Source organism: Meriones unguiculatus, chromosome 11 (genome assembly GCF_030254825.1).
Source record: "Meriones unguiculatus strain TT.TT164.6M chromosome 11, Bangor_MerUng_6.1, whole genome shotgun sequence".
NCBI classification, from domain to species: domain Eukaryota; kingdom Metazoa; phylum Chordata; class Mammalia; order Rodentia; family Muridae; genus Meriones; species Meriones unguiculatus.
Window position 1 is genome coordinate 12,947,828 of NC_083359.1, and position 283,738 is coordinate 13,231,565.

The 283,738-nt window shown below is 47.7% G+C and overlaps 8 protein-coding genes, 2 long non-coding RNA genes and 1 pseudogene across 22 annotated transcripts; 3 read left to right on the forward strand and 8 right to left on the reverse strand.

The window, feature by feature from the left end:
* Positions 1-6,343: 6,343 nt before the first annotated feature.
* LOC110563364 (ubiquitin-conjugating enzyme E2 N-like) lies at positions 6,344-6,805 on the reverse strand (annotated as a pseudogene).
* A 7,846-nt stretch (positions 6,806-14,651) lies between these two features.
* Positions 14,652-23,773, reverse strand: LOC110563362 (immunity-related GTPase family M protein 2-like). 2 transcript variants are annotated; one of them, XM_021660420.2, is made up of 3 exons: positions 23,455-23,772; positions 21,543-21,584; positions 14,652-16,672 (listed from the first exon to the last, which is right to left on the reverse strand). In XM_021660420.2, exons 2-3 carry the CDS (start codon positions 21,555-21,557, stop codon positions 15,494-15,496), a joined length of 1,194 nt encoding a protein of 397 aa, XP_021516095.1. In that variant the 5' UTR covers positions 21,558-21,584; positions 23,455-23,772; the 3' UTR covers positions 14,652-15,493. The 2 variants fall into 2 exon arrangements, with proteins under 2 accessions (XP_021516095.1, XP_021516096.1); XM_021660421.2 differs by lacking the exon at positions 21,543-21,584 and having other exon boundaries at positions 23,455-23,773.
* A 4,379-nt stretch (positions 23,774-28,152) lies between these two features.
* On the reverse strand, positions 28,153-34,164 carry LOC110563369 (immunity-related GTPase family M protein 3-like). Of its 2 annotated transcripts, none has more exons than XM_060363671.1 (3): positions 33,900-34,164; positions 31,453-31,728; positions 28,153-29,623 (listed from the first exon to the last, which is right to left on the reverse strand). In XM_060363671.1, the coding sequence occupies exon 3, from the start codon at positions 29,468-29,470 to the stop codon at positions 28,448-28,450; it is 1,023 nt and encodes a 340-aa protein (XP_060219654.1). In that variant the 5' UTR covers positions 29,471-29,623; positions 31,453-31,728; positions 33,900-34,164; the 3' UTR covers positions 28,153-28,447. The 2 variants fall into 2 exon arrangements, with proteins under 2 accessions (XP_060219654.1, XP_021516112.1); XM_021660437.2 differs by having other exon boundaries at positions 31,506-31,751; positions 33,900-34,159.
* An 11,079-nt stretch (positions 34,165-45,243) lies between these two features.
* On the reverse strand, positions 45,244-53,213 carry LOC110563368 (interferon-gamma-inducible GTPase 10-like). Its single transcript, XM_021660436.2, has 2 exons — positions 52,921-53,213; positions 45,244-49,161 (listed from the first exon to the last, which is right to left on the reverse strand). Exon 2 carries the CDS (start codon positions 49,138-49,140, stop codon positions 47,887-47,889), a length of 1,254 nt encoding a protein of 417 aa, XP_021516111.1. The 5' UTR covers positions 49,141-49,161; positions 52,921-53,213; the 3' UTR covers positions 45,244-47,886.
* Positions 53,214-56,475: 3,262 nt separating this feature from the next.
* Mrpl22 (mitochondrial ribosomal protein L22) lies at positions 56,476-67,070 on the reverse strand. Of its 2 annotated transcripts, XM_021660419.2 has the most exons (7): positions 66,980-67,070; positions 66,851-66,899; positions 62,883-63,000; positions 60,984-61,049; positions 59,837-59,914; positions 58,542-58,611; positions 56,476-56,755 (listed from the first exon to the last, which is right to left on the reverse strand). In XM_021660419.2, exons 1-7 carry the CDS (start codon positions 67,056-67,058, stop codon positions 56,544-56,546), a joined length of 672 nt encoding a protein of 223 aa, XP_021516094.2. In that variant the 5' UTR covers positions 67,059-67,070; the 3' UTR covers positions 56,476-56,543. The 2 variants fall into 2 exon arrangements, with proteins under 2 accessions (XP_021516094.2, XP_060219657.1); XM_060363674.1 differs by lacking the exon at positions 59,837-59,914.
* A 1,818-nt stretch (positions 67,071-68,888) lies between these two features.
* On the forward strand, positions 68,889-112,853 carry Gemin5 (gem nuclear organelle associated protein 5). Of its 5 annotated transcripts, none has more exons than XM_021660429.2 (28): positions 68,891-69,135; positions 69,897-70,057; positions 71,401-71,582; positions 73,160-73,311; positions 73,508-73,627; positions 75,585-75,717; positions 78,215-78,380; positions 79,282-79,494; positions 79,948-80,033; positions 82,101-82,183; positions 82,850-82,986; positions 84,685-84,758; positions 85,136-85,317; positions 86,388-86,527; positions 87,523-87,694; positions 90,866-91,087; positions 94,001-94,114; positions 94,462-94,584; positions 95,963-96,061; positions 97,019-97,156; positions 99,427-99,574; positions 103,353-103,472; positions 103,885-104,095; positions 105,475-105,729; positions 107,725-107,887; positions 108,706-109,207; positions 111,724-111,820; positions 112,364-112,853. In XM_021660429.2, exons 1-28 carry the CDS (start codon positions 68,970-68,972, stop codon positions 112,529-112,531), a joined length of 4,527 nt encoding a protein of 1,508 aa, XP_021516104.2. In that variant the 5' UTR covers positions 68,891-68,969; the 3' UTR covers positions 112,532-112,853. The 5 variants fall into 5 exon arrangements, with proteins under 5 accessions (XP_060219655.1, XP_021516104.2, XP_021516105.2 ...); XM_021660430.2 differs by having other exon boundaries at positions 111,727-111,820; XM_021660432.2 differs by having other exon boundaries at positions 95,966-96,061.
* Positions 112,854-115,568: 2,715 nt separating this feature from the next.
* Cnot8 (CCR4-NOT transcription complex subunit 8) lies at positions 115,569-127,283 on the reverse strand. 2 transcript variants are annotated; one of them, XM_021660434.2, is made up of 7 exons: positions 127,136-127,283; positions 123,120-123,324; positions 121,023-121,216; positions 118,980-119,141; positions 118,738-118,882; positions 117,978-118,088; positions 115,569-116,714 (listed from the first exon to the last, which is right to left on the reverse strand). In XM_021660434.2, exons 2-7 carry the CDS (start codon positions 123,234-123,236, stop codon positions 116,565-116,567), a joined length of 879 nt encoding a protein of 292 aa, XP_021516109.1. In that variant the 5' UTR covers positions 123,237-123,324; positions 127,136-127,283; the 3' UTR covers positions 115,569-116,564. The 2 variants fall into 2 exon arrangements, with proteins under 2 accessions (XP_021516109.1, XP_021516110.1); XM_021660435.2 differs by having other exon boundaries at positions 126,681-127,259.
* Positions 127,284-127,404: 121 nt separating this feature from the next.
* LOC132646292 (uncharacterized) lies at positions 127,405-129,901 on the forward strand. Its single transcript, XR_009584432.1, has 3 exons — positions 127,405-128,168; positions 128,249-128,346; positions 128,534-129,901. It is a non-coding gene; the product is annotated as an uncharacterized LOC132646292 (long non-coding RNA).
* Positions 129,902-130,778: 877 nt separating this feature from the next.
* LOC132646291 (uncharacterized) lies at positions 130,779-143,603 on the reverse strand. 3 transcript variants are annotated; one of them, XR_009584431.1, is made up of 5 exons: positions 143,326-143,603; positions 140,759-141,012; positions 137,403-140,381; positions 132,684-136,819; positions 130,779-132,581 (listed from the first exon to the last, which is right to left on the reverse strand). It is a non-coding gene; the product is annotated as an uncharacterized LOC132646291 (long non-coding RNA). The 3 variants fall into 3 exon arrangements; XR_009584430.1 differs by having other exon boundaries at positions 132,684-136,948; XR_009584429.1 differs by having other exon boundaries at positions 132,684-140,381.
* Positions 136,122-163,336, forward strand: Faxdc2 (fatty acid hydroxylase domain containing 2). Its single transcript, XM_060363675.1, is given in 11 exon segments — positions 136,122-136,255; positions 151,500-151,547; positions 153,659-153,750; positions 153,849-153,952; positions 156,014-156,108; positions 156,110-156,136; positions 159,465-159,670; positions 160,010-160,112; positions 160,375-160,541; positions 161,788-161,976; positions 162,458-163,336. Coding segments are annotated over 10 exon segments (1,083 nt in total). The 5' UTR covers positions 136,122-136,255; the 3' UTR covers positions 162,510-163,336.
* A 508-nt stretch (positions 163,337-163,844) lies between these two features.
* On the reverse strand, positions 163,845-214,471 carry Larp1 (La ribonucleoprotein 1, translational regulator). 3 transcript variants are annotated; one of them, XM_021660425.2, is made up of 19 exons: positions 213,838-214,471; positions 187,106-187,167; positions 186,814-186,879; positions 185,769-185,943; positions 184,420-184,515; positions 184,136-184,342; positions 183,878-184,037; positions 182,787-182,931; positions 178,503-178,677; positions 178,226-178,395; positions 176,234-176,626; positions 175,348-175,471; positions 175,047-175,252; positions 174,639-174,745; positions 173,386-173,537; positions 170,527-170,671; positions 168,767-168,876; positions 168,540-168,667; positions 163,845-167,257 (listed from the first exon to the last, which is right to left on the reverse strand). In XM_021660425.2, exons 1-19 carry the CDS (start codon positions 214,190-214,192, stop codon positions 167,051-167,053), a joined length of 3,183 nt encoding a protein of 1,060 aa, XP_021516100.2. In that variant the 5' UTR covers positions 214,193-214,471; the 3' UTR covers positions 163,845-167,050. The 3 variants fall into 3 exon arrangements, with proteins under 3 accessions (XP_021516100.2, XP_021516101.2, XP_021516099.1); XM_021660426.2 differs by having other exon boundaries at positions 184,235-184,342; positions 184,420-184,548; positions 213,838-214,470; XM_021660424.2 differs by having other exon boundaries at positions 184,420-184,548; positions 213,838-214,470.
* Between the last annotated feature and the right edge of the window lie 69,267 nt (positions 214,472-283,738).

Genomic DNA, 283,738 nt, shown 5'->3' on the forward strand with positions numbered 1-283,738 from the left:
CTGCCCCAGAAAACACTGACATCTTAGAATTCCTATATAAAGGCTGCTTCTGCTCCAGTTCCCTGCTGCCTTCACCCTGAAGCAGAGGCAGCCTCTCCTGGATTTGTTCCCTTCCTTCCTGGATTTGTCCTTCCAGCAAATCTCTTTTAAGATTTATTGCCTGCTCAGGCTCCTCAGCTTATCAGGGTTGGAGTCACCCTCCCTGGGAGCTACAACCTCTATTGAGGTAGGCCTCCTTAGCGCTGTGAGGTTCCTGGGCTTCCATGTCTCAGGACACCTTGGGACACTGTCCCACCCAGAGCTGGGATACCTTCCCAGGCCTCTGAGTTGTGAGTTTCCTGGACACATTCCCACCCGATCAGGAAAGCAAGCTACCAGCATTGACAAACAACACTTCTACCGTGTGGGGTTTGGGGTAAATCTTTCTAATTGTTCATAACGCTCACTGTATGATACCTGTATAAAGATGTGTGTGTGCACACGCGCATACATGCATACATATATCTTTAATTGTTTAAAAGAAATCTAGCCTAGATGCTTTCAGTATTTCTTTGTTTTTGGTTTCTCAAGACAGGGTTTCTCTGTGTAGCCCTGGCTGTCCTAGAACTCTGTAGACCAGGCTGGCCTCAAACCTAGAGAGCTTCTCCTGCGTCTGTCTCCCAGAGTGCTAGGGTCATTACTGTGCTCCACCATGCCGGCTTCAACATTTGCAAATACAGTGTTCCAAGTGCATGGATTGAGATGGTCCTGGGAAGAGTCTTCTAGGAGCTTTTAAATATCCTATTGTCATTCCTCTCTTACGAATTCAAAGAAGTATTCCCACTGTTGCAGGGATAGTCTGATGCCTTTCCCAGTCTACTACTAACTGAAGTAAGAACTAAAATTCTGTATTTGAAAACAGGATTGCCATAGGCTCCAGCAATCTCACTAGTGGGTATGTATAAAAAAAAAAAAAGAAAGGTCTAGAAGAAATACTTGTTTATAGATGTTTATTACAATATTATTTCAGTAGCTAACTGGAGGAAATAGCAGTGCCCTCCTTTCTCTCTGTTGCTGAGATAAAATATCCTGACAAAAAGTAGGGTCTGTTTTAGCTCACATTTCATGGGACAGTCCTTCCCTGTGAGAAGTCACAGCAGCAGGCGCTTAACGTAGCTTAGTCACCTCACATCCACGCTCAAGAGCAGAGAGAATGAATGCATGCTTGTGCTCAACCACCTTCTCTTCTTTTACACGGTCCAGAGCTCAAACCCAGGAAATGCTAACCACAGTGGATGGCTCTTCCTACCTCAACCCAGTAAAGAAAAATTCCCCATAAGCACCCCCACAGACCAACGTGATCTAGACAATACTCCACTCTAGACTCTTCCTAGGTGATTCCAGGTTGTGTCAAGTTGACAAACGGAAAGTTGTATGGATGGCAGCAGGCATCATAGCTCAGTCATTGCCTGTGATGTTACCTCCCTCCTCCTCCTCCTCTTCTTCCTCTTCCTCCTCCTCCTCTTCTTCTTCCTCCTCCTCCTCTTCTTCCTCTTCTTCCTCCTCTTCTTCCTCCTCCTCCTCTTCTTCCTCCTCCTCCTCCTCTTCCTCTTTCTCCTTCTCCTCCTGCTCCTCCTCCTTGCCCACCTGGTAGTCAGGATCTCACTATGTAGCCCTAACTGGCCCAGAACTTGCTATGTTGGCCAGGAACTCACAGAGATCCTCCCACATCAGCTTTGCAAGTGTGGAGTTAAAAGTATGCACCACCGTGTCCGGCTGCCTTTCATATCTTTAAAAGCAGATTTAAGGCATAAAGAGGGACTCTAGGGGTCAACAACCATACGAATGGAGAAGCACTTGGACACATTGTCACTCTTGTCCATTGTATGCCTGTGTATACAACCTTGCTTTGTTTACCTTCATCTTGACATAAAATTAAGATTTAGTGTAAGCCACATATTAAACTGCCTGTACAACTAAATCCTTATTTATTTGTGTGCGATAGCAAGTGTGTAGAGGTCAGACAACTTTGCGGAATCAATCATTTTCATCCACCTTCATGTGAGTTCTGGGGATTGAAACCGGATTGGGGATCTTATGTGGCAAGCACTTGTAAACTCTAAGACATATTGCTGACCCAAACTGTTTTGTTTTAATTGTTTCAAGCTTTCTCATGCTCTTCCACACCCGTGTGGTGTGGGTGTGTGGGTGTGTTCTCGCGCACGCACGCAGGCACGCACGCACGCACGCACATGCCTGTGGAGGCCAGGAGAGAATGTTGAATTCCCTGGTGCTGGTTATGAGCTGCTTGATGTGGTTCTTCAGAAAGAGCAGTGTAATGTGCTCTTAACCACTGAACCATCTCTCCAGCCTTGATACATACTTATTTATAAATACCTAAAAAGTAAGCCATTTACCAAGCATACATTTAGGACATGACAATAAACACATCTATGCTTTTGACTGATAAGCAATAATTATGAGGATCTCTGCACAAAATCTTCAGGTCTGTGGCATGTACCTTTGTACCTAAGGGCCACTCTTACTAAACTTCTTTGGATGTTGTTCAAATCTGGCCAAAATAGGTTTTTTGGGTTTTTTTGTTTGTTTTTATTTACACACTTTTCTTCTTTTTTAATTTTTTAAATTTCTTTTATTTATTATCATTTATTACAATTTATTCACTTTGTATCCCATCACTTTTGTAGCCCCTCCCTCATCCCATCCTCCTTCCCTCTTCTCCCCCTATTTCCTTCTCCCAGTCCTCCTCCCCTTCCATCTGACCCTAGCCTATCAGGTCTCATCAGAACTGGTTGCATTGTCTTCCTCTATGGCCTGGCAAGGCTGCACACACACACACACACACACACACACACACACACACACACCGGGGCGGGGGGGGGGGAGGTGATCAGAGAGCCTACCACTGAGTTCATGCCAGAAAAAAACCCTGCTCCCCTTATTAGGGAACCCACTTGGAGACTGAGTCTATGGGCTACATCTGAGCTGGGGTTTTAGGTCCTCTCCATGCATTGTCCTTGGTTGGGGTATCAGTCTCTGCAGGGACCCCAGGGAGCAGTTTTGGTTTTTTGTTTTGTTTGTTTGTTTGTTTGTTTGTTTTTGGCTCTGTTGCTCTCCTTTTGGAGCTCCTGTCCCCTCCAGGTCTTTCTGTCTCCCCCTTCTTTCATAAGATTCTCTGCACTCTGCCCAAAATTTGGCTATGAGACTCAGCATCTGCTTTGATACCTCGATCAGTAGAGTCTTTCAGAGGTCGTCTGTGGTAGGCTCCTGTCCTGTTCCCTGTCTTCTCCTGTTTCCAATGTCTGTCGCATTTGTCCTTCTGAATGAGGATTGAGCATCTTCCCTAGGGTCTTCCTTGTTGTTTTTGTTTTGTTTTTTTAGTCTCCATTCAGCCATTGCCTCCCGCTGCTCAGTGGGTCATCTGCCACAAGGTGCCAGAGAAAAGCATGATTAATCAACCATGCTTTTAGGGGAAAAGATTGTGGAGAGACAAGAGTGAAAACTCTCCAGCTGAAAATGGAATTGTTTCTATCGGCTTTCCCAAATGAAACCCAGCAGAGCCCAGAAAGGTCAGAGAGCTCCTCCTGCAAGTTGCCTATCCTTCCGCTAGGAGGAGCAATTAAATGCCTCCCCACTTCCTCCGCATTTCTGTCTGCTTGCATTTTCAGACACCAGCTACAGCTGCCTTTTTTGTTTGCCTGTAAGCTACAAGTGCCCTTCATGGAATCTACCCACCAATTCAGTGTTCAGGGCCACGAATCCCTATAGACTTAGGAACAGGTGAGCAAAAGGAGGAAGATGAAATTGCAGCTTTCAGAATTAAATTTCCTTCAGGAGATAGAATGCCAGGAGAAGAACGAGGCACCTTAGAGAGCCAGAAAGGAACAAAAAGACCCATGGTCCAGCAGAAAGAGCCTTCTACAAGTGTGCGTGTCCTGGCTTTTGTTTCACCTTTTCATTTTTAAAGGTTTTATTATCTTTTTAGATTATTGAATAAGTTTCATAATGGCTTTTCAAGCCTTCCTTTAAAAAAAAAAAACTTCATTCATCTATTTGTGTACATGTACTCGTGTGTATGTGTGTGTGGTGTGTGTGTGTAATTTGATGAGCCCTGTACCAACCAACCACTTTCTGTCACATGTATACCCGATGAAGATTTTCTCCCATTCTCTGTGTCCCTTCTCTCTTCTGGTTTTGTCATCTGCCAGGCAGTCTTCTCATTCATACCCTCCCCGCTGCAATTCCCACATGATTTCCTGAGCTATGGAGTCCTTCCCAAGAAGCCCTTGTCTGTATTTTGTCTGTAAGTTGTGTTCTCCCTGCTTTTCTCCGTTGCAAAGTTTCAGGCCTCCCATTAAGGTCTTTGACTCGTTTTGTACTGACCTTTGTGCAGAGCAGAGGGAGAAATCCTCTTCTAGTCTTCAGCCATGTGGACATACAGCTCTCCCAGCACCATTTGTTAGACTGCTTCCACTTTGTGTGTTTGGAACAGATTACAGAAAACTACAGGACTTTAATGGTGTGAGTTTTTTCTGGGCCCTCTATTCTATGCTGTTGGTCTATGTGCCTGTCTTTATGTCTGTGCCGTCCTGTTCTTAGTGTGATGGCTCTGTGGTATTACTTGAAATCTGGCATTGGATACCTTCACCTTAGCATTGCTCTTTCTACTCAAGGTTACTTTGGCCATTTGAGAGCTGTCCTAATTTCCTCCCTATGCCGTGACAAAGACTGTGAGCTTTTACAAGTAATTTGGGAAGGAAAGAGTTTATTTGGCTTACACGTTCTGATCTCAGAACACCATTGAGGGAAGTCAGGACAGGAACTCAAGGCAGGAACTGAAGCAGAGGTTATGGAGCAAGGCTGCTTACCGGCTTGTTTCTCTTGGCTCTCTCAGTCTCTTTTCTTATACATCCCAGGACCAAGGATGGCACAGCCCACAGAGAGCTGGGCTCATCCTCTTCAGTCATCAGTCAGGAAAATTCCCCACAGGCTTGTTTACAGCCCCATCTAATATGGCATCGTCTCAAGGTTCCCTCTTCCCAAACTATTGTAGCTTATGCTAAATGGACAAAAACTAGCAGCACAGTTGTTAGCACAGTGAGTTCTGCCCTGCTATGACCCACACCTTATTATTTACGTAATAGGACGAGTCTGTTCATAGTACCTGAAAGATGGCGCAGCCCCCCAGCTGCCTGCCCTGGATTTAAAGGAAGACCGTGGTGGCTCACCGGTATCAGAAATCCTTGAAACCTTTATTAGCACAGTGCAGTTTTGGTCTGGTTTTTGTTTTGTTTTGCTTTGCTTTGCTTTTTGTTGTTGTTGTTGTTTCAAGACAGGAATTCTCTGTGTAGCCCTGGCTGTCATAGAACTCCCTCTGTAGACCAGGCTGGCCCTAAACTTGGAGATCTACATGCCTCTGTCTTCTAAGTGCTGGGACTACAGGTGCACACCCCCACCAGCCATCTCTGTTAGGTCTGTTTTGAGCACAGGGGTAAGTGTGGCTGAAAGGCAGCATCTGTAGTTGAGAGATTAATAATACAACCAGCTAAAAGGAGTGACTGGTCTGATGACTGTGTATGTAATATATATATTTAACTTTTAATATATATAATTTAACTTTTTTAGACTAACAAAAATGTTTTACTAAAACATAAGATTTACAGAAGTTTCCAGACAAGCCATACAAAAGGATCACAAGTATTCTTATTCTTATTCTTCTTCTTCTTCTTCTTCTTCTTCTTCTTCTTCTTCTTCGGGCTGAGAGGTAGAAAATCCACACTTGACAGCAAAGTCAATATTATTAGTGAGGGCTGTGATGTTTATTTAATGTTCCCATTTGGTTCAGACAATCAAGCTTGTCCTCCTATAGTGTCTAAAGTTAGACTTGGCTAGAGAACATATTCTAAAAAGCTGGGTAGCTGCATTTAACCACTGCAATTAGATCCCTCAAGACAGGGAAGGGGAAAGGAGACCATAAAATTAAATTACTTTCCCCCTAAAGAATAAAATAAAAACACCCGTACCTCTCTCTGGCAGCCAACCCTCATGACTGGCATCACTCACAGTGCTTTGTACTTAAACCTTGATGGGGAAATGAGTCGACGCAGAGTCCCTGCTCTTCAACATCTCACCACAACCCAGATGACACTTCTAGCCTCTGCTCGTGCTTTACAACAGTGAATCAGGACAGGACATAGAGTTGCTAATGTGCATGTAATCACCAAAGATGAAGATACCTGGGCTTTTGTTCTGTGATGGTCCGAAGATTGTATCCATTAAGCGCAAACAGAAAAAAGAAGTCTTGGCAGAACAGAAGGGATGTACACTCGATGATCTGATCGAATTAAGTATTATTCACGGCATATAGCCTGGTCCATGCTCTCGCTGTTTCTATGGTCTGGGCTTTGTTGGTCTTCCACTGCTCAGCTACATCATTTGCTAACGGATCATGCAGATTAGGAGCACTTAACAAAGCCTGGAATGATAGCGGAACCATGCGGATCTGCAGTGCTGAGGACCACTTATATTTCAAAATATCTAAACATATCCTTCCCAACTTGTCTACATTAGGATGAGAAATTTGGGTCATGAAACATACTTTCAGTGATGCCATTGGGTATTCTTCTGAAAGGAATAGTTCAATTTTAAGAGTCCGTCCCTCAAAGAGGGGGGTCCTGCGGCCCAGCAATGACCACATGAAAATAACGGGCGTTGCTTTCATCAGGTTCTGCTTTAATGCCAGGAACTGGTTCTGGCAGCAAACACTTGGGGTTTCCTTGATGATTCTGTGGGACAGCCCGGCCATCTTGTCAGATTCCGAGTTCAGCCTTTGCTCTTGTCTCTGGCTTCACTCTCTTCACGCACAAGTCAAATATTAACTTTTAACAAGTCCAGCTCTGACTCTTTTAATCAGGCTTATCTGAAGTTATTATCAGGGGATTTTAGACACAGGGTTTGACTGTATTTCATAACCAGTTTATGTGTGTGTGTGACAGTGGAGGCAGACAACCTGAAGAGCTTGACTTTTTTCCCAAAGTCATTCAGTTGCAGGATAATATAAGTATCTGTAACCTAGAAGGCTATAAAAACTAGGTATCTAGGGGAACTCGGGAAAATGTTGGCATCAAGCTGTATTTGTTTTGTTTTTTACAGATTCTTAGTCATATTTAATATGCTTACAAATCTTAAGGTACAGAAAGTTTATATTTTAAAGAGTTAAATCAAACCAAGAATGGGAGCATGAGATTAGCAACATTAATTGCTGTTGGGAATGCTCTACTTTTTAAAAGCTGGTTTAAAAGCTGGTTTAAAGCACATAGTATCTTCCCCCTCAGATTGTCCTGTTTAACAAAAACATTCTTTTCCCTGTCAGAGTCATAAGGCCTTTCTGACTCAAGACAAGACATTTTAAACAAGTATGCTTGGGTTGGAAAAAGGGGGGAGAGCCAGCTTTTTAATAAAGTAGAACAGCATGAAACAATAAATACTTCATCCTAGCATCCTAGTGGCTCATAACCATCTATAGTGATATCTGGTGTCCTTTTCTGGTGTTCAGGCAGAATGTTGTATAAATAATAAATATTATAAATAAATAAATAAATACTTCAATTTTTTCGTACTCAAATGATACCTGAATCCCTGCAAATGGAGATCCAGTGACCAGAGACTGGGACTAGAGCGAGCAGAGAACAAAGAAAGCTTTAGCAATAAGAGATTTTTGTGGGTCTTGAGCAGCAGGCTCCAGTGAGCCAAGGAGAGGACTGAGACCGAGCAAGCTCCAGAAGGGAGCTGGGAGACAGAGTTATCTAGTGAGGAGACAGTGGCACTTGATCAGGCTCTCATGTCTGCAACAAAACTTATAAGCACATCAGAAACACAGACCCATCAAACAAAAGCAAACAAAATAAAAAGACAGAATGTCCACACAGTCAGGAGATCAGATGAACACAGACATGTGGTAGCCACCATAGTTCATACACCAGAACAGACAAACAGAAGGATACCTACTGTCCCCGAGGCTGGGTCTATGATTATATCTGATTTCCGGTGTCTCTACAAACATCCGGACCCCAAAAGAGAACAGAGCAACCTAGCAACTGGTCTGAGTTTCAGATGCACGTTGGCAGGCAGTTCTTATTTTCATTTTGTTTTCAGTTTGCAAACTGTGACAGTAGCTCCCTGTCTCCCAGGGAGCCTATTAAGTCCACCTTGGACTTGTACCCTCTCAGGCCTATTTCCTACTATTGACCTCTAATTTGTGGCAGCCATGGTCTCAGGTTTCCCAGACTTCCAAGTCCACCAGGGCCTATCCTGGTCTCAGGCTCCCCAGAATTCCAAATCTATCCCAGACCCCTGGCCTGAGTCTGGGGTCACCCTGTGATCTTCAAATGTCGTGGAGTTTGTGACCCCTGGGAAAAGACCATCCAATTATAATTAAAAGAATTTAGCAAGACAACAATCTTTGAGGCAAACTTGAGGTTGCCATGTGAAACAGAGTGGGGAAAGGATTTTTAAAAGTGAAAGACCTTGAATATCTGCACAAGCAAGCCAAGGCTATTCTACTCTACCAAGATTAGGTACCCAAGGCAACCTCAAAATAGTCCTTGCATGTTTGCATAAGCAGGTTACAGAAACCAGAAAGCAGTTAGTCATATCATAGCAAGTAGATAGTCACAGCTGTGCACTTTTGGGTGGGGGTCACTGAGTCAGGATTACTGGAAACTTAGCTTCCAGGGACTGGAGTCAGAGACAAAAGGTTAGGGAGTGCCAAGATTGATGCCTAGCTTAAAATGAAGTTTCTTTAGTCATCAAACAAGATTTATTTTTTCAAGGCAGGGTTTCTTTATGTATCCCTGGCTGTCCTGGAGCTAGCTCTGTAGACCAGGCTGGCCTTAAATTCACAGAGATCCATCCACCTGCTTCTGCCTCCAGAGAGTGTGTCACCACATCCAGACACAAGATTTTTCTGCTGTCTAAAAGCATAGTGCATTTATGTAAACAGAATTAATTGTTCTATTAATATTAATTAAATCTAGTTATTGATACATTGTCAGTCGTTCTGAACCAGTTAGTTCCTAAATAAAAGACGCAGAGACTTGTTAGATTTATAATGAGCCCTAAAACACTAGGACTGGGCAGAGAAATAGGGTTCCTCAGAGGCTTAAGTCACTGACAAACCCACCTCCGCGTGAATCAGAGGTCATGAAAGCCCCTGGAGTCGCCTGGTGGCTCCATTGATTGGGGTTATAGTGCTTATAAGCGCGTGAGGAGGGTCCTGTGAATGCCGTTTACTTTTTTTAATTATTTATTTATTTTCATACTCATTTTCACTTGCATTGGTGTTTTGCCTGTATGTAAATCTGTACGTGGTTGCCAAATCTTGGGGTTTCAGACAGTTGTCAACTGCCATGTGGGTGCTGGGAATTGAACCCAGGTCCTCTGCAAGAGCAGTCAGTGCTCTTAACGTTGAGCCATCTCTCCTGCCCCCCTGCTGGCTGCTTCTTGATCCAGTGAGCATCCGGGGAGGAGACGAGTCAATCCTGTGGAAGTAACTGCTCCACAGTCAGTCACTGAGTTAGCAGGAGCCCCTTCCCAAGCTCCCAAGCGACAGCAGCTGTTACTCAGTAGTCTGGCCCCCAGGCAATCAGAACTCCCTCACACTGCCTCCCCATAGCTCATTCCGGCCTACTTGGAGCGATAGACTGAAAGCAGCTGCGTGTTCAGACTAAAGCATAGGCATCTTAGGGTGGGAATGGGAAGGGATGAGGGAAGGGGCTACAGCTGGGATACAAAATGAATAAATTGTAATTAATTGAAAATTTAATTTAAAAAAATGAATAGCCGTCTTTTCTGAAGAGACTGCCTGAGGCTGGACTCAAATGCACTGGGCTAGCACTTGTTTCTTTGTGTCAGTTCTTCCCTGGTAAATACAGATAGAGGTGGACCCTGGGATTCGATGTGGGGAGGGAAATCTGCTGTTTGGGAGGGCCACTGTGGCTGTGGAAACAGGTTTTGACACGTCTGATATTATAAGTGAAATTGAAAAAAAAAAAACGTGTGGGGTGTGTGCACGTGCCTGTCTGTACCAGGGTGCTTGCCTGTGCATGTGTGTAGAGGCCAAAGGTCAGAGTCCTGTGTCCTCCTCAATTACTCACCACCTTACTTACAGACAAGCCCTCTCAATGAACCTGGATGTTGTCATTTTGGCTAGACTAGCTAAGCAGCAGGCTCCCGGAATCATCTTCTTTTTTCTATTTATCTATTTATGTACATGAGTGCTCTGGCTGCATGTATACCCTGCAGGCCAGAAGAGGGCATTGGATAGATGGCTGTGAGCCACCAGTGGGTGCTGGGAATTGAACTCAGGACCTTGGGAAGAGCAGACAGAGCTCCCAACTACTGAGCCATTTCTCCAGGCCCCTCCCAGAATCTTCTTATCTCCATCTCCATCCATGCACCTTCTTACTGGAGGTTGTTTTTTGTTGTTGGTTTTGTTTTTGTTTTGTTTTGTTTTTTGTCACACCTGGATTTTTACGCTAGAGATTCAACCTCAGGTCCTCATGCTTGTACAGTGGTATTTGACCCTTTGAAGCCATCTCCCAAACCCCTGAAACTTTATTCTTAGAAACCCATTATCGGGGACGGGAGCGAGATCTCAGAGTTTGAGAGCGTATGCTGCTCTTTCGAGGAACGAAGCTCTGTTCTCGGTGCCAACGTGGGACGCAGGATCACACCTGCCTCTGACTCCAGCTGAAGGGAATCCAGTGCTTTTGACCTCCCTGGGCTTCTCTGCCATTATGCGCTCAAACACACAAAAGTAAAATGTATCTTTGCCGGAGCCCAGCCCCAGCGGGGGATGGGGTAGGAGGATAAATCAGAACCCGAGGGAGGATGTATGGAATCCACGGAAGAACACTTGGGCCAGCAGGTGCCATCCACACACTCTGGCACTGAGACAGCTCAGGCCACCTTTATTTTCACATCTACTTTTTCACAGCTGAAAAGGTTTTACATTCATTTTCTCATTTTCCCATGTACAGTTTGTTTTAAGAACTTCTAACATTTAACAATAATGTGCACATTTGTGCTTTTCCCTTCCTTCTCCTCAGTCCCCACAGTTTCCTGCTAACCCACGAACTATATCAAGAAGGAAACTGCTTCAGCAAGCAGTTAATATCTAACCCAGCACGCTGGGATAGAACCAAGTGACCATGGTTGGCAGCAATGACGGATACAGTAGAGAGAGGTGATATACTACATGCCCAGGAAATTCTGATTTAATTATTGGCATCTAGCATCCCCCACATCCTAATCAGGAGGCCTAATTTCTCTAGTGCCCAGGGCTCTCAGCAAATAGGTAACCTGAGTCAATTCTTCATCCTTGCTTGGCTCACCTGAGTGTTCCTAGTAAGTCTTGGAGCTTGGATCCAGCAGGACCTTCCTAACCTTTTGATAATCATCTAACTGTGTTTGGAACAGATACGTGGGCAAATTGTTGTCAGAACCAAGTTCCCATCAGGAGAGAACATCCGGACGTTAGCTGATGTACCCAGACCAGGGCCTTGTGTTGACTCAACCAAATCATTATTAACAAACAGAGGAGTAGTGATCTGTTCCATTCCCACAATCCTTTATTATTATTGTTGTTGTTGTTGTTGTTGTTTATTTATTTATTATTACAATTTATTCACTTTGTATCCCAGCTGTGGCCTCCTCCCTCATCTCCTCCCAGTCCCACTCACCCTTCCTCATCTCCCTCTATGCCCCTCCCCTAGTCCACTGATAGGGGAGGTCTTCCCCCTCTTCTGTCTGACCCTAGCCTATCAGGTCTCATCAGGGCTGGCTGCATTATCTTCCTGTGTGGCCTGGCAAGGCTGCACCTCCCAGGGAGGGATGATGAAAGAGCCTGGCCACCACTGAATTCACCATTCCCACAATCCTAAAAGACAAACAAGAGTGAATCACACATAGATGAAGAAAGTCTGGGCTTTCTTTATCTGATTCTGGGGTAACGTCTGTGATAAACAAAGTGAAAGGAAAAACTTCCAATAGCAAAGCCAAAGCGCAAAAACACAAGGCAAAAAGCTAGCCAAGGATACCCTCAGGAAAGGACAGGGGATTCTCCCCACAGGTCCTTGCCATGTGGGGACCCAACTCCTCTGGCCTTGCCATGGGAGAGCTGTACTCATGTACCTTTCCCAGAAGAGGCTTGGCCACTGCCATACCTTTCTAAAAATAACATTTGGGGGAACAAAGGAGGAGTTTGTTTCGAAAGGGAGCGGTGGGGATGACGCAAATATAGCACTAGTATGAAGTTATCAAAAAATAAGAACAAAAACAATACGTATGTTTACACAATATACTGTGATTATTCTACCAGAGATTAACATTACCTGTGCATTATTTACAACACACAATACATATGTGTGCTATGAATATATAACATAGGTGTACATTTATTTCTGTATCTGTACATAGATAGGTATGTACATACAACCAACACGGAGAATGCGATTATGTTCTAAGACCAAGAGGATTCACACTGCTTCTCCAGCCAGGCTAACAGCGAAACCATAGGCTGCATGTCAGTTTCCTCAGTTATGGGCCAGGTTGCAGTCTCTGGGACAAACAGAGAAACCGCAGCAGTAACATCCATGTGACTTTACAAGAGCAAGCTCGCCTTCTTACCGTCAGCACACTGGAGCAGAGTCTGTGCTGTAAATGTGACACCAAAAACTACTTCTGAGAAGCCGGTCATGGTGGCACACAGCGCTTCGGAGGCAGAGGCAGGTGAATCACTGTGAGTTCCGGGCCAGCCTGGTCTACAAAGCAAGTCCAGGACAGCCAAGGCTACACAAGAGAAACCCTGTCTCAAAAAACCAAAAACAACAACAAAAGAATTACTCCTGAGTATTGTAAGGATGACCAACAAAACTCCCGTGATTTCTCTCAGGCCTTGCCTGTGAGTCTAGGGAACTGTGGTAACAAAAGAATGAGCAGGCAGAAGGGGAGGTTGGCAGAGCTCAATTCACCCCTAGTCCTTCCACCACTGAGACTTTAGTCACTGCCATCCTTGCCTGGGCATATAAAGTAAACCTACATTTTACATTTAGGTGATGCTTTTTTGTAAAGTACTTGTGCCAGCAAGATTGTAGAGTTGGTGCATTTTTCTTAACAAATACAACTGGCATTTTCTTTCAGTCTCAAAACATTTTATTTCTTTCTGGGTAGCAAAACTATAGCCTCCTGTGGACTAGGCAAACATTTTACTACTGAGCCACAGCCACTCTTCTTCCCACTATTAATCAATAAAACTCCAACCTACCCCTCTATTATCACAGTACCTGTGTGGTTAACATTGATTGTCAATTTGACAGGATCTAGAATCACTATGGAGACAGACCTTCGGGTGTGTCTATGAAGGAGTTTCTAGACTTAGTTAATTGGGGTTGGAAGACCCATTCTGAAGGTGGATGTATCATTCTATGGACTGGGGTTTTGGGCTGAGTAAAATGGAGGTGTGCCAAGGAGCTATACCCATCTCTGCTTCCTGACTGTGAACACAATGTGACCAACTGCCCCATGCACCTGTCGTGATGACCTTCTGCTATTATGGGTTGTACTGTCAAACCATGAGCCAAAAATAAACACTTCCTTGTAAAAGGAAATTTTGTTCTCCTGAGGTAATTGCTGCCTCCTTCTCATAACCTAGGCCTAGTCCTGGAAGCTTCTGGCCTCCATAAAATCTAATGTAGGCCTAGAATGTAATCAGCCTCTGATAGTTACTGCTGAATAAGCTTATCCTTTCTTGTTTTTATTGAGCTCTGGAATGGCTGGCTCAACTCAGCTGTTCTGTTTCGAACTCCTCTCCCAGCTAACTTGCTTAGTCTGGCTCTTGGCCCTTAAATTGCTCTGCTTGGCCTCAAACTAACTGAAGCAATCTGCTCTGATTTCTGGCTCCCCATTCTCTGGCTCATCCTCTCTTCACCTGAGTTCTCTCTCTGCAACCTGTCTCTCTTACTGTCCTGGTAAAACTGCCCTTTCTCCTCTCTGCATTGCCCCTTAATTAGCTTCCCTTTTTCTCTCTCTTGAGACTTGGGCATATCCTATTCTGTCAAATCTTTCTCTGATCCGTTACCTTTTCTGCCACTCAGTTAGATCGCATTTTCAAACATGGCTGCTTCCCTTTACAAACCAACTTCACCTTCATTATTGAGGATTAAAGGCATGTCCCACCGCGCCTGGATGTAAGTTTTCCTTTACCTGAAACTTGCTGAATACCAGGTTGGCCTTGAGCTCAGATATCTGCTTGCCTCTGTCTCCTAGGATTAAAGGTGTGTCTGTATTTTAGCCAGATCACACAGACCTGGAAGGTCTTTGGGTGTGATCTCTTGCCAGAACAGCCATGTTCTTAATTAAAATTCTTCTTCACTTCCTGGAGGAAATAGCACGAAAGCAGGCATGCTGGAGTGGGGGGGGGGTTTATTTAGGGTTCTGTCAAGAAGGTGAAGGGAAAGAAAGGGCATAGGTCTGAGGCAGTTAAAGAGGTGGGCTGGCAGCACGGTGGCATCTACCAAGAGTGGGACTGAAACAAAGGAACATATATGACAGAACATGGAACAGCATTGTAAATAAACACAAAACACACAAACTGAGTGAAATAGGAAAGCTTTATGTGAAAGAGAGAAGGGTCAGTGTGGTGTGTGGGGGTGCAGCCTGCAGAGTTAGGGGTGGCTGAAGAAGTTCAAGTCCAATATGAGACTGTGGAAGCACAGAGTGGGAGGGGCCACGGCTAGACATGGCACCACTGAAGCCAATGAAGACAGTTTTGGACACTCAGAATTCTTCCATTCAGCACCCTGTGAATCCCATTACCAGTGATAACCAGGGTTAATTCCCCTCTACACAACCAGAGGAGAGGTCAAAGAACCGGCCCCTACTAGCCATGCTCTTCAGACAATAGCCAAAAAACATGCTCGTCTTCATTTTTTTTTTTTTAATGGTTTTTTTGAGACAGGGTTTCTCTGTTTAACAGTCTTGTCTGCCCTGGACTTTCTTTGTAAACCAGGCTGGTCTCGAACTCACAAGAGATCTGCCTGCCTCTGCCTCCCGAACGCTGGGATGAAAGGCATGTGCTGCCACTGCCCAGCCCTCTTCCTTAAGGAATGCTCCTTCTCCCGAGACAGGGAAGAAGAGAGGGGGAGAGAGAGAGAGATGAGAAAATCAAGAAAAACTATATTAATTGTAGGTGCTAAGGTGACTATGTGTCAAACATGAAATTCTGTGCAACCAGAAAAAGGAAATTTCTCTTATATTGGAATTCCAGACAGTTCCGTTAATAAAATTAAACAAATGGTATAAAGTAAAATCCATTATAGTGTTTCATGAGGGGGATACCCATTAAAAAAGTTGACCTATAAACGTCAAGGAACTTGAAACCTACAGGATGGGTTAGCTCAACTGGAGGGACACTTAGGGAGCTGGGGAGAGGGCCTCAGTTGTCTGGACCTTCCAGAGGACGGTTAGTGGAGTCTTCCAGGATTTTCCACAGAATGTTTTTGGTTTTCTTAGCAACCTCATCAAGCACTTGTCTTTGTCTCTGTTGGCTGTGTGTAGGTGAAAGGCCAGAAAAGCATTTTGAGAGCATCTTGTTTACACCTGTAAGCAAAAGCTGGGCTCCAGAGTGAAGCCAGCAAGTCATTGGCCAGCCACCTTGTTGATCCTGGAACTGCATGGCAAGAGATTCATCATCCACGCCAAAGCTTTTTTCGAAGGCTTTCTGACTCTCTTCCACATTATCTGGATTGGAGATTCCAAAATCCTTGCATAGATTGTCTGCATCCATGCTCCTAATGGATTTCACTCTCTCATTAATAGCCTCCTTACCGATATGGAAAAGGGTTCCTAAGAGGCCATCCTTCCTGATGTTGAAGAGGTCTTTTTGTAGTGTCTCCCTAAGCTCTGGGAAGTCATGTGACAAAGGATTCATGTGGGAGAGCAGGAATATGGGCGGCTCCTTCACCTGCTCCTTCTGGAGATTCTCCTGGATATTCCTTCGGATGCTCTGCAGTAGCTGGGCTTCAGAGAGGGCACTCATGCTGAGGTCCCTGTCCAGCTTGGTCCAGACAACGTAGAACCTCTTCTCCATCTCCTGCACAGCTTTGGCCAGCTTCACGTGATTCGAGCTGAACTGCTCAGACGCGACGATGATGAAAAGTTTGTAGGTGTTGAACTGCATCTCCTCCATGTAGTCCTTGATGCTCTGGGCTGTGGCCCCTGTGCCGGGCAGGTCCCACAGCTCCACGTTGGGAAAGCTGGAGGAGGAATAACAGGCCGGTACTTGGGTGGTCCTCACCACCCCGGTGGGAGCTGAATCCACCTCCTCATGTCCAATGCCTCTAATGGCATTGATGAAGGAAGACATGCCATTGCCAGAGTCCCCGGTCACAGCGATTTTCACTGTTTTTCTTGATGTCTTCTGTACGAGCTCCTTGACCACAGAGGCTACTTCCTCCCATTTCCCTCCTGCCACGGCAGCCTTCATACTCTCGATGACTTCTACAGATAAAATATTGCTATCTTTGTGAATCAATACAGCATCGGAGAAGCATGGCAATCGTTTATCCTTGAGGGACCCATCTGCCTCTTCCATGTTGGATGGCAATGGAGCAACCTGCAGATACATCAGGAAGGAAGTTAGGACAGCTGTGAACATGGGCACCCACAGGAAGCACTGTTCCTTGCCCGGGCTTTCAGATCCATGGCTAATCCTACACCAAGACCTGCTGATCACCCACGGAGCTAGCTGAGCCCTCCTGTACGTGAGCATATTCTTGGAAGGCAAGGACAGCTCTGCAGCTGTTACTGCAACACTAGAGCCCAAAGTTAAGCACTGGAATGTCAGGCAGGTCTCTTACTGGGTACACATGTCCATACTCCCTCCCTCCCCGTTGCCAGGACTACCCAGAGGAAGCGTATGCAGAGCAGGGAACGGCTTATGCCAGCTCCCCATCCAGAGGCCCCACAAGTCCTCATTTCACTTATCCTATATGAATGGCTGTTTGTTCTAGTTGCACACTGAAAAGTGTTTTTCCTTTCCCCAGTGACACTCATTAGCAACGGCCTAAGGAATACATTACTACGCTTCAACAGCAAAGCCACATGCTTTCCAAATAATCTCATCAGGGGCTGGAGAGATGGCTCGGTGGCTAAGAGCACTGCTCTTGTAGAAAACCTGGGCTCGGCTCCCAGCACCCACACGGTGGCTCACAACCACTTGTAACTCCAGTTCCAGGGATTCCAAAGCCCTCTTCTGGACTCCAAAAGTACTGGTATGCACATTGCACATACAGACACTCAAGAACACATACACATAAAATAAATATTAAAAAATACAATAATTCCATCAATTTTAAGTTAGCATGTGGGTTGTCTGTTACCACTGCTGCTATTCTTATTAACATACAGATTGAAATTCTTCTTTTCTTCTGTGTTGCCCTGGCAATCCTAGAATTTGATCTGTAGACCAGGCCTGCCTCGAACTCACAGAGATCTGCCTGCCTCTGCCTCCCGAGTGCTGGGATTAAAGTCACGCACCACCACCTCCCAGCCATGTTTCTTTTTTAATGTTTTATTAGCATATATATTTTTGTTTGTTTGTTTTGAGTCAGTGTTTCTCTGGGTATCCCTGTCTATTCTGGAACTTGCTCTGTACCAGGCTGTCCTTGAATTCAGAGATTCACTTGCCTCTGACTCCTGAATGTTGGGATTAAAAGTGTACCCCTCCACACTCAGAATTTTTAGTATGTGTTGATGATCCATAATACTGGGTTTTATTACGGCATTTTTACTATCTTCTCCCCTACCCCTGTTTCTAGAACTCCTCTTTCTAATGATCTCTTTCCTCTTCCCAACCTGTCCCATTTGTACTTTGTTTTTATTTTATTTTTTTAGTTTTGGTTTTGTTGTTGTTGTTCTGTGTTTCAATCAGTTTCATTTGACTGTTTACTAAACCATGAGTGAGAACTGGTCTACAGCAGCACGTGTAGCTAATCAGTGGCTACAGGACTGAAGAAAATGCCCCTCCTTCCTTCATCAGCCATTAATTAACTGTGCAGAAATCCTCAGGGAGGAGTGTGAGCTCACCATACTCTCCATGACAAAATGCCAACAGTCATGTGGTGACCGGGCACAAGTAACTACAGGTGCAAGAAATTCAAAATAGCAACAGCCATGTCATGTCCAGAAGTCAGCATTTCAGACACACACACACACACACACACACACACACACACACACGATTCCTGCAGTTTTTACATGCTTCCCATCTCTTCTTCTAAGTTATTCCTCCAGCCATGGACAAGATGACATAAAGATATAGATATTCCGATTATAATGGGGCATTCAATCATGTTTCCATTCTTGACTAAATCTTTGTCATGAGATCGAATGTATTTCGTGGGGACAGGATTGGGAAAGACAATTTATCAACACCAAGGATGGAGGATGGAGGGGTTGGAGAGATGGCTCAGGGGTTAAGAGCACTTTTTGCTCTTCTGTAAAATGTGAGCTGGATTCCCAGCACCCGTATCAGGTGGCTCACAACCTCCTGTAACTCCATTTCCAGAGCATCTGACACCATCTTCTGGTCTCCTGAGGTGCTGCACAAATATGCATATACTCTAAACAGATACATAATTAAAAACAATAAAAAGCTGGGCATGGTAGTGCATGCATTTAGTCCCAGTACTGAGAGGCAGAGGCAAGAATATGTCTATGGGTTCCAGGCCAGACAACAATGGCTGCATAGTGAGATTTTTCTCAAAAAAAGAAAAGAAAAATTAAATACTTTTTAAAAGATGGAGGACAACGTGGAATGCAGAAACCCCATACAAGGCACTTATAGGTAAGCAAAAAAAAAAAAAAAAAAAAAAACACCTTTCACAGCCTAGAGTGTTGGCCTTCTGGAGTAGATATATAAGTGTGAGGACAAGACTCCAACCATTTCACAGGGTCTCACCAAATCTTGAGATGCAAGATAGCAGCATTCACCTTATCCCGATGCTCTTAGACAATAGCCCTATGTGGGACAGGCGTGTACAATGCCAGCTGTGAACGGCTGCTGTGCCCCTTTCCCTTGACATTTTATTTGTGTGTGTGAAAGACCACAAGCATTTGAAATGCGACACCATATATTCGAGAAGTTTCCTGTGGGTCTCACATAGCTGCTCAGTCCTTCAAGGAGCTCCCTGAGAGCTGGGCGGTGGTGGCACATGCCTTTGATCTCAGCACTTGGGAGGCAGAGACAGGCGGATCTCTGAGTTCAAGGCCAGCGTGGTCTACAGGACTACACAGAGAAACCCTGTCACAAAAAACCAAATAGATAAATAGATTTAATTAATTAATTAATTAATTAAAAGGGGCTCCCTGCCAAATAAATAGGCAGAGAGACAGACAGACAGACAGATAGACAGACAGACAGACAGACAGACAGACAGACAGATAGATAGATAGATAGAAAAGGGGTTCCCTGCCAGATGTAGTCATAGGGTCCCATAAAATGACTAGATTTCCCAGGTATCCACCCTGGAAATCTAGGGCTCTTGTCTGGGGAAGGTGCTTCTCAGGCATCCTTGAGTCTTTTGGTGCAGGTTTTTGCCCTCCATGTTCCCAGTGGGAGCATCCTCTGCCTCCCTTGCCCATCTTCTGGGAGGGGCTGTCCTGCCTGTGACACAGCCCTGCTCCGCCTGCTCCTCTGCTCGTCAATCCGGAGAGCCTGGCTTCACTCTCCTCATGGAAGGCGTGGACTGACACCCCCTCCTGAGTCTCCAGAGGTGCCAGCTCCGTGAGCTGTGGGCAACTTCCTAAGTCCCCACTTTTCTGAAGTTTTGCCAATTAGTTCCTTTTCACGTTCCTGTAGAGGTGTTTGTGTGGACAGCCTCGGGAACCGTGGTGCAGATGCTGTCAAGGCCTTGTGAGCCTATCAGACTTCCGCCTGGAGTTCAAGTGGCCCCATGGTTCCCTATTTGAGGGCCCTGTTCTATTTATAACTGGGCACCTTTGGTTTACCCCTTGGCACACGGGTCAGATATCCAAGAGTATGAGGAACAGACCTTTCTGGCTTCTAAAGGGAGCCTAACAAGGAAATTCACAGGCAGGGACAGCCAGGCCTGGGAGGAGGGCCAGACCCTGAAAGTGAAGACTCAAGAATCTCCTAACATGCCGGGCGGTGGTGGGGCACGTCTGTGATCCCAGCACTCAGGAGGCAGAGGCTGGTGGATCGCTGTGAGTTCTCAGCCAGCCTGGTCTACAGAGTGAGTCCAGGACAGCCAAGGCAGCACAGAGAAACCCTGTCTTGGAAAAAAAAAAAAAAAAAGAAAAGAAAAGAAAAGAAAAGAAAAGAAAAGAAAAGAAAAGAAAGGCCCTAGAGAGATAGCTCAGCGGTTAAGAGCACTTACTATTCTTCCAGAGGACCCAGGTTCAATTCTCAGCACCCTTCTAGCAGCTCACAACTGTCTATAACTCCAAGATCCAACACCCTCACACAGACATACATGCAGATAAAATACCAATGCACATAAAATAAAAATAAGTTTTAAAAAAAGAGTCTAACTTACTCACAGAAAGAGCTGCATGTCCTAGAAACCAAGGCATGCTCACACATGCATGCAATGAATGCTCGTGTCCACACACACACACTCGCAAGTGGGTGAGAAGCTGTGTCATATGGTTCTCCTAGGCTACATGTTCAGCTGACCTGCATTTTATTTTACTTATTTATTTGGTTTATTTATATTTGGTTTTTTTTTTTTTTTTATTTTTTGAGATACACTCTCTCTACACAGCTCTGGCTGTTTTGGGACTTACTACGTAGACCAGGCTGACCTCAAACTCAGAGATCCGCCTGTCTCTGCCTCCTGAATGCTGGGATTAAAGGCATGTGTCACCACATCCAGAAACTTGTGTTTTTTTATAGTCATTCCAATTGCATAACTTTAGTAAAATGTTCCTAATAACCCACGAAGATTTCATGACTTTTTATTTATTTTTGTTTTATGTGCATTGGTGTTTTGCCTGTATGTGTCTGTGTGAGAGGGTTTGATCCTCTGGAACTGGAGTTTCACACAGTTGTTAGTTGCTATTTGGGAGCTGGGAATTGAGCCTGGGTCTTTTGGAAGAGTAGCCAGTGCTCTTAATCCCTGAGCCATCTCTCCAGCCCATGTAACTTGTTTGTTCCTTTGTTTGTTTGTTTTGAGACAGGGTTTCTCTGTGTTGCCCTGGACTCCAGCTGGCATGGATCTGCCTGCCTCTGCCTCCCCAAATGCTGGGACTAAAGCACCCGCATGACCAGCTGATTCCATGACTTAAGTGAAACAAAAACCATGGGTAATATGGGGAGTGACGCCCTCTAAGCACCTGCAATGGTCAATTTCAGCTGTCAGCGCGACTGGATTAAAGCATGCACAGGGCATTAGTGAGGCACACGTTTAAGCATGCGCGTCAGGGTACTTCCCGAGAGAATCACCTGACGGTGCAAGACTCACCCTGCACAAAGGCATCACCACCTCCTGGGTTGGAGTCCGGAACTGGATTAAAAAGACAAAGAAATAAAGCTGAGTACCAGTGTCAGCCTCTCTTTGGCCGTAACACAGTGGCCTGCCGGCACCTGACTCACGCCTCTTTGGCCACACCTCCTTCACTAAGGTGGACTGTACCCTTGCTAACCGAGAGCCAAAATAAGCCCTTCTTCCCTTAAGTTGCTTCCCATCAGGAATTTTGCCACAGCAAAGAGAAGGGTAATGAAGACTGACCTTATCCATATGTGAAAATGCCATAATGCATATTCAGGCTGGAGAGATAGCTTAGCTTAGCAGTCAGGAGCACTGGTTGCTCTTCCAGAGGTCCTGAGTTCAAGTCCCAGCAACCACATGGTGGCTCACAACCATCTATAATGGGATCTGATGCCTTCTGTCATACAATCACACATACAAATAGAGCACTCAAATACATAAACAAATAAATTTCGTTACTACATTTATTTATTTATATGTGTTGGAGGTGTGCCAAGCATGCCAGGTGCCCTTGTAGAAGTTAGAGGACAGCTGTGGAAGTCAGTTCTCTCTTTCTACCTTGTGGGTCCTTGGGATCAAACTCGGGTTGTCAGGCTTGGGGACAATCACTTTTACCCACTAAGGGAGCAATACAGCCCACAACCCATTATTTTATGTAATTATTATAGACTAATGAAAAGCACATATCTAATATAGCCCGTGTCAGTCTAAATCTATGTCACCTTGAACTGACTCTTCTGCCCCGACTTCCCAAGTGCCAGGCTCACGTGTGTGAACCACGTCACCCAGCTAAATCATACAAATATTGGGGGAAAACACACTTATGAAGAGATTGCCTATACAGGACCCCGTGTAGTTCATTCCTCACTCGGGGACCCAGAGCCTCCATGAAAGGGGCTTCCAGAGATGCGGGAACCAGCCTAGACTAGTTATGGATCGGAGCTGTCAAGGACTTTCCTGAACACAGAGCCTGCTGGCCCCTCAGCTCCACTTTGTTCTTCAGTCTCCTCACCATTAGGCGGGGACACTGGGACTTTCCAGTGCTATTGATTGCATGGTCAGTGGAAACAACCTTGAACCCAGCATGCAATGCTCTAGGTGTTTAGAGCAACCACCTCACACACACACCTACGCACACACCGTAATGATCTGTGAAGGACCGAGCTGGGTACTGTGGGGTGCCAGTTTCTCTAATGCAGATGAAATAGTTTAACTGTTTTTGTCTTGTTTTGGTTTGTTTTTCAGAGTTTGTTCGGTAGTTGGTTGATTGGTTCGGTTTGGTTGGTTTGATTTCGGTTCTGGTTGGTTTGTTTTAAATGGGCCCATGAGATAGCCTAACAAGTAAACATACCAACCACCGAGGCTGATACCGTGAGTGCGGTTGTGGGAGGAGATAATCAACTCTGCAAGTCATCCCCTGACTTTCACACACACGCAGACACAGAGACACACTCAAGAAATAATTCTTTTTTTAAATAACTGAACCGAGTTATACAAAAAGTTTCTCTAGGAACTCAGTCTTTCAAGCGCCAGTCTCCCTGGGCTCTGAATAAGGAACCAATGTGTTTACCCGGTTTTTGCCTGTGGGAAGCTCTGATCCTGGGCTCTGGCCAGTGGCTGAGAGACTGAGTAAAATCCCACCCACTTTCTCTAAACCAGGCCCCATCAGAAGACCCACAAAGCCAGGGATGCCCAGGGAGCATTGCCTCTCTACAATGGTGGGTTGGAAGGACTTGATGCAGCCAAAACACCAGGCACTCTGTGGTCCTGAAGACAGTCAGGGAGGGTGCCTGCTGCCCGAGGTCCCAAGACGACACCTGACCCCAGACTCTCCTGCCCTGAGCAGGTTTATAGGTCAAGCCCCACTTAGGAGCCCCTCACCTACCTGCTCAGAAGCCTTACAAAACTGCAATCCAGGCCCGGGATGGTCAGGAGGGAGAGAATCGAGGTGTGGGGGCCCAAGGGTCCTCCTGGAGAGAGCGAGGAGGGGAGAGGGGAGCAGCTGAAGGGCAGCCTGAGCTCCTGGGTTTCTTCTCAGGCTCTCTACCCTGGCTCGACCCTGCCTGCCTCCCCAAAGGGGAGGGGCCTGCTGCCAGAACAGCTTTCAGTTTCATTTCCTGGAAATGGTTGGTTTTCAGGATTCAGCTGCACAGACTTCACATTCTCCTTCGGGAGAGGGGAGGAGCTCTGCCTGATGGCCGGCTTAGAGGTCAGGAGTCTGCTCAGGCTCCGCGTCGTCCGCGTCGTCCAAACTGCAGTCGCCTGGTCTGACCCTGCTGCCTCCCTGAGCTCTTTCTTGCTCAGATGATGACATCTAACCCTGGCTAATGCCCACCTTCGACCCAGTGCACCCCAGCACTTAGACAGCTGCAGCCTTAGGGGAAACTGTTCCAGGCGGCTGCTGCCCCTACTTGCTGTTCACTGTCCCTCTCACCCACTCAGCTCAGTACATGCCTCCCTCCACCAGGGAACCCTTCCAGTCTAACTAACTCCAGAATCTGGTGTACTACCTCCGGCTCTGTGTCTTCTCACCTCTGATTCCTTAGAGTTGAGGAGATAAGGTACCTGGCTCACCCTTGCCCTTATCACATGATCAGTTGCCATGGTGCTAGGGAATGTCTTTCTTCAGAAAGTAATAATAATAATAATTTCCTGGGTCACAGGCCAGCCAGAACAGGTCTGGGGCTTTCAGGGCAAGGCTGGTAAATGATAAATGCCAGATCCGGAGGGTATCCTGTGGCCCACATGTGGGATGACTTACCTTCTATTCGCCCCTGGCTTCCTGTTCCCTCGGTCTCAGTCTGTGGGCTGCTCTGAGCTCCTCCAAGCCCCTGCCTTGCTGGTCCAACAGATAGAGAGGTGCTCCTAGCAGCCACACACTTCACCCTCCCCTCCAGCTCTCAGCCTGGGGTTCCCTCCAGGAGACAGCCGCCCTGTCCCCGAGACCCTCTTAACAACTCCTCTGCTGCTTCCCGGGTACAGCCTCCGGAGCACCAGCCCAGCACGTCAGGGTCTGTGGTCGGCCTGCTTACTCGGGTCAGCATCTCCTCCCTCACACCTACCCAAGTAGTTCACCTTTACGCGCGTGCCTTGAACCCAAAGTAGGTCAACTGAGTCACCAGAAAATATTAAAAGCAGAGGCGTGAGACTGACTCCGCAGTGATTGCTCCTGTCTGTGAGGTCCTGCAGAGCTCTTTAACCTGTCCCACAGATCTCACTTCTTCATTCTGATCTGGGAGCAACCGATGGGCATACTTCCTAGTGAGTTTCATTAATCTACGTAATGAATATGTGTTAATAATTAGAGCTGGGCTGTGCCTCAGGTGGCAAAGAACTTAGCTAGCATGGACCATGTAAACCTGGGACGACGCCTCTAGCACTCTGGAGGCAGAGGCAGTTGAGTCTCTGAGTTTCAGGACAGCATGGTCTACACAGCAAGAATTAGGTGCAAAAACCACATCTCAAAAAGAACAACAAAATTCATCAGGGAGGGTGCTGCACGCATCTCATCTCGGCACACAGGACGAGGTATGGGCAGAAGGACCAGGAATTTGAGACCATCTGATTAGTCAGCAGGAGGCCAGCCTGGGATACAAGAGCCTGTATGTACACACATGCCTCTGCATGCTCACACACACACACACACACCACACCCCTCTATCCGAGGTTGGGGGTAGCTGGAGAAACGCCTCAGCTGTGACAGCACCTACTTGCTCTTCTAGAGAACCTGAGTTCAGTTCTCAGCAGTCATGACAGTCAGCTCACAGCCGCCTGTAACTATGCAGACGACCTCTGAAGGCACCCATACATACATGGCACACAAAGACACGTATGCATCAATGAAGTAATTCTTCTTTTTTTTAAAAAAAAAAAAGTCTATGTAGGGCATTAGTAGCCAGGAGAAAGGGCAGAAAAATGTCAGGGTGACACAAACTAAGCAAAACAGAAACGTAACAGGGTGACAGAGCAGTTTACTTTTGGCTGCTTTGAGGAGAAACTGTGGGTGCCAATAAGAGTTACGAAATCCTGTGTGCCTGGGTGAGCAAACAGTAGAGGGACAAAGCTAGAAAAGGACAAAATCACCCCAGGCTGCTAAATGTGCTTTGGTTTTAGGCAACAGTGAGGGATGGACAGGAATCCTCCTGAGGAAGTCCACCTCAACCCAAGAGGACTGCCCTGCGCCACTGTTCACAGCCAGCAAGACATACTAGACTGGAGGTTGGGCTGGGCCTGTCCCTGAACCAGAGGGCACAGCTGTATGCACCACCCGTTGTGCTCTGTGTGAGGTTATGAACACTCAGTGATGGCTGAGGTCATAGCGCAAATAAGCGTCCCTGCCTTGTCGAGGGACACACTGGACCCAGACTCCCCAGTACTCTCAGAGTGGGGAGGGTGAGGAGGATTCTGCCTCACTGGTTGACCAGGAGGGTGCCGGTTCTGGAGTGGATCTGCTGGCGCTTGGAAGAAGCTGTCTTGAAGTGGAGGGAAGCCCAGACCAGCTTTACTTCAAGGTACAGACACACTGATTGCAGAGGCCTCCTGGAAAATGGGTATGGAAGCAGCCAAGAGGACCCAGGCAAAACGGAATGGGTGTGGCCAGCCCTGCTTGTGGGGAGTATGGAACAAGAAACCCAGCCGCCCACTGGGTCCATCGTGGCTGCAGGAGGATACAGAACCTGGAGAGGCCTCAACACCTCCACACAGATCTGCACACTAAGTTTGTTAGTTGAGTTGCTCATCTCAAGGGTCATAGCTAGGGCTACACCTTGACCACCTCCCATATCACACCAAGTTGATCCAGACACGATACAAAAGATCGTGAACCTAGAAAAACAGATGATCTTATACTGAGAGAAACATCACTGTGGGGGAACTCTCAAGATTTAGAAATTTCCTGCTTTGTTGATGGAGTCAGGGCCGCAAGGAAGCAGAATGCCCCTTGTGCAGGCAGATTGGCAACCCTGTTTGGGATTATATACGCCTTCTCCATAGGTCAGCAGTCCTGCTTTTGGCAGTTGGGGTACTCGGACCACTCCGTGTGGTTTAAGGATATATGCTGTAGTTGCTTACAGTCAAAACTGGAAGCAACCCAGACACCCAGGACCAGGAGACTTGATAAATATGTGGTGGAGTGAGTCCACTGTGACATGCTACAGGCGTGGAGAAACGAAAGGGTTTGGCTGGGGAGATAGCTGTGAAGGTGCAGTGCTTGACTTGCAAGTGTGATGGCCTGAGTTCCTTCAGAACCTGTGTTTAAAAAAAAAAGGCATAGTGGCACACTGCGATCCTAGCATTGAGGCCATGAAGACGGGTGCATCCCTGAGTTTTGACAGCCAGCCAGCCTAGCCTACTTGCGGAGCCCAAGGCCAGTGAGAGAACCTACGTCAAAAATAGCAATAAAACAAGACAGCATGCTCTAGGGGAGCATCACCTTGTCTTCTGGGTTCCATATGCACATCCAAACCCAGGGGCAGGGGTCATCTATGTGAAAAAAGCAAGGTGCACATGGCGTATCTGATGATGTGCTAGCCTTGGGTGTGGCAGTGAGGGAGTTCTGTGTGTCTGTGCTGGCCAGTCTCATGTCAACGCCACACAAAGAAGTAGAGGCAACGGGCAAGAAGAAATCTTTTGTTTTTCCAGACAAGGGTCTCTGTGAAGCCCTGGCTGTCCTAGATCTTGCCCTGTAGACCAGGCCACCCAACTCTGCCTCCCAAGTGCTGGGATTAAAGTTGTGGGCCACCACCACCTGGCAGGAAAGAGAGAATCTTAATTTGAGAAGAATTTCTCCACAAGTTTGGCCTGTACGCAAGTCTGTGGGTTGTTTTGATCAACGATTGCTGTGAGTTAGCTCAGCTTACTGTGCGTGGTACAACCGCTGGGCTGATGGCCCTGGGTGGTGTAAAAAAGCAGGAGGAGCAAGATAGGAGGAACAGGCCCCTAAGCAGTGTTCCTTTGTGGCCTCTGCATCAGCTCCTGCCTCCAGGTTTCTGCCGTGAGTGAGTTCCTGCTCCGACTACCCTCAGTGATGGACTGTGATGTGGAGCTGTAAGCTGCGATGGCGTCACCACAGGCTAACTTGATGGGTCACCCATGGGGAACTCCCAGGCTCCAGAACTGTGAGTTAAAAACCCGTATTTGCTTTTATATTATCCAAACCCAGTGGTTTTGTTGGAGCACCAGAACATATACTAAGATTTTGATGTCTAGGCCTTGAGGAAGCCACTCTTTCACGTGCTAGCTCAGGGCTCAACTCCCTTGGTGATCTTGAACGCCAAGGACATCTTTAGCAGGCTGTCAACATGGCTAAGGGTTAGAGGTGCTTGCAGCCAAGCCTGATGGCTTGGTGAAAGGAGAGCACTCACTCCACACGCTGTGGCATGCATGCAACCACACACATATACTCTTACATGCATTCTCACAGCCCCAACACTCAGTAGATTTTAAGGGACAGTTGCCGCCACCCTCTCCTCCCTCCAAATTTCTAAGTGCCATTCTGTGCCAGTTGAGTCAGCACCAAGGGTATCTAGAAAAAGATAATGATACCAATAAAAAAAAAAAGTATTAATGAAGACGACTTTAATGGTTTAGGATGGAAATCGTTTTATTTAAACGTGTGTTACAATGAAAACTGAAAGCATAAAAACCCATGAACTAGGAGGACTTGGCCGATTACCTCGGCAGAAACTTGCTCTTTGAAAGAACAAGGTACTTGAGTTGAACATAGGAAGGTGAGCAATTTTCCTACCTCCTCTAAAAATATTAAGCGTTATTACAAAGTGTCCCTACAGTTCCTGCTTTCTAGTGGATAGCTAGAGCCCTAAGCAAAGGGAAGACCCTGAGGCAGCCTGGATTTCACTTGAGGGTAAGCCAGACCCTTCTCAGAAGGAATCAGAGGGGAGGGCATAGTCCCTGAGCGCTCTCCTCAGGCGGGCCTTGGTGTTCTTAGCAACTAGTCTAAGGATGAGCCTGTGTCTCTGGTGTCTGAAGCCACGGATGAAAAAATTCCACAAGCCAAACCACCACGACCACCCAAGAAACCTGAAGATCATGACCATGACAAAAGACGTCATCAGTTCCAGTCTCCTGTCCATCTTGAGCAAGTCCTGGCTTTGCATGGTCCATGTCCCCGTACTCTGGACCACCTGCTGAAGTGACCCATCATCCACGCCAAAGAGCTTCTGGTAGGTTTCCAGAGCCTCCTCGAGGTCAGCAGAATCGTACACGGGGCTAACAGCCACCTCCAGGTGTGTGGTGGGCATCCGACCCTTCAGCATCAACTCCTTACTGCTGATGCTGTCGTCACAGATCTGAGAGAGGGCCTCTAAGGTATCTCTGTACCTGACGCCATCGAGGTCTTTCTGCAGAGTGTGTCTAAGCTCTGGGAAGTCGTGAAAAGAAGGACTAAAGCTAGATAGCAGGAATATGGGCGGCTCCTTCACCTGCTCCATCTGGAGATTCTCCTGGATATTCCTTCGGATGCTCTGCAGTAGCTGGGCTTCAGAGAGGGCACTCGTGCTGAGGTCCCTGTCCAGCTTGGTCCAGACAACGTAGAACCTCTTCCCCATCTCCTGCACAGCTTTGGCCAGCTTCATGTGATTCGAGCTGAACTGCTCAGATGCGACGATGATGAAAAGGTCGTAGGCGTCGAACCGCATCTCCTCCATGTAGTCCTCGATGCTCTGGGCCGTGGCCCCTGTGCCGGGCAGGTCCCACAGCTCCACATTGGGAAAGCTGGAGGAGGAGTAACAGGCCGGTACTTGGGTGGTCCTCACCACCCCGGTGGGAGCTGAATCCACCTCCTCGTGTCCAATGCCTCTAATGGCATTGATGAAGGAAGACATGCCATTGCCGGAGTCCCCGGTCACAGCGATTTTCACTCGGTATCTCGACATTGTCTGCATCACGTCTCTGGCTATATAAATCACGTCCAGTAACTTCCCCTCTGCCACAGCCTTACTAATGCCCTCAGCTTCTCTGGAGAAATCGATCTGGCTGCTGTAGGAGGACTCGCTATCCGTGTTGGATTTTGCCTTTGTTGTGAAAAGCGTGAAAGCCTGCAGAAGAGAAGGGCCAGAGAGCCAGACTCAGCATGACACGGGAATCCACAGGCGTCAGTCACACACCGGAGCCATGGCTTCCGGACCTGCCACCAGAGACAGCCAGGGCACCTCACCTGAACGGAGCCCGGCACCGCTCTGGGATGGGCTGGCTCTGCAGCTGCTCAGCCCTTCACGGTGCACACCGTACAAAAATGCTTGGACCTGAGCTGCAGAACATCAGCGGGGCCCTTCCGTGGGGTCAGGGGCGGCCAGGTCTGACCACTGCAACCACTGTCCACACCCAGCCCACTGTGGTTCTCCTTCACAGTCAAACATGCAGGTACGGTGGCACCCCTCTTTAATCCCAGCTCTCGGGGGGCAGAAGCAGGCAGGTCTCTGTGAGTTCAAGGCCAGTCTAGCCTACAGATTGAATCCCAGGACTACAGAGGGAGACCCTGTCTCCAAAAAAAAAAAAAAGATTAATTTTATATATCTGTATGTGCCTGCATGTGCACATCTGTGAGTGTGCATGTGTGCCTGTGCATCTGAGTGTGTGTGTGTGTGTGTGTACATGAATATGCCTGTTTGTGCCCATGTGTTTCTGTGTGTAGGCCAAGGCTCCATCTTGGGTGTTATTCCTCAGGAGCAACTCACCCTATTTGTTTTTCATTTATTTTAATTTTTTTATGTATGTGGGTGTTTTCCCTGTGTGTACATTTGTATACCATGTGTGTGCCTGACACTTTTGGAGGCCAGAAAAAGGGTTGGCTCTCCTGGGATTGGATGGTTGTGAGCCACCACAGGGATGCCAAGAATTGAACCCTAGTCCTCTGAAAAGGCAGCCAGTGCTCTTTACCGCTGAGCCATCTCGGCAGCTCTTATTTGTCAGGGCACAGTCTCTCTGCTGGAACCTGGGCTTCATTGATGAGGTTAGATTGATTGGTCAAGGAGTCCCAGAGTTCTGACTGTCTCCACCTCCCCAGTCCTGGGATTACAAACCCATTTTGCCACACCCAGCTTTTTTGTTGTTGTTGTTCGTTTTGATTTTGGTTTTCTAGTAGGGGTCTCACTACATAGCTCCGACTGTCCTGAAACTCACTCTATAAACCAGGCTGAGCCAGAACTTGGGAGTTGGACGCAGGAGGATAAGAAAATGAAAGGCAATCCTCAACTACACAGTAAGTAAGTCTGAAGCTAGCCTGGGCTACATCAGACCCCAAAAACAAATCCTTTCTGTTTGAATCGCCACCAACATTTAAAACTTCGAAACTCGGCCGGTTGCGGTGGTTGAATGCCCTTCACCCCAGCAGAGGTAGGCAAATCTCTGAGTTCGAAGCCAGCCTGCTCTACAGAGCTTCAGGACAGCCAGGGCTACACAGAGAAACTCTGTCTCAAAAACAAAAAGATAAACAAGCAAATAAATACACCAAAACTTCAAAATTCAAGACCATCTCTTTGAGTCACACAGTGTATACCGGGTCCATGAAGAGCGCCCAAGCAGACCCACCTCTTGGGTTCCCCGGAAGCAACTGGACACTTGTCCTGTCCTTACACTGAAGTGCCCAGGTGTCTGCCCCGTAAGGCCCACCTGTGGGACCATTTCCAGGGCACAACTTCTGAGTGTTGGTAAGTTTCCTGTAGCAGCCCCACCCAGTTCTCTCCTGGGGTGGCCTTTCCCCTCAGACCTCTGCTGGGATGCTTTCTCCCTTTGTTCCGCTCCTGGGACAGGTCCAGCTCCACTCCCCAAACACTGCCTGCTGCTACTTACACTGTCCCTGGGTCTGAACATGACCTCCACACGGAGGGGATCGGCCAAGAGCCCCGACCTGTGTCTGCAGACTCACCCCGCTCTTTGCAAGCCTCAGTTTCCTGAGGGTGCGTTGGGCATGCTACCCACCTTCCAGGCCATGTGTGGTAACATCAGGACTGAATCCATGGTACGCTCTCTCCACAGCTCTCTGCTGTCTGGCTGATGACTCGGTAGTCTCAGCTCAGAGCTCTGGGCTGGTGCTCCTCTGGCTCTTCCTTCCCCCTTCCACGTTAGGCAGTATGAAGGTCTACGTCTGCGGGCCTGGACCTCGAGGGTCTCTTACAAGCCTTGTGATCTTCTTCAGAACCTACTAGAAAAACGATAGTGCAACACCTGATTGCGGGTAGAGAAAGATATTGTTAGAAATAAATAAGGAGCTCTCTCTGCCATCTTTCTGAGCCACCGTGGTGTGTGTGAGTGTCCCAGCAGGTGCTCTCGAGAGCATCAACGATGCTGAGAAGAGAGGCAAATGCCAGGTCTTCATCAGGCCATGCTGCAAAGTCATCATTCGGTTCCTAGCAATCATGATGAAGTATGGTTACTTCGGGGTATTTAAATCATTGATGATCACAGAGCTTGGAAAATCACTGTGAACCTTACAGGCAGGTTGAACAAGTGTGGGGCGATCAGCCCTAGATTTGATGTGCAACTCAAAGACCTAGGAATATGGCAGAACAATCTGCTCCCATCCATCAGTTCGGCTTCATTGTACTGACAACCTCACCTGTCATCACGGACCATGAAGAAGCAAGACAAAAATGCACAGGAGGGGGCTAGGGGTTGATCTAGGGCTGCTGTGTATTCCAGTGCTAAATAGTGGGCCCCACGATTTGCTTGCAGTCCAGACCGAGCACATTCTCACATAGACCAAGTGATGGTGTGTAAACTTTGCTCCCCAGTTATCTCTGATTGGTTGATAAAGTTGCTGACAGCAGAATAGAGGTGGGCGAAGCTTCGGTCCACAAGCTGGGGCTCTCAGGTAGGAACCCTGAGGCAGAGGAAGGAAGCAGGTGAAGAGAAGAGAGGAAGGAGAGAAGGAAGAAGATGAAGAGACAGGACATGTACTGATGGAGTTGATCCAGACCGGACAGGAAGACATATTGACAAGTAACCTGAGGAATGCAGCTGGGAGATAGCCAGAGTAGCTTAGAAAATTAGTTTAAATCATACCTGCCCAGTTACTGTGCATAAGACTTGTTTAAATAAACCAATAGGTCTCTGTCTCAATTATTGGGGCTGGCCAGGTCATAGAAAATCCCTCTAGAGTATAATAAATATTCAGTAACACACACAGGAGGGAAAATCTTAGGATTCTTTTTCTAGAGATGTAAAACACATAACTAAAAAGACTCTGTGGACTGTGTGAGAGAGAGAAAGAGAGAGCGAGGGAGGTCTTGAATTACAAAAGCAGTTCCTGATCATTCTTCTGTTTGCTATAATGCCCACTGCAATCTCCATATGGATCCAGATCTCTTTAAATATCCTGGGGGAAGGGGATAAGGGAGATGGCTCAATGGGGAAAGTGCTTGCCTCGTGAGGGAACAGGAAGATGTGTGTGAATCCCCTGCACCCACTTTAAAAGCCTGATTCAACAGCTCATGCCTAAAACACCCCCTGTCGGGGATGCAGAGATAGGAAGATCCCAGGGAGCTCGCTGGCCAGACAGTCTAGCCACAGGGTTCACTGAAAGAGTTTATTTCAATAAATAAATAAATAAATAAATAAATAAAGTTGAGAATGACTGAGAAAGACATCTTGACCTCAGCCTCTGTATTACACGCACAAACACACATGCACTAGCAAGCAGACTCACGTGTGCACACACCCACTCTAACATGCACACACCCACAAATGCACACACACACACGTGAAACACGGTCTCACAGCTGCATAGAAGGGTCTTATACACAGTTTACGTCACTACCCTTTGGTCTGCTCTATGTTGCTGTGTGCTGTCAAGTCCTGTATTGTTGTATTCTCTTCCAAAAGACTGAAGATGAATGCTGGCGCCCTGATGAAGAGCCAGCTTCTCCAGGGGAGATTTTTTAAAAAGTACTGAACTGAGTTAGACAAAAAGTTCACTTAAGAACCAAGCCTTCCATGCCAGGAGTCCTAGACCTTGTGTGTTCCACATGAAGAACAGATACACTTACATAATCCCCGACACTCGGTTTTTGCCTGTGGGAAGTTCTGATCCTGGGCTCTGGCCAGTGGCTGAGAGACTGAGTAAAATCCCACCCACTTTCTCTAAACCAGGCCCCATCAGAAGACCCACAAAGCCAGAGATGCCCAGGGAGCATTGCCTCTCTACAATGGTGGGTTGGAAGGACTTGATGCAGCCAAAACACCAGGCACTCTGTGGTCCTGAAGACAGTCAGGGAGGGTGCCTGCTGCCCGAGGTCCCAAGACGACACCTGCCCCAGACTCTCCTGCCCTGAGCAGGTTTATAGGTCAAGCCCCACTTAGGAGCCCCTCACCTACCTGCTCAGAAGCCTTACAAAGCTGCAATCCAGGCCCGGGATGGTCAGGAGGGAGAGAATCGAGGTGTGGGGGCCCAGGGGTCCTCCTGGAGAGAGCGAGGAGGGGAGAGGGGAGCAGCTGAAAGGCAACCTGAGCTCCTGGGTTTCTTCTCAGGCGCTGCTCTACCGGGCCCTTGATCCAACTCCTTAATGTCTAGGTATAAGCCCTGCCTGCCTCCCCCCAAGGGGAGGGGCCTGCTGCCAGAACAGCTTTCAGTTTCATTTCCTGGAAATGACTGGTTTTCGGGATTCAGCCGCACAGACTCCGTATTCTTCTTCTGAGAGGGGAGGAGCTCTTCCTGATGGCCTGGCTTGGAGGTCAGGTCAGAAGTCTGCCCAGGAATCGTGCCATGCAAACTGCAGTCGGAGCCACCTGACCCTGCTGCTTTTCTAAGCCCATTCTTGCTCAGATAAATGGTCCCGTGAAGAGACTCAGTTAACCTGGTCCTCGGAGAACTACGGACCCTTCAAATGCTGCTCCTTGAGGCTGCTGTCCCTGCTCACCCCTTCCCTTGCTCTCTCCCTCCCATTAGGCACACCAACTCCCCTACAGGAAGAGCACAAGCCCAACAGAGCATGGTGTGGCAAAGCCTCCCTGCCGCCAGCTTGCTTGTTGAGTTTCTCTCCTTCCTGTCCCCTTCATGGAACAGGTTTCCAGCCACCCACAGCCCACATTCGCAGCTTCCTTGGTGTCTGTAATGTAAGATGCAGCCTCAGCAACCCCTGGAGGGCCCAGGAATTACCTCTGTACTGGTGGGGCTAAGACCTGCACTGTGCTAAACGCTTCCCTTGAAAAATAAGAGCACAGTGGGGCTTGAGTGCCCAGAGTGGACACCACTGATGCCTGTCCATGTATGTCACAGCCTCGTCCTTCTTAAACATAGTCACAACAAAGCACTTTAGAAGATTTACTTGCGTCACATCTGTGTACCATGTGTATGCCTAGTGCCCACAGAGGTCAGAAGAGGGTGTTGGATCCCCCATTACTGGAGTTAGGGCAGTTGCGTTGTTTCTAAAAACCAAAACCCCAATCGTTCGATTTTAACAATAAAGATTCAGGAGCCAGATGCTGGGGTGAAAACTTGCCAACTCAGAGGGGCAGAGAAAGCACCCAGTTGACCTTCCTTCTTGGCTCAAGTCCCAGAAGGAAAGAGCCAAAGAGCCAAAGCTAAAGAGCTGCTTCTTCTCCAATCTGTTTTAAATACTCTTCAACTCAAAGTCCCTCCTTTCTGTTAATCCCATTCAGATGGTTTCTTGCTCTGCCTCTTGATCTAGGGTTAACTTTATTAAATCCTGTGTACAGAAAGCTCTTGGATTAAAGGTATATGCTAGGGCTGAACCACATCAAACGAAAAACAAGTTTTTACAGTTCACAATCTCAGGGTTCACAGTAGGACCAAATATCCTGCAACAGTTGTGAGCCACAATATGGGTCCTCTACAAGAGCAAGTGCTCTCAACCAGTGAGCCATCTCTCCAGCCCTTCAGAGCCTTGCTCTGCTATGGGAATCTGTGGGAAAACCTCCCTGGGGTCAGGAAAAGGAGGGGGTCTTATGGCAAGGGCTCTGTCATCACTGAGTGACAGAGGGAGATGTGACTGAGAGGTTTTTCTTTTTAAGTGTCTCTGCCACCCTCGACTTCTCTCAGAAAATGACAGCAAGCAGCGCACTGCGTGATTGCACAGCGGTGCTCCTGGCTGATGAACCCAGTCAACAGATGATAGACAGGCCGGGGAGATGAAGTCAGAAAGGTGCCTGCTGTGCAAGCACAGGGCCTGAGTTCAGTCCTCCAGAACCCACATCAGATGCAAGGCATGGTGGTGTGTGCTAGTAATTCCAGTACGGGACGGAGACAGGCTGATGGCCAGCAGCCTAGCCTGTTTGGTAAGCCCCAGTTACAGTGAGAGACGTTGCCTCAATGAACAAGGTGGACAACATCTGAGGAACTACAGCCGGGTTGTCCAGTAGCCTCCACAGGCACTCGCACACACGGGATGATTTACAGAGAGGATGTAACAGATCCCTAGGTACCAGCTGCCTCTATCCCTGAGATCCAGAGAGTACTGTTGTGCGTGGGAACTTCCCCATGATCTTTCTCATGTGAGAAAACATGGGACTCCACCAGGATGGTGACTACCCACCTGTGACCTTTTCTGTCCTTTGCTTCCCCACTGTCACCAGAGCAAGAACAAAAGCAGACTCCTGTCCCTTCTGGGCCACAGAGAGATTTCAGCTTCATAAGAGTCTAAACTAGCTGGGCCTGGTGGCACTCACTAATGTCAGCACTCAGGAGGGAGAGGCATGTGAATCTCTGAGGTCCAGGCCAGCCTGGTCTACAGAGTGAGGTCTAGGATGACCAGAGAAACCAGGTCTCAGAGAAGAGAGAGAGAGAGAGAGAGAGAGAGAGAGAGAGAGAGAGAGAGAGAGAGAGAGAACAACTGTGGCCTGCTGCTTTCACATCTCTTGTATATAGTGATTTTTTTTTTTTTTTTTTTTTTTTTTTAGAAACAGCTAAAGGCCCTCTGCAGAGGAAGCCAGCCTTCCCTCCCCCACAGGAAGCCCAAGGCTGCTGTAAATAGACACTCAGTCCCTGGCACCAAAAGTTTCCATGTCCCGTTCTAAATGTAGTCTGTACATACGCCAAGTAGAGTGGGTCCCCAAGTTCAGGGAGAATGTTTTGGATTCTTACATTTTAGGGACCCCAGCATTCCAGCTCAGGGGCTGTAGTCACTCAAGCATTTCTCCCAAGAATGAGCATAGCCAGTGCTCTCTGGGAAGAACCCTGGCTGGTGTGATAGGCTGTATTTATAGACTGGGCACCAGATAAAAGATCAAGGCAAAGGGACTCAGCAGAGAGACGCAGTGTGTGGTCACAGGATCTGCAGGGCACACACAGCCTGTCCCTGAGGAAGCCATTTGTCCAGAAGGTCTCATTCCACCTGGGACAGTCTGTAGTTAGGGTTTCATCCTGGGACCCGGGCACATTGTTAACCACAGAGAAGCTGTGTTTGGGGACCCTCTCCCCAAGGAAGGAGTATGGCAGCTAGCCACTTCAAAATCCTTCCCATCTCCCTTGCTGCCTCCACTGAGCAACGTGTGAAAAGGCTCGGGTGTGAATACCCGTGTTACACACCCTGAAGTCGGGCTTGTCCGTCCCGCCGTGTGCTGTGCTGTCCTTCACAGAGCACCGCTGACACTTCTCAGGGACCTGAGTGCTGTAACCTGCTCCCTGGCATCTGCATGAATCTACATGCTCCGGGTGACCCATCACACACGAAAACACACAACATGTGTATACACTCACACGTGAGCCTACGTGCAGGCACACATAGAGCCTTTCCTTCTTGGCGGTCCATAAGACGAAGTCACCTGTCATTTGCCTTGAAACCAAAGAAAGGATCCTGGTGTCTCTCTCAGAGATTTGGGGGTGGGGAAGAAATGTTAGCTCCAGATGTAGATTTGGGGTCTCGTTGTCACGGTTCCCACGTGACCCCAACTCATACCTCTCTTGTCTCACTGTGACATAGAAACTTTCTGTGGCTCTGAGGGGATTGACTTCCTGGTCTCCTGATGTCCTGGGGCAAAGGTGGCTCTTGTCCTCTCTGCGCTCCTCACCTCACAAAGCACAGAGTCAGGGCCCCAGTTCTATAGCCAGCTGCTCCCCAGTTCAAGATAAGGGTAAAGTTCATGGTGGGGGTCCAAAGATAAGCTCACCTCCTCCTGTCCCGTCCTCAGATTAGATAATGACCCCACACATCCGTGCTACAAAACTGGTGAGCCTGTTTCTACGCCATGACAGCACCTTGGAGGAGTCAGTCCTGTTCCCAATAATTTGGGGTGTGATTTAGGCAAAAAGAAACTTTCTGTTACTGTTTTTGAAAATGATAGCTCTCTTCGGGCCTGGTGGCGCACGCCTTTAATCCCAGCATTTGGGAGGCAGAGTCAAGAGGATCTCTGCGAGTTCAAGCCCAGCCTGGTCTACAAAGTGAGTTCCAGGACAGCCAGGGCTACAGAGAAACCCAGTCTTGGAAGGAAAAAAAAAAAAAATAGATCTACATTTATCTAAGTGGTGGTGATCAGTTGGCTCAAAGAAGTGACGTGGGCTAGGTTAGAGGACACAGATTCAGCTTCCTTCTGAGTTGTCCCTTCCCTTAAAGCCCAGGGGTTCTCTGCTACCCTGCATGATCTTCCTGAGTGCCAGCGTGGCTTGCTGAAAGGAAATTCACATTTTCAGAGGTGTGTCCAGATGATGAATTTGTAAGAGAAGTGAAAATGGGGCAGAGAAGCAGACAGACAGGATCTCACCAGGCCCAGACTGCTTTATTGCACACACAGCGAGGGGCCCCAACCTTTCTGAGCACATTTAGAGGGACTGGGGGACAGGTGCTTACACATAGGGAGCCACCAGGAAGTGGGTTAGTATTGTGTGTGTGTGTGTGTGATTTGACTGCATGCAGGGTGCGTTGTTTTTGAGACTCACACATTTTTTCTGCAGTTGGAGCATGCTGTCATTTCTGTTGGCCTGCCTTCCGGTGCTCAGATGGAAGGGTGTGTGGGAAACCCCGAGGCCGAGAATCTGAGTCACCGGACCAGAACGTTGTTATTTTTGTGTGTTGGCTGGCCTGCCTTCTGATCCACAACCCTAAGAGCTGCAAATCGGAGTCACAGCTCTGAGGTGGGACAGTGTCCCAAGGGTGTCCTGAGACACAGGAGCCCAGGAACCTCACAGCTCTGGAAGAGGCCTCCTCAACAGACACTGCAGCTCCCAGGAAGCGTTACCGCAACCCAGATGAGCTGAGGAGCCTGAGCTCTGCTCTTTCTTCTTCTGACCAGTGAGTCACAGCACACAGTAAAATCCCCCTTATAAGAGATCGAGAACAGGCCGCCTCCGCTCCCACTAGAAGGCAGCAGGGAGCTGGGGCAGACAAGGCCTTTATATAAGGTTTCTTAGGGGGCGGAGCTTTCTAGAGCAGGGATTTCCAGAGTGTGAATTGGTGAGATTTCAAGTCCTAAGCTTGGGACACTCGGGGATTGGTGGGCTTTCCTCTTCAGGGATTGGTCGGTTTTCCTGCTCAGGGATTGGTGGGATTTTCTCCAGTCTTTTCACCGCAAATTTGCATTATCGGGAGGAGTCCTGCTGAGGGGGTGGAGATGACAGTTAAGGAGGTCTGGTGGAGGATCTGGGCTGCTGGCGCTTCCTCAGGCAGACGTCTGGCGGCTTTTCGGCCTTGAGGTTCTACAGTCTACAGAGTGTCCAAATTTTACAAAAAGTCCCGAGTGAAGTCAGTAGACTGAAGCAGGAAAGTTGTCACCATCATGGTCAGCTCCCACGGTGGTGGCAACAGGCGTTCCAGGGAGGAAAGGTGTCAGTTCGCTTAGCAATAGGCTGAGGCAGGAAGGGTCACCGTGGAGAAGTCCTGCTGACAACCTGCCTCCATTTTGTCTCCCTCCTCCACACCCCAGGTCAGGAAAGAGGGGCTGACTGCCCTAAGGCAGGAAGGGGAGCAGGCAGGGAGCCACTGGCACCTATGTATTTCCTTGGCCTATAGACACAACTCTTGGAGGGTGCAGTGGGCCTTTTGGATTACCGGCTACCGCAAGGTGGTGGGTCACCACAGCCTGTGGGGGACCAAGATGGCTTGGGGTGGGTTGGGACAGCCCAGGTTTGGAACTGCCTCAGCCTGGGGCGTCCGATGCGGTTGGGCTTGGGATGGCAGGTTGCCTCAGCTCCAGCCTTACAGAGCAGAACGGTCAAGCTGGGGCTAAGGCATTTTTTTATGGCTAGGGGCTATTGCCCAGTACAGCCTGACTCAATTCTTCATGACCTGAGGCTATTACCCAACACATATAATATACCGACCCAGAGACATTACTGAGCTCTTTAAAGGTTCAAAAAGGACCCCAATATTTCAACAAGGCTACCCCAATAAGGTAACTGCTTAGGAGGGTTTTCTACACAAGTTGAGCCTGAAGCCAGTTGGTCATAGTCCAACCTGAGAGCTCTGAACCATTCTGTGCCTGTGTCTCTTCTCCTCCCTCCTGTTCTGAATGGCTGACCTTGAAACCCTGCCAGAGGCAGTCTTGTCCTCAGCCTCCTGGTCAGGCCCTCCAGGACTGCCAGGGTTCAGGTAACTAATTGATGATCAACTTTCATTATCTGAGGTGAGAGGTTCTTCCAGAAGTTGGGGGAGTGACAAGGCCACAAACCCCAAAGAGAAGCTGAGCCACTGGCTAGACCTTGAATAATTTTTTGTTTTGTTTTGAGCTCACTTTGAAACCCTTTCCCAAGCTCCAAGAGGTAGATTAGTCTAAAGAGGAAAACCCAGTTTCAGAAAATTTTTGCCAAGGGTGTGCCGTAGTCCAGGCTGACCATTTTCACACTCTGCTGTACTCTGTCCGGGTCCTATCCTAGATGGCAGCTTTGTGCTGGGGGACAGTGACCCTGCAGAGCTGTACCTGGGAGGATTGCACCTGAAAAAGCAGGAGGTGTGCCGTTTTTCCAGAGAGCATGTCTTCTTGGTTGACACTTATGGGTGACAACCTCAGATCTCTCTCCCCCGACTCCAGGCCTCACACACACACACCTGGCCTGAGAAGCTTCCTTGATCAAGGAGGATTGGCTGCAATAGGTCGGAATGGTGGTGTGAGGTCACATCCTGAGCATCCTGCAGAATCCTGAATGCAGAGGTCACTACATTAGAAAAAGAAAAGGAACCAGGACTGGAGAGATGGCTCAGCAGTTAAGGGCACTGACTCTCCTTCCAGAGGACCTGGGTTCAATTCCCAGTACCCACATGGCAGCTCACAACTGTCTGTAACTCCAGTTCTAGGTCACCTGATACCCTCACAGAGAACGCACATAAAAAGAGAGAGAGTGAGAAAGAAGAAAAGGGATCAGCTGGATCCCAGGCATAGAGCTCTATCTTCCTGCTAGGATCTGAGTATTGTGTCAGTTTGTCTCCTGACTACTATTTGTTGCTGAGTGAATCTTTTGTCATTATTTGTGTGTGAGAGAGAGAGAGTACATGCACCATGTACACACAGGTGCCCAAGGAAGCCAAAGGAGTCAGCTCCCCCAGCTGGAATTACAAGCATCTGTGAGCTACTGTGTGGGTGCCGGAAGCCCGCCCTAAGGGCAGTAAGTGCTCTTAACCTTGCTGGGTGGGGCTGAAGGAAATGGCAGCGGTTCTTCATACTCTCTACTATTTGTAAAATCTCCATATAAACATATGTGTGTGTGATCTCTTCGTATGTGGTCATGTACGTGAGTGCAGGTGTACACCCATTCCACAGAGTGTGCGTGGATGTCAGTGCTCACCTTCTGCCTTGTTCAGAAGCAGAATCTATTTTTTTTTCCTCTGTGCTCCCCCACCCAGCTGGCCTTTGGCTTTCCATGGTCTCTCCCATCTCTGCCTCTCATCTCTCAGTAGGAACTTTAGGGTTACTAAAGTTACAGACCTGTTCAGTATTGTGGATCATACATGGGTTCTGGAGTTTCAGACCCAGCTCTGCCCACTTGTACATAAAGTGCGTCTCTCCAACCCTCATGATATTCTTTTGGTCCAATTTCTTGGCCTCTTCTAGGCACAGCTGTGTCTCTAAATTCTCATTTGTCTTTCCTGAGCATCTTGAAGATTTACAGCTAGGGGGCAGGCTCTTTATGTTATACAAGAAAAATTTAAATTTACACCCAGAAAGTTCTTAGAAACCAACAGACCATGTTCCTTTTGCTTATAAAGTTTGTCACCTTCCAAAATATATTTTTCTCAGACACATATGATATATGCTCACTTTTAAGTAGGTATTAGCCATGTAATATAGGATAAACATACTAAAATCTACAGTCCTAAAGAAGCTGGACAATAAGGAGGACCCTATCAAAGAGGCTTAATCCTCATTCGGAAGGGCAAACAGGATAGACGTCGGAAGTAGAAGACAAGGAACAGGACAGGAGCCTTCCACAGGGCCTCTGAAAGATTCTACCCATCCGGGTATTGAAGCAGATACTAAGACTTATAGCCACACTTTGGGCAGAGTGCAAGAAGCCTTATGAAAGAAGAGGGAGGTAGAAAGACCTGGAGGGGACAGGAACCCCACAAGGAGAACAACAGAGCCAAAAAAAACCTGGGCCCAAGGAGGCCTGCAGAGACTGATACTCCAACCAGGGACCATGCATGGAGAAGACCTAGACCCCTGCTCAAGAGGAAGCCCAAAATGGGTTTCCCAAGTAAGAAGAACAGGAGCTGTCTCTAACAGGAACTCAGTGGCCAGCATGTTGATCACCTCCACCTGGGGGGGGTGCAGCCTTGCCAGGCCACAGAGGAAGATAATGCAGCCAGCCCTGATGAGACCTGATAGGCTAGGGTCAGGTAGAAGGGGAGGAGGACCTCCCCTATCAAGGGAGAGGGGGCTACAGCCAAGATACAAAGCGAATAAACTGTAATTAATTTGTTTTTTTTTAAGCTTACACACACAAAATATGTTTTTCTCATTTGTAGATCAGTTTCTCATGGTGCTATCCATTCCATTCACTTCTTGCTTTACACATGCAAAAAAGTCATTTAGAGACACTTTTTAAACCTTCTAAAATAATTTGATCATGGACAGAGAGGTGGCTCAGCTGTAAATACAACTCTTGAGGAGGGCTGAGGTTCTGGTCCCAGCACCCACACCGTGCAGTTTGCAACCACCTATAACTCCAGCTCCAAGGAATCCAATGGTTCTCACCTTCACAGGCATATGTGTTCATATGTATTCACATGTTCCCCTAACACACCAGTATACACATAATTAAAAATGAAGTTATTTGAGTAAGAAAATAGGCAATTCAATTTGCTAATAAAACTATTCAAGATAAAACAATGACTCCATTAAAAGCCAATGATGCAACCTTCTTAACATGAAAAACAACAACAAACCAACCCACAAACAGGGCTTCCGGATGTGTTCAGCTATCTGATGCCTGTGTTTGCCTCCGCAAGCCTGTTCTGCCAGTGTGTAGTGAAGCTTGAGTCACTGTGACTCAAGCTCTTTGCCCTTGCTACACAAATAGAGCCATGTTTTCTGGATTAAGAGGCAATTCATCACTTTCCCCAGAGAGAAGGGCTTCTCATGGAACCTTGACCTCGGGCTGCTACTATGTGCGTATTTCACAGGAAAAAAAAAGAAAAAAAAAAAAAGTAACTCCCAAACTAGTCTGCAATTATGACAGTTATTTCTTCACCTCCCCCTGATCCACAGTAAACAGTCCACCCTCTGTGACTCAGAAGGGTGAGCACAGGGATGACGGACAGATGCCTAGCTACCAACAGGTGCAGTCTCTTGGAACACATACCCTGCACTGCTAAGCGTGTATCCACGGCCTTATACTTACTCTCACTCCAGTATCTTAAGCTTCAGAGGTCGACAGGGGCTTTGTAGCCCTATGTATAGTAATCAGCATTTCACCTTCGACCTTTGTCCCTCCCATGCCCTCTTATTGCTTTGGGTGGTCCTTATCTTCCCGTAGGGATTTCGCAGCTGTTCATTATTGATTCCGAGTGACTATAAATTCCTGATATACGTTTTATTGCAGGTCTAGGTTCTCAGGAGTCCCAAGTTCGGGACCTCCTCCACAACTCAGGGTCCCCAAATCACAAAAACAGTTTTCTTTTTCCTAGAAATGTTTGTGCTGCCCGGAAAGAAACTAAAGTTTACCTGGTTGGTTTCGTTTTTGATGTGTGTGTATGTGGGTCTCAGCAACAGGGACACTCCCTCGTGATGGAAGGACACAAGCCTTCCATCTGCTCCAGGCCTCTCTTAGCCTCATTCCAGGGACCTCATTTATTCCCCTCCCTCTGCCTTCTGGGCTGACCCAGGAGTGTGTGCTTTTCCAGGGAGGACATATCTGTGTTTGCGGAGCCCTGTGCTGCCGGGGCCGCTTCAAGAGGCTCAGCGTTTTCCACGGTTGAAGTAAAAATTTTAAATTTTGGATCTAGTTGGTGCCAGAGATTTTTTTGTTTTTGTTTTGTTTTTCTTTCTAGATATGGCCAACGAGAAAACCTTTTGAGGGCCAGAGAGAAGGCTCAGGGAAAAGCTGCTAAGCCTGGCGGCCTGAGTTCAGTTCCTGGGTCCTAAATGTTCTCTGACATGTGCATGGTGGCACACCTGTGCTCCCCACACGGAGAGCAAATAAATAAATAAAATGTAATCAAAAATAGAAAAACTAGAAAAGAAAACCCTTTGGACCTGCAGACAGAGGGTGTCACATTGTGCTGGGAGCACTGAAGATGACACTGCTAGGCCTGGAGTCAGGCCGCTATCTTTCCACAGAGCCTGGGTCCGAAGGTGCTCACTGTATTAAGTCTGAAATCACTGCCCAGAGACCACCACTCACACTTGCAATTGGCAAGTGTGTTTTACTTTGAGAAAACCTGCATGCAGGGGTCAAACCATTTTACAAAATGGCGACCCTTGACACAGGCATGCAGGCCTTTCTGTAGGAAACTAGGGGGATTCTAGCAAGAGTTAGGTAATCTAAAACTTCACTGGTGGGCCAGGGAAGTTCCAAGCGTCGATTCCTGATTGGCTTGTTTCCTGGCGGGCAGAATTCCTGTGCCATGAACGTTTGGCTACAGGATGAGATAAGGCTGCCCGGCACAGATGCCCCATCCTGAGACAAGATATTTTTCCCATTCTTGTGTTTATCTCCAGGCTGGTGTTTGGGTAAGGGGTTTCTATGCTCTTGTTCCTGGAATTGGTGACCAATGGCCTAATCCTAGGACTGAGATGGAGACAAAATGGAGTTTATGTCGTCCTCTCAGCTGTTTTGCTATAAAGGTAAAGGGATAGTTCTATTGCTCAGGATGCTTACAAGGCCTCACATGGAGAACCATGCCGTGCTCACTGTAGGCTGCCCCGTTCACGCCTCTGTATGTTTTCCACAGCTAATCACAAAGCAAATACTGACTCCCACCCCTGATGAACCCTAGCCTGGAAGACCTCACCCCTGAATACTCCATGTCTGAGAACCCCCACCCTGGTGGCCTCATCCTTGAGGACCCCACCTGTAAGGACTCTCAGCCCTGATGAATTCCAACCCCAAGGAACTCCACTCCTGAGTACTCCACCCCTGAGAACCTCCAGCCCTGAGAATCCTCCCCCTAGGGACCCCGTCCCTGGTGGCCTTACCCCTGAGAACTTACCTCCATTTATGGTGACCCCAACTCTGGTAACCCATACTACCAAGGACTCCATCTTAAGTGCCCCCCACACTGTGTCCCAGCAACAGAAAGCTAACACACAGGCAAAGAATCACAATCTAGACCCATTTCCTTTCTCTCAGTCTTTATTGATTCATAACTGACATTAAAAAATACAGTTTGGTCATGTAGTAGTAGCACATGCCTTTAATCCCAGCACTCGGGAGGTAGAGGCAGGCAAATCTCTGTGAGCTCGGGGCCAGCCTGGTCCACAGAGTGAGTTCCAGGACAGCCAGGACTACACAGAGAAACCCTGTCTCAAAAAAAAAAAAAAAAAATAGTGTATAATCTATACAGGCAAGTTAAACACGTCAATGATAATAAACAGTTCGCGTTGATTTCTTCCTTTTCATACAGTTTACTTAGCGTGTTTCAGAGTTAACCGCTGAAGCTCAGTTTTACCATGACATCGTTGGTTTTACCTCATGCTTCAGTTTCCCGCACTTGTCACAGTCTCAAGCTACGTCCCACTTCCTCTGGCACAGCTGCAGCTTTGACGGTTCCTGGGTTCTACACGCTGCAGTCTCCCCTTTCCCTCTGCTACACTAACGCTCTGCTTGCACTTACGGCCCGACTAGTCACTGCAGAGCTCTAAGTCCCGAGCATGGTCTAGGCATGTCCACTGGGGAGAACAGACACTGCTGAAGGGCCTGTTTAGTACACAGAGTTAGAACTCGGCTTTCTTTCTTGGTATTTTTTTTTAACTGTGTTGCATATGTGAATGGCTATGTGGAGGTCAGAGGGCGCCAGAGTTATAGGCAGTTGTGGGCCATCCAATCAAAGCACTCAGAACAAACTTGGATCCTCTGCAAAAGCAGCAACTGCTCCTAACTGCTGAGCCATCTCTCCAGCCACCCTTCGCGCCTCGTCTGTTCTGCTGAAATTCACGTTACTCTGTGATATTAACGTTATTGGCTTCATCATGTGAGGGTATACCACACCCCTAGTCAAGCAATGATGCTATGACTGCTACTGTCAAGCTTAAGATTTCTTAGTTTTATTTATACCCTTGGGATATGTTCAACTAGAAGTTTACTTTCTTTTGAATATATTTTTTTCAATCTTTCATTTAAAATAATCTTTGCTCATGCCATTTTTATTTCATTTCTTATTCTACTCCTAGAAATGTCATCTTTTAAGTCTTAATTATGCAACTATTTAGATGACCATATCTCTTTTTGGTCTTTATTTTTCACAACAAGGTTTCTCTGTGTAGCTCTGGTTGACCTGGAGCTCAGAGTGCCCCCTGGGATTACAGGCGTGTGTCACCACCACCTATCTGGATGGCCACATCTATTCATTAAAGTCTAGCATTCATTCTGCTCCTCTAGGCAATACTATACCTCTACTTAAAAATAACACAACTGTATTCTTTAGGAGATATATGAAAATATGCTCTTGTCTTGAATTTACATGGATCAGCAGTGAGGTACTGTGTCTACATCTACTGATTGCATCCAGGAAGGATAATATAGGGCAACAGGCACTAATCTTCATCTTCTGTCTAGTTGGCAGGCAATAGTCTGGCTGCCCCACCTTCTATCGAGAAGCATTTTCTTAAGGATTTCTTTTCATGCTTACTAATGTGTATGTGTGTCTGTATGTGGGCATACGCTTGTGAGTGCAGGTGCGCGTGGTGACCAGTAGAGGGTGTCAGATCCCCTGGCTCTGGGGTTGTGAGCTGCCTGACATGGATGCTGGGAACCAAACCAGCATTTTGCAATGTTTAGTGTCTAAGAGTAATTGCGGGCATGGGTGTAATTTCCTCAGAGGCCACATCACTGCCCGTATCACAGGCTACATCGTGATTTTTTGTGCTGACACCAACGCTGCAACCACAGAAATTGTTTATCTACATTCTCATTCATAAATTCAACTTCGCAATTTTTCCAAACTCAAGAGTTGAGAGTGGCATGGCTTCTAATTTACATTTCTGCCACTGGATGGGAGAGTGACTATCTTCTCCCACGGCTAAGAAACTTCTGGGTTTTGGGCAGATTTCCACTTTGATCACTAATGTCTTTCCTCTCATTTCCTAGCCTCACGGATTCATGCACAAGTTCTCTTTCAACACGGGAGGACTCTGGTGTGCAAACCTCAGACTACACATCCCTGTCTGGGGTCCCCGCACCTCTGAAGTAGTGCTGCAGCAAACACTTTCACTCGGGCAATGGTCCCCTGGTGTTTTTGTCGCATTCTATTACATGAACTGCACACAGGACAACTTTAAAAGGAACAAATGCATCGGTCAGCCTGGGAGTGCTTCAGCAGAGCAGCTCAAAGCCAAGTCAGGCCTTGGATATATGTATTTTTTTTAAAAATCATTTCTTCCAGGTGTGGTAGTGCACACCTGTAATCCCAGCACTCAAGAGGCAGAGGTAGGATGATTTCTGTGTGAGTTCAAGGCCAGCTGGGTCTACAGAAGGAATTCCAGGACAGCCATGGCTATATAGTGAGACCCTGTCTAAACAAAACTAACAAACAAACTTCGAAAGCTTTTGTATCCAAGTTAATAGTGACATCATCATGAGATTCATGCTGGGTGTGACATAACATAATGCTGGTGCCTCTATTTGTACAAGCATCACAAAGCCTAAGAGATATCACAGCCTGGTCAGGGTGCTTCGGGAACAACATAAGTCACCCCACAGTGCCCTGAAAACACTAGCATCACCTAAGTTGCTGGCCCAGCTGCCTCAATCTCACCATCTTTACTCAGAGTCCACACCCCCCTCCAAAAAGACTTTTTTCTTAAGCAGAATTTTAGCATCATCAGCCACTGTGTCAAGAAAGTAATTTTGCATGTAGTAACTCTTCCTAAAGAAAAGGCCAGTGGCTACGAATCCACCGGTGACAGAAAAAATCTTCTCCATGTATTTCACCAGCTTATCTCCCACAGACTCATCCGTCTCAGCTGACAACAAATAGGGTGACTTAATGATGGACTCGAGCTCCTCCACAGGCAGGGACCATTCCCTGGCCATGTTTTCCAACGACGTGTCATCCAGCCCAAAACAAGCCCTGTAGTGGAGCAGGGTCTTCTCCAGCTCCTCGATGTCATCCTTGAAGAAAGACATCATGGGGATGGTGGCCGATGCGCCATGCTTCAGGGCCTCCAGCCAGATCTTCTGTCTCAGGACATCTTTCCTGCGGTCAATAGCAGTCTCGGTAACGTTAGGCAGGCACTGTATGAAGATGTGTCGCTTGTGTGCTGGCAGCTCTTTCAGAAGGGTGGCCTCCAGCTGAGGAAAATCAAACTGTGCCACCTCAACGCTGGAAACTAAGAAGACATGGGAGGAGTCTACGTTGGCCTCCTGGAGCTTCTCCTCACAGTTTTTCCGGATATCCTTCAGGATTTTTTCCTCATTGTAGGCCTTGGGTGTACATCTTTTCTGATTATACAAATCACTGTCAATTTTTGTTCGAACAAAATAGAACCTCTTTTGCATTTTTCTAATAGCTTTGGCCAGCTGGGCATCATTCTCTTTAAATCGAGTAGCTGAGATGATAAGAAAAAAGTCATATTCCTGGAACTTCATTTTCTTCAGATAGTCTTCAGGTTTGAACTTACTTGTCCCGACCCCAGGGAGATCCCAGATGGCCACATTAGGGAACTTGGGGTGGGTGTATTTCTCTCTCTCCATGGTTATCTCCACTGCTCCATTTCTAGCTGAATCGATCTCTTCGTGCCCTATCCCCCGCAGGGCATTGATGAAAGTGGACTTTCCTGCCCCAGTCTCCCCTGTCACTGCAATGCTCAGGGGGGCATTCGCAATGTCTGTCAAAGCAGCATTGATTGCAGAAACTGTCTTTGGTATATCCCCTTGCTGTATAAGCAACTGAATTGAATTGATGGTCTCCTCAGAAATGACTTTGCTTTGCATCTTGAAAGTCTTGAAGAATTCATTAAAGCTGGAGGCCATATTGTAGGCCTTTTCATCAACTTTAGAAGAAGACTTCCCCATGGCTGTGGGCAGCAGAGGACACTAGAGGGAAGGCAGAAAGGAAGTCAAATGTTAGCATAGTGCCAAAGGGCTCAATACTGCAGCTAAAGCAAAAACCGCTCTCCAAACTCACACTAGGACTGGCAACATTTCCCTGCTCAGTGCACTGATGTTTCTAGGACTTGGCCTCTTTGCTCCCTCAAGAGATTGTTCATTAATTTCAAGATCTGATTTCTCGAGCCAAACTTCCTAGGCTAAGTAATTTTTCACCTTGTTTTATTTTCATTATTTTGAAAAAAAAAAAAAGTTTGGACATGGCACCATCTAATAAGCCAAAGGGGAAGCGCCAGCACACTGCAGCCCATTTGTTGTGTGACAGTCCCTGACTTTGAGACATCCCAAAGAGCTAGGGTATTACACAGAGGCACATGATTTGCCTAGCTTGTACCGGGCCCTAGGTTCAATCCCCACTACCACATGCACACAACAACCATGGCTTGCCATAAGACAGTAAGATAGTGTGGGGTTACTGAAAGAGCAAACAAAGAGAACAATGTAAAACAGAGCCCAGCTGGAGAGATGACTCAGCAGTTAATGGGGACCTGACGCCCTCTTTTGGATTCTGAGAGCATCTGTACTCACAGGCACATACCATCGTGAAGACAAACACACATATACATAAATAAAAACAAAATAAATGTTAGAAATAAGCCCCACTACTTCTCTCCGAAAAGCTGTAGTAGCAGGAGACTGACAAGAGAATCACAGATTGGGAGAAAATATTTGCAAAAGTCACATCCAGGCAGCTGGAGAGGTGGCTCAGTGGTTAGGAGCGCTGTCTGCTCTTCCAAAGGACCCGGCATCAGTTCCCAGCACCCACATGGCAGCTCACAACTGTCTGTTATGCCAATTCCAAGGGATCTGACACCTTCACACTAACACACATAAAATAAAATTAAGTAAATTATTTTTAAAGTCACATCCAATAAAAGACTTCAACCCAAAAAAATATATGAATAACTCTTGAAACAACAATAGCACTGGGCCAACAGTGGCATACACCTTTAATCCCAGCACTTGGGAGGCAGAGGCAGGTGGATCCCTGAGTTCAAGGCCAGCCTGGTCTACAAAGTGAGTTCCAGGAGAGCCAGGGCTACATAGAGAAACCCTGTCTCAAAAAATCACAAATAAAATAATAAAATAGAATGGAATGCTCACTTTGGAAGACAACATGGCAGTAGTTTCTTTAGCACTAAAACTGAGTCAATATACATGCTCACATAATTTATGTGTTTGCTCCAACAAAAACCTGCCCATGGATGTTTATAAAGGGTTAATCATAGTTACAAACCTTGAAAATAGCCACTGTGGCCCTCTGGTAGGTGAATGAACTAATAAGATGCGGAGCCCCCAGGAAGACCATGTACAGGTCAGCAGCACGAGAGCTGACCTGCTAGGCTGTGAAAAGACTAAGTAAAAGAAGCCACCTACAAAGGTGGCTTTGAGTCTGACAGCACATCACACCTACTGAGTGACTTTCCAGATAGAGACAGCAATAGGAAAAAAAAAAACAAGCCAGTGGTTGCCATGCGTTGTGGGGACCCTGAGTGACAAGGCAACACGCAGGACTGGGGGCAATGAAAATATTCAGTGTGACACCATAACTGGGTGTGTGCTGAGATGCATTTTTGGATGTATATGACCTATAGGCAATGCTCACATAAAGTCTCTGGACTGTCTGGCCACAGTGTGTCAGTGACAGTCCACCATTCTGGTAGGGAAGGCCACTGATGGGCAAGGCCACACATGAAGCCACTACCTACCTTTTGTTTTCTTTGTGGAACTATAACTTTTATTGCAAAGTAAAATCTTGCTGGGCATAGCGGCGCACACCTTTAACCCCAGTACTTGGAAGGCAGAGGCAGGAGGATCTCAGAGCTTGAGGCCAGCCTGGTCTACAAAGTGAGTTCCAAGACAGTCAGGGCTAAGCAGAGAAACCCTGTCTTGGGGGGAGGTGGGGAGACATGAAAGTTGGTTCTCTCCCTCCAACACATAGGGCCTGGAGATTGGATTCAGGTCATCAGACTTAGTGTCCATCACCTTGACCTACTGAGTCATCTTGTCCCTCAGTGGGATTTTCTAAGAGTTTGTCCATCTGAGCTGAGACCCAACTCCTCACCCTGTTCCATCTTGTGTATAAAGAGTCCAAACCCATCCAGGGAAGTCACCTCCAGGACCGACCCCTGCAGAATGTGTCACAGGCAGAAGAGGTAGTGTGAATGATACGAGGAGGGGTTGAAGAAGACATTGTCAGCCACGCCAAGAAAATCCCTCTGTCACTTTGGAACTGACACGACCTCTCAGGTCACAGGACACAAGGAGAAGTCACACATCCATGACTGAACATAGTGGATGAGATGCAAACCCTCTATACTGGACCTCACAGAGAAAGGGTAAATTTGCTAGACCAGGAAACCAGGCCGCCACCAGTCAGGGTAGATGTCGGGGCAGAAGGCAGGCTGAAGAAAACTCTGGCTACAGTGAAGGAGCAGGCATTTCCACTGGGGCCTCCCTGGCAGCCTGTTACAGGAAGACTAGAAGGGGCGAGGGTAGTTTAAGAATGAATTCATCTGAGCAGGTATACAAGATCTGGTTTAGTGTGTGTATGACCAGAGATGGCAAGAATTCTCCTTGACAGAACTAGAGACATCTGGTTTGTCACTGGGTAGGTGAGGGAGCTGTCGGCCACTGTGGGTATCTGTTACTGTCCAGCATAACTACACACACGCACACCTTAGACCAAGAATTCTTAGGTACCCGGCACGTGCAGACAGCATCTGACTCTGCAACAACTCTGAGAATAGGTGTTAAGTCTTAGAATGAGCAAGTCTGGGTACAAAAAGGGTGGACACCCAGAACCTTGTCTTCTAACCCTTGGGAGTGCATCTATCCACTGAGAACAGACCAGGACAAAATGAAAGGGGATGTTGGGAATGTGTGCCATGAGCCTCAACACACAGTTTCACTTCATCCCAACAATCCTGTAAACACAGTGTAATAATGACTTTCACCTTCAAATTAAGCACTCTTTTTGTAGGGTGCTAAGGACTGAACCCATGGCCTTGTGCATGCTAGGCAAGTACCCTACCACTGAGCTGCACCCCCAGGCTTCTCCATCATAAAATTAAGGGTCAAAGAAACTGAGGAGTTGAAACTCATGCAGGAGGGATCCTGTTGTTCCTGAAGATCAGAGCTGGGGTTCAAAGTTGAAGTTTGTCCCTCTGAGGGTAGGGTTCTTTGCAGAGACCAAGGCCCAGCCCACAGTCTGGTAGAGGAACCAGAGTTCAGGAGGGCACGTGAACTCTTGAGTTTGTGGCTGGATAGTGTTCCTTGTCTTCCAAGTAAAAGGTGGTTAGATATTAGGTAGGGGATTTCTGGGGTCGGGTGATCTCCAGTACACTCCAGAACCATCAACACCCCTGTCTTTCCCTCAGCCTGGATATGACTGCTCTCTAAAAACATCTCAGATATTAAGCTGGCTGAGAGCCAGGCGGTGGGGGCACAGGCCTTTAATCCCAGTGCTCAGGAGGCAGAGGCAGCTGACCTCTGCGAGTTCCAGGCCAGCCTGGTCTACAGAGTGAGCACCAGGACAGCTAAGGTGCACTGAGAAACCCTGTCTCAAAAAACAAACAACAAAGTTCTCAGGACGGCTTTTCGCTGTCCCCCCCACCTATCCTACCCTTCAGCCTAAGCCGATGGAGCCCCAACTGCATCAAGCATGCAGGCGGTTATCTCACTCACCAGGTTCTTTGAGAAAAAGAGATTTGAGCTCCTAATCCTTCCACTGGAAGAGCCGAGAACAGGCCCGGTGAAGCGCTTCCTTCCCACTGCACCAGGCACAGCAAGTGCACACACTGCACGGATCAGGCTTCACTTGGAAATCCAAGTGTGCAGTGTTTGTTTACCACTGCAGAGGCTGAGCTGTGTCTGAGGAGCTTTGTTTATGCCTACCTAGCTGCCGCGCTGCCCCCTCAGAAGCTTAGCCAGCAAAGGGAGGGGAGCATCCCAACAGTCATGATAGAAACTTCCCGGAACATGAAAATGAAAGCAAACTTCTTCTCATAACATAGCAATTTCTAGGCACAGAAACCGAAAGCCACCAGGGCCTGGCCACTGGGCAGGGTCAGCATGGTAACGAAAGGAGGGTGCAGTGACTGAGGAGGGATGTTTTCATCTAGACTCCAGATTTGTACTCATGCCATCACAGAGCTCAGAACCCAGAGCCTACAAATCCACTCATGGCCTCACTCCCCCTTTGCACAACTAGGCTCTGTGGGGGTAATTAAAAATAAAAAACAAACAAGCAAAAAAACAAAAAGTGTTTATGTTACACTCTCTGTCCTGGATGTAGACTTTCTGAATCTCTGGGATTCCTCATTAACTCACTATGGACTCCCAGCTAATCTGGAGGTCCCACCTAGAAAAAAATAAACGTTTACTCAGGCTCGGCAATTTGCTAGAATGGCTCTCAGCACTGAGGAAAGTGCTAGATTTAAAACTTTAGTTTTATTGCAAAGAGAACACATAGAGTAAGTCTAGGAGGGAGCACAGAAAAAAAAAAAAAAAAACCAACAGACAGACACCTGCTGTATTATTTTCCAGAGACCATAGAAGAAGAATGTTTGTATTTTGCTAGTTCTAGATGCTTCTCAGATTCCTTGGCCCTCTTCAAAGCCAGCAAAGCTGCATTTCTCTGGCTACACCTTCCTCTGATTTTCCCTCCTGTCGCCTTTCTTACAGTTTTAAAACTTTGTGATCACGAGAAAAACAGGAAACTCTCCTAAGGTACACACATCATACACTTTAATTTCACCAGTAGGTTTGGATTACGTTTGTAACCTAGCATACTCCTAGCAGTCAGTGTTCTGGGGATGAGGCTATGGGTGTCTTTGCGGGATGGGGCATGTTGTATTATCTGACTACAGCAAACACAGAAGGAAATAGCTCACACAGACTTATGTGGCAAACTTGAAGACTAAACGGTCAAACTCTTCAAAAATAAGCTCTGAAATTATGAAAACCCCTTTTGCCATGGAAGCTGCAGACATCGCACAAGGCCAGGTGGTGTCCCTGAGTGCTCTCAAGAACGGCCAGCCTGCCCTGGAGGCTGAGAGCCCCAGCACCACAGAAAGGCTCTTCCTGGCTCTAGCTTTTGGCAGGAAGCACCACGCCCTCAGCTCTGGCAGGTCTTTCTTTGCATCTTATCTAAGAAGTGGCAGCAGTTTCCTGACTGTAAATTTGTAGACGCCTTTCTGCTTCCCTTTTGCCTCCTTGTTTATTCCATCACCATTAAGGCAATCCTGGGTGAAATTCCTAACACAGTCCCCTCTTCCTGACCAGACCCTCTGCTGACCCAGAGAATGCATCACCTAAGAATCAGCTTTGGGAAATGATTCTTGAGGAAGGACTAGGAGGGACCCCCAGGCTCTGAGCTCTGTAGCCCAGCACCCCTACCCTCGAAGTTCAGCACCCAGCTGCCTGACACCCTGCAGGCCCACAGCCCTGCACTTTTCACTTTATCATCCTGTGCAATCGAGACCTTTTAAAAAGAATTTGATTTTTTTTTCATTTTATTGATGTATCAACTATACATTTTTCTGTTACATGCGTTAGCATATTCTAATTATACACGTGGTTTCATGACATTGTCTGCATGTGTGTAATGCCCTTATGTCTTCATTTGCCAAGCTTTCAATATGGCATTTCCACACTTACTGACAGCGCGTGTCAGTAAGTGTGGCCTGGCCTTCCCAGTGTGAAAGTGTGACCATTTTCAGTTCTTTTAGTTTCCTCGGGTGAGAAAGTGCACTTTGTCACAGTCTCTATTTCCTAAGCACAGGCTCTTCTGCTTCCATCCACTTTGCTTCCTACGAGAAAAGCTGTCGTCTCCTCTGCAGGTGTTAACAACCAAGTTAACTGTTTAGCCAGCCCTCCCTGTCTTCCCAGGAGTGATAGGGCTGGACCCAGAGCAGTCCTAATGACACTGTTCTCACTTACCTTTGGGCTACTGGTATTTGCATTTTCACAAAGAGATATTCAGATCATTTGCCTATTTTAAGCACTGGGTTTTCTGTTTTGTTTTGTTTTGTTTTGTTTTGAAGACAGGGTCTCCCTGCGTAGCCCTGGTTAACCTAGAACTCAATAGACAGACCAGGCTGGCCTCAAACTCACAGAGTCCACTTGTCTCTGCCTCTTGATTGCCGGCATTAAAGGCATTTGACACCTCAATGCACTAAAATAGGATTCCTTTCAGTTCTCTGTGGATGTGGGGCCTCTTCTCACTGGAGATCCTGCTCATGCAGCGGCCTTCTGCTGTTTGGATACTCTCAGTCTGACAGAGGCCATGTGTGGACTCATCTTTACCAGTGTCTTACTCCCCATTTCTGGCTGCACCTGGGTCTCTGATCCATTCCGAGCTGCTTTTTGCACAGGCTGAGACAGATATTTTATTCTTCTGTGTGTGCATACCCAGTTTCCCTAGCACCACACCTCACCTGTCATTTGTTTCTGGCACCTCTGTCAAGAATAAGTGCGTAGGCTAGAGAAACAGCACAGCAGTTAAGAGTATTGGGCTCCTCCTTCCAGAAGACCTAGGTCCAGCTCCCAGCACCCACATGGCAGCTCACAACCACCTGTAACTTCAGTTCCAGGGGACCTGAAGGCGTCTTCTGACCTCATATATGTGGCACTGCACACTTATGGTGCACAGACACACACACAGGCAAAACGTCCATATACATAAAATAATAAAGTTAAATTAAAAAAAAAAGAAACTGTGGTAGTGTGAGTAGGAATGGCCGCATGGGCTCATACATTACAATACTTGGCCACAGCTAGTTGAATTGGTTTTGGATTAGAAAGTGTAGCAAGTTCCAGGACAGCCAGGGCTACACAGAGAAACCCTGTTTCAAACACACAAAAGAACAAAAAAGAGCCTGGAATTGAGGATTTGGGTTAAAGTGTTCCTACTATAATAAGTGACATACAGAGTCAAGAAATGTACATCAAAATGCCAATGCCATTCTCACAGATGGTTGGGGAGGGGAAGGAATGGAGGGAAGGAAGGAGAAAGGGGAGTGATCTGTGAGGCTGATAACTGCTTTCAGCCATGAGGAGAGTGCCACCTACTGCGTGGTTTTAGAATGCAATAAGGTTCGTTCACATCCTCTTGTCTTGGAAAAATGAAACCAAAACATCCTCTGACTCCTGAACATGGACAAAGGGATATGTACCCCAACACACACACACAAAACCTTGAAGTTATACACTGCAATTAAATAATTCCATGAGAAAACATAAAAATCACTTGTTTTTACTTTTTAAAATAAATGTGAACTATATACACTGAGGAGCCAGAAGGGCTGTCACAGAGCGTGGATGATGGTCCGGTTGCGAAGCTGCTGAATATACTCCTTGGCGTGGTCAACTGCTGTCTTGGGGGCTTCAGGTGGGGGTGGGGGTCCTTCCACCAGCTTCACAAAATAGTGGCAATAGACCTTCTCCATGATGCCAAAGCGACCTCGAGCATGGTAACGGAGGCGCTTGAGGCACTGGCCTCGACCTGAGGTAGACTGCGCTACAGAGGAAAGAGAGAGAGAGTCACAACAGTGCCTGCTCTCCGCAGGGCTGCATCTGCACCCGCTGAGTAGGCCCTGACCACCCTCTGCTAGATCCTGGGAGTGCAGGAGCTCGCTGCTTGGCTGGGACACAGGCATCCCCAGTCTCCTGGGCACTACCTAGGAACCATGCCCTGCTCTAAGAGTGAAGCACGGACCCTGCCACACAGCTCCTATTGAAGACAAAGATAGCAAGCACAATAATAACTTCAATTAATGGCAACTTTCATGAAGTAAGCCAAGCTGACTAACATGACATAGACTCACGGGATGGTGGAGATGCCAGGACACCTCCCTGAAACTAGGCATGGTGCTGGTGCCTGTAATCCAGGAAGCGGAGGCAGGGGGATCAGCATCTCAAGATCAACATTAATTACACAGCAAGTGTGAGGCCAGTCTCAGCGACATGAGACTGATTCTCAGACATAAAAACGAGAGTTTTCCTGAGGAAGTCTTCCCTGAGGAAGAGAAACTTGACCTGAGAGCAGAATCACCCTCCATGATGTTCCTGTCAGAGGGCAATAAGCACGTTCTGATGCAAGCACATGCAGCTTGTTTAGGAAGACCACGGGCACACTGACACTAAGCATGTTTAAGTGGCACACAAACAAGTGGAGATGAAAGTCGAGCACGGGGAGACGGATTACATATGGTCCTGCAGTCAAAGGAAAATTCCATCCCCAACACAGAGGTAGGAAAGGCAGGAATGGGACTGGAAACACTTGTAAGCCTGACAACATGAATTTGCCACTGGAACCCACATAAGTGTGCAAAGAGATGTAACCGCAGAAGCATCTTCTGACCCAGAGGCACTGTGGCCTGTCCATGTGTACTCTCCTGCGTGTTCTGAGCAGTGCCCCAGGAACATGGGTGTGTGCAGGTCTATGACATGCTGGCTCAGGGTCCTCTGTGTGTGCTCAGGAGGGCGCGGCCACACCAGGTGGTCAGTCTGCTTTTAGTTTTTGAGGCTCTTTGCGTTGATTTCCACGGCAGCTGTACTGGCTTACATCCCCACCAGGATTAAGGCTCCCACTACCCAACCTAGTTGAGGATGGTGAACTTTTTTTCCATGTCTTTTCTATTTTCCTCTTAAGAACTGTGTAATTCATTTGCCCGCTCACTGACTGGATGATTCAGTGGTTTTGGTCTGTCTGTGTTCCTCTCTTCTGGATCAGCAGATCTCTCAGCCTGATGACGAGAAGGCTCCACTTCAGTCACTCTTACAACAGAGGCACTAGTGTGGCACATCATAAAACGACCCTTAAAGTTTACATGTGATCCCTTACTGAGTTTCTTCCACTTGACAATTCATCTATCTTTTTACCCTACAACCCATCGTCTATGTAGCCCTGGCTGTCCTGGAACTTGCTATGTAGACCAGGCTGGCCTTGAACTCCTGGAGAGCCGCCAGCCTCTACCTCCTAGGTGCTAGTACTAAAGGTGTGTGCACCATGACTGAAAATTAATCCATCTTTTAGATAATCTGTGGTCATTCTCCGTTTTGTTGTGACTAAAGGGTGGCAGCATGAACCATGGTGAGAATTCAGAACCCAGTCCACACTCAGAACAACACAGTGAGACGCCAGCAAATCTATCACCCATGACGGATTAATCCTGAAGTGCTAAGAGCTAAAGAACGCCTTTGCCAGAACAGGTGACTGGCCTGAGTGAGACACCGGAGACCACGTTCACCAACCTGGCATCAGGGGAAAGGCAGCACAGTGCTGGAGATGGGAAAGGTCTTACCTATGTACAAGTTGGATCTGAATTCCACATTGTGGTTTCTCACTGCCATTTCTTGTGCTTCTAAGAGAACCTTAAACAAGGAGAAAGGCTTGCTCACACAGCTGATTTTGAACTAACGTGGAACTACGTATCTCCTCTTTTGTTATCTAAAGTGTACCTGATCAAACCTACAATTCAGTGAACATCTGTCTACCTTATTTATTTATTTATTGGTGAGACAAAGTCTCACTTTGTAGCTCTGTCAGTCTTGGAACTCACAGACTGGCCTGCCTCCGTCTCCAGGAGTGCTGGGATTAAAGGCGTGTGTAACCAGGCCCAGCCAAGGTGAACTTCAAATGCTAGTTGTACTAAAGAAAAGGGTTCAGTGAGCATCCCTTCCTCAGAACTAACATAGGCCCACCATCCATCCTGCTGAGCCTTGGAGGCTCTGTAGGGGAAGGGCAAGCCCACACCCTGAGGCTGTGCCATTAGCAATGAACACTGAATCTGAGTCAGGGACTCCAGCATTTTAAAAAGGGAACAGCCATGTGCCAGGCACATTAGTATTATACCCATGAGGTGTTGGCAACCCTATGTACAAACACAAACCCATGACCGCAAGAGAATTATCTGAGACAACATGCTTCCAAGTCTCTTGGATGCCATGCTTCGGCTTTTTCCACTTAATCACTTACATAAAATCATAAGCTCTCATTGTGGAAGTTGGCTACCCACCCCTCAAAAAGGACTCTCTCGGGGCTGGTGAGATAGCTCAGAAGTTAACAACACCGGCTGCTCTTCCAGAGGTCCTGAGTTCAATGCCCAGCAACCACATGGTGGCTCATAACCATCATGAGATCTGATGCCCTCTTCTGGTGTGCATGAAGACAGCATTCATATACATAAAATAAATAAATACATATTAAATAAAAGATAGTGATGTTGTTTAAAAAAACAAAAAACATACCAAGTCTGGGCTGGAAGTGTAGCTTAGTGGTAGAGCCCTTCCCTAGTGTACTCTAGGCCTTGAGTTTACTCTTCAGCACCACCCCCAAAATAAGGTCCAAGTCATGTTTTAAAATCATTCCATGAAAAAACAAACAAACAAAAAGCCTGGTGCATGTAAAGGCACCTGAGGAAAAATGTGTGAAAAGCACCATTTCTCAGGAATGAGGGACTAAAAGGACCTAATAAAACCAAGAGCACTGAATATACATCTCATTTTTAAAAATGCATTCACACCACAAATTTCAGGACTCCAGGATTTAGGCTTAAAGATGGCTGCATGCCCATCCTTCCCAACTACCAAGTCTTACCTCTTTAATTACTTGAGCTCCCTTTTTATCATTGAACTCCAACTGAGCCAAAGCCTGATCGATGGACATACCGCGTATCTAAAGGGGAAAAGATGAACGAACGAACTCCTCAAAAGCAATGCTCCCTTTCAATGGCAGTAAGAGCCTTTCAAATTCAGTAGAATTCTAGAAACTGTGTGTTAAACCCAAGCAAAATACGAAAAGAGAGGTTTGAAAGGGATCTTATTTTCTAGTCAAAATCAAATGCTGTGAGCATAAAAGCAACAGTTCATGTACAGTAGCTTCAGAACCACTAAGGCAGACAGACCTGAGAGACAGGCTGACACCAACCGTACTCCCCCCTCTCCTTACAGGGGACAGGGTTCTGCAGCTGCTGCCCCGCTCTCCTCCTCACCAGGAAGAATACACAAAGGCCACAGTGTCCTGAGCATAAGCCTCTGTACAGGTGAGCAAGCAGGCACACGGAGTTCTCCCTCTCTTCTCTGCCATGACAGATACTTAAGAACCTACTGTAAGGGGCGGGAGAGATGGCTCAGCAGTTAAGGGCACTGAATGTTATTCCAGAGGACTGGGGTTCAAGTCCCAGCACCCACATGGCAGCTCACAACTGCCTGTAACTCCAAGATCTGATACTCACAGACATACACACAGGCAAACACCAATCACCTAAAATAAAAATAAATTAAATTTAAAAAAAAAAAAGGAACCTACTGTAAGCTGGGTGCCGTGACACAAGCCTTTGATCCTAGTACTCAGCAGGCAGAGGGAATCGGATCACTGAGTTTGGGGCCAGCCTGGTCTACAAAGAGAGTCCAGGACAGCCAAAGCTATACAGAGAGAACCTGTCTCAAAAAAGCAATTAAAAAAAAAAAAAAAGATCCTTCTGTGTCCCAATATTAAATCTACTGCAGGTGAGCAAGCACATGCCCCGAGTTCCCCGCTGTCAGCACTTCTGCTGCCCTTGCTTCAGGCATACATTTCCACTGTGAGCGAGTCTCTCTCAATGTCCTGCTGACCCGTGAACACACAAGGACACTCGCTGCTCTTTGGGAAAATTGGGAAAGTAATCATTCATACTCAAGTCTTCAGGAGGAACCCACAGCTTCGTTTCCTGGGTTACCAAGTAGGAGTAGTCACGTCAGCTTACCAATTTTGCCAGATACCACATCTTGTCCTTGCTGTATTTTATTTGTCTCCGACAATGGTAAATTTCCTTGCAAGTAGAAAAAAAGCAAAAACATGTTATATCAGGTTTATCAAAGCGACAGTGACATAGCTATTAGTTCCCATACTCTATGCCCAATGACAAAACTGTTGTCACAGCAAATAAAAGACGACAAAGACTCCAGAGATTCTTTGGAACAAATTTGCTTTTTTTCAAAGTCTCATTATGTTAAAAGATTAGTAAGGAAGAAACAGAAACTGTAATTTTTAAATTTATCTACTTTATTTTATGTGATGAATGTTTAGCCTGGACACATGATGTGTATCAGGGGCGTGACTGGTGCCCTTGGAGGTCACAGGAGGGCATCAGATGCCCTGGAACTGGAGTTGCGCTTGGGTACTGGGAATTGAACTCAGCTCCTCTGCAAGACCAAGTCTTCTTACCAATGAGCTACCTTTTCAGCCCCCAAACTAAAAAATTTCACCAAGTAGATATTGAACAATTCTCAGTTCAGGGAAATGAGCCATCTTAAATCCTTTTATAAACTAAAACTGTCAAAGCAGACCTGAAAGCCTATGAGCAGAGGAGAAGGCTGGCATTCGAGGATCCAGGCCCAGCATGGTGCCTCCAGTGGTGGTGTGAATGAAGCTGGCCCCCAGAGGCTAACAGGGAGTGGCCTTATAGGAAAGGATTAGGACACCACATGGCCTTGTTAAAGTGGGTGTGGTCTTTTTGGTGTGTCACTGGGGGAGGGCTTTGAGGTTTCAGAAGCTCAAGTCAGGACCAGTGTGTGTCTCTCTCTCTCTCTCTGCCGGTCTACCTCTTCAGCACTTCCCACTATTACCCTACTACCACTTTTAAAATAGTTATTATAATATTTTAACTAATTTTTTAAAATTAGATGGTTGGAGTCATGGCTCAGCTGTTGGAATGTTTGCCTAGCCCTGGGTTTGAGCCCCAGCACTGCATACACAGGATGTGGTAATGCTCATGTGTAATTTCTAAACTTTTTAGCAGATGTGTATGCATGCTGCTGCAAATTCACTTCAAGCTAGAGGTTGCTTTACATCCCAGACTAGAATAATTTTGACAGTTTGAAGTACGTAAAATAATGATTTTATTACTGAGCAGCTAAAAATAAGATGTCTTTAGCAGGCATCCAATGATTCAAAACAAACCTGAGGTTCAAAGGTTAACAAAAAAACAAAAAACAACAACAACAAAACCCCAAGCTGTAACTGGGCCTAATTTCAAATACACAACGCTTAAAGCAATTCTTGCCAACTCATTCTGCTTCCTTATCAATAATGTATCAGCTGGGTGTGGTGGCATAACCTTAATCCCAGCACTCAGGACACAGAGGCAGGCAGATCTGTGAGTTTTAGGCTAGCCTGGTCTATATATCTACATAGTGAGAACAGGGATGTATAGATTCTGTATCATTTTAAAAGCTTAATAATAATAATAATAAAAGTAAAAGAAATGTCAGCAACAAGTCTCATGTAGTCAAAAAATCATCCTTCTCAAGCCCTTAGGGTCAGTTCAGAAGGCTGAGTAAAGGCAAACAAAAAGGCAACAGCACAGGCAATCTAAGACACACAGGCAAACCGGCACAGGTAGGTCAGTTAATTAGAACATATAAATTACTGCGCAATTCCCCTTAACATGGACCAAAAAACCCATTGGTAGACACAAAAAAAAACACGAGTACTGGTCAGGCAGGGCATGGTGGTGCACACCTTCAATCCCAGCACTTGGGAGTCAGAAGACAGGCAGATTTCTTTGAGTTCAAAGCCACCCTGAGTATACCAGCCTATACTGTGTAAGACCTGACTCAAAAGAAAAAGATAAATAAGATATTATTGCTACCCATATACTTACTGCTGGTCTCCGAGGTTCGCCAGGCAGTTGAGGTGGGTAAACAATGTTATTCTTCTTCTCCCATTTTCGAGAAACGTCAAGAGAAGCACTTGTGTGGATACATGATTGGGGTGAAACTCTGAAAGGAAAAGCCGTAAGACAATAAATAGAAACTTGGAACTTTTCTGCAGTTCGCAGGAACCATGTCACCACCATCCCAACAACCTCAGGCTCTCAACTAGAAGTTCATTAACAGAGAGAAGGCTTTACATAGACACTATAGAGCTAGTTTATTGGAGGCTAAGAGTGAATGCTAGTGACTCATGTAAGCCAAATGGTGAGTGTTACCCACTCTGCCCTGACTGACTGGTGAATGCTAACTTTCTACAGCAAGTCAACTTAGTCCCAGAAAAGACGGAAAGATGCAAAAGACTTACTCCTTATCTGACCTGTGCAGTTACCCAACTTTGTTAAATACAAAAAAACAAATAAATAAGACAACTACAAGACACTATGAAACTAAAGCACAGGAAAGATAGCACAGAACTTCAGAGTAGCTCCAAGTAACTCCTGGGGGGGTTGGACTTGAGACAGGGTCTTACTATGTAGCCCTGGCTGTCCTGGAATTCACTATATCTGTGTAGCCCAGGCTGGCCTCAAACTTACAGAGATCCGCCTGCCTCTGCCTCTCAAGTGCTGGGATTAAAAATGTGGACCACCACATCTTCAATAAGAATCTCCTAGCAGAGGATGAAGACACACAGTCCCACAGATGCCAAAGACTTTATCACCTGTGCAAAGCGACAGACCTGAGAACAGGAGAGGTCTGGTGCAATCAGTGACTGTCATGTATTAAAACTATCAGAGAGGTAAAAGTTGGGGTGGAAAGGACTTCTGTTAATGATGATTAACAGACTGAGACTTGGCAATGGAAACCTTTAATTCACTATCCCATGGCCTCTACACTGCAACAAATGTCCATTTTTCCTCCTCCTGCTTCCCTAGTAGCAGCCACTCTTCTACACCACTAAAGAAGCCCTTCTTGGATAGCAGTGCCCTACCATGCACTTTGACTTCCCTGTCAGAGCCAGTCACCTGTGGGGACTGAAAGCCATGCAACAGGGAAGCCAGATCCTGAGCAAGAGTGAGGTCTAACCCTAACCATGAGCTGAAAATCTTGTCCTGAGACTGGCAGGAGGGGGGCTGCTTCCTCCCTAGTCTGGGACTGCATGACCTGGTGCACATACCCAGGTCACCCGCCCCACTGCCCTCTCTACCAGCCTTGAGGTAGTCAGGTAGCCTGGTGGCCACATTACAGGTTAAACTTCCTCTCTCATTATAAGGACATGTCCAGCAAGCACGTGGAATCTCTCTTCATGCAAATGAAGCAATCCCCAGCCAATGATGTCCACTCGCCCTAAAAACCCCTACCCACTCCTCCAGGTTTATATAGCCCTTGTTGGGCCCCTCACTGAAAACTGTCTGTGGAGAAGGCTGTTTTTCTTGCACTCACGTCGACAGAGAGCCTACCTAACCCACCTGCCCTGGCTAAGCTTTACCCCCTCCAGTCCAGCCCAGTGTGCAACGTGCCTGGATGCCTGGTGGGGAAGAACAGAACCAGGGCGGCAGTCAACAAGTCTTACTGATGCTACCAAGTACTGTCTCTCGAATGCTTGGCCTCATCCCCTTCCCATTAACACCGCCCTAGTTCAGGACTGCTGTCCTCCACAACTACAGCAGTAGCCTCTTGGACCATTGCTCTTCCATGCCCTCACCAAGTTCCAACCCCTCTCTCTGCACCTGAGCATGACAAGGAACCCCTTCTGAAGCAAGGATGCTCATGTGTTCCTTCAGCTTAAAATTCTTTGTGGAGGTAAGAGAAATGAGTAACTATCTTATTATTTATATGTTTTAATTTTGTGAGTGTGGCTTTTTTGAGACAGGGTCTCTCTATGTAGTCCTGGCTGTCCTGGAGCACTCTATAAAGTAGGCTGCCATCAAACTCACAGACATCCACCTGCCTGTGCATCCCAAGTGCTGGTATTAAAACTGTGTGCCACCAAGCCCAGTTTATTATTTATACATTATAAAGATTTACTTTCATCGTATGTGTGTAGGTATTTTATCTGTATGCCTGCACCATGGACACGCATTACCCTTGGAAGCCAGAAGACAGCATTAAATATCCTGGAAGTGTAGTTACGTATAGTTGTTAGCCAACTTGTGGTTTGGGGAATTGGATTCCAGGTTCTCTGGAAGAACAACCAGTGATGTAGCCTCTGAGCCATCTCTCCATGATTATATCTTTTTATCTTTTATCTATAATTCTCTCTCTTTCTCAATGTCACTGACAACTGAGAGTCTTGGTGAGGGAGCCAGCAGATACCTAGTTAAGAAGAGGACTGAAATGTCCTAAATCAAGCCTGGAAAGTGACTCATCTGGAAGCAATGAACACCCTGGTCCCTAGATTCTGTTCTTAAAGTATCTCCTACTGAAAAGAACCGAACTTCTAGAGGAAATGGCCGGTCACAAGATCCTAAGCAGGAAGTATTCAAGACAGCCAAGAAACAGTCTTCCAGACCACAAACCAAGCAAGCTAGCACAGACCACAGAAGCATATGAAAAGGACTTGGAAGCCACATGCAGACAACCCCACAGCCAAAATGGGACACCCAGGCATTAGTAAAGGTAATAGCTTCAGGGGTTGACACCTATCAAATATATTTAAAACCACACAGAAGAAATAGGATACTGCTAGTGAAATGCTTAACCTGACAGAACTCTCAGTAAATTTCAGATATAATTACATGTAGTATGAGAGTAAAATGAACTTCATTCTGTTGTTGTTGGATGACAAATTAATATGTCACACCCTTGAGTATCCAACACAGCATAGCACTGACGGACAGTGTCATTGACAATGAGGCCCACTGAACAGGTGTCTATCCTGTCAACCCTCCAATATGCCTGTGATCTCTAGACTTTACAGTACCCAACTTCAAACTTTCTTCTCCAGCTTAAATCATGGTTGTTTACATTTCTACATACTTAAAACCAGTGGGTACACTCTCACTTCTTTGGGCCTTGGTTTTCATATGTGTAAGAGGAATGAGCCTATGTCCCGAAGGCCTCTAACATTGTTTTATATCATCACTCACAACAGGAGGACAGAACCATGAACTGCTCAGCGCTGACTTCACCGCTTCTAAGAAGCCACTGTATAAACTATTAAACAAGATTTCTTCACTGGGAGGTACATGCCATCTGACATGCCCTCATGTACCAGTGCCTTACATTTCTCAGATCCTCAATGCAGACTTGGCAAATTAAGTATAATGCTTGGGAAATTAAGTATGCCGTGAATTAATAACGACAAAGTTTTATGAATACGTACACCTTTCTCAAGTCTGAAATAAGTCTTAAAACTACCACAACGAAGTTAAATTATTGCTCCAAATGAAGCAATTAATCTACAAGTACTATATACGTAACCAAAACTTTCTAAGTGCCCTATGGCTTCATGCCAGTGCTAACTCAACTGCATTCCTTAACTTCTAATCAAGAATGCTTGTCTCCAGGCATAATGTGGCATGACCTGGGATCCCAGCCTACGATTGGGAAGCAGAAGCCAGCCTGTAGAGCGACTCAAACAAAAAAACGAAGGCTTTTCTTCGAGCGGCTCCAGAACACTCTGCAGAGCATAAGAACCCCAGCTGCCTGAGGCGCACTCCTTGTCCACGTAAGTAATCAGGGAAGTAACTGGGAGGATTTGTGGTCGTGGAAGAGTCAAAGGCCAGAGGGTAGGGAGAGGCTGTTCAGAAAACACTGAGAAGAGCCCTCGGGGGTGACAGTCCTCGCAAGGTCACACAGCAGTCTCGGGCAGTGCAGCCCTCCGCCTGAGGCCTAAAACACAGCCAGGCACACAAGCGTCCTGTGAGGGATGCAGGCCACTCGCACCCCGCTAGAATCTCCGTGGCAGGAGACTTACCGCAGCGCCTGCGTTGCCCAGATCCTCAGGTTAGGTACCCACAGTGAACCTACAAAAACGAATACGAGACGTCAAGTTTGATTCTCACAGTATCCCCTCCCCAAATCCTAAGAGAGCCTTAAGGTTTACCCAGCTCTCGTAGAAGGGCGGCCGCCATGTTTGACCCTACGGAAGCCCCGGAGTTCAGGCGCCCGCGGACTGCACGCATGCGCGGTCCGAAGCCCGCCTCCCCGACCCGGAAATTCTGATTGCGTTGTCATGGAAACCAAGAATGCGTGGGGTTTTTTTGTTTGTTTTTTGCGTAAAGTCTGGTAAGACCAGCCTTTCTTTGGACTGAATGACCTCATAAAGACAAAGAATCAGTGGGTTTCCGGAAACTCACCTGGATTCAGAAAAATTGTGGTCTCGCCTCATAAACAACCTGAAAAGAGCAGGGGAACCTGTTAATCCTTAAAGAATTGAGGCCAAAGATATAGAAAGAACACCGACCCAAATCATCACGGCCAAATTAATTAAAGCAAGCGATTGGTTAAAGCAAGCTTTTTTATTCGTGTATACGAGCTGCCTCCCCCTAAACTTTGAGGAGCCAGCATTGGACACAAGGAAGGCAAGGTTTTTATAGCTCAGGGGCAGGGGGTCTCCAAATACGGGATTTGGCAGGCAAAATAGGTGGGACTACAGGAGCAGAACATTCGCATAATAAGTTGATCATAATGATCTCCTGAAACAACAGCATGATTGCAAAGTGGTCCTAACAAAGAAACAGAGACGTGGTTGCTATTTCCCGGAACAGGCACTACAGAACCATTTGTAGTTACAATCTTTACTATAAAATGGCTTTTAAGCCTATGATGGAGGCAGGCTGCTTCATCAAACTGCATCCCCAGTGGGTCTCAGGGTTCTTGTTAGAAATGACTAACATCAACACAAAAAAGACTGGGGTTAAAGAATCGTGAGCGCAAAATAAATAAATAAATAAATAAATAAAAGAATCATGAGTGCAAAGACACGCTGTCAGGCTCTGTCTCAGAAGTAAAGAAGCCTGGCATAGTGGCTCCAGCATAGGAGAGGCTGAAGCAGGAAGATCACAAGTTCGAAGCCACCCTGGGCTGCAAATTTCTGGCCATGCAGAACTACATAGTGAGATCCCATCTCAAAAAAGAAACAGAGAGAGGAAAGATCACTCTAATTCCACGAGTTTGTGAACATCACTGAGAAAACGCAAAAACCAAATTGCCCTGCATGGTGGTCCATGCAGAGACAGATCTGATCTGAGTTACTGGCAAAAACTAGTGATCAGTGTGGGGCCAGGCGACTGAATTTAACGCCCTTAGGCTATGCTGGCATGCGTCGGGCTCTCTATTAACGTCGCAAGTTTTCATAAGCCACATTCAGGGAGGGCAGCTGGCAGTACAGAAGTACAACAGAATCCGGGCAAGTTACTCAGGTTTGAGTTGTGAGGAGACGCCCGTTCTTTTTCCTCCAAGTCACTAACCACACTCTCTTCACAGCATTAGCACTCCATCCGCAGGAGGAAGCACGGCAAATTTTAATCTTTGAATATCAAGAACCCGGAATCAGAACTCCCACCCAACTGCAGAAATTCTCCCTGCCCTTTCTAAATCTTGATTCGTTTCAGTTATTTTGACAGGCTCTCACACTCTAGCCCAGGCTGCCTGGCCTGGAGCTCACGGCAGTTCTGCTTCAGCTTCCCGAAGGTTGGGATTTACGCCAGAGCTCCGATTCATTCTTTCAGTATCTAGTTAAATACATTCTTGGCAACTGTCTTTAAAACACCTCCCTGGCAAAGTACGCCGCTACGTATCGTTTAAAAAATAATGGATTGGGATATTTAACTGCCCTGAAGATTAAACAGCAGTGGCTGGTTGGCGGGCTCCACCGGTCTAATCCCTTAATTAAGGAAAAGACTTAACCTCGGGGCCTAGAATTCAGTCCCAGGCAGAGCGCGCAAGCGAGCGGCGCGGCTTGGGCCTCGGCGCGCTCCGTAACGCCCACCTCCAGGGGCGGGGTTCACTTTAGTCCCGCCCCCTCCCGCTACACGCCGCGGTTGCGAACCACCCTAGCGGAGCTGCTTGGCTGGGCTTCGGCGGCCGCGGAGATGAAACCAGAGCCGCGGACGCTGCCGCCATCCCCCAACTGGTACTGCGCGCGCTGCAGCGACGCAGCACCCGGAGGCGTCTTTGGCTTCGCTGCGCGGACCTCCGTCTTCCTCGTCCGCGTGGGCCCGGGCGCGGGCGCGAGCCCAGGGGCGCCCCCGTTTCGAGGTGAGCCCCCCACGGGCCGCCGCGGTCATTCCCGCCGTTCTCTCCGGGGTCCGTAGGTCGCGGCTCGGGCCGCGGGCGCACGTGGGCTCCTACGCTCGGAGGGGCTGGCCCAGCCTAGACCCGGCGTTTACCGCCCTCCCGGCCTTTCTACCTGTGGGGTGGGGGCTCTTCTCGGTTCCCTGCTCCCGCTGGGCAATGAACGGGATCCTGGTTTCTGTGAGATGAGTGTGTGAGACTGGATTTGCGCCAGATGCGGTGATGCTTGTCCGTGATCCCAGCTACTCGGAGGGCTGGGGCTGGAGAATTGCCGCGCGTTCGAAGCCTTACTACGACTACATAAGTGAGTTCCAGGCCAACCAGGGCTCCATAAGGAGGTCCTGACTCAAAAGAGAATGAAACAAACAAAAACCAAGATTTGATTGTGCCTTGCATTACGAAATACCAACTTTATCCTATTCCTTATGAACTATGGCAAGATTAAGTAAATATGGCTTTCACGTTCACCGGTAGACTAGGACTGGTCCTCAGCCTGTGAACTTGGCTCAACAAAGGACACGAAAATTACTTTATAGATGAGAATACTGAAGTACAGAGAAAATGAGCCTGGGTACGGGCATCACTGGCACCTGGCATGGATCTGTGTATGTTTTTGTTCCACGTGTGTTAAGTGACTCCCATTCAGCTGCGTGCTGTTGTTCATCCAGCAGCGTGCTCTCTGATTGCATAGTGGTGCAGTTAACCGAGTCTGGATGTACTTGCAGTTGTAGGAGAGTTGGTGGGACACACTGAAAGAGTATCTGGCTTCACGTTTTCTCATCACCCTGGACAATACAACCTCTGTGCCACCAGCTCAGATGATGGGACTGTGAAAATCTGGGATGTAGAGACCAAGGCTGTAGTGACAGAGCACACACTCCATCAGGTAACAGTGGGTCCTGAGTCCTCAGAGTGTTTTGATATGTCTCATCCATGTGAAGGAGAGTTAATAATTTGTGTTCATAAGTTAGATATGTTGGAAGGTCTCTCAGACCCTCCCCCACTTTTTTTTAAGATGCTTTTTTTGCTTAGAAAGCAGAGGTTCCGGTAGGTGTGGTAACTCAGTAGAATGCTTGCCTGCCTAGCATACTCAAAGTCTTGGGCTCAGTCTCCAGTACTGCATAAATGGGCACACCTTATAATAGTAGCACTTGGGAAATAGAGGCAGAAAGATTGGAAGTTTAAGGCCAGCCGGGGCTACAGGAGATCCTCTCTTCAGAAAAAAGAGAGGGAGAGAAGGAAAGAGAGAAACCACAAGTTAAAGTATGGCTACAGTCACTAAGTCTTTTATTTGTCTGCACACCAGAAGAGGACATTGAGGTCCCATTATAGATAGTTAAGAGCTGCTGTGTGAGCCCTGGGAATCAAACCCAGGACCTCTGGAACAGCAGCCATGGTTGCTTTCACGATATAACAACAGAGCTGAGGAGCAGTGACAGAGAGCACGGCCCACACGGTCTGAAAGAATCAATAGGTTCATATAAAATAACCACCCGGGCAGATAAGATGGCTTTCCAGGTCCAAGCACTCGCCATGTACGCCTGATGACCTGAGTGAGTATTTTGCCTGTGTGCCTGGTGTCTGGTAGTAAGAAGACAGGTGGAAACTGAGGTTACTGATGGTTACCATGTAGGTGATAGGAACCAGAGCTCTGCAAGAGCAAGCGCTCTTAACCACTGAGCCATCTCTCCAGCCCTGAGTAGTGTAATCTCTAGGACCCACATAAAGTACTGCATGCTCCCAACACAACAAATAAAAAACATGGGGGCTGGAGAGCTGCTTCATCGGTGTAGAGTACTAACTGCTGTCCCAAAGGACCCAAAGTTGGGTTCCCATCACCCTTGTGGGTTGTCCCATAACCAACTCCAGCTCCAGAGAATTCAGTGCCCTCTTTTAGCCTCCATACACACACACACACACACACAAGTAAAAAGTAAGCATATATAAAGAGTGTGTGTGTGTTCGAGTCCATGTCCCCAGGCATGGCGGTACATGGCTGCAGTTCTAGTACTCAAGAGGCAGAGGCAGGATCGCCTTGAATTCCAGGCCAGCCTGGACTAGTGAAACTGTGTCTCAAAACCACGTGAAAAGTTGTAACTTTAGATTTACTACATTGCTCTGCTGGTAGTTACAGCATACTTCTTAAGTGCCTGTAATGTGCCTAGCATTAGGCTGGTTTATTATACAACATTGACAAATGAGACTAATCTGGCTTTGCTTTGTTTGAAGCACACAATATCAGCACTGCATTGGTCTCCAACAGTTAAGGACTTAATAGTCTCTGGGGATGAAAAAGGAGTTATTTTCTGTTACTGGCTTAACAGAAGTGACAGCCAGCATCTCTTCCCGGAGCCCAGGACCATTTTCTGTCTTACTTGTTCACCTCATCACGAAGATTTAGTAGCCATTGGGTGAGTACCAAATACTGTGCCACCTGCTGGTGGTTGGCCTTAGCTTATGGTCCTGCTTTTCCTTCCTCTTGCCTTGTATGCCTCAGTCCTCAGAGGAAGACAGCAGCTGTGGGTGCCATGTGCTGCTGTGATCTCTACAGCCAGTCTTCTCTCTATTCTTTTTCCATGAGACTGTGATTTCTTCCCCCTTTCTGTCTAATTTGTCCAGCCACCCTCCAAATGTTAGAAGTGTCTTCTTTCTCTCTGGGCTAACTTAGCCTATCCTTGGATGTGGCCTTAACTCCAGAGTTTCATATGACTCTGTTCCCGGTACCTGAACTGTGACACATATATCCTAACCCTAACCTCACAAACAGGACAAAGAAGGCGAGCTTCATGATACCATTTATGGAGCCTTTGGATGTATAAAATAAGTTGGTGCCTTACTTGGAAACATTTACAAAGAAAGGCTAGAGATGTTAGATTATAAATCAGAAACATTGGCTACCTCTAGGAGAGCAAAGTAGAAAATTGGTAAGAGTAGGTGTAAGCTGTTCTGGTGGTTTTGTTTTTGTTTTTAAGCAAAGTAGTAGATACTTTAAGACTTAAAGTTTAAGGTTTTCTTGGTTGGTTGGGGTTGTTTCTTTTGTTTGTCTTTTTAATGGTGTAGAGCTTTTGCCTGCATATGTATTTGTATACTGTGTGTTTGTAGTACCTGAGGAGACCAGAAGGGGGCATCAGATCCTCTGGGACTGGAGTGACAGATGGATGTGAGCCGCCTTGTGGATGTTTAAAGCCTCTGGGAGAGCAGCCAGCACTTTTAACTGTTGAGCTATCTCTCTAGCCCCCAGTAGATACTTTTTAAAAAGGCTAATTAGATTTTCCCAGTTTCTGTTGAATTCATAGGTTGACACTTAGGACAAATACAGTTCTTGGGTACAGGGTAACTGCTCTTACTCAGTTTGTACCTGGAAAGTAGCATCATTTGTGGAGGATGTCGCTCCTCTGGCAGAGTGCTTGTCTAGCATGCAAAGTCCCAGGTTCAGTCCCCAATGCTAGGTAAAGCAAATAATGTTGGTTCATGTCTGTGGTTTCAGTATTTGAAGAGATGAATGCAGGAAGATCAGAGGTTCTTGGTCATCCTTGGTACAAAGTGGGTTTGTAGCCATTCTGCAATGCATGAAACTATCCCAAAAAAAAGGAAAGAAAAAAAAAAGTTTATTAGCTAGCTGTCTTTGTTTCTAAAATTGTTCCCCTTTCAGGGCAGCAGCAAAACAAACAAGCTGCAAATCCAGCAGGTTCTGGGAGGAGGGGGTAGAGAAGAGGAGGAAAATCGTGTCTTTTGAGTTAGGATCAGCCCTGGAGGTCTGCAAACAGCTGTAGTAAAAGGAGGTGGGGCGCTGTGAGAAGGGAGTCCTCAGAGAAAGAGTAGCAAGTCTAGAGTCTCAGGGCAAGCGTGCGTAGGATTTTCGCTGGTATCTGAAGAGACAGAAAGGGAGAAAAGGGAAAGTTATGCTGCTTGGGTTGGAGTCAGAAAGACGAGAGGTTTCATAGTGAGAATCTGCAGAGCCCTGAAGTATTTCTAACTTATTTTTCAGCTACAAGGATGGTGTAGTAGTTGTCATTGACATCAGTAAAAAGGGAGAAGTTATTCATAGGCTTCGGGGCCATGACGATGAGATCCACTCCATAGCCTGGTGTCCTCTCTCCGGGGAAGACTGTTTATCCATAAACCAAGAGGAAAACACGGGTAAGATGGTCAAAGAAGAGCTCTGTTCCTTTTAGACCTAAAGAATAAAGTATAGAATGGCAACTTCTGAATTATACTTAGAATGTTAGCCTCACGGATTAGACCAGGAAAGGGAGTGCAGAGTTTGAGAGTAACTTTTTAATCACAAGTGCATGATCAGTGTAAATTAAAAATGAAATCTTCATCTCTTTCTTAGAAGAACCTGACATTCCCAATGGGAAGCTTATAACAGAAACCCCTGTCACAAAAGGCTGCTACTTGGCCACGGGAAGCAAGGACCAGACCATTCGAATCTGGAGCTGTTCCCGAGGTCGGGGTAAGTTGCTGTCCCTTGTAGCCTGGTTAGACTTCTTGGTTCTGGACATCTGGCCTTTGTATCTGTTTTCTGGTGCCTTCTAGAAGGGAAGGACTCCTGCTTTGCTGAAGGAGCCCTGCATGCCTTGCAAAGTAGGACTATCCTAGAAACTAAAGATTAAGCTGGCCTCAGACTCACAGACATCCGCCTGAGAACAAGATTGTCACTGTCTGAGCAGGAATGTTGGGCTTTCCTTGACTCTCAAGAATGGAGAGTTTTCGCTCCTACAGACAAATGCAAAGCATGCACACCGCGCACATGAACAAACTTGCCATGCTCACATTGTCTCCAAATTGTTATTATTGCTGTGGGGTCAAGGGCACGTGAGGGTCAGAGGCAGCCTGGCATCGGTTCTCTCCTCCCACCTTCATGTGCACTCTGGGGATCAGACCTCAGGACATCATGGCAAGCACTTGGCCCACCGAGCCATCTTGCCAGGACCACCACTTTGTTCAGATTAGGCTAACCGTCCTCTTACCCCCGGGGACGCCTGTGTGAGAATCCCTGAACATGATGGCTGTCCGCAGTGGCCTTGGATTCCCCTTGTACAGCAGACCTGGGGGAGAGTCCTGAAAAAGTACAGTTTTCTGGACTGCACTTGAAATCTCCTTAATGAAATCTCTGAACTTGGACCCTGGTGTGTATTTTGTTTTGTTTTGAGATCAGTTTCACTACGTAGCCCTGCCCCCCCCCTGGAACTTGCTTTGTAGAGCAGGCTGGATCTCTGAACTCGGAGATCGCCTGCCTCTGCCTCCCCAAGTGCTGGTATTAAAGGCAGGCGCCACCAAGCCCAGCTGGCATGTGTGTTTTTATAGCTGTGCTGGTGGTTCTAATGAACACTACAGATGCCTGGGTCAGCACTGGTGAAGGTTCCCTTTGAGGTTTGAAAGACTCTTTCACAGGGGCCTCGTATCAGATATCCTGCATATCAGATATTTACATTACAATTTATAGCAGCAAAAGCACAGTTACAAAGTAGCAGCGAGGAACTGTATTAAAGGGCACTAGGAAGATTGAGAACCACTAAACTGGGAGAAGGAATCGACTAGGAGAATTCCACTGTCCTGCAGTTGTTGAAAATGTCAAGTTAGGTTCTCATTCTAATTAGGAACTCAGTTTCCTGCACAAAGGTACTAGCGTGTGTGTGTGCATGTCCGTGTGTGCACATGTATCTGCAGGTCAGAGGAAAGCCTTCAGTGTCATTACTCAGGCACCCTTCAAAGACGGGATTTCTCCCTCACTTGGAACTTGACAAGTCAGCTAGGCTGGATGCTCAGCCAGGAAGCCCTGTTTCTGCTCCTAGCACTTGGACAAGCATATGCTATCATGCCTGTTTTTTCACCTGAGTCCTGGGGATCAAGCTCAAATCCTAATGCATGCAAGCGCTTTATGAACTGGGCTGTCTACTCAGCCTACCCAGACAAAGAAACAGTTTTCCAAGTTTCCATGGTACCCTGTAAAGACTTGTTTGGCCTAAGTGACTAGACTGGTGTTGACCTCTGTCTTAGCAACGTCTCCAGAATAAAAGATGTTCTTTCTTGTGTGTGTATGGAGGTGAAGTTGACTGTCCTCCTCAGTTCTTGTTTGTTTGTTCGAGGTTGGGTTTTGTTTTGTTCCCCCCCCAACCTTGTTTTGAGACAGTGAAACTGCAAGTCAGTGGTGAGGCTAGACTGGCAGCTGGTCACAAGCTTTGCCCCAGGAGTAATAGGTGCACCCCACTGCACCAGGCTTCCAAGTTTTTCAGTGGGTGCTAGGAGCCTGAGCTGAGGGCTTCACGCCTGCACGGCAGACACTAATCGCTCAGCTGCGAGGTTTTCCTGTCGCTTCAGTAAACAACATAGAATGGAGGGTTTCTGGGAGGTTCCGGTTACAGTCTCACTGTCTTGAAAGCACATTGACTCTTCTAATCAATCTACAGGTGTAATGATTTTGAAATTGCCGTTTCTGAAGAGACGAGGAGGGGGTGTGGACCCAACAGTTAAAGAACGTCTTTGGTTGACACTTCATTGGCCCAAGAACCAACCAACACAGCTGGTATCCAGTTGTTTTGGGTAAGTGCTGGGGTCATGCTTTCTAATAAATACTATTTTCCTGTTTAGATTGAGAGATTTCTAGGCTTATTGTACATCCAAGGTTTATGTTACCATTGTGTTTTAAGATAGAGACACGCTTGTGTTGCAGATTGGCCTAGAACTCATATAAAATAAATCTTGAACTCTGCAAGTTATGGGTTTATAAATTAAAGTTAAATGTGAAGAGAAATGTCTCTAAAAGACATGGTACCCCGTGCCTTAAATAACCAGCTCTCCTGAGGCTGAGGCAGGAGGATCTTAACGCTAGCCTGGGCTACATAGTGAGTTCCAGGCCAGTTTGAGATTTATATAGCAAGACTCTTATCTCAAAAAACTTATTTATTTATTTATTTACTTATTTTAAGATTTACTTATTTTTACACATTGGTGTTTTTGTTTGCTTGCTTTGTTGTTTTTTTTTGTTTGTTTGTTTGTTTGTTTTTTCATTTAGTCAATTGTTCAAAGCTAAGGGGCTGGGGAGATGGCTAGAAGATTAAGAGCACTTGCTCCTCTGGTTTGTCCATGTTGGCCAGTTCACTGTGGCCTGTACCTCTAAGTTTGTTTTGGGGTTTTTTTTCTTGTTGTTTATTTAATTTATTTTATGCACATTGGCATGCATTGGTGTTTTGCCTTTGTAAATGGGCCAGATTCCCCTGGAATTGGAGTGTGAGCTGCCATGTGGGTACTGGGAATTGAACCCAGGTCTTCTGGAAGAGCAGCCAGTGCTCATAATCATTGAACCATCTCTCCAGCCCCTCAAAAAAAACATTTTTAAAAAGTTAGTCCTGTACATTGAAGTTTCAAGAGTAAAAGCACGCCTGTCCTTCCCTCTGCTCTCCTCCAGAGGCACTTCCTCTCCCTCCCTGGGGGTTAAAGGAAAGGTGGTGTGTGTGGCAGTTTCTTTGCTCTGTTTCAAAAAAATTCAAAGACTTTATTTGTTGTAGAAAACATAAACTGCTAATAATGTGTATTGTTAAAAGCCCATAACTATTATGGTGTTGTTATTAACCCACTACCGTATCGATAACAGACACCGACGCCTGTTGTATTTAGATAAGCCTTGTTTCACCAGGCATAGCCCCTGTTTTACCTCTCAGCCCACATCCCATGCCGTTTGCGTTAATCATTCCTTTGGGCTACTTCCCATCCAATATCGCCATAAATACTTGCACGTGCTTTGCATCTGGGTCGCTTCTCTCCATGTTGATCCTTCTCCCAGGGCCCCCGAGGGTCTTTACTTATCCCATGGTGACTCTGCTTCCTTCTCTCCCTTTCTCTCTCCTCCCGTGATCTTTCTGTCCTCAAAGCCTGAGAACCTTAGCTCTGCTTCTCACTTCTGCTCTGCCCAGGTGTAATTTATTTAGCCAATCAGGTGTAATTTTGGAGGCAAGGTTACAAGAGCAACATTTAGGGTACGTGATAGTTCGATCCTAAGAGACAGCAAGCAGACCTCAGGGAGCAAAATAATTAACAGTGAAACACAAAGCACCAGGCCATGCTGTTACACTTGTTTGTTTGTTTGTTTATTGTATGTGTTTGCACACCACTCCATGTGTGTGGAGCTGACAGGGCAACTTTGAGGAGCTGGTTTTATCTTTCCATCATGTAGATTCCAGATAGAGGACTGGAATCTGGTGTGGAGGCAGCTACTTTATCCACCAAGCCACATCACCAGTGCCTTTCTTGTTTTTTGTTGATGCTGTTTGTTTGTTGGAAAAGGGTCCCACTATGTAGCTATGGCTCTTCTGGAAGTTTTTTGTTTTTTTAATGTCCAGGTGGTGGTGGCACACGCCTTTTATCTCAGCTAATCCAGTTGGGGTGGATGGGGGCTCACTTTGTAGTAGAGCTGCCCTTGGATTTGTGATCCTCCTGCCTCAGCCTTCCCAGTAACAGTTCAGAAAGGCACACGCCACCATAGCTAGCTCAAAAAAGTTGTTTGGATTTTCTAGACAGGCTGGCCTGGAACTCATAAAGACCTGCCTCTGCCTCTGCCTCTTGAGTGCTGGGATTAGCTTGGATTAAAGACATGTGCCACAACCACCTGGCAAAAACAAAATTTTGACAGCCCAAAAAAACTTCTCTTTGGGCACTCAGTAAGTTTGTAAAACAGTAAGTTTGTAAAACAGAAAATATGTCGGCCAAGGAAGGGGACATGCTGCAGGCCCAGTGGCTGGGACTGACTGTCTAAGCTGATTGTAAGTTCTGTCAGAGTCTGATCATCCCACTGTTAGGTTCTGAAAGAGTATTCTCCGGCAGATTCCATTCTCCTTGAGAGAGCAACGTAATATTCTGCTTCCTGTTGGTGAGCCCCTTGAGCAGAAAAGAGAATTTGCTTTCCCTCTTGACCTTACTGATCTTTTGGACTTTTAAGTTACCAAGGGAGCATTTAACACGTTCTGTACTGCTGAGGGTTCCAGCCCTGGCTACACAGCCACAGTCTGCCTAGCTGGTAAGAGGTGTGTTCTTGTCCTCTCAGAGGTGAGCTGCTGCTGTGGGACCTCACCCAGTCCTGGAGACGGAAGTACACTCTCTTCAGCACCTCAGCAGAAGGGCAGAATCATTCCAGAATCGTCTTCAACTTGTGTCCTCTGAAGACTGAGGATGGCAAGCAGCTTCTACTATCCACGTCTATGGACAGAGATGTAAGAACGGGCTTCTGCCTTGTTCAGAGAAGTAGTGTGTCACGGGGTGGGGCTGGAAGGTGTCAGTCCTTGTACACAGCTCTGCCCTCCAGTCCAGAGCCCAGCTAGCAAGTGCACTGGGCATGGCAACCGCAGGGCTAGAGACACTTTCAGAGTCAGGTCTGCAGCCTAGTCTGCTAGAATCCCCATGACCTTGAACTTCTGACCCTTTTGCCTTCATCTTCCAAGTGCTAAAGTTACAGATGTGAACCACCATACCAGGGGATTGAAGCCATAGCTTCATGCTAAGCGGGTGCTCTACCAGCTGAGCTGTGGGTGGCCCTAACCCCAAATTTAGGCTTTTTTTTTTTTTTTTTTTTCTGCACACACTCCACCCCCCAACCCCTGTGAAGTGCATGGCTTGTCAGGCAGCAGCTCCTGATATTCCTTGTGGCGGCCATTCGCATCCTTCCAGAGTTGTGAGAGGGTTCGTCAGCAGTGCTGTGACCTCTCTACTGCTGATTGGATAGCAGGATGCTGAAATACTAACCATCCCTGGGAGTGAGTGAATGTGCTCCCAGATTGCTTTGAGCTTTGTGAAATAGTGCAGAGAAGCTTCTTCCAGTTTCCTGTGGAAGAATTAAATTAAATTCCATTTGAAATATTTAATTCAAGGTGGGCGGTGGTGGTGCACCCCTATAATCCCAGCACTTGGGAGGGAGAAGCAGTTCAATCTCAGAGTTCAAGGCCAGCATGGTCTACAAGGCAAGTTCCAGGAAAGTCAGGGCTACACAGAGAAACCTTGTCTTGGAAAAGGAAGGAAGGAGAGAGGGAGGGAAGGAGGGAGGAAGGAAGGAAGAAAGAAAGAATATTTAATGCCTAACCACATATTTTTGCTTTTTCTAACCTTTTCTCTTCTTAGGTTAAATGCTGGGACATGGCCACCCTGGAGTGCTGCTGGACATTGCCTTCTCTTGGAGGCTTTGCCTACAGCCTGGCCTTTTCTCCTGTGGCTGTGGGCTGCCTGGCCATAGGTGTTGGGGACGGCATGATCCGGATCTGGAATACGCTCTCTATCAAGAACAACTATGATGTGAAGAACTTCTGGCAAGGAGTCAGGTCCAAGGTCACAGCGGTAAGGAGGCTTCTGGGAGATTTTTCTTCAAGTTCTTTGTAGAGTGCTCATTTATGTGAATTCTGTTGGAAATCAAAGAATATTTAAACATGATGAAGCATGAACTTCTCATTGTTCTAGACTCTTTCTTCAGTTCACAGAGTGCTGTGCACGTCGCTTAAATGTTTGAGGTTGTGCATTGGCCCCGGCCTGTGTTGAACAGTGAGAATTGCAGTGATTTGCAGTCAGTTCTTCCTTCCATAGTGTGGGTCTTAGGAGGTTGAACTCAGGTGGTGAAGGTTTGAAGACAAAATGCTTTTACCTGCTCAGCCAGTACTGGCCCTTAATCTTGTTTTAACCCTTCTATTTATTAAACATGGAGAATTAAATGAAGAGCTAGAAAGTTTCCCAGGGCCACATGCAGGCTCCTTTCTGTGTGCTCTACTCCCTCTCATCTGGAATCTTCTCTTGTAGTTGTGCTGGCATCCAAACAAGGAAGGCTGCTTAGCCTTCGGCACTGATGACGGAAAAGTGGGGTTGTATGACACCTGCTCCAACAAGTAAGTGTGACTCCTTCAGCATAACGACCACATCCTTGGTGGCAGAGTGAACTTGCAGTTCATTGGCCTGGTCCACAATAGAGCTGCTACAGAGTAGAATCTTGGCTCTGGTACTGAGAGCCACAACTCTTGAGTTCGGAACTCAGAAATTTCTTTCAAAACTTTTTTTCGACGGTTTGAGGATGTGGCGCCGTGGTAGAGACCTTGACTGGCATGCACAGAGTCCTGGGTTTAATATCCAAGACCTCATAAGCCAGGAGATGGGGTGCACACCTGGGATTCCAGCGTTTAGGAGGTAAAGGCAGAAAGAGCTGGAGTTACAGGGTAGCCTTGTCTATACAAGAGACATGTCTCAGTACGAAGGAAGGAAGAGAAGGAGAGAACAAATGAATGAATGATTTTTTTTTCAGGTGATGACAGCGTAGCCTGTCTAGTATTTTAAAAAACACCAAGGTGAATGAGTGAATTTTTTTTTTTTAACAGAAGTTTCCAGATACACCCAAAGCTGAAAGAGTAGTGTAGAAACATTTGCCTTTTCTGTGTAATTATTTCTTGATGTTGCCTGTGAATGAGTTGCAGGACCAGGAAGATATTTAACTATAGTGATTGGGAGATCGTGCCGCTGCAAAGCCTGACTGCGCCCTTTATGAAAAATAATGCAAGAGCCATTTCGGCTGCAGAGTTCCCCTCTCTGCATGTCCTCCCTCCCTCTGCCTTACCTCTCTGTCTCTCTGCTGTGCTAGGGATCTCTCTTAGTTACTTTTCTACTGCTGTGATAAGACACTATGACCAAGGTAACTTTCAAAAAGAAGAGTTTAATTTGGGTTCACAGTTCTAGAGGATGAGTTCCTGACCCAGCAATGCAGTAGGCAGTGCAGGCAGGCAGGCAGGCAGGCATGTCACTGCAGCGGTAGCCAAGAGCTCACATCTTGATCCACAAGTATGAGTCAGAGCTAACTTGAGAATAGTGCTGACTTTTGAAACCTCAAAGCCCGCCCCCAGTGACACACCTTCTGAAACAGTTCCATATAAATAGGACCAGTAATTCAAACTTAGACTATGGAGGCTATGGTCTGAATTCAGGCCACCGTAAGGCCTCATGAATGCTAATCATCAAGGCGACTCCCCAGCTCAATGCACAGTGCTTTAAGTATTTGTGTACAGTGCTTTCAGTATTTGTGCTTGACTATTTCTCCTTTCTTGCTTAAAAGCTATTTCAAAGAGAATGTAACTAAACAAAACTTCGTTGATTTAAGTAGCACCAAATCACCTCTTAAGCTGAGTAGTCTTCCTACTGGCAGTTAAGCTGTGTGGTTGGAGGAAGATGTCACTGTTAGGTGGTCAGGATGGTTTATTTTGTTGCTTTGAGCCAAAGAGTACTGTCTCCCAGAGTGCTCTAAGTATGTCTGATACTTTAGTCAACAGCATGGCTCCTTCAATCTCGGGTTCTGGAGTTCTAAATCCATACCTAGACTATGGTTGACTCCAAAAGTCATAAGCATGCTCCCTTTCCAGGAAGTCAAGCCTTATGGACACCGTCAGTTATCTACCCACCTTCTTTTTAGTGTAGTTTAAGAATGTGACACTGGTTAGTTTGGCTTGCTAGTGCATACCTCTAGTCCCAGCATTCAGGAGACAGAGGCAGATGGATCTCTGAGTTCCAGGGCAGCCAGATCTACATAGTGAGACCCTGTCTCAGAAAGAGGGAACAGGGCTAATGGCAGAGGGTGGCAGTGAGGTGGCCTCTCATCTTCAGCTTGAGGTTGGGTAACTGTGGTTCTCACAGCCTCAGTACCCCTAAATAGCTATAGAAAATTTGCTATGGGCTTATTAGAGAAACAGAAGAGAAAAATGATCCTCGCTGGCTTGCTGTGTGGGCTTGTTTTGGTAGTGGATATTATTACATGGTAAGTTAAGCGTTTATTTTCAACGACCAAGTATTTGGGCCAAAATTAAATTGTTTTTCTCTAATTCCAACAACCAAATGTATAGGAAGAACCTTTCAGAGAAAGAGTGTGTTTTCTGGTGGGCCTCTTTCTTCAGATCACCCTGTTTTCCCATCTACAGACCTCCACAGATTTCAAGCACGTATCACAAGAAGACTGTGTACAGGTTGGCTTGGGGGCCACCAGTCCCCCCCATGTCCCTTGGTAAGTGCCTTAGTGTGTAAGTTAACACACAAGAATGTGTTCTACTTTAATTCTAGGGTCTGAAAGCTGAGGTCATAAATGTTCGGGTACAGTCACTGCGGGGGGTGTGTGTGTGCGCGTGCGCTGCTTCTTTCCCTAAAGTAATATGTCTTTCTTAGTGTCTTTTAAAATGAGCTAGAAGCGTTTTACGGTCTTTTGCCATCCTCCTGTGCTGAAGTGTCTGGATTCCGCAGCACTGATTTTATGCAGAGTAGAGAGTTGCCTTGCCAACAGGAACATAGCTGTACAACTAAGGGCTGTGCCCTGAGACCCCGCCTTAGTCATGGGAAGTCCTGTGTGCACAAGCAGCAGGAATCTCACTTCTGGAAGAAAACCTACATTGTCAGAAGCTTTTATTTTCGACCATAAAGTTCTCTCTGACCACATCTGTCGTGTCAGGGCTCTTGAACACCAGAAAGCCGTTACAGTGAACACAGTATCTCAGAAGTTGACGCCTCTTCTGCCCACAACTGTCCACACTGCTAAGAGAATGGCTTAACTCAACACACTGCATCACTTGCCACACAAAGCCCTTCCTGTTGACAGTGTGATGTGCTGTGCTAATGATGTAGCTTTGGAAGCAGCTCTGCTGGTGAGGTGAGGAACTCACGGGCTTTTCTGTGGCAGGAGGGGAAGGAGACAGGCCCTCCCTCACCTTGTACAGCTGTGGAGGGGAAGGCATTGTACTGCAGCATAACCCCTGGAAGCTCAGTGGAGAGGCCTTCGACATCAACAAACTCGTGAGGGATACCAATTCCATCAGAGTAAGTTCCAGCGGCCTAAAGTCTACTCAGCTTCCTTTGGTCTCTCTTACTCACGGCCATCTGTAAAGATGTGCTCAGCCAGACTTCTCAGATAGCTGAAGCTACTGGTGAATTTGTGGGTTCCCTGCTGTACCTGAGAGGTCTTGATCATTGAGTAAAGTAAAACACTGAGTGGGGGTTGGGGAGTCTTAATTGCAATGGTAATGATAAAAATTTTTTTCATCGTGTCTCTGTAAAGCATCCTTTTTGTTTGGTTTTTGGATATTTCTCTTTGAGACAGACTTTACCATATGTAGTTCTGGGTGGCCTGGAACTTACCATGGAGACCAGCCTGGCCTCAGATTTACAGAGATCCTCTGGCTTTTGCTTCCCAGGAGCTGGGAGTAAAGACGTGCGTGCGTCCTTTTAGAGCTACCCTTTCAACTAGAGTCACTGCCCTACTGACAGTGACTGTGTGTGCTTCCACTGGCCTCCTCAGCTCTTTTCTTTTGATAGGAGGCTTCCCATTAGCTCCTCCTCCCTCAGCCTCCCAAGTGCTGGGGATATAGGGATGTTCATGCACTCAGTCACGTGCACAATTCAGAAAGTTCTCTTGGGTCCTTTGCCTGGGCCTCACATTTAATCACATTTGCTTTAACTTTGTGCTGCTGTATTTGAATTTCTTACCCTTTTTTTGGAGACAGGATCTAATTTAGCTTAGTCTGGCCTTGAGCTTGGTTCCTGCCTCTACTTCCCAGGTGCTAGGATCATAGGTATGCACCATAATGCCCAGCTTCTACAGCTGTCCCTTACTTGAAAGTCAGATCATAAATACTAAGATTTCTTTTCCCTTCCCAATGAGCAGTTATGTGCTCGCTTCCGCAGCACATATACTAAAATTGGAACCAAATGAGCAGGTTTAATTGCTGCTACTCAATTTTTTGTATGGTTACCACAAGGTAACATAGTCAAATTGTAGTTGACTGTATTCTTTCATTTTTTTCAATGTTGTTTGTATATTAACATCTGATAATAAAATTCCTATCCTGGCAAGATTTTTGTTGCGTGGCAGCTGGACTTCTGTATCAGAGTTCAACTGAGGATCCTGCAAAAGAAATAAAAATTTGGAATCTCTTTACAAAAAAAGAAGCTGTGGGCATGTATGGAATAGACAAAAGAAAACAGGGTCATGCCACCAGTGAAGTGGCTCAGCAGGTAAAAGTGCTTGCCAGCACACGTGCCCACCTGAGTTCTGTCCAGGAACCTACATAAAAGTAGAGAATCTACTCCCAAAGTTGTCCTCAGGCTTCTACAGACACACTCACCCCAATATAATATAAATCATTTTAAGAAAAAGGAAGTAAGGGGGCAAGGTCCTGACGGGACCATGAGAATAGCTGGTCCTGCTTGTGAGCAGTGGAGGCATGGAAAGAGGCTGGGGAGTGGGAGGCTGTCACTGCAGACCGATTCCTTTTGATTAGCTTTGCTCTGTAAGGTCACAGGCTGCACAGTAATTAATCGCTGGCTGCTCTGTTCCATTTCAGAACCTGTAGTCGGAGTACTCATTCTCTGGCTGATTGCGGTGCTGGTCTAAAAACTGCTCTTCATATTTAGAACATGTTTTAGTCACCAGGGGTATTCCTTCTCCTCATCGTGTCATTGAGTTGTAAGATGAACAGGAAGTGCTCATTCCTGTACCTGGCCTGTTTTGCTTTCTAGTACAAGCTGCCTGTTCACACGGAGATCAGCTGGAAAGGAGATGGCAGAGTCATGGCAATCGGCAATGAAGATGGGTGAGTGTGTCCTGTGCAGGAAGCTCTGTGGTTGCAGCACTCCGTGGCTGGCCAAGGCCTTCTACAGTGCCCAGTGGTAGCCTCACCTGTTCTGCGTTAGGACTCACTGTGGGTACCCTCAGCTTCCATCTTTGGGAAGTCTCACTGTCTTTTTGTCTATTGTTGACTGTGGTCATAGTCCTTTTTCAGACATAAGTTCCTAATTCACTCACACCTCCACCCTCGGCTAGTCCTGGTTCCTTCTGAAAGAAGGACCTCTGCCAGGGATAGAGCACTTTCTAGCTCAGCTTCCTTGGACTGAGAGAAAAAGGAAGGGCTATTAGCACAAATTGTACCTTGGTCAGCCAAGGTTCTCATCCTGCTGTGTCTTGTCCCAGGTCCATAGAAATCTTCCAGGTCCCCAACTTGAGACTGCTCTGCACCATCCAGCAGCACCACAAGCTCGTGAACGCCGCCGTGTGGCACCATGAGCACGGCAGCCGTCCAGAGCTGAGCTGCCTCCTGGCTTCTGGCTCCAACAACGCGGTCATCTACGTGCACAACCTCAGGGCTGTCCTAGGTAACACTGACTTCTCTCTGGGGTGATAGTGGATTTCTGAGACAAGGTCTCCTATAGCCCAGGGTAGCCTCATGTAGCCAAGGATGACCTTGAACACTGTCCTCCTACCTGTGCCGTCTGAATGCTGGGTTGCCCCTTGCACTTCCCTGTCCACCTGTGATCTGGGATCCTGTGCCTACAGGAAGTCTTAAATGTAGGTGAAGTTAGAGACGTCACAGAGTGTTACATCATTTTGTTTTGTTTTAAGATGAGGAAATGTGTCACTAGCAGAACAGACCATTATTACCAAAAATGTTGGATTTCTTTAGGTAAAAGAATGGATAACGACTAGAAACTCAGCAGTTGGTAATATTGTTCCTACAGTTTGGTTTTGTCTGGTATTTCCTCTTTAGTAGCTTCAGATGCTCTGTCACTACCTAGAGTACATGCAAGAGCAGATATGTTAGTGGCCTTTATCTAACACACTTCCTGTGGGAGCCTGCATGTCAGACCCTGCCAGCTACACTTCTTTAAGAAGAATTTTACATGATTTCTTCCTTCTTTCCTCCCTCTAAACCCTTCCATGTACACACACACCCTTCAACTTCTTGGGCTCTTTCTTGTCTTTAATTGTTGTACATATATATTCCTAAATACATAAATGTAACCTGCTTAGTGCATGCCATGTTGCTAGTATGTTTATGTTTTCAGAGCTGACAATTTGGTATTGGATAACCAATTGATATGTGTTCTTCTCTGGGGAAGACTGTTTTCTTTCTCAATATTTCTTAGCTGCCTGTAGTTCTTTGTCTAAAGTTGGCCTCATGAGCCTTTTCCCTTGAACGTTCAAGCCTTCTCCCTTCTACATTAGCACGTCTTGTGTCATCTTTGTTCAGGTCATGTTTGGACAACCATATTGTTTAGAGAAGACACACACTCTCAGCAAATTCCCTGATCCTGTGGCTGTTCCCATCTAGTGAGCTGCATTCTTAATCACTGGGATCTCACAACACCTTGCTTCTTGCCATGCTCTGTCTTCCTGTGCATCCTTTTTGTGGCTGTTGTTGTGACTTCTTCCCCTTGTCCGTTAGAGAGCAGTTCTGAGTCTCCAGTGACCATCACAGAGCCCTACCGGACCCTGTCGGGGCACACAGCCAAGGTTACCAGTCTGGCGTGGAGCCCGCATCATGATGGACGGCTGGTCTCTGCTTGCTATGATGGCACAGCTCAGGTACTGTGTATCCGTGAGCGGGGCCCTTCGCTGTGTAGTCTGGTGTATTCTAAGAAACTTTCCCCTCTGCCAGCTCTCTGTTTTAGGTTGTTCTCATTCCCCTCTGTCATCTACAGAAAGACTGTAAGAGCTAAAAGACATTGTAGTTTCATCATAGCCTTGAGCTGCTCATTTTGACTTAGAGTCAGTGTGGTGACTTCTAATTACTCTCAGTGTGGTGGACCTAAGTGGCCCAAAAAGTATCTTTCAACCAAACCACCACAAAGATTTTAGCTAATTGTAGACACTTTTTTTCTTTGGGCTTTTGCTGCAGTGTCTTGCTCTGCAAGGCACGCTGTCCAGCTCTTTGTATTTTGTATTGTTTTGTTTTTTTCGAGACAGGGTTTCAGTATGTATCCCTGGCTGTCCTGGAACTCACTCTAAACCACACTGGCCTCAAATTCAGAGATCTACCTGCTTCTGCCTCCTGAGTGCTTGGATCAAAGCTGCGTACCACCACCACCCATCTGTTTTGATTTTTTTAAATTGCATTTATTTTGTTTGCATGCGTGCATGGCCAGGAAAACTTGCAGGAGTAGGTGACCCTGTGGTCCTGGGGGTTGAACTGAGGTTATCAGACTTGACAGCAAGTGCCTTTTCCGCTGAGCTGTCTCACCATCGCACCAAGCTGTCCTCAAAGCTTTACTCCTCTTGCCCCAGCCTTCTAGGCTAGGATTGTACTGGTGGCCGCCATGCCAGCTCCCCAGGACAAACATCAACACAGTTCTGGTTTGAGATAATGTGGTCCATAGAGCATGAGTGGATCATCTCCACAGGAATGCCGCTCCCACATGCTCCTCCTCTGAGAGACAGTGTTGTCACATGGACGCCTTAGATACATTGCAAATCGCATGAGAAATAAAAGCCCGCCATGAGTTCATTTTTAATTGGGCAATTTATGTCCCAGAACAATAGGATAACCAGCAATTGTTATTTCTGTCCCACTACTGTCGTAGGTGTGGGATGCCCTCCGGGAAGAGCCTTTGTTCAATTTCCGAGGACATCGAGGCCGGCTGCTGTGTGTGGCGTGGTCCCCAGTGGACCCAGAATGCATCTACTCGGGTGCAGATGACTTCTGTGTATACAGGTGGCTGACCTCCATGCAGGACCATTCCCGGCCTCCTCAAGGTTGGTCAGGAAGAGGTTAGGGGGTCCACACAGTTTTTCTGATTCCCTTTCTCTCTGCCTTAATAATTGATGAGTTTCTCTGATCCCACCCAGTATCAGTAGAGTGTGTCTGCAGCCTTCAGGGCCAAGGATAGCACTGCCGAATTGTAACAAGTGTGGCCACATCTTCACTAGGAGGGCATTCGGAAAGGAAAGAACCTACAGCACCTTATGCCAGAAAGAGTATATTCAAAGAACTGAGACACATCGAAGTACAGGGAGTAGGTGAAGGGGCCCTTGTAAACAAGAGGGATAGTTGACAGGAGGGGCAGCATGATGTCTGAGGGTGGGGAGATTAGTCAGGATTCTCCAAAGGAACAGAACTGATAGAATGAAACACAGGAGATGTATTAGAGTAGCTTACAGGCTGTGGTCTGGGTAGTCCAAGAATGGCTGTCTCCTGATGGAAAGGCCAAAAATCCAGTACTTGTTCCTTCTGCAAGATTGCTCAACAGTTCCAGATCTGGTGCTGGAGTCTAGAAAGACTTGTGGAGAGCAGCTTGTCTTTAGTCTGTGTTGGAATCCTAAAGAAGTAGGTTCTAACACTGACAAGAGTGAGCACAAGCAGGCAAAATGCAAGGGCTTTCTTTCTGCATATCCTTTATATAGGCCCAGAGGTGTGGCCCTGATTATGATGGGTCTTCTGACCTCAGATCCAGTCAAGAAACTCCCCACAAGGCTCAGCATAGTGGTGCACTCCTTTAATCGAGACCTGGGAGGCAGAGGCACAAGGATCTTTGTGCTTTCAGGGCCAGCCTGGTCTACACAGCAGGCTCCAGGACAGCCCTGTCTCAAAACAGTTAAAAGCAGATAGAGACAGTTGCTCACAGGTCTGCTCCCACTTCTTGGGTTTTAGTTGCTTGCAGGTATAGGCAGGTTGGCAACCAAGACTGGCTGTCACTGGGTAAGGGACTTGCTATGCAAACCCTGTCAGCCTGAGCTCAGTCCCTAGAGTCCACGTAAAGGTGGAAAGGGGGAACTGACTCCAGAAGTGCCCTGTGACTTCGATAGGCATGCCTGGGTGATCATGAGTACTCAGACTCACATTAGTTAATACCTATATATTGTTTATTATTAATATGTAATATGTAAATGAGTATATTAACTATACAGATATGGCGCTCACAGCAAACTGATGTGCAGATAACACCAGTGTTATCCATACAGTGATCCCATGAGTTTTCTTGGGGTTACTTACAGGAATAGAGTAACTAAAAAATGGCTGCATCACCAAAGCCTACTCCAGCATGGGTGACAGCTTACAAAAGCTGGGAACCTGGAGCTCACTGAAAGCCTGCAGGTAGCTCAACAGGTTGAAGAACTTCCTTTCCAAGTGACTATTCTGAACGTCTTCCAGGCAGCGTGGCAAGTTTCTACTTTCTCCAGACAGCTGATCTAAGTCCCAGAGTCTTCGCGGCATAGCATCTCTTCCTTTGAGGGGGGCCCTCAGCTTTTATTGTCTGCTTTGGCAGGGAGGGACCTATTGACATCTGCTAGTTCCAGAGACTTCCTGAAGCTTTTTTGAGTTGTTTACCTTCCTGTTTAAAGAACTTTCTTGCAGGATGGAATGTTTCAATCTCAGAGGAAACTTATACAACATTGGGTATAAAAGTATTTGCTGCTAAGCCTGACTAGGGTTTGAGCCCTAGGACCCACATTGTGGAAGTCCCACAAGCTGGTCTCTGATGGATAGATTTCTTTCTTCCTCTGTCTCTCTCTCTGTCTGTCTGCTAGCCATACAATCATATAAATGTAATGTTTATAATTTACATGTAAATTTCACAAGTTTATAAAAATATAAGTTTTAAATTTAAATATATATGTATTTTTTAATATAAAGAAAATAAACAGGGAAATTGTATTTGCAACAGCCAGGGATTAACTGGTGCCAGACATATCTCCTACTATAAACAGCTAGAAACAGTAGATGGAGAAATATACCTCCAACGATGGCGTTTCCTGTCCTCTTACAGTCTTGTAAAATAATATTCAGATTAGCTTTGTCTGTGGTCAGAAACTGGACACAGCTCCAATGCTAATGAGCGTGTGAGTGTGTCCTTCAGAGGAAGTGTGCATAGCCATAAGAAAGATGTAGGCTGGAGATGCAGCTCAGTACAGAGTGTGCCATGTCTACAAGACCTGGTTCATCCCGCAGAACAGAAACAAAGAACAGCTTCTGACAAATGCAGCGAAATTGATGAGTTTCTGACAAACCACACTGAGCAGAAGCAGCCAGGCCCAGAGGACTACACAGGATGCTTACTGTCTCTATGAAAACCTAGAACAGTGACACTCAAACTGGTGACAGAGCAGCAGAAGACAGGGAGCCAGGTCATCTACAAGGCAGTGAGAGTCTCGCTCGGGTCAAGGGTCAGACGTTTTACATCTGGTCTGTAGTGGAAGTGCTGGTTATAATACTATGAGTCAAAAGCAGTTGAAATATGAAAGGTGATTTAAAAAAAAAAAAGGCTGTCTGCAAGTGATAAAGCTTTTAAGGAAGAAAGAGTAGTACTGGGTGCTGCAAACTAGTAGGTATGGAGCATATGGGAAGGGTACTCTTCAGGTTCCAGAATCGCCAGAAACTCCAGTCCTTGTGGAGCTAGTAGGCCTCCACCACTGCATTCCAACCAGGAAGTCACGGGTGCCGACTTGGTGAGTTAGTGACAGCCCCAGTCAAGAACCTGGTGCTGGAACTAGGGAGTCCAAAAGCGTGGTCATGGACAGCAAACATTAAGACACCCTCTTATCACATGATTAAAATAACCAAAAAAGCATGTACTGTCCAGAGGTGCTGTCTTGCCTCTGTGGCCAGTTGAAAATGTAGTCTGCATCCCTTGAAAAGTGGGCATACATGAGTGGGCATACCAAATCCCAAGAGGATTTGTTCTTGGATGGAGGATGTAGGCAGGAAGACTTGGGGAAGGCAGTGTGTGGGGCTGTCAGAGTGGCGTGTAGTTCCAGAGGGTTTCACCAGGAGCTTTGACCAGCTATATTTTCTCCATGTGGCCTTGACTATCATGGACTCTCTTTGTAGACCAGGCTCGCCTTGAAATCTCAGAGCCTGCCTCTGCCTCCCTGAATGTGTACCACTGTGCCTGGCATCTATTCTTACTGTTACTATGGTCTTTGTAGGGAAAAAAAGTATTGAACTAGAGAAAAAACGGCTCTCTCAACCTAAGCCAAAGCTTAAAAAGAAGAAAAAACCTAACCCGCGACTGCCTATAAAGCAAGATTCATCCATTGGCACCGAAGATGAAAGTGTAAGGGAGAACTCAGGACCTGTTGAGAATGGCGTGTCAGACCAGGATGGTGAGGAGGAAGCCCAGGAGCCAGAGCTGCCACCCTCTCCAGTTGGTAGGTGCTTCTGCAACACCGGCTCACCGGTATCTTGATAGAGCCGGTCCTTCTCAGTGTGTAGCTTCTGTCTCAAGTGAGCCTTTGCAAACTGTTAACACTGGTTAAAGGGCTATGTTTTGTTTCAGTTTTTAAGATTTAGTTTTGTTTCATGTGTATGACTGTTTTGCCTGCATTTATGCTTGTGTACCACAAAAGTGCAGTGCCCGTGGGGACCAGAAGAGAGCAGTGGGTCCCCAGCAACTGGAATTACAGACACTTGTGAGCTACCGTGTAGGTGCTGGGAACTGAATGTAGGTCCTCTGCAGAGCATCCAGTGCTGTAAACCCTGAGCCATCTCTCCATCTCTTTAAAAGGTTAAATCTCTAACTGCCTCTTTGAAATGTTACAGGAGATATGGTGGATGATTGGGGTGGAGACAGTAATACTATAGGCGCTTTTTCGAAAAATATTTCATTTCCGTTTCTTTTGCCTCTTCCTACTCCATCCCAGTCCCGTCTAACACCCAATACCAGGTAGGAGAGAGGAGGTTCTAGTGAGAAAGGTGGTGCAGTTCTCTTCAGCTGGTTCCTGCTGGTTAGGGTCCTTGGTTCCTTGGGGCAAGTCTAATCTTCATAGTTGGGATATCTTCTCCTCAAACTGCATCAACAGCAATCAGGAGCAGCAGCAGCATTTTGCTTTCTTGGAGCTCCCCTTTTCTCTCTGGGCTTTATTCCCTCTCCAGAGTCCTCAGAATTGAACTCTGCAGCTGGCAAAGAGCCCCTCTCAGAGCCAGGACGAGGCAAATAGTTTGCTGCCGTGGACAGTCTAAATTAGCCCCATATCTACACCTGGGATTAAAACAAAAAACATGTTTACATGTTTTTAAAGACACCAGAACTTTCCACTGTACAGCTCAGCTTCAGCTGTTCAGGGTGAGACTGTGAGGCACAGTAAGAAAGGGCAGCGTGTGAGCAGAGGTGTGACTGGAGAGCATGCCTCTGTGAAAGAATGTTGTTTTAAACAAAATCCCAAACTGGTTTTACCAATAAAGACTCGAGAGCCAGATATTAGGGTGAAAGCCTGCTAGCTCAGAGGGGCAGAGAAAGCACCCAGCTGACCTTCCTACCCAACAACATCCCAGAAGGAAAAGCCCCTTCTCCTTATCCATATTCTCTTAATAACCTTCAAACTGAATGTCCCTCCTTTCTACTTTCTGTGTGTCTCTCTGTTCATCCTCCAGACATCCTCATTCTCTGGGGTTTTTTCCTGCATTCACTCCCTGTCAACTGATTGTTTGTTCCACCTCCTAACCTGTGGTTGACTTTATTTAATGCTGTGTACGGAAGGCCCTTGGATTATAGGTATGTGCTAGGGTTGAACCACACCACAACTAGAAACAGGTTTTTCCAGTATACAGTGTCATAGTGTGACCAGGTATCCTACAACAAAAGAAAACATTGTCCCTTGAACAGATGAACTTAAGTGTTCCTATTTACATGGGAGCAAGCAAGTTCCCTTTGTCCAGCTTGAGATCTGCTTGGCTCTCTCTTACCAGAGAAAAACTAAGGGTGTCTTAGTCACTGTTCTGTTCCCATGACGAGGAACCCTGACCAAGGCAAGTTTTATTAAAAAAGCATTTAATTGGGAGCTTGCGTATAGTGTCAGAGGCTCAGTCCAGTATCATCATGGCTGGCAGCGTGGCAACACTCATGGCCCTGGAGCAGTAACTAAGAGCTACATCCTGATCCGAAGGCAAAGAGGGGGAGATTAGGCCTGGCTTGGGCTTCTGAAACTTCAAAGCCCACCCCCAGTGACACACTTCCTTCAACAAGGCCACACCTACAGGAGCCTATGAAGCTGTCCTTACTCAAACCATCACAAAGGGTCCGTTCTTTCCATAAGTGCAGCTGTGTCGTTTGTTAGATTCTCATGGAATGCATGTGTCACTAGCTCTCATTTTAATCTTGTGCGTGTTTGAAGAGAAAAGGCTGAGTATAGATAAAATAGCACTTTCGTTCTCTTACTACCTTAAGTCTCTGTGTTTACATCTGTTAAAATGAATGATTAAAAACCAGAGAGTATAAAGTGATTGTCGCTGAACTCTGATATTTCCATGTGCCAGGATTGAAACAACCAAAGCAGAGGTATCTTTGACCATCCATCTTAGATTGTGGATTTGGGTAGATAAATTCCTAAGAGCTTACCAGGTTTACCTTCAGGCTAACCAGAATGCGCTTATCTTGGGGGATGGTGAGATGGCCCAGTGCCTGCCACACAGTCCTGAGGTTGATCCTGGAACCCATGAAAGGTGGAAGGAGAGACCTGACTCCAAAGAGTCTCATATGGTACAGATGCATTTACAATTATTATTACCACTGTCCTGACCTCCACGTACACAACAGAGCACATACAGTGACAACAATAATTGTAAATTGTATCATATAAGGGCTACACAAAATGTCCTTTGCCTGTGTAGGCCAGAAAACAGTTTGTGTGCTTAGGATTGTGACTGTTGTGGACCTGCAGTTTTAAATTAGGGAAACTTTGTCCTGTCTGTGCATAGAAGCTAAGTTATCTGACAGATAATTCGCCATGAGAGTTTCCAAATCAAATGTCAGAGTTCCAAGTGAATCAGTCAGTCTATGAAGCGGAAAAGGCACAGTTGCTAGAATTGCATTGCTGAGCCTGTTAATGCTCTTACAACAAGAATAGGCTCCACAGTGTGTTTTGAAACAGAGTCTCGTTCTAACCACTGTTGGTTGTCCTGGGACTCACAGGACAGGCTGTGAGTAGTAGCCCAGGCTGGCTTCAACCTTAGTTACCCTGTCTCAGTATCCAGAATGCTGAGTTACAGGTGAGAGACCCCATGCTCACCACCTTTTTATATAGTTCTCATCTCAGAGCTTCTCTGTTTCTTTACCCTTGCTGCAGTTTGTGGAGAACCTGCTTCCTGCACTGCTGTTTCCTTAGGCTTTGAAAAGTTAAAAGTCACTGTGAGTAGCAAAGCCACCTCCCTGAAAAAGGAGCCACCGAAGGAGAAGCCAGGTCAGTGTTCTGTCAGCACGTATTTCTAAACCTGCTGTGCCCAAGAGAGCCTTTTGAATAAGCGCGGGGTGCTCTGAGTGTGCTGCTGGTGATCATTTTGGTTTTTTGTCTGTTCTCATTGCTGAGCACTTGAAATGTCTTACACTTGTTGATTCCACTTGGGAATGTTAGCAAGGGCGCTTTGCGTATTTTGTGAAGATGTACCAGCCAGTGTGGTGTAAAAGCTGCTGTCTGGGCGGCTCAGTGCCGCCCTGCTGCAGGCCGCGCCGTCCCTGCCTGTATTCGTGGTCCTTCAGTTCTGTCTCTGGTCTGCTGTTCTGATACCATGTGCGGTTGTTGCGTTTCAGAAGCCTTGCTCAAGAAGAGGAAGGCTCGCTCCATGCTCCCTCTGAGCACCAGCTTAGACCACAGGTCCAAAGAGGAGCTCCATCGAGACTGTTTGGTACTGGCGACTGCCACACATGCCAAAGGTACCGAGCGCCGCTCCTGCACTTGACGGGCTCAGCTGCTGGTGGTGCTGCGTGTTAGGGGCATGTGTCTTAAGATTAGCCCTGCTGCACCTTTCCCACTTTGCTTATCCTCCCTCCCGCCCACCGCCACACCCTGTCCTGCAGTCCTGTTCCCAGCGTCCCGCCTGTCACCAGCCGTCTTTGTGCCCCGTTCAGCCTACCCCTACATATCTTGGTGTAAATCTGCTTTCCGCTCTTCTCTGCTAGTATCATTAGGTAAAAAAAAAGTAACTTCTACTAGAGATGCCCCATCATGTGGCGTTACTTCAAAGTACTTAATGGAGGTTTTATTTTTTTAATGATTTTTTTTGTTTTGTTTTGTTTGTCACACTATTTTGGTATTTGAGCAATGTAGTGTTTCTGCTTTGAATTCAGTGTTTGAAAGAGCAGCACAAGAAAACACAGTTCACAGAATCTGAAGAAAGTTGCTCCCCTGCCCGTTCCAGTGCCCACTGCTGGCTGTTTCCTCTTGAGCTTTTGTATAGGTGTTTTTTTTGTTTTTTTTTTGTTTTTTTTTTTTCTTAAGGCAACCTAAAGCTCCATTGGTTACAATAGTTAAACCTATTGGAGATTAGGGTTTTTTGTTGTTGTTATTTTGTTTTGTTTTTTACATTCTCAGGTAGAGTGAGTACTCTGGACAGAACCCAAGTCCTTCATATGCTGGGCTTTGGGCCACACACAGGCATAATGGACTGTTTTTAAAGGGTAGAGAATGAGTATTGAATCCTTTTGTGATAGATTTCAGGAATTTTTTATTAAAGAGAGCCTCCTGCCTCTGCCTCCTAACTGTTACAGAGAATTCTTGGGATACTCTGGTTAATTTAACAGTATTTTTTTTAAGACGTGTTGAATTGAAAATGATTTTTTAATATTTTCCTCTCAAACCTTTATTAGCACAAATAGAAGAATGGTATTATCTCATTGGATTTTGCCCAAGCTCGGGGGTTTTGTTTGTTTGTTTGTTTGTTTTTTAATTATTTATTTTATGTGCATTAGTGTGAAGGTGTCAGATCCCTTGGAATTGGTATTACAGACAGTTGTGAGCTGCCATGTGGGTGCTGGGAATTGAACCTGGGTCCTTTAGAAGAGCAGACAGTGCTCTTAACCACTGAGCTATCTCTCCAGCCCAACCCTGACTCCCAGCTGAGTTTTAAAGGCTCCAAACTGCTTCAGAAAGTAGTAGGGTTTTTGGGTAGAATAAATGAGGGCTTGAAGTGTGGTGGTAGGGGGAGGTGTTTTATTTTTTCTTTTATCTTTGAAGTAGGTGTTGGGGCATGTATCCAGAAATCAGGAGCTATGTCATCACTTTCTCTGTTGACTGTTTCCATTTTTACATCAGCAGAGCTAACTGAAGATGTGTCGGCTGACCTTGAGGAACGATTCCACTTGGGCCTTTTCACTGACCGGGCGACTCTGTACAGGATGATCGAAACAGAAGGTGAGGCCTCCTCAGTCCACATAGCCTGTCAGTCCTCACTCACCCTGACTTTGACATGTGCCTCTGTGTGGCTGCCAGCCCTTGCATTGTCATGCCATGCTGCTTGAGCTGTTTATAAGCATGTTGCCATCCCCTGTGTTGTCCATGTAGTCATCAGACTCCAAACCATAGCCACTAACTGGTGTGATGCACAGGAAGGCCACTGGTGACAGTGCTCAGCTGGGCTCCAGTCCCGTTCCTTATATTGGTTTGGGTCAGTGGCTCATTCCTGTGATGGCACAGGAGGCTAGCACGCTGGAGGCTAAAGCAGGAGCATCACAAGGTTGAGGCCAGCCTGTAAGACCAACCAGTGAGTTCTAGAGCACCCTGAGCTATGAGAGGACTTTGTCCTTAGTGGCGGGCGCCTTTAATCCCAGCACTCAGGAGGCAGGGGCAAGTGGATCTCTGTGAGTTTGAGGCCAGCCTGGTCTACAAAGTGAGTTCAGGACAGCCAGCGCTACACAATGAAACACTGTCACAAAAGAAGAAAAAAAAAAAAAAAGCAGTGGTGGCGCTTTAATCCCAGCACTTGGGAGGTCGATCTCTGTGAGTTCAAGGACAGCCAGGGCTACATGTTGAGACCCTGTCTCTAAAGAAAGAAAGCCAGGGAGCAGAGGGATGGCTCAGCAGGTAAAAGTGTACTCCTGACCTGAGTTCAGCCCTTGGAGCACACATAGTTTGCACTGTAATCCTAACACTCCTACAAAACTGGGAACAGAAGCAGAAGGATGAGCTGGAAGCAGTTGTCTTGATGCAGAAACAGAAACCCTGCTTCTGAAGCAAAGTGAAAGACTTAAAATCTTAAATCCTGTTAGTGGGCGACTTCCTGATCAGTCAGTGACTGTAGACTTCTCTTCCAGTGTGACTTCTGTTTCATAAAGGCCAAAGCAGCTTTCAAACACTGTCTCTTCTACACAGGAAAAGGTCACTTGGAAAGTGGCCACCCTGAGCTTTTTCACCAGCTCATGCTCTGGAAGGGAGATCTGAAGGGTGTTCTCCAGGCCGCAGCAGAGAGAGGCGAGCTGACGGACAGTCTTGTGGCCGTGGCACCAGTAGGTATGTGCTTCTTGGAAAAGTGTGTCACCTCCAGGATGTGCCATTAAAGCTGCCGCAACACCCGTGTGGTGTCGTGGTAGCACACAGCTGCAGTGCCAGCGCCTGGAAGGCTCGGGCAGAGGAATCACGAATTCAGGGCCAAAAAAAGAAAAGATGATTTGTCAGTGCTTGCCTTGAGCACTGACAAACCCAATGGATGGGTTTACAGAAGCTGACTCTGCAGCACAGCAAAGGCTGTGGACTCTGCCTATTGTGTGCTGTCCAGACAGAATAGCGGTAGCCCATGCTCTAAAATAGGAGCTTCGTTTTGTTCATAGTTCCCAGGGCTAGGGGGCCAGGGCCAGCACCGCTCAGCAGTGGCAAAGGTCACCTGGTCATCTGCATTACAGTGCAGGGATGTAAGAGACCATTTGATAAGACAAGCACCTGAGATGAGGGGCAGGGCAGGACGGGCTGGCATTGTGGATGAGGCAGGCTGTGCTAACAGCTCATGGGAATTTGTCAAAATGAGCAGTCGTCAGTCTGTGTAGGAGCACTACCTGTTTTTTTAATTACTGTCCACCAGGCATCTGGGGATGCCTCTACCACATAAGCCGTTGACGAGAAACCACACGTTGAAGGACAATTTAGACCATATGTAACAAAATTGAAAATGCTTAAAACGTTTGGCCCAGCAGTTCAACTGATAGAAATTAAACTACATTCAACTCATACCCATTAACATCACAAGACCGTAAGGACCTACATGTCCTTAAGTAAGTGACCTCTCAAATCATGTAGCTAGAGTAGAACTCTTACAGGTGGCACCCAGACACTGAGGCAGCGTTGTATGCTCAGCATGACTGAGCTACAGTGTATGCAAGGACATTCTAGGTGACCCTCATGAAAACGGCTAGTTGAGCCTGGGAGCACTGAGCCATGCTGGGCCCTGTGCTACACTGTGAACCTTTCAGTCAGGACTGCTAAAAGTTACCCCAAGAAACCAAAGGGCAAGGTGTCTGTTATGCCTTCTTTATGAAGATGTGCGGAGAAGAACATAAGATTTTGAAATTTTTTTAAGACTTATATATAGTGTTCAGCCTGCATATATGCCTACAGGCCAGAAGAGGGCACCAGATTGCATTATAGGTGGTTGTGAGCCACCATGTGGTTTCTGGGAATTGAACTCAGAACCTTGGGGAAAGCAGCCAGTGTTGTTAACCTCTGAGCCGTCTCTCCAGCCCCCATTTTGTTTTGTGGTTTTTGTTTTGTTTTGTTTTTCAAAACAGTCTCTTTGGGTAGCTTTGGGTGTTCCGAACTCACTTTATAGACCAGGCTGGCCTCTCCTCCCTGCCTGTGCCTCCCTGAGTGCTAGAATTACAGGCATGTGACAATGCACCAGGTTGATTTTGCAATTTTCTATTAAGTTTGGTGAAATGATGGAGGCAGGAAAAGTGCACTGTGCTTAGGAAAAGAATTATGGCGTAGCTCAAGGAAGCAAGGAGAAAATGGCCCCTTAATGCCCTTAAAAGATCACCATTCCTCCCCTCAAACACTGGCATCTAGAGGTGTAGCAGAAAAGCTGGCTGCCAGCTGGACATGGGGTTTCACACTAGTCCAGCTCTTGGAAGGCAGAGGCAGGTGGATCCCTGTGAGTTAAAGGCCAGCCAGGACTACAGAGTGAGACCCTGTCTCAAAAGAACAAACAACTGGTGAGGCGTGACAGCAAAAAGCAACCATGTACCCCCAAGGCTGCAAAGAAGAAGCGGGCAAAGGAAGTTTGCTGGCACCAGGAGTCCTGCCAGCCTTGCCCAGGAAGAGGTGGAAGAGGAAGATGAATTTACAAAACAAAAGAAACAAACCAACAAGATCCATCTTGTGAATGCATGCTTCAGGGTAGGGGGCCCATGACTGAGTACACATCTCTATGGCTGTGAGGTGACTGTCAATGCTGTGGTGAGCATCTTACCGGGCCACACATGAAGCAGTGTGTGTGTGGTGGGTCTCATCAGCCCAGCAGGCACTCTCTTTGATCAGCATCCTCAGTAGATGTGCGTGGCCACAGTCACTGTGTGCTCCCACCCAAAAGTGTTCCCTAAATCTCTTGTATGATAGTCAAAGACACAATTCCTGTTTCAGGATATGGGTGTGAGGAGGGAAGTGAAGCTACATGGCATTTGAAGTCATACCTGATTGATGGATCTGCATACAGGAGTGACGTTTAAAAATAAGGAATTTTTAACTCAAGTGTGCCTCCTTTTATGCACCTCCCCCCCCTTTTTTCTTTTTAGCTGGCTACAGTGTGTGGCTGTGGGCCGTGGAAGCCTTTGCCAAGCAGCTGTGTTTCCAGGATCAGTACGTCAAGGCTGCCTCTTACCTGCTGTCTGTCCATAAAGTGTACGAGGCTGTGGAACTTCTCAAGTCAAACCATTTCTACAGGTCTGTACAGTTTGGGTCTCAAGCAGCAGCCAGCATGTTGTGATCTAAACTTGTTGATGAAACAATGGGAACAGAGAAAACAGGGTAAAACTAGTTGGGGTCTTGATACCTCACAAAGGTCACTCCCTTAAAGATTTTCTTCATGTGTATGTGTGTGGGCATGTGCACATGACCACAGGTGCCCGCAGGGGCCAGAGCCAGTGGATCCCCCTGGAGCTGAAATGACAGGTTATGAGCCAGCTCCGTGCCATGGGGGAGCTAACCAACATTGGGCCTGCCACAGGAGGGCTCCGGTCATGATGCTGCACGCCTTTGATCCCAACACTTGGGAGGCAGAGACTGGTGGATCTCTGTGAGTTCTAGGCCAGCCTGATCTACAAAGTGAGTGCAGGACAGAAAAACAAAAAGAGAGAGAGAAAGAAAAAAGGAAGATTCAACATTCCTGTCTTAGTTTTTATTGCTATAATAAACACCATGAGTGAAAGCAACTTGGGTGAAGAAAGGGCTTATTTCAGCTTACAACTCAAAAGTCTCAATCACTGAGGAAAGTCGGGGCAGGAACCTGGAAGAAGGAACTGAAGCAGAAGCCATGGAGGAGCCCTGCTTGTTCCTTGTTCCCTTTGGCTTCTTCAGTTTGATTTCTTATATAGCCCAGGACCGAGGTGGCACAGCCTGCAGTGCACTGGGCTCTCCCATGTCGGTCAACAGTTAAGACAGCCCTAGGCTGCAGAGGTGGCGCAGTGGTTAAGGGCACTGACTGCTTTTCCAGAGAACCCGATTTCATTCCCAGCACCCACACGGCAGCTCACAACTGTCTCTAACTCCAAGAGCTGACCCTCTCATACAGACATGTATGCAGGCAAAACATCAGTGCACATAAAATAAAGGTAAATAAATTATATATTTTTTTTAAAGTGCTTATAAAAAAAATTAAGACAGTCCCCACAGACTTGCCTTCAGGCCATTCTTCTGAAGGTGTTTTCCCAATTCAGATGTTGAGTTGACAGAACCAACCAGCACAGTTCAGATGAAGGGCCTCTCCACCTGGTTTGGAGTGACTGGTGTCTCCTTTCAGTTTAACACACTGGTGTGAGTGTCAGCCGTCTAGACAGCATACTCTAGAGCCTTAGTTCTCTGTCACCATGTCTGTCATTAAATGTGATGTTTGAGTGTTGGTTTGCTGTGATTGGTTTAAATCTGTACACTATGGTGCTTCTGTCGTTTGTCAGGTGTATCTTTTTTTCTGTTTTCTTTTGGATGGACTGTTTTGGTCTAGTTCCAGTACTGACTCCTAGCTACATTCTCTGAAATTCACTTGTTTACTTTAATATGTACAGATGTTTTGTCCATATATTTGTGCACCATGTGTGCCTGGGGCTTGAGAGACCACAATATTGGGTCTCCTGGAGCTGGAGTTACAGATGGTTGTGAGCCACTGTGTGGGCACTTGGGATTGAACCCAGATCCTCTGGAAAAGCAGTCAGTGCTCTTAACCATTGAGCCATTTCTCTTGATCTTTTTATTTTTTTATATCGTATATTCTACTGATAATTCACAAAATGTTTTTGTGTATGAAAGCCTGTAATTTCACCTTCATTTTTTTAACTTATTTATTTTAATTTCACATGCATTGATGTTTTGTCTACATGTAAATCGGTATGAGGGTGTCAGATACCTTAGAACAGCTGTGATCCATCGTGTGGGTGCTAAGAATTGAACCGAGGTCCTTGGAAAAATAGCCAGTGCTCTTAGCCACCAAGCCATCCCGAGACCCTCACTTTCGTCTTAAGAGAGCTTTTCCAAGTTTAGAACTCTAGATTGTTTCCAGATGTGGTGGCTCATACCTGCAACCCGCACTAGGAGGAATGGCGGATGTGGTGGTGCACACCTGTAATTCTAGCATCTGGAAGAACAAGAGCCTACAGGATCCTATGCTGCAGATTTTCTTTCTACTGTCTTTGACTTTGCTTTTTTGTTTATGTAACCCAGTTTGTCCTTGAAACTCCTGCCCTAGTTTTCCAGGTTAAGTACAGGTGTGCACTGCATGACAGCTGTATTTTCAGATCTACTGCATGAGAACAGTGGAGTTTTCTCTTTTTGGGTCTTGGACTGTCACTGACTTTTCAGTGCTGTGAAGATGTGAGGTTGTCCTTTTGTTTATCTTGTCTAGGTTTTGCTCTCCTCCTTTAGAGAATGCTAAGCTTTGTTGTGGCTCACCTTGATCTTTTTGGCAACTGAGAACAAAGTCCGATGGGGCCAGCTTCAAATTTGTGGCCATGTTGTCTGCCTCTGGAGTGCTGGGATTGCATGCCTCCCCCGTATTTCAGAAGGGCAGATTTAGAGATGTCCATCCTGTAGACTTGTGTGGGCCTCCTACCTTCTGATATCTCTGTCACAGGCCTTGTTGAGTGAGCAAGTCTCACACAGCAGGCTCTGGGTATCATTTGGCTCCCAGCTCCATGGTTCTTTGTTCGGCCTTTCAGAGTTTCCAACATGGATAGAGACACAGCCAGAGTCATAAGCAGAGCTTGGCCACCTCTGTGAACAGCTTTCTCCTCTGGCGCTGCAGGCCTCTGGTTTAAAGGATTATGCCTAGAAGTAAAAGCCCCAAGTACCTTTAAATGTTGCTCTTTGGATCGTTTTTCATCCCTCCTACAGCCTTAAGGGGACTGCAGCTCAAGCAGAACCGCACTTGGATGATGCTTGCCAAGGGATGCAGGTCTCCCACACCCTGAGAGGCTCTGTGAAAAGGGTCAGAAATGCCTCTCTTTAGTTTTGGATCACTTTAATTGGAAACATTTTCAACTTTGGAATGCTTTTGAGCCCCCGGCGGCAGTCACAGGCTCTCTGAACATCTCATTTCCAGCAATGTATAAATTTTGTCACTGGCAGCATAAAGTGACATGTTGACTTTGTTGACTTTTGAGAAAATATCTGTAAAATACCCAAAGCCAAATAGCTTGTTTATCTGTTAGTTTTATTTGTTGTGTTTTTGTTTTTGGGTTTTTTTTTTGAGGCAAGGTTTCACTTTAGCTCAGCTATTCTGGAACTCACTGTGTAGACCAGGCTAGCCTCAAATTCTGTGTGCTGGAACCAAAGGTGAGTAGCTCTAAACCTAGCAGTGCTTTTTAAGAAATGAGTTTTCATGAAGAAAGCAGCCAGCTGGGGGCTGGAGAGATGGTGGACAAGGTCAGTGAGAACGTTTGTCCTGCAGGCAGGAGACCTGTGTTTGGATCCCAGCACCCAGTGAAAAGCTGGGTGTAGCTGCCTGTGCCTGTGGCCCCAGTGTCAGCAGGCAGGAATAAAAGGATCCCAGGAGCTCACTGACCAGCCAGCCTAGCCAGTTCAGTGACAGAACCTGACTTAAGAAGTGAGGTAGCGCAGCAGGTAAGGGCTGTGGCCCCGTGCCATGGGAAGCCTGGCAGAACCAGCCCTTGCAGGTTGTCTGACCTCCACACACAGTCTCAGGGTGCACACAGCATAAGGTGAAGAGGGAGAAGACAGCCAGCATCCTCTGTGTCCTCAGCTTAGTTCGCTCTTCAAAAAATTCAAAAAATCCCCAGAGATGACTGATGTAGTTTGGAATGATGCCAGAAAAAATTAAATCTTGCCATTTTGTCGTGGTGAGGGTTTAAAATGCTGATGAGGGAAATTTGCCAAATTAATCATTTGCTTGCCTCACCAGGGCACTCACCGTTTTTATTGGTAGTTGGAATGCTATATGCCTCATGTGGAGGAACACTTGAAGATTGGCTAAAGTACCTATTTTTGCCTTTAGGGAAGCTATTGTAGTTGCCAAGGCTCGGCTGCGCCCTGAGGACCCTGTCCTGAAGGACCTGTACCTCAGCTGGGGGTCCATCCTGGAGAGAGATGGCCACTACGCGATCGCAGCCAAGTGGTAAGCAGAGAGAGGCCAAGGCCAACTTAGTACCTGCCCAGAGCATGACAGAGTGAAAGACCTGAGTGTGGACATGGGTCCAGTGACTGTAAGTGTGAAAAGAAGGGAAAATTCAGCCTAGCTTCATGCCCCACCGTTACAGGAAGTGTCACAGTTATCAGCCACCTCAGTGGCAGACTTGAGGGCCGCACCTGTTTCTGTTGATCAGATAAACAGACTGTGGGGTGAGTCTTCTGTTTGGGTCAGTCAGCACCTGTAGAGGTTTACAGTGCACAAGTCAACAGCGTGTGGCCATCCTGGGACAGACGTCACAGGGGCAGCCAGAGCAGCGCCACTGAAGGGCACATTCAGTCACATGAACAGGAGGTATGGGAGCGTTGCGGCTGGTGACTGGGTTTTGTTCTTGCCACAGCTACTTAGGAGCCACTTCCGCCTATGATGCAGCCAAAGTTCTGGCCAGAAAAGGAGACGCAGCCTCTCTTAGAACAGCTGCAGAGCTGGCTGCCATCGCAGGAGAAAGTGAGCTGGCTGCTTCGCTGGCTCTCCGATGTGCCCAAGAGCTGCTTGTGGTGAAGAACTGGGTGGGCGCGCAGGAAGCCTTGGGGCTGCATGAAAGCCTGCAGGTCAGTCTCCGGTCAGACTAACCCCCAATAGACAGACCCCAGTCCAGGAAGCGTCCTGGAGCATGCTGGGTGTCCTGCCTCACTGAAATTCTGCAGCTTGCTCATTGCCATGTTTGGGGTAAGAGACAGGCTGCTATTCGGAGTGGTTCCTGCTGCTTACAGGTTTGTGCAGCCATCTGAACAGCTGCTGTTGTGCCCAGCACCAGGGCAGTGCCCAGAGTTCCTGCGTTAGCATTGTCTCCCTACAGAGCGAGTGCTTGGCCTCTGACAGGATGATTATGGTGGTAGCAGGCGTGTCTGGTTTCTGAAAAGCTTTGTTCCTGTGTGGCCAGAAATGACTCAGGGGAGGGAATATACCTCGATGGTAGCTCCTTTCCCTGGCATGGGAAAAGCCCAGGTTCCCTTCCCAGCGCTTGATATGCTAATGGCAGTTTAACAAGAAACAGCCCTGAGAGCGGAGGGCAAGTCTGTAGCCCAGGCTTAGCGTAAGTGCACTACACAGGCCGGGGTGGCCTCGGACTTGCAGTCCTTTTGGCGCAGTCTCTGTGGAGTTGGCTGTCCAGGGGAGAGCAGCCATGCTACTTCTGACATGGACTATTTGAGCTCCTCTTTCCCTCACACAAATAAGGCCTGAAAACAGTGCCCAGCTGAGTGTTTACAACCAAGGAAAGTACATAGTGGTTAGCCTTCATAGGGCTGGAAAGGTAGTGCCACAGGGCCATATTAGTTATAAAATGGCCGAATCTAGGTAGTCAGTAGCCTACAGCTAAGAAAACGCCTTCCCAACAGCTCTTTTGCATTTCATTTTCTCCCCAAAGTAGCATCCTTGACAAAGCAAAAAAATAAATAAATAAATAAATAAATAAGTAAATAAATAAATAAAACATCTCGGTAGCCTTTCAGTCCATATTCACGTGAAAATTCATCTTCTTGCCCGTCTAGGCTTAACTGAGGCTGTGCGAGGGTTCACCGGGCATCTTGTGGCAATGAGAAATCCAACAAGTATTGATTTCCTGGAGCTTTCCTTGATATTTAGTTCTTGGTGTATTCCCTGTCAGACCTGCTTTGAACACAGCCTGTGCCAGCCCAGCTCCTGGGTCTGCCAACCTTGTCTGTTCCAACATCATGGCACTGTCGCAGTAGACAGAACCTGTTGGTGTAGGACTCTGGGCTGGACCTAGATATGGCTTCCAGGATAGAAGTTGTGGCTGTCATTAGGACCCTGTGTATAAACAAGTTCCTCCCTTTCCTCCTCAGTGGAGCATGGGCCTAAAAGGAGGCTTGGGTACGGTGGGCTCAAACAGCTGTGTCGTGTAGAACTCTTACAAGTTGTGTCATCTCCGTTTTCCTGTGTCGCACTCTTTGTTGCTGGATCCCAGGGCCAGAGACTAGTCTTCTGCCTCCTTGAGCTTCTGTGCCGGCACCTGGAGGAAAAGCAGCCCGCAGAGGTCAGAAGTCCCGCCTCCGTTTACCACCAGTGGGCCACAGGCTCACAGGGAACCTTGGTGCAGAGAGTAACTGGCGTGTGGCGCAGCAGCTTCAGTGTGGACACCCCGGAGCAGTGTCGGGCCGCCTTGCGGAAGCTGCAGGACGTCAAGTACCCATCTGCCACAAGTAACACTCCCTTCAGACAGGTGCGCCACGTCCCCAGCCACAGCAGCTGCGTAGGGTGCATGGTCTTCCTCCCTCGGAAAAATAGTAGAACAGTTTCTACCTCAAAAAAAAGACAAAGCAGTCCTGGCCTTGGGAAGACCCAGCAGATGAAAGCCTCGGGCTGTGTGCTCATCGGGGCCTCTCATTTGTTTAATTGTGAAATACAAGAAAGTTTGGGGCTAGAGTAAGGCTTAGTGGTTAAGAGCACTTTGCTCTTGCGGAGGATCCAGGTGGGTTGTGTGTGGGTTATCAGCATCCATGTCTGTGATAATAGTTTCAGGGGATCCATCGTCCCCTCCTGGCTTTGAGGGCGTAAGGTACACACATCGTGCACAGACCTCTCACAGGCAAAATACTACATGTAATAAGGTTGAAGTCCCCTTGATCTCAGCTGCTGTCTCCCCACACACATCCACACTCCTGGCTCACCAGAGTGCACCTGCCTCCGCACTTCTCTGCTGATGCAAAGCTGTCAGGCTGGCGTGCCGTGGCCGTGTTCATCTTAGGAACATCCCTCCATTTGTCTACTTTTTAATTTTTAAATGAAAAGACGTTGTACTTTTGAGTAAGGGGACAAATGGTAATGACTAATGGTTTACAAAATGGAAAGCAGTTTCTTACAAAGATAACATACTCCTGTGCAGTGACTGGGTGGTTCGTGACAAGAAGTGAAATCAGGAGCCACTCAAAGTCCTGCATCAAATATCTGCAGATGTTTGGTCCACAACTGCCAGACCGATCAGCCACATGAGGGAAGAACAGACTTCTGGAGCGCAGAGCAGTAAACTCGAGAAACATGCTCCAGTAGACTGTGAAACTGACGCCATTTACATGAATGCCAGGGAAAAAAAATACCAAGGTGGCAAAAGAACAGTAGCTGCTGGGAGTGTGAAGTAAAGGAGAGCACCTAGGAGGGGTGCTGTCAGGATGACTGCTTTGACAAGTGTTCTGTGCCTTCATTTTGGGGTAGCTATAAACTTGTCAGAATGTTTCAGACCTAAAGGCTGGAGAGACAGTGCAGTCAAGTACGTAGACTGCTTTGACTGCGGACCTGTGTGTAATCCCCAGCAGGATAGCTTACTCCCGTCTTCCCAGCGTTGGAGAGGCAGAAGCCGCTAGACCCCAAGGGCTTGCTGCCAGCCAGTGTAGCCAAATTGGTAAGCTTCAGGTTCAGCGAAAACCCTGTCTCAAAAGATAAAGTAGGGCCAGGCAGTGATGGCGCACGCCTTTAATTCCAGCACTCGGGAGGCAAAGGCAGGTGGATCTTCAAGAACAGCATGGTCTACAGAGTGAGTTCCAGGACAGCCAGAGCTACAGACAGAAACCCTGTCTCAAAACAAACAAACAAAAGATAAAAAGGAAAGGGATTGGGAAAGATAGGCACCGGTGTGCCCTGACCTCCACTTGCTGCTATCAACTGTGTTCTCGTGGTTTCTGTTGATTTTCTGTTTTGTTTTGTTTTGAGATGGGGCTGCATATAGCCCAGGGTGGCCCCAAACTTCCTGTGTAGCTAGCATGACCCTGAGGTCCTGGTCCTCCTGTTTCCCCCTCCCCAGTAGTAAGCTTACAGTTGTGTGTCTCCATACCAAGTGTGTGTGGTGCTGAGACTGGAGCCCAGGGCCTCATGCGTGCTGAGCAGGCGCGCTCTGCTAAGTAAGCATCCTGCCCCACCACCACCATTTTGTATCTCTAACTATAGATCCAGAAACTTACTTTGGTTTTGCTTGCAATCTAAAGACAGGCTCTTGTATAGCCAAAGCTGCCTTTGATCTCACGATCCTTCTGTCAGTGCGTCTCCTCAGCATGCCTGGACTTCACCAGCAGACAGAGGCTGGTGGGTGGGAGATGACGGCTTTCCAGAGATTGCTGTTCTATGTGATTGGCTTGTAGCGCAGTTTTTGGCTATGGGACCAGCCTGTCAAGTCTCTGCCACAGGAGAGCATTAGCAGGTGAATGAGACTCTGGCCTTTTTCCAGCTGCTGCTTCATATCTGCCATGACCTGACCCTGGCTCTGCTGAGCCAACAGGCTGCCTGCTGGGAGGAGGCTGTGCCAGCCTTGCTGCAGGCTGTGGTTCAGAGCTACACCTCAGGGAACTTCACCCTCATGCAGGAAATCTACTCAGCCTTTCTTCCGGGCGGTAAGTGACCACAGACACACACACACACACACACACACACACACACACACACACTCGCTCACACCGGTCTGCCTGGGGTCCTCCCATTCTAGCACAGCATAATCACCTCAGATGGTACTGTACTGGGAGTAGCAAGTAAAAGTCGTTAAAAGGCAATGATCTGCGGCAGGGGGATCACTACAAACTCTGAGCTGCCTAGCCATTTCGGTGTTACCCAAGGTTACCACGTGAGACAAAAGCAAAGCCAAAGTGTCTGCACTGGCGTTTTTGCCAGGCCCTACTCACTCCCTCAGCTCAGGTGCAGAGGTAGAGCTGGCATGGGGTGCAGGCACCCTGTCTTCCCTCACTGGGCAGGTGTAGTGAGGGGCTACAGTCAGTCAGATCAGCAGTTCAGGGTAATCTTTGGCTACGTGGCAAGTCTAAGCTGGGCTATGTGAGACTCTGTGGAACCCACCACCACCACAAAAGAGGAAGGGTGCTAGGCATTCCTTAACTGTGTCTCTGCAATTAATCTGTTTATAAAGCTCAGTATGGCTCACGCCTTCATTGCCCACCCTCATCCCCATCAGTGTGGCCCTGGAGCTTTTAGTGAACTAATACTTTTCTGTTATGCTCCGAGTAAGGCAGTGATGGCCTCGTCCCAAGGCAGGAAAGGAAATTTAATTCTATTGGCGTTGGGTAGAAGGCTGTCATCCCAACAGTCACATTGCTGTCCCTTTTCCTGGGGTCTGTCTTGGGTGATAGACCAGAAGGGTAAGAAGCCAGGTTTCTCGCAGATTGAGAAATGTGTATTATATTCCAAGAACCTTTTCCTCTAGGCTGTGACCACCTACGAGACAAGCTGGGTGACCTCTCTCCTGCCATGGCAGCTTTCAAAAGCTTGGAGGCCTTTTTTATATACGGGCAGCTGTATGAAGTCTGGTGGTCGCTCTGCGGCCCTGACCCTGCGACAGATGTCGGGGTGTGGTCAGCTAAAAGCACAGTCTCTGACGGGCAGAGCAAGCCCTCGGACAGCGCCAGTGCCGAAGATGCAGAACCTGGGGCTGCTGCTCAGCCGCAGTTGAGGGAGGCTCCAGGCCCAGGTCTGAGGCTCAGTGCAGAGAGTGAGTGTTTGCTGAGTGCCTGCAAGGAGCTCTTCTCAGAAAGGCATGCCAGCCTACAGACCTCCCAGAGGGCTGCTGCTGAAGTCCAGGAGACGCTGGCAGAGATGATCCGCTGGCACCAAAAGAGTCAGCTCTGCAAGGCCACGGCCAATGGCCCCAACAAAGATGAAGCCAGCCAGGAAGCAGAGCAGACCTCTTCCCGACCTCAGAGCCCAAGGTGAGTTCAGGTCTGGGCCATACTCGCCATGTTGTCCAGGTAAGTATGTGACACCATTGACTATGCCTGTGGATCAGACAGCTAATTCTAGCCCTTTTGAAGCCACTCAGCACTTTGCAGATCCACCCCAGAAGCATGCACCTCCGAGACTGCGGGTGTGTGCCATTGTGCCTTTTATCTTGATTACATTCCCCAGGCTAGAACCTAGAAAACACCAGTAAATTCAATAAATCTACAGAGGTTATAGTAACTTCAAAAAATTATGGGGCTGGAGAGACAGATTGTAGTTAAGGGCACCCGCTCTTTTAGAAGACCTGAGTTCAGTTCCTAGTGCCCACATGAGGGCTCACACCTGCATGTAACTTTAGCTCCAGAAGATGCAACACTCTCTTCTGACGTCCATGGCGCCTGCACATACCCACTCAGAGACACATGTACACACAGAAATAATGAGTCTTCAGAAAATTAAAATGACATGCCTGTCATCCCTACACTCTGAAGCCGGAGGCAGCAGGTACAGAGGTAGTTGAAGGACACGTTGAATTTGTGGCCACTAGGAAATGTGGTTCTGTCTCTAGAAGAATTAGGAAATGGTCTATTGTAACTTAAGAGATCCTAGCTGCTGCTGTAGGCAGCTGGGGTTTGCTTTTCGTCTGTATAAGACATGATCTTTCCCTACGGCATCCCTTCCTCGGTCTCCCAAGACCAGGGATTGCAGATGTGAGCCCAAGCCAGCTTTGCTTTTAGAAACAATGCTGTAACATCCTCAGGTTGGCTTTTACCTTTGCTCACAGGATCCCTATGAGGACCTTGGACGCTGTTCCTGGCTGCCTCTCACTGCCTGGGGACCCTGATCTTTCACACTTGCCTGCTGTCTGTCCTCTAAAGCCCTTATGGTCTGTGTCACAAGTAGTAGAAAAGTGACAAACTACATCTTCCTATGTGTCTCGTCCCATTCTGTTGCCTTCTCTTGATCTCTGTATTTATGAGCTGAAGTTACTTAGGCAGAACAAGTGGCTGGATTCAAGAAAGTACAGAGGATGAGAAAAGAACGGACAAATGACCAGTGAACCCAGGAAGACAGTCACTGTCAAACTCGGTCACTGGGGACACATAAGCCAAGACGCAGTGAAAGGCTGGCTATAGCTGAGTAGAGAGAATCTTGTCCCCCGCATACAGGAAGCCCTGGACCCCTTCACTAGCCTCACACTGACAGTGGTGCATGCCTGTAATCCCAGCACTGGTGGGGTAGAAGCAGGAAGATCAAGAGTTCAAAGTCATCCTCAGTTACATAGAGAAGGGCAAGGTCAGCCTACATAAGACCTTGCCTTTAAAGGAAAAAACAAAATGAAACTGCCGTGATACACCACTTTACTCCCATGTGCCGTGGCTGCTGCCAGGAATGGCGCCGCACGGCGTGGACCTTCGTTCCTGGGGAGAGCACCATGCCAGTTCCTGGGGAATCAGAAACTGAGACTGGCTGTCAGATCTAGCTGTTCTGCTTCTGTGTCAAAAGAATTGAAAGCAGGGCAGCCTGACATGTTCTGCAGGCCTGTAATCTCAGCACTCAGGACCTCAGGCTTGAAGCCAGTCCAGGCTACACCGAAAGATCCTGTCTAGATAAGTAAGTGCAGGGATGAGGAAACAATTGCAGTCCACTCTTGGTGTAAGCATCTGCAGCACTGTGAGATAGCATTGAGATGGAGAGGCAGCCCGGTGTCCAAGGACAGGCGACTGCACTAGCAGAAACGAAGTCCTGCTCCCTGTTTCGAAGGGAGGAAATTGGGGCGCAGACAAGGTAAAAGCCACAGTGATTCCTTCGAGACAGAAGTGTGTGCTGCCAAGAACAGGGGGAGCAGAGATGAAACACTGTCGTGGAAGGGCAAGGTCCAGCCTCCCAGAGCCTGGTCCGGAGCGTAGGTGTGGTGGTGAATGCCTAACTCCAGTCAGAGGCTATAACCAGGTATACAAACCAAGTTCCAGGCCAGTCAGGGTCCCACAGTGAGACACTGACTCAGAAGTTCTGGGCCTGCGTGGTAGTGATGGTCACGCAGCATGATGAGTGGATGTTTTTAGATGGTTGACATGGTTTTAACTATTGTTTTACCACAATAAAAACCGCAGTGGGGGCAGGTTGCTCCGTGGGTAAAGGCACTTGCCACCAGGCCTATATATATGGAGGAAGAGAACCATTTCCTGAAAGTTGTCTTTTGGCCTCCACATAAATACATTGTGTCATACAAGTACAATCACAAGTGCACAAATAGATGTTCAATAAAAAAGTTTTGTGGTTTGTTTTGGTTTTTCAATAAAGGATTTTTCTGTGGAGCCTTAGCTGTCGTGGACTTGCTTTGCTTAATAGACCAGGTGATCCACCTGTCTCTGCCTCCCAGAGTGTTGGGATTAAAGGCATGCACCACCACCGTGCCCAGAAAAAGATTTTTTTTAATTGAAACATTTGGGGTAAAAAATTAGGTGACCATTATGTGACTTCAGCTTATTGTTATTCTTACTAGCAGAGAAGAAAAAAACGCACCAGTCTCTCTCCCTGAATTAACCAGAAGGCTCACAGAGGCGAATGAAAGAATAGCTGAGTTTCCAGAGAGTATAAAGGTAAGGGCATTTGGAGATGCTTCAGCACGAACCCAGGAAGCCACCGACATCTATTGTCACTGTATTGCTAAACCCTCACGATATGAAAGCTGATGTGCTGGTATACGCTTTAATCCTAGCACTTGGGAGGCAGAGGCAGGCAGATCTCTATGAGTTTGAGGCCAGCCTGGTCTACAGAGTGAGTTCCAGGTCAGCCAAGGCTATCCTGAGTATCCCTTCTCAAAAAAAAAAAAAAAACTAGATGCGGTTATCTCTGCTTCCCTGAAGTGATTTGTGAAAGTAGCAGTACTAAGCACACAGCTCAGTCTTGGAGGAAACCAAACAAGTTACGTTTGGTTGAGAGAAAAACACTGAACGCAGATGTTAGATGGTAGCTGTGCCCAGCACTCATGGAGGGGCTGTGACATGTGAGAGTTGATCTGGGGCACAAGAAGACTCGCCCATAAGGACGTGCCACCAGAAGTGCCGCTTTCATCCCTATCTGCGTGCAGTTGTCAGCGTGTGGCTCTGCAGATACTTCCTTGCCTCTCCTGTATTTTTTAGGCCTGGCCCTTCCCAGATGTGTTGGAGTGCTGCCTCGTCTTGCTTCACATCGGGTCCCAGTGTCCTGGTGCTGTGCGCCCTGAGATGCAGCAACAGGCCCAGAAGCTCCTTCAGAAGTATGGCCACACTAGAACTTACAGAAGACACTGCCAGACGCTGCACACATGAACTTCCAGAGGCCAGAAAGCTGTGCTACACAACTCGTGACAGCTTTCCCCTCAGTCACAGATCACCAGGCCCTCAGTGGAAAGATGCTGTGATCCAACAGACAGATGAGGGTGACTGACGCTTGAATCCACTCACAATGGGTCCTGCCTGGTGCCTCCCAAGTGGCTTCCTGGAATGGAGGGAAAAGCCAGCAGGGCCACTCAGAACTAGCCAAGACTGTTGGCTCCAGCCTTACATGGGTTCCCCAAAGAGAAGCCTTTGTATTTACCCAAAGTCTGTCTGCCCCAGATGCAGCTGCCTTTATAAATCCTCTCCATCAGAAGCGTCTCATTCTGTGGGAGGGACACTTGACGTGCGCCTATCACTGTTGGGGTTTGGGGTTCTTAATTGTTAACTGGGCTTTCCCACCTCTCAAAAACTAAAGGAATTAGCCTTGCCCATCGTGATGACTCAGAACATTAGGTGATTTTACTTTTTATGGAGTTGGTTACATGGACCAAGCTTTTTGAGAACAGAGCTAGTGAGGCCATCTGTTGCCCTCCAGGTAGTGACATGTCAGGCAGCTCAGGGGAAAAAAAATCACTCTTAGTGGTTCTTAGTCTTTTGGGGTCGCAAAACCCTTTTATTAAAAATTGACTGAAACACAGCATGGAGAGCAATGCATATTCCTCCTTTTACATGTGCCTCCCAGGTCATTAGACTAAATTCTGTTTTCACCAGCCCCGGGCCTGCTGCCAAAGCAACTAACACAGCAAGCTAGGCCAGGCCTGATGCCTCCGAGGCCACCGGTTTCTAGGACAGGAAAAGTAGACGTGCTCAGGTCAGGTGGGAGAAGCACACCATCCCTCTGCTGCTCCCCAAGGGCCATTGTGAAGGTTTCATCTTTGGGCAGCAAGGAATAGTCCCAGCTGGAAATCCTTGAAACACACATCTTAAGATATTTGTGTGTGCCTAGCTTTGGGGTCTAAAAAAAAAATGCTAAACCCCCCAAAAAAGGAGGCACTACCATTATGCGAACTCGAAGATGCTTTAGTCTTAGAGAAGTCTTGACAAAGATGTGAGTAGGCATGGCTCCAGGACAGTTCCAAGCGGCTTCGTCCACAGAGTGGGAAAAGTTGGTTCCCTCTGCTTAAATAAAGGACAGTTGGTAAACTACAAAGTCACCTTTGTGATTTGCTGAAACATGCTTGTTGGGAGCAGTCCTGCACACCTGCCTGTCACTGCTTGGGATGACCCCGAGGCAGGAGAGATTTGAATTCAAGTCGAGCCTGGGCTTTGAAGCGAGAGGTTGTCTTAAAAATACTATCAAAAATCCAATAGGCTAGAGAAACGGCTTGGGTTAAGAGCATTGGCTGTTCTTCCGCAGGACCTGGGTTCGATTTCAATCCCACATGGTGGCTTACAAACATCTGTATCTCCAGGTCCAGGGGATCCAACACCGTCTTCTAACTTCCACAGTCACCAGGCATACACATAGTAAGTACGTATTGCATACACACAGAAAACACAACCCTAAAGTAAAACTACCCAATAGGAAAATGAAAAATAACGACTGTTGCCTCCTAAATTGCTCTTCTCAATGATGTCTGTCACCCTGCTCTCACCTGAATATTATCATTTCTGTATCCCCAATGACGGAAATCACAAAGAACCAGAGAGGCCAAGGCGTTCATTGAAGTTCTAGCAGAAAGCAGGTATTACTTTTGGGGGGAGGAGGCCTTATCCCTATCTAAAGTGATTTGGTCTCTACCAGTTATCTCTTCCCACATCTCAACCCCAACCCCCGAGCCAGAGTTCTCTGTGTAGCCCTGGCTGGCCTGGAGAGATCCACCTGAGTGCTGGGATAAAAGGTGCGCACCCCCGTACAGCCCTGTGCCTTCTCCCACCTCTTACTGGCTGCGGCATACTCTGGCTCTGCTCTCAGTAGCTCCCTACTCCTCCAGCAGTGACTCCTTCCTGGTCTGCACCTTTACCTCCCAGCCTCTCGTTGAGAGCCTTGTCCTGCATCAATTATGGCCTACCTTACTCATCCCTGAACCTCAGCATAAAATAACTCCCTATCCCTAAATCTTAATCTTGGTGGCTTTATACTGTTTTGACTGTAATTGTGTAAACCATTTACTGTCCCAACGAGGTAGGGAGTGAGAACTGTGCCCTCCCTCTTGTCCACCCTGACAACGACAAGAGTGGCTAGTGGGTACCTACTGAAAGCTCATTGGCTGAATAAACGAGTAAACTAAGATACGCATTGGTAATTTGGAAACCCGGGCTCTCACGTCTGGCAGCATTGGCTGACAAGAGGCTTAAAGTTGAGAACCAGCCTTGCCAACTAACAGATCTAGAGTCCAAGGTCAGAAGCACACAGGGCTGACTGCTCACGAAGGCTCTTCTCTTCATCCTCCCCTAGCACCATCTCCATCAGAAGACCCTGGCCCCTTGCGAGGCCATGTACTTCCGTGAAGGCCGTGCCAGCTCTCAAAGACTTGTGCCTTCCTCTAGCACATCACTGTAATGCTTACAGCCCACTCTCCATCTCAGTATTTCAGACAGGTTAGTCTGCCCACTGAGAAAAGCCAAGTTCAACCCAGCAGCCCACCAGGGCACCTTTGCTGAGAGCTGCTATGCTTCCTTCACCACGGACCCCAAGGAATCTCACCCGCCAGCCAAAATTCTACACCTGTTAGGTACGGTGGTACAAACACACAGCTTGCCATTCAGATGGCGTGGAGGTCAGTGCCAGCCTAGGTTACAAGACCCTGACTCAAACTCTAGAAAGGCCCCAATATTTGGATTTTTGTGCCAACAGAAAGGAAAAAATAAAAAACCCCTTAATCAGGAAGTCTTAAGTTCAGTTGTGTCCTACTGAATTGCACTCTATGAGTAGCTATTCTAGTGTCCTGCTAAGGCCCAGCAGCTGGCCCTGGCGATGGTGTGTGCTCCCTCAATGAGACCTTCCATTCCATGGCTCAGATTGGTCCTGAGATGAGCCCATCCTGTCACAGACATTAGTTCCCAGTGACCAAAGACACACACCTCATGCCAATGGTTAAAAAGCAATCTTTATTTTACAAAATTAAAAACATAAATAATATTTACAAGCATCTTAAATACCAGCTTTCATACTTGACATTTTGTAATCATTTCAAATTCAATTTCCCACAAGCTTTTAAAATGTAAGACCACTCGAGTGAGCTGCTGCCGTTTGTCTTCCTGGAGTCATTTAAAAAACTGTGCTTCACAAATGCCTAACCTTAAAGTCACTGGGTTCTGAGCACAGCTGTGGGATGGCTGACAAGGTCTGAGGTGAATGCCCACGCTGCCCTGCTCACACGACTCCTGTGGCTTTCTAAGACTCCAGTTCCAGAGCTCAGCTCTGCCATCTTGACATAGCAGGCTTACTGGATAAAAAGCAGGGGACAGGGGCTAAGAGAACACAGCTGATCGAGACCACCCTGCCAAGAACAAGATGGACTGGGAGCATGATCCACTCGAGGGCAGCTCAACATCTGAAAACTAAGGTGACAAGGTGAGGCTAGTTGCCAGCTTAATCTCACCAAAGGAGACAGATTCAGAAATGTCTCCAGATTTCAGCAAGAGCCATTGTCTACTGTGACGTCAGGACTACTGTTCTGCAGAAGCAGAGACAAGGCCAGGAAGCCTGCTGATGCAGACCTGCTTCCCAAGAACACAAACCTTGTTCCCTGGCAACCTCAACTCGTGAGCATCTTCATCAGGGCAGCAAAGCCAAAGAAGAAAAATGACAACACATAAGAGTCATACACATTTTACTGGTTTGTTTCAGACATCCTGGAGATTTAAAAAGGTGTCCATGGAGCCATGGATGCTGGTGGCAGGAGGCAGCAGAGGGATGTGGGCATGAGGACAAGGAAGACTTGTTTACAAATTCAGAGTAAACCCCCTCCTTCTGGACCTAAAATAAAGGCCTCTTTAAACAAAACCCAAAGTCTCTGCTTGGAGCAGACGCAGGTCGACGGCTGGGGCGAGTGGCACAGGCGGCATGGTGCACACACTGTCACTGCTGCATGTTGTTGATCATGGCCAAGATGCTCATCTTCTCCTGGGCAGAGTCTACATCCTCATTCTGCTTCTGGGCCACTCCCGTGCCCAGGCCATAGAGGCGCCCACAATACTTGGCATCATCAATACTGTCCTCAAAGAATAGCTGCAGAACAGGACAGAACCAGCTGAGAATGGGGTCAGGAGTCATGTCCCCTCCCATCTTCTTATGCCCCAACACTCAGCACACTGGACACTAACTAAGCAAAGACACCAAACACCTACCCCACAAGCTTTTCCTGTTCCTTTCCCTACATGTGGGCCTTGCTTCCTAATGGACTTGGCATTCCTTTGACTTGACACTGCTGGAAACCCTGGGCTGTTGCTGTAGAGTGACTATGCTGCCAAAGGATATCCTGGGTTCAAAGACAACCACAAGCCTTTAATCCCAATACTCAAGAGGCAGAGGAGGAGAGCAGGCAGATCTTCACATGAGTTTAAAGCCAGCCAGGGCTACACAGTGAGACCATGTCTTAAAAATGAAATATACTGTTCTTCCCACTTTCTCCACTCTAAAATGAGATCCATGTCATGTCTACATGTTAATCCAATTAGTTCCTCAATATGTCAACATCATCTTCCAGATGGTGGGGAACACACCTTTGCTCCCAGCACACGGGAGGCAGATGCAGGTGAATCTCTTGAGTTTGAGGAGGCCAGCCTGGTCTACAAAGAGAGTTCCAGGACAGCCAACACTACACAGAGAAACCCTGTGTTGAAAACCAAACCAAACAAAGAAATAAAAATTTAAAAATATACGTCAACAAAATTGTTTCTTTGGTTTTTTTTGTTTTGCTTTGTTTTGTTTTTTTAAAGACAGGGTTTTTCTGTGTAGCTTTGGCTATCCTGGACTTGCTTCGTAGACCAGATTGGCCTCAACTCACAGCAACCCATCTGGCTCTGCCTCCCAGAGTGCTAGGATTAAAGGCATGTGCCAACATGCCCAGCTTTCATTATAAGTTTTCAAAACATATTCTTCCTCTTCAAATATATTTTAAAATCTTTGGTTTGGTTTTGCGAGACAGGGTTTCTCTGTTTAGCCTTGGCTATCATGGAAGTCACTCTATAGACCAGGCTGGCCTCAAACTAACAGAAATCCACCTGCCTCTGCCACCCTGAGTGCTGGGATTACAGGCGTGTGCCACCACATGGCTATTTTAAAATTTAAAGGGCAGGTAAATAAACTAAAAAAGAAAATCATCCTTCACTAGAGAAACAATATTCAGTAATTAACAGAATTCAGCCTAAGTGGGTAGACTAACAAAGAGACTGCTTCTTCAGAAAGCAGAGAGAAATACAGGGGAGGACTGGGTGGCACCCTGAAACCCAAAGGCCTCATTGTCAAGAGGCCCTTGCACTGGAGCATCACCTCTTTCATCCTGAAGAAAGCCATCCCTGTCAGCAGAGAGTCTGAGCCTGCTTGATGCTGCCTTCCAATCCTCTGCAAATCCAACTGATCAGCCACCTCCTGAAGGCCTCCCTAGGGACAGAAAACAGGGATGTCACATGCCAACACTATTCTCCTGGGCTCAGCTAAGTCTACTAAGTGAGTTTACTCAGCAGTGGGACAGGCCATTCACCTAACAGGCTTCAGCGGCCATCTCTCAGACCTTTACTCTTACTCTTTCCAGACAATACACTGTTGCGTGCCCTGTGTGCATGCAGAGATGAGAAGCCAACTTGCGCACACGCCAGGTCTCTCCTACCACACGGGTTACAGAAAGTCAGGTCCATCAGGTTTGGCAGTAGGCTCCTTCACGGGCTGAGCCATCTCACAGGCCCAATGTGAACTTTTGAAGAGTTAGGAACCCCTCCAAGAATGTGGGACAGTGCAGGACTGTCATACCACACACTGCCTCATGTTACCAACTACTTTGTGGGGTTCTCGGGCCTAAGAGAAAGGCAGCCAGCCTCAGGATGCAAAAAATAGGGCTTTTTTGATTTCCAAGTCACCAACAAAGACAGCTACAGAGCAAGCCCTGTACCACTCAGCTCGATTAACACTCTAGAAGTCTGGCAGCTGGCAGGCTTCAAAGAAAGCATGCTGAATACAACATTAAAGCAAAACTAGTCTGCATTGAGGGTTTCCTTCTTTTATTGCTAGAATTAAGGAGAATACTGTCTGTTACCTTAAGATTTTTACAGCTCTTCATCAGGTATTTCACATCATAAATGGATGGGAAGAAAAGATTCAGGATGTGAAAAAACTCATGCTCTTCTTCTGGCAGCCGAGAATCTGTAAGCAACTTTACCATGTAGCCAAAATCATAACCACTAAGGGAAGAAGGAAGCGGGTGTCAGAAAGCAGCAGCAGGCCAGCCTTGAACCTAAGCTGTGAGGAGGGGACAGGCCATAGTTCCCAGGAACTGACCTGTGAAATGAGAGCCACTTGACATTGTCACACAGAACCACTCCAGACGTCATGAGTAGCTCCGCGAAGTGCAGTGTGTCAATCCCTTCCTCCTCGTGCTTCTGGAACTGCAGCCCCGAGTTTGCAAGGAGGTCTATGGAATCCTGGGAGTACATATCCTCTCTGAAAAACAAGGAGTCACCGTGAGCCAGTGTTAGTACACAGAAGCAGAAGGAAAAATATTACCCTTAGCTTAGAATCTGGAAACACAGCTGCCCTGAAACACTCCACAAACCATCAGATCTGTATCTCCTACTTACAGAAAAATCTACATTCTCTCTTTTTTAAAAGTAAGTGAATGAGTTAAAGTTGTGATGGACAATTTGAATGCTGAAAATCGAGCCCAGGTTTTTTGGAAGAGAACCCAATGCCTTAACCACTGGGCTGCCCTTCCAGCCTGTTTTGTGTGTGTGTGTGTGTTTTTAATCTTTTTTAAAAATTATTTATGTAAATAGGTGTTTGGCTACATGGATGTCTGTACACCAGAAGGGGGCACTCAGATCCCACTATAGACAATTAGCAGCCATACCAGTGCTGGGAACTGAACTCTTGGACCTTTGGAAGAGCAGCGGTGCTCTTAACCACTGAGCTATCCAGACCTTTGTTTTTATTTTTGTAAACAGTTTCTCTGTGTAACAGTCTTAGCTGTCCTGAAACTCTCTTTGCAGACCAGGTTGGCCTCGAACTCCCAGGGAACAGCCTGCCTCTGCCTCCTGAGTACTGGGATTAAAGGCATGCACCACCATGCCCAGCACTTTTAAATTTTTAGTCATTTACATTTACTTCTTTGTACCATTTAAACTTGAATTAAACAAAACAAACTTGAAACAGAACTAAAACTCAAGTTTATTTCTAAACCAAAAGGAGCAGCTGGAGGAGGCTCAGCACTAAGAGCTCTCGCTGTCCTTGCGGGTGACCCAGGATGGGCGCACAGGCACTGTTACATAAGTCTCAGGGAGCTTCTGGACACCAGGCACACACACAAATGCAAGCAAAACATGCGTATACATATGCAAATGCAAGCAAAACATGCAAAGCAAAACATGCATATACATAAAATACAATTTTAAAATCTTAATAAAAGTATCTACTCGGATCTTTTGCCAGTCTCTTGTTTTGTTTTAGGTGGGGAATTTGATACTAGGTCCATCTATATAGCTCTGGCTGTCCTAGAACTTATTATGTAGACCAGGCTAGCCTCAAACCCACTGAGATCTACCTACCTCTGCCTCCTGAGTGCTGGGATTACAGCTGTGTACCAGGACACCCTATTTTTTGCCAATTTTTAACTGGGTTGTCTCCCTTTCTTCTGTGATACTGGAGATTAAACCTTGAATGTATTGATTGAGTGTTATTCCACTGAGCTACTTAGCAGCCTGGATTGTTGTTTAGACTAAATTGCAAGAGTTCTTTAAGGAAAACAAAACTTACCACGTATAGTAGTACATACCTGCAGTCCCAAAACTTTGGAGGTAGAGACAGGCAGATCTCTGTGAGGCCAGCCTGGTCTACATAGCAAGTTCCAGGCAAGCCAGGGCTGCATAGAGATCCTGTCTTAAAAAAAAAAAGGAAGGAAGGGAGGGAGGAAGGGAGGGAGGGAAGGAGGGAAGGAGGGAAGGAGGGAAGGAGGGAAGAGAAAGAGAGAAAGAAAGAAAGAAAGAAAGAAAGAAAGAAAGAAAGAAAGAGAGAGAGAGAAAGAGAGAGAAAAAGAAAAAAAAGAAAAACTCCCCTTCCTGACTGTTCTATCCAACACTTACCCTTGTTCAAAGAAATGAAAATATAATTAGCTGGGCATGGTGGCACACACCTTTAATCACAACACTTTAGAGGCAGAGGCTAGTGGACCTCTAAGTTTAAGGACAGCTAGAGCTACATTATAGCACCCACGTCTTTCCCATCACCCCTGTCCCCAGAAAAAGAACCATGATTAGTAAAACCTATGGCAATTGGTCCACTCAAATGTAGCCACCTAAGAATAACACTGAGGGTCACTAAGACACTTACGTCAGGTTGAACTTGAAGTTGAACTGCCACGTGTTGATTCCAGAAGGGTACTCCCCCTTCTCATTTGTGAATGTAAGGCCCAGCTGGATGATTTTTAGAAGGTCAACATTGCACCGCAAAAGCTGATACTGGTAATCTATGGAGCTTCGAAATTCACCAATTGGTCGTACCACAACACCTGGAAACTCTGTGTCCTAGGAAAAAAAGCCTCCCACCATTAAGTCTCCCCAAACAGTGGGTACTGGACTAGCAACTCCTGAGCAAAACTGTTCTTCACTTTACAGAAGCCCCAAGATAAGCTCCCAAGGTCTGGAAAACAACAGGACACACACAGGTGCCTGGGTAACTAGAGGGAGATGTGAAGTCAGGTAGGAACTTTTTTTTCTTTTAACTCATTTTTATTTCATGTACATTTGTGTTCTGCCTGCATGTATGTCTGTGTGAGCATGTCAGATCCCCTGAAAGTGAAGTTACAGACAGTTGTGAGCTGCCATGTGGGTGCTGGGAATTGAAGCCAGGTCCTTTGGAAGAGCAGCCAGTACTTACAACTACTCCAGTCCCTAGGAAAGAACTTTTTGTTGTTGTTGTTTTGTTTTAATCATGCAAATTTTATTGTGGCCCCATACAGACTTGTCAGGCATTCTTCTCCAAGAGCCTCCTGAAATGGGAGGGCTGGGTTGTGGGGCTCCTGGACGGCTCCCACAACCCATTATTACATTTAGACTCAGGTCCACCTGAGTCTACACTCCTGCACCCGAGCACAGCTGGTAGATATCCTCCCTTGGATACAGGGGATGCCAAGGTGAGCTCCTCATTTCTTGGATACAGACTTAGGAAGGAACTTCTGATATGAGTTAAATACAAATACAGTCAAGTTAGATGTGGTGACCCCCAGGATCTTTGCTCCTTCACATTAGCTCCCTGGTATTCTTGACACTTGAGATAGCAGCATGGCTGATGGCCTGCTATTCAGAACCCTCATCTTGGTCCACTAAGAACAAATACAGCTTTCTTTTCCTTGAGTGACTATTTCACTGCCATGTGTATATAAGATTTTTTTTTCACCCCTGTGAAGCCCAGAATGGCCTGAACTCACAGGTCTTGAACTCCTGATCTCCACTCCATAGGATCTTAGCCTTCTGGGAGAGCTTGTGAGGCTAGTGCCTCCTGCAGAGCTGTGAAAGCAGGGTTTAAAGAGAGACAGTGGTGAGCAGCAAGCCTACAGTGGAACAGAGCACCTGCTTGCTCAGGGGCTGGTCCAAGGCAAGCCTCACCTTACCTGATGTCAGGCAGGAAAGGGAGCCACATACTATCAGACCTTCCCACTTTACCCAGAGGTGCCAGATCTGGAAATTGGCATCTCCTGCCTTTTGAGTGCTAGCATCAAAATGTTTGAATGTTTTGAAAACAGACGTCAGGCATGTTGGTACATGCCTATAATCTTAGCACTTAAGAGATGGTGACAGGAGGACCACAAAGTCAAGCAATCCTCTTGATTCATAGCAAGTTCAAGATGAGCCTGTGTTGCATGAAACCATGTCTCCAAATTTAATTAAAAAAAAAAAATACTGCATGCTCAAATTCACATTTGTGAAAAGACACCTATGGGGCTGAGGCGAGTCAGATGCTAGAGCACTTGTCCAGCACAATACACACTGGGCTCAATGGTGCACCCTATAACCTCAGCACTAAGAAGACAGAAAAGAGAGCATCAGCAGAAGGTCTGCCTGAGCTACACTTGCCAGGGCTTTCATATCCATATCCTACTTAAATAAACAAAAATAAAAGGACAGAAGACTAGCCTGGCATGGTGGCTTACACCTTTAATCCCAGCACACAGGTAGGCAGAAGCAAGGGGATCTATGTGAGTTCAAGGCCAGCCTGGTCTACAAAGGAGTCCAGGGGCAGCTAGAGAAACCCTGTCTCAAAAAGAAAAAAAAAAAAAAAAAAAGACTTTCAAACAGAGAAAGAGGAACATTACAAGAGCTTGTATCAGAGGCTATGCCCTCCTCAGAGACACTGGCTACCTCAGCTCACAAAAGCAATGCAGGTTTCCAGTCTAACCTTCCCTGGCTGTGATGGGGAGGGCCTACTCACCATGGCAATGTAGCTGTAGCTGAGGACAATCTCTCGGATCTTCCGCATCTCTTCCTCAAGATTGCTGGCCCACACCTCACAGATGACCTGACTGTTTTCCACAAGTGCCGCAGGCATCCTGAAGGCACCTGAGGAGCCACTGTGAGTTGACTACGAAAGAACAAGCCTCCTCCTGTTTGATTTGATGGTCCACACTGGGTCCAACCTAGATTTGAAGACATTTTGAAATCACATTAAGTTTACACTGCGATATGTCAACAAAACACATGAAAATTGTATTTTAACCAGATACAGTGACTCAGACGTGATTTTAACAGTCAGAAGGCCAAGCAAAAGGATGAAGAGTTTAAGACACCAGCCTGGACTACATAATGACCATTCAAGGTCAACCACAGCTACACAGCAAGACCCTGTCTCAAAACAAAAACACAAAGCAGAGTTTTACCATAACTTCATTAACGCAGTCAGTGCATTCAGCAGCCACTACCTATGGAGTGTTTACACTTGCCTTTGTCAATTTTGTTCTCTCTCAATACAAAGAAAAACCCTACCTGCTGACCTACCTGAACCCCTAACAATGACATTAAAAATCGGAAGTTAGGCTGGTCAGTTGGTGCACACCTTTAATCCCAGCACTCAACAGGCAGGAGGATCTCTGAGACCAGCCTGGTTCACAGAGCAAGTTTCAGGACAGCCAGGGCTTCAGAGAGAAATCCTGTCTCAAAATCAAAAAAAAAAAAAAAAAAAAAAAAAGGGAGGTGGCTAGGGTATTGTATCTGTAGTTTTTAGGTTTATTTTTGCAGTACACAAAAGCCAGAAGAAGGCATCTGATTCCCTCAAGCTCTACTTAAAGATGGTTGTGAACTAACACATGGGTGCTGGGAACAAAACCTGGATTTTCTCCAAGAGCAGAAAATACTGTTGACTGCTGAGCCATCTCTGCAGCCCTGTGATGTCTACTTTTAAACACATAATAAAGAAGGTAAGCAGTAACTCCACAATAAGAACGATGGTAGTGGGACTGGAGAAACGGCTCAGTGGTAAAGAGCACTGGTTGCTCTGAGGGGATTCAGGCTCAGTTCCTAGTCCCCAAATGGTGGATTACATCTATCCAGAATTCCAGTTCCAGGTCTGACACCCTCTCCTGGCCTCCTTACAAGCACTAGACAGACGCACAGAACAGACATTCTGCAGGCAGAACATTCATATTCATGAAGTAAAATAACTGAAGGAAGACAAACAGAAGCTGGACAATAAAAATAAGTCAAGCAGGAACAGAACAGCTAGCTGATGGTGTGTATCATAGGAGGACATGGTCAGCTGGGTCAAAGTCAACACCACCCAAGCTTAGAATAACACTGCCACTACAGCAAACCAACACAAAAGGCGCCATTATTAGAAGAACAGAAAGGCTTCTGGTAGAGCTCATGCTTAACAACATCAGGCTTGATCCTGGACACCATGCACGCAAACGCAAACGCACACGCACACGCACACGCACACACATGCAGGCAGGTAGGCGCCACAAGGAGTTCTGGTATTAACTTAGGACAGCAAACACAAGTTAGAGGCCACTGGAACAATACAGGGAAACCCTGGAGGGAGGGGTGCATAACGGAATACGGGTTTCCTTCCTTATAAGGCAAACCCACTGTATAGATCCTCAACACAACATGTAACAGCGGGCTCCAGGGTACGTGGGCAGAGTTTCAATAACAGTTAACATGAGGGTTTCCAAAGACCAAAGCACAGGCAACCCTTCCTTATTTTTCCATTTTTAGAACTGACAGAAACGAGAGTGGTGGCTCATGCCTCAGGAGGCCAGCCTGTGCTAAGACTTAGGAAGTTCCGGACCAGCCTTGGCTCTGGACCCTGTCATTCACGGACAAATGGACAAAGGATCCTTCCTTGACATACAAGGGGGAATCACATAATGTACATTTAACTGAGCAAGTGAATTTGCTGGGCAGGCTGGCCACAGGGGAGAAACAAAACAGCAATCCAACACAGGCCAAGAGCCTCCACTTTCTACCCAGGAATCCAGGCTCCAAGAAGCAGCACAGACTTCTCTTTTTCAGCTTCTCTCCCACATCTCACAAAGCAGAATGAGTCTGTGTTCACAAGTGCAGTAATTAATATAACATAGCCCCTTAAAGTAACCTCACTAAAGTTACAATCAGAAGAACAATAATGATTTTCACAACTCAAAGAAAACCAGACATACTCAGTTAGATATACTCAGAAATAAGAGAGGGATCCCACAGTCAGGAGACTGAGAAAGGATTACCAGAAATTTGAGGCCAGCCAGGACTACAGTCGGAGACCCTACTCTTATTTTATTGTTCTGTTTTGTCTTTTGAGACAGGCCTTTCTATTTACTCTGGTTGTGCCAGAACTATGTGAACCAAGCTGGCCTTGAACTCAGAGATCTGCCTGCCTCAGCCTCCAAGCACTGGGATTAAAGACATGCGCTCCCACAACTAGCTGAGGCCCTGTTTTTAAAAGAAAAGAAAACAAACAAACAGACCCGAGAGCCAGCTTGGTGGTAAAGGCACTTACTGTCAAGCCTAACAACTTAAGTCTGAGCTCCAGACTCACTTGCTGGAAGAAAAGAACCTAGCCCCCAAGAACAACGCGTCACATGTATACACACAATAACAACAACAATAATAATAGCAGCTTCAGGAAGAATGAGGTCTGGAGTGGTGGCTTAGCAGTTAAGAGCACTTGCTGAGGCCAATTGGCAGTGGCCCACACCTTGAATGCTAGCACTCTGGAGGGAGAGGCAGGCAGATCTCTGCAAATTCGAGGCCAACCTGGTCTACAGAGCAAGTTCCAGGACAGCCAAGGTTGCAGAGAAACCCTGTCTATAAATAAATAAATAGATAGATAGATAGATAGATAGATAGATAAGAGCGCTTGCTGCTCTTCCAGAAGAGCAGAGTTCAGTTTCCAGCACTCATGTGGGTTGGCTCACAAATGCCTGTAACTCCAGCTCCAGAGAATGTTGACACCTCTTCTCTGGCCTCCTTTGGACACATGTGACATTAATTATAAATTAATTACTACATTAATAAAATTAACATCTAAAAAAATTATTCTTCACAATTCTTTAGGAAGGTTCAGAGGTAGAAGCCACATTTTTCTTTAAAGGATTACTTTTATGAGTGTGTGAAGGGGGTTATTATGTGCATGTGAGTGCGGGGCTAGCAGAGGCCAGAAGCTGGAATTAGGTACTAGGTACCAACCCTGCCCTCCGCATGAGAATGCGCCTTTAACAGCTGAGTGATCTCTCCAACCCCTTAAAGGAAATTTTTGATTCCATGCAATGTTTGCCTCACAGCCTCACAGGCTCGCTTTAAAACTTGATACCCAGACCCAGCTACATTTGAAACTTTGAAAAGGGAAAGGTGTTCACAGACACACACAGCCCTGTATAGGCTGCCGAGCAATCTGTTCAGACCGCTCTTGATTATCCCAACTTCGGAGAACAGGCCCCCGTGCACCCAGGTGAGCTCTGAAGAGCACGTAGTTCGAAAGCCAGAAACACGCTCTCCTTACCAGCCGTGTAGACAGTTCAGCTGAGTGTCTCCTGCTGGTCTGGTTTTGTTTTCGCCAGAGCGTCTGAGAAACAATAAGCTTCACTTCCCTGTTCCTGAACACTAAACAAAGGCTTTGCCGTGCAAGACGGGCGCAAGAGGAAGCAGCGGCCCGTTAGAAGAAATGGCAACAGGTCCCCTCCAGAGCATTTCAGGCCACAGGCCTGAACTCAGACGGCGCCCCATCCAGCTTGCTGGCTACCCCGGGGGGGGGCCCTGCCACGCAAAGCTGCAGCACCCCAAGATCCAAGCCGGGCGGCTTCCTGCCTCCCCCACCAGTCCTTAAGGCCTCCAGGCCGGGCTCCGGGGACCGCGAGAGCCACGGCCTCTGTGCCTCAGTGTTCCCGTGCGTAGGATGGGTCGCCACGGAGGCACTTCCGCCTCATGCTCCTACCCTGCGCGATGCAGCCCGCTTACCCTGGCTGGCGGCCCCGCTGAGCGCGGGCTGGCGGCCGAGTCCGGGCGGCAGCGGCCCTTGACCCGGAGCTCTCCTCCCTCTTGCTCCGGATCCGCTCCTGGAACCCAGAGAGCCAGTGAGACGCGAGCCCCGGCGCCCAGAGTGGCCTACGACGTGCACCAAGCCAGAGGGCCGAGCCGCTCTACCCTTCGGCGCTCCCGACTCGCCTACTCTCTCGCGTCACTCCAGGCGGGCGCGGGCCCGTCCGTCCCGGCTCCGCCCCCAGCGCGCGCTCAGGTGATTACGTTCCGCCTCCCTGCGCAGGCGCAGAGCTAGGAAACGGAGGCGGTCGGAGGGCGCGTGCGCAAGACGAGGCGCTATTTGCGGCCTCGGGTGGCAATGGATGTCTCGGACCCGGTCCGCCCCTAGTCCTTTACGACCCCGGGTGGACTCGGGAGTAGCGCCTCCGGGAAAGAGGAAGTCTAGAGCTAGCCCCGCGGGCGTGGCCCTTCTGACCGAGTCCCCACCCTTCCTCACCTTAGGGCGCATTACCACTATTGGTTGAAGGAGATGGTGCAACGCACAAGGGGTGGCCGCCACCCGGACCCTCTCATTCACAGAGCATCGACCCACGGAACCCCTTCTGGGTGACCACTGGCTGGGGATGGGGAAGCATGGCCAAACCAAGGCTTGAATGAGGTCAGCTCACGTGAATGAGCGCAACCTCCCAGGACCTGGCCGGAGCGTTGCCATGGTAACCAGATGGCCTTGGGCAGCGCTGCTCCCGGGCCTGAGCAATACTGAGGTCTAGTCGTCAGAGAGCGGGGCCGCCAGGAGTCCGGGAGACAATCAGAACACACCACCCAGTGTCCCTCTGGGAACAGGGCTCTGCTGGCAGCGAGGCCATGCTTGGGATGCACTGTCACCTCGTGCTCTTCCACGAGACCTCAAGACTAAGGCCTCGCAGGAGCTCCTTCCCCCTCCCGAGGAGGAAATGAGGAGCCCAGTAAGGCGCCAGCCCATCCCTGGTGCATCCTCTCCTGGGGGCTGTAGGTAAGCGGGTGTCCCCCCTCCTGACATCCCATCTCCGGGTCACTGTGCCCTTTTCATTGTAAACTTTTATTCCTTAACAGATTCCAAACCACCCGGGCGTGGTGGGACACACCTTTAATCCCAGCACGCAGGGAGGCAGAGGCAGGCTGATCTACAAAGGGAGTCCAGGACAGCCAAGGTACACAGTAAAACCTGTCTGGAAAAACCGAAAACAAAACAAAACAAAATTTCAAAATAGGACTTCCTGGCTAAACAAAAGCTGGCCTTTCAAACTATTCTCCAGAGAAATGAAAAGTCCCACAGCCAGCCTCTGGGGTAGAAATTTCAAGGGCAGTTTCTGAACCCGAGCCTTTGCTTCTCTCCAGATCTGTAAATAGACACGAGGGACTGTGTCCGAAGATTGTGGTGGGTATGAAACCCTAGAGAGAACAGCGGCCACCACGGAGAAAGAGGGCCATGCAGTTAGTAATTGTATCTGCCGTGGATTCTCCCTGCAACGATGTTGACATTTGGTCTAGGCTCTCTGCCTTCCCTCAAGTTGGTTCAGTGCGGTCTGTGCTGTTTACCTACTTGTAACTGGATACAGCAGAACGTGGACCTTTCATGTGCTAGTCATGTGAGGAGCAGCCTTTGAAATTCTTGGAATTTTGTTTTCTTGGCCACCAATGGGCTCTGAAGGAATTGAACAGGAAACACCTGGTTCCCCCCCACACACCCTTCACCTAGAGCTTTTTTACAGAACACCAGTTCTATTTCAGGAGGCAATACAGTGGAGTGTCAACACTTAATTGAACGTTAGCTTTCTCTGCCTGTGAGTTCAAGGCCAGCCTGGTCTACAGAGTGAGTTCCAGGATAGTCAAGACTATTAAAAAGGGGCTGGAGAGATGGCTCAGAGGTTAAGAGCACTGGCTGTTCTTCAAAAGGTCCTGAGTTCAATTCCCAGCAACCACATGGTGGCTCACAACCATCTATAATGAGATCTAGTGCAGGCAGAACACTATGTATGTAATAAGTAAAATAAATCTTGAAAAAAAAAAAGACTATTAAAAAATTAAAAGGGAAAAAAAAAGAATCCCTATCTCAGAAACCAAATAAATAAACAATAGCTTTCAAACTGCAACGAGAGAAAGTAAAGTTTGAACAAATTTCTTCAACTGGAAAAGCATAGTTTTGAAAATACAGAAAAACAATGGTTAGAGCATGGATCTTTTTAAGAGTAGGATAATAAAGCAAGCAGGGGTGGTAGCACATGCCTGTAGTCCCAGCACTCAGGAAGTGAGAGGCAGGGGGATCTCTGTGAGTTCTAAGCCAGCCTGATCTATAAAGCAAGTCCAGGACAGCCAAGACTACACAGAGAAACCCTGTCTCAAAAAAAAAAAAAAAAAAAAAAAAAAAAAGGAAAATTAAAAGCAGTTTAGAATCCTGGCACCTTGCCTTTACTTCACATCCGTCTCTTCTGGCTTAGACTTGTGTCAGGTCTCTGTGTGACACGGACATAAAATTGAAGGCACGTCCGCCCTAAGCAGAGACCAAGCAGACCATAGCTCGCCAAACCTGCCTCATTATGCAGACCTGGTCCTCTGTTTAAACCTGAAGCTCATGTCAGTGCTCTCAGAGGTGGGAGACATTTTTACCTCCTGCATCCCCAAAATGGCTGCTTTTAAGCCCCCTTTTGCCTCTAGATACACGTATGTTTCATTCTAAGTATTTGAACATTTTAATTGCAGCCTGAAAGCGGGGGGGGGGGGGGGGGGGAGGTGTAATGACTTCATGTTTTTGTGTAGTGATGGTGGGGGCTTGAACCCAGGGCCTCACCAGCAAACACTTTGTCCCTGGGTCCTGGCCACCATCTCTTGTTCACTCCTGGTAACCTGTATTAAATCTGTTCTGTTTGTATTAGATTTTCCTTTTCCCTCAGAATTTATTAATGTAACATTTCAAATCTACTAATACTAATCAGGGACTTGTAAACTTAAAAAAAAAAATGGGCTAGATGTAGTGATGCAAACCTGTAATCTCAGCACTCAAGAGGCAGAGGCAAAAGAATTGCCACATGTTCAAGGTCAGCCTGGGCTACATAGTAAGACTCTATCTCAAAAGAACCAAATCAATTCCAAAAGTGTTCCAAACAATGCGTCACCTGATTTCATAGAAAGGAATACATGGGGCTGGACAGATGGCTCAGAGGTCAAGAGCACTGTCTGTTCTTCCAAAGGTCCTGAGTTCAATTCCCAGCAACCACATGGTGGCTCACAACCATCTACAATGAGATCGGATGCCCTCTTATGGTATGTAGGCACTCACACAGGCAGAATATTTAATAAATAAAAATTAAAAAAAAAAAAGGAATACGTGCCTTGATTAAGGTGTTGGCACATGCCTGTGATCGCAGCACTCAGGGAGGCAGAGGCGAGCAGATTGATATGAGTTCCAGGTGAGCCTGGCCTAAGTGAGTCCAGGACAGCCAACTCTACACAGAGAAAACCCTGTCTACTCAAAACAAACAAAGACTCCTGACCCAAGAAGGACTCATCCAGGAGGCTCCGTCTGTGGAACCGTTGCTATGATCATGGAATAACGTTGACACTATTGGATGGGACAGATAACTGAAGAACAAGGAACAAGCATTCAAGTATGAAATTGGCGGTGTGGCATACACTTTAATGTCAACATGATTAATTTTAATAGCTATCATGAAAGAATATCCTGGGGTGAGAGTGGCGAGTCTCACAGGCAGGTCAGAACGTCTCCCTGAGGAGGTGAAATTTAAACAGGAGAGAAATGAGAAGTTGGGCAAGGACAAGCAGAGGCTAAGGAGGCAATGAGTGGCCGGATAGCTGCAAAGCGGTGAACCAGCAGGCTGTAGCGGTGCCCGGCAAGGAAAGGAGGCCTGAGAGACTGTTCCAGTGTACCGGGAAACCCTGGTCTCTCACTCCCGATCCTCCTGCCTCCGTGCTGGAATTACAGGTGTGCACCACCACAGCCAGCTTTTTTTTTTTTTTTTTAAGACATTGATTTCTACAAATGAAAAGACAGAAACAATTTGAATTCTACTAAATTTGATGTAAAAAGGTAGCTGGTTTCTCCCAGAAGGTGATAGCTGAGCTGTGCCTTGCAGGTGACTGACTGAGAGTTAATGCCAATGTGGAAATGTTCACACTGCTAAGAGAACACAGCATAGAGAGGAAAGTTGGTCTCGGCCTACACAGACGGAAATGCAGGCCAATGGAAAGAAGGGCTAAGAGGGAAACCCACCGACCTCCTGTCACCTCCGAAACTGTCCTTGCCCTCTGTGCACACAGGCTCCAATACTGTAACCAAATCTAAAAACAAAAAAAAAAAAAAACAGCCTCGTATTTTTTTAATTTATTTAATGTTATTTTATGTGCATTAGTGTGAAGGTGTCAGAACCCTTGGAACCGGAGTTACAGACAGTTGTGAGCTGCCATTTGAGCTGGGATTTGAACCTCGGTCCTCTGAAAAAGCAGACAGTGCTCCTAACCACTGGGCCATGCCTCCAACCCCCCCCCCCCACTTCTATTTTTAAAAGATTTTTTTTTAAAGGCTGAGCCACCAGCCCCATGAAGTAACTTTTTATTTTTTTTAAGATTTATTTATTTATTTAAGATTTATTATAGGAGTGCTCTATCTGCATTTACACCTGCCAGAAGAGGGAATCAGTTCACATTATAGATGGTTGTGAGCCACCATGTGGTTGCTGGGAATTGAACTCATGACCTTTAGAAGAGCAGACAGTGCTCTTAACCACTGAGCCACCTCTCCAGCCCCATTAAAAGAATTTTTTTTTTTTTTTTTTTTTTTTTTAGTTATGTGTATTTGTGTGTGTGTTTCTGTGGATGCAGGGACCTATAGAGGCCAGGGGTATTGCATCTCCTGTAGCTAGAGTTCCAGAGGGTTGTGAGCTGCTAGACAGGGGCGCTGGGGCCTGTGGAAGAACAGCATGGGTTCTTCACCGCTCAGGGTTAAGAACCCAGCTCCTGACTTACTTGTAAATGAGCAGCATTGAGAACCTTTCTTTGGGGGCTGGAGAGATGGCTCAGTGGTTAAGAACACTGGCTGCTCTTTCAGAGGTCCTGAGTTCAATTTCCAGCACCCACATGGTGGCTCACCACCATCTATAATGAGATCTGGCGCCCTCTTCTGGTGGGCAGGTGTATGTGAAGATAGAGACACTCATATACATAAAATAAATAAATCTTAAAAGCTTTGGCAGAGTATAGTGGTGTACGCCTATAATCCCAGCACTCTGGGAGGCAGAAGCAGGCAGATCTCTGTGAGTTCGAGGCCAGTCTGATCTACAAAGTGAGTCCAGGACAGCCAAGGCTACACAGAGAAACCCTGTCTCGAAAAACAAAGCAAAACAACAACAAACAAAAACAACAAAAAAAGAACCTTCCTTTGCCCAAATGCAGATAAGGTATTTAAGGCATTGACCAATTACAACTGTCTCGAAAAACAAAGCAAAACAACAAACAAAAACAACAAAAAAAGAACCTTCCTTTGCCCAAATGCAGATAAGGTATTTAAGGCATTGACCAATTACAAAAATATTTGACCATTAATGATATTAATACACACTGAAAATCTATTTAGAATGACTTACCATAAAGGTTTATATAACTTTATCCAAGGTAATCTATACAGTAACATTAACATTAATGGCTTAAATCTTTGTGATGGTCAAAGCCTTAATTTTAAACATTACTTGATTTTTTTAAGAAAACAATCACAACAATTTGACTCTTAAACAATGAAAAGAGAAATGTCAAAATAATTGGACAAAATACCAATCTCTTTATTTATCTTTGCTGCTTTGTACTCCCTGGATGGATGCTCACTAACACATTTGTTTCCTGGATGAGAGGTCCATGGCTGCCCTATCTGTGTGTGTGTAAGGAGCTCAGCAACTGATAATGGATTCTGCCCCACCCCCAAGATGATTTCCACACTCTCCCTTAGCCATGACCCTCATAATGCGCTGTTTCGGGTTGTAAAATAGACATAGTGTAAGTACAGCCTGTGTCCTGATGTTGCTTTTAAAGGGCGTTTACTGTAGTAATAAGGGCACTAACAACTTAGAACAGTCATGGCAAATATTGTATGTTTGAAATGCCAGGCTTAATAAAATTGTGTCAAATTAAAAAAAAAAATCCCTCCTTTGAACTGTGATAGTCTATAATGTTCTAGTAGCAGTGGACTCCAAAGGCTTCAGAATTCTGCAGAAGTTTCCAACCACGGAAAGAGCTAGAGGCATAGAAGTTAGAACAGAAGAAGCGCCCTGAGTGGGAGGGGCTGTACAAGCAGAGGTGAGAGAAAAACGGAAAGTCCCTGTACATCTCTGTAAGTGAACAGTGGAAATCTGCCCAGAGCAGTGACACTTGGCATGTGGGGAAGTGGGTAGTGAATCAGGAGAGGATGCAGAGTAAGTTTAGGTGATGCTGGAACTCAGGGCCTCTGGCATGGGGGGGTAGACTGAACTACATACACTGTCAGCACCAGGACCCTGGACACCACCTGATCAGTGCACAAAATAGGGTCATTATGGAGACATCTAAAAAAAATGTAGGGAAGTACACTGGCGTCTCTCAAAAATGAGAAAAATCCTGAACAAGCTGTACCCAACCTGAAAGTTAATTTTTAAGCCAGTGTTGAATGTTTTACTGAGCCTTGACTTAATGCAACAAATTGGTCCAAGAAGAATGTGACCAAGACACCGTCTTTTATTAGCCAAATAGAGTGTGACACATCTGTACAGTAACTCTTTGAGACAGTCTCATTGGGTGACCCTGACTGCCCTCCATGCTGTCTTCCTCCCGCTCCTGAATGCTGGGCCCACAAACAAGCACCCAGCAAGCACAGCATCTCAAAGTGTAATCCCAGCACTAGGGAAGGAAGAAGCCAGAAGACCAGGGTCAAGGTCAGCCTCCACAGATGGAGTTCCAGGCCTGTCAGGTTAACTGAGAACCTGTCTCAATAAGTAAGTAGAGGCTGAAGAAAAACCAGCTTTTTCTGGTTTTGCCAAGTTCCATTCCCAACACCCCTAATCAGCAGCTCATAATCTCCTGTAACTCCAAATCTCCACATGCCCCTGGACCCACACATGTACATTCCCACAAACATACACACACATACACACATAGTAAAAATATTTTTAAAACAGCATTAAAAAATAACAAAGAGCGGGGAAATGTGCTCTGCTCCTGAGTTTGTAGACTCCAGCACACATGAGGCCATGTTCCACCCAACTCCAAAGAAACAGCTGTAGCCGCTTGCCTGTAGTCTCACCACTGTTGGTAGAGGTCGGGGAGAACTCAGGGACTCAACGTTGTCATCACTGATACACAGTGAGTCAGAGCCCAGCCTGGGCTACATGAGGACCTAGCTCAGAAAACTGAGGAATGGGGCCGGAGAGATGGCTCAGTGATTAAGAATGCTTGCCGCCCTTCCAGAGGGCCAGACTTTGGTTCCTAGCCCCACATGGAGTGGCTCACAGCGGTCCTTAGCTCCAGGGAATCCAACTGCCTCTTCTGGGCTCCAGGGCACTCCAGTCATGCGGCATACATACATACACACACAGAGAGAGAAAAAGGGACAGAGACACAGAGTTCTAAAGATAAAATATCCTGGTATTATAGCACAAACCCTAAATCCCAGCCTTTAAGAAGCAGAGGCAGCCTCATCTACCTAGCAAGTTCCAGACCAGCTAAGGCTACGTGAAATGAATGGGAGACCAGAGAAGCCTCTTCAGAAAGTAGCCTTCAAAGCACTTCCTCAAGTTTGTGGGGACTGATGGAAAGTCCCACAGCAAAGAATTTGCTTCAACATGGAGTATGTGACCAAGAGCGTAAAAGAAGCCAGGTATCGTAAGTTGAGAGCTGCAAAGTCCCACAGCACAGACACCTCTCCCAGAGGGAGAGAGCTGAAGGGAGGCTTGATCCCTTCAGGCGTTGGTATCTGGCCCTTTAAAGAGTGACCCCAGTCATAAAGCAACAGGCCTGTCACCTAACAGTTGTCTGTTCTTAAGTAATCTGTAGCCTGGCGTTATAGTGTATGCCTGTGATTCCGAAGTTCTTAGCCAGCTGAGGTAGGAGGGTCAGGAGTTCAAGGCCAGTTCTGACTCCTTTGTAAGTTTGAAGCCAGTCTGGGCTACATAAGGCTATGTCTTCAAAAGACAGAGCAATAGGGCTGGAGAAGCAGCCTTATTGCTGCTCAGGGGTCCCAAGCATTTGCTGCTCTTGTAGAGTTCAGGTCCCAGCATCCACATGGGGCAGCTCACAAGAGCCTGTAAATCCATTTCTGGGAGTCGGACAGCCAGAATCTGGCCTCCTGGGTTACCTGCAGTCAAGGGGTGCACATACAGACCAGCAGATACCCACATACACAGCCAAATTTAAAGAAGAAATCAGAGGTGGGCGTGGCAGCACACACCTTTAACCCCAGCACTCAGGAGGCAAAGGCTGGGGGATCTCTGAGTTCCAGGACAGCCAGGGCTGCACAGAGAGACCTTGCCTCAGATAACCTTAAATAAGAAATTTAAAAAATGTAAATGCATACACTGTATATTTTTAAAAGAGGGAGGGAGCAGGGAGGGAAAGGAGCGAAGGTCACATGAATCAGTCAATTCTCCAGACACTTTATCAGCTTGGACTGTGTGCCATAGCCTACTCCCCACAGCTTTTCTTCAGCCTGTCTTCTGTGTGTTAACATTTCCTAAATTTGGAGAAAACGAAGGGAAAAAGCAAGTTCGAGAGGATCAGAATTTGGGCCCGTGGCCTGTTTCCACGCTCTCGAGCTGTGCTCTCTCATTAAGGACATGTCCTTCCAAAAGAAAGGCATACTGTTTCCAGCCCACGCAGACCTAAACTTTTTCTCATCACGTGCCTGGCCAGAGCCAGTCGGCAGCCATGTAATGCGATCACCGGGGCCAGCCTCCTGACCCACCCAAGCCAAGCCGGGTGACTACAAGGTTAGCCTGCAGAGCGACAGCTACGCAGCAGCCACAAAAACCTGAAGCAGCGGACCTGTCGCTCGGAGACCGGGACGTTTGGGAACAGCCCTCTGCGGAGGTGAGCAGGGAACTGTAGGGAGGGGCTAGGATACATCCAAGTGGACCCCTGCCATCAGTCTGTCCTCTCCCCTCATCCCCAGGTAGAAGGGTGGGTGTGCCAGTCCCTCCTACCGGTACCTCAAGGAGTCAGCACCACCTGCCGGCCTCTGCACCTTCTGTCTCCTCCATAACGTTGCTTTTCTCAAAACGGACATAGTTCTAACGTACTGGGTGTACTTCTAAAGCCGGTGGGGGAACAGCTCCCAAAAGGGAAGTGAAACTGGAAGAGACTCCTGGGAGGGCGACCCTCCTCCCAGAAGGACTGGACAAGCTGCCACACTCCGAAGTCTCTGGAAGGATGTGTGGGCTGTGAGCTGGGCAGCCGGGTCAAAGCGCCTTCAGTACAGCGACTTCAGGTTGGACAGCCAGTATGTCCTAGAAGAACTCCACCAAAGCTAACTGCGTAGAAAGGAGCAGTGGCGATGTGGTTTGCAGGAGGGCCCTGGAGCCCTGTGGCGCCTAAGCCGAGCAACACAGGATACTGCTGTCAGTTTTGCTGGTAATTCCAAACAGATGTTTCTGGCTGAGGCAGAGAGAGCAAGTCAACTTGATAAAGATAAATGCAAGGAGGGTCTGCTTCTGTCTTTACGAAGCAAGTCATTAGCAGGAAGGAAAGGCAGGGAAGTGCTCAGCCACAAGCTCTGGGCACGTTCTAGGAAGGAAGAGAAAAAAAAAAAAACACCTTTCCTGAGTTTGGGCCCTGAGTTTATTTATTCAGCAAGTGCTTCCTGAGTGTGGGCCGCAGGCCAAGTCTGTGTTTGGTGCTTTGATACCACTGTAAACACAACAGGTGTGCACCGACTTTTTTTTTTTTTTTTTAAATTGTACAAGGACCGGAACCCAGGGCCTTACAGGTGCTAGACCTGTGCTCTGCCATCAAGCTGCACCCGTTTTCCTCCCCTCCCTAAATGACCCCCTCCGTTTTAATTTGATTCTGGAACAAGGTTTGGCCAAGTTGTCCAGGATGACTGTGAACTTGTGATCTTCCCGCTTCAGCATCCAGAGTAGCAGGGATTGCAAATGTGCACAACCACACCCAGCTGCCAGAAACCCTTAAAGGACAGCAGCACCACGGGAGAGGGACACTGCCTAAGGGGGAGTCTCACCTTCTGGGGGGCTCTTCATCTCCTCCGTTCAGTCTCAGGCACCTTTCCCTCGTGAGCCTTCTCCTGCAGAAGTGCTCATCTGGGCTGCCGCCCCTGAGGCTGGTGACGGGCCAGGAGGCTGTCTTGATTGGCTGGCTCTTCCCTAGGATGCAAACAGCCTGTGTGGAGGCCAGGGGTGAGGCCCTCACTTGTGAAACAGAACTCCTAAAGAGCACGGAGCTTAAAACACAAATGTTAAAAGGCTCGGCTTCTGCTGGAGGCCTTTGTAGGATTTGGAGTGAGTCACTTAAAAAAAAAACTATTTCCATAATTAGTGTGTGTTTGTAAGGGTGTGGATATGCCTGCCCGTGTGTGTGCAACCTTCTGGGCTGATGCTGGGACCCTGCCCTCAGCCTTATTATTTTATTAAGATGGGAAGTCAGGCACATAAATATCCGTGTTTCTGCCTGGCACAGGAAAGGGGTTATTGGCCGTGCCTGGGTTTTCATGTGACTTCTAGGGATTTGAACTCACATCCTCCTGCTTAAGCAACAAGTACTCTTAGGTGCTGCGCCATCTTCCCAGCCCTGAAGCACGTCACCTCTGCTACCTGGAGCTGTCTCTGGAGCTAAAAAACAGAGGCAGGACCAGATGTCCATGAGGTCTAGGTCTGGTTTGGGATTTGAAGGTTTGGTTTTGTTTTGTTTGTTTTGTTTTCTGAGACAGGGTTCTGTGTAGCCCATGCTAGCCTCAGACTCATTAGGTAAGTCTAGCTTTGAGTTCCCGACTCTTGCCACCTCCACCAGTCACGGGTTGGGATGTTAGCCCTAACCTACCACACCCGGCTTGTTTTTGTTTTGTAAGACAAGATGGCAATCCTACTGACCTGGTACTTACTGAATAGACTCTTCCGGTTCTTCTGCGTCAGCCTCCTCCATGCTTGGGCTGGCAGCAATTTTGTAGAGACTGTTTTTGTTTTTTTTGGCCTGTAAGTTATCAGGCCAGGTGTCCTGGGACACACCTGTGATCCTGGCTCAGGATGCAGGTATGAGATCAGCTTGGGCTGCACAGAAAGACTCCGATGCAAAGATGAAGCAAGCTGGAGATGGTGCTCGCCTGTGGCCCCAGCACTCATACATGGAGGCAGAGGAGTCGGTTCAAGGCCTGGACTGTCCACATAAGCAAGTCAGGGGCTGGAGAGCTCAGTGGCTAAGAGTACTTGCTGCTCTTGGAGAGGATCTGAGCTTTATAGCACCCATATTGGGCAGCTCACAACTGCTTTTCACTTTAAGGCCTCCACAGGCATTGTATTCACATATGAAAACCACATGTACACACACACACGCATAAATCATAATAAAAATAAAGTCAGGCATGGTGGGGTATGCTTTTAATCCCAGTACTTGAGAGGCAGGGGCAGGCAGATCTCTGAGTTAGAGACCCAGCCTGGTCTACAGAGCAAGTTTCAGGACAGCCAAAGCTACACAGAGAAACCTGGTCTTAAAACCAACCAGTGCTGTGTTGTCATTCCCCCTGCTCAAAGCAATTGTTTCTTAACTAGTCTGCTATACATGTAGCAATCAGAGACGCTTGGTCTCATACATGATAGAAGTAACATGTACACCTGAATGGAGGTTCTTGAATAAAGGGTTGAAAAAAACAAAAACTTTTTAAAAATCATTAAGATAATTTTACAAGATATTTACAATGAAGTTAAACTTCAAACTGGCTAGGTAGTAAAGGCACTTGTAGCCAAGCCTGAAAGCCTGAGTTTCATCCCCAGAATCCACATTAGAAGGAAAAAACTGACCCTGAGAGGTTGCTTTCTGATCTCCACCTGTGTGCTACGGCCTGCATGTGCACACACAAACACACAAATGCACTAATTAAACTGTAATCAAACAAGCCAGGTGTGGTGGCTGGCCTGCAATCCCAGCACTCAGGGAGGCAGATGGATCTCTGTGAGTTCAAGGTGATAGAAATGATACCCCACCCATTCACATAAGGGGGGTACACATGCAAAAGTGATACCACAGAGAAACTGCCAAACTCAACCACTCCGTGGGCAGAAACAAAGGTTTTGGGGGGCTCAAGCTGGGGGGGGTCACAGAGAAGAGCAAAGTGGTCATAAGGCAAGCAGATTTTATGTTGGAAGTTTGGGGATCTGAGCTGATACAGGCTGCCCAGATCTCCCTTTGGATGATTAAGGGTCGGTCCTAGCAAACAGGGACCCTTTCTAGTAAACAGAGCCCTTCCTTTAAGCTTGTTTACCCAATGACTGTCCTAAGGATCCAACTAGGATCCTTTTGTTTAAGTCGGTATCATCAGCAGTGACTTGGGGCGGGGTAGGGGTAGGGGTGTGGACCCGACAGCCTATAAAACAGACACCCAGGAACCTTGACTCTGAAAGAAAAATCTAGAAAAACTGACCCACAAATAAACCTCAACATCTCTGCTCTGCCCATCCCCACCTTACCCTCTACCCGACATTTAGATTTGGTTTTTTTTGTTTTGGTTTTTTTTTTGAGACAGGGTTTCTCTGTGTAGCCTTGGCTGTCCCGGAACTCACCCTGTAGACCAAGCTGGCCTTGAACTCAGAGATATGCCTGCCTCTACTGAGATGAAAGGAGTGTTCCACCACAGCCCAGCTAATATTTGGATTCTTAAGGTGTAATTTAAATTGGGTTTGTCTGGGTTTCTTTTGTTTGTTTCAATAAGCCAGCACAGCTCCTACCACCTGCTTTCCACAGGCCACTGCTGAAAAGTATTAAATCTGGAAAAAGCACAGTACAAGCCAGGTTCTCCTTAAGGGAGAATCAATTTATCATAATACCAGAAATCTCCTTTTTTTTTTTTTAGTGCATATTGTTTTTAAAAGACTTATTTACCGTATGTAAGTTCTCTATCTGCATGTACACCTGCATGCCAGAAGAGGCCACCAGATCACATTATAGATGGTTGTGAGCCACCACGTGGTTGCCGGGAATTGAACTCGGACGCCTGGAAGAACAGACAATGCGCTTAACCTCAGAGCCATCTCTCCAGACCTTCGTGCGTATTGTGTCTCGTTTCCTCTTTGCAGACTGTGTCCCTGATCTTAAATGCAACTCACTCTTCTGAACACAGCGTCATCTGGAAAAGCTACATAATATTATTTCGTGAGACAGGAACAAGGAATGCCTTTCTTTTCTTTAGATCTGAAGTGGCTTGTATGTCCCAGACTGCCTCAGACCTGATATGTGGCTGATGCTGACCTTGAAGGCTTTTTTTTTAATGTGTGTTTAGGCATTTGTGTGTGTGAGTGTGCATGAGGACAACCTGGGGTATCTTTCTCACCTTCTGCCTCAATCTGACACAAGGTCTTTCCTGTCACTCACCACTGTCTGTGTAGTCCAGGTTATGCTGGCTTATGAGCTTCCGGCGAGCAGGCTGATCTCCTGGTACCTTTCAGTGCGAGATGCTCACTCTCACCATCCTGACGGTCTGTACTTTGTCAGATAGTATGATGGGCACCAAATTCAAGCTCCGCCATGTGTCAAATTTAAATCAAACACGGATTTTCCTGGGGCCCCCTCCTCGATCCATGATCCATTTGATCTCCATGAAAAGAATTCAGATGATGTGCTGTGGCCTAAAGAAGACAGAGTTGATATCAGTAAACAAGACACTCTCGAGCAGAAAGGGTAGACGTGAACACTCTAAACAGGGGGAAATGGGCAATGCCAGAGAGATCACCGTGCTGACAGACATCTTTTTGTTTGCATATTTGTTTTTCGAGGCAGGGTTTCTCTGTGTAGCCCTGGCTGTCTTGGACTCCAGACTGACCTCTAAACTCATAGCTATCCACCTGCCTCTCCCCCCCGAGTGCTGGGATTAGGGTGTACCATTCCGGCTGATGGTAGACATCTCTAGGGAGGGTTTATGTCATTATGTTGTTTGTTGGTTGGTTGGTTTTTTGTTTTGTTTTGTGTTTTTCTGAGACAGGGTTTATCTGTGTAGTTTTGGCTGACGTGGAACTCATGCTGTAGATCAAGCTCACCTCAGACTCACAGAGATCCATGCCTCCCGAGTGCTGGGATTAAAGGCATGTGCCTCCACCACCAGGCTTTTTTATTATTATTATTTTAAAGGTTTATTATGTATACAGTGTTCTGCCTTCATGTACACCTGCACACCAGAAGAGGGCACCAGATCTCATTATAGAGGAGTGTGAGCCACCATGTGGTTGCTGGGAATTGAACTCAGGACCTTGAGGAAGAAGAGCCAGTGCTTTTAACCTCTCAGCCATCTCTCCAGCCCCCAACTCTATTTCTTAAAGTCCTTGGACAGGGGTCCAGTTGATTGACAGGCCCACTCAGATTAACTCTTAAGGGAGGGGACAAGACTATTTGTTTAGGGGCTTGGAGACAGAACAGAACAGACAGAACGTTGTAAACATAATAAATAAAGCTAAAAAAATTTTTTTAAATAGAATATTTGTTTTTTTCACAGGAAGCCACTGGCTAGATGATAATGTTATGATCTTTCTCTTATCTATTCATCTGTGTGTGTGTGTGTGTGTGTGTGTGTGTGTGTGTGCACACATGTGTGCAGGATAATGAATATGGTGGTAGGAGGAACAGGAATTGGTTCTGTCCATCCAGCTTGCTTTGAGGCTAGGTCTCTCTTTTCATTCTGTCATTAAACTTCTTGCTGAGTCTCCTATCTCTGCCTTGCATCTTACCTGCAAGTGCTAAGATTAAAGACTGGAGCCATTGCACTGGCTTTCTGTCCTCATGGGGGTTCCAGGATCAAACTCAGGTTCGCTCCTGCCTAACAGATGCTTTTACCCACTGCCTCCCGCCCTAGTGTTAGGAGCTTTCAGGCAGTTTCAAAAGCCTCATCTCCACGAAGGAGCAGAGGTCAGAGTCCAGTTCCGGAGCTTCAACTCCTGCTCTCACAGTTGATGATCACAAGGGTGGGATCTACCCTGCAGACTTCTGTGATGCTGCTCTCTAACTAGCATCGTGAAGGGACAACAGAATAAGGCCACCCTAAAATAACTTCCGGCGATCAGATTATGGAGACCTCGAAAGGTAGAGAAAAGAGGACTGGAGAGATGACTCAGCAGTTAAGGCCACTAGCTGCTCTTCCAGAGGACTTGAGTTCAGTTTCCATTACCCTCATCAGGTGGCTCACAACCTCCTGTAACTTCAGTTTCAGAGGATCTCATGTCCTCTCCTGGCCTCTAAGGGCACACACAGACACATATACACATATTGAATTTTGAGACAGCATTCCCCGACATAGCCCTGGCTGGCCTGGAACTCAGTATTCGCATGCCTCTGCCTCTTGAGTGCTTCGATTAAAGGCATGCACCACCATACTTAGCCCAATTTTAAAACATTGTTTTTCTTTTTGTTTTTGGAGACAGGGTTTCTCTGTGTAGCCCTGGCTGTCCTGGAACTTACTCTGTAGACCAGGCTAGCCTGGGACTCAGAGATCCTCCTGCCTCTGTCTCCTGAGTGCTGGGATTAATGGTGTGGGCCAAAAACAAAACAAAACAAAAAACATTTGAAGGTAGAGAAAAATAATTTAGCCTTCAAGGAGAAAGGGAGAAAGGAAACATCTTACAAAGAGATGTTGCTGGAGGCACACCCCTTTAATCCCAGTGCTCAGGAAACAGAGGCAGGAGGAGCTCTGTGATTTCCAGACAGAGCTACATATTTAGATCCTGTCGCCAAAAAATTAATATTGAACTATCATTTTAAATATTATAAATGTCATTAATTATACTTGTCAAAATCACTAATTTGAACTGAATTATTGGCGAACAATGTGAAGTAACTTTTATAGGACCCCCGTTAGAAATTTTCTCTGCCGTCATAAAACTGACAATTTGTCTAGGCCAGGCAGAGAGAAGCTCAGGAAGCAAAGCACTTGACATAAATACCATGCACTATACCTCATCTTCCAGGACCCTGGTATCCGATGACTATCTCCAGGAGCAGTTCGTGGGCATGTTGGCATGGCTCAGCCACAAACACATTAGGAGAGCTTAGGGTGTTCAGGAAATCACAGGGGCAGTAGATAAATTCCACTCTTTGCACAGCCCCGGGGCCTTCCCACACCAGAGTAAAGCCATCCCTTTGGTCCACAAGTGTGTCTGAAACAGAACCGGGCAAGCCCCTCATTCCTGGCTTTCAGCAGTACCTGGTCCCCACAGCTCTGCCTCTAAGTGACCATGGCTGTCACAGGTCCAGGATTGGGAAATCTCACTGATCAATAGTACCCCAGTCAGTCTGCTCCTATCTAACTGTAAATTCAAAGGCTGTAGTGACCCCCGACCCCTGTGCTTTTGCCACTCCCAGAAACACTATTCTCTCAACTGATGGCGGCATCAGCTTCCTTAGAGCCCATCAGTGAGAGGCCCTGGTGCCTGCTTATGTTTGGGCTTATTTCAGCATGGTCTCCAGCTCCACACATCTTACTGAAAACAGTACGCTTTTTCTTGTTCTTGTTGTTTTTGTATGGTTGAGTACTGTTCCATTAGATATACCTCAGTTTTGATTGTTGGTGAGCAATTAAGTTGTGCCTCCCTCCCCCCTTGCTTTTCACTGTGATAATGAAGATTAAATTAGGGCCTCATATGCAGGGAAATTCCTCATTGAGCTGCACCCTACACCTCCCTTTATTTAAAAAAAAAAAAAAAAGACATAATTTTTCGTGGAATAAAATCACTTTATTTTAATTAACTCACAAATAGAACATATATAAAATCACTTTATTTTAATTAACTCACAAATAGAACATCATACAGCTGGCTGAAGGAAGCCAAACACTTGGACAGCCTCACTCTACCTACACCTCTCGGTGACCTCCAGAGTGGGCGCTGCCTTCCCTGGCTACAGAAGCAGTGGAGCTGTGAAGAAGAGAGGCTTAAGCCGGGCATGATGGGCCCAGCACTCAGGGAGGCAGAGGCAGGTGGATCTCTGTGAGTTCAAGGCTAGCCTGGTCTGCAAAGTGAGTCCAGGACAGCCAAGCCTACACAGAGAAACCCTGTCTCAAAAACCAAAACAAAGACAACTCTAGTTTTCATGATTGCAACACAAGTACTCTGAACCATTGCAGTCATCTCTCCAGCTGCCTCCCTCCCACACACACCTCTTTCAATTTTTTTTTTTTTTTTTTGAGCCAGTGTGCTGCTAAGCTTTCCAAGGGGGCTTTTAAGTAGCTAGGGCTCTGGCTGCACAGCACTGCATTAATGATTACTCCATTCTCAGCAGCTCGCGAGCAGAGACTCAGTGGAGACGAGAGTAGAGATCTCGGTGCATGCACCTGGTTAACCCTGTGAGCACCGAAGTGCTGGGATTAAGGGCATGCCCTCCACACCCGGCTGGTAATGGTAGCTCCTTTTTCTTCTTGAGTAGTTCCATTTTCTTTTTATTAGCATACAAACCGTTAGTTTCATCAGAAAAGCAAATTTGCTGTTGTTCATCCTTCTCCTCCATTCTCCCCACCGGCTTTGTCCTCTTGCATCCCATGGCCTCCTCTCTGCTCTCTGGTGCGCTATGTTTTTGTGTCCCCAGTTTCCCCTCTGGTGTTCTCCTGTCTGGTTCCATCGTCTCTCTCACACACACACACACACACACACACACACACACACACACACGGAGTGGCATCTGAGAGAGAATATGCAGTTCTGAGACTGGATTACCTCACAGCATAATCCTTTCCAAATTTCATCCATTTTTCTGCAAACCTCATTATATCACTTTCTCGTTAAGGCTGGACAAAATTCCATCCTGTGTAGGCACCACATTTTCATTATCCACTCATCTGCTGATGGACTTCTAAGCTGACCCCATGTCCTAGATATTGTGAGAAGGGTAGCAGTGAACACGGACGCACAGGCATCTCTGCGGTAGGGTTTGGTGATCTGAGTGAGGACGGCTCCCACAGGCCATTTTTTGCATGCTTGGTCCCTAGTTAGTGGAACTATTGGTAAAGGATTGGGAAGAGTGACCCGGTTAGAAGGGAGGTGTCACTGGGGGACAGGCAACTTGAAGATCAGAGGTGAGCTTTCAGCTGCTTCTCCAGCACCATGCCTGCCTACCTTCAGCCACGCGCCCTCCCCTGGCCATCCTGAACTGACCCCTCTGAAACTGTCAGCAAGCCCCAATTAAACATTTTATTTTAAAAGTTGCCTCGGTCATGGTGTCTCCCCACAATGGTAGAACAGTCACTAAGATATCAAGGATAGAGTCCTTTGGGTGACTGCCAGGAGTGATATGATTTTGTTTTGGTTTGGTCTTTCGAGACAGGGTTTCTCTGTGTCTCCTTGGCTGTCCTGGAACTTGCTCTGTAGACCAGGCTGGCCTCAAACTCACATCGATCCACCTGCCTCTGCCTCCCTGAGTGCTGGAATTAAAGGTGTGTTCTACCATGCCCAGAGAAAGGAGAGCATGCCTATCAGTTGGTGTCTGGAAGCAGTTGACAGCCAGGACAGCCAAGGCTACACAGAGAAACCCTGTCTTGAAAAACCAAAAACCAGGGGGTAGAGAGATGGCTCTGCAGTTAAGGGCACTGTCTGCTCATCCAGAGGTCCTGAGTTCAATTCCCAGCAACTACATGGGTGGCTAGTGGCTCCCAATCATCTATACTGAGATCTGATGCCCTCTTCTGGCATGCAGGTGTGCATGCAAATAGAGCTCTCATATATGTAAAATAAATTTTAAAAAAAAAGAATAGAAAAGAAAAACAAAAACAAAACAAAAAAAAACCTACCCATAACTTCCTCCATCTTTTTGTTTTAGGTGAATGGGATTTTTGTTGTTGTTTTAAAGCATTTAGCTTAAGTATATGTGTGTGGAAATGTGTGTGTGTGCGCCTGTGGAGGTCAGAAGACGGTGTCAGGTCCTTTGGAGCTGGAGTTAATAGCAGGTATTATCCATATCCTGTGAGCATGAGGAACCAAGCAGTATATGCTTTTAACAGGCCCTCTGTCTCCCCTGCCTCTTTTGATTCTCTTAAGCTACATTTTATTCATTTCTTTATTTGATATGGGAGAGTGGAGAGAGAGAATGTGTGAGTGTGCAGAGCTGCAGTTCAGAGTTCAACCTCTAGACGTGCATTTTCTCCTTCTACCATGTGGGTGCAGGCAGTGAGAGTCCATCTCTCCAGCCCCTTGAACTTGCAGTGTTCTTCCCTCCTCTACAGTTCTGTTACAGGACTTCATATACAGTTATATTAGAGTGGTGGTGCACGCCTTTAGTCCCAGTGCTCAGGAGGCAGAGCCAGGTGGATCTCTGTGTTTGAGGCCAGCCTGGTCTACAGAGTGAGTTCCAGGACAATCAGGACTACACAAAGAAACCTGGTCTCAAAAATAAACAAACAGAAAACAAGATTATGAAGAGAACAAAAATCTCAAGTGCAATGCGGGCAGGCGTGTGGTACACAGACACACACAGGGAACCCACCCGTACATATAAGACAAAAACATTATTTAAAAACAGTGCAGTGGAGGCAGGGGTGCATCTGCACATAAGATACATTTTAAAATAAGAAGAAGAAGTGCAATGGAATATTGCTTTAATTCCAAGCTTCATGTTTTCCAAAGGAAGCAGGAGGGTAACAGTGAGATTGTCCAAGGACTGAGGAGACAACTCAGAAGGTGAAAACCTTTTCTAGAAAACCATGAGGACCTGAGCATGAACCCTCAGAACTCATATAAAAGCAGCTGCAGTGCTATGTGTCTGTGACTCCAGCACTCCTGAAATGAGAGGGGTGGCAGAGACAAGGTGGGCAGCCCAGTGGTCGGCGAAGACTGTGTCTCAAGCAAGGAGGAAGCTGAAGAGCAACACCAACGCTGACCTCACACGCACCCACACTCACAGACACATGAAAAGCATAAACATTAAAAACAAACAAACAAAAACCTGGAGGGACCCAAGAGATGGCTCAACGGTCTTAGCATTGGCTGCTGCTGCAGAGGAGCCACGTTCTTTGGTTCCCAGTGCCCGCATGCTGGCTCACAGCTCTCCCTAACTCCAGTCCCAGGGGTTCGTTCACCCCCTTCTCAACTCCATGGGCACCAAGCATGCACATGGCGCGAACACATAAATCTCAAGACATGTGGATTTCGGTTGCCCCCCCCCAGGAGTGCTTCCAGAGGGGAGTGCTGTGTCCTGATGTCAGCACAAGTGATCTGTGTCCCTGGAGGGTGTGCTTCGTCTCCATGGAAACTGCTAATGGCAAAAAGGAATAGCTCTAGGGGCAGTCGCCACGTTCACCTTCTTGACACGGGGGTCACCTGAAGCACAGGCAGGCCTCAAACTCCCTAAATAACCGAGGATAACCTTGAACTAGCAGTCCCCCTCCCCCCACTCCCAAATGCTGAGTTCACAGAAGTGCCCACCCCTCCTAGTTCACACAGTACTGGGCATCAAGCCCAGGGCCTCATGCATGCTAGGTCAGCACTCTACCTACTCAGCTACAGCCACCGCCCTTTCAATCCTGACTGGAAAACATATATGTTCTGACTAAAGCTGAGCTTCCACTGTATACACCAAAATCCCAGTACCTGGGAGGCCGAAGCCAGAGAATCTTAAGTTTGAGGCAAGCCATCTAAGATCAAACAGTTCACTGTGAGTTTAGAAACACGTGTCTCAGGGCAGGGAGAACCCTGGACATTCAAGGCTTCTGTCTTCCTCAGCAGTTTCTTAGCTCAGGTCCACTAGTTTTATAAGTCATTTATTAATTCACCTTTAATTCATCGCTTTTGTTTTGTTTGTTTTTGAGACAGGGTTTCTCTGTGTAGCCTTGGCTGTCCAGGACTCGCTTTGTAGAGAAGGCTGGCCTCAAACTCACAGAGATCTGCCTGCCTCTGCTTCCCAGAGTGCTAGGATTACAGGCAAGTAACGGGGCGCCCAGCGAGGATCTTAATATGTATTCAGGCTGGCATGGAATTCACTATGCAGGCGAGGTTGTCCTTGACACTGACCCTCAGTCTCTCAAGCACATCCGCAGACCTCTAGAGTGGTTCTTCTGAAGTCGATTTTGGGAAGGATGGGCTTATGGGCCTGAACTGAAAGTTCTCCTTCAGGTTCATCCCTCCAGAGTTTGCCACAGCCCCCTGAAGAGTGAGTTCCTGACAAAAGCTTCTAGAAGGTGTGAACAAACTCTGAAGGGTCAAAGGCCACCAAAAGTCTGAGGAGCATTTGATGAGGATAAAGGTGCTGATTAGATGCTGGGAGAAGACTTTGACTTGTGAGGGAGGTTCCCTGGGTTGCTCCGGAAGCTTAAAGGGCAAACCCTTCAAAATCATCCTCAGCCTCCTTCCCCACTGAGATGGCCATCCTAACCTCATACTGCCTATCAGCGCTAGAGAGGAAGCTGTGAGCCAGGGCTATGCTGTCAGCAGCCATTCTGCAGATGTGTAGATAACAAACCCCATCCACCCCACCAACCTGAAGTGTTTGCTTCGACGTTTGGGTAGTTGGCTCCCTGTTACAAGACAGTCAATAGCCTCAGCCCTAAAGTCCCCAGGCTCCTACCTCCCTGGGCTTATGCAATGTACTTTTTCAGATCCCCAGACTGCAAGAGTAGACTGCAAGAGTCTGTGAAGGGAGTTACTCTGACCTTGGAGACATAGACCAGACAAGGACTTCTCAGGTCAACAAAGTTTAAACAAAACAAAACAAAACAGAACAAAAACCAGGTGCAGTAATGCATGCCACAATCCCAGCAGACAATTACAGGGAGGCAGAGGCAGGAGGATCTCTGTAAGTTTGAGGCCAGCCTGGTCTACAAAGAGAGTCCAGCACAGCGATTTAAAGGAAAATGTCTGGGCTGGGTACATGGATTTGATGGATGAGTGACGACACCTAGCAGGCCCGAAACCTTGGGCTTGACTCCCAGCACTTGAGAGATGAAGTCAGAGGGATCAGAAGTTCAAAGTCAAGTTCAATGCTGGCTTGGGCTATTAAACCCCTGCCTCAAAAAACAGTCCTTCTCTGGGTCCCTTTATAAGCCAGTTTATTGACATAAGATGAGTCTGCCTCAGGCTCGGAGCAGGGCTTCCATTTTGGAGTGTCCACTGAAGAGGATCCCGAGGCTTCCTTGTGGTATAGATGACTCTGCCAGGTCCTGCCACCAGCTGCTTCACCCCTGCCTGGCACCTCCAGGGAATTGCTGCTCAGGGGCAGGGGATAAGCAGGCCCAGCAGTCCACCCCACACCAAGCATCCTGAATACCCTCTTCTGGCCTGAGCTGCCCCGCCCCCACCCCCGGCATGGGCTGGGATCCAGGTGGGCGGTGGGTTCTTTGCCTATGTCCTGCCGTTCTCAGTGGGAATGTCAACTGCTTCCAGGCCCCCACTGACAGGCATGCTCTCCTGCCTGCAGTGGGCCAAAGGGGAGCAGCTTTCCTGAGGCGGCAGCTACTCAGCATCCAGCAAAGGAAACCAAGCATGCCATCTGAAAGAGTACAGTTAAATAGCAACAGAAAGGGGGAGGAAAATCCGTGACTCGGCAGTACCCTGTCAGAAGTTGGGCCCTAATAGCCGGGTCTGGTAGCACATGCCTTCCATCCCAGCACTCAGGGAGGCAGAAGCAGGGGAATTTCTGTGAGTTCGAGGCCAGCCTGGTCTACAAAGAGAGTCCAGGACAGCCAAGGCTACACAGATAATCCCTGTCTCAGAAAGCCTAATTAATTTCTTTTTAGGTCTGTGAATTAGACCATGCTGAGAGTGCCTACCAGAGGCATGTATGTGTACTGAGTGTGGAGGCCACAGCGGAAGTTTGGGCTCTTCACCAACCGCTTTTCAGCCTATTATTACGTGGCCTGGTTGCCTGCCATGTTGTAATTAAAAATTAAAGGCACACACCACCGTGCCAGACCATCCAGTTTAATCTTTGAGACAGGATCTCTCATTGAACCTACATTTTCTGATTTACCTAGACTGGCTGGCCGGCCAATGAGCCTCAGGCGTCCTTTACTACCCGAGCATTGGATGACGGCTGTGTACCAGCACACCTGGATCCAAATTAAAAGACTCAGAAGTTTCTTACTCTGAACTCCTTGTTTTCCTGCCCCCTGAGTGCTGGGATTACAGGCATCCATCCATCAACTCCGAGACCCTCCCCCTCCAGCTGTTGGGGCTGGAACTCAGTGCTAGCTCATTCCAGGTGCTGAGCCACATCCCCCAGCCCTGTGTTACATTTTCACAGGAGCTGTCCTAACCAGTGTGAGGTGACAGGCTCGTTTTCCCTTCTAGTTAGTGAAGCTGAGTATCTTTCCATGGGCTCATTAAAGCTGCAACAGACAGGATATTCAGTAGCAAGGCCAAGGCCAAATCAAGGCAGGCACCAGACCCTGAGGGCCTTTCAGCATGTCCTAGCTGTCCCAGGCTGACACGTCCTAGAGCAGGGGCTCCAAGTCGGCTATTGAGAAACACTCCTATTAGAAGCACCACCAAATGCAATGAAGAGAACGGGCAGGGCTGGAGCCTGGCTCAGCCAATAACAGTGCTCCCTCTGTCAGAGGACTCAGTCCAGGTCCCCAGACCTACATTCCGCGTCCCACAACGCCCTGTCCCTCCACCTCCAGGTAATGTGTCTGATGCCCTCCCCGGCCTCCACAGAGACCCGTGCTCCTGTGCAATCGCCACAACACAAACACAAGTGCAGACCCTTTTCTCTGAGACTTAAGTGTATGACTGTTTATCCTGCACGTATGTATGTGTATGTCCCAGGCACTCGTGTGATGCCGAAGGAGGCTAGGAGAGGGCACAGGATCCCCTGGAACTGGAGTTACAGGTGGTTCTGAACCATCGTGGGGGTGCTGGGAACTGAACCTGGGTCCTCTATAAGAGCAGCCGGTGCTGAGCCATCTCTCCAGCCCCACCGCCAACCAGTTCTGTATGAAGCTCTGCCTTCAAAGTTTGAAGGTCTCACGTTCCCCGTCTCCAACCCCCTCATCACTCTTCCTTTCTGGCCTTTCCCTGGCTATTTACCACTTATTTATTTCCCCAGTATAAATCTTAGGATCCGTTTGTCTGGTGGCAGCCTCGACTTGCTCCACTGTCTCCTCTTCAGCCACATGTAGCAGGGACTCCAAAACCTGTGCTTTACCTTCCAGATGACAGGGGACATGGGAGAACCAAGACGGCAAGAGAAGGCCACCCAGGTAAGCCCCTGCCAGCCACTGTGCTAGTTAAGGGTACCCGGTCACCATATTCCCCTGTGCCTCTTTGTTCTTTGAGATAAGGTCTCTCTACAATATCCCTGGCAGGCATGGAACTCACTATGTAGACCAGGCTGGCCTGGAACTCACAGAGACCTGCTCTATCTGCCTCTGCCTCTTGAGTGCTAGAAATAAACGCTTGTACCACCAGGCCCTGATTCTCTTATGTTCCTTATAAACCCCAAGGCTTTAAGGGTGGCCGTCCAAGGTGACACGGCTAGGCAGAGAGCACCTGCTCCAAATCCATTTCTGAGTACACAAGGACTCGGTTAGCTGCGTGAGCGTGTGTGTGGTATGAACTGGAAAGCCCACAGCTGCCCTATGTTGATCCTGGCTGCCTCAGGATCTGAAGAGATAATAGAACTTCCATGCGCCGAGAGAGGAAGGGGCATCCGTTGACCCAGCTCAGCCCTGTGCTGCATGTCCCTTGCTCTTCCAGGGTACCTTTGTGCTTAATCTGGCCTGCTGCAGAGATTAGGAAATCCAGCTGAAGAAATCCAATGCTGTAAATGGAGTTCAGCCTTTCTTTCTTTTTATTCTTCTTCAAGACGGGGTTTCTCTGGGTAGTCCTGGCTGCCCTGAAACTCAATCTGTAGACCAGGATGTAGAACTTGAACGCACAGAGAGCCGTCTGCCTCTGCTTCCTGAGGGCTGGGATTAAAGGCGTGCGCCACCACCGCCGGTCTTAATTTTTGTGATTTTTTAAAGGATCTATTCTATGTGTATGGGTGCTTTGTCTGCATGTACACACATGCTTGCCTGGTTCCTGTAGAGGTCAAAAGGAAGCATCAGGTCCCCTTGAACTGGGGTTATGGATGGTTGTGAGCTGCCATGTGGGTCCTAGGAATTGAACCTGGGTCCTCCACAAGAATAACAAGTGCTCTTAACCACTGAGACTCATATTTATTCATTTGTGTTTGTTTGCTTATTAATTTTTAAGACAAAGTCCCACTATGTAGTTCAAGGCTGGCCTTGAACTCACAGAGATCTACTTGCCTCTTCCTCCCAAATCCTGGAATTAAAGGTGTGTGCCACCGTGCCCAGCTCTGAAATTCAACCAGTTGAATTGACCAGTTCAGTTTATGGACTCCAAAAGTTTAAGAATCTCCCAGTGGTGGTCCGCGCCTTTAATCCCACTACTTGGGAGGCAGAATCAGGCAGATCTCTGAGTTTAAAAGCCAGCCTGGTTTACAGAGTGAGCTGAAGGTCAACAAGAGATACATAGTGAGGGGATGTCTTAAAAAAACAAAACACAAACAAACAAACAAACAGTCCAGAAAGTTGCTGAATTGTCCTTAGAACACTGTAAAGGGATTCACTGGAATAACCCAAATAAGCTTGTCAAAGTTAGGGTGACAGCGTCAGAGAACAAGTTCTGGGGCTAGGGAGATGGCTTGGTCAGTAAAGAACTTGCCCTCTGAACATGACCTGAGTTCAGTCCCCCTAAGGATGTAAAAGCTGGTAACACAGTGCTGCAATCCCAGCTCTAGGAGGCAAACACAGTCAGCGATCCACGGCTCACTGGCCAGCCAGCATGGTCTACATTAGTGAGCTTCAGGTCCCTGTTGGAGACTGTCTCCAAAGACAAAGTGGACAGCTCCTGAAGAACAGCACCCAAGACTGGCATCTGGCACGCACATGCGCCCCTGTCAGCGGACCCTTTTTGAGACCCGGTTTCAAGTAGCCCAGGCTGATCTTGAACTCCCGATCTCCCTGCCTCTGCCTCTCAAGAGCCAGCATTACAGCCGAATACCACCACACCTGACTGTAGTTGTGCTGATTAAAAAGGGGACTTTGGACGCATTTGATGGCTGATGGCACACACATGGAACAGCTTTTAAAAGCCTTTCCTACGCAGCTCTGGGCTGCAGCATTGCTCAACAGTTTTGCTGTAGTTGGGGCAATCCTCTTCCCTCCCCCAGCCTAGATCCTGATTCTCATGAGCACACTCAGATACAACCCTTGGTAGGGAAAGGGCCTTCCGGAGGCGGGGAAAGGTCAGCAGCCTGCTCCCAGCAAGAGCCTGACTGGCCCGCCACTCCCAACTTCTGCAGGAGGGACACATCTGGGGCTCCATGAGGAGGACAGCTCTCATCCTGGGCTCCGGGCTGCTCTTGTCTGTGGCCTTCTGGAACTCGGTCACATGGTGAGTGTGCCCCTCCAGGCCTCCAGGGTGAGACGCACAGCACGAAAGAGCTGGCTTCCCAGTCTTCTCCCAGGAACTTGAATGATTTTCTTCCCAAGGCATCTTCAGACATTTTGGGGTGCTTCCGGCTACTTTTGGCAGACCCAGTGGGAGAAGCTGCTGTCCACATTTGAAGGCAACAAGTTATTCCTGTTCATTATAGGTGAGAGTCCAGCCAGAGGTGTGTCGGGCCCCACATGTGTTTGTTTCCCACGCTGCTGCTACTACTTACGGGCCCAATCTGCTCTTTTGTTGTTGTTTGTTGTTGTTTTCAGACGGGGTCTCTTTATGGAGACCAGGCTGTCCTTGAACTCACAGAGATCCTCCTGCCTCTTTCCTGAGTGTGAGGATTACAGCGTGCATGCGCCACCACTTGCCCAACCTGCTGTTTTTAACCAAGGTTTTAATGGAGTACCTGGAGTCATCTTGTCACATGAGCAAGGGCTTAATATTTCAGTTTGCCAGGTCTGTTCTCCTACAAACAGATGTTTAGGCTGTTCTGCGTGTTTCCTTGTGATTTGAAAAAAAAAAAAAAAATACTGTTTGCTTGCTTTATGGTTACATGTGTGCCTGAGTGTGTGTCCACGTACCGTGTTCATACAGGAGCTGAGAGGTCAGAGGTATTGGTTTCCCTGGAACTGGAGTTACAACTGTTTGTGAGCCACCATGTGGGGACTGAAAAGCAAGCCCCAGTTCTCTGGAAGAGCAGCCAGTGCTCTTAACCACTGAGGGAGCTCTCTCTCTCTCAACTTCAGGTTTTCTCATGATTTTTATTTGTGTTGTATTACTTCTCATGTATTTTGATTGATTGATTGAGACCAAGGTTTCTCTGTGTAGCCCCCGCTGTCCTGAAACTCACTCTGTAGACTAGGCTGACTTCAAACTTAAAGGCCCGCCTCTGCCTCCCAAGCGCTGTGATCACAGGCGTGTGCCACCACCTCCCAGCTTTTATTATTTTTACAGATGTTCTATCAGCATTTCTAGGCACAAACCTAGGTGCACTTGCTTTGTCTCCTTTTTCACTTCAGAGTCTGTCCAACTGTCCTGCAGAATGGGTCTCCCAGTGGTCTTCCCACACTTGCCAAGTCCTTCCTGTGTCCCTCCTACCCCAGACACTGTTGGATGAGGCAGGAAAAGACTAGAAGGGTACAGAGACAGAGGTCAGTGAAACAGTGTCCTTGTTTCTCAGGGTTTACAATCTAGTAAGAGGCCACAGTGAAGTCAGATAACACAGCTGTGTCCCTTGGATGGCTGCCATAGGTAGGAGATTAAAGACATGAGAAGTGGGGCATGAAACAAAAAGCAAGATGAAGTGTGTCTTGGACAGGATTTCCTTTTTAATTTTTATTGATTGTTGTGATGTGGACATGGACACACGTGTGCCACATTATGTGGGTGGATCAGTGACGGCTCTGTGCACTCTCCCTGGTTTGAGGGAGAGTGGGTCATCAGGCTTATCTAGTAAGAGTTTTACCTAGTAAGCTGTCCTGTAGGCTCTAGTTTTCTTCTTCTAGGCACAGGCTTTCATGTATCCCAGGATGTCCAAGAATGGGCTAGGTGGCTGAGGATGGCCATGGAACTTCTGAGCCTCCTGCCTTTGATCAGTGGCTCGTCAGCACTGGGGAGTAATAGACCAGGTGGTCACATGGCTTCATCATCCAAACAGGAACATGTGAGGGGAAAGGGAGGCATCATCAGTGCCTGTGCTGAGAGGATACAGCAGCAACACCTGTTATCCCAGAGGTGGCTGAGGCAGGGGGATCGCTGTGAGTTTGGGGGTCTGTCTGGACTATCCAGTGAGTTTTAAACCTGCCTTGTATAGAATGAGAGCCTGTCTCCAAACAAGTAATAAAGCAAAACAAAACATCCAAAAACCCAGGTGTGGTGGTACACACCTTTAATCCTAGCATTTGAGAGGCAGAGAGGCAGGGGACAATTTATTGTGAGTGCAAGGCAGCCTGATCTACATAGCCAGCCAGGACAAAACAGTGAGACCCTGTCTCAAACACACACACGCACACACATGCAAACACGCACACAGCACAGGCACGCACGCACGAACGCACATGGTGGAAGGGGGACAAAGACAGGAAAAATACACTTGTTCAGGTTCCATGACATGAGCAGTGAGTCACCATGCAGGCGATAGATCAGGGCACACTCACCGCCGAGTGAGCCCCCGAGGTGGCTGGGATGCCCTGAGTCTCTCTGCTCTCCGCCTCAGGTGCCGCCCTCATGCCTGTGCTGTGCTTCTGGGGTTTCAACGGCCTCCTGCTGCTGGTGGACACAACAGGGAAACCCACCTTCATCTCCCGCTACCCGCATCCAACTTGGGAAGAATGAACCTGTAAGCGTCATTGTGACTGTCAGTGCCGGGGATGTGGGTACCAAAGTCGAGGCACGTCAAAGACTTTTCTTTGAGGTGCCTGGATTCAGAGGATTAGAGAGCAGGAGCTGGGGGGGGGGGGGCACTCGTTTGGTAGGTTGGTAGAGTGGTTGTCTAGCCCGAAGCCCTCGATTCCATCCCTAAGGCACAAGTGGGAGTGCACAGCTATAATCCAAGCACTCAGGAAGTGCAGGCAGGAGTAGAAGTTCAAGGTCATCCTTGGCTACGAAGGAAATTTGAAGGTAGCTTAGGCTACATGAGACCCCATCAGTAACTTGGTTCAGCAAGCCCGAAGACCCGAGTGTGACCTGGAACCCACACAGGGGAAGAAGAGAACCAACTTCATTTACTCTGACCTCCAGATGCACAAAGGCACCTACACACACACACAAACACACACACACTGAACAATAAAAAATAAAGTAAAAAAGAAATTAAAAGGCTACTTAGCCAGTGGCCAGTCTAGACCAAAGTGCTGGTCTCTGGAGTCCAACCCCAGGCTGCCCCATGACACTGCTCAACATAAAAGGCAGAGAAACGACTGCCTCAGCCTGAGACAGCAGCAGCATTTTAACCATGGTGCTGAGACATGGATCTGACGGCAGACATCACTGTCTCAAGGGAGGCATCCCCAACTGCGGCAGATGGTAGCTCAGACTCTGGATGTATGTGGTAGTTATTTTCAGAAATTTATTTTTTTTAATTTATTTATTTTGAGACAGGGTCTCTCTGTGTAGCTTTGGCCATCCTGGACCTCCATGGCCAGAGACCAGCCTGCCTCTGCCTCTGCCGCCCAGGTGCTAAGATTAAAGGGGAGTCTCTTTCATCATCCAGCGCAGCCAGTGTGAGCTGTCAGGCAAGCATGGCGGCGAGGCGGGAACACCACCCTGGCTTCTAAGCCGCCCTGCTTGCTCACTGTGGGGGCTGAGCACTGCGCTGGCCTTCCTTGTGCCCTGAAAACCTGCAGAGACAACCTTCCCTTACACAACAGGGCAGAGGCTGCTTCTGAAAACAAGCCGTTGCACGGCCCCACCCAAACCCTGTCCCAGACAATCAGCTCTCAGACTGCTCAGGTGCCTGCCTGCATGAGTCACCTCCGCTCCCAAGGCAGTCTGCCCAGCCTGGCACCAAAGGCAAGATGGGGGGAAAAAGGAGTCCTGATGGAGTTCTCTGAAATGGTCCCCTCCTGAGATGACAGCTACCAGCATTGGGGGGTTCAGCCCACCCTGTAAGAACGGACTTGGAAGCCTTTGTGTTACTATTTGGCCTGTAAGACCTCTTCATCTGTACGATTGCTGTCTCCAAAGCAGCCACCATTGGCTTAGTGCTTTCATGTTCAAGGCTAATCATCTTTGTGATGACTGTCATGGTTCAGGGGCAGGACATGAGATAGACTAGAACCTCTTCTTTCTTCTCCTCTCCCACCCTGAACAGGATCTCATGTAGCCCAGGCTAGCCTGCAACTTGCTATGTAGCTGAGGATGCCCTTGAACTTCTCATCTTCCTTCTCCCACCACAGGGTTATGCTGTTAAGGATCACACCCAGGACTCCCAGGATACCTAGAAGGCACTCTACCCACCAAGCCATGTCTCAGCCCCCCACCCCCTGGGGATTTTCAGTTCCAGAGCACTGTCTGAAGCCACAGGAAGGACCTTGGGACCATGCCATCCTGGCTAGTTGTAGGTGCTGACATCCTGACATCCGCAGCAGGATCTGGCATTCCTTGGATCCCAGCCTGCCCACAGCGTCACTCTCCCACCTCCTCCTGGTGCAGGCACACCTCTCCTCTCTGAACACCTCCTTCCTAACCTGGCCTCTCCCACACCTGGGAAATGAAAGCAGCCCCATCGCCAGCTCTCACAGCTCTGGGTCGCATGCTCTGTCCAGGGCTGTGACTGCCGCGCCTCCTGGCTCCTGTCCTTTTTGCTCCAGGAAATGGCTTTGGCATTCTTCCTTCTTACATCCTTGTCTTTCTCTCAACCCAGCTTGTTTCTCTTTGAATTACCACATAAATGCTTTAATTTTTCCATCTCTACAAAAACAAAACAAAAAAAACGACACAAACCTTCACTGGCTGTGGTGGCACACATCTGGAATCTCAAGCATTTGAAAGGGAGACAGGATTGTTCAGAAGGGCTACATGACACTATTTCAATTTTTCCCTTTATCTTGTATGTATGGGTGTTTGCCTGCATGTGTGTCTAGGTACTGCATATATGCAGAGGACCCAGAAGAGGATGTTGGATTGACAGTTGAGCTGCCATATGCATGATGGGACCCAAGCTCTGTCCTCTGGAGAAACAGTCCGTGCTCTTCCCCACTGAGTCATCTCTCCAGCCCCCAGACTGCTTCAAAAACCAAAACCAACCCTCGGCTCTACTTAACACAAGTACACACTACCAGCTGTTACATTCGCCCTTGAGGCAAAGCTCTCTGACAGAGCTATCTATACAGTCTCTCAGAGCTGTTTATGCGGCCTCTGTTGTTCTTCCTGGCTGGCTTTTTCCAAGCATTTAATAGCTAAGAAGTTTTAAGCAGACAGAAATGTAGGACGAATATATGAGACTCATCTACATAGCATTTCAGATTAATATTTAAATAGTCTATAATCTATAACTTGTTCCTGAACTGTTCCAAGTATGAGACGTTGGAGGAGTGCTGTTGTTTCTCGTCCCTTTCCCGTAAGGCTGCTGCCTCCTTCCTGTTTCTGTAGACCGCACCAGTGGCCTAATTCTCAGGCTGTATATTCCCAGCAGGTATCCTGTAGCCACAGGGGCACTGGGTGGAGGCTGCCAGCTCTAAGGCTGACAACTAAGCCACCATTTAGCCTTTCCTCCTGGAACAAGTTTCTCATCTGTTCAGCCTCACTGGATTGGCCCCAAGCAGAGGGAGCTGAGGGAGGTTTGGGGACCTGCCCATGCTGGCCTCCCATCCAGGCAGATTCTTTGTTCTGTGTGAGGCTAGGGCAGGCCAGCCTGCTCTCAGATCACTAAAACCTCTTCCAGAATCCTTCATCAGGATGGTTGAGTGAATTGTCACTGCTTATCCATTTCTGTATTTAACTGGTATTTCTTTGTCCCTGTAGAACACTGGGTGTTCTGTGGGTCAGAACTCGGCAGTGACAGTCGCGGCCCACAGAGCCCATGCTCTGGTAGGACACTGCCAAGGACAGTACAGGCCTGTACTGCTCACCACGGCCAGCCACTCCCAGAAGCCCACCCTGAGCAGGTCAGGTAGAGCCCTACTTGTCACGCGCCCACTCTCCCTATTCCTTCTGTCCTCTGGCAGGTGGACCCCGTGAAGCTACGTCAGGCTATCCGCACAGTTCTTTTCAACCAGACTATGATCTCTCTGCCCATGCTGGTCGTCTTCTATCCTTTCTTCAAGTGGAGGAGAGACCCCTGCTCTCGAGAGCTGCCTACCTTCCACTGGTTCCTCGTGGAGCTGGCCCTTTTCACCCTTGTAGAGGAAATCTTGTTCTACTACTCACACCGGTGAGCTCCCTACATGCACAGCTGGCCTCACCATGGGATGATGGCTCAGGAGAGGACCCTGAACTGTGGTCAGAGACAACCGATTCTCCAACTTGACACAATGCCCAGCATTGGAAGAATGGATCCATTTCCTGCTCTCCCTTTCGTTTTACTTCACTACCTGGGGTTGGCAAGCAATACAAACCAACCTTATCATCCACAATCAGACTAGAGGAGGGCAAGGAGTAGATGCCTGCTCCTCACATGTGGACCACATTACCAGCTTGGCTTTCTGATGGTCTCCTTGGGATGGAGGGAAAGTGGGAGCTGGCAGTTACCAACTATGAATGATCTTTCCAGGCTCCTTCACCACCCAAAGTTGTACAAGATTCACAAGAAACATCATGAATGGACAGCACCCATTGGTGTGACGTCAATCTATGCTCACCCTATAGAACACGTGGTAAGTAACAGCCTCTGAAGCCCCAGAAGTGGAGGCTGCTGGTCCCCTGCCTTGTTTCCTCCTCCCAGTGAAAAGCTGCCATCTCTTGGCTGTGTCAGGTACCTAAGTGTACAGTATCTTATTCTCCCCAACAACCTGCTACAGCCTAACTCTGCTGCAGAGGATGGCGAAGCTGAGTGCCTCCCAAGTTACAACTCTGAAAGGCAGAGTGAGCACCCAGCTGGGGTGCCTCCATCTCCTGGAATCATCCTTTCTTTTGCAGGCTTCCAACATGATACCAGCTATGGTGGGTCCTCTAGCAATGGGCTCCCATTTGTCCTCCATCACTGTGTGGTTTTCCCTGGCTCTCATCATCACCACCATCGCCCACTGTGGCTATCACCTGCCCTTTCTGCCTTCACCTGAGTTCCATGACTACCACCATCTCAAGTAAGGCAACAGTACCCTTGCTCAAGGGTCTCGTGGGACAGTGGTGTCTCCATCTGAACGTGTGAACCAGTCAGGGAAGTTGCTACTTTGAGACTTTCCTTTTTTTCCTGACACCAGGTCCTTCCTGCAGTCAGAAAATTTAACCATTATTTGGGCTCTGGCCCTGCTGAATCTCGTGAGCCTTGAATCGTCTCCTCAGAACCCACATGCATGAAAACTTGGCACACTTAAGCATCAAAGCATCATGGACTTTTATTCTTGGTTTTGATACAGCGTTCCTCTGTGTAGCCCTGGCTGCCCTGGAACTTCATATGTAAACCAGGCTGGCCTCACACTTAGGAGATCTGCCTGCCCTTGCCTCCCATGTGCTGGAATTAAAGGCACCACACAACTGACCTCATCCCAGACCTTTTTCTGGGTCACCAGATACACTTAGGACAGGGGTTTTTGGGTTCCATTCCAAACCCAGCAGTCGAAGTACCTGTGGCGTGCGGCCTGGGAGCCTGCCTCCTAATGTCTTCCATGGTGTTCTGATGCAGGGAGTCTCTGAGCCTACCTGAACAAGCCTTGGTCTGTACAAAATTCTAACTTCTGCACACCAAAATCACAGATTAAAGGGGTAGGTCGGTCCTAGAGATGGCTCAGCAGTTGCTGAAGATGTGCATGGTAGCAGACCTTTAATCCGAGGACTCAGCACGCAGGTGGACATAGTGTGAGTTTAACCTGGTCTGCACTGAAGAGTTCCAGGCCAGGAGAGCTAGAGATCTCAGTACCTACATAAATGCTTTGTGCATACTCACAGCCCCAGCTTTGAGGACAGGAAATGGGATCGCTGGGGCTTGCTGGCTGCTAGCAGAGGACATTGATGTCCCACTCTGGTCTCTGTGCACGTAGTCATGGATGCTGCACAAAAAGGGCAGGCACTTGCCTAATGTGCAAGGCCCAGGGCTCGATCCTCCAGCTCAAAAATGATCAGACAGAGTAGCTCACAACTTAAAATACCAGAACAGACACTGAGGCAGAAGCAGTGCCACAGAGTTCAAAGCCAGCTACATATGAATTTCAGTTCAGTTTGCTGAGACTTTCTTATACAGTAACAAACTAAACAATCTTCAAACAGAACCCTTCAAAAGAATATTCTAGGCATAGAATATGTGCAGCATGGTGAAAGGAGGGCTGGGAAATAAGGGGAGACCCAGAGCTTCCTACCATCATCAGCTGGGCAATTTTCTCTTCTCTCCTTCAGGTTCAACCAGTGCTATGGGGTGCTGGGGGTGCTGGACCACCTACATGGGACTGATGTCATGTTTAAGCAGACCAAGGCCTATGAGAGACATGTCATCCTGCTGGGCTTCACCCCACTTTCAGAGAGCATTCCTGATCCTCCGAAGAAAATAGAGAGTCTACTCGGACCATCCAGGCTGTTCCCTCACAAGTAGGATGTGGAGACTGCCTGGGGCCATGCCACCCTTAACAGCTTGCCTCTTTTGGCCACCATACTCTAAGGACTGTACCATTATCACGGAGGGAAGGCAGGCTTCCTGCCAGGACAAGGCTATGATGGGATGTGGATTTCCCCAAAAGTACTTCTCGTGTCACTTAGGACTAGGAATTTACTTAGGGAAAATGAACAAGCTATTTAGGCTGGAGGCCAGCCAGGGAAGAAAAAAAAAAAAAAAAAAATTCACAGAGCCTGGGTAAATTCTCTAGTCCTCTGTTCCAACCCCCATACAGCTTCCTTGTGGCCTAGGTGGGATACAGAATTGGGTAGTAGTGGCACTGGAGGCTTCCTGGCTCCAAACTTTTCTCACACCCCAAACCAGGGTATCATGCCAACACAGGTCAGATGTGCTGACATGCTAGATGTGGTTCCTGATTCCTACCAAGGAAGCATGGTTTACTTTCGCCCTCTACAGATACAAGTCGCTCAGAAGGAACAATGACAGCCTGCTGGAGCTTCTCAACTGACGTGCACTCTAGCTCCTGTGCTTTAGCCTGTGTGCAAACTGGGGCTGAGCTCCAGGACTGCCCATCTTGGGGAAGACCCAAGTCAGTTGCTCTCTAAACCCAAATCACAGTCTTCTCCCCACAACCATGAGCTTTACAAAACATGGACAAAGGGCAGGTCCATCTTCCCTCACATGGTAAATCAATGGTGAACAGGCTCAGGGAATACTAGAGCAATAGGGTTTCTCCAGTAAAGTTCTGCCAGGCCCCTACTCTGGCAGCAGTTAGGAGCCCCAAGATCCCGAGACCTTGGCATCAAAGTTGGCTCTGGAAGGCTGCCACCATCACCATTTGTCAAATTTCAGCACAACCGTGATCTTATATTTTCAGGTCAAGGTCAATCAAGAAAACTCCCCATTACAAAGTAAAATAAGACAGCTGGGTAGTTTGTGTGTAGTCCCAGCTGCTCAGAACTTAGGCCCAGTTCAGAGCCAGCCTGCACAACAGAGTGAAACCTGAAGGTCTGATGGACCAGCTCTTCGGAACCAAATACAGAACAGGGCTTCATCCCATGGCACTGAGGTCCACACGAGGCTGGGCTTGCTGGCAACTGAGTACCTCCTCTGAGTACCACCACCTCTGACCTTGTGCCCTCATATTCCTTCAAGCACCAAGCCATTCCCCAACCCCAGCATCGTCGAAAGATGGCAGCCGAGAAATGATCTCTGCATTATCATCAAAAGGGGCAGGGACAAGAAGTCAGGAAATGGACACTGTGAGGTGCTGTCAAGGGTACATGGCTTGTCCCTGGCAAAGAAGCATGTAAATAAAGCCTCCTTTTAACTCCATAGATTGTGGTTGTTGTCCGTCTCCCCACCCCCACCCCACTGCAAAACACTAGGGATCTAAGGACATGTAACTGAGGAGCCAGCTGACACAGCCACTCTTAACGAATGTGAGGTGGGTCTGGCTCACCTGGCAACCTACAGAAAGAATAAAGGCCACTGGTAGCAGTGATCATCCACCCATCTAACAGTAAAAAAAACTAGCAAAGCGGCAAGTCTTAGAGGACAGTAAAACTGCATGAGGAATTCTTGCATATATCCTGGGCAATGGAAACCCAATTCTACCCTTTCCCAGCTTCACAGTTTGCAGGGTCAAGGCTGGCCAAACACCTGGATGCATTAGCAGTACCAAAGGCCCTGCCTTAGGCAGATGCTCAGGAGCCAATAGCATCCTCCTAAGAGACTGTACTGTAATCTTGCTCTTGCAGTGTGGGTTCTGCCACCTGGGGACACACACCAAGTTCCTCTCTCACACCCAACAGCAGTGTCCTAGATGGGAGATCAGCCAGTGTTTTTTGCCTTTTCAAGTTTTTATTTTTATACATTTTTTTGTATTAAAAAGAAAAGCATAATAATTACCACCAATTACAAAGGACTAGAGCAGGACCAGAATAATGAATGAATCACTTCAGCCTGGGAAGCAGACACTCTCAATAATATTAATGTTATGATACAAGCTCATTCAAGTATTTTACATTTTTTTTTTGTCCTGTTGAATGTGATATCCTAGCACATGGTAAAGACAATGTACGAGCGTTAAGGTGGAACCTTCTCTGCAAAGCCCATGACAAGTTTTCCTTTCCTGTGAGAACTGGGCTGAGAGTTCTCTTCTGCCTCTGCCATCACCATGGCTGGAGGAAAGGGTGGGAGCTGGGGAGAACCAGGGGCCCTTTAGCAAGAGAGGTACTCTGGGGTCCCATCCAGGGGGACCAGGTTACCCAAGCCTCCAGTACTCTCCACCATTAGCCTTGTCTGCATGCCCTTTTTCTCACTTCCAGACCTTCCAAGCAGCTTGCTTTCTTTTGTAAATGTAACCAAAAAGGAGTGGGAAAGAGCTACAGAACAGAAACATTTAACAACTTGACATGGGGCTCAGCACCTCTGTCTGAACCTGGGGTCCAGGCTGAAGCAGGGCCAGGCAGCCTTCTCTTGAAGTAGCAAATTTGCTCTGAGGCTCAGAGGGCAAAACACAATCTGCTTCTTGTTGGGCCCAGGCGGATGCCCAACCCTGCACAGGCAGAGGATGAAGGCGGTTCCATTTGGCAGGCTGTCTCAGGTCTTGGATCCCGTGGGAAGATGGTGATAGGGAAGTGGCTTGCTCTGGTGGCCCCTGCCACTCCTGGCATACTTGTCACAGATACATCGGTCCTAAATTCAAGTGTCTTCAGAAGGTGAAGATGTAAACTACTCTGCAACGTCAACTCCTAACATGTCACAAAAAATACAAACAAAACACACATACACACACACACACACACACACACACACACACACACTCCCACCCCTCCTCAGCCTGTGTTGAGATGATAGCCTTGCCTTCTCACCCCAAAGGGGCCTCTTCCCTCAGTGGGCCTGGGAGGATCCGGGAGAGGATGGCAAACCTAGCCTGGATAGTCTAGATGGGAACCACCTTCCTCCACACCGGGGCCTCAAAGCCCTGAGGTTCTGTGGTGCTGGATATACAGTATAGGGCAAAGCGAGGAAAGGAGAAAGGGGAAAGGAGAAGGGAGCCCACTATTTGGTGAAGGTGCACCATGCCTGGGGCAGGTACCAGACTTAGGAGAGGGCCTCAAATCCCACCAGCAGACCCTATTCCCATATCATTTGAGACAACTGAGTCACAGGAACTGACACAGGATTCCCACACACTAAGCACCGGGAAGGCAGAGTGGGACAGGGCACGAGCTAAAAGCAACAAGGTACCCAAAGACAGAAGGTAAGCTCTTGCCAGCCTGGGATGCTATGTCCTAGTCCCCGCCTTTGGGACAACAGAGGAACTCAGTGATGAGGAGGGCCACACAAGTTTCAGCAACTGAGCAAAAAGACCACACCTGCCTTATGCTGTCCAGGTCCCAGTGTGGGGTGGGCATGCAGTCTCCCCAGCCTATGTGCTCAGTCCTTTATCACCCTCCCAGCTCCTAATGACAGCAGCCTCCAGCTTAAAGAAGAGAAGTCAGGTATACTCTATGTCCACATATACCTTCCTGCCACGGGGCTTCACCAAACGGCAGGATCCCCCAGCCCTTGCTTCCTCTCACCCTTGATCCCAGGCAGGATCAGTGAGAGGGTGGGCAGAGATGGCTTGCAGGGGGTGAGGGTATTAAGATGGGAAGACCACACCAGACCCTTGGAGAATGGCACCTTTTTCCACCTTGTGATACAAACCTCCTTGAGGTCAAAGGTCTTTAAGGTCAGACACAGATCTAAGCTGTGGCCATCAGTGGGTGTTCACCCCTTGTTCTGGGGTTGGGGAGACGCGCAGGCTGAGGGCGAGTGTGTACCAGACAAGACCAACTCTGTTTACAACAGTCTGAAGCAAACTTGGCCTTGGGGTTCCGAGGGCAGGATAAGGATGGGCCTGGTGAGGCGACAGCAAGCAGAACAAAGACAGTGGCAGCAGTGTGCAGACGCAGGACATCAGCTTCAGACGATGCAACAGCAGGGGTGTCCTGGGCACAGCTCTGATAAAACTGCCCCCAACTCTCTTGCCTCCAGGTGGGAGGCCCTGTACATGCAACTCAGTCCCGAGGAAACTTCTAGTCAGTCCAAGCCCAGGGCCATCCCAGGCAGGGGGAGCTCTTCAGGAGGAAAACAGGCATTTGGGCATTAGTTCAGGTTCCCGCTCCACAATAAGGCAACTTTTAAAAAAATATTATTTCCAAAAACAGAACAGAAGAAAAATTCCAAGGAGGGGGAAAGACAGCACTTTCTATGGATTAGGTGGGTTCTGATTTTTTTGACTTTTTTTTCTTTTTTTTTTTTTTTTAGTGGTCGATTTTGTCTTTTTTTTCTTTCTTCTTTTTTTTTTTTTTCCTTTTTCTTTTTTTCTGTTTTCCCAAGAATGGAAAGATCAGAGAAAAAAAATAAAATGAATCATCTTTCAATAGTCTCTTCTGGTGTGAGCAGCGTCTCTGGGCTGGGGAGATGGGGGAGAGGCTGAAGCTCCCCACCCCCCACTGAGATCCTTTGGTTTCCTTCCCCCAGAGGTGGCAGAAGGGCATGTGGAACAGCAGGGGCACGGTGATGGCAAACCCCAGATGATCGAGGGGCTGGTGCTTCTGGGGCCCATGGGCACCGCCAGAGCCTTCTGGTGGGCTGCATAGTTGGCTTGAGGGGAACAGGAAGAGGCAGGGAGACAGGTCGGCCTAACAGCCACAGGAAGGGCTGAAGAGTGATTTTGGTAATCCAGACAAACTATCAATAATTTAAAACTTGATATATATATATGTATATATATATATAAAAATCTCCCCCTTCCCCTCCCCCCTTAGAAGTTAAGATGGAAGTCATGGAGACAGGAGGGGAGGGGTACTTGGAGGCTTCTGCCCAGGGGCACCGCTAACAGCCAAATGGTGTACCTGCTACTTAGCGCAAAGGCCCATCTTTAGTAACTCTAGGCCTGTCCCTTCTCTACTCACTCTCCCGGGACTGGGCACCCCCATGGATCCTTGCCCACCCCACCCCTTCTATCCCGAACCCCAGGGGGCTTCTGGGCATTCACTTTCCCAAAGTCAGTGTGTCCGAGTGCTGGCTTGTCCATTTGGCATCTTCTCGAGTAGCCTGGCCAGTGGGTGTCGTAGGGGACTGGTTGGTCCCAGTGGCAGGCCTGCTGGAAGACTGGGAAGGGCACCGCTTCCTGCCCTCACCGCCGCCTCCTGCTACTACTGGGTGTCGTTTGTGGTTGCCTTCCTCGCCCATGGGGGGCTGCAACAGAGGAGTCACAAGCGGTCAGAGAACACCTGCCACATCTCTTTCCAGGACCAATCAAAGGCCTCCTTCCTACCTCCAAATGCAGACAAAGGTTTGGTTTATAAATAAAGTAGGGCCCATTCTATCCTTTCATATGGACACCACCAGAAATAAGAACACTACAAACACATAAAAGTAATTTATCAAAGGCCTCCTATACTTAGGTCCATATCCTAAAGACCAGGTTTTGATCATATGAAGGAAATTTCCTTCCTCTATGAAGGAAATGACCTGTGGTATGTGGCATATAGCATGATACATGTACTGGCTCCACAGGGCCACATACACTGAGGCTGTCTTACTCCAGCCTTCACCAGGCCCACGAGACAACAAAAAAGACTGTGATTCACTATACTATACTATAGTCATACTATAACAAAGGACAACAAGTACTTTCCAGGTACCAAGGTCCAGCTATTGGTCCACCTTAAATGGTCTATCCAGCTACCTGCAGGTTCTCTGCACATACACTTCTCTCCAGTGAGGGTACAAAAAAGCCCAGTTTAGCCATCTATATATCGATGACAGTCCTACCTATGCTTTTCACTAGGGGTTCAAAGTGGCCAGAACCGTGTTCTCAGCAGCCCAAGCACCACAAATAGTGTCAGTTTAAAATAACTGAGGACTACTGAATTACACCCACCACTTTCTGCTGAAAGTTCTCAAGAGAACAACGTTGAGTGTCTGAGCATGATAAACTTTTTGTTTAAAGCCTTTTCAGCCTTCTTTGGTGCTGGTCATTAAAACTACATCCTTGACTAGGTTACACATGTACCCTACTACTAAGGCACACCCCGAGCACCACAGACTTCCTGAAGGAAAAGCTTTCACCAGAAACGTTTTGCACAGATACAAAGATGGGTCAGTGAAGCTGCCTTTAGATGCAGCCCTTGATACACTCAGGAGCAACATCCAGACTCACCACAGGATGTCACTGTCTCGGCACTGCTCCAGACAATGGAGAACTGGACATTAGTTTACAAAATTCTATTCCCAGAAGGAACAAATATATATATATATTTATCCTGATATATATATATATCAGGGTAGTGGTCCTGACCCTGACACAAACTGGCAGGTAGCGGGATAAACTGGCAGGCTGTGACAATAGGAGGGAAGGTGGGAACTAACAGCTCTGGTGAGCACCTGCTGCCCACTCTCACATGCACTTCAGACAGGAGAGGGATGGCTGCTCTTTACAGGAAAATCAGGAGTCAGAAGAGAAGCTTTCACTCACGTCCACTCGGAAGTCTTCCAGACGTCGGAATTTGCCGAGGTATTCTTGCAGTTTGGGGTCAATGTCCAAATTTTTGGCTTTGGAATATTTTAAGAAGGCCCAGAACTTCTCCAATCCATAGAGCTGGCCTGTGAAGAAAGGATTTAGTAAAGAGCAGGGCTAAGATGAAGGCGGAGAGATGTGAGACCTAACATAGGAGGGCACCTGCAGCTCTGACACACTCTTACCAGCCTCATAGTCTTTCATGGTCTCCTCCTGGAAATCCTTGAAAATGTCCAGCCGGAATTTCTTCTCCAGGCCGTAACTGTAGTATCGAAAAAGGCACTCCAAACCGTATCTGCGGAGGACAAGAGTTGGTGAACTTGGCACAATACCTACTGGAATACGGGAAAAGGGGTAGCCTTGCTAGCCTAGCAAAGAAACTACATAGTTAAAACTCTGCTGGACTGGCAATGTGGCAGCGACCAGCAGCATTAACTAACAGCAGACCTGAAGAGCTGTTCAGTCTGCCAGGGCTCAGCCAATTCTGCCCTTCACATACTTATTTGTTTACTTATTTCTTTCTATCTATCTATCTATCTATCTATCTATCTATCTATCTATCTATCTTAGTTACATTTTATTAACTCTGTATCCCAGCTGTATCCCACTCCCTGATTCCCTTCCAAACCCTCCCTCCCTCATCTCCTCCCTGCCCCTTTCCAAGTCCACTGATAGGGGAGGACCTCCTCCCCTTTCATTTGACCCTGGTTTATCAGGTGTCTTCAGGTCTGGCTGCAAAGCCCTCCTCTGTGGCTTAGCAGGGCTGCTCCTCCCTCGGGGGGTGGAGGGTGCACTTCTTTCTTTCCTTCCCCTCTCTCTCTTTCTTTATTTGCCCTTCACACCTTGTACTCACACTGATCTGCTCTGTCTCTAACTGCTGTTTTTTTGCTCCAAAAGCAGTAGAGCAGCCCTGACAGACCTTACAGTACAGGAAGATTTGTTTCCTGTCTGTTCACAGAAAAACATGCTGATCCCTACCACACCATTCAGCAGATTCTTCATTTACCTTAGTCAGAAAGTTCACCACTAGGAATGTGATACTAAAGAAATGACCAAAAACAGATCCATATTTTACAGGCATATAAAAACTATTCACAGAAGCACTCAAGACCCCCAACCATAAAATTATCTTTGTTGTTGTGAATCATAAATATCTGACACAAAACCATCAAAGGGGCTGAGATCCACAGGTTGAGAACCACTGACTTAAAAGAACAGGTAGAACAAGGCCTAAAGTACAAATGAATCACTTTTCAACAAATTAGTTTTAGCAAGTATAGCATGTTAACATAAAAGTATCCACAAAGGAAGAGATGGTTCAGTTAAACAAAACACAAACCTCTAAGAAACGAAAGTGGCTTAGAAAAGTTCTGGGAACTATTATAATAGGCTTACATTAAAGCCTAAATAACTTTTAATAATTCTCTGAATGGGACAGTGGTAGTGTAGGCCTTTAATCCTGGCAGAGGCAGAGGCAGAGGCAGGCAGATTTCTGAGTTCAAAGCCAGCCTGGTCTACACAGCAAGTTCCAGGACAGCCAGGGCTACAAAGACAAACTGCCTTGAAGAAAAAAAAAAAAAAAAAAAAAAGAAAGAAAGAAAAAGAAATTCATCAAATGACAGGGGCTGTTCACAACATGAATCACACTGCTGCACAGATGACCTCTTTGGTTTTGGCAGAGTCAAGAGTCTACTCTATGTGCTAAGGGACCCCTGGACCCCATAGGTGGATTTGCTGGTATCATGAAGGCAAAGCAAGCACAGCAAAGAGGTAAAGAACAAAGGAGCTCTGTCTGCACAAACACACCCCATAACCTTTTAAGCTCTGAAAGGTGAGTATGTGAATACCTTGCCAATCTTTGAAATTCCCAATGTCAGCTCTGGCAGCAGACTCACTGGGACCCTCCCAGTCCCCAGATGCCAAACAGAGCCCCCAGCCCACTCACCTATAGCCTTCTTTGGCATCTTCCAGTGCCAGCTGCTTGAACTCCTCATACATCTTTTTATTGAAGTGATCTCGGAGGAAGAAGGACCAAAAGCGGAAGAGGGTGTTCATCTCCTGAGACTGGCCAATGCCCAAACGCTTCCGCTCTGATGAGAAAAAAAAAAAAACAGAGGGTCAGGCAACGCTGTCCTTTGTTCACTCAGTACTAACTACTCTATAGGCCTTGCTCTGGCCTCTGATCTAGCCATCTGTCTAGCTGAGTCTCACCTACTACTATCACTTAGACCAGTAGTTTCTCAACATTCCTAATATAGTTCATGTTGTGGTGAGCCTCAACCATAAAATTATTTTTGTTGCTGCTGTTAAGAATCATAAATATATGATTTACTCAACTCCCAAATGGGTTGGGATCCACAGGCTGAGAACTGCTGACTTAAGAGGAACAGGCAGAAAAAGGCCTAAAGTACAAATAAATCAATCTTGACAAAATAACTAGTTTTGCAAGTATAGCATGTTAGCATAAAAGCATACTCATAGAAGAGATGGCTCACCAGTTAAAAGCACTAGCTGCTCTCGCTGAGGACCTAGGTTCTGTTCCCTACCACCCACATGGTGGCTCACGACTATCTGTAACTCTAGTTTTAAGAGATTCAACGCCCTCTTCTGGCTTCTAAGAGTGCCATGCATGTAGAAGGCACATAAACATACATGTGTGTAAAATACTCAAGACACATAAAATAGTTGGGAGATGGAGTTGGCAGTTCAAGGCCAGACCTGACTAACAAGAGATAAAAGGGTAGTATGAACTAAATACACAGACAGATCCCTGGAGCTTAGCAAGCAACACGCAGAAATAGTCAAATCTGTGAGTTCCAGGTTCAAGTGAGACCCTGCCTCAAAAACAGGTAGATTCTGAGACACACACACACATACACACACACACACACACACACACACACCAAACACTCCTACCATAACACAACCTGACAAGCCAACTAAAGAGGATTGAACAAACACCATGAAATAAGGCGGTCTTATGTAAAAAGAAACCAAATCTGGGAGCATGTGGAGAAAACAGGGCCATGCTTTTGGGTGGAACTGTTTGGGAATGATTAGGAAGCGTGACCTTGTTGGAGGAGGGGCATCACTGGAGATGGACTCTGGTTTCAAAAGCCCACTCCATTCCCAGTTAGCTCTCTCTTTCTGCCTTCTACCTGCTGACAAGGATGTAGCTCTCAGCTACTGCTCCAGCGTCATACCTGCTGCAATGCTTCCTGCCATGATGGCCATGGATTCAACTTCTCAAACTATAAGCCCCCAATAAGTACTTTCTCTAAGTCACCCTGGTCACAATGTCTCAGCACAGAAATAGAGAAATTACTAAGATAGAAACTTAACACAGTGCCACCGCCGCCGCCACCGCCACCAAACACACACACACACACACACACACACACACACACACACACAACCCCAAAAGTATCCAACTTTCTCCAGAGGACACCAACAGTGTTCAAGCTTTGTACTGCACACATCAAATGAATTGTATGCTACACTCTCACCCACCCACTCACTCCCAGAGTAAGGCAGTACCAAGTTACCAAGTGATAACAAACTGAGCTGGATATCTTCATGCCAACCATCAGAAGCCTTACACCTTTAAGGTGCCTCATGTAGCCAAATGCCCTAAGACCCTCTCCTACTATCTTCCAGAGTGAGGCCAGTAACCCACTTGCTACAAAAGGACAGAGAAAAAGCACCCAAGCTTTGCAGGTGACATAAAGTGCCATGCATGTTTGTCACAGTTTCTTCTCTTCCTACAACCTTTTTTTTTTTTTTTCCCTCAAGACAGGATTTCTCTGTGAAGCCTTGGCTGTCCTGGACTTGCTTTATAAGACCAGGCTGGTCTATAATTCTCTGTGGAACTCACAGAGATCCACCTGCCTTTGCTTCCCTGAGTGCTGAGATTACAGGTGTGCACCATGTGCCTAGTTATTTTATGTATGTGGGTACTTTGTCTGCATGTACATCTGTACACCAGAAGATGGCATCAGACAGACATGAACTGCCATGTGGTTGCTGGAAATTTACCTTCGGACCTTTGAGAGAACAGTGAGTGCTCTTAACCACCAAGCCATATCTCCAGCCCCAAAGGCTTTTTTTTTTTAAGTTATTTTGAGACAGGGTTTCTCTGTGTAGCATTGGCTGGCCTGTACTCGCTCTGTAGACTAGAAGAGGCTGGCCTTGAACTCAGAGTTACTTCTGCCTCTACTTCCCTGAGTGCTGGGATTACAGGCCAGTGGCTATGGGCCTGCCTCCTACAACCTTTTCAAAAGGAAGTTGTCTAAATTCCAGAGCCAGAGCCACCATGAGATAACCTGGACCCAAATCTTTACCTAGAAAGCCCTGTTCAGTGTCAGCCCAACCTGAAAGTGTCTAAGATACATGGTTATACTGGTAACAGCTGACCCTGCAATCCTGCCAGAAATGAGGAAAAACTGGCATTTCCTATCCTAATGCACAAAGACAGAACGGTTAGAACATTCAAGGCACTATAGTCCCATAGTTTCCTGTATTTAAAAACCACCTCACCTAACTCTGAGATGGTTTTTACTAACAACAGTCTTTTTCTAAAACTTTTAGTTTTGAGTTTCAATATAGAGCCGGCTGGCCTGCAACTTTAAGACCCTCCTAGCTAACGTCAGCCCTCCTTCTGCAATGCCATGCCATTTCTTATTCCAAGGTCAAGAAAAAGCCAACTGCTGCCTGCTTTGCACCCTCCAGCCCCTCTGGGACATTAAGGTCCCTAAGCAATGGCCAGGTTACTTACTAGCTCACCAATGAGCCAGCACTTACTTACCATTAAGGCAGCGCCTCCGATACTTGTGGTAGACATGTTGTGTGAAGCCATTTTCCTTGAGCAGCTCATGGGAAGGATGCTGGAACTTGGGCAGTGACTGAGGGGTACAGCCATAACTGCCAACTGCAGGTGTTCCCTCTGAAGGACTGGAGCTATGGAAGCCACAAGAATGATGGCAACACCAGTCACAAGCCTCTGACTCAGCCCCACCCTAAGGTTAGGAGTGTTCCCTCTGACCTACCAGCCAGGGTGCAGTCTTACACTGTACTGGCCCTAACCCACAGCCACTAGCTGTGTATGACCTTGGAGAGCTCTGAGAGCTCACTAAGGCTCACAAGGCCTGAGTCCTGGGTCTAGGGGTGGCAGAGTTCTATCACTGCAAAAGGAATTCACAACACTACACTGTCCTTAACCAATCATTATGGATTAATCAATCTGTATTTTTCTCAAATCTACCTCTTTCTAGTTTCTGCCATCTCTGTGGGAAGCTGAGTACACAGACTGGTAACTCCAAACTTTAAAGTAGATTTGGCAAGAGGGCTGGAGAGATGTTTCAGTAGTTAAGAACACTGGCTTGTCTTCCAAAGGTTCTGAGTTCAATTCCCAGCAACCACGTGGTGGTGCACAACCATCTCTAATGAGATCTGGTGCACAAGTGTACATGTAGATGGAACACTGCATACATAATAAACAAATAAATCTTAAAAAAAAAAAAAGGTAGATTTGGCAAAAATAAATTTAAAAAGTGTCTGGGCCCTACACTGAGTAGCTGAGTCACTGAACAATGGTGCTGGGAATAGAAGCCAGTCTTGGGTATGAAGCACCTCCAGTCCTACAGGTCTACCTAGAGGCAAGGTTATTTCCCACTTCCAGGCAGGCAGTAGACAGGTTTGGAAAGAAGTTCAGAGTTGCACTATCTAAGAATACTCAAGTTGAATTCTGTGTAATTCATGCTATGGTAGCATGTCTTTGTAGGCAGACATGGTGGCCCATGCCTTTAATCTCAGCACTAGAGAGGCAGAATCTCTATGAGCAGGTGGATCTCTGTGAGCTAAAGGCAAAAGGGCAAACATGGTCTACATAACTAAACTCCAGGCCTTTTCTAAAAACAAAAGAACAAAACACAAAGAAGCTTCCAGTTCCCAGGTGTTGGGCTAAGCTTCCCACACTGCTGTATGGATTTGGATTCAATTGGCGAGTGCCACGTGCACTGCATGCCTCCACAGGCAGCCTGGTTTCCCCGGCCACAGTACCTAATAGAAGCAGTCCTGGGCCTGTGCTCCCGGGAATCCATAACCCAGCCCACATGACTCTCCAAGGGGGGGTTCGAGCTGTGCCTTGTCTTTCTTTTTCGAGGCATCTGTAAAGATGAAAGCAGAACTTGTTATCTACACATCCACTACCAAGATGTACATCAAGCGTCATATGCAAGTAGCACATCGCATTTTACAAGTGTTTTCTAGACAAGGGTGATATCCCTGAGCTACACTCCCAACCTTATGAAAGTGTTTCTAATTCTCTCACAGGTGAGGCGGAGGAGCAGGGAGATGTGCCCGAGTCCTCCCCTCTGGCCTGCATTCCTTCAGTCTCTGAAGGCCATACCCACACTCAGTCTATTTTATGAGCGCTCAGCCTAAGGACAGGCAACTGAAATACCTTACCTTGGCATCTAGAGTCCGTCCTTCTTTTACCACTGGGTAAAACCGTGATGTCTGACTAGAGTCTTTGAGCTGAGGGGTCCGGGGCGTGCGGGGGGTCCTGGCGTTTCGGTAGTTTGGCGACTCTGGGACAGTGGTTGGTAGAGAACGGGCAATGGTGGAGGGCTCAGGAGCACCAAACAGCTTGTTGGCCAGGGCATCAGTAGGAACTGCATAGGCAGAGTTGGGTCAACATGAAGGAAAATCTCTGGCTAGGGCCTAATACCTCTCACCCACACTGGGCTTCAGGTACCCATCCCCTCACCTTGTTGGAACCGAGGTGGCCCAGGAGGAACCTCCTGGTTGGGATCCACAGGGGGCTCAGGGGTCAGAGTGTCAAATTGCTCCCGACTAATCATATTCACTTTCTTGAAGTTCTCAACTTCTTGCTGCAGATGTGAGGTAGTGGGAAGCTGTTAGTCAGTAAGACATTCTGGCTGGTTCAGGAACCAAGACTGACAGGAAACTGGTGAGGATAGCTTCCCCATCCACACACAGGGTTCCAGTCTCCATTATCATCTCTCAGGCCAGCTACCTTGGTATGAACTCTGAGATCGATCTATCAGCACTGAACCTGCTTTTCTCCCCTGGCACGGCCCTGGGACCAGTTGGGCAGCAGCTACCAAGAACTTTCTGCAGACTGTCCATCCTGAGTCTCTTCCTACAACTGTGTGGACAGTGCCAGCAGCTTTAATCTCTACACTGCTACTTGCTTATTGCACAGGCTCACCTTTAGGCCCACCCATCACCAAACATGGCCACTCCAAAAACTGACAAGAAATGTCACCATAAGGGCCTCCTTTTCTCTATTTTCCACTAAGAAGGGTCCTTAGAAGAGTTTTTTATGTGTCCGATTTAAGACTACAAATAATAGCCCACTCTTTATGTTATCTTCCACAAGAGTCTAGCCAACTGTATGACATCAAGCATGAGTAGATAGGACAGTTAAGTCACCCCACATGCTGTTTACACTGTAGGTAATACACATTTGCTCTTGCAACTGTGTCGATCATCAACCACCCCCTCAGACATAAAGACAAAAGGCAATAGACAGAGGTACCTGCCCAGAGTCACATAGCCCATCAGCCTTCCTCTTCTCCACAGGTTATAAGAACCCCAGGCCCTCACTCAAAGCTATCCTTGAGCCTCACCTTGATCTGTGAATACTCAGGCTCAAACTTCTCAGTCCACAGGTCTTGCTCATAGTAGAAGAGCCCATCATTAATGACCTTGGCCAGCTCAGCACTCATCTTGGCACGAGAAGTGTGGTTGCCTGTGCGGTCCCCCCCAGGGTGGCGACGCATATAAGGTGGTGTTTGAGTGACAATGAGAATCTTGTTGACATCCCGGTCATCGATTTCATAGTCAGAGTCCTCATCAGACCAGGCAGTGAAGGTATTCTTCCGCCCATCCATCTGTTCCATCTCCTCATCAAACAGGAAGTCTAGTTCTTCTTGCTCATCCTGATCCTTAGACGTCAGCTGCTGGGAGGGAAGGTGCTGAGGCAGAGCAGTTGGGTGGGAGAACCTGGGCTCCTCTGACTTCTGAAACAGGGACAGACACCGAAAGGGAATGACCTGGGAATAATACATGAGGCCCCTGGACCAGGCTTCCTAGCTGCCCAAGAGGCTCTCTGGCCTCTCAGTTCAAAAACATCACAACTGTAACTCTGGTAACACCAGCAACCATAGGTGTTCTCTCTTGACTCGGCCTCATGGAGAACTGCCCCTAAGAAGCCCAGTACTTTCACTCAAAGCCACACACAACCAACCATTTCTGTTTACCCTCACAGCTCATACACTGGCTGTTGGCAGGAGGCACAAAGCACAGTTCAGGTGAACTATCCCATCATCTGTCTACTCAACACTTTGGCAGTTCGGGCAAGCAGCCTTGCTTCAGTACCTTCAGTACTTAGGCTGGGTCCCAGCCACAACAGATATTTACCGATTTGATGAGTGAGCACCCACCCAACAGTACCAGGCTGTATATGAAAAGCCTGAACGAGTGACACAAAACCCTGTACTTAGGAACTTCACAGCTCAGGGGGAGAAGGTATATATATAGCAGCCATCTGCATGCAGTGTGGCTCAGCAAAGCCTTTAAACAGGTCTAGGGAGTACATAAGAAGGGTGCTGAGGCAGCCAGAGTTTACGTATGGTTAAGAGAAGCTTCTTAAACAGGCCACTACAGAATACAGGCAGGAGCAGAGGCAAAAAAGACAGCACATTCCAAAATCAAGGTGAAACATTTCAGTGTGACAAGACTAAATGTGCCTGACACAGGAGAACTATGTCTCCCACACAGCATACATCCCAGAGGCAATTCTCTGATGGGTCAAGCCATCTCTTTTAAAGTTGAAGATAGATGATACAGAGGAATGGAGCTAACCCTGGCTTCCATCTTTCCAGAGCTTGTACAACTGCCTGTCTGGGCCTTGTAAGGTTCTTATCCTTATCACAAGGCTTCTCTTGGCTGAGGCTAAGAACAGTGAGATATTCTGGGAAAGAACAGACACAGGAGGGAAAGGATATGGGAGTCCCAGTCATAGTGGCAAAACATACACATATAGAAGAACAGAATTATACAGAACACAAGTCCCAAGGTCAGCTCTGAGGCCACTTTACAAGGCATAGACCAAAGCTCTCCAAAGAGGGAGCTAAGGTTACAGACTTAGAGGAAATAAATGTGGTGCATGGAAAGGAGGTGGTGATTTTACTCTGAGGTCAAAGAACCTCAATAGCAATGACCCTACCTGAAATCAATACACACACTGCTTTCCTCTTTTTAGGGCAGCTTGACTCTTCATCTTGAGCTCACCAGCTTCCCAGATTCACCAGACTACTATAGGAAAACTTGATCCCTTTCCACTGTCTCTAAGGGCCCAAGGGTATTACACGCTGAAGACCAAGGACAGACTCAGGGGAAAGGGCTCCCAAATGAAAAAGGAACAGCTACAAACCAAGAGTCCTAGGCCACAGCTACATGGCTTTATCTTGTGGAAAAGCCATATGTGAACTGAGCTAGGTATCCTGAGAAAGGTTCCCAAAGAGTACAAATAGACTGCATCAGCATTCCTATACCAGAAAACCCAGAGCTGCCTAGGTTTTCAGCTTAAACCTTCAACTAAGCCAGGCCTTACCCACCTTGGGACGTGCTGGTGAGGGCCGAGGCCTCTTCTTCACTTCAATCCAACTTTCAGAATCCAGGTCTGGGAGGCTGGCAGACAGGCCCTTGGGAAGCGTCTTCAGGTTGCTGACCTCCTCTGTTTTGGTTGGCACTGGGGTGACTGCACGGGGAGAGCCAGGTGCCGACTCTGAAGGGAGAATAAGTAGGGCCTCATCATCCTAGTCTTCTCAGGGTAGTCCTGAGGTGACTGCACACTGGAGGATAAGAAAATCCAGCCACCACTGGGGTACCTACCTGTCTCCTTCTGGTAGTGCTGGCGGGGAACAAACTCTGGGCAGTTGAGAAGCTGAGAGAAATCAGTTTGTGAATAATCCACTATTGGGGGACCAGGAAGTGGCCACTTTTCAGGTTCTTCCCTCCTGCGGACTTTCTCTTCAACAATCTCTACCACCTTGCTGTCCTTTAGAGCCTGCAGAGGAGGAGGAGGGAACAGAATGAAGAGGACCACCTAAGGCAGCCAGAGATATGGACACCATCAGGTCCCTAAGCACCTGGGTGCTAAGTTCAGGCCAGCAGCAGTAGTAAATGTCTGGTCACACTGTCCCTGATTAACAAGCACATAAAAGGTACAAAATTACTTGGTAACCCTGCAAGTCAAAATCAGAAATCACACACAAAAGAGACCATATGTCCAAGATTTAGGCAAAAGGCTGTTCAGTGACAGTGACTGTAAAAGGAAAAGCACCTAACATCATGCTGGCCATTTAAACCATAAGACAGGTATGTGTGGTATAGGCCTGGGCGAATACCAGCCCTTTTATCTGAATTTAATAAAACAACAGATTTATGTAATACAACTGTTATTAAGAGTCACAGCTAAATTATTATAGGTTGTTATCTCTGGATACAAGAAAGATTAGAGATTCTACCCACCTCCCCCCGAAAAAGGTTTCCCTGTGAGCCCTGGTTGTCTTGGAGATCACTTTGTAGACCAATGTGGCATCAAACTCAAGAGATCTGCCAACCTCTGCCTCTCAAGTACTAGAAATAAATAGAAGTACCATTATACACGGCTTAGATATTTTTCTATGTAAACTCCTTGAAATCTTTTGAGAGAATGTAGGCAAGGAAAAGCTCAACATGTGATAATATTGTCATGATGGCCAAGGGAAAAGGAACAGAGAATACTGCAGGTGGGAGTGCAGAGGATTCACATGGAGAAAAGGTTATGCAGTTTTTCCTTTGGATTGGCCATTTCTAGAAATCTATGCCAAAGACAGAAAGCTAAGTACATAAGGCCATCTGTTCTAGACATATGCTGTCTGTATATTAGTAAAAGACTGGAAGCAGTTAAGAGCGCTGGCTGCTCTTCCAGAAGATCTAGGCTCTGTTTACAGAACCCACATGGCCACACACACCATCTGTAACTCTAGTCCCAGGGGAATTCATTGCCCTCTTCTGGCCTCTGGAGGTACTACATATACACAGTTCAGACATGTATACAGACACGACACACCACCCCCACCTACCCCCACCCCCACCCCCACCCACCCCCACCCACCCCCACCCACCCCCACCCACCCACACGCACACCCACACATTTCTAAGGGACTAGAAACAACCATGGTTTTATCTAATGGCTCAAATGCCATGGATGGTGGACTGTGCAAATTAAGAATGGAAACCCTGTCTCAAATAAACAAAAAAGGAAAAGGAAAAAAAAAAATGGGGACTATGCTCTACTTTATACATACACTTTGCAGCAGCAACCAGATAATGAAACAAAAGTGGTAATACCTATGTGACGCATCACCATTTACCAAGAAAAGGAGGGGATGAATACACTAAGAATTTATCTGTGTTGCTGGTGGTGTTGGCACACATCTATAATCCCAGCTTTTAGGAGGCACAGGCAGGCAGATACCTGTGAGTCCAGGGCTAGCCTGGTCTACAGAGCTAGTTCCATGACAGCCAGGACTACACACATAAACCCCTTACTCAAAAAAAAAAAAGAAAAAAAAAAAGCCATGCGAGGCGAGGCGGTGCACACCTGTAATCCCATCGTTCAGAAGGCAGGGGTAGGGGGTCAAGGAGCTCAGGGTCAGCCTCGACCTACATAGCAAGTTCCAAGACAGCTAAGGCTACATATACATAGAGAAACCCTGCCTCAAAAAAACAAAACCAACAATGTGACCCACTAGCAACAATTGTGTGTATATAAAAAATTTTAATTAAGGGGCTGGAGAGATGGCTCAGTGGTTAAGAGCACTGTCTGCTCTTCCAATGGTCATGAGTTCAATTCCCAGCAACCACATGGTGGCTCACAACCATCTATAATGTGAACTGATTCCTTCTTCTGGCAGATGTAAATGCAGATAGAACACTCATATACATAAAAAAATAAATAAATCTTTAAAAAAAATTTTAATTAAATAGTTCAGTAAGTGTTGAAACTTACTATTTTAAGCATCATTAGAACATACTGCATTGCTGGGCCTAGTGGTGCACGCCTGTAACCCCAGCATTCTGGGAGGCAGAGGCAGGCAGATCTACAAAGTTTCAGGCCAGCCTGGTCTACAAAGCAAGTCCAAATCTACACAGAGAAACCCTATCTGGAAAAAACAACAACAACAAAAACCCGCCAGAATATGCTGCATTCATTTGTTTTTTCAAAAATACAAAAATATTGTTATTTAGGTTTGGTGTGGGGGGTGGTTGGGTGGGTTGGGGGGCATAGAGAAAGTTGAAGGAGAGGTAAGACAGTCTCATTTAGCCCAGTCTGGCTTTAAATTTATTTAGCGGAGGCCAGCCTTGAACTCCCTCAGCATCCCAAATTCTCGGATTAATAAGCATGAACAACCCTACCTGGCTTTCCCCCAATCCCAAGAACTCAGAAAACGGGTCTCTCAGAGGTTGAGTATATACTTTTTTTCCTTCAGAAAGCCATGATTCAGTTTCTAGAACCACACTAGTGAGTTTACAAACCCCTGTAACTAGCTGTAGGGAATCTGATATCCTCTTCTGGCACATATACTCTCCTATCCATACTTATACACATATACATAATTCAAAAATAAATCTTAAAAAAAAAATCATGGGGCTGGAGAGATGGCTCAGTGGTTAAGAGCCATCTGCTCTTAACTGTCTGCTCTTCCAAAGGACCCGGAGTTCAATTCCCAGCACCCATATGGCAGCTCACAACTGTCTGTAACACAAATTCCAAGGGATCTGACACCTTCACACTAATGCACATAAAATAAAAATTAAATTAAAAAAAATCATGGTCAGGCAGTGGTGGCGTACACCAGTACCCAGTGCTCCGCAGGCAGGGGCAGGAGAATCTGTGAGTTGGAGCCCAGCCTGGACTTACAAAGTTATTTTCAGGACCGCCAGGGCTACACAGAGAAGCCTGTCTTGAATGAATGAATGAATGAATGAATGAATGAATGAATGAATGAGTTGATACTTATATACTATGTAAAAACTTTGAAAACGCGCGGGGAAGGGGAAGGAAAGGGAAAAAGAAAAATTATCATCTCCTATTTTGCTTTACTTATCTTAGAAACAATGACCAACCAAGTAGCAATAGCAACCCTATGACTCAATATGATCTCTAAATTCCAATTTCTCTGAAGGGAAATTAATGTTTCATTTAAAAACACAGGATGCACTAAGGCCTCACTGATCAAAAAAAAAAAAGCCTGATCCCACAATGAACTGAGAGAAAATACTGGGCAAGCTACATTGTTTCTAATATACAATGCTAAATAAAAAGCCTTCAAGTCCCACCTTTGAAGGATATGGGGAACCACCTCAGAGTTCTATAAACTGTTCACACAGTGAAGAGTATCATTCCCATAGATCTGTCCTTTCTGTTCTACCTCCTCTCCTCAAACTAGTTAAGTGAAGGCTGGCTAAAAGGACTAGCATACCACTATTTTGCAATCCCTAAGGAAATTGTCCCTGTAATAACCAAAGCAGTTTTTATCCCAGGAGACTGAATGTCACGTGCCACCCAAAAGACGACACTAGCCATTTTACAAAGTCCTGAATCTCATTACCCTTTAGCCATTAAGTTACTCAAACTCAACACTAGAGATGAGCATATGAGATGACAGCTCTGTTGTCCCACAAGACCTGCTATCCCATAGGATATATGCTCTAGTTTACCTAACAAACAGCAAGAAGAATAAAAGGGTAGAAGGAGACAGACAACACACAGTCCTGATCTGGACACTGATCTTTACAATCCTGAACAATGTTTGGCACAACTGAGGAGAACCTGATGATATTAAAGCACTGTCAGTGTCTGTAGGTGATAGTGATGCTGTGACTATGGAAATGTTAGACTTTCTAGAAAGACCTACAAGGTGTGAGCAACAGTGGATGAGGGGTACACAGGCAAGACCGGCTGTAGCTGCCTCTCGCTGAAGCTGCTGTGGTGCTTACTGTACCATGGTAGCACCTTGGGACTCAACAGAAGCAGTTAGTAGGGGATTCTCTCAGGGTTTAGCCCACCAACTCAGGACTCACAGGGAGGACCTTATTTTCCCACCATCACCCCTGGAGGAGACATACCGCAAAGATGAGTGAAATGTCAGTGGTTAGGGCCTGTACACGGTGAAAGGAAGCAATAAGGGTGATGGGAAGGAAGCCATCAGCGTCCATTTTCCGTCTCAGGAAGAAGTCTCTCTCTAAATTGTCCACGCTGAAGTAGTATTCACTAAGTGGGGGGAAAAGGCGTCACTGAGGGTCTATGGACCTTCCCTGCTCCCTATCCACCCCAGCAATCTCACACCTCTGGCCTTCTCATTCCTCTCCTGATATACACCTTAAGGCAGTATTTTTCAACCTACAGGTCATGACCCCCTAGCATATGTGTGTGTTTAAGTGACTTTTTCACAAGGGTTGCCTAAGGCCACTGGAAAACATAAATATTTACATTACAATTCATAACAGTAGCAAAATTACAGTTACAAAGTAGCAACAAAAAAATTTTATAGTTGGGGCTCACCACCACATGAGAACTGTATTAAAGGGTTGCAGCATTACGAGGTTGAAATCACTGGCTTAAATGCTGAAAAGAAATGATAGCTGCTACTTTGAGTCAAATCACCTTTTTCTTTTTTTTTTTTTTTTTTTGCCTTTGAGCTATCACAGGGGAGGCCTACAAAATAGTCCTCCTTTGAAACTCAGTTCTACTCCTGCTCTGCTCCTAAACACTAACCCTCTAACTATACTACCTGCTTCCTTGTACGGGCTTTCTTTTGGCCTGCGAGCCAGTACCTTAGTATGGTGAGAGCAGTATTATAGGCAAATGGAACCGCTTTAACTCTATGCTTCGTTACTTACTAACTATGATTTTGGATGAGTAACTGGTCTGCTGCTCCCCAGCATGCACAAGTTCTAGGGTGGGATAAGAACAATGCCTGCCAACACAGCCCGGCTATGGTGACAGCTCAAGGGCATGCTTGCCAGCATCTACCATGCGGCTTGCATGTTAGTGATAGTCTCGAGGTAAATGTGGTTTTAGTCTGTAATGAACAGAATTCTGTGAAAGTAGAAAAGACTATCGTTCACAGCTTTAACAGGGCTACTACAACTGTTGCTCATTAGACCCTGCTCTGGGCCCCACTCCAGCATGGCCCCAGAAAAATCTGCATACTCACATCTGGCGCTTGATATAATCCTTGAGCAGCTCCTGGTCCACACTGTAAATCTCAGTGCTGCTGACATTGTCAAAGTAGTAAGTGATGTTCATGTACTTGGGGGTACGGGGACCCTCTGTACCATCAAACTTCCGGTAGCCAAATTGGTAGTCAAAGTGGGCTACAGGAGAAATGGGCCTCATTAGAGAGAGAAGATTATGGCCTACTACCCCTGCCGCACTCCCTGGACATCCCGGAGCCCAAAGGGGCCTCACGTACTTCGACTGCCACCCCGTCCACGGCCCCGTCCACGACCACGCCCCCGTCCACGGCCACGGAAGGAAGCCCGCGCCCCACCAGCCCCATCACTCTTCACACTCGATGTTTCATCCTGGTCGTGCCAGGCAGGCTCCGGTTTGGTCTCTGGTTGCCAGGCTGGGGTTGGTGGGGCCACAGATACAGGCATGTAGGTGGTAGGTTCGGACCCTATGGTAAGAAGGAACACAAAGTAAATCTTGAGAGTACCCTCCTCACCTAGACCCTCCCTAGTGGGCAGCACATACCTTTGATCTCCCCTCGGCTAGCAGGTGCATGTCTTGGCTCCTGAGGGCGAGCGGGGCGTGAGGCCAATTTCTCTCTGGATACTTCAGGTTTCATGTCTATTTGCAACGGAACCCACTTGTGTTTGTTCCCTGAGGGACAGCATGGGCATGTCAGAGAGGCATGGCAGGCCCCTCAGACATGGCTTTTTCCTTCCCCCAAGTTTTGGCCCAACTATCCATCTGGTAGGTAAATGTCTATATCCTTTCCAAACACGGGGCCTCTTTCTTTTAATAAAAAAAAAAAACCTCTTAGTGTAATTAATAAAGAATTTAAAAATAGAAATAAATAAATACATCTCTTAAATAAGGAGGCCAATGGCTCAGTATAAGAGCCTCCCTCACTTCCTGGAGCCCGACGCCCGGCTGCCCTGGGTAAGTCCTGACGTTCTGGGCTCCGTCACACACGTGCCGCATCACCGCCTATGAGGACTGCGGGGCCACTCTAGTAGAGTGAGCAGGGACCAGGGAGCCTATGAGGACTGCGGGGCCACTCTAGTAGAGTGAGCAGGGACCAGGGAGCCTATGAGGACTGGGGGCCACTCTAGTAGAGTGAGCAGGGACCAGGGAGCCTATGAGGACTGGGGGCCACTCTAGTAGAGTGAGCAGGGACCAGGGAGCCTATGAGGACTGGGGGGCCACTCTAGTAGAGTGAGCAGGGACCAGGGAGCCTATGAGGACTGGGGGGCCACTCTAGTAGAGTGAGCAGGGACCAGGGAGCCTATGAGAACTGTGGGGCCACTCTAGTAGAGTGAGCAGGGACCAGGGAGCCTATGAGGACTGGGGGGCCACTCTAGTAGAGTGAGCAGGGACCAGGGAGCCTATGAGGACTGCGGGGCCACTCTAGTAGAGTGAGCAGGGACCAGGGAGCCTATGAGGACTGCGGGGCCACTCTAGTAGAGTGAGCAGGGACCAGGGAGCCTATGAGGACTGCGGGGCCACTCTAGTAGAGCGAGCAGGGACCAGGGAGCCTATGAGGACTGCGGGGCCACTCTAGTACAGTGAGCAGGGACCAGGGAGCCATCCTAGATGGAAAAAAAGCTGCCGTGCTAAATAAGTTATAGTTGTCACCTCAAGCCTGGCTTGCAGATACTGAATGGGTCTATGAGAGAAAGCAGCCAAGCCTGTATCATTTCAGGGGGTTTTAGACACTCTTAAAGCAATGTAAAAGCCTGTTTAAGAGATATATTAAGGTTGAGAAGCTGTTCTAAGTAGTCGGCCTCCTCCGTGCCTGATAACCTCCCAGCAGCTGCCAGACTTGTATCATTTAAAAGTTCTGCAAGGCAGAACCAGGTCCAGCCCAAGCCACTTACCTTTCTTCTTCTGCCCGCCTCGCTGGCAGTCCTCATCCCCATTCTTTTCCTCCCCTGATTCGTCTGACTTTGTTTTAGGGCTCTCCTTACTATCACTTCCATCTCCTTTCTCCTGCTCCTTCATGTCCTTCTTGGGCGGCAGCTTACGGGCAGGCTGAGGCTTGTGTGACTGCGGCTGCAATAGGCAAAGGAGAGAGTGCACACTAGAGCCTCTAGGCTGGAAGGACACCTGTGGTCACTCACTGGGAAGGTGTGAGGGCAGGCTACACTGGATCTATCCTAAGGCCTGGCCTTCATACTGAGCCATTTTCACTCCAAGACATGACCACAATGGCCATGAAGTAGGAGGAACAACTCATTTTTCTAGCCTACCCAAATCTGTGGGGTAGAAGAAATGCTGGTCCTGGCCTGTCTGTACCACCTCTACAGTACTAGCATTACCCACTGAGGTGGTCACTAGTTCAGAACAAAAGTACTGAGAGGAACAGAACTGACCAACAGTCTCTTCTGTTAGGGTCTAGGGGAGCTAAATACACTTCCCCAAACTAGAGCCAATGCTTCACCTGATACTTCTTCTTAACCACTCATAAAAAAAAAAAAAAAACTTGGCATAGTAATATGGGCTTTGGAAAACTGCAGCACAGCTCTCTCCTAACCCACTGAGCCATCAAGAGCTACCAACTCCTGGGAGTCAGATCACTGGAAGGCAAAGAAGAAATGAACAGTGCCTGGCAAGTCTGAAACCAGGCACAGGCTCACATGATGTTAATTTCTAATTATTTCTTTGCTGCCCTTTTTATATAACTAGTCTCCATTTGCTTGTACAGGTTGAAAGGGGGTTGATAGCCTATGTTACATAGGCTGGCCTTGAACTCTTGGACGGAGCTGCCACCCTTCTTTTGAATAGCTACAGAAGTACACTATCATGCCCTGCCAACTACTCTCTTTCAAAACTCAGGAAAGGTGAGAATTATGGCTCTTAGACAAAAGCCAACTGAGTTTGTAGAAACTGTACCTGAACCTGCCAGGCCCTCCCCACACTCACCTGCACACTCTTGTGGGCTATCTCTCCAGGTGTAGGCCAGTTGATTGCATCTCCAAAGTCACCAACCTGCAAGGTATAGTCTATGAAGGCCTCAGGATTACCCTGCCTGTCGTTTTGTTCCACACCCAAACTCTAGTTTCTTTGAGAGATTTGTACCACATCGGTTTGTACATAAAGACACCATGCACTGGCACCAAGAAAGGGCTTCCATGCTCTTTAGGGAGAGGGGCCAAGTGCTTCCTAGAATAAGAACAGGAGTCACCCGCAGGAGTCAGTAGCCCCTGCTTCTTACCTTGCTGCCCTTACGCTGTTTAGGAGCAGCTGCCCTTACCACCTTGGCTGGAGCAGAAGGTTCTGTGGGAACAAGGAGAGAGAAACAGCTGTTCAGGCATGTCAACACCATGCCTACCCCGCCGTGCACCTGCAGATTCCTAGAGGAGCCACAGCAGAGAGAGTGACAATATGTGCTGACAGCACAGCTCCCAGGAGCCCAATTCTGAGGTAGGAAAGCCCTTACAGAGTCCAAGTTTGTATTTTTTAAGAGATACCAACTGAGGATCTAGGCCCATGCCAAATCTGTAAGGAAAGAAAATTGAACCCTCTCAAGTTCTGCACAAGCAGAGAAAGGGTAGCTGAAGACATGTAAATAGACAGTCCAGGGCCATACCAAGGCCTGCTTTGTCCTTGCTGACATACAGTTGAGGCAAAAACTAGCTTTTCTGTGTCCCTAAAGAAAAAGCATACTCCAATTTGACTCTACAGTTCTGTCTTTTTGGATAGCATCTCACAGTGTATCCCTGACTGGCTTGGAACTTGTCAAGCAGCCAAGGCTACTAAACTCACAGAGATCCTGGTCTTTGCCTCCCAACTGCATCACCATGCCATGCCTGGCCAACTCCATCTTTTAAATTTAACCCCAATAATTCAAGTGAGACAAGAGCTATGCACAATTTCAGCTCCAACAGCACTAAAATCATGAAATTTAGGTCTACCCACTTTCACAATAGCCATTGGAAAATTTAATGGTTGCTGGTTATGTGACGATGGACACAATGCAAGAGGATAGTCACAAGACAATCCGTTTTCAATAGTGCAGATAGATGAGCGTGTACACGTTCACAAACTCACAGGACACCTGTTAGGAATGAAGGGTTTATTGAACGTTTCTACAAAGATGAAGGTGGTTCTTAAGAAATTCAGCATACAAGTCTTTTCTAAAAGAAGAGGCTCTGGTTAATGTGCTCCCATTTACACATACATACACTTTCCCAAAAGGGTTTGGAAAATCCCTCCTCTAGATATCCACAGGAAGAGATACATCCTGGGATTATGCTCCCCCACTTAGCTCTTGCTTCCCTGCCGGGCTCCATGCACAGAGATCTGGCTGGCTGGCCTTACAAGAAGGTTCTTTATCAGGCCATTTCCTTTAATGAGAAAAAAGTGTCCTCACCCAACGCCTAAGTGTGAGGCCAATACATTCCTGGCTTCTGGCCTGTCACTAGCCCCTAATTGTAGACGTAGGTCTTCTGATAGCTGGGATTGTAAAACCCAGCCCATAACACCCTTACCCTCCAGCACTGAACAGCAGAAAACTAGAAAACTCTCACTTGCAGAAAACAAACAAACAAAAAACCCACTGTTTTTTGACCCCAGGTTGACTCAGAAAAGCCACCCATCACCTAGCAGTTCCCTGACCAGTCAGTCTAAAGATCTTTACCTGAGCCAGGTATGGTGGCATATACCCGTAATGCCAGCACTCAGGAGGCAGACTGGAGGATCTCTGGGAATTTGGGGCCTAGTCTACATAGAAACTTTCAGGACAGCCAGGGATACATAGAAAGTCTGTGTTACAAAAAAAAAAAAAAAAAGAAAGAAAGAAAATAGTCACCCTCATCAGCCCAGGGTCAGGCTAGTGCCCACCTGAGCTATATATATATATATATAGCGAGTCATTTCTTCATGTGCTGGTACATGCTAGAGGAAAAGGAAGTCCCAGGGCTAGGGACAAAGTTTACTAACAGGGACCCCATGAATGAGGACTGGGAGTGAAGTATATATACTAAAGATCATCTCTGAAAAGAGGATAAAAGTTTTCCAGACACTACTGTTTTTAAGGTTTTGTTGTTGAGACAGGGTTTCTCTGTGTAATGATTCCTGGCTGTCCTGGCCTTGCTTTGTGGAGCAGGCTGACCTTGAACTAACAGAGAAGCACCTATCTCTGCCTCCAAAGTGATGGGATTAAAGGCATGTGCCATAGTGCCCAGCTTTTAAGTTTCTTGGAGAACCAACTCTTACAACGTCCTCTGATTTCCATAGACATGCCATGGCACTTCCCTCATTCCAAACAAACAAATGTAACAAGTCCCTTTTTTTGTTTTGTTTTTTGAGGCAGGTTTCTGTCTATAACCGCCCAGTATAACAAGTGCTCCCCCTCCCCTGCTCTGAGACAGGGTTTCTTTGTGTAGCCTTGGCTATCCTGGAACTCATTCTGTACACCAGGCTGGTCTAGAACCCATAAAGATCCACCTGCCTCGGCCTCCCAAGTACTGAGATTAAAGGTGTGCTACACCACCTTTCAAAGTTATTTTTCTGTAATTATTTCAAAGGGTCTTGCTCTGTAGCCCAAAGCAACAGCAATCTCCCTGCTGCAGCCTACCAGGTGCTGAATTCCAGATGTGTGTCCCAGGGGATCATCCTGAGATCTCAGTAGAACACTGTCATGGACTTTTGAGTTCTGTCTCTAATACAAGAGAAAGCCTGGGGGAACCTGCTCCTTCCTATCTGATCATCCACCTGAAGTGGGGGTGGGAGGTGGAGAGGAGGGGAAAGTAGCCTGTCTGGGTCACAGAGAACGGTCTTAAATCAGTCCTATGTAGAGTTTGTTAGAAAGTTCCATTCCCGAGGGTTCTCTACCAAGAAGATGTACGGTGGGCCCCTCCTTTTCCTGCTCCTTGCTAGAGCCCCAGACTGCCTCCAACAAGTCCCAGAAAATCCAGTGAAGCTCTAATAAACTGCCACCAGTGCTCTTCCCCAGAGCTGGTAGAAAGGACTGTGCTTTTTGCCTTTGACCTCAATCATGCATGCATTACCCTTTGGGACCTTTCCCAGCCACCCACTGTAGAAGCATACTCTCACAGGTGTGCAGGGGTGGTGTGGCAAAGACAGACAAAACAGTGGTCTAGCAGCGGGACTTAACACCTGAAGTCATTTCCAATGGAAAAACAAAACAAAACAAAATCCTTTGTGCTGGCACTGACCCTAATGTCCATCTTGCACCAAGCTAAGTCAGCCATTCTATCTCTGCCTTCCAAAACCTGAGCCTGCCACCACCGACCCAAGCCAAGCTCAGGACACACCACTGTTGCTTTTATAAGAAAATAGCTTTATAAGATAGTTGTAACCCCACTGTTTGCAGGTAGAGACTGAAGCTATACAAAGAACTAGCTATGAACTAGAAGGCTTCATCCTCTTGCAAGGAACTCTTCATGAGTTCCCAGACAGCCAATGGCAGTAGGAAAATGTCACTTCTTACTGTAATTTAGGGCCCTTCTCTATTTTTTTTCCAACTAGTTAGCACAGTCTGGGCTCAAAGAAGGAGGGACAATGTGAAATGGTAGGCCCAGGCCCTAAGACAGCTTCCTTCTCAATGAAGTAGAGGAAATGACCTTATGTCTCAGAGAACCAGGTCCAGTCAAGCACTGAGTCAACTCTAGGTCAGTGGAGATGTCATATGGCTAAGTGGGTAAAGGTGCTCACTATCACACGTGACACCTCAGTTCACCCCAAGACCCATATGAATTTTTGAAAGACAGGGTTTCTCTGTGTAGCCCTGGACCAGGCTGGCCTTGAACTCAGAGATCCACCTGCCCCTGCCTCCCGAGAGCTGGGATTAAAGGTGTTGTGGATCACCACTTTAGACCCCTATGATTGAAGAGAACTGACTCCTGCAACTAACCTCCACAGTGTGCATACGAAAGTAAAAAAATAAAAGGGGCTAGAGAGACACCTCAGTGATTAAGAGCAGCTGTTGCCTTCCAGAGGACCCTGGTTCAATTCCAATGCTCTTTTCTGGTCTTCACTGGCACTGAACACACATGGTGCACAGAAATTCATACAGGCAAAACACCCATAAACAGAAAATAAAATTAAAAATATTTGATAGAAAGTACTTAAGTAAAAATTAAAATCCAAAGGAAAAAGCTCTAAACAATAGCAACATTTCTCGGAAAGCCAGCCTACTTTTGGAAGGGGGCACCTGGGCCTTTTCCTGAGCTATCTACATGGCAAACTCTTTCTTTCTTTTGAGTGAAGGGACACAGGAGGAGTCTATTATTGAGGAGGAAGGAAAGAACCAAAAGACAAGTGGTTGGTGGTGGATGCTGCAAAGCATTACCAGGAGCTATGTATGACAGGGTGGATGTTAGGAGGGGAGGCCTTACAGTGCAGGGCCAATCATAGAGGCATGTCTGTGAGCCTCCACTTTCCAGTGTACAACCCTTTTCTCAAATACATAGGAAAGTCAGATGGCACAGTTGAGTACATGGAATGAGCCCTTTAAGTCTAGAACTACTCTGGGAGAAGGGAGATACTATACTATGTCACAGGCCCACTGGTTTAAGTCAACAAAGCACAGAAGGCCTAGCACACAGTTAGGCACCCAACAAATGTTAAATGTTATAATCTGAAGCCCCCAACATGTTAGTATTTATCAGTAATCTTGATCTTCATCAGTGAAAAAGGCCAGCAAGCCACCTCTCAAAGGGAAGATCACTGTTCCAGGAGGTTTCTAGAATAGTTAGCTTCAATTCCAACCCCAGATTACAAACCAGACATTCCCCCCCCCCAACCTGTCTCTTAGGCAGAAACCTGTGGTGAGCAGGCACCCATATCCTCACACTGTCCCACAGGCAAGAGATAGCTGGGCTCCAGAGTGTTTCCCCAGGAAAGAAGAAAACCTTCAGAGTCCTACAGTTTAAATAGAAAAATATGGAAAAATTTACTACTGACTACTGAACCTGATCTCTTACCACCAATGCTTTGGCATAAACCTCTGCTTTGCTAGAGGAAGAAAGTCCTAGGGTTCTTTCCACTCAATTTTTTAAGTCAATTTTTCACTCAGCAAGACTAAGAAAACCCAGGCCTCCAGGAATCCCTCCAGCCCAGCAAAGGGGCTAAACCCATAAACTCCAGTTCTAGAAAGACCTAAGGCTGCTAATTTTTTCTGTAACAAAGGTTACCCACAGGAGCTGTAAGCCTTCACTGAGGACTTGGTTCACACACCTAGAAAATGATTAAGGTTTCTTGTGGAGAAGGTATGTAGTGATCCAACCCTGTCAGACCATGGCACAAAGAATGGGTAAAGGAAGAAAAAACTAGGTTGAAATCATGGGCCAGTGCTGAAGGAGGGCTGGGCTGGGCTGGGCTGGGCTAGTTAGATAAATCTACAGGAAGGGGAGTGGGTGGCCAAAGTGGGACTAAAATAGGAGGTCCCAGATTTACCTGGTGCTGGTATTATATCCTGTAGACCAGTGCCTGATAACCGGCTGAGTTTAGCTTGACTGCTGGGCTTGGCTGCCCGAGATTCACAAACCAGGTCCTACACCCACCACCACCCTCTACTAGGTGCTCTCAGGACACAATACCTGTTAACTACCTGGTGACCTACTTGGCCTCTCCAGACAACAGGTTTCCTGATGAGTCCAGGGACCAGATTGCTCTCACAGTGCCTAGCTCAGGGCCTGGCCCAATAGACTCTTGTGAGGTCCTGCAATCTTTGGCCTTTAGTTTGAGCCTTCCTGTAGAAAACAGAAACAAACAGCCTCTCAGAGGTCCCTAGGCCAGGCAACAATTCTATCAGATGGAGGACTATGAGAGCACTGCCAGCCATCCTCCCAACAGCACCTTCATTAGCTGCGCTAAAAGCTGATAGGGCCACACAGATGTAATAGAAGTAAAAAAGGCAAAAACCTCATCCCAAACAGGGTGAGGTGCTAATGATCCTAGCTACAGTTAAACACGACATGGGTCTCACAATCCTTAAAATAAAATGAATCAATTCCTTTCACTGGTCCCACAAACAAGAGAATCAAGATACATACTAGAAGTATTTGCCAAGATCAGATCCAGCAGCTAGCAGCAGAACAAGATCTACAGTATGTGCTCTGATTTTAAAGGCCATGAATTAACCACCAGGAAAAAAAATGGCAAAGAAGATAGAAGCCATGAAGCAGATCAAACGGCACTGGCCTTGAGTGCTAGACTGGATCACCCCCAATCATCCCCTTAGGACCTTCACCACAGGCAGACTGCCTCAAAAAGGCTCCTCAGTCAAATCTTGCACAGGTTTTGCCTTACCTCAGCCCAAAACCCTGACTTGTAAAGCCACAGGGAAGAAGAGTGGCCCACCTGTGCCTCCCTCCCAAGCCAGTCTGAGTAGAGTTAAGAGTCAAAACCTAGAGATGGACAAGTTTGTCTTTGTCCTATCCCTACAAACCCAAGCAACTCCCCAACAGGAAGTTTCTCTACAAGGAAAAAAAATTTTTCAGTTAGCTTCTATACCTTGTATGAGCTATCTGTGGCTTTGGCTACCACTTCTGATGGGCCTTCCTCTACCCTCACTCCCAGCCAGTCCCCAAGTCTGTATATAAAGCAAAGGAGGGGCTGTGAGCAGGAGGGATTGGGCTTCAGTTGGTCAGACCATCTTGAAACCCTACAGAAAGAGTCAAAACCTAGAGATGGCTAGTATCCAGCTTGTGGCACAGTGCATGCTGAGTCCACTGGCCTCAGGCAGAGGGTAGGCCAGGTAGCAGTCACATGATGCTTGCATGAGGAACTATCTGCATTTAGCTTATGGTGACCCATGCATTCAGTGTTCACACTCCTCCGGACCACACAGGAACTTTGTAGCCCAATGATGGCTATGACCAGCCCAACAGATGGTACCTGTCCCCAAACCCCTACTCAAAAGCTGATTAACGATAAAAAGCTGAAACCCCAACCTTGTGATTGGTCTTTTCTGACGATCTTCAGATCAGCAACTACCACCTTCACCTGCATGCTGGACTTAATAGGTATCTTCTATTGAGACCCCTTGATTGCCTTCCAAAAGATGCTACCTTTCTAATGCCGAGCAAACAGAGGGAAGAGATTTCCTTTCACTCAGAGTATGCCAAAACAAAACATACTAACCCCAATCCTAACTTCACCATAGTAAAGCCTCAGTGAAAAGCCTCCTCAGGAGGCCCCTCCTCCACTACTGCCCACAGGTAGATGCTATGTATTAGACCGGGTTCTAACTCAGCCTATGGTGTTGGGGATTCCAAGGGTCCACTGATACTCAAGTACTGGCATCTGTAAACACATCTCTTAGGCAGGATGGATCATAATCATCACCAGCTCACACCTCCTACAAGTGCAAAACTCCATTTCATGCAGATCCTCACTCTTGTTTCACAACCACTCAAAAGTGGGTATCATTAGGATGACATTTAACTGGCAAGAAAACCAGGCTCAGAAAAGCTCTCTCAACTAGCAGGTACAGACATAGGGCTGAAACCCAGGCACTCTCTGCTCAGCACATCTTGCCTTACAAGTTGGCCATGCATGGGTCTTACAGAGAACTGCAAGTCCCCAGCATCTAGGATTAGTCTTTATGTCAAAAGCTCACTGTAAATATTGACCGACCAAACATATGGTTACCTCAACTCCCTGGGATAGAGGTTAAGTGCCCCTCCGCGCCCAGGCCACATTGTTGGCCTCTCACACCAATCTAAGCACCCAGAGGCAGCTGTGGGAAACAGCACAACAAACTCCCAAGCTATAGGCTAGGTGTAAAGCTCCACAAACAGTACTCTAAACCACCACCTGTGGTGCTCCCTTGCCCTGAACACAGGCTTAATGCTGCAGGAGAGGCTTGGTCCCTAGGCAAGCAAACAGCAAAATTACACAGGCTGATACTATTTAGCTAAGTCTCTGTTTATTGGAGGAAGGATTTTTGAGATATGATTTCAAGTAGCTCAGGCTGGCCTTAATTCCTGATTTTCTGTCTCCATCTCCCAACTGCTACAATTACAGATGAGTGCCACCTGTTCAATTTCACCCTCAAAAAGGGGTGGGGTCCTCAAGATGTAGCCCTGGCTGGCCTGGAATTTGGAGATCCACCTCATGAGTTCTAGGATTAAAGGCATGCATCACTACCTTAACTTCAAAATTAATTCCTAAAAACACTTCTGCAGGCTATATTCTTGCTTCCTAGGTCACTCCCAAGCCCCATCCTATTTCACGGACATGGTGCTGTGCTGCAAACTGGATTCCACTGTCACTGTCCCCAAGATACCCTAAAATAGATCATTTCTGTCTGGTGATGAACAATTACTTATAGTACTACAAACTTCTTTTGCTTATCTTTGGAACACGGTCTAAGAAGCTTGGGTGAGGGCTAGAGAAATGATTCACCAGTTAAGAGCACTGACTGCAGGCTGGAGGTGGTGCACAGGACTTTAATCCCAGCACTTGGGGAGGCACAGGCAGGCAGATCTCTCTCAGTTCAAGACCAGTCTGGTCTATAAACTGAGTTCCTTAACAGCCAGGGATTACACAGAGAAACTGTCTGGGGGGGGGGACATACACACACACACACACACACACACACAAAAAGCATGTACATGGCACATACATGTAGGCAAAGCCCTCGTATATAGTAAATAAAAAAATGAAGGTGGGGGAGCCCAGGCTGGGGTCAAATCTCCTTGCTTCAGCCTCCACAGCACTGAGACAGCACATGTGAACCATCTCAAGCTTTTATTGCCCTAAATCTCAAGCAGCTGAACATTGGGAGAGGCTTCTGACTCCAAGAAATTACTTTCAACTATTCTACCATCCCGATTGCTGGAGTGGCTACACTGACACCCTACCCAACCGGCCCAATTAGGAATGAGTAGTCTGCAGCTTGGGCACAACCCGGGAGCCACATCAATAGTGCATTGCTGCTGAGGTAGTACTGGGGCATGAAGTGCAGTTTCCCAATCTAGAACTCCTCCTGAACTGGCAAAGGCAATACTCTCCCCAACAAGAAGCTGTGTGTACCCATTCCCACTCACAGGGTAGGGGAGCAGTGTCATGAGAACCGTCCTTCCCTGCACCACTGAGCTTATACTATCATTTGCTTCTTAACATGCACCAGAATTCTGGCCAAAAAGGACCAGCAGGTTTCAAAAAAGGAGACAGGAGCTGGAATGCTTGAGTGGAGGCAGCAGCCCTGTCTCCTCGAGGCTACCAATCAGTGTTGTATACTATGCCCCAATAGTGAAGGAAAGAAGCCTAGGACACAAAACAACAATAAAAAAAAAAAAAAAAAAAAAAAAGAGGACAGACAGAGCAGCTAATATACTGACCTACTCAAAGTCCCAAGATCCTGTTCAAAGATGCCTTTGACAGAAGGAGGCAGATCTCTGAGTTCAAGGCCAGCCTCATCTACAGAGTGTGTTCCAGGACAGCCAAGGCTACACACAGTGAGACCCTGCCCCAGACCCACACCCCTCCCAAAAAGCTGCCTTTGAGGTACTGCATACTATCTCTCCCTTCTGAAGATGTGGAGGGAATGCCAAGTGGCCAGGTTATCTCTGAGCCAGCAAGAAAGCAAGAAGATCACGAGTTTGAGGCCAACCTGAGGTACCACAGCAAGTTTGTGGTTAACTTTAGCTACACAGTGAAACCTCATGTCTCAAAAAATAAAATAGTGGAGGGGATCCAACTCCCACCCCAAGCCAATCCCACCAACAAGGTACCTTTACCCAGCCACTGGGTTAAAAAGCATGGACTTTAACCACCACTAACACACAAGGCCTGGGCAGATGAAGCAAAAATAACCAGTATCTCATGTAGCCCATAGTATGATAAACTCAAGAACACAACAAGCCAGGCAGGTGGCTCCTTGAGACTGCATGACATTCACTTACAGGACTGTTGATGTGAAGTAAGTTCAGGAGACCACAGCAGCCCATTTTCATTTCTTTGGGCACTTAAATTAACTCATAAAATTTAGTTATCTGCAACCCAAATTTAACTGGTATTCTATGCTCTTTTTTGCTAAACCTGACTATCCTAAGTGCCAGGGGGTGGGGACTGCTGCCTCCTATCCAAACTCAAAAGTGGTTGGAGAGCACTACATTCCCTGCTGTGGTTAACTTGGTAAGAACAGGAGCCCACTCCAGGGGTGGGTGGGTGGTGGTCTGTGGTCCTTCCAGGCTTCCCTCACCGTGATTTTTACTTTACATATGGATTATCTCAAAAGCAGTCAGTTGCCAGGAGGACAAGCTTCCTTTGAAACTAGAGCTATGAAGACCTCGGCCCTAGTTTCAAGTGTTGAAGAATTACCATCTGAGTTTTATGAACATGTAGGTTACTCATTCTACCCTCTAGAACTTTCTACTCAGAATGGTGGGAACAAGAATCTGCTAGGGCTGGGTATTAGTGGTGCTCCTGTAATCCCAGCACCTGGGAGGCAGAGGCAGGGGGATTCTCCTAGTTGAGGCCAGGACAGCCAGGGCTACACAGAGAAACCCTAATTTTGAAAACAAAACAAAACAAAAAATGATGGTGCTGTTACGTTACAGAAACAGGCCCCAAGTCCTCCCCACTTTGCTTAGACACTCAACTAGATTCTAGAGCAGAAACCAATGTGGAAAACCCTCACTTCAGAGCTGTGGAAATAGGACCACTGAGATATACAGTGTCATGGCACTTCTGTGGTTTAAGAATCAAACAGACGTAGGGACCTGTTCCAGGCACCAGGATGAAGTAGCTGGTAGTAGGCCACTGACACCTTGAGCAATATCCTGTCTCAGGACAACAGAGCTCCAAGGAATGCAAAGCAAGCCAACTCTTGATCCCTCCCAGCTTGCAGACTTGGCTCACATTGACAAGAATGATGGTGATAACTAAGAACGGGCTTGAGTCAAGTGTAGAGAAGACTGCCTTCCCCAGCTGGCAGACCCTCATTCACCAGCAATCTTTCCCTCTCCACCTGAGGGTTGATCAACCCAAAGTTGGCCCACAAAGGCCCTTCATCACAGCATCCATATTGGGTAGCAACAGACTGAAGAGAACAAGTCGACACATAGTCCAATGGAAATAGGCAGGGTAGCAGAACAAACAGGACAGGGTGGGGATGACTTCCCTCAGCTCTGCAGTCCAGTGACACCTGGGGCACAAAATTCACAGGCTGTTCAAGCAAGACTCCAAAAGTATCCACCATGCTCACCGCTATTCATGCTATTCAGATACACATCACAGTCACTGTAGGGGCAAACCAGCTGTCTGGCAGCAGGCAAACAGTACTCTGGGGCAGCCCCAAAATGTTTCATTTTGAGGCATGCGGTGTTTCACAATTTTAATCACAGCACTGGGGAGGCAGAGGCAGGAGGATCTCTGAGTTTGAGGCCAGCCTGGTTTACAGAGTGAGTTCCAGGACAGCCAAAAGCAGCACAGAGAAACCCGTCTTTAAAAAAAAAAAAAGGACAAAGCAACAAGGAAACTGGCTCCTGTGCACCTTGGTCACAGGAGATGCCCTTCCACATGGAGGCTGGGCAGAAGTGCACAGCCCTGCAGGGAAGTCTCCCAAGTACCCTACTCCAGCCTTGCTAGTTTGTATCTACTAGGGGTATGCTGGGAATTTGGAGGCACTCCTTGCACAAGCCCAGATGAGGGTCTTGCACTGATTTCTTCTACAGCTACTTCCAAAACCAAATGGCAGGATGTGGGAACTCTGAGAAGGCAGCAGGTGTGTAGGGAAGAGCATTGGTTCTACATGGCAGCAAATTTAAGAAGTGTGCCTATGCTGCCAGGCTTCTCTCAGAAAGGGCAAGGACATGTACACACGTGAATTCTGAGCATGACTTTGTGGCCTCCCACCAAGCTCAGGGAGCAAAAAGAGCAGTGAAAGAGTGAGGGCCACAAGTAGTGGGTGTGCGTGCTTCCCCTACAGCTGTCTAGCACTGACCAAAGTTCCTGCTTTCCTTCTCCCAAGTCTGCTGGAAGCTTCGTGCTAAGTAAGCACTCTACCAACTGAGTAACATTTCCAGCCCACTGTGTTGTATTTCTAGCAGGCAGTACTGGTTTAGAGCAAGATATAATCCTATTAGTGCTTACTAGTACTCATCGTGGTTGGTGGGACACAATGCAAAGGTTTTCTTCTCACTAAAATCTATTTAGACATTTTCAATAATGAATTGTTATTGCCTGAGTGACTTAAAAAGATTTTCCACTTCAAAAAGCTAAAAGGCCCAGCACACAATAGTTGGTGGCCCAAAGGACCCCACAAAGCTTGTGGAGAGCCAGCCTACCCTTCCTATTCTTCAGGCCAGGATCCAGGGTCAGAATCCCTCATTCCAGCATATCTGTATGGCCCTAAACATAACTAAAACGAACATTTCTTGGGAAAGAAGGGCCAAGGCTCCCTGGCAGGATCCAAATTTCCCAGGGCTTGCCTCATAACCACTAGTCCTATGCCCACAGAACAGCCTGCCAGAGGGGCAGTGGGGCCTCCAGGCTGAGGCTTGAAGGTAAGTTTAGGCCCTCTCCCTCCAGAAACAGCTAATGTTATGCAGGGTATATGCATATGTGTACATACTTACACACACACACACACACACACACACACAAACACATACAGGGTCTGGAGACCGCAGGCTAGGCAACAAGTAGGGTACAATCCTGAAGTCAATGTGTTACAGGCAAATCTCAGCTACTTACTAACTATTGCACAACCAAGTTAATTTCTGAACCCCTCAGAGCTCTGTTTTCTTGTAAGAATCATACCCAGAACTAGACCCCACAAGACTACGGTAAAATGAATAAAGAAAGTGAATGGGATGTGTATGGAGGTTCAGAATTCTGATAAGTGTTCAAGAAGTAAGGCTACCCCAACACTTTGACCAGAATCTCTAGGGCAACCTTACTACCCATGAGGCTGATCTAGTAGGCACAGCAGCTTGGCTGTGAGAATGTGAAAAGAAGGCCGAAGTCAGAACTGGCTTCTCTACGCTTTCATCTTAGCTTGTTTTGAGTCCACTGATGAAGTCTTATCAGCTGGTCAAAACCCACAGAAAGGTCCAGAACCGTGGCAAATGCTGTGTACCTGGGAGACGGCATTCCAAGTCAGTCTGGCCTACATAGTGAGTTCCACGACAGCCAGAGCTACACTGTAACACTAACAACAACCCACAGCAGTTGCTGACACAGCAGTCTCTGTCCTGAGAGGAACAGAAAACTATTAAGACCCAGGGTCATTGGAGCTGGAGAGATGGCACCACAGCTAAGACTATGTATTACTCGTCCAGAGGACTGGAGTTTGAAACCTGAGTTAGATTTCCAGTATTCATGTCAGGTGGCCTCTGCAGGAACACTCACATGATTTAAAAAAAAAAAAAAAAAGGCCAAGGGTCATAATCATTCCATCTCGTATGGAGAACTAGTGATTGTCTCTGCCCTGTTACTGCCGGTATCCCATGCTACCCATCCACATTTTACTCCACCTCCACCCAGAAGGGGCATGGAGCTTGGAACAGGCAGGTGAAGGTAGAGATACCATCTCAAGAGATCTGGAACCAGGGACTGGAGAGATGGCTCAGACACTGATTGCTCTTCCCAAAGGTCCTGAGTTCAATTCCCAGCAACCACATGGTGGCTCACAACCATCTAAACATGAAATCTGGTTCCCTCTTCTGCGTGCAGGTGTACATGCTAACACACATTGCATAAGTAATAAATAAATAAATCTTTAAAAAAAAAAAGAGATCTGGAACCTAAGAACCCAATGTCCCTTTTGTCTGACTGGCATGGCACGACTAGTTCAGCTCCTAGGCACTTGAGATGTGACAAGGAAGCAAGAAACAGCAATTCACAGGGAAAGTGAATTGGTTCTAAAAAAACAAAAACAGAAAAAAACAAAAGGCTGACTTACAACCTAACCATTATAGTCTCATAAAGTTACCGGGCTGTTTTTTTGTTTGTTTTGTTTTGTTTTTTTCCTTTTCAGTCTTTTGAGGACATCTCATGCAGCCCAGACTGGCCTCCAAACTTGCTGTGTATCTAAGGCTGGCCTTAAACTCCTTCCCTTCTCTCAGCTGCGGAGTGCTGGGATGACAAGTGAACACCACAATATCCCTCTGATAAAGGTTACTCTTACAACACCTCTGGGAAAGGAAAAAAAAAAAAAAAAAAGGCAATAGGACAGACTTCCAGCTCCCTGGAGAGTATTCTATATAATCAACCAAGCCCAGGGCACAGACCCTCACTGAGACTCCCCACTCAGACACTGCTGATGTGTAAAGGAGACAGCCTGTCAGAAGTACCATCAGATGAACAAAGAATGTGGGTTGGAGCTTTTCTAGAATCATTTGAATGAATATATATATATATTTTTTTTTTTTTGAGGCCCACCAGATCCTAACTATGAAAAAACATAATGAATCTAGCCAGGCAGACACTCCACAACCCAAATATGTCCAGAAAACAGGCTGCATCACCTTTCTAGCCTAAATCCTTCTCTGGAGCTAGATATGATGGCACATAACTGAGCTGAGAGGATCACAAGTTCTGAGTCAGACTGGATTACCCAGTGAGTTCCAGACCAGCCTAAGTTATATCCTATCTTAAACAAAAAGCGGGAGAGAAGAATAAAAATCAAGTCCTGCTTGGCATGGTGGCACTTGCTTGTAAATCCCTAATGCCAGCACTCAGGTAAGAGGCAAGAGGATAGTGTTCAAGGTCATCATCAGCTACAAGGTGAGTTTGAGGGTCACCTGGGCTACATGAGACTCTGCCCACATCCTTAAATCCTCTTTGGGAATGGAAGGGCCAGATGCTTCTGGTCGGTTCCATGGTTTCGATCCTTTTCTTACTTTTTAGTGGGTTTTTGTTTGTTGTTTGTTTTTGTTTTTGCTTAAGATCCATTTTATTTTTGCCAGGTGGTAGAGGCTCACATCTTTAACCCCAGCACTCAGGAGGCAGAAGCTGGTTAATCTCTGAGTTCGAGGCCAACCTGGTCTACAGAGTGAGTCCCAGGACAGCCAGGGCTACACAGAGAAACCCAGTCTCAGGAAAAAAAAAAAAAAAAAGCTGGGTGTAGTGGCACAACCCTGTAATCCCAGCACTCAGGAGGCAGAGACAGAGGCAGACAGATCTCTGTGAGTTCAAGACCAACTTGGTCTACAAAGCAAGTCCAGGCCAGGCAAGGCTAAGCGGAGAAACCCTGTCTTGAAAAAGAAAAAACTACCCCCCCCCAAGAAAACAGATTTATTTTAAAGTGTGTTTGTACTCATTGAGTGCAGTACCCCCAGAGGCCAGGAGGGCATTAGATTCCCCTGGAGCCAGAGTCACACATGGTCATGAACCACCCCACACGGGTACTGGAAACAGAGCTAGAGTCCTCTGGAAGAACAGCAAGTGCTATTAACCGGCTGAGCCTCCTCTCCAGCCCACGAATTTCCCTAGGAACGCAGACTCGCAGACACAAACAAAGACCTTGACTACATTCTGCCTGACAGAAAGCAAAAGGGAAACTTTTGTTGAAGTCTCATTGAATACCATGATTCAAGTCCTGTTTTAGAATAAACAAAACGACCACCTGAACTGTTTAATGTCCTTAAGAAACAACACAGCAAAAAACAACTTTTAATCCTTACCATCTTGCAATTTTCACTCAATCCTTTTCTGGAACATTCTTGCTACTAAGTATCAAAATGTGCTCAGGAAAGCAAGGAATCTCTTGCAAGTAGCTCTGGCCTTATTTCAGTCTTGTCTACTACTATGATTTACATGAGTTTCCTGCAGGCCTTTTTGCCTCTCCCTTGCTCCCAACTCCACATTCTCCACCGACCTGAGGAATCTTAAAGCATATACTGCAGTGTCACTGTTCTCCAGCTTCCAGAACAAAATGCAAAATCCCCTATGCATCTCTGAGTCCTCCTCATCTACATAGGCGATCTCTGTCCCTGGAGGATAATGACTGCAGTCTCTCTAGCTAGGAAGAACACTCTGATCATGCCAATGCCTTAAAAGCACCTGCGCCTAGTCACTGTCCAGTACTTCCCTATGAAATTGCCTCCAAAGTAGCTGGGATAACAGGAATGCATATCACTCCCTCAAGATGGCTGATTCTTAGAGCTGCTGGTTTGGGAGGTGATGTTAGGCAGAACAGAAAATTGGCAATTAGTTCACTGCTTCCCTGTGGAATGTAAACAATGAGGCCAGGACTGTCTAGTGCACAGCAGAATTCCCAGGGCCTAACTCTTAGTAGGCTGTTCAAACTAATGGCTGACTGTGATTTTTTCAAGCTCATGGGAGTCAAGCAGTTCCTGCCATACAAAAGTCACGTTCAAGCCGTGGGGCCTGTTTGAACAAACCTAAGCCTGGAATACTATGAGCCTCTTAGGATACTTATGCCTCTGTTCCGCTAAGCTGGCTGACACTTGGATCCCAGCTTCTACCAGCCCTCTAGATTCTTCTACATGCTCAGACCAGAAGGGATGTCTCAGTAATAAGCCAACTGAACTAGACACGGGACATAGGAATCCTCACATTCCTTCCAAGAAGTGCCTACCACTGTCTGTTGCAGAGTACATACCACCTGTGGCAGCCCATCCTACCTCAGCATGAGCCAGAAGCCTAGAGCACAATGCCACACACCTATGAGTCCCACTGTCTTAAGCCTAACTCTGGGAAGGAAAGCTGGTCCAATGCAAGTAGGAGGTTCTCTGGATGAGATCTCAACAATCAAGGTCTTAACTTCTGACTCAACTGACAAGAGTGAACTTAATCCTAATGGGAAAATCTTAAAAGACCGTATGACTCAACAACTTCCATACATAACACAGGAAGCAGGAAAGGAAGTGGGGAAATCCACTAAAGTTGCCCAAGTGTCTCAGTGAGATGCACAGCTGAAGCTAGTGGAAGATCTGCCAATGTCCCCGTCTGATTTCCTACCTTCCCTGCTCCCAGAAGCACTTGACAGCACTGTCTAGGAGGAGCCTCTGTCCAGAGAGAAATGCTCCAAGGTTGGCTCCCTTCCTAAACAGCAGGCCCTTGGTGCACAAGGTTTCTATCTAGGATCTTTCTTTACTCTTTCCATTGTGGTAGTTAGCGCCTGGTTAGTCCTTCTCACACCTACAAGGTCAGGGGTTGAAGGGGCCTAAAGAGACTGAAACCAATGTTAGTATCTATACCCAGTCCACAGGTGGGGGCAAAGACGTAAAGGCTAGCGGGAGCCTAATGCAATTTCCTTGGCAAGTTCACCCTTAGCTTTGCTCCAGGGCCTCAGGCCACAGTGCTCTTGGTATTGTGTCTACCACACTTGCTCTCAGGAGATTAAGTAGCTCTTTCTGGAGAGCCTTCAAGTCCCATCAACAACTCCTCTCAACTGTTCCACAAGCTATTCCTTGGCTTATACCTTGGACAGAACATTGTCCCTTTTTTGATGATGAAGCATAGTATCTGAACCCACAGGCTCATTCACACTTGAAGGAAGCCTGATGAAGGACACAAACTCAAGGCCCTGCAGGGCTTAACAATGGGCTGCATATAGACAGCTACTGGCCAATAGTTCTGAGGTGGCTGTGCTTTGGCCACCAGTCACCAGTGACAGGACACTTAAGACTCCAGATCATGTCCCTCACCCAGTATCACATGCAATTCAGCACAGTTTTTTTGGGTTTTTTTTGTTTGTTTGTTTTTGTGTTTGTTTGTTTTTGTTTTTTTTTTTAAAGCAAAGTTGGAAATACCTAAGCTTCTAACTTTTTTTGGAGGGGGGAATGTCTTTTGATAAAAGGTCTCTTCACATAGCCCTGGCTGCCCTAGAACTCACTAGCCTCATGTACACCAAGCTAGCCTCAAATTCAAAGATCTGCCTGTCTCTGCCTCCCAGGTGCTGGGTTTAAAGGCAGCCACCATATTCCACCTAATTTTCCCAATGTTAAAATGTTCTTTTTGTTTGTTTGAGACAGGGTTTCTGTGAAGCTTTGGCTGTTCTGGGCTTGCTTTGTATACCAGGCTGGCCTTGAACTCAGGCTTCTCCCTCCCCAAGTGCTGGGACTACAGGCATGCACTCAGGCTCATCTCCCACTAAAACTTCCAAGAGCCACAATTGGGAGTGGTGGAGATGGCTCAACAAGTAAGGGAAAACGGAAGTCAACCCCTGAGACACATGTAGTAGAAAACACCAACTCCTGCAAATTGTCCTCTGACCTCCAAACAGAGGCAGGCAGGGGTGCACAGACAGACAGAGACACCACCTCTATTTGGGCTTCTTATAAGGTCCTTAAATTCACCTTTATGATAAGCCAGCAGAGGGCAGGATCAGGAAGAAAGTCAGCTGGAAGATGTGACAGGAACTACCTTCAGCTAAACTCACCTTCACCTAGCAGTCTTGGTAGGGGAATGGCATGGTTTGAATATGCAACGTCCCCCACAGGCTCACATGCTAAAGGCTTGGTCCTCACCTGGTACCACAACCTCAGGAGGCTTTAGAAATGTTTTAGGATGTGGAGACCGAGCTGGAAGTAGGTGACTGGACATGTGCCCAGTCCCTTACTCACTCTGTTCCAAATCCACCAAGAAATAAAGTCTCCCCTCTACAAATTCCTCTTGTCCTATGTTGACCCTGCCTCAGACCAAAGTAACCCAGCCCATCCCAAGACCAAACCCTCTGAATGAGGAGCTCAAATACCTGCCATGTAAGTTATTTCTGCCACTGCCATGCTGTGGTCACAGCAGCCTATCCTATGAAGGACCCTGTATTGGACGGAGGATTCCACCTCTGTAGCCCCTTCCAATTTTAATAATCCCCATCCTCTTAAAAGAGGAGGAGAAAAAGCAAACACCACGGCACAGCTCCCAGAACAGAGCTGACAACGAGGGCCTGGGCTGGAACAAAGCTACCTCTCTTTAGGCCAGCCTTCTCATGAAGGCACTTAGTAGCCATGCTAGGACAATGCAAACTCCTAGTTGAGCACAGATGTTAATTCAGACATAGGAAACTGCACCTGGGAACAGTCCAGGGCTGCGCTGCAGAGTGGCTGAGGAGCAGTATAGCATGAGAGGCTCTTTTTTGTAATTTGGGAATTGTAGTCCAAAGGATCATACATGAAAACCCAAACCATTTATATCTTAATATAAGAGGGTCTGCCAAGGTCATCTTGTAAAAGGAAAATCTGACCACACTGATTTTCACTCAAAATCCTCTAAGGCTCACCACAGCCTTCTGCTAAAATTGGGACTTGGCACTCCTATAAAGCAGGACTGCCCACCTTTTGAGTTGGCTATACTCCAACCACAGGGAACTCAGTTCCCTGAGCCCCACCCCAACCTCAATCAAAAATGAAGTGATCACAGGCTTTTCTCAGCAATCCCACTCACCCTTCCCATGTCATCTCAGCTCTGCACCCCTGCAACTTTTGAGCTGAACTGCACCAGATGCCCCTGTTGTATGTACCATACACGCTCTTCCCACAGAGCACTTTCTTGCACACTGAACTGTGGGAATGCATCCTCCTATCCACTATGATATCTTCAATACCTCATACATAGCATACCATCCATCTACCTGCTCATCTGTATGTGTTCATCGGGCTGCCACTACAACCTGTTGGCCTTGACTGTTGCTGGGGGTACCTTGACCAAGTAAAAACAAAGCTAAATAAGACAAAGCTGAGTCAGAGGGATACAATGCAGGGTGGTCGGTCTGGGAAAGCCCTTCCAGAACCAAAGGTCCAAAGCAGATGTATGCCAGACACATTACAGCACTCTTGGGAAGGAAGAAAGTGGTATGCAGTGCATGATGGGTGGAGGACTCAGCTCAGGAAATCTTAGGAGCAGGAGCAACAGGAGACAGTAAAGAGGCTGCTGGGACAACCTAAGTAAAAATGATGTCTAGTTCAGACACTCAACATAAAGGAATACCTAGATCTGGAAGCAAATTTTAAAGTTGAAAAAGGACTGTACTGGTTAATTAGATGTACTTTGACAAAGACAACAACAGAGTGCAGGAAGCATTCAAGTTTTTTTTTTTTTTTGAACACTACTTAGGACAGTTGCCAAATCTTTTATGAGTCTATTTCTCATATGGGAATCAAGGTAACTGTTTTAAATAGTAAAAAACAAACAAACAACTATGCACCCTGGCTACTTTAGGATAAACAGGAGACCTCTCTGGTGGTCAACAGCAATATGCATAGTACCCAAGACTGAGATGAAGAATACTTTCAACACCTGGCCAGCTTTACATAATTCATCAGGAAGGCCTTTCCTCACATCTAGAGCTCAGCCGAACGACAAAAGTGTCATATCAAGTCCCTGTTATTTCATGGAAAATGCTAGGGAGACATCTCAGGTCACCCGATAGAGGAAACTGGCCATGTCAAAACTCACCTGACTCCTGGCTACTGGACCACATTCAGGAAAGGCATGAAATAACCCTCCCCCAAGATAATCACTTCAGTCTACACAAATCTGGTTATGGCTGTGAGCCAATTACTGCTGTGTGGGATGCTGTGCCATCAATCTGATCCTCAGAACTTTGGCAGCACTGCCTGAGTCCTAACTACATGAACAGTGGAGAGGCTAAGCAAGCTAGGAAGGCATAGAGAACAGGGAAGAAGTGTTCTGCTCGCTTCTAACTTAAATTTCTTCAGCTTCTCCCTCCACTTAGCTATCTTCATTAGCCCTTTTCAAAACCTCAGCCCCATGAGGTTAAGGTCATCCTCTCTCCTGGCCACTTCCCTGAGATCACTCTGGACCATTCAAAAGAGGTCTGTGAGACTTAAACCCTTTCAGAGCCCCAACTCCTAATTACCCCTGGATTTTGTGAACAGGACCACTCCCGTTTGCCAACCTCTCCATTTTTAAGAGGGCTTTGTGGTTTAGGACATTGCTCCTTCTCTCTCTGCTGGTTTCCCAGGGAAGAGAACACTGGATGATGAGTAACAACATAAAATGCTGACTCTGGCTTGGGACCCACTTCTGACCCAGAGAGTTCAGCAAAGACTCAGTCTCTTAGGAGGTTCAGAACTCAAGAGGGCTTGTGACTACCCATTCCCAAGAGTCAGAGCCACCCCTCCGTCACTTCCCCTTGGGCATGTAGCAGAAGGCTGCTCCCCTCCCCTACAAAGAATCCTAACTGCCTTCTTCAGAAAAAAGTGAATGACATGAACCAGGGTGGGGAAAGTCTTAAGCCTCATTTACTCAAGCTGTACTAACATTCCTTAGTGCCCATTTGCAAAAACATAACATAGCAAATAAACTCAAAACAAGGATGACTATATGCCCTTAACAAAACACAATAACCTACTAGAATATAAAATGATCAAATTTCATCTGTCATCAAGAGGACTTGGTTAGGAGTTTGTTTGCTGGAGACAAAATCTTACTCTATAGCTTAAGCTGACCATAGAACTCTCTCCTCCTGCCTTAGTATCCCTGTGATGGGAGCACAGGCATAACCCACGCTTCAAAACATCTCATGGATCAGTTTGTTCAAATGAAGGTCCAGACAAGATCCACAATGTCACATGACTAGACTTTATCTCCCCAAGTCTACTTCTTTCCTGAGAAAAAGTTGTTGATAACCTCAGGTGGCCACCACACACTTTAATTCCAGTACTTGGGAGATGAGGTGTTAGGACAGGGAGGGACTTCAAGGGCATCCATCCTATTCTCTTGATACATTGTGGGTGGAGGTATGTAACAGGCGCTGTTACACGTTTTCTAAGACCTCGGAGTAAGGCCAACCACTCCACCGCACGCCCTCCCAAGCTACGGGCCTCTAGTTCATGGAACTAAGAGTCTATAGCCTTCACAGACCAGATTCCAAGACACATGAACTTAAAACTCTGCTTCAATTTTGTTTTGGTGGGTAGAGTGAGCTCAGGGTTCTGACAGGGAGATCAGTTTTAACAATGATCTAAAAAGACATTTAGGTCAGTCGATAAAGAAGAAACAAGGCCAAGAGACCACAGGGTGGGTGGCTGGAACTCACAGTGAGCTGGGTGAGATCGGTACATGACAACTATTTATCACATAAGTAATACTTATTTTTATTTGTGTGTGTATGGTCAGAGCACAACTTGCAGGTATCAACTATGTGGGTCCTGAGGATGCAACTCAGGTTATCAGGGTGCCAGGTGCCTTCATCTACTGAGCCATTTCACTGCCCCACAAAAATAATTTTAAACAGTGTTTACTATAGGCAACATTTGTGGGTTTCCACTAGGTCTGACACATGTACTAAGAGCTTTGTAAACATTTACCACCTTCAATTCCCACAACCCCCAAAACCATTACCATTATTCTTAGAGTAAATTATTAGTGGCTCAGAAAGGTGCACAATTCCAAGATTATCCTGCAAGTTAGAAACATAGCTAGAGACCAAAAAGTGCAAACCAGGTTTCTGGAGCCATAAATCTAAAGAGCTGATGTTGCTGAGAGGCCCTAGTGATGAACAACTAGCACAGGAGAAAGGGCAGGGTCCCAGGACACCGTGAGTTAGCTGGCTAACTCATGCAATCATCAGCTCTGTTTCAAGCAGACTCACTCACACACACAAATGAAGCACCTAAGTCTCACACTCTCTCCGCAGGTCAGACACAAAGTTTCTCAGTATATTTAGTGAGAGGAAGATATACAGCAAACCCACACAAAACACTGTATGTGGAGAATGCACTGCAGAGAACACTTGTGAGCTCCCCACAGGGTCCTGGGGATGCAAATTGGCTAAAGCTTACTTAAGGCAAATTAAAACTTCATTTGGTAGGCATAGTAACTAATGCATATAATCCTACCTCCCAAAAGGCCAAGGCAGAATGGTTGCCATAAATTTAAAGGTCAGTCTGAACTACACAGTTCAAGGTAATACTAGGCTACTACAGCAAAACCCTGAAATTTGACTCCCCCCCCCCAAAAAAAAAAGGAAGATTGTGTTGAGATATGGCTTAGCAGTTAAGAGCACTGGCTGCTCTTCCAGAGGATCCAGGTTTGATACCCAGCACCCACACAGCATCTCACAGAAACCCTTGAAAAAAACAGAGGCAGGTGGATCTCTGAATTTGAGGCCTATAAAACCAGTTCCAGGACTGCCACGGTTACAATAGAGAAAAAAAAAGTATGTATTCATTTCTTTGAGTGGCTGGCCAACCTTTAAGGCTGTTAATAGCAGCCAGGTGTAGCAACGGTGCTTGCCTTTAGTTCCAGTGCTCCAGGAGGCAGAGGCAGGCAGATCTCTGTGAGTTTAAGACCAGCCTGGGCTACAAAGTGAGCTCCAGGGCTGTCACATATAGAGAAAGGAAAAAAAGGGGGGGAGAGGGGATGCCCATACCAAGGTTTGGCAAAATGGTTCCGCAGGTAAAAGCACTTGCCACCTAGCATGACAACCTGAATTCAGCACTAAGGACCCATATGTGGTGGAAGGAGAAAACTGACTCCGGTAAAATACCCTCTGACAAAGCTGGGAGGGCATGCAGGCACACACCTTTGATCCCAGCAAGCAGAAGGCACAGACAAATGTATCTGAGTTCCAGGACAGCCAAAGCTACACAGAGAAACCATGTCTTGAAAAATAAAAGATGAATAAATAAGTAAATAAATACATAAATGAGGGGCTGGAGAGGTGGCTCAACGGTTGAGGGCACTGGCTATTCTTCCAAGGACGCAGGTTCAAATCCCAGCACCCACATGACAGTTCCCAGCTGTTTGTGATTCCAGTTCCAGGGGATCTGAAACCCTCACACAGACATAAACATGAAGGCAGAACACCAATGTAAGTAAAATTAAATTAAATAATAAATACATAAATGAAAAAGTAAATGTCCTCTGACCATATGCCAGAATCCCATCACACAAAAAAGAAGAGTGTCCATTCATATTCTTTGCATCCATGGACAAGCAAAGGTAAATTTTGTGGATTTTTATTACAAGACGCATCAACTAGGAGTCAAAAGTTTTGTTTTGTTTTAAGGAGTGTCTCCATGCCCTGAGCTCTTCTCAGTCACCCTTTGGCCACAACCTCCCTTCTCCTGGATTATAGGTGTGAACCACCATGTCCAGTTCAAATGTCAACTTTAAAGCAAACCTTATTTCTTGGAGTGCTAAACTATACATGAAAACAAAAGACGAACATTCTGACTGCCTTTTTTTTTTTTTCACAAACTTTTAAAAAAAAAAAAAGAAAAAGAAAAAAAAACCCACATAAAAGTTGCTGAAGGTTCCATAAGCTCCCAGGCACTGAGCCAACAGTTTCCACGGTTCACCTAAGACCACCAGAAAACAGATATTTACATTATTATTCATAACAGTAGCCAAATTACAGTTATGAAGAATTAACAACAAAAGTAATTTTATGGTTGAGAGGGTCACCACAACATGAGGAACTGTACTAAAGGGTGGCAGCATTAGGAAGGCTGAGAACCACCACTCTAAACTAAACCATGCATAGCTATCACAGTGAATGCCCACCACTACCCTGTGAGGTACAAACATCATAAATTAATCCCTGTTGTACAAATGAGGAAGAGGAGACTCGGCTAATAACATTTTGAACACCAGTCTGAGCCCAGAACCTATGCATCTCTTCCCACTCAAGCACTCTAAGATCCGGAGTGGCTGTGGCTAGAGTTAAGGGGAAAGAATGTACATAATGCTGTTACGGAGGGTGTCCAAAAGAAGAGTCTCAAAACTTAAAAAACTGGGAGGAATGGAGGGGGGAGAAACTGCTGTAGGGGTGTAATGTATGAAGAAGAAAAAAAACATAATGAACTCATGACTAAGGGACAACAACAACAAACACAAGAAAGGAAAGAAAAGAGCTTAAAACCAGGTATGAGTGTCGGATGTTGGTGGCGCATGCCCTTTAACCTGGCACTCTAGAGGCAGAGGCAAGTAGATCTCTAAGGCCAGTCTGTTCTGCAGAGCAAGTTCCAGGACAGCCATGGATACACACACACACACACAAAAAAAAAAAACGTGCTTCAGAAAAAATACAAAACAAAAACAGAAAAGAAACAGGCATAGGAGAGAGAATCAGGAGTTCAGAACTAACCTTGATTAAATAAGTTTCAGGCTATCCTGGGCTACGTTAAGACCATGCCTCCCCCACCATCTACGAACCTAGGACTTGGAAGCTTTGGCTACATAGAGAACTCCACAAGGAAGGAAAGAGATGGTAAAACATACTTTATTACTAGTTACTGCTTGTGCCCCTTAAAAACTAAAACACCAGCATCTGAGCCAAAAGGAGGCTAAAAATAGGCACTTGCAGTAAGCTTTGGAAAGCTTAGCTTGCTTATGAGAAGCTCATTTCTGTAGACTCCCAAAAACACATGCATCACAGAACATAAAAATCCCAAGACCACACAGCCACTCCATGGGTGTCACATTTAAAGATGTCCAGGCTGCAAGTGAAACCAGAGCTGAAAAAAGGACCTACAGATCCCATTGGCTGAGAAGGTAAGGCCAGGACCTAACCTTACCAAACATACAACCCAATCACAGAATTCACTCTAAAAAGCACCCAGGCCTTAACAAGCTCACACTCAGAAGCAACTGGACTAATTCCAGCAGTCTGCCAAAAGACTACTCCAAAGACTACACCAACTGGTAGTCTCTCGTTAAGATGCCAGAGAACAAGCAAACGCTGGAACAGAATAGATACACCATACCTAGAATATGTGCTTTGGTCACTTAAAATTGAGTCTGGCTTTACCTGAAGGGAAAAGGTGAGATGCCAGCCAAGCTGTCTTCTTCCCACGATCAATAACTCCAGTGACGCAAGCTATCAAGGGCCCCCGGCTTTCCACAAAATGCCAGCTCAGGCACCCAATCCTGCCTGATGTCACAGCTGGTTTAAAACCCACAAGGCAGGTTCACCAGTAGCTACGCGCGGCCGCCTGAGTGAACAGCCCCATTTAAACTTCTGAGGACCGCGGCTCGAGAGGATGATTATACCTCTGGGTTTAAAGAGAGGCAGGACCAAAGAGCGTCTTAAAGTTGTTTCCCCCACTCTGTGGGTGGAAAGCGAGGATCTGAAAGAAAATGGAGGTTTCAGCACTGCCCCTTGCATAAGAGGATTCTGGAGGGGAAGGAGAGGAAGAGAACACTGGTATAAAGCACACCTCTCACCCCATGGGCCCTCCTCCTCATGAAGTAACCCTAAGAGAAATCGAAAGGGCAACCAACGTGCGACTGAAGATGAGCTGTGCTGCTTTCCCCTGGGCTAGGCCTACACTTCTGCTGCACTCTGAAACCTGAAAATCGGCCAGCTCCGACTTCCTCGGTGCCCTCGGTTTAGATTAGGCAACTTCACCTAATCTCCAAAAGGAGTTTTTTTTTTTTTTTTAGTAAAAGTACCGGGACTCCGACGGTCAAACTCAAGGGCCATGATCACTACGAAACACCCAGGGACACGCAGGCGGAGGAGGACAGCCCCCCAGGCTGTCCCCGAGCGGTGTGCCACTCGATGCCCACACCGATCGCGCTCGACCGGGATCCCCTAGTCACCTCCCGCCCGGACTCCGGCGGGGGAGGGGAGCCCCGCGCGCTGCCCAGGCCGGCGAGCGCTGCGAACAGCCCCGGCGGCGCATGGCGCCCAACTGTCACCCGCCCGCCCCGCACCGGCGCGGCCACTCCCTCACACCGCCACACACGCCCCTCGCGTCGCCGCAGGCCGCCACCGGCTCCCGGGCCCGCCGGGGCCCGCGCTCCCCACGCCTCAACCGGCTCCCCAAAGCGCAAAGTTGCGAAGTTCAAAGCCGGGCCCCGCTCGTGGGCTGTGACACACGCTCACTGAACACGCACTCCCGGGGCGCCAGCACGCATAGGGAACACGGGGCACACCGAGCGGCCCCGCCCGGCCCGGTCCGGCCAGCTAGGCCCGAGGCACGCCGTTGCCACCAACCGCTGCGGCCCCGGCGGCCCCTCTCGGAGGGAAACGCCCGCGTCACCGCGCGGACCAGCGCCGCGCCGCGCCGCGCCGCGCAGACCCACCTGGAGGCGGCTGTCCGTTCACCGCGGCCGGCGGCGGCGCGTGTTTCGTCCACGGGTTCACCTTGGGCGGCGGCGCCTCCACGAAGTCACGCCGGCCGCCGTCCTCGCCGTCGCTTCCCGCTGGGGCCTCGGCAGCTGCGGGTGGCCGCGGGCTCTCGCGCTCCGCGCCGTCGCGACCGGGCCTGGCGCAGGCGGGCCGCGGCCTGCGGGCGCCGCCGTCGGGCTCACCGCCGCCGTCGCCCGGGCCCGACTCGGCCTGGGCGTCGGGCGCCGGCTTCTTCCTCGCCAGGCCGTGCTCGTCGGCTTGCAGCAGCGCGGCGCCCGCCGGCAGCAGCGGCTCCACTTGAGTGGCCATCTGCGCGGAGCGGCCGGGCGCGCCGCGGGCCCCGCTCGAGGCCGCTGGCGGGGCGCCGGGGCCCGGGCCGCGCGGACGCGGGGCGGCGCGGACGGGCGGACGCGGAGCGGCGCGCCGGGCGGAGGGCTCCGGCGCGCCTAGGCGGCCTGGCGGACCTCGGTCCCCGGCCTGCGTCCCCCCGCCCCCGGCCCGGGACGGCTCGGGGGGCTGCAGCGGTGCGGACGGGCCCGGGGGGGAGCGGCGCGGAGAGCCGAGCCAGACCACGCGATCCGCGGCGGGCGGCGGGCGGGCGCGCGCCTCGCGACGCGGCGCGCGAGGGGCGGGGACGGCGCGGCGGCGGGCGCGCGCGCGCACGGGGGCAGGTCCCGCCCAGGCCCCGCCCTCCGGCGGCCATTCCAGCGGCGCGGCGAGCGGACGGGGGCGAGCACGTGCCTGATGCAACTCCTGAGGGCGGAGGTGGGGGAGGAGCCTTAAAGGGCCAGCACCCGAGAGCGGACGCAGGTGGAGCACATGGGACCTGGCCACGCGGCCGGCTAGGCCTGCTAACGCTGGCGATGAGGGTTGCGGGCCTCCGGGGCAAGGGGTCTTCTCATGCGTCGGCCCTGACTCGGCCAATGCAGCAGAGAGGTTCTGTGGCCGTCCCTTGTGCGTGGCTCCTGGCCCCACTCCCGTAGCCTTAGCCCAGCCGCTGCCTGGCCGGGGAGCGGGTCCAAAGGAGTCCTTGCCCCTACGGGGCAGAGAGCGCCTGGAAAGAGAACGGAATTCCCAGCAGAGCCCACGCTCTCCAGGCCCTCAAGACCCAGTGTTTTATGGGCAGGAAATGGCATTTCTTTCAAGTAGCTTGTGTTTTTTTCTAAAGAATTGTTTAGGGTGGAGTTAAACTGACACTAACTGGGGAGCTCGGAGATTTGTATTGCCGTTTAGGACCTCTGCAGTAGTCAGGTCCACTTCCTGGGTCTCGATTTCTCTATTGTAAAATGAAGGAACCGTCTGTGCCCGGCGGTTTCAAATTTCACTGTCAGTCGGTTCGATAAATATTTACTGACTTGGTGCTCTAGGGGCCTTCAAAGTTCTTAGAAAGGTCTGCCAATAAACCAGACTAACAAGCACCTGTCCTCCCGGAATTTACACTGTAAGGTGGGGGAAGCCACAGTAAACAGGAGAAAAACAAATGCCATCCAGTAGTCCCTGTGCGGTAACGAAGTAGTCGAAATTGGCTTCCCTGTTTTGTTTTTTGAGACTGGTTTTTTGTTTGTTTTTTGTTTGTTTGTTTCTGTGTAGCTCTGCCTGTCCTAGAACTCTCTCTGTAGACCAGGCTGTCTTTGAACACAGAGAGATCTGCCTGCCTCTGCGTCCCAGGTGCTGAGATTGGAGGCTTCCAGTTGACAACCATCGCCCTACCCTCAACTGAGCTTGGCTTTCAATAGTTGCTGAAGACAGTTCCCTTGAACTCAGATCCCAAGATACTGGAAATGGGAGAATTTTGGGGACTGGATCTAGAAATCTGAGAACCTTAAGCCTGGAAGCCCTAACAGCTTGGAGGGTTGTCCATCATCAAAAAAAAAAAAAAAAAAAAAAAAAAAAAGGATTAGAAAACATGGCGGCTCCCTGGGTGCAGGGGCAAGGCTTCCTGACAAGACTCTGGGAGGCCAGGCCCTGGTGTGGTTGGTGGTCATCAGGGGTACTGGGTAAAGTACTGATAGCAATCTGATGACCAGTTTCAACTCCAGTCATTGGCCTGCAAGCCTAGGACAGCTCTCCACGTTTCCCTGGTAGTCCTGCTCTCAGAGGAAAATTAAAGGTAATTAATGCCTGACTTAAGAGGTCAGTGAGACAGCCAAAGTTCCCCCTATTATAGGGCACACACTAAGGCCAGTGCTTGAAGGGGTTCTAAGGAACATACCATTTAAAAGGTCTGCAGAATTTAAGCAAGTTTTGTTTTGTCCCTTTTGTTTTAGGTAGCCTTTGCTGTTCTGAAACTCACTCTGTAGACTAGGCTACCTTGGAACTCACAGAGATCCTACTGCCTCTGCCTCCAGAGTACTGGGATTAAAGGCATATACCACCACCACCTGGTCTAAGCAGGGTTTTACAAAACTGTGGCATGTCTACCCTTCATCAAAGAACACATTACCCTTCTCCAGTAGGGTACACTCTTAGTTATTGGTAAATACTTTCTGAAGATGGTATCTATACTAGACTCTCTCTGGGCTTTGTCATCATTGACATGATGGTCATTAGTGGCCCAAGTTTGAAACAATCTCATGGAACCTAGCCTGACCTCAAACTAGCCACACAACCCAGGGGCATAACCTTGAACTCTTCCGAGCTATGGTCCCTCTGTAGCTCTGCTGTCCGCACTCTGTAGACCAGACTGGCCTAGAACTCAGAGATCCACCTGCCCCTGCCTCCTGAGTGCTGGGATTAAACGCATACACATCTAATTAGATGTAGAGGTAGATGTACCCCCATGCAACTTGTAGACATAGCAGGGCTGTGTGTAGCATGTAACTGGCTGCCTTATTTACCCAGCACTCAGCATCAATGCCAACAGAAGTAGCCCTGCTTCGTAGGAACTGGGGCTCTGAGATGGCTACTCTGGGCCCTGCTCTGGGCCTGGGAGAGGCACTGGATATGGAGTGGGGGAGCTCAGAATCTAAGAGACCCTTAAGGACTCTCCTCAACTAGAGATCCTTAGCCCTGGGAAAGTAAACTGAACATCTTCTCGTTTTGAAGATGAAGACACTGAAGTTCAGAGAAATAAAGTTACTTATCCAAGGTCACAAGGCCGACCCAAGGCAGAATCAACTCCAGCAGCTTTTCTTACATTAAAATAATGGAGGACTGGCCAGGCGGTAGTAGCCTATAATCCCAGCACTCAGGAGGCAGAGGCAGGTGGATCTCTAGGTGAGTTTGTGGCCAGACCCTGACCCAAAGGTTTATGAGGCAGGGTTTATTTGTTTCCCTGGCTGTCCTAGAACTTGCTCTGTAGACCAGGATAGCCTTGAACTCAGAGATCTGCCTGCCTCTGCCTCCCAAGTGCTGGGATTCAAAGCATGTGCTATTTGGTAGATTTTTGATGTGTATGGTTGTTTTACCTGTGTGTCTGTGTGTGCCATGTACATGCTAGTGCCCATGGGAGCAGAAGAATGTGTGAGATGTCCTGGAATTGGAGTTACAAATGATTGTGAGCCACCGTGTAAATGCCAGAAACTGAACCCAGGTCCTCTGAAAGAGCAGCAAGTGCACATACTTGCTGACCCATCTCTCTAGCCCCAGCCATAAATTTATAATCCTCCTGCCTGCCTCTACCTCCCAGGTCCTAAAATTACAGGCATGCACCTCCACACTTGGCCTTGGACACATGGTTTTATTCTTCTGTGAGTTTAATTTTCCAAAGGACCTTGGGTTTCTGGAAGAAATTGTGCTGGGCCACTTACTTCCTTTGGTAGCTCTTGGGTACAGTACTGCCTATGCCAACATGGGGGCTAAAGAGGGGGAGAGACCTTGGCCAGAACAAACAATGCCAGCTGCGGTGCAATTTCCAGGCACAAAGGCTCACAGGCCTCTGGCAAATGCAGTACAATGACTTCAGTTCCAGGTGAGAGGCCCAAATGAGACAGCCTCTGTGACCTTCATGTGGGAGGGGGTGGGAAAAGACACTATTGTCATCACACCCAACCCTAGGGCAACCATTTTCTATCCAGTACGATGATGCGGTGATGCACCCCAGTTACACAGGAAAGAGGCTCAGAGGAAGGTGAGATGGTTTGCAGTGAAGAAGGGGTAAGAGAAGGCCAGCTTTCCACACTCTTGCCCCGGACTTGGCACCTGGCACCAGCCTACCTTCATCTCATCGGCTCTACTCAAGCAGACTCTTTTCCATTCTGCATGCCTACTGTCTTCCATTGTGGTCTCAGGACAGGTCTCATGCATCCTAGGCTGGTCTCAAACTCACAACAAAGCTCAAAGTGACCTTGAATCTCTAATCCATCTTTTACCTCTCAAGTAGCAGGATTACAGTCATACAGCACCTCGAGCAGCTTCACACACTGAACCCTGAGCTTCTTACAAACCAGGCAAACACACTTCCAGCTAAGCTGCACATGCTCACCTCCTGATGGGATGCCTCCTGGCCAGCCTCCTGCGCGAGCTTCACCACACAGCCTCAGGCTGCTCTGGTGGACTTGAACAGGCCCCACCTCTGCCCAGCAGCTCAGCGTTCTTAACCAGCACGGCCTGATCCTCACTCGTCTTCCTCCCACACTCTCTACCCTCCAGCAACAGCAGACCACTCTGTTGCCAACAAGGAGAAGCGAAAGATGTGACAAAAAGATCGCATCACACCTGAGCTAGAAAGGCCCTCATCAAAAGAAGGAAGGAAGGAAGGAAGGAAGGAAGGAAGGAAGGAAGGAAGGAAGGAAGGAAGGAAAGAACGTTGGCAAGGATGTGGAGAAAACCCTTATGTGTTGCTGAGGGAGTATAAACTAGCGCAGCCACTCTGGACTATCAGTTAGTGGTTCCTGCAAAAATGCAAAACGGAGCTATTATGATCTAGCTATGGCACTCTTGGGTATGTATCAGGAAGTGCTGTCCACAGACAGAAGGGATGACTGCATACCCTTTGTGCTTTCCAACGCTACTACTCTGTAGTAACCAGGACTTAGATCAGCCTAGGTGTCCATCCACAGATGAGAACATGGGCAAAATGTGCGAAGACACAGTGGACAGTCACCCAGCCTTAACAAGGAAAAGCACCATACCAGGCGGTGGTGGCACACACTTTCAATCCCAGCCCTGGGAAGGCGAAGGCAGGCAGATCTCTGTGAGTTCAAGGCCAGCCTGGTCTACAGAGGAAGTTCCAAGACAGATGAGCTATATAATGAGACTCTGTCTCTCAAAAAAGAAAAGAGAGAGAGAGAGAGAGTGAGAGAAAAGAGAAAACAACTTCCATTTGCATGACAATGATGAAATGGGTGAGATGGGCTGGGGGGTAAAGACGCCTGCCACCAAGCTTGACAACCTGAGTTCCATTCCCCGATCCCCCACGTGGTAGAAGGAAAGAACAGACTTCACGCAAGTAGTTCCCTGACCTCCACACCTGTGAGCCACAGCATGTACACACTCACTAAATAAAGTGAAATTAGAACAGCAAAATTTAGAAAATGATAGAGATACAGAAAAGTACTAAAAAAAAGAAAGAGACCATCTAAAGGCAGACCACGGAACCATGGATTGTTAGGGACTGGAGTCTAGGTGGCAGGAGAAGGAGAGGTGGAAAGGTGGGCAGACTTAATATCGATTAGACATGACATGTTCACTGCGGGCCCCACTCATTTGTACAGTTATGGCGATGGTGATGATGATGATAAAAAGAACGTGCAGCCAGTGAAATGGCTCAGAAGGCAAAGGTGCTTGAGGCAGCCAAGGCTGAGGACCTGAGTTCAGTCCTGTGCACTGACTCCTGCAAGCTGTCCTCTGGTCTCCATCTGCACACAGGAATGCACATTAGTAAATGTAACTTTTAAAACATAAACTGTAGCAAATGTGGAAAGATAAAACACATATTAACTGATTTTCTACAATGTACCAGGCACTTCTAGATCTCAGAAGTAAAAGTACAGTACACACATATACCACATTCAGGAACCTTTCCATCCTCTCCCCTTTGCACCCCACATTCAGCCCATATGACAAGGGCTGCATGGCAGGGCTGTTTTTCTGTGTAGTTCTGGCTGTCCTGAAACTAGACCCAGGCTGGCCTCCAACTCAAGAGATCCTCCTGCCTCTGCCTTCCAAGCACTGGGATTAAAGATGTGTGCCACCGCTGCCAGGGAAAGATTCGTTTATTGTTTTTTTAATTGTATGTGTGCGTGTGTGCACACATGGGTGCAAACACCCTAGGAAGAGATACTTCCCAATGGCATCAGCCCCACCCTCTACCCTGTGCCCCTTCAGAGGTGGAGTAGTTATAGGTAGTCCTGGGCACTTGACATGAGGATTAGGAGCTAGACTTGGGTCCTCTGTGAGAACAGAACACTCCCTTAGCAGCTGAGCCATCTCTGGAACATCTCCCTTCATCTTAAGTACTGTGATTACAGGCATGTGTCACTGGGCCTGGCTCTAGGCTCAGCTTTTGTTCTTGCCCACTTTCTAGTTACAGTAACTCCTTAGTCCTTTTGCTTCACTAAGCTTCAGTGTCTTCAGATATAACCTGGAAAGGAAAGGAAAAGCTGGGTGTTCCAGGCATGGTGGCACACACCACACAGATCTCTGTGAGTTTGAGGCCCGCCTGGCCTACAAAGCCAGTCCAGGACAGCCAGAGCAATTGCACAGAGAAACCCTGTCTCAAAAGAAAAAAAGAAAGAAAGAAAAGAAAAAGCTGGGCATGTTTTTTTTTTTTTTTTTTTTTTTTTTTTTGCGTGCCTTTAATTTAAGCCCTTGAAAGGCATAGACAGGCAGATCTATGAGTTCGAGGCCAGCCTGATCTACAGAGCTAGTTCCAAGACAGCCAGTGTTACACAGTGAAACCCTGTCTCGAAAAAAGAAAATGTTGAATGAGCATTTCACTGGTGGAGGTCCCAGGACCAGTGGCCACTCTTTAAGCAGTGACAGCAGGGTTTCCCGAAGCCACATATCATAAAACAAGTCTCCTGTGTTTCCTGGAATGTGCTTTGGGAATCACTGGCTCAGGTCCTTACCCAGCCTTCCTCTATGTCGAGAGCTCTGCATGTTCTCCTTTGTTCCTATTGCTGTTTCCAGTGAAATCTAGAAAAAAAAAAAGTCCCTTTTCTTTACCTGAGCTTCAACCTACATATTCTAGAAGTTTCTTGCCTCCTTAGCAGTCTTTCTTAAAAAGATATATTTATTATACACATGTCTTTTTTGTTTGTTTGTTTTTGTTTTGTTTTTGAGACAGGGTTTCTCTATGTAACAGTCCTGGCTGCCCTGGATTCGTTGTGTATACCAGGCTGGCCTCAAACTCAGTGATCCACCTGCCTCTGCCTCCCTGAGTGCTGGGAGTAAAGGCGTCTGCCACTACACCTGGCTGAGAATACATGTCTTGACTGTATGTGTGTCTGGGTACCACATGTGTGCCTGAGAAGTCAAGAGGTGTGGGATCCCCGAAACTGGAGTTACAGATGGTTGTGAGCTGCCATGTGGATGCTGGAAACTGAAGCCCCGTCCTCTGGAAGAACAGCCAGTGTTCTTCACTACTGAGCTCCTTTTTGTGTTTGCTTGTTTTGAAGCAAGGTTTCTCTGTGTAGTCCTGGCTATGCTGGAACTTGCTCTGCACACCAGGCTGGCATTGAACTCACAGAGATCCATCTGCCTCTGCCTCCAGAGAGCTGGGATTAAAGGTGTGGGCCACCACTGCCCAGCATCCTCCCTCTCTTTTTTTAAAATTGTGGGATTACACCTGACCTATGCTAGGTTACCACTAAGCTATATCCCAGCTCTGTTTTATTTATTTAGGTTTTTCAAGTTTATTTATCCCATGGTCTGTGTGTATGCATGTATCTGCTGTGGTGCATGTGTGGAAACAGAGGATGACCTTCATGGCTCTGTTCTCTCCTTCCTTAATGTAGTTATTGAACTCAGGTCCTCAGGCTGGGTGGCAGCTGTCTTGCAAGACCTGAACAGCAGTTTCTGGGGAATCATACACCTGTGGCTTCAGGTCACGGAAGGGGACATAGGGTTAAACAATATTTAGCACAGCCCCGGTGTAGTGTGCAGCCTTTTCACATTCGTGAATGTGATGACCTTTGATCCCAGTGAGGGGAGGGGAGCTTGTGGTGAGCTGCAGGCCACCTGAGAGCCTGTGACTGTGAGGTCACACAGCTTGCACGATCCAGGGTACTTGGATCTCTATGTCCACCCCAGATACATGAAGGAAGAAGGAACTGCCAATGAATGTGAGTGGCCTAATTACCACTTGGGTAAAGTACACCAAGACCGGCTTACAAAGGCAAAGTCAAGTCAGGCTCATTTGCATGGGTAGCTGGGACTGGTATGCCATTGTTTTCTCCTTCCCCTGCTCTTCTTCCTCCCCCTCCCCCTCTCCTCCTCCTCCTCCTTGTCCCTCCTCTCTCTCCTGCCTTCAATTTCTTCTTTCTGTTCTGCTTTTTTTTGGACAAAGGGCCATGCTATCTAACCCTGGCTCATTTTGAATTCACAGTCATCCTTCTGCCTCAGCCTCCCAAGTGCCCAGTTTGCATGTCTTGTGGGGGGTGGGGAGAAGCCCTCCAACAGCTTACTATTACAAGAACTGACTCCAGGATCTGGGCTCGGTGGTACAAGCTTCTAATCCTAACACTTAGAAGGTGAGGGCATATGACAATCAGAAGCTTAAGATCATTGTCAGCTACACGTCAGGTTTGAAGCCAACCCCTGGCTACGGGAGACCTTGTCCCAAAACAACCACAACCAACAGATTTCTCACAAAGTGCAGCCAGCTCCAGACTTCCTCTCCTGAGGCTTATTCCTGCCAGTCAAGCTCGAGGAGGCTCACCCCAGCTTGTTCTCACTCCCTGTACCCTTGTTATCTACCCTGCAGGCCTCAGCTCGAACAGCTGCTCTCAGGCAGACCTCCCTAGAGTGGCTGGGCCGCTATACTCCTTGTCCTTCACAGCTAGATCACAATGCAACTTTGTGTGACTTCCTGCCATGGACTGGGGATGCTCCATGCTTCCTTTGGCATCCCAAGTGCTGAGCTGGGCAGAGCCAGGTTCCCACTGCATTTACCGAATAAATGCAGCGTGGCCTCACGGCTCTGGGCCTCTGCATCTTTGGAATTGAAACGATGTGGTTGAAGTACCTACTGCAGAGAGCGCAGGACTCTCTGCAGCTGTGTCTCTGAGGTGAGTTCCTGGACCTCAGCCCCAGAAGCAATCAAGGCATGCTGCATACTGACGCAGGGCCCTGTCATTTAGCATCCTGCCATTCCTTTTCTTCAGTTCTTAAGCAAAGTCACCTCCTGTCTCCCCACAGCCCCACGCCTCCCCACCCCCATGCCCCACTCACTGAACCCAGTGCCAAAGAGGGAAGAGTGTGCAGATGGAGTGGGCTGAGAAAGCATATTCAACCTCGGAAGCCCCAAGGCAGAGGGACTTATCTGTCACCATTCTTGATTGAAAGGCTGGAATCTTTTTATTTGTTTGTTGTTGTTGAGACAGGATCTTACTTGGTAGCTAGCTTGGAACTCACTGTGTAGACCAGGCTAGTCATGAACTTAGGGCTGGGATCAAAGATATGTGCACCATATCTAACTAAGGCTAGACTCTTGAAGAGAAGTCATCAGATCCTGCCATCTTTAGGTCAAAAGGGACCTTCCCGTCACTTGGCCTCCTTTGGGTCCCTTGGTCCTTTTCCTTAAACCTAACTGCGCCTACAAACGTCCTTAACTCCACACAAAGTGCTCAGACAAGGGCCTCGTAGCAGCTATCATTTGCTCATCTGCTTCCCTTGGAAAGATTTTTTTTTTTCACCAGTGTTGTAGTGTGTAGAGAGGCAGGGCAGGGCAGGGTTGAAGGTCCAAGGCCTAGGTGCGCAGCCTGGCTGCCTGGGTAGAACCCGGACTCTGAGGGCTGACATACTACGTAAGCTGGAGCCAATGGGGAGACTTCAGCTGCCTCCGTTTCCTGTCAGTCGGACAGTGAAAGCAGTATTGGGTGGGACACTAATGTCTGCTCACAGAGGGAGAGGGAAGGCCTCCCCTGTCAGATGCTAGCTGTGGAGCTCTCTCTGCCTTTGTTTAGAAGGTCCTTGAATTCAGATGTTTTCTGGGCTGGCTGGTTGGTTGGTTGACAAAAGGGAAAGTGGGGCCCAGCCCAAAAACCCCAGGGCTGAGGTTTAGATTCCATCCGCAGCATCCCATAAACCAGGCATGGTGGTTCACAACTGTACTTTCAACACTTGAGAAGTCATAATAAGAGTTCAGAAGTTCAAGGGCTGCCTGGACTACATGAGACTCTCTTTCTTCCTTTTTTTTTTTTGTTTTTTTTTTTGTTTGTTTGTTTGTTTGTTCGTTTTTTTTTTTTGTTTTTTTTTGCTTTTCAAAACAGGGTTTCTTGCCAGGCAGTGGTGGTGCACACCTTTAGTCCCAGCACTCAGGAGGCAGAAGCAGGTGAATCTCTGTGAGTTCAAGGCCAGCCAAAAGCAAAAGACAGGATTTCTCTGTGTGACCCTGGCTGTCCTGAAACTCACAACACATTCTGTAGACCAGGTTTGTTTTGAACTCAGAGATCTGCCTGCCTCTGCCTCTTGAGTGCTGGGATTAAAGGCATGGCATGTGCACTGGCTGAGACTCTGTCTCAAAAATACAATTAACAACAACAACAAAAATAATCCATGTGCCTCTTTTTTTTTTTTTTTTTTCACTGAAAAACAGTTGGTTACAGTGTAGCCTCATTTGTAAAATCAAGTCCTTGGTATCTTTTTTACTGTTCTAAAGCTTCTGAGTCATCTTCTGGAATGCCTCATAAGGAACCATGGCTGTTCAGAAGTGAAGACAGCTAGTTTTGTTCATCTGTGTTCTTTTCTGGACAAACATCTTTGCTACTTACTGAAACAGCTACAAAACATTACCCCAGGCCCAGCCTGTCTCAGTCGCCGGAAAAACTGAATAAGCAGAGTTCACATTTTTTAGGTTGTATTTTGTACTTAACTCAAAACTTATTACTAAGGACATATGTTAAGATGATGCTGAAGCCAAACATAGTGGTGCATGCCTTTAATTCCAGCAGTCAAGAGGCAGAGGCAGGCAGATGTCCCCGAGACCAACCTGGTCTACACAGTGGATTCTAGGACAACCCTGTCTCAAAAGAAAACAACAACAAAACAAAATCAAGATTATAATGGTATGGGCTTCTGGGATGGCCAGCCTAAGGACCTGTGTGCCAGCCCTGGGATCTACACAGTGGAAGGAAAGAATAGACACCTGCAAATTTCCTTTGACCTCAACTGATGGGCTATGACTACTAATAATAAATAAAATTAAATTTCTAAGAGATTATAAAGGTTAGTTTTTCCCTACATAGGATAAAACAATTGTACTTACTATTCATGTGTCAGCTCATAAGATAATTCTTTGAGGTTTTTTTTTTTTTTTGAGACAGGGTTTCACTGTGTAGCCTTGGCTATCCTAGACTCACTTTGAAGACCAGGCTGGCCTCCAACTCACAGAGATCAGCCTGCCTCTGCTTCCCTGAGTTCTGAGTTTACAGGCATGCACCACCGTGCTCTGTAAGTACCATTATTAAATCTTTTTTTATTTGAGGGGGTTTCCAAGGACTCAGTGGGAAAAGTGCTTGCCATAAAAGCATTGAGGACCTGGGTTCTGATCCGCAGCACCCAGGGAAAAAACCAGGCATGGCCTTGCTTGTCTATAACTCTAGTGCTGGAGTCCGGTAGGGTAGAGACAGGAGGATCCCTGGATTCCAGCAAAATCAGTGAGCTCCTGCCTTAAAAATATAATGTGGAGAGCAACCGACGAATTACAGGATATCAAGATCCAGCCCCATACACATGCACACACATGTGAACCCCTTTCACGTGTACACACACACACACACACACACAAACACCCCACAAAGTTTGTTAGCTTTGAATGTGCAATGTTCCTCACAAAGGAATGTGTGGAATGTTGACCTCAGCTGGTGATACTATTTTTGGAAGGAGTGGTTGCTTAGCTGGAGGAAGTTAGAAGGGTGTGCCTTTGAAGGTTATGCTAGTTCCTAGCCCATCCTCTACCTCTGTTTCCTGCCAAGGGGTGAGCAGCCTTTGTCTCAGTTCCTGCTGCTATAACGCTGTCTCAGCATGGGCCTAAATCCGGGAGCTAAGGGCTAAGGGACTGAAGCCTCTGAAACTGTGAGCCTAAATCCACAATTCCTGTCTTTAAGTCATTCTTTCCAGGTGTTTGGTCACAGCTATGGGTAGCTGGCTCAGGAGGAGCCCATCCTGCAGATTAGGAAAGCAAGGGCGAGTAGCTTGTGTAAACTCAGGTCCTGAGAGACCAAAAAGATTAAAAATTAGCAGATATTATTATTTAAGGCCTGAACTAGGTGGGTGGAGAAGTCTATTAATGCCTGAGGGGAAGGACCACCTTACTGCATTCTTTCCCCCTCCACTAGAGATACAGTTGCTAGGAAACTGGCCCATGCCCCTAGGGAGGAACACCAGGTCATTATGGTCTGGGAACCTTCCTCTAGCCAATCAATTCACAATGTAGCATTTTGACCAACAGATGCTTGCGAGGCAGGAATTGCCCCTGCCTTGGGCATGCTGGGAGGGACCAGAATCTATATATCACCCAACTAACCTGGGTGCGGGGCGCTTGGCTCACACTGCTTCGGCGGTGGTGAGGGTGTGTGGGCCCAAGCTGCAGTTTGTAATTTACAATAAAAAGAACCTCATGTATTTACAGCAGAGTCTGTTTATTCCTGGTCTCTTGGGGTTCGTGAACTGGGCAGAACAGTACAAACATCACAGCCATGATCAAAGCCATAGCACTCACACCCCAAAGCCTGTGTTAGCGACAGTTTGGCCGGGGTCACTACACCAATGCTGTGGCCTTACCTGTCTTCCTGGCCATTGGTTTCTTCAATAGCCACAGATCATAGTGTATGTGTTAGACTGATCAATAAATAACGCCAAGGTCACTTTCTCCTGGAAGTTATTCTATCTTTCTTCTCTCTTCCTCCTCTCTCTCTCTGCCTCTTTCCATTCCATTTTTAATTTATTTGTTTGTTTATTTATAGGGTTTTTTTTTTTTTTTTTTGAGACACGGTTTCTCTGTATAGACTTGGCTGTTCTGGGCTCTCTTTGTAGACCAGAATTTACAGAGATCCACCTGCCTCTGCCTTCCAGAGTGCTGGGATTACAGGCGTGAGCCACTGCACCCGGCTCATTCCTCCATTTTTTAGCACTTTTTTTTTTAATGGGTTTTCAAGACAGGGTTTCTCTTGTGTAGGCTTGGCTCCTTGGCTGTCCTGGACTTGCTTTGTAGAACAGGCTGGCCTCAAATTCAGAGATGTGCCTGCCTCTGCCTCCCAAGTGCTGGGATTACAGGCATGAGCCACTGCACCCAGCCCATTCCTCCATTTTTTAAAGAAAAAGTAATCACCTACAGTGGTTTATTTAAATTTTTTTAATTGCATTTGTTTGTTTGATTTTTGGGCCGGGTGCTATCGGAAGACAATGCCTTTACCTAATGAATCATCCTGTGACTTTATTCCTTCTCCTTCTTCTTGAGACAGTGTCAACTTTGTAGCCTAGGCTGGCCCACGTGGCTGTAATGGTCCAGGCTGGCCTTAACCAATGAGTGAGACTGTCCTGGAAATGCTGAAAAGTCTGAACTGTGGGACTGTGCCGGGACACTCACCTCCTCTGCCACCATAACCAGTGGCTACACCCAGCTACCAGAGCCAGCTGAGGGTAGAGCAATAGCAGTCAGGAAGGGCTGTCAAGTATGGTAATTACGACGTATAATTTATCTCAAAAGAATGATTTGGGGTATGTAATTAATACTTTGTTCACAGACATTTCTTTCTCTCTGGAGCTCTGAGAGACGTGAAGAATATTTAAATATTTATTACATGCCCTGCTGGAGACAGTCTATGGTTTCAGTAGATAATTAAAATTCCTCCCCCTTGGAATTAAGAGACTTGCCTTCCGAATGAGTCTGATGGCCACCAGACACAGGAGTAGGTCTCAGCCTGGGCACCGTGAGCACAGGGCTTTCTGGGAACGACCTCAAAGTATGGCTTGGAAAGGAGAGATGAATACCGAATAAACACAGCACCAGCTTCAGATCCCCACCACCGGTGCTGGAAATCACTAATCTACCCTCTGCATTCTGTCCTGTGCAACCTGGACTTCTCTTAGGCAGCTCCTGTTTTGTTTTGCTTTTTACAGGGTCACATGTCGTCTAGGCTGGCCTCAAATTCACTTCATAGAGGCTGGCTTTGAACTTCTTTTTCAATCTTTTGAATCTCAATTTTGAGACAGGCTCTCACTATGTTGGCCTTGCTAGCTTAGAACTCTCCACGTAGGCCAGGCCTGGCTTCAAACTCAAAGAGCTCTGCCTGCCTGCCTCCTAAATGATGGTATTTAAAGGCATGAGGGGCCATGGCTCTTTTAAATATGTTTTTGAGATTCTGTTTTTCGTTTGTTTGTTTGTTTGTTTTATCACATGTACCTGTATGAGTATGTACACATGAGTGCAGCTGCCCACAGAGGCCAGAGGCATCGGATTGCCTGGAAACGAGTGACAGGTGGTTGTGAGGTACCAGACGTAGATGCTGGAAACTGAACTTAGGTCCCCAGCAGGAGCAGTATGTAGATCAAGCTGCCTCTCCAACCTGACTTTGAATTTCTAATCCTCCTGCCTCCACATCCTGAGCTCGGGGATCACAGGGGTGCAGGACCCTATCCTCTGCAGGTTAAAAAATATAATCATGGAGATAGCCCCACCCACCAATCATGGCATCAAATCCTGCTTGCTATCTTGCACCTTCATCCACTTTCCATCCCTGCAACCTAACAGAAGAACCAGCCTTCAGACAGGTAATGCTTCCTGAGTTCCATGTCCATATTGTAAAGCCAATTTTTGGATCTGTCTCTGTCTCTCTTGTGCAGACAGGGTCTTAATGTATAGCCCTGGACTCACAGAGAACTACTTGCCTCTCCTCTTGAATGCCGGGATTAAAGGTGAGCCTCCCTGTGCCCTGCTATTATTTTTCCCCATTAATCCCCACACTGACCCTTTTTGCAGATTCTATGAGGACACTAGATTCCTCCCAGGTGAGCCTCTTGGACGAATTTTCTGAATGACAGCTTGTTGTTTAGACACTTTCAACATCAACCTTTTAGGCAAAAATGGAGACGGAAACCTGAGGTTCAAATCCTTGTCACTCTTAAGAAAATAGAGTGCTGCCAGGCAGTGGCAGCCCACACTTTTAATCTGAGTTTGAGACCAGCCTGATCTACAGAGTGAGTTCCAAGACAGCCAGGGCTACGAGGAAACCTTGGCTCCAAAAGCAAACAAACAAACAAAAAAGAAAATGGATAGAAAAGAGGGGTATTTGAGAGAGCCTTCATAAGCAAGGTACTGCGTTCCCACAGAAACATGATTTGTATAGGGGTGTACAAAAGGAATACAGTGGGACAGAGACAAGGCTCAGTGGGTTGGGAGAGTGCTTGCCTAGCGCAAGCAAAGCTCTGGGTTCAATCTCCCAGTCCCACTTAAACCAGGTACACACCTATCATTCAGCACCCAGGACGTGGAAGGAGGAGGATCTGAAGCTTAAGGTCGTTCTGAAATACATGGTGAGTTCCGAGCCAGCCTGGGCTACATACTACCTTTTCTATAAAATAGGCTGATCTTGGATATAAACACCCAGAACTCAGGAGACAGGCAGGCAAATTTCTGTGAGGTCAAGGGCAGCCTGCTCTAAATTGAGAGGTCCAGGTGAACCAAAGCTGTACAGTAATACCCTGTCTCTAATAATAATAATAATAATAACAAGCAATTTGAAAAGTAAGCCATTGGCAGACTGATCAAGCTGGTTCTACTAAAGCAGCTTGAAGGGAAATGGCATTTGAGTGAGACTCGGGAGATCAATAGGATTAAATGTTTCTTTTGGTTATAAGAATAGTATAAAGCTGACATAATTATTGGGAGACACAGAATGTCAAGAGGAAAAGTCACTTCTGTTTTCTTTACATATCAACCATGTCAACATATGTTTTTCTCTTCATCTGGTGTCTTTCTTTCTTTCCATCTCTTTTTTGTTTTTTTTGGGGCAGGGTTTCTCTGTGTAGCCCTGGCTGTCCTAGAGCTCACTCTGCAGAGCATGCTGGCCTCACTCACAGAGATCCTCCTGCCTCTGCTTCCCGAGAGCTGGGATTAAAGGCCTGCACCACCACCACCTGCCTTCCTTTGGTGTCTTTCATTTCAAGAACAGACATATATGCGCTGCTGATTTTCTTGTTATTATTCTTTGACAGAATGCACCACCATGTCCAGTTTTCTGTTTTGATTATTTAAAGATGTTAATATATCAGGACAATGATCCATAGCCCAGTCATTCCGTTACTGGGAACAGCCAAAAGAAATACACACCTGCTCACAAGGAAACACATGTGACCAGAGGTTTTAGTCATAGGAGGGGCCTCCTCCTGGTCATAGCACCTAGCCATGCATGTAGCCCTCCTATACCCAAGTCCAGCACAACAGGCGCCTCCTCTACTGTCAGCCACCCAAGGCACTGTGACAAGCAGCAGCTTGTCTACTCATGGCAAGAGCTATTCAGAAAGATCTAGATTCCAGTTCTGAGGCATGGCTCCTTGAGCAGGTTCTGTGTCAGCACCATGGGTGGAAGCTTACTCTCAAGTGTGCAGTCCCCGCGTTCTTTGGGGTTCTCTTGACTTGGTGTTGGCCAAGTCTTCATTGTTCCAACCCCGCTGGATTGATGTCTTTTTGCTTGTCGTTTTTTTAAAGAGTTTTTTTTTTTTTTTCTTCTTCTTCTTCTTCTTTTGAAACAGATTTCTCTTTGTAGCCTTGGCTGTCATGGACTGGCTTTGTAGACCAGGCTCTCCTCGAACTCACAGAGATCTGCCTGCCTCTGCCTCCCCAAGTGCTGGGATTACAGATGTGCACCACCGAGCTCATTGAGTCATTTTGTTTTTGAGTCTGTGTAGGTGTGTGGATATGTACGTGTGAGTGACAGTGTCCATAGAAGCCGGAGGCGTCCCTGGAGCCAGAGTTAAAGGTTCAGTTAACCATTAAACCATCTTTCCAGCCCATTTTTAATTTTTCATTACAACATCTGTTTGTTTGTTTGATGTATTTATTTGTGTGCTGCAGCATCCATTTGAAGAGTCAGTTCTCTCCTGACACCCCATAGGTTCCAGGGATTGAACTCAGGTTGTCAGGCTTGGTGGTAAGCCCTTTCAAAGACCTGCTGAGGTGTCTAGACAGACCCATTTGTTGTTGATGAACCTACTCCAGAGCCAGAAAGTCCAAGCACACGGATGGGGACAGGATGTGAGAATCTGGAATCCAGTCCCGTTTCTCCAGCAAGTCTACAGTACACCAGCCCGAGAACTGTTGGACTCAGGCTCAGGCCACCTTCGTACTATCCTTCCATTGCCTTCTGGCTTCCATTACTGCTCAGAAGCTCTTACTTTCCAGACCTTCACCTTGGTGGAGGTTTTGCTTTGTGTTTCAGCGCACCAAGCTCCTTGCCTTTTATTTATCCCATTTGTGGTTTAAAGTGACTCATAATGATCAACCACCATCAAATATTGCCTTTAGCTGGATGTGGGAGATGATGAACGCAGCACTGAGGATGCTGAGGCAGAAGGATTGTGAGTTCAAAACCAACCTGGGATAGGTAGTGAAGTCCTGTCTCAACAAAAACTTGTTTGTTCCTTCATTCCCCTCCTCCCTTTACTTGGTTTATCTCCCAATTTCTCCATTCATTTCCCCTGTGGGTCCAATTAGATACACTTAGATTGTGTTCCCTTGATTTTCAGCTTGTGTTTTGTTTTGTTTTTGATGCAGGGTCTTGCAATGTAGCCCTTGCTGGCCTTGAACTTCCTATCTCCGGGGAGCCTCTGGCTCCTGAGTGTTGGGGCTCCAGGTGTGTGCTACCCACCCGGCTTCCATATTACTCTTTTCCTTATTATTTGTACTAGAGTCCACTGGCAAGAGGAGTGCTTTGGAGCCCATAGAACTGGGGTTACAGACAGCTGTAAGAGCTGGGGGTTGAACTGTAGCCCTATGGAAGAGCAGCCAGTGTTTGTGATAGCTGAGCCTCTGCTCCCTCCTCTTTTCCTTCCTTCCTTCCTTCCTTCCTTCCTTCCTTCCTTCCTTCCTTCCTTCCTCCCTTCTTCCCTTCCTCCCTCCCTCCCTCCTTCCTTTCTTCGTTTCTTCTTTCCTTCCTTCTGTTTTATTTTATTTTCTTAAGAGAGACAGGGTTTCTCTGTATATCCCTGGCTGTCCTGGAACACCCTCTGTAGACCAGGCTGGCCTCGAACTCAGAGAACCATCTGCCTCTGCCTGCCAAGTACTGGGATTAAATGCATGTGCCACCACCGCCAAAATGCAGCCAGTACTCTTAACCTCTGAGCCATCTCTAGCCCTGTTTTATCTCCCTCCCTTTTTTGAGACAGCCTCACAGAGCCCTTCCTGGCTTAGAAATCACTGTTTATAGCTGAGGCTGGCTTTGGGATCTTGATCTTCTTGCCTCCACCCTGCCTCTGTCCCTCCAAGTTCTGGGATTGTCTGAGCATACTCATTTTAGATTCTTCCTACCAATTTTCAGGTCTTTAATGTAATATAATCTTTAGTACTTTTTTTGTTTGTTTGTTTTGATAGTTATCACGTGTGGCTTTTTTTTTTTTATTTCAACTTTTAAGATTTAATTTTGTGTAGCTGGGCATGGGAGTGCACGCCTGTAATCCTAGCACTCTGGGAGGCTGAGGAAGGTGGATGTTTGTGATTTCGAGGCCAGCATGGTCTACAAAGTGAGTACAAGACAACTGAGGCTACACAGAGAAACCCTGTCTCAAACAAAACAATAACAACAACAAAAAAGATTTAATTTTGTAATCAATGATTGTTTTGCCTGCTTGTATGTCTGTCAACCACATGTATGTCTGCTGCTTAGGAAGACAAAATAGGCTCCCAGACTCCCTGGAACTAGAGTTACAGATAATTATAAAAGTACTGGGAATTGAACCTGGGTCCTCTGGAAGAGCAGCCAGTGCTCTTAGTGGTTGAGCCATCTCTTCAGGCCTTCTCTCTGAGACTGGGTATTACTAAGTTACCAGGCTGGTTTGTGCTGGTGTTACAGACCTGAGCCTCAATGCTTGACCTCTTTTCGTAGTTCTAATCTTCAGATGTACTAGAAATGGAAAGTATTTGCTGGGCTTGCATGTATTTTGTGTTTTCAGTTCGGGGGAAGCTGTCCGACTCCTTCCTATCTAAAAGTCTTCAAAAGTTGATAATTTATAAACTTCTTTCACTCTTATCTGCAGCTGTAGACAGAAGGAAGTCCTCCATCCTCCGCTAGTTCTAGATAAGGGACTTAGAGAAGACAGCTGAGAGTCCCTTCAGCAGACCCACTAAGGAACTGGTGGTCTGACCAGGTACATGGGCTCTCTCTCAGGCTGACCTGAGTTGACATGTCTGTTCTGACCCTGAAAGCGGCAGACCCCTCCTCTGGTGGACTGGAAATAGTAGAAACTATTCCCGAAAGAGCTACTGGGGAGAAGAGGGGAGCAGTGTGTATGTATGAAGTGCTTGGCAAAGGATCTGGATTGCATGTAGGAGTTACTGCTAAAGGGCAGAGTAACACGATCAACAAGGTCCTGTTTATCTGCTGTTTGCTGCCTGCAGTGTGGAGGTGCCACAGCCCCACTGAGATCTCACTGCGCACTGCGCTGTAACTCTGGAAAAGATTCATGGTTTCCTTCAGGAACGACTCAAGACTCAAGAGACCTCGGCCAGTGTGAAAGACAGCGGCATCGGGACTTCAGAGCTAGTCTGGGCTGCAGGTTACCCAGTCTCAAAATATATAATAGTCTCCAAGTCTCCATGACAATCTCAGGGATGGAGGGTAGGTGTTGGGCAGTGCTTACTGTTTAGGGATCCTCTTAGGCCTTTCCTGCCTGCATCCCTCCTTTTGAAGGCCTGTCTATAGTCAGGGTTGAGGAAGACTCAGCAATCCTGACTCCAAAGAGCATAATAGAACACCAAGTCTCCTCCTGATGGGCCCAGTCAAGTCCATGGGGTCGGAAGTTAAGGTCAGATTCCAGAGAACAGCCAGCTTTGGGCTTGGATTTAAATCTTTCTGTCATCATTGGTTTTGTTTGTTTCGAAACAGGGTTTCTCTGGGTAGCTTTGGCTGTCCTGGACTCACTTTATAGAGCAGGCTGGCCTCGAACTCAGAGATCGATCGGTCTGCCTCTGCCTCCCAGAGTGCTGGGATTACAGGCGTGTGCCACTGTGCCAGCTTGTTTTGTTTTCAAGACAGGGTTTCTCCTTGTAGCCCTGGCTGTCCTGGAACTAGCTCTGTAGACCAGGCCAGTCTTGAACTCATAGAGATCCACCTGTCTCTGCTTTCCCATCCCCACTGCCCAGCACATCCCAATCTTCCCCACCCTGCCCTGAGGGTTTTTTCTGTGTGGGCCCAACTATTCTGGAACTCAATTTGTAGACCAGGCTGGATTCCAACTCCCATCCCCACCCTCCACACACAGTGCATTTAAATCTTTTACAAAAACTGTTTTAGATGTTTACATTTTATTTTTTGGGTATGAGTGTCTTGGCTGAGTGTATGTCTGTACACATGCATGGTTGATGCCCTTGGTAATCAGAAGAGGGCATCCTGTCCCCGTGAGCCACCATATGGTTGCTGAGAATGGAACCCATACCGTCTGAAAGAGGCAAAAGTAAATGCCATGGTGCATCTGTAGAGGTTAGAGCCCCGTCCCTTTCCTATCTCATAGGACTGGAGGACTGAATTCAGTTTATCAGCTTTAGCAGCTAGCCCCCTTACTGCCTGAGTCATCTCCCTGCTCCCGAATCATACTTATTGTTCATTGTTTTTAGATTGCCTGGTCTGACCTTGAACTCCTGGTCTTCCTGAGCCCTGGAATTACTAGCAGTAGATACCAGAGCCATTTTATGTGGTCCTGGGGACCAAACCTAGAACTTCTCATGCACATTGGTCAAGTACTCTACCAACTGCCTCCCCAGACCTATACTTTTTTTTTCAAGACAGTGTTTCTCTGTGTAGCCCTAGCTGTCCTAGAACTCGCTCTACAAGTCAGGCTGGCCTCAAACTCACTGAAATCCACCTGCCCCTGCCTCTCCAGTGCTGGGATTGTTATACCCAGTTCTCGAGCCCCCAAAAGATCTCCAGGAATTGACTCCGTTGCAAAACACATGAGGGTCTTTTTATTGAAAATTACAAGCTGCAGCTTGGGCCCACGCAGCCGAAGTGGTGGGGACTGAGCGCTCCGCACCCAGGTTAGTGGGGTGATTTATAGATTCTGGTCCATCCCAGCATGCCCAAGGCAGGGGCAATTCCTGCCTGGCAAGCATCTATTGGTCAAGGTGCTACATTTTGAATCGATTGGCTATAGGAAGGTTCCCAGACCATAATGACCAGGTGTCCCTCCCTAGGGGGAGGGTCCAGTTTCCTAGCAACTGTATCTCTAGTGGGTGGGGAAAGAACGGGCGAGGCGGTCCTTCCCCTCAGGGCATTACTAGACTTCTCCACCCACATAGTTCAGGCCTTAATAATAGCTGCTAATTTTTAATCTTTTTGGTCTCTCAGGATTAAAAGAGCACACTACCACCACTGCCCAGCTCCCAGCCTTATACTTGGATTACATTTTATTTTGTATGTATGTGTTCCTCAATGCCAAAGCAATACAGGTGGAGGTCAAAGGACAACTTGCAAGAACTGGTTCTTTCTTTTAACATGTAAGTTCCAGAGATGGAGCTCAGCTTGGTAGGCTTGGCAGCAAGCATCTTTTACTCACTAAACCATCTTTTTTTTTTTTTTTTTTTTTTTTTTGAGACAGGGTTTCTCTTTGTAGCCTTGGCTGTCCTGGAACTCACTCTGTTGACCAGGCTGGCCTTGAACTCAGAGATCCTCTTGCAGTCCATTAAACTATTTTACCAGCCCCTCCAATCCTATTGTTACTTGCTTTAGAGACAAGCCAGCGCTGGCCTTGACCTTATGATCTTCCTGCTTTATCTAAGAGTTGGGATTTGGGTACAGGCAAACATGCTCAACTCCCAACTTTCCTCTTCATGGTAAATACTGTTTGGATATCATATGAGGCCTGGAGGGGACTTTCCATAGTGAGCCTGGGCCTCCAATGGCTCTAGGAGTCCCCTGGTCATCATTTTGGGAGGATTCTATATCTTATAACCTGTCATTGTGCCCCAGCCAGCCAGGTTAAGGAGCTGACAATCCCTGGTGAGACTCAAAAGCTCGCACTGTCTAGCATCACTGCATTAACTTTCACTGTGGGTCAGTCAGTCCCAGATCAGATGATCAGTTTCCTGGTAGGAGTCCAGAAGGAAATCAGATGTCAGTTCTAGTCCAGATGGCCTCAGCTTCACCTGTGGCCTTAGGCAAGTCACTCTCCAGCTCCAGGCTTAACTCTCCTCTCAGAAACTTACACCTGAGGCAGCTCTCAGGGTCCAACTCTGACATTCTAAGAAATCAGAGGTTCTATGACTCCTGAGCTACTTGGCAGCCCTGTGTGCCTCCTGACCTGGTTCCAGAAACCATAGAGAGTGGAAGGCTCTCTCCAGTTGCACAGGGATTCTAGCTTGCTCTGTGAGCTGCAGGCTTGTCTCTGAGAGTAACTCATCTCCTGGCGGGGTCGATGGTATAGGCCTCCAACCCTGCAATCCCAGTATTTGGAAGATGGAGGCAGAAAGATCAGCTCAAACAAAACCAAAACTAGAACACAAAGAGGCCTGAGGCTACAGCTCAGTTGGTAGGGCACTTGCACTTGCAAAGCCCTGGGTTCGGTCCCCAGCACTTCATAAACTGGATGTCGTGGTGTATGACACTGAGGCAGGAGGATCAGGAGTTCAAGAGCATCCTTGACTCCTAATGGAACTGCCAGCTAGCCTGAGCTAAACTGAGACTCTGTCTCAAGACAAACCAACCAGCCAAGCCTCCACCTGACTCAATGGGTCAATTCATCTCTAACCCCTCCCTTCCCAGCTGAATTCCTTGAATTCTTCCTCATTGCTTCCTACCAGCTTCTGATGGGGAGTAATCTCAGGTCCTGGGATCACCCTAGCTCCCTGGAGTGGCACCATTGTCCGGGAGTAATAGAAGGCCCAGAGGACAAGACAAAAGGTGCCCAGAGCTCTGTGAAAGCACGCACTCACTCAGGCAGACGCCTGTGTGCAAGGAAGTAGAGATGCTGGGGAGAGGGACACGGGGAGACTGGAGGCACTGCAGTGAGGGCTGACCTACTCTGTCTGATGACCTAAATTCAATCCCGAGACCCACACAGTGCAGGGAACACACTGACTCCTGAAAGTTGTGCTCTGATCTCACAGCACACACCACCATAACACACATGTGGCCATCAATAAATAAAGACTTTTTAAAAAGAGAAGAGGGGTGCTGTCAAAGATAGATGCAGCTGATCCAATGACGTAGTAATGACAAAAACAGAGAGGAGGTATCCAGGAGGTAGGTGTCAGGCTGGATGACTGACAGCTATCAGTCAGGCTGCGTCATAGGCCGTGGCTGCCATGGCACTGGCAGTGTCCTTTCTTCCTGTTGCCCTAGCACCAAGCGCTATCATCAGTTTTGCGCATGAGAAGCTTGAGGCAGAGCCAGATCCAAACGTTTAAATCTTAGCTCGCTGACTCTTGGTCCTGAACTTGGCTGTGACTGACGGCTTTTCTGACGTGGACACAGGCTGGAGCACCGGGGAAGTTGTGCTTCCTGCTGCTTACACCTTCTCTTCCTGGACCGGCCCTGTCACCAAAGGAAAACAGGGGACCCCCTTTGCTTCTCCGGCCTCAGCTTTTGTTTTATGTCAAATGAATGGGGAGCCCAGGGCCAGGAAAGGGTTTTGTCTTGTTTGTTTTGCGACAGGGTCCATCCCTGGTATAGTGTGGCCTTGAACCTGCTCCTGCATCCTAAGTGTTGGAATCACAAGCCTATTTTATTTTATATATTTAAAAACATGCTGGAGAGGGATGAATAGACCTCACCAGCTTGCCAGAAGCGTCTATGGCATTGGTATAGTTAAGATCCTCCGTCTTGGGACTTCTCTTCCTAAAAAGGGGAGCTGCGGAAGCAGTTGAAGGCTGCCAAAAGAGGGTATTTAGGGCTCGGGTCCCCTGAGGTCCCTCTGCTCCAGTGTGCACTCTCAGGCCAAAGAAAATGACACAGGAAATTGGGACAGGAGCAAAGGGATTCCAAGAAATGGAACAGAGGCAGACAAGCCTGGCTGGCAAATCTCAGTCTGGTGGCACAGAACTGGATTCCTCACCCCATCCCAGCCAGGCTGCCCAGGGCTCCTGGGGCCCAAGCTAGCTTCCAGCAGCTCCCTTCTCAGTCTTAATTTTCTTCTCTAACTCACTGTAGTGGGAGGAAGGATGGCTTCAAGGTCGAGTATGGTCTTTCCTCTGGCTCTGCTCTGCCCAGCTTTCTGCTGGATTCAGACCAGTCCTCACCCCTCCTCAGGCCAGTTTCCATCTGAGTCTAATGAGAAAGCTGACTGGTGCAAAGACACATTTCTGCCTTCTGCACTGTTATTCTTCCCAGCCATGTGTCACCAATAGACCTCAGAGCCTGATCAGTCCACACCCATCTGAAGCTTTAGAAGACTTTTTTTTTTTTTAAAAAAAAAAAAAACTACTGACTATCAGAAATAGCGAACGGAGGCCTTGAGAGATGTCTCAGCAGTTAAGAGCATTTGTTACACAGTCATGGAGACCACAGTTCAGACCTCAGCGTCCGCGTAGCAAGGCAAATGTTCTGTGTTCCTGTAACTCCAGCACCTAACAGGGAGACAGGAGGATTTCTCAGCTTTGCTGGCTTCCGGCCTAGCTGATAAAACACACAAGCCCTGGGGTCAGGGAGAGACCGTTCCCTAAAGGAGTAGGTTGAGAGTAATAGAACACACACACACACACACACACATTTATACGTACATATATGCTCACATAGACACAAACACGTAAGTAAACTTATTTTTGGTTCTTCGAGACATGGCTTCTCTGTAGAGCGTTGGCTGACCTGGAGCTCACTATGTAGACCTTCCAGGTGCCAGGACTAAAGGCCTGGGCCACCAATTTTTTTTTTTTCATTAAAGAAAGGTCAAACAGTGAAAGCTACTTGGTGCTGATATTCCTACATCTTACACTTCACTCACATTTCCACTTCTGACACTGTAGATCCCTACAGATCTGATCTCCGGGGATGGTGAGATGGCTCAGCAGGCAAGGTGATTGCTGCCAAATCTGACGACCTGGATTTGACCCCTGAATCTCACATAAAAGTGGAAATAATGAATTGACTCTTGCAAGTTGTCCTCTGACATGTGTAACCCCACTCACACACATTCATCACACACACAGGACCATGGAAGTATCTGTAACTCCAGTTCCAGGAGAATCAAAACCTTCACACAGATATACAGGCAAAACACCAAGGCACATAAAACAAAATAAATGAATTAAATAAAAAACAAACAAACAAAAAAAAAAACACTGAGAAGCCAGGCACAATGGTACAGGCCTGTATTCCAGCACTCAGGGAGGCAGAGGCAGGCGGATCTCTTTGCGTTCGAGGCCAGCCTGGTCTACAGAGCAAATCAAGGGCAGCCAAGGCTACACAGAGAAACCCTGTCTTGAAAAAAATAATTAAAAAATAAAAAACACTGAGTAGACCCCTCAAAACACAGGCAAAGGGGCAAAGGCTCCTTTTTCTTTCTACTGTTTTATTTGTGTGTTCACGCATGCAAGAGCAAGTGAGGCACACACCACAGAGTTAGAGGACAGCTTGCAGGAGTTAGCTCTCTTCTGCCCACTACGTGGGTTCTAGGGATCGAACTTTGTTCACAGGTTTGGCAGCAGACGCCTCACCAGCCCTTTTTCTTGTTGTCTTTCTTTTTATCCGTTTTTTTTGTTGTTGTTTTTGTTTGCTTGTTTGTTTGAGGGTCTCAACTAACCAAGATGTGCCTGCCTCTGCCTCCCAAGTGTTGGGATAACAAGTGTATGTCATCACTCCTTAGCAGAACAATTTCCGTGAAAGCTGTAGCTGGGTGTGGCAGCAAGCATGTAATCCCAGCATTCAGAGGTGGAAGGTTCCAGACGACCCCAAACTCAAAGTCAGACCCATGACATCATTGACTGTTTTCTCAAAAAAAAAAAAATTATATGTCTTTTAGAATTTGTTTCATTTTATGTATGTATGTTTTGCTTGCACGTATGTCTGTGTAACAATTGCACGTGTGGTGACCACAGAAGCCAGAAGAGGTTATTGGAGCTCCCGGAACTAGAGTTAGAAACAGGAAGAGTTTGTGAATGGTTGTGTGGGTGCTGGGAATTGAACTTGGGTCCTTTGGAAGAGCAGCCAGTACTGCTTTTAACTGCAGGGGTAGCTTTCTATAGCCTTGGCTGTCCTGTACTCACTTTGTACACCAGGCTGGCTTCTGCCTCCCCAAGTCCTGGAATTACAGACATGCATCACAGTGCTCGGCTACATTTTTTTTCAATTATTTATTTTATTTTATTTTATTTTTTTAATTTCAAGGCCTGGTGGTCCTGCTCTCAACAATCAGAAGCAAAGTTGAGGTTACCATGGTCTAGGTGGCAAGAGCCTGCCTCCAAACAGACAGACAAACAAAATCCTGCCTGTAAGTGGAACCCGGGTCTACTTTGCTCCAGGCCCGGCTTCGGCTTCTTCACACAGCTCTCTCCCAGGCCTCTCCCTGAGAATCAGTCTTGCAACGCGATGAACTGGTACTATTCTGAGTTCAACACGTACAATGGCTAGCCTAGCAGGTGCCAGCTCAGCAAGCCAAGCCTGAAGAGTGCCTCCAAATTTCCCAGAGGGAGGAGCCCCAGCCCCCACAGCACATCCAGCTCAGACTCTCCGCTTACTCGGTGGTGGGGGAATGAACTTCTGTATATACGCTTTGTGTGCGTACCCTACCATCTTTTTTTTCAAGGTTTTGTTGCTCAACACACCTGGAACCCCAATACTCACTGCAGTCAAACATTCACACATACACACACACACACACACACACACACACACACACACACACGCTGCCCTGCACCCCCTTGGGAGGATTACTGAGATGCCAAGGCTGTGGTTACCAAGGAAAGGTGTTTGAAAGCTCTCCCGAGAGTGCAGCTTAGCTGTGTTGCTTAGAAGATGGCCCTGGAGCAGGGGACTGGCTAACGTGACTCTTCAGGGGCTGGAGAATGTTCCGCTAGAAGTGCATTTGCTCCTGTGTGTTTTGCAGCTGCCTGTGCCTGGAAACTGTCCTAGCTGTCACTCACTGCATTTGCCATAGCTTCAGACCCCGCACACCTGGTGACTCATGGGGGAGGGGAGGGAAGGAGGGGCCAGGGGCCAGGGGCCAGGCAGCTAAGCTCAAATGATTCAACAGAGGGGACATTTTTTATTTGCTTTTTTTTTTTTTTTTGAGAGACAGGGTCTCAGGCTGGCCTTGAACTCCCGATTCTTCTGCTTCTGTCCCTCACATCCTGGGGCCACAGGCTTGTATTACCAACACAATTATTAAAATCACAGACGATAATACTTATTACAAAGTAATAATACTTATTACAAGTAATAAGTATTTTATAAAACAGTCATTGCCCAATTTCATTGGTTCTTTTCTTTTTGGTAGGAATTTATATTTTAACGTTTAAATAATGATAAAACTGTGTCCGCTTTATATTGTTTAATCATCTATTCCCCTCTAACTGCCTTGCTACTTTTTAAAGGATTTATTTTATTTTTCAATTATGTGTGTCTGTGTATGTGACTGCATATGAGTTCAGGAGCCCTCAGAGGCCAGAAGAGGGTATCAGATGCCCTGGAGCTGGAGTTCCAGGTGGTCATGAAGCACCTAACATGGGTGCTAGGAACTGAACTCAGATCCTTTGGAGCAACAGCAAACACACTGTCCGCCAGGCCGGCCTCTTATTCACTGTGAGCTTCCTACCAAGCCCTGGGATTACAGGTGTGAGGTACTATGTTAGACTTTGATTTATCTTATCCTATTTATTTATTTATTTATTGACAGATATTTCACTGTGTAGCCCTGGCTGGCATGGTAGTCACTGTGTAGATCAGGCTTGCTTTCATTAGGACTGAAGGCATGTGCTGGGGTCCCCCAAAGTGTGTTTTTGTCTTTAAATTTGTGCAGTTTAACCTTCCAGGAACATTCTGTTTTACTTAGCTCTAGGAAGAACCCCGGTGATAAAGCATTGCCCAGTTCCATTTCCCATAGGCATCTGGAAAGCCGAAGCTCAGAGTAGTTAGGTAGCCTGTCTGAGGATGGAGCCAGGGGATGCCGAGGTAGGAGTGCAGCCCTGTCCTGAAATCCCCAGCCCAGGAGCTGAGGGCACTTTGAGCACTTGTCTCAGAGTCACTTAGGTTAGAGGGAGGCCTCGCTGCATCCATTCGGGGTTCCCTGTGCAGAGGTTGAATGAACCAACCGATGTGTGTCCCTGGGAACAATTTATACGCAGGCAGGAGGCTTCCACCAGCCCCAGCCTTCCACCTGCAAGAATGAACCTTGAACCCCATATCTGAAACATCATTTGATACCAAAGCTGGGTTCAACACGGGAAGCCTGGCTGGCGTCCTTCAGCTCTGTATGTGCCGCGTCGAGGGGCTCCTGTCCACTACTCACAGTGCTCTTTCTCATATTTCACAAGGTCAAGTAAAAATCAAATATTGACTGTTGATAAGATCTCGCAGACAAACGAAAATGCCGCATTTCTTTACTTTTGACCAGCCTTGCATCAGCTCAGTCATTAGGTTCCCATGACCAGAAAACACATAGTAGGCCACCACTATAGGGCTGCGATGGGCTTTGGAAAGTCAGTCAACAGCTCATTAATGTGACAGTTTACAAGTTGGCAGGAAGTTAGTTCAAAACAAGGCGCAGGAGGGGAAAACTGCAAAGGGGAATCTGGGCTCCTTTCCCAGGTTGGGGAAAGTCATTCTCGGAGAGCGGGAACCACCGTCTCAAGGTCACAGAGCAGCACCCTGACTTTCTGTCCCCAGAGATCATCCCATCAAACCCTGCTGTTTTGAAGCTCACAAGCTCACAAGCGCAGGAGGCTGCACTCACCGGGGCTGCTGAAGTGAGTTGGGCCAGGGAAATGGCTTCTCCACGTCACCTGTGGACTCTTTCCCTGGGGCAGCTGCCAAGGCCGCTCCGCTTCTCCTTCCTGGGAGGTGGCCAGGGCTGGGCATGAGAGCCTCCTGAGAAACCGGCTCTGGGTGAGGTGGGGGCAGCCTTCGGGAGCGACTGGCTCCTAGGGTGACGATGAGGTCACGGTGTGTGACTCCTGGCTCCCACAGCCGCCTCCTGGCAGAGCTGGTGTTCACCAGTTGGCGACGGCTTTTGCTGCCAGCTGCCAGTCGCCTTTAAGAGAGCTGCCTCCGCTCATTGGCTGATGGGGCTCCGCCAGCTCTTCACCTGAGCAGGTGAGAGACGCCAGACTGGGGGCAAAGCCGGGACTTCAGGGAGTAAATGACAGACTCTGCCCTCCCCACAGCATTCCTTCTTCACCCCCAATCCCCACGAGGGGACAACCTGTGGTAAGGAATTGGCAAGAGGCCACACCGTGAGGTGTGGGCATCTCTCTCTGTAATTCCAGCACTGAGGACATGAAGGCAAGAGGGTCAGAAACTCAAGGTCCTCTTCCTCAAGGTCTTCTTCCCCCAAAGAATGAGTTCAAGGCTAGATGTGGCCAAATGCAACTTTTTTGTTTGTTTATTTGGTTGGATGGTTTTGTTTGTTTGTTTGAGACAGAGTTTCTCTGTGTAGCCTTGGCTGTCCTGGAACTCAGGCTGTAGAGCAGACTGGCCTCGAACTGACAGATATGCCTGCCTCTGCCTCCCAAGGGCTGGGATTAAAGGCTTGGGACACCAACACCTGGATCAAATGAGCCCTCTTAAGAAAACAAACAGAAAGCCGGGCAGGTGGCTCAGTGACAGAACATTTGCCGGACTTGTACAGGTCTCTGGATTTGACCTCCACTAATCCTCCAAAAGCCGAGTGTAAACTCCTGTAGCTTGTGCCTGTAGTCTCAGCACCTGGAAGCAGGAGGAGTCCCACAAATTCAAGCTCAGTCTAGCCTACGTGATGAGTCCCAAGCCAGTCTGAGCTACAGAATGCGATCCCGCCTCAAGGGCACAGGCCATACATCCAAACATGCAAATTCTTTATCCCACACACACAAATGGCGCCCCCCACATTACATACAGGCAGCCCTCACACACACATCTACCTCCACACAAACACAGCCACCGGGGTCACACCACATATAAGCACACCTCACAACACACACACACAAACACATAAAACACGGCACCCGCAATCACACTCACTCACACACAATCCATACTTACATTTTTTTTCTTTTTTTTTTAGAGAGGGTTTCTCTGTGTAACAATTCCTGGCTGTCCTGGACTCCCTCTGTAGAGCAGGCTGGCCTCGAACTCACAGAGGTCTGAGCACTGGGAACAAAGGCATGCGCCACGACGGTGCCTGACTTACATTTTTAATTCTAGCACTCAGGAAGTAGAGTTTAGGCCAGCCTGGGCAAGACCCTGGGGGGGGGGGGGAGAGCGCGCACAATGCACAGGGTCAGCACTGGTGCATTCTAAACTCTTCCTACTTTTGCTCTCAGAAGTTTGCCTTTAGCCAGGTGGTGGGGGTGGCTCTTGCCGTTTAATCCCAGCACTCCAGAGGCAAAGGCAGGCAGATCTCTTGAGTTCAGAGGCAAGCTTGGTCTACAGAGTTCCAGGACAGTCAGGGCTTCAAGAGAAACCCTGTCTGGAGGGAAAGAAAAAAGAAAAGAAAAAGGGGCTGTTTGCTTTCCATTACCAAGTGCAGTCATTGTAGGGCCCCAGGGCCTCCCCAGGGCTAGGTAGGTACTCTAAGACCGAGCCCCACCTGGGCCCCTGGACACAAGTTTCCCTGTGCATTAGAAAGCAAAGCCCTAGCTCGCCACATTCCGTAATTGCCAGCCCCTCAGGCGAGCAGTTAGCACCTCCCAGCGCAGACTGTCGGCCCTAAGCACATTCCTTCCGCCCCATCCCCCACCCCCCACTACAGTAGATTGACTGGGAAGGAGGAAATAGCGGCTTCTACCTTTGTTGCAGACATCTACAATTCACGAAAAGCTGGAGTCCCCTCAAAAAGACATGCTCATTTGTGAGTCAAGACAGTCTCAACACCAGCGAAGAAAAATTACTGCAGTGGTCTGGAAGACGTCAGATACACTATTTGTCCATTAATTTCTTTTTCTAAATAAACACAGCTTTAGCCACTTTTCCAAGAATGCCGCTTACCCTAGAAAACACCAAACGCTGAAGGAGTAGGGTTTTTCTCTCAAAAAGGTCTGTCATGTCTAATAAATAACTAAAGGCAGTTACATTAGCTAAGGTAAATACGTTACTTAAATAGACACCTACCTTATATGCTTGAGTAAGACAAAAAAACATTTTCGTTGGAATTTCTAGTTCCCTCTTTCTTTTAGAAAAAATAAAAATAAAACATTTATTATGTGTGTAGCTCCAAAACTCATATGGAGCTCAGAGGACAATCTGGCCATTCCTGGGTTGCCAGGCTAGGCAGTAGGTGCCTTTATCCACTGAACCGTCTCATAAGGCTCAGGGTCTCCCTCTGTAGCCCTGGCTTTCCTGGAACTGTCTATGTAGACCAGGTCAACCTCACCCTCGCAGAGATCTGCTTGCTTCTGTCTCCCAAGGGCCAGGATCAAAGGCATGTGCCCCCATACCTGAAAAATTTGTTCAGTTTTAATCAAGTGTGAATAGGCACAGAGGCACAGGTGCCCACAAAAGCCAAAGGCACCACCCGGAGCTCCTCCAGTTGGAGTTATAGGCAGTTGTGAGCTGCCTGATGTGAGTGGGTGCTAGAAATGGAGCTTGGCGCTGGAGAGATGGCTCAGAGGTTCAGAAACACTCGCTGTTCTTCCAGTAGGTCCTGAGTTCAATTCCTGGCAACCACATGGTGGCTCACAACCATCTATAGTAAGATCTGGTGTACAGGCAGAATGTTGTATAAATGATAAATAAATCTTAACAAAAAATTAACTTGGGTCTTCTTAACCTCTGGACCATCTCTCCAGCCCCCTTCATTGTGATTTTTATTATGAGGAGTTAAAATATATTTATTCCGTTTTATTCACACTCGTTTAACTGCTAACATTTGCTAACTCTGACGAGTTTCAGTCAGGGGAAGGATAGGGGGTGTGGTTCCTCAGCTTGCTGGGAGAACAAATAATTACAACTTCTGAGTGCAATTTGGGTGCACCCTGTGACCTAAAACCTCCATGTCTGGATCTTTTTAAGTAAAGCCTGTTTCGGGCGCTTGCTTGGAGGTTCTGACAGGGGAGCGCAGCAGCTGCTTGTATGCTTTTGACCAAAGACCATGGGGGGGGGCAGGAAGCTTGGAGAAGCTCACTATCCTCACCTGCAGATGCAGGAGGGGCAAAGGGCCACAGGACTAGCCAACCAGGCGAGCAGTCAGCCCTGACGCTCATTGAGAGCCAGACGGCCACGGCATCCAAAACCACTAGCTGCTGTACTGGGCCCCATAGCACCAAGCTCAAAGGACACTGTGAAGGGTCGCTCAGCAGCTAAGGGCGCGTGCTGCTCTTGAGGTGGACCAGAGTTTGGTTCCTAGCACCCAGGTCGAGCAGCTCTCGGTGTCCCCTTTCCTCCTCCTGAGTGCTGGGGTTACAGGTAGGTGACACTGTATCTGTTTCATGTAGTGGTGGTGGGGATGAAACCCAAGGCTTTGTGCAAGGGAGGCTATATTAACTGAGCCAGTCCCAGCCCTGATTCACCTTGTCTGGTGGTTTGAATAGGAATGGCCCCCATAGGCTCATGTGTTTAAATTCGTGGTCAGTAGGGAGTGGTGCTGTTTGAGAAGGATTAGGGGGTGTGGCTTTGTTGGAGGAAATGTGTCCCCGGTGGTGGGCTTTGGGTTTTCAAAGCTCAAGCTAGGCCCAGCGTCTCTTTTTCCTGCTGCCTGCAGATCTGAATGTAGCTGCTTCAGCACTGTGTCTGCCTGCATGCTCCCTTGCTTTCTGCCCTGATGATGGTAGACTAAACCTCTGAACTGTTAAGCAAGCCCCAAATAAATGCTTTATTTATAAGAGCTGCCGTGTTCACTGTGTATCTTCACAGCAATGTAACACTGACTAAGACACTATGTTTTATGAGGTGACTAATGGGCCAAGTCTGGAGGAGAAAATAAACCCATGTATCACATCATTATGGGGTTCTCTTTGTGCGTGTGTGCATGTGTGTTTTTCTGAGACAGGATTCTTCTGTGTAGCCTTGGCTATCCTGGACTCACTTTGTAGACCAGGCTGTCCTCAAACTCACAGAGATCTTCCTGCCTCTCCCTCCCTGAGTGCTGGGATTACAGGCATGTGCCACCATGCTCGGCTTCCATCATGAGGATCTCTTGGTGATGTCTACTTGAAGGAAGAATTCAGTCAAAAAACACAGTTTAAGCAGAAGTTTTATTATTATTTTATTTTTTGTTTGCTTGTTTGTTTTCGGTGAAGTAGGCCCTGTAAATAGAGATTGGATGGAGCCTGGAGAGAGGGCTCAGTAGTTAAGCACTGGATACTCTTCAGAGGATTTGGGTTCAATGCCCAGCACCCACAAGGTGACACACAACCATCGGTAACTCCAGTTCCAGGGTATCTGATGCCCTCTTCTGGCCTCCTTGGGGACTGCATGCATGTGGTACATGGACATACAAGCCAGCAACATGTGTACATGGACATACAAGCCAGCAACATGTGTACATGGACATACAAGCCAGCAACATGTGTACATGAACTTTGTTTGTTGTGACAGGGTTTCTTGGTATAATAGCCTTAGCTGTCCTGGAACTCACTCTAAAGACCAGGCTGGCCTTGAACTCAGAGATCTGCCTGTTTCTGCCTCCCAAGTGCTGGGATTAGAGAGAGAAAAAGAGATTGGAATGGGCACCCGAGATAGGGTACAGTCCAGTGGGTTCTACATTGTGGGTTTTTACTATTGTTGTTATTGAGGTTGGTGGCCTATTTGTTGGGTGACTTTTTAATTATTTAAATCATAGACTGGACACATCCCTTTTGGGTATTTCTTTTCGTGATCAGCTAGAAAAGCCCACAGAGGAGGTCAAATCTACAATGTAAATGAAATGTTAATGAGCCAGCCTTTGAGGCTGCAGACCCTTCGTTAGCTAAAAAGTGCCGAAAATATTGAAAATATTCTGGTGCTTTAGTTTTTCATTCAGTGCGGGGGAAGGAACCCTTAACCACTGAAGGGGTCACAAGACACAGCTGCAGTTTTCTGGGGTTCCCTCATATCTGATTCCTCACCAACAGGTATCAAAATGGTGTCTCTGTCATATGTGTGACAGCTTGGTTGGTGAGGCTGGGTCTGTGCCTTTGAACGCAAAGCCTATCGTCCCCAGAGCCAATGGCAGCGTATCTCTTAAGCCAGGAGCAGCTGTGCACACCCTGAGAAGTTCCCAGCGAGAACGAACACCGTCAAGGCAGTCAACCCTATGACCTCAGAGCATACCTCCCTCCCCTACTCGCTTCTCTGCCAGGGAACGTGAACATGTTTCCAGTCCTTCTATCTGGCCTGCTTTAGCGTGGTGTTTCTCACAGCCGTCCTCAGCGTCGAGTACTTTATTTAGTTATTAAAACAGGATCTCATTCTATATCCCAGACTTGCCCCCCCCGGGGGAGGGGGAAGATGGGGGAGAGGGTCACCCAGGTTGGGCTCAAATTCATGGCACTTTTTCTGCCTCCGCCTCCCAGGAACTGGGATTACAGCTGTGTGTCACCGTACCTGGCTCAAGTACCTAATTTAGTTATTGTTTCTTTAGTTATGCATATATGTGTGGGAGCCTGCAGAGGCCAGGAGAGGACACCAGGTGTCCTGGAACTGGAGTTACAGGTAGCTGTGAGCCCTCAAGTGCTTTATTTAAAATGCAGTATCCACCAGGCCTGTTCAGGAGATTATCTGCAATCGTATGTACTACACAGGCAAAGGTACAGTTAAAGGCCTGCCTGGGCTATATAGGGAATTTGAGACCAGCTAGGGCAACATAGTGAGCCTCTGTCTCAAAACACAAAACACCAGGCTGGGGATATGCTTCAGTGGGCACAGGGCCAACCTAGCATGGCAGAGGCCCTGACTTTGATTCCCCAGCACTGCTTAAAATGGGGTAGAGGAGGCAAGCAGCCTTTCCAGAGATAGAAGGCAGAGAAAAAGGATGAGCTTCAAGTTCATCCTTCACCTCACCGGCTCAAGGCCCCCCCCAGGCCACATCAGCCCTTATTTCCAAACAAAAAGAAAAGTCCCTGCTGGTGATGGCGCACTCCTTTAATCCCAGCAGAGGCTGGAGGATTTCTGAGTTCGTGTCCAGCCTGGTCTACAAAGAGAGTTCCAGGATAGCTAGAGCTACACAGAGAAACACTGTCTGAAAAACAAACATCCAGACAAACCAAACAAACAAAAAGAATCCATGTTGTCCTACTTTGGGATGCGCTCATCCAGTAAAAGCACGTGCTGCTAAGCCTGACAATCTGGATCTATGCCCAAGACCCATATGCTAGGAAGACAGAATCGTACACATACAGTAAACAAATAAATGCATTTTTTTTTCCCAAGCTGAAGATTGAACGTAGGTCTCACCCATGCAGGCCAACACTCTACTATTGAGCTATATTTCCAGTCTCAGAATCCATAGGTTATACTCATATGGGTATTTTGCCTGCAGGCATATCTGTGCATCCCCCCCCCCCAACAGAGTCTCTCTGTGTAGCCCTTGCTGTCCTAGAATTCACCCTATAGACCAGGATGGCCATGAGCTTAGAGGTCTGTGTACATCTTAACTGCCTGGTTCCCTTGAAGGCCAGAGAGGGTGCTGGATCCCTTGGGACTGGAGTTACAGCCAGTTTGAGCTGCCATGTGGGTGCTGGGAATTGAACTCAGGTCTCCTAGAGGAGCAGCCTGTGCACTTAATCACTGAGCCGTCTGGCCTGCCACCAGAATCAGTATTCTGAACGAGTTCTTTCCTCTCTGCCAACTTGTTGGCGTCTACTGCAGTGTTTGCCAATAAAGTTATTCCCATAGAGCCTCAGTGATTTGTTGTTGTTTGTTTGTTTATCTTTGAGATAGGGTATATTGTGTAGCCCAGGCTGGCCTCAAACTCACTAGGCAGGCAATGACCATGAACTCCCGATCCTCCTGCCTCTACCTCCCAGGAGCCAGGATGACAGGGACCGTCACATCCCTGTCTGGAGAGAAGCAGTCAGATAAAACCACTTAAGTGCTCAACAGGACCATATGGTGATAAGGCCTCCAGGGCCCTTTCCCAGACAAGCACTGGCTTCCCCTCACCTACAATCCCACGCTTCTCTCTGGAAGAAATTGCCCGTGCCGCTCTCTCCTTCTGGAGAGGGCTCAGAGAGCTCAGGAATTATTTATTGAATTCTCGGGTTTCTTATTAGTACAATAATGGGTTCCTGGGAGTGTGGAGTCAGCACACCAAGGGAATTCACCCAAGCTTTGGAACTGCAGCCGGTTTCTGTCGACTGCTTCTTTCTGAGCACCCTTCCTTCTTTTAACTCTCTCTCCCGCTGTCTCTTTCTGTCTCTATCTCTGTGTCTCTGTCTTTTTTTTTTTTTTTTCAAAATAGGGTTTCTCTGTGTAGCCCTCACCGTCCTGGAACTCACTCTGTAGACCAAGGTGGCCTCAAACTCAGACTTCTGTCCCTGCCTCCCAAGCGCTGGGATTAAAGGCGTGGGCCCCCATCACTTTTCCTAACTCTCTGGCATAAACCTGAGTTAAAACATCAGCTCTGCAGAACAAAAGCTATCCCTCCGTAATGAGGCGACGCCACTACGCATCAGCTGAAATGTATATGCGCACACAGCAGCTGATCCTAAGCACTAAGCACGGAGGAGGGACAGGTCAGGCTCATAGACGGTATACGTGAGCCAGACGTGGTACGCACCTGTAGCTTGGCACTGGGAGGTAGAGGCAAGAGCTCTGCAAGTTCTAGAAGAGCCTGGCCCGTCTGTAGATGGAGTTCCAGGCTAGTCAGTGCTATGTAAACAAGACCCCATCTCAGAAAAAGCAGGAAGGGAGGTGAAAGGGGTACACTTTTAATCCTAGCACTCAGCGGATAAAGGCAGGCCGGTGTTTGTGACTTCACAGCATCTTGGTCTACGTAATGAGACTTTGTCTCAAAAAAGAAAAAAACTGGTGGCGGTGGTGGTGGTGGAGGAGAGAGAGCTCCGCGGTTAAAAGCACTGCTTGCTCTTGAAGAGGACCTGAGATGCCTTCTCAGCACCCACAAGGTGGCGGGCAGGCAGGAGGGTACACTGCTCTGCTGGAGGGAAAAAAAAAACATCTTGAAAACATTCAAGGCTGCCAGGCACGGTGGCACACTTCCAGCATTGGGGGAGGCAGAGGCAGGCAGAACTCTGTGAGTTTGAGGCCAGCCTGGTCCACAAAGCAAGCCCAGGACAGCCCAGGCTACACAGAGAAACCCTGTCTTGAAAAGCCAAACCAAAACAACAAAACATTTAAGGCTAAACAAATACATGTTCAATGTCAACACTGCACAGAATCAGAAACTTGTGGGACCACACTCCAGTCTTCTGGGAGCACTGTCCGTCTTTCTAATCCTGGCCCTGCTGACCTCTGAACTAGACCCTCTGAAAGCCCTGGAACAGGCCTCCTGTCCCGCCTTGACAGAGTCTCGGCAGCTTCTAGCGTAAGGGGCTCTGCCAGCAGGGTAGGATTAGGTAGAGGTGGGTTAAAGAATCCAACAAACCAAAGTCAAAACCAAACAGGAATTGGGCCAGTGGGGGATGGACTCTGAGAACCTTGTCTAGTCCCCCCCCCCCCCCCCCCCGCTTCCTGCCTGCTGTGAGGCGAGCAGCCTCCTCCACAGGATGCTGCCACCGTGATGACCTGCCTTCCAAGGCGCTCCGGATGGAAGGAGCCAGCCCTAACGGACTGATGTCCTGCTTCTCTCTTGAGTTGTGTGTCAGGAACTTGGCCCCAGGGAGGTAAAGAGCGGCTAATACAACGCTCAAGGTGTTTTCCAGCTGTGGGGTGTTCAGACAGTGCCCAACGGGCCCTAAGCAGATCGCCAGGAAAGCAGTGGTTCCAGCGGCTAAGTTAGGCTGTACAAAGGCGCTCAGCGTGGAAGGCGGGCGCGGATGACATCCTGCTCACTTGCCAGGAGCTGCTTTCTTCCCATTTCTACAAAGGTGGCACAAAATAGCACGGTGGCATTGACTCTCTCCTCCCAGCTTCAGATGCCACGCTCTAAATAAATCACGCTACAGAGGCCTCCGAGGACCTCGGAGGAGACGTTGTGGCTGAGGGGTGGGTACGTATGGGAGGAGGGCATTACAGTAAGCACAGCTGGAGGGTCCCAGTGAGAGAGAGGTTGGAAACATCCTCTCTGTCTCCTCCATTGGAAGCACCCTCTCCATCTCCTTTCGTAATCAGGCTCCCCACCCACAAAATTGTCCTCTTAGGTCCACAGGTGCCCAGTGGCACTCACACACCACACACACATCATCATCATCGTCATCGTAACAATAACAACAACTAACGAATGAGGCTGGCCAGGTGGCCCAGCGGGTAGAAACACTTGTGTCGCAAGAATGAGGACCTGTATTCACTTCTTGGAACCCATGCGGCTGAAGGAGAGAACCAGCTCCCCAGAAACTGTGTTCCCAGCCAGGCACCGTGGAATGAGCCTGCCTGCAGTTGACACTTATATTCAAAATAATTTTTTGTTGTTATTGTTGTTGTTCTTGTCTGTATAGCTCTGGCTGTCCAGGAACTCGCTCTGTAGACCAGGCTGGCCTCGAATTCATAGACATCTGCCAGCCTCTGCCTCCCAAGCGCTGGGACTAAAGGGGTGTGCCACCACTGCCTGGCTCAAAATAAATATAATTTTTAGAGTAATCATAATAAAGTTAAAAACAAAAAAACAAAAAACCTCTCACTGAGAGAGCCCATAGGAGAAACCAGTCCAGTCTTGTTCTCTGAAGGAAGGATTTCACTTCCAGTGAATTCTGTGAGAATACACAGAGGGTGAGGTTGGCTGGCTACTCATGCCTGGACCTCTGGGTCAGCCACTCTGCGTCATGGTCCAGGAACCCAGGGCCTTGACATTCCAGGCAGAGGCTGGAACTGCACAATGCCATCACTTGGAGGCTGGAAACAGCCCCAATTCTACCACCTCTTAACTAGCTCCTTCCAACACGGGAAGCGTTCCATGTCCAGTGCCAACTGAAACAGCCATTGTCTCTGCAGCCTGAGACCACAGTCTGCATCCTCTCTGGCCAGATGGTCATGAAACAACCAGCTAGCAGCCAGAGCCATTGTCCATTTATCCACCTCTCAGTCTCAGGCTTGTCTCTGTTGCTACTTTAAGGAAAGTGTGGGAAGCAGCTACCCCCAGGCTTCTGTTCAGGCTTCCAGCAGCCTCTGCCCTCTTCCAGCTGTTCTGAGCCACCCCATCTTACAAATGGGGTTCACTATGACTCCCTCGTCGTTTTCTGTCGCCCATATTTTCTGTCTTCGAATTGTATAGGAAAGGAGTCAGGCCTGCATGATGGCACACTCCTGTAACCACAGCACTTGGGAGGTGAAGGCAGGAGGATCAGGAACTGAAGGTCATTTTTAGCTACCTGGTGAGTTAGAGAGGCACCTGAGACATTTAAGACCCCGGCTGGACACCACCCCTACCCCAACCAGGAGAGGAAACTAAACTAAAAACAGGCAATCTTTACTGAAATTGTGGATGTAATTTTCCCTACCAAATATATGGTGTTTTGATACTAGCAACTGGTCACGCTGTATGGGGTCAAGATGAGGTGCGGGCCAGATGTCTCCGCCGTTTGCCAAGGTGCAAGACCTGGCTGGGACAACCCCTTCCGTCAGGTGGCTGTGTTGTGGGTCCATCCTGCAAGGGAGACCTTCCAGAGAATACTTTGGAGCGGCCAGCCCCAGGCCGCCAGTGCTTTGACTGAGCCCCAGCTGAATCTCTGGTGCCCTGCTAGCTGTTCTGCATCTGCAGAGCTATGACTCAGCTGGAGTCCCGCGGCAGGACTGGGCAGGGCCGGCGCGGAGCTGCGGAAGGTGGCCGAAGGAGGACCGAAGGATCTAAAGAGGTACAGGAAGGCGCGGGGCAGAGGGCAGGAAGGACACCCGGAATCCTCCTGGCTCAGGAAGCCGAGGACGCATCAAAGGCAGGGCTACGTAGAGAGTGCGGCACGGCCGCGGGGGTGCTGGGTACCACGCCTCTTCCCCCTTCCTCCGCAGCCCCGCAGTGTGCACGCGCCGCCCGTGGCCACACCCCCAGCTCCTCCGCCTTTGTCAGGGTCGGCTGGGCCTCCCTCTGTAATCGCCCGCTGCAGAGGCCCGGGGAGCCCAGCCCGAGCTCGGGAGAGAGGAGGGAGAGGAGAAAGACTCAGCCCCGCACCCCAAGGCGGGCAGCGCGCGCAGGCGGAGACGGTCTAGCAAGCGCACGGCAGCTGGGAACTGAATCTGTCTCCGGACCGAATCTGGAAGGCACGGGCAAAGAAGTTTTCGTTCATTTCGGCAAATTTCTATCTTAGAGAAGGATGACTGGGTTTGAGAACAGCCTGGTCATCGGGGCGTGGTGGCGCACCCCTTTTTTCGCAGCCCTCAGCTGCTTGCTCTTGATCCAGGTTCAATTCCCAACATCCCTACATCCGTCTGTGACCCCCCAGTTCATCAGAATCTGGTGCTTTCTTCTGATTTCTGCAGGTCGCACACATGCAGGTGATACACACGTGCGTGCAGACAAACCGCCCATGCAAATAAAACAAGGATAATAATGACGATGACTATGAATAATAATAGTGCCTGTCAGTGTTTTTTGTTGTTGTTGTTGTTGTTAGGAGCCACATATATCTTTGTAAGGTTATGTTGGAACGTGTGTGTGTTTTGTGTTCACATGCCTTCTCCCCTCCCCCACTGTGTGTGTATGCGTGTATTTGTATGTGTGTGTGCTAGGAATAAAACCGAGGGCTTCACGGGGACGCTACCACTGAGATCCGCCCCCAGCACCGAGCTATCGCTAGACCCTTGCATCTGCCGTGTTGATCACGTGGCGGGCTGCTCCCCACGGAGGCTTGCAGGAGGCAGGTGGGGACTGTGAAAGTAGGAGGAGGCCCCGCCTGTGCTGCCCACCGGGTAGGGGGGTGTGGGAGGGTGGGGAGGGGTGGGTAAGCTTCCTGGGCGCAGTAGGACAAGGTCTTGACCGCCAGGGGCTTCCGTTGCTCCCTCTGCCCAGCAGCTGACTCTTTTTTACCCTGTAGCGGATGAGGACGCGTGCCCTCAGTGAGGGCTCCCCATGTTTGAGGAGCCGGACTGGGCCAGCCCAAAGCACTTAACAAGCACTGTGTCAGCCACAGAGGGTGGGGCTGTTACTAAGGAGGGAGGAGGCCAGGTGGCTGTCCCGGCTCACGGTGATGGATGGTGATGGATACAATAACCGCACCTGAGGGTCTGCTGGCTCTGAGTCTTCTCAGCCGCCTATCACAGGGCGCCAGAGCATTCAGCGGAGCTCAGGTCCTCGTGCCATCACCCTAGCCTCTCAGAGTGAAGATCTGTGTTTGGGCATACTTGATTTCTCAGGCCTGGAGAGCATGCTGCATGACTGTTCCGCCCCTGAGTTACTTCCCCAGCTCCTCAGCTCCTAACCCAATTTCTCTCGAGTCCCTGACACAGAAAACTCATGGTAAGACACTGTGGACACACTTCCTTTCACAATCATCCATGGGCTCCTGGGATTCCAGAGGTTGGCACTCAAGCCTGGCCCAAAGATGTGGCCTCTGTTATAAATGGCTTTTTTGGCTCAGTGAAAAAAAAGTTAGGAAAAGGGTTAGGCCCAAGTGGCTTCATTTATGCTGTAGGATTTATGCTTACGTGATTATATATGCTGTATATTTATAAAATATATTACATACACACACACACACAGAGGGAGGGGGGTGTCTCTATAGTTTTGGCTCTCCTGGAATTACCTATGGAGACTAGACTAGCTTCAAACTCAGAAATCCTCCTGCCTTTACCCCCCCCCCCCCCCCCCGAGTGCTGGGTTTCTGAAAGTGCTTGTCATCATGCCCAGCATGATTTCAGTTTTTGTAAATAAAACAGCCTGGCTGGATGTGGAAGTCTACGCCTTTAGTCCCAGCACTAAGGAGACAGAGGCAGATAGATCTCAGTGAGTCTGAGGCCAGCCTGGTTCACATAGTGAATTTCTGGCCAGCCAGGGCTACCTATGCCAAAAAGAAAGAAAGAAAAAAGAAAGAGAGGGCATGAATGTAGTTGTTTGTGGCACTGACTGCCTGCAAGTCCTGTGCTCCAGAGAGTAAGGCGCAGTCTGGGCTGAACACCAGAACTCTGCCTCAAAAAAAATAAAAAATAAAAATAAAAATAAAAATAATATGTAGGGGGCTGGAGAAATGGCTCAGTGGTTAAGAGTACTGGCTGCTCTTCCAGAACTGAACCTGAGTTCAAGTCCCAGGAACCACATGGCAGCTCACAACTGTCTGTAACAATTCCAGGGGATCTGATACCCTCACACTGACATACATGCAGGCAAGACACCAATGCACATAAAATACAAATAAATTATATTAAATAATTTAAATATTAAATATATATTAACATGTCAACCGAGCAGTGGTGGTCTGTGCTTTTAATCCCAGCCCTCAGGAGACAGAGGCAGTCAGGTCTCTGAGTTCGAGGCCAGCCTGGTCTACAGAGGGAGTTCTGGGACAGCCAGGGCTACACAAAGAAACCAGGTCTCAAAACAAAAACAAAAACAAAAACAAAAAACAAAGAACCCAGTACAAAGCAAAACCTGGTGTGTGTGTGTGTGTTGATAGCTAAATTCTTGAGGTTTACCCTAAGGGCCCCTTGGCTGCCCCAGTCTTTCCAAGGCTGTGGGAGAGGACTTCATCACGTGATCAAAGGGCACAGGGCCAAAGGACACAGGACAACCATGAGGGGTGAGTCAGGCAGGCAATGCCCTTTGTCGGTCTACATTCGGTGATGTTTAAGCAGTTGGTAAGCTCCTTTTTACTCACCACACCCAGCTTCTACTTCCATTTTTTACCCCACCACATCTTCCAGCCACGTTAGCTACTGGGCACTGTTTCCGTTCTGTCTCACAGGCCCCCAGCTGGGAGAGCTCCCCAGCTGGGAGAGGCAGGGAGGATGTGAGAACCCAAAGTGAGATGTTATACGGAAGGCCTTCTTTCCTTGCAGGATCATCCCAGTAGTTCCCGGGATCAGAAGGTGCCCACCCTGCTTTGCACAAGGCCCCAGGAAAGGCACCGGGAGAGATAGCCTCTCCTTGGGAACGAATGTATTGATGGTCTTACACAATGGCTCAGAGCGTTTTTTTAAAAATTGGATTGCTGTGCGTGTATGCGCGCGTTGCGTGTGCAAGGGTACGGGTGCTAAGGTGCACATGCGGAGGTCAGGGGATAACTTTCGTGGAGCTTGTTCCCTCCACATCCATGTGGGTTCTGGGGATCCAATTCAGATCACCAGGCTTGTGAGGCAGGCATCTTCACCCTCGGGTCATCTCCCTGGCTCTTAGTCTGGGTTTTCACACTGGCGCCCTGGGCTGGTCTGGAACTGGGGGCTCTGTAGCCAGCAGCCTGCCCATAATGAACCACACTCCTCAGCACTATCTGATCCTGCTGCAGATCCACTCCACCTCTTCCAGGAAGCCTCCCTGGAGTCCCAGGGTCACCTTGGTGGCTTCCTTTTGAATTCATTGAATTCGTGCCCCTGGGCTCCAGCCTTTCACTGCTGTGGGGCTAAGGACCCTTTTAGGAATATGGTTTCTCCCAAACTGGAAAATGCTTTCTGAGGTCTCTGTCATCCATACAGTTCTCTGACTACCTGTTCACACAGCCTTGACTTCTTCTGGTGAAGGGTGCAGCCCTGTCCCTTCTCTGTCGCTAAGCTCCATGCTTCCCCTGATAGCAGCGGGCACCCAAATCAGTGGCCCTCTTCACTTAGGTTACGTCAGCCCCTGCTGTTCCCTGCTTCTTTCTCCACCTCCTCCACAGCCTGCTCTCACCTCAGCCTCCTGAATGATCAGAAGACAGGTGAGAATGTGTGGTCACACCCCACACAAGAGCCCGGTGGTGGCTTTTCCACATTCTTAAAATGAAGACAAAACTCCTATCTGGTGTGGTGTGAACTCTCAGAATCAAAGCATTTGGGAGGAGGCAGAGGGGTCAGAGTTCAAAGTTTCCTTAACGAGATAGCAAGTTTAAGGCCAGCCTCGGCTACCTTGAGACCCTCCAGGCTGTCCACATGTTCCCTCTCCCAGGGATACCCTTCCCCATGCTAAAGCCTGCTCATTCTTTTCTAGCATCTCCTCTCTGGAGATGGCTTCTCCGAGCACCCTCCGCTCCTCACCCCCAACCCCCACCGGCTTAATTGGCCAACCCAGGAGCACTTACCCTCTTATCTCTTAAGGCAGGCTGAGAAATAGTTGCAGCCCTAACTCCCGGAACCAGAAACGACCTAGCAAAACCTCACGCTTTCAGGTGTGATTACCTGAAGACTGTAATGGGCTCAGAGAACACCTGCATTACAGTCACACTGGTTCCTAGCCAGAGGCCAATTTGACACACACGGGAGATGGCACGGTGGGATACACAGAGAGACCTGTCTCAGGACAAACAGAAACAACACGGGCAGTGCAGAAATGGCAGGTGAGGAGACACGAGAACCGTGGCAGCCACACAAAGCAGCAAACGAGGGTCAGCGACTTAGTGGGTAAAGGTGCTTGCTGCCAAGCCTAAGGACTAGTTCTGATCCTGGATCCCGTGGTGGCAGGAGAGACGTGGTACCCAAAATTTATCCTTTGCCCTCCATGTGCTGCTATGGCACAGGCGCATGCGCACACAGGTTTGTGTGCACACCCCCCCCCCAACAAGAATAATCATAATTGTCAGGTCAGTCAGCACCTGTGGCTCCTCCCCCCACCCCCACTTCTTACCCCGCCCCTACCCTAAACCTCTCCAGCTCCCCCCAGCTTCTCTTCTCCTGTAAGTAACCCCTCACGTACATTCCTGTAAGCAACCCCAATAAAACTCCTTGGTCCACCAAGCTGGACTTTGGTGGCATCTGTACTTCAGTCTGTCACGGATTTCCTATCTGGGGCGAGTGGATAGATGTGTGTGTTGCATCTCCTCAGGAAAAGGTTCGTTTGTTTGTTTTGTTTTTCGAGATAGGATTTCACTCTATAGCCCTGGCTGTCCTAGAACTCACTCTGTACACCAGGCTGCTTGAACTCAGAGATCCACCTGCCTCTGCCTCCCGAGTGCTGGGATTAAAGTGTGCACCACCGCCTCCTAGCGTAACAGGTGCTCTTAAAATGGGTACGTTTTATAGTTTGTGAATTATACTGCAATAAAGCTCACTAGGTAAAAACAAATGATGGCTCACTCATACGGGAACTGTGAATTTGTCAAAAGGAATGTGTTATCCAGACAACATGCCTACTGTTCTGCCCTGGGGGAGGGGGGAGGAGACAGGGGCAGGAGGCAGGAGGATCCTGGATTCAAGGCCATCCTCCACTACATAGTAAGTTGGAGGCCAGCCTGAGCTACAAGAGATCTTGTCTTCACAAGGCAAATAAACAACAGAAATAAACAGGGGCTGCAGAGATGACTCAGCGTTACCCGTTCTTTCAAAGGATTTAGTTCTCAGCACCCAGGTCCGGCTTCTCACAACCTCCCCAAACTCCAGCTCTAAGGGATGTGATACCCTCTTCTGACCTCCTTAGGTACCTTAACTCACACATGCACCCCCTTACCCCAATCACATACACAGAGACTAGGCTCCATTTCCAGGCCCCGATAAGGAAAAAGAACCAATGACCAGACTTAGGTTGTTAGGCTTCCCCCTTTGTTTTCTTGATTTTTCTCTTCTTTTCAATCATCCGAGCTGAGGATGCCTTCAAATTCCTGATCCTCCTGCCTCTGCCTCTCACGTGCTAGGATTACAGGGTTCTTCCTGCACGCCTGGCTTATGCAGCATAGGTGACTGGAGCAGGGCCTCGTGCTTGCTGGGCAAGCGCTCTGAGAACTGACCTACATCCTCAGACTTGACTCTTCATCTCAATAAATTAATATCAGTTCATTTCAAGGCAAGGTCTCACTCTGTAGCCCTGGCTGGCCTGGAACTCACCATGTAGACCAGGCTGGTCATGAACTCATAGTGGTCTGCCTGCTTCTGCCTACCAGGTACCATGTTTAAGCATGTGCCACCATACCAGGCTTTAATTAGTCTAACATGTTTATTTATTCGTTTATTGCCTGTGCCTGTGAGTGGAGGTCAGAGGACAATTTATGGGAGTTCCCTTTTACCATGTAGATTCCAGGGATAGAACTCAGTTTATCAGCAGGCGCCTTTACTCACAGAGTCATTTTCCTGGCCCTCCCTGACCCCTTTTTAAGACAGGGTTTCTCTGGTCCTGACTGTCCTGGAGTTTACTATGTAGATTAGGATGGTCTCGAACTCACAGAGATCTGCTTGCCTTTGTTTTTTCTAGTACTAGGATTAAAAGTGTGTACTACCACTCCCTTCCCCTGGCTCTATTTTAATTAAAAATTTTGGGGGTTTTTTGAGACAGGGTTTCTCTGTGTAACCTCCACTGTCCTGGACTTAGTTTGTAGACCAGGCTGGCCTCGAACTCACAGCGATCTGCCTGCCTCTGCCTCCCAGAGTGCTGGGATTACAGGTGTGCGCCACCGTGCCCAGTTTAAATGTTTGTAAAAGTTGTTTTTTGTGTATAGGTGTTCCCCCGAGTGTATGTCTCTGGATCACTTGCATGCCTGGTGCCTGCTTGCCAGAAGGGGTGTCCATCGCTGTGGAAATAGTGTTACAGATGGTTGTGAGCTGCCTCGTGGGCGTTGGGAATCCAACCTGGGTTCTCTGGAAGGACAGCCAGTGCTCTTAACAGCTGAGCTAACCATCCAGCCTCTCTATTTTTAATCAAAAACAAACAAATAAACCAACACATTAAGTTGCTTAGAAAGTTGAGGTCAGCTGTCAATCGTCAGCAGCCACATTGATGATTCCTGGGAACTGGCTGGGCAGTGGGTCCCTGCTCACCCAGGGCCTGGAGGACCGTATTGTGTTTATTTTTATCAGTGTCCGTGGGAGGAACTGGAGCATCTGAGAGATAAACAGCGTCGCCTCCTGCCATCGGAGGAGTCACGTGATCGAGGCCTGCAGCACCCTGAGCCTCCTCACCATCGAACTATATAGCTCCAGTTCGGCAAAGTCTCACAACGTTATCTGAGAGTAGAAAGAAAATCCAGGGAAGGGGCAGTAGCAAGCTGGGCCACAGGATCCTGTCTGGAAAACAGCTCTACAGGCTCCTTCGCTTTCTGTAGTGGCTGCATCTATTTCCTTCTAGTCTGTCCTTGGAGAACAGTTCATACATTCGTGTGTGTGTGTGTGTGTGTGTGTGTGTGTGTGCGCCTAGAGGCCTCACTTCCTGCTCTTTAAGCAGTGTTGCGTGCCCTCCAGGAGCCCCAAGCTCAGGAGAGGCCTCTAGGCCAGCTGGTGCCTATCAGACCACAGCAGCCCAGGCATCTGGTTCTCCCAGGGAGGGAGGGCCCCCATCTCCACAGTCAGCAGGCCCCAAGGTCCTGCAGATAACCGGAGGTGGAGGCCGAAGATCGAAGCAGAGAAGGTTCTAGAAGCTAGGGTCTACGGTGGGGAGATGGGTAATTAGAGCTGCTGTTTGTACCCTCTGCACCCCAAGGCCCCATGTGGACACCCTCTGGGTCCTGGAAGGTCTGCACACAAGGTCAGCTGCCTCCGCTCATCTACACACCCAAAAGTCCGAGGTCCCCATCAGGGAGGGTTAGAGGAGGTGCAGCCGTATTCAGGCACGTAGCTGTACTCAGGGGACGGAGCATAGCCCCGGGAAAGGTGGGGTGCGGATGCTGCTTCAGGGGCCTTTGAAATCTACCTGGAGTGTTCGAATCTCCCTGGAAAGTGTAGAGGACCCTCCAGGCCAATAAGCTGGACTTGCTGGCTTCCCCATGCAGCACTGCCCACGACTTTTGTCTGCTTTTTCTGTCCTCACATCCCCACTGCCTTTTCTCTTGAGAGTATTTCTCGTAGCCCAGGCTGCCCTTGAACTCACTATGTAGCTCTGGCTGTCCTGGAATCAATCAGTCTGTCTATCTATCTATCTATCTTCGAGACAGTATCTATGTAGCCTTAGCTGTCCTGTACTCGCTCTGTAGACCAGGCTGGCCTTGAACTCACAGAGATCCGCCTGCCTCTGCCTCCCCAGTGCTAGGATTATAGGCACAGGCTAACATCCTTCCTTTATGTGCTGCCGGGATGGATAGAACCCAGGGCCTTCTACATGCCAGGCAGGCGCTCTGCCAACTGAGCTGCATCCCCAGCCATTGCTTTCATTTTTGTGAGACAGGGTCTTGTTATGTAGCCTGGAACCTGCCAGGTAGGCTTCATCCCCCAGGAGCTGGTGTGACAGGATTGCGCCATCACACCCAGCTGCCACTTCCTACTTACTGGCAATCACCTCTACCTCCCTGGTCTCCAGTTTCCTTATCTATAGAGTGGAAGAGCATGCCTGAGTGGGTGCAGTGAAGGAGCTCACCCCGAGTAGGTGGGGGGTGGGGTGGCCCCATTTCTAGGAATAGCTGCTGTTCTGGAAATCCCCACTCTTGTACGAGGAGGCCTTCAGGGTGTCATAGGGTGGGGGCTGGGAGTCCCACCTATCCTCCCTGCCAGCTTTCCCCCCCCCCCAGCAGTCCCCAGTCCTTATCCTGCCTCGGCCACATCCCAAGGTGCCCTTGAGAAGTGTGGGGGCATCTGGGCTGGCTGTGGCCATGGACTTGCACACCGGGACCTCCAGTGTGGCCACCTGCTCAGGATGTGTACCTCAATGGGGGGGAGGCCAGCCAGCAAGGGAATGGAGTCCCTCTCCCTTTCTTCTTTCCTTGGTTTTGAGAGCTCACTGGCAAAAGAGGAGCCCAGCTTCACTTGAAAGATAGCTGCAGCCAGGTCCAAGTGGCTCACGCTTATAATCCTAGCACTTGGTTGTTTATCTTATTTTATTTTTTGGATTAATATAACCATTGAAATGCCCCTGTGGGCAAAGGGGCTTGTCACACAGGCCTGACAACCTTGAGTTTAATCCCTGGGACCCCCATGGGGTGGGGGAAAAGAGTAGACTTCACAGAGCCGTTCTCTGATCTCCACACTCGTGTGGACAAAAGTAAAAAGAAATAGATTAATTCATTTTTTTGTCTTTTTTTTTGAGACAAGGTTTCTTTTCATAGCCCTGGCTGTCCTAGAACTTGCTCTGTAGACCAGGCTAGCCTTGAACTCAGAGGTCCTCCTGCCTCTGCCTTCTGAGCGCTGGGATTACAGTAGTGAACCATCATTACCCAGCAATAAGTGTACTTTTAAAACAAGATTTCTTCATCCTCAGGTTGAATCCACACTTGAGCCCCTTTAATCATTTTTTCCTATTAAGTTTCTTTTCCTCTTTCTTTCTCCCTCTTCTTCCCCGCCCCCATCTCTCTCATAGTGTTCTGCCTGCATGTGTGCCTGCATGCCAGAAGAGGGCACCAGATCTCATTTTAGATGGTCATGAGTCACCGTGTGGTTGCTGGGGATTGAACTCAGGACCCCTGGAAGAGCAGCCAGTGCTCTTAACCTCTGAGCCATCTCTCTACCCCAAGCTGCTTTTTCTTATCGTCTATCTTTTTAGATTTATTTATTCTTCTTTAATGTGCATGAGTGTTTACCATGAGTGTGCCTGGTGCCCCCATAGGTCAGAAGAGGTCCCCTGGAACTGAGATACAGTTGGTTGTGAGTATCTGTGTGGGTGCTGGCAGCTGAATTCAGGCCCTTAGGCCCTCACAACAAGCACTTTTAACTGCTGAGCTATTTCTCTAGCCCACGCTTTCCATACGTATCCCAAGTTGTCTGCCCCTTCACGATTTCGCCAAGAATGACCTTGAATCCTGGGCTCTCCCTCCCTCCAGCATTTCCTGCCCTCCCTTCAGAGAGTTGGGATTACTGGTTTGCTGCACAGCGCTGAGTCTAGGCAGTGCCGGGGATGAAGCTCAGGCACTTTATCCATGGAGATGTATTTCCACCCTATGCTTCACCTTAATCCTAATTCGTCTTCTCACATTTCCTTTTCTTACGCTTTTCAAAAATAGCTTTTAAAGTCGGTAATCTTGGTTCTGGAGATGACTCAGCCCGAGTCCTCGCAGGTGAGTGGTTTATCTTCGCCCTGCCTCATGGGAGGAAGTTCACCCTGTGCTCTCCATCAGCCGTCCCCACAGGCTTCACACCCCACGCTCCACACAGGTCGCACCCGTCAGGGGAGTCAGACTTCTATCTGCTCCTGTGACTTGCTCAGCTTTCTCCTCCAGATACAAAATTTCTGTTGGGTGTGGTGAAGCAGGGCTGTAAGCCCACCCCTAGGGAAGCTCAGGCAGGAAGCTTGCCGAAGGTTTGAGGCCAGGGTGGGACACACAGGGAGGCCCAGTCACACCAAATGTTTAACTTACTTTGCTACACTCTGTAGGTCTGTGACCTTGGGCAGGGACAACTGGCTTCAGTGACCTCCTTTATAAACTTGCAATGACATTCGGAGAGAGGAGATGAGAGTACATCTAACTATTTCTTGTCAGTTGTCTGTTTCCTAACATCCATCCATAAATACTTGGGGAAACAGTGAAAGAATTAATTTTCACCTTTGCAAAACAAACGTAGGTGTTGAAAAGGCTGATTTGTCTGCTTGTCTTTGCTGCCACCTACTGGTCATCCATGATAAAGCATATATTTAAAGGCGCGCCAACTCTGCCTTTTGGTTCTGTTTGTTTTGGTTCTGTTTGTTTTGGTTGTTTTGTTGAGACAGGGTCTCACTTTGCAGCCCTGACTCTCCTGGAACTCATTATGTTGACAAGGCTGACCTTGAACTCACAGAGATACAACACCTGCCTCTGCCCCCCTCCCAAGTGCGAGTGCTGGGATTAAAAGCATATACCACCGTGACGGCTTTGCTTGCTTAAAATAACTTTTTGCAAAGATTATTTTAGTGTGTGTGTGTGTGTGTGTGTGTGTGTGTGTGTGTGTGTCTGTCTGTCTGTCTGTGTATGTCTGTGTCTGTGTCTGTCACATATGTACAGGCTCTTGAGGAGGCCAGAAAAGATCCCCTGGAGTTACAAGGTTGTAAGCTATCCTGCTTAGGAACTGAACTCAGAGCCACTCATGTTCTTCACCTTGAGCCGTCTGCCCAACCCCTTTATAATAATAAGATTATTATTATAAAGGATTATAACAAAAGGTATTATGATTCTCACATATATGAATAATATATATATATATATATGTAATTTTGAAACAAAAAACAGAAAACAGGGTTTTTTTCATGACAGGGTTTATCTGTGTAGTCTTGGCTGTCCTGAACTCACTTTGTAGACCAGGTCAGCCTCGAACTCACAGCAATCCACCAGCCTCTGTCTCCCTGAGTGCTGGGATTACAGACACGTGCCACCACGCCCAGCTATAAGCCAATTTTACATAGGCACTTTCTCAATCCCTTCCTCCTTAATGATTTTAACTAACCCTACCCTAACTCTAACAAAAAACAGAACTGGTCACAGTGGCACATTATTGTAATCCTAGCACTGGGAGACAGAGACAGGATATATATGAGTCAGAGGCCAGAAATCAAACAAAAAAACTCCAAACCAGCCAGTAAGGTAGACATTTTCAGCTTCTCTGTAAAACAGGAAAGCCTGCCTTCCTTTGACCTGACTTCCTGTGTGTGTGTGTGTGTGTGTGTGTGTGCGCGCGCACGTGTGTGCTTGAGCGAGCACTTGCTTGCTTGCTGCAGCCTCTCTGATTCTCTTTCTGTGAGCCTCTTATGGCCATGTCTTCCTAGGGCCTGGAACTGAGAGATCAGCAGCTGGCCTGCCATATTCCCTGTGCTACACCACTGTGGCTTGAATGCGGACTGTCCTCCAGAGATTCATGTGTTTGGACACTCAGTCGGTGCGCAGCTGGTGGTGCTCTTTGGAAGGTTGTGGAACCTTTAGCCAGTGCGGCCTCCTGGGAGGAAGTGAGTCATCAAGTCACTGTAGCGTCCCAGGTTCCAGACTCCCCCACTTTGACCGGAGCGTCCTGTTTCCTGCTCAGAGATATAAGAAGCCATGTTGTAAGCTCCTCTCATCACAGGGGAGGGCTGAGCCCCCTGAGCCCACCAGCCAAAAATAAAACCTCCTTCCTTGAGGCAGAGGCAAGTGGATCTCTGAGTTCGACGCCAGCCTGGTCTACAGAGTGAGTTCCAGGACAGCCAGGACTACACAGAGAAACCCAGCCTGGAGAAACTCAAACAAACAAACAAAACCCCTTCCTCCTTTAAAATTAAAAAAAAATATTTTTAAAGTTTATTTATTTTATGTTTATGATCTTTGCCTGCAGAGATGTATATGAACCACGCTTGTTCTCAGAGGCGAGAAGAGGGTGTCAGATCCCCTGGAACTAGACATGTGTGAGCTGCCAAGTTGGTGCTAGAAACTGAATCCAGATCCTTTGCAAAAACAGCAAGTAGTGTTAGCATCTGAACCATCTCTTTAGGCCCCATTTTATTTTTGAAGAGTGTGTACCTGTGTCCACCCATGAGTGAGTGTGTGCTGATGCCCGTGGAGACATCAGCCTGTGTGCTGGCGTGTGCAAGTTAATTGCCTGCACAGGCCAGAAGAGAACATTGGCTCCCCTGGGGCTTGAGTTATGGGTGTTGTGAGCTGTTTGGTGTGGGCAGAGCTGAACTTTGGGTCCTCTACAAGAGCTGCAAGTCTCCTTTAAGCAGTAAACCCATCTCTTCAGCACCTGTTTCCTCCTGTTATTTTTTCTGATTTTTGAGACAGGCTTTATCTGTGTGGCCTTGGCTGCCTGGACTTACTTTGTAGGCCGGACTGGCCTCTAACTTCGAACTCACAGAGATCCTCCTGCCTCTGCCTCCCAGAGAGCTGGGATTACAGGTGTGGATCACCACACCGGCTTTTCTTTTCTTTTCTTTCTTTCTTTCTTTCTTTCTTTCTTTCTTTCTTTCTTTCTTTCTCCTTCCTTCCTTCCTTCCTTCCTTCCTTCCTTCCTTCCTTCCTTCCTTCCTTCCTTCCTTCCTTCCTTCCTTTTCCTTCCTTCCCCGTCCTTCCTCCCTTCCTTCCTTCCTTTTTTCCTTCTCTTTCTCTCTCTCTCTCTCTCTCTCTCTTTCTTATTTTTCTTTCTTTCTGTTTTGTTTCATTTTGTTTTGAGACAAGGTTTCTCTGTGTAGCTCTGGCTGTCCTGGAACTGGCTCTGTAGTCCAGGCTGGACTAGAACTCTTAAGAGAGACCTGCCTGCCTCTCTCTCCAGATTACAATGGGATTAATTGTGTGTGCCACCACAGCCCAGCTCTGCTTCCTCCTGTATATGCTTTTTCTTTCAGTATTTGTGAGAGCAAAGGAAAACAAGCCACACAGCAGCTTTTGGTCTAAGTGGCATCCAAAGTCACCTGTATTCCCACAGTGACAATGGCTACAAAAAGAACGCTCCATGTATGACAAGTGCCCTGATTAAACATCCCGATTACTCCTGTCTGTGGATCGGACACGGGCCTCTTCTCTTGTTGTGCAAACAGGGAAACTGAAGCATGGACAGTGGAAGGAGTCTGCTCTGGGTCATGCAGTTCCTAATGCAGAAAGACAACGTGTCTACCTTGCTCCCTTCCTCCTCTGAATGCCAAGTCAACACAGTGACTTTTAGTCCCGTCCTTTCCCCCTGCCTCTCCAGCAGCTCCATTTGACTCAGTGGCACTGCCCATTTTACAGGCCCAGACCAGGACGCACACCGCCGTAGAGATGCAGAGAAGCTTCTAGCCCTATTCCAGGGGCCATTTCTCCCTTAGATGTGGAAACTATCAGATGCAGAAATGGAACTTCTGATGTCCTGTCAGCAGCAGTCCTTGGGGATGCTGGTAAGCCAGCAGGTTTGGGGTCCTCTGGTCCAGACAGGGGTCTCAGGTACTTACTGTTCCATCCCATCAGACATTTGGGGGTCTTTGGGCAGAGGTGCTACTTATCTCAAGGTGCTGTGCTGGGTACTCAGCTGATCAAGCTGTGCTCTGCCCTGCATTTACCATCTCCCAGGGAGACAGGAAGTCATCTTCCGGCAGCCCAGGAGGTTCCCGGAAGAAGACAGGCACAGAGAGGAGGGAGAGAATCAGGATCATGGAAGGTTCCTGATTCCACCTGGGGTGTCCTGTAAGCTGAGCTCAGAGAGAGAGAGGTTTGGTGGTTATGCTAGGGTCCATGAGTCACCAAAGAAAGACCCCAGACTCAGATGGTATGCAAAAAAAACCCAAAGAGTGTTTATTCTGCAAAGAATTCCAGCATGCTGGGCTCGCCACCTTCACAAAATGGCGGCAACCACGAGGGGGAGCCCACAGGCTCCTTTAAAGCCAGAAAGGGGAATTTCTACTGTGGCCACATGACTTCTGTTGGGGTTGGCTAGTGTCCATGGAGGCTTCGTGACTGTTGGGGTTGGCTGGTGCACATGGAATTAAGTCCTCTCAGTTAATATTGGTTAGCAGGATCTAGAACCACCAGCAGACAAAGCTCTGGGCATATCTGCGAAGGAGTGTCTACATTTGGCTAATTGAGGTGGGGAGACCCACCCTAATGGTGGGTGATACCGTGGGTTGTTCTTCAATGGAATAAACAAACAAACAAACAATTGTATAGTATACCATCATCCATCTCTCATCAGCTGCCTTAGGGTTTGGATGTAGGTTGGTAAGTGGTAGGAAGCATTTGCGCCAACCAGAAGTAAAGACTCACCAAATTGGCTGGTGTTGGATGTAGGAATGTAACAATCAAATAGCCAGGAAAGGGAAGTCCCAAAGCCAGGGAAAGGGGAGGAATCCCACCCTCCGAGATAGTCAGTAAGTGCAGTACTTATCTGGAGCCCAGCTGACCTGAGAGGTGGATTCAGGTGGATTTCCTGCAGCTTACAAGAATTACTTTTAAGTTTTACAAAGGAGATAAAACTTTAGACACGTTAGCATCGCAATTGTAATCTGCACTGAAATATACATTGTAGAAAAGTCAGTAGACATACACATTTGTGTTACGAGCACAAGCATTCTTTAAGGTGAGCTCTGAAAAGGCGGAAGCCTTGTGTGATGTAGAAGGGACAAAAGCTCACTTGCTCTTAACCTTTAGTATAAGTACACATTATGGAGATTTAAAATCTTGAGCTTGGAACCATGGTAGTGTGTGGTATGGTGGAATGTTTTGTATTAGAGTTAGATTAATAAATCAGAGCTCTATTAATAAAGGTCAAAGCTCTGGACAGTCATATAACAGTAGCATAGCAACAGGAGGAAATATTCAGCATTTTTACCTATTTAGGATACCTTAAATCACCTTAGACCTTGCAACCTTTATAACCTGCATTTACCAACCCTAAAACATTTTCTTAGACCCTCAAACATTTATAACTTGCATTTATCAACCTTAAAACACTTTCTTAGACCCTCAAACAGCAATTTTCTTAAGCCTTTGTATCTAGTTATTTACTATGAGACATAGGTGAGACTGCTATGAACATTTATTGTCCTTTAGCTAAAGGGATGGTAAAAGGTTACACCTGAGGCCTGTTTCTTGAGTCTGGCAATAAAGCATATTGTGTCTATGCCTGACAGTAGCTTGAGGCCTGGTCTCCTGCATATGAAGAGAACTGAGAAGGCATCTGAAGTCTCCCAACATAGAAATTGGCAATATGTCTGTGGGACCTGAGTGTGAGGCAAAACCAGGCTTGTAATATTCCCCTGGGCTGGTCTATCGCTGAATCTAGGAGCCATTTGTCTTCCACCAGGCCAAAGAGCTCGAAGGCTGGAAGTGTCTATGGCTCTTATTCGGGTTGAGCCTCCATGGCTGGGCACAGAGGACAAGCCTGCATGGGAGCATTTTGACTTCCAGAGGCAGACAGTCATGGCTTGTTGAGGCAGCTGTGGGACCAGTGTCTCCTCTGGCTGCATTTGAGACAGTCACCTGGCGGAGTTGACTTGTGGCTATACCCCGGCAGGATGGGGCACTGCAGACCTCTTGTTTATTATGCAGGAATGCCAACAGTCTCCGAGCAGAAGCCAAGGTCTGGAGCATAGTTTTTGCTATAGATGAGCCTGTCTGGAAGGCTCCTCTCATTATTTTTACCAACTCCTATATGGTGACTAGGGACCATCTTCAGCTGTTTATTACAGATGGCAGTGAGACCATGTTTGCAGCTGTAGACTGCAAATATATTTTTGGACATGTTAGCTGACTCGATCATGTATGAGATGACTGACTATTAACATGCATTTGTTAACCATCAAATATTAGGAGTTTAGGTTTTGTCCCTGTTAAGTTGGAGTCTTAAAAGTCATACGTATAGTCCATTAAAGTGAAAGCATAAACAATTTTCTGTATGATTTAGTATATAAAAAGTTCATAGCTTATAAAAGTTAAAGGCTATACTATAGATTAATAATATTACCATTCTTAGAAAACAAGACCAAGCATATTTTAACCTTTTAATAGTGAAGATATAGCATAATTATCAAGTTTAACATAAACAAATGCCTCTAAAATTAATAGATCTTAATTTAGAGTATTGGTAAAAACTTGTATGTAGTAACCCCTAAGTTATGAGTTTTAAAACCAACAATATTGTAGAAAAGTATAAAGCAATTTTAAAATTACATTTGAATTTATTATAGCAAACCTATTAGTCAGAAAGCCTAGTGGTAAACCTGGATCCTAGGAGCTCATGGAAGGAGAAACAGCATTTATTAATTTAGGAATTGATAAAGACATAGGCAGTTAGACGTACATTTTAAATTAGCTTAATTTGAATAGACCTTTATATAACTTTGAAATTTTAGCATTATATAAAAATTATTTTAAACCAGGGTTGAATCATATATATTGTAAAATGTAACTTTGAATTTTTATAAAATCCATACCAATTTAAAACGAGGCTTGTTGCTGTCCTAGTCTAAAAGGAGATAAAATAAACAGAGAATTAATTATGATTAAAATTGTTCATACCACATGGTCACCGTAAGGTTTACAGTTTAATTTTAAGATTTTTTTTTTGAGAGTATAAAAAGGAACAGAGAGTATATTTAGCGAGACAGCAGGCAGAGAGAACCAGACAAGACTTTGAGAAATGAGAAATAGGGAATTGTTTTTTACTTCATGAGCCGCTCTTTAATTTATTTATTTATTTATTTATTTATTTATTTTATCAGTTACATTTTATTAACTCTGTATCCCAGCCATGTCCCAATCCCTCATTCCCCCCCAGTCCCTCCCTCCCTCTCTATGAATCGCTCTTAGTGTTACTGGATATTAGACATTTGAGTAGGGCAAATATAGATGTAGAAGCCAGAGATTTCCCTAAGAGGAGAGAATATGAGGAAGTCATTCCTGCCAATGAAAAAGGGGAAATGGAAATGGACCATGTGGCTAGTGATTCGTCAACCAAATAGCACGGCAGGTCATGGGCTTAGCCCAGCTAAGCCTGAGAACTTCGTTGCCTGGTACCAGGGCTTTATCAGCAGTAAGGCCCAGTTCTCGTAGAGGCAATCTCATCCTCCGGAAAGGATAGCTCGGCAGATAGGCAGCTTTAGAATGGAAGCAGAAAGGGAATGCAGTGGCCTTTTAGGGTCTACAAGAGACTGCAGTTTTGCAGCTCTGAAAACAGTGGGACAGAAACTAAATAGCAAAAGCAGCTGGCAGTGGGGAAACCACAGCTTTTTCGTTGTTTTTTTTTTTTTTTTTTTTTTTTTTATAACCAAGATGGCTGCCAATCATGTGACTGCCCTTGATTGTCCTAAGTTAAGATGATGGCGAAACCATGTGTTTGCCCTTACTAGAGATGGCAGTGAAGCCATGGCTCTACCAGCCTTACCCCAAAATCAACATGGCGGCTAGCCATGTGTGGTGCATGGCTATAGCTGCACAGCAAGACAAGGTGCTTGCTTGTAGGATGGCTGGCAGGATGCCAAGTCTGAGCAGCCGCTAGCAGAGGGACAGGTGTGCACGGTAAGGGCAGAGCAGTTGAGAGAAAGTGTAGGTTTTAAGGCAGAGGTGGTTGGGTGGTAGTTAGGGATAGGTTGAACAGAAAAAAAAAATCTGTGTGGGCATCATGATCTGATTAAAGGGGTCCTAGCATGACCAGACCAGGTGATACGAGGAGAGCCCTTCCCAGCCAATGCATCAATATTAGGACCAATGAGATGATGATGCGCACAACAGATTTTATGTGGAGGTTTATTGGATGGAGATGAAGGGAGAGAAAGAAGGAGAGCAAGACGTGATAGGGGGAATGGAGGGGGGGCTCCCAGACAGAAAAAGGGGAGAGGGCAGGAGAAAGTAAGACAGTAAGAGGATAAGAGGGCAAGAGAGTGACAAAGTGGCGGGTTGGTCCTTTTAACCAAGCCTGCCAGGTGTGGCTACCTGGCAGGTGACACATGATGACATCATAGGTTGCTAGGCAACCCAGAAGCAGGATGCCTAAATACTAACATCCAGTGCATTGCCAAAGTGGATGTGTCCATTGGGGCGTTCACCTTTAGTCTCCGCAGAGGCAGAGGCAGAGGCAGGCAGATCTCTGCCAGTTCAAGGCCAGCCTGGTCCATAGAGTGAGTTCCAGGACAGCCACAGCTGTACAGAGAAACCAAAAGAAAAGGGTAATTCAGACAGGGACCTAGAAATTGAGGTGAGCATTCCACAAGCTTAGGTGGGTGGACAGGACATTTAGAAGGAAGAGGAGGTAGAAGAAACATTGTATTATTGTCTTTATTTAAAATTTAAAATGGCGTCTATCTATCTATCTATCTATCTATCTATCTATCATCTATCCATCTATCTACCATCTATCTATGTGTATATGTGTATAGGTACATGTGTGAGCATGCATGTATAGGTGTCAGGGGACAACTTTTGAGAGTCAGTTTCTTTCTTTCACCACGTGGTTCCTGTGAATCATACTCAGCTGCCAGGCTTGGCAGCAAGGGCCTATACCCCCTGAGCTATCTCAGTGGCCCTTGTCTTTGTTTGGAGACAGAATCTCACCGTGTAGCCCAGGCTGGCCTTGAATGTGTAGCCATCCTCCTGCCTCAGCCCTGTGAGTTTGGGGATTACAAGTGTTAGCCACCATACCTAATTCTTAGACTTTGTGTTAGCTGTTAGCCTGGGGATTTATAAAACAAAAAACAAAAAACAGACAAATCAAAATGGAATTTTATTTGGCTCTTGGTTCTGGGGAAGTTCTGAGCATAGTGCCAATGTCTGGCAAGCATCTAGTGAGGCCTGGCTTGTGTCGTCACCAGGTAGATAGAGCAAGGTCTCCTATCTGGCAAAGCCACTCCCACACAAGCTCCCATCAACCCAAGAAAGGATCAGGTGGTCTGTGAATCCAGTCACCTCCCAGAGGTGACTGCAGACATCACTGAAGTAAGACTTTGAGGTTTCAGTCTCCAGGCGTACTTGGAGGAAGCATATACTCAGACTTCCCGTCAAGAACTGTCTCAAAAGATGGTGGAGGAGGAGCATCCATGGCCTGCAGTTTGCATCCTGAGACCCTGATGTGACTCGGGTCTGAGTCTATGGGTCTAAGAGCCAGGAGTTCCGATATTGAGATTTCTAGCCTATGTGTGCACGTGTGTGTGTGTGTGTGTGTGTGTGTGTGTGTGTGTGTGTGATGTTAGCTGGAGAGAAACGCAGCAGAAAGAATTTTTGACTCTCCTTAGGTTCTACCCAGGCCTCCCCTGGGTTAGAGGGGCACATCCCAGAGGGAGGCAGTTTGCTTATTTTAGCTACCAATTCAAACATTGGTCTAACCTCTAGAGTCTCAGCAGAAATGATGTCTAACCAAGATCCTGGTCACCTGCAGGCTTCCAAGATGATGTGCATCCCACCCATACAATGCAGTTGGGCCTTGTGGAAAAGACAGTCTCTTGTCCACACAGCTAGCCTGCGCCTTCCTTACCAGGGCGGGAAGGTGCGCTCCGCTCTGGGAAGTTTCTTAGCCTCCGGTGAGCACTGCTGGTCTCTCCTGGAACCCACAGAACTCTGGAGCATTCTCACCAGAGTCCTGTCAGCCCCTGGAAGCTCAGGTGCCTGCCTCGGCCAGGCCACAGGAGCTGGGGGTCCCTGCCAACCACCTCCTGACATTTATGAGGTGCTGCTGAAGCAAGCAGCCCCAAACCCTGAAGGAATGTCAATGGGCTCATGTCCCAGCTTCACTGGAGCCACTGACGTTGTGTTTTCACTTGTTGGTCGCACAGGAGCCTGGGCTGGCTGAGTGAGCCAGAGGTGGGGAGGTCTCCTGGATGGGGCAGGGGATTCACAGATGGGCAGGTAACACCCTCCTCTCAGGCCTGAGCAGAGGAGGATCTGGACTGGGGATAAAGCACAGAAGTGAAAAGCAAGGTTCTGGTGTCTGGTCCCAAATAGGCTTCACCCCTTTTGCTTCCATAAGCCCAGACAGGCACAGCTCATGTTCAACAAAAGACACACACCTTTTTAGGCTGTTCTGAGCAAAGTAAATGAGACACCAGGCTTACTCAGGACATGGGATGAACTGATCTCAGGGAAGGTGGGGACCAGGTCAAGTCTGAAGACATCTTGGGGATGAGTCATGCCCTGCTAGGCCCCTCAGAAGGGTCTGTCTTGATGTTTACATAAAGAAGCCAGACCAAGCCGAGCACGGTGGAGCACGCCTTTAATCCAGGCACTTGGGAAGGCAGCGGCAGGTGGATCGCTGAGTTTGAGGCCAGCCTGCTCTACAAAGCAAGTCTAGGACAGCCAAGGCTACACAGAGTAACCCTGTCTCAGGTTAAAAAAAAAAAAAAAAAAAGCCAGACCAGGAGTGAGCCTGGGAGGCCAGCGTGGAACAAGCTCTACTGGAGACAGTCAGCTCTGGAACCCGAGGGAGGGGCAGAGAGATAGGAGATTCAACAGGGAGGTTAGAAGGGTATGGCGGCCTTGCACACTGAAATCAGAACACCACAGCCTGGGAGGCAGAGGCAGGGGGATGTCTGTGAGCTCTCGGTGTGAGCTCTAGGCTGGTGAGATCCTGCCTCAAAAACAAACAGAGAAGCTGGGTGCCAGGCGGTAGGGCACTTGCCTAGCCTGATGAAACCCTAGAGAAGATGCCACATACCTGTGAGGCCGGCAGCTAGGAGACACAGGCAGGAGGAGCTGAAGCTCCGGGTCATTCCCGGTTACATTCCTGGCTGGTCTGGGATGAGATAGCTCAAAAAAAAAGAAAGAAAGAAAGAAAAAGAAAAGAAGGAAAGAAAAACCCCTCGTTCAAACTCCCCAGATCAGAAAAACTTTAAAAAAATAACTTATTTATTTTTATTTATGAGCATTGGTTGGTGTTCTGCTTGCATGTGTGTGAGGGCTGATGATCCCCTGGAACTGGAATTACAGACAGTTGTGAACCGTCATATGGGTGCTGGGGATTGAACCTGGGTCCTCTGGAAGAGTAACCAGTGTTCTCAACTGCTAAGACATCTCTCCAGCCCCCAGAAAAACATTCTTAAAAAAGAGAGAGAGAGAGCTTCATTTATCTATTTCATGTATATGAGTACTCTATCTGCATGTATGCACGCATGTCAAAAGAGGGCATCAGATCCCAGTAAAGATGGCTGTGAGCTACCATGTGGTTGTTAAACTCAGGACCTTTGGAAGAACAGACAATGCTCTTAACCACTGAGCCCTCTCTCTAGCCCCAAAAAGATGTTCTTAAACCATCAGAGGTCTGGCCAGGCCTGGTGGCACACACCTGTAATCCCCGCACTCTGGGGGGGCAGAGGCAGGCAGATCTCTGAGTTCGAGGCCAACCTGGTCTACGGTTTACAAATCACGTCCAGGACAGTCAAGGCTACACAGAGAAACCCTGTCTCGAAAAACCAAAACCAAACAACAACAAACAACCGTGAGAAGCCTTACATGTGTGGGTGTTTTGCTTGCTTATATGTCTATGCAGCTCATGAGGAGGCCGCAGAGGGGGTCAGATCCCATGGAACTAGAGCTACAGAGTGATGTGAGTTCTCACGTGGGTCTGGGAAACGAAACTCAAGTCCTCTGGAAGAGCAGCCAGTGATCCTAACTGCTGAGCCATCTCTTAACTCCAAACACTGAGCCATCTTGCTGACCCTGTCTGTTTGAGACAATTTTGCTATGTGTCACAAACTGGTCTTGAACTCAGGATGTAATCAAGGAAGGCCTCAAACTTGAAGCGATCCTACCACAACTTCCTTGAGATTGCAGCCATGCATCATCACACTGAGCTAAGAAATGAGTTCTCATGAGTTTCTCCCCTGACAGGGAGAGGGGTTTTGAGCAAGTGGCTTTCCCTCTCCGGGCTTCCTCTGTGGCTCACAGTGACCGGATAGACCAGGGGCCTCTAACAGACCTCTAGCTCTCTTATAAGTTCAGGAGAGACATCTTCCTCAAAATAATCTCTCTGTTCCCTTCCTTGAGTACGTTCAGTTCCCAGGCACCACGATGCCTGGCTTGCATGCCCCTCCTGGCTTGCCGTCTTTTTCATGGGCATTCAGTACTGTTATCAACCACATTTCAAAGAGGGATACCCAGAGAGGTCAAGGCACCTTTGCTCAGCTTCCTGCTAGGAGCCAAACAGTGGAGGGGGGCAGAGTGCGGGGTCTTAGGTGGACAACCATTTGCATTGGCTGACTAGTTTAGAAGGACTGAGGGGTGAACAGAGAGCGGGAACCCCACTCTACCTTCTGGAAAGGAAGGTGCCTGTGTGGGCTAGGTAGGAGAAACTCATAGCCAGAAAGTTAGTCCAAGCTTTGCTCCAGAGGGCTGGGGATGTGGCCCAGGGGGTGAGGGTGCTTGCTTAGGAAGCTGGAGACTATGGGTTCGGTCCCCAGTATCGCTGTCATGTGTCGTGATGGACCACATCTAGGATTGGTAGGTAGAGGCAGCAGATTAATAAGTGCAAGGTCATCCTCGATTACACAATAAATTCAAGGCTAGCCTGGAGCACACAAGACCCTGTCTAAATAAAGAAATAGGGCTGAGGATATTTAGCTCAGTGGTGGAGTGCTTGTCTGTCGTGAATGAGGCTCAAGGTTCAACCCTACAATTAATAATAATAATAAGTTCAAGATCATCTTTGAACAGAGTGAGTTTGAGGTCAGCTTGGAATACGTTAGACCTGAAACCAAACTTGCCAGCCAGCAAGCAGCCAACCGCCAATTTTTTTTTAAGATTTATTTATTTATTTATTTATTTATTTATTTATTTATTTATTATGTCTACAGTGTCCTGCCTGCATGTGTGTCTGCATACCAGAAGAGGGCACCAGATCTCATTATAGATGGTTGTGATCCACCATGTGGTTGCTGGGAATTGAACTCAGGACCTTTGAAAGAACAGCCAGTGCTCTTAACCTCTGAGCTATTTCTCCAGCCCCCCAACTGCCAATCTTAAAACCCTAGTGCCAGCTTGTCCCTCTGGTTGTACATTGGCACCTAAGGCTCCTCCCCTGACAGTGATCATAGAACACAGCCAGGGATGGAAGCAGATGAGCTCCTGGTTATCAGGGGGCACTCCTGTGCATGGAGGAAGTTGTCATGGGGAAAGCCGTCCACCCGAAGGAGCACGACTGTCCTCAGTGACAGGAGTGTGCCAGTCCTGTGGTGCTGTGTGTGGCAGGAGTCGGAGCCAACACAGTTGGGGGCCTTGTCCTCTCTCCGGGCGCTGGCACAGGAGGATGGAGAATCAGTAAACAAAGAAAGAAAGTCATTCTAGGTGCAGAGGTGCAGGAGCGCACGTCTGAGTGTGTCTGTGTGCGGGTGTGGCACAGCTGTCTCCCGGTCTGAGCTCCTTGGGAATCTCTCGTGGGAAGGACGAGGTTGAACACCAAGCCCACCCTGACCCGGTTTACCTAAGTCCTGGATCGCTGCGGACTACTACGGTGGCAGCAGCCTGAACTCAGCCCAGCAGGTCCTGTGGTGGCACCCTGCCAGGGGACGTTCTGAAAGACCCAGATGATACAGACTCCGGAGGGAGCGAGACCCAGGTACCATCCTCCCTACCCCCGCTCCCCCGGCCCCGCCCCTCGGAGTAGATCTGATGGCTGACCCCGGGCCGGCCAGTGTCATTCCACATATGGCCAGCAGGTGGCGCTAAAGACCATGGCTACAGAGGCCTGGGCTTGGGCTCTGAGGACCTGCGGATCTGAGCCGGTGAAAAGGGGCTGCTGTGCAGAGGCCCTTTGCATCGACTTGCTTAACCCTCATTATCGTCTTCACCACACTACATAGCTGGCGAAACTGAGGCCTAGAGAAGAGTTTCCTTCTGTCTTGAGGCAAGCCACCATTTCCCGTTCTGAGAGGATTTCTAAGTAACTTTCCTGTGCTCCCCAACTTGCCTCAGCCCAGTCAGAAAGGCAAAGCAATGAGATTTGACTTGGACCTGGCTGGACCTCAGTAGGTTCTCTGATGTGCCCAGAGCCAGACCTACCCATGTGCCAAGGTAAGGCTTTGTGGGAGGGGTCTTTTCTCCAGCTTCTACCAGAGGGGAAGCCCAAACAGCCAGTCCCCTGGAACAAGCTTGGGGGCGGGGGTTAAAGGAGGCCAGGAACAGAGCTTGGCCTCCAGGACAACCTTGGGGCTCACACTGGCTCCAAATGTCTATCCCTGTGGGTGCTGACTCAGCACTCTTCTGTTGGTACCCTGAGCCCAGCCTGGAACCCAGGGTTGCTGGGACAGGTGTGCTGCCCTCATCCTGGAACTCTACAGACCCTTAAGGAGTCCCACCCCGAGCTCCACCCTAGCCTTGAGTATGGTGTTCTCTGCTCATGGGAAAGGCAGATAGAAAAGCCATCCAGGGACCAGGCGATAGCTTTAATATCCGAGTTCGGGAGGCAGAGGCAGGAGGATCTCTGTGAGTTTGAGACTAGCCTGGTCTGCAGAAGGAGTTCCAGGACAGCCAAGGCTACATAGAGAAACCCTGTATTGGAGAAAGGAAGGAAGGAAGGAAGGAAGGAAGGAAGGAAGGAAGGAAGGAAGGGAGAAGCCAACCAGAGAAATAGGGTTATGTGACCTTTGGGAGTAGAGGTTTTCCTGGGCACGGGGCAGGGCGGGAGAAGAAGGGCCTTCTCAGGAAGAGCCTGGGCCCTGAGTCCCAGGACAAGAGTGAAGGGAGAGAGGGAGGGGCGGACCGAGGGGAAAGGTCAGCCCAGAAGCAGGGCCGGCCAGAGAGGCCTGGAGCAGGCAGGGTCTGGATTTTATTCCCGAGCAGGGAAAGTTCCTGCAGGGCTCTACGTGGAGACTGAGAGGCTCCCTTTTGGCTCCAGTCTGCAGCTGAGCCTCCATCCCGGACCCCCCTCCTTCAGCTAAGACCCCGGGCTTGACTGGTAGCCAGTGTTGCTGACCCTGGCCCCAGGTCTGCAAGGTTAATCCCAGGCCTGGAGCCCAGGCGATTAGCAAGGGGCCACTCCTTGCTGATAAGCTCCCCACCAGCAGAGGGTTGGGGGAGGAGGCATCTCTGGGAGAGCAGGAAAGTGAAAGAATCCAAGCCCAGCCCCAGGCCACCTTTGGGGACCCACACCCTTGTGAGGTAGCCATGGCTTTCCAGGAGACAGCTCTCTGTGGAGACAGCTTGCCAATTGTACCCTTCCTCTTGCTGTGTGGCTTTTATGGTACGCTATTCAGAAAGAGCGGGGGAAGAAGGAGCGGAGCTACAGGAGGGGTTCTGGGCGGGCCAGGGGCTAAGGCTTTATCACCTATCTGCCAAGCATTGGCCTTGATCTTCCACCTGAGAGAAACCCCATGGCAGACAAGGCAGCCGGGGCTCCCACAGCGTGAAGCAGAGGTTTCAATGCTCTACTGAGCCTTCCTTCCCTCAGGCTCCTGGCCTACTCAGTTTTTCTACCCACCTGGGTCAGGCCCCTCAAGGCCTCAAACCAGGGGCAGTGGGAGCAGTGGGAGCCATTGGACATTTATAGCTAGGGTGAGCCAGAGAGGAGGAAGAGCTAGCTCCTCTTGGGTAGTCAGGAAGGGGACAGGGTCCCGGAGGATGCTGTGTGAGTCATATATTGTAAATGGGCACATTGTGAGGCCTTAGGATCTGGCTAAGTCTAGAATCTCCCCAGGACATGTTAAAATGCCCATCTGGGGCCTCTATTGGCCCTAGATACCTGGGCAGTCTACACAATGGCCAGGTTCCACAGAGCATGGTCATGGGCTGGGATCTGGGAGTCTGAAGGCTTCCTTCTTTCTTGCCCACAAGACTGTACCGTTTGAGGACCTAGGGAAGCATGTGGAAGGGATTCGGAAGCCAGAGTTACAGCTCAGCAGGCTCTGGGCAGCACGGGACAAAGCTCAGGGCTTGGGACAGATGTGGGTGCTGCCTGAGTCCAGCCTCTATTATTAAAGTGGGACTCTGAGGTCCCCTGGTCTCATTTCCAGCAAGGAGTCCTGGGACCTACCAGGCAGGACCTCTGGTTCGACTTCAGGAACTTGCATCACCCACCTGGTCTCTGCCTGCTGGGACTCTAAACCCAGAGCTGTGCCTTCCAGAGCTTACAGAGACAGTGTAGGCTGACTCGCCTGCACTCTTGGAGCTTCTGCTATACTTCTAGAATGGGCAAGCCTATGCAGTGGGGCGGAAAGGAGTGTCCCAGCCTTGAAGGCCTTCAAGGCCACTCCCACCCTCGACTCCCTCCTTGGGTTGCCTGCATAGGCCACTGGTCAGTCTGGGAGACCCTCTGCCTAGGGAGTGTCTCCCTAGGGTGTCCTGGCTAAAGTGCTAACTACCTCAAGCCACCCCCACATACTCTATTGGTTATGACAGGTCTGGGTCATGACCCTTCCTCATTCCCTCCCTCCCTCATTCCCTCCTTCCTTCTTTCCTTCCTTCCTTCCTTTCTTTCCATCCTTCCTTTTTTTCCTTCCTTTTAGACAGAGTCTCACTATGTAGTTCTGGCAGGCCTGGAACTCACAGAGACCCACCTGCCTCTGCCTCCCCATTGCTGGTACTAAAGTTGTATACCACATTCCTTGGGTACTTTCCTTTTTTTTTTTTTTAATTTATTTATGAATATGAGTGTCTCTATCTGCATGTACACCTGCATGCCAGAAGAGGGCATCAGATCTCATTATAGATGGTTGTGAGCCATCATGTGGTTGCTGGGTATTGAACTCAGGACCTCTAGGAGAACAAACAGTGCTCTTAATCACTGAGCCATCTCTCCAGCCCTTGTTTTGTTTTTGAGACAGGCTCTCCTGCAGCCCAGGCTGGCCTTGAACTTCTGATTCTCTTGCCTTCACCTCCCAAATGCCAAGATTACAGGCAAGAGCAACTATGCTTGGCTGGCACTGCCCTTTGGGTATGTGCCCAGGCTTGTCTGCAGCATAGATGGTTTTAGCATGCCATGCTAAGATGCATTTAACACAAATTCCTGAGCAGGAGAGACACTGAGACCATCTGGTGGGTTAAGAATGACTGTTTGTTGTTTTTGTTTTTTTGCTTTTTTAAAAATGCATTGTTCTTTCTTCCATATAAGATTTTGACGTTCTAGTGTCAGTCTGTGGTGGCACATGCCTTTGATCTCAGCACTCTGGAGGCAGAGGTAGGCAGATCTCTGAGTTCAAGGCCAGCTTGGCCTGTAGAGTTCAGGGACAGCCAGGGCTACACGGAGAAACCCTGTCTTGGAAAACAAAACAAAGACGCTACAGTTCCAGGGTGCTGCTGGGAGCACGGGACTTGCCTAGGATGCACAAAGCCATGGTTTGACCCCGGCGTCATGAGTAAACCTACAATCCCAACATTCTCTGTAGAAGGATCAGGAATTCAAGGTCAGCATGGTTATATAGCAAGTCTGGGGTTAGCCTGAGCTACATAAGTCCCTGTTTTATGGTGTAAATTGGCTTGGTAATGATGTTGAGTCAGAGAGATGGTTCAGTGGTAAAGGCACTCACTTTCAAGCCTGATGACTTGAGTATCCCTGTGGGCTCCCCACCCAAACAGGTGAATAAATGTAACAAGTGAGGATGATGATGATGATGATGACCAAACCCAGCCTGCTGCATTTGATAGGCTAGCGTTGTGGCCGTGCCTACCCAGGATTTTCCTTAAGCTGCTCCTTAGTCTCAAATGCAAGTTGTTCGGTAGAATCAGTGAACGGGAAAGAGCTGGGTGACAGGAACTGTCAGCTGTCTGGGACAGTGCTTCCACCATATCTACATTGATGGCGGGGGCTGCATGCTTCATGGAGGGTCAGGTATACACAGATGCCTGCATACCTCTTCTCTGGACCCTGGGAGGTAATCAGGCCTGGTGGCAGTCAGGATTTAGCTGGCCCTGGGTACAGTTTGGAGCACGAAGCCTTTCCGCAGGGGACAATCCCTTCCCCGGGGGACAAAGAGGGAGGCTTGGCTTCAGTCTGGGAAGCCTGTCCAAGGCTGTTCCCCTCCTGCCATCCTTTCTCGGCTGTTGGCAAAGGTGTGAAGCCGCAGGCACACCCCAGGAAGGGAGGGAATGCTCAGGGGCCCCTTGGTGGCTGCAGGCGGCCAGCCCGGGTGCAGACTCAGTGTCACCACTGTGATTGGTAGACTAAACAGCTGAGCGGAGCCGGCCTCCTCCTCTCTGCTGCGTTTTTTGCCAGGGCGGCCGGCAGGCTGGGGGCCTTTCAAAGCCGGGTTCCCTGTCTCCTATCTCCCCATCAGGCCGAAGCATTTAGCCACTTTCTTCAAACACCGGGTCAGGGCGCGATGGTTAACGTCAAATCTGGCAGCGCGTCATAACCTATAGGGCTGGGACATTTATCATGGCCTGGGCCTCAGGAGACTTCAAAGGAGCCAGGGATGGGGGTGGGAAGAGATTCTGGTGGGCCCCGCCCTCTCCAGGGAGCGGCAGATGGCTTCGGGGTTGCAGGGATCTGCTGGCAGCTCAAATCCTGCCGGGGGATGATAATAAAAATCCATTCTAACAATGGCTGTTAGGTACAGCGACCCGACCCCCTCACCCCACAATTTCAGGGCGTTGCGTGTATTTTATTTTGTTTGACACTCACTGGTAAGCACTCATTTATTGTTATTGCATTTAAAATATTTTTTAAATATTCATGTTTTAAAAAAAAATATTTTTAATTATGTATCTGCGTGTGGGAATGTGTCCTCTGAGGGAGGAAATGTCAGCTGCCTCTGGAGCTGGAGTTACAGGTGGTTGTGAGCTTCCGGGTGCGGGCGCTGGGAACTGAGCTCTGGCTCCCTGCAGGAGCTCTAGCCTGGGAGCCATCTCTCCAGCCCTGTTCCTGTATTTGGTTTGTTTTGAGACAGGGTCTCTCCATGTAGCTATCCTGTCCGAAACTCACTCTATGAACCAGGCTGGCCTCAGACTCAGAGATCCCTCTGCCTCTGCCTCCCGGGTTCTGGGAACAAAGGCGTGTGCCACCACACCCGGCTTCTCTTCCCGTATTTTTATGGTGCTCTCAGGTATCACAGCGCGGGGCCAGGAGAGCTTAAGTTGCACTTAAAAATCACGCGGCTAGTCGTGAGAACATT

Bases quoted from the DNA above. Each gene is read 5' to 3' on its own strand.
- LOC110563369 (XM_021660437.2), bottom strand. From the start codon at position 31,544: ATGGATTCAGTCCTGATGTTACCACACATGGCCTGGAAG. The intron at 29,624-31,505 runs GTGGGTAGCATG...TCTCTTCTGCAG, and splicing joins TACCACACATGGCCTGGAAG to GCTTTCACGCTTTTCACAAC.
- LOC110563368 (XM_021660436.2), bottom strand. From the start codon at position 49,140: ATGGGGAAGTCTTCTTCTAAAGTTGATGAAAAGGCCTACAATATGGCC.
- Mrpl22 (XM_021660419.2), bottom strand. From the start codon at position 67,058: ATGCGTGCAGTCCGCGGGCGCCTGAACTCCGGGGCTTCCGTAGGGTCA. The intron at 63,001-66,850 runs GTAAGTCTCCTG...TTTTCCTTTCAG, and splicing joins TGGGCAACGCAGGCGCTGCG to AGTTTCACCCCAATCATGTA. The intron at 61,050-62,882 runs GTAAGTATATGG...TCTACTTGCAAG, and splicing joins GCGAACCTCGGAGACCAGCA to GAAATTTACCATTGTCGGAG.
- Gemin5 (XM_021660429.2), top strand. From the start codon at position 68,970: ATGAAACCAGAGCCGCGGACGCTGCCGCCATCCCCCAACTGGTACTGC. The intron at 73,312-73,507 runs GTAAGATGGTCA...TCTCTTTCTTAG, and splicing joins AAACCAAGAGGAAAACACGG to AAGAACCTGACATTCCCAAT. The intron at 86,528-87,522 runs GTACTGTGTATC...CTACTGTCGTAG, and splicing joins GCTATGATGGCACAGCTCAG to GTGTGGGATGCCCTCCGGGA.
- Cnot8 (XM_021660434.2), bottom strand. From the start codon at position 123,236: ATGCCTGCGGCACTTGTGGAAAACAGTCAGGTCATCTGTGAGGTGTGG. The intron at 118,883-118,979 runs GTCAGTTCCTGG...TTCTTCCCTTAG, and splicing joins AAGTGGCTCTCATTTCACAG to TGGTTATGATTTTGGCTACA. The intron at 118,089-118,737 runs GTAACAGACAGT...TTCTGTCCCTAG, and splicing joins AGAGCTGTAAAAATCTTAAG to GGAGGCCTTCAGGAGGTGGC.
- Larp1 (XM_021660424.2), bottom strand. From the start codon at position 214,192: ATGGCCACTCAAGTGGAGCCGCTGCTGCCGGCGGGCGCCGCGCTGCTG. The intron at 176,627-178,225 runs GTGGGTAAGGCC...TCCCTGTTTCAG, and splicing joins CCTCACCAGCACGTCCCAAG to AAGTCAGAGGAGCCCAGGTT. The intron at 173,538-174,638 runs GTACTGTGGCCG...TGGCTTCCATAG, and splicing joins CCCAGGACTGCTTCTATTAG to CTCCAGTCCTTCAGAGGGAA.